The 288,358-nt window shown below is 42.8% G+C and overlaps 3 protein-coding genes and 1 long non-coding RNA gene across 6 annotated transcripts in view; 3 read left to right on the plus strand and 1 right to left on the minus strand.

Moving 5' to 3' along the window:
• The first annotated feature begins 12,687 nt into the window (after nt 1-12,687).
• On the plus strand, nt 12,688-168,127 carry LOC106586291 (parathyroid hormone 2 receptor). The gene is made up of 15 exons (XM_045707894.2): nt 12,688-12,806; nt 13,070-13,375; nt 13,492-13,579; nt 21,228-21,327; nt 32,748-32,858; nt 33,077-33,204; nt 33,480-33,577; nt 86,893-87,076; nt 113,672-113,825; nt 136,546-136,606; nt 147,184-147,250; nt 152,215-152,309; nt 155,772-155,910; nt 167,237-167,278; nt 167,508-168,127. Exons 1-15 carry the CDS (start codon nt 12,688-12,690, stop codon nt 167,904-167,906), a joined length of 2,091 nt encoding a protein of 696 aa, XP_045563850.1. The 3' UTR covers nt 167,907-168,127.
• Nucleotides 168,128-191,564: 23,437 nt separating this feature from the next.
• Nucleotides 191,565-195,859, plus strand: LOC106586305 (uncharacterized). Its single transcript, XR_014382621.1, has 3 exons — nt 191,565-192,078; nt 192,204-192,308; nt 192,421-195,859. It is a non-coding gene; the product is annotated as an uncharacterized LOC106586305 (long non-coding RNA).
• Nucleotides 195,860-231,318: 35,459 nt separating this feature from the next.
• Nucleotides 231,319-240,498, minus strand: LOC106586304 (ras-related protein M-Ras). The gene is made up of 6 exons (XM_014173450.3): nt 240,183-240,498; nt 235,202-235,419; nt 234,781-234,934; nt 234,366-234,465; nt 233,640-233,719; nt 231,319-233,152 (listed from the first exon to the last, which is right to left on the minus strand). Exons 2-6 carry the CDS (start codon nt 235,395-235,397, stop codon nt 233,053-233,055), a joined length of 630 nt encoding a protein of 209 aa, XP_014028925.1. The 5' UTR covers nt 235,398-235,419; nt 240,183-240,498; the 3' UTR covers nt 231,319-233,052.
• A 19,743-nt stretch (nt 240,499-260,241) lies between these two features.
• LOC106586301 (tyrosine-protein phosphatase non-receptor type 4) overlaps nt 260,242-288,358 on the plus strand; it is a 95,695-nt gene continuing 67,578 nt past the window's right edge. For 2 of the 3 annotated variants that reach the window (XM_014173445.3, XM_045707341.2), the window contains exon 1: nt 260,242-260,685. The gene's annotated coding sequence lies outside the window, so the exon portion shown is untranslated. The remainder of the gene's footprint in view (nt 260,686-288,358) is intronic. The other variant, XM_014173447.3, reaches the window with a different exon arrangement.

Here is a 288,358-nt window from a genome sequence, read left to right on the forward strand (position 1 = left end):
GCACTTATCAAGCATGTCAAAGTATTGATACTGTAAATTATTTTGTTGTTGTTGAGCAAATCCTGATTTGATTGTATGCATATCAAAGACACTGTGGCACTCAAGTCACACACTCAGGGTTGATGCCACACGTAGTCAATCACAAGCCAACAGTCAACAGGGAGAGTATCTCTACAAGGAATGCAAATACATTTGACACCCATTACAGCTTTTTGGTTATGAAAGACATACCCGGCAGCACCATAATAACTGTGCTCTATCAAATCAGTTCTTCCTACATTCAGTGTGGATAACCAAGGGGTTACATCAATTGAAATACAATGGAAATAGTTCTGTGCTAGTTCTGTTGTTACACACATGAAAAAATATTATACAATTCTATGGTATAAATACTATAGCATTCACGGTAGTGTTTTTGCGTATTTTACTGTAGTTATTTTGTTTTATTAAATGTTGACATAGAAGTGGAGGCTTTCTCCTTCAGGAAGCCCACTGGAGAAATACAAAAATAGCAAATGTTCCATAACTTGTAGGTAGGTAGGACTGGGGTCTGAACATATAGTTCAGCTTGTGCTCCTTTCTATAACCTGTAGGGAACACAATATATGATCTATACTTGGCATGTAGGTCTCTCACTTATACGTGGCACAAATTGCAATAAGGGGGAGAGAAATGGGCAGGGTAAATGCAAATGAAATACTGTAGTATTTAACATAGTTAAACAAGTGTAGTGTTTTTTAGGAACATTAGTGTAGTATTTACTACAGTTTTTATTTTTCTTGGATAATACTGTATTATTATTACATATACTACAACATTCTACAGTAAGTACTACACATGATCGAGGGATACAGTGTGTAGAATATAATTCTACAGTATACTTCAGTTTACTATAGAATTATATAGTAAGTACTGTAGTATTCTATAGTAAACTGTATTTTTTCATGTGGTTACATCACCCAGAGATAAGGCTGGAAGTTTAGTAACCCATACATGCATTTTGCCAAATGTACTGTGCTTCAATTGTCCATTGGACCAAGTACACTACAATCACCTGCCGCTTATCTAATTGCCCATGTGATTATCATGATGTTTCCCCATGGCATGTGCATTTTAATAGGAGCCTGTCAAAACCACTGATCACACCTCAGTTATGTGTTAAAGATAGTACCAACCAATATATCATTGGAAAGCAGCGCTCTCCACACAGTGAACAAATTGGTGAGGAATGTGGTGAAGTTGTTTGAGCTGTTTGAACTGTGATAAAATGACTTATCTAGGAGTTTTTGGTTTGTTATTACTCAGTTGGTCTACTCAGTGTCGACTTTCTGTAGTGTAGAGCGTCCCAACCTATTGAATAAAGACATGCATTAAAAACAGCATCAATTTGAATGCATTTACTTTCCAATTTTACCTTCTCAGGCCTTTCTGAACACAGATCCGTATTTATTATTTCAAATAAAATAAAATTAAAAATGTTGTCAAATGCCCCGATACAACAAGTGTAGACCTTACCGTGAAATGCTTACTTACAAGCTCTTAACCAACAGTGCAGTACAAGAAGAGTTGTACTGAGTTTTTTACCAAATACACTAAAGTAAAAAATAATAATAAAAAGTACCACAATAAGAATAACAATAACGAGGTTATATATAGGGGTATCGGTACTGAGTCAGTGTGCGGGGGTACAGGTTAGTTGAGGTAATTTGTACATGTAGGTAGTGGTGAAGTGACTATGCATAGAAAATAAACAGTGAGTAGCAGCAGTGCACAAAAGGAAGGGGGGGTCAATGTAAATAGTCCGGTGGCAATTTTATTAATTGTTCAGCAGTCTTATGGCTTCGGGGTAGAAGCTGTTAAGGAGCCTTTTGGTCCAAGAATTCGCGCTCCGGTACCGCTTGCAGTGCCGTAGCAGAGGAAAAAGCCTATGACTTGGATAACTGGAGTCTCTGACAATTTTATGGGCTTTCCTCTGACATCCAGGACCTATTATATAGGTCCTGGATGGCAGAAAGCTTGGCCCCAGTGATGTACTGGGCCGTACGCACTACCCTCTGTAGCGCCTTATGGTCAGATGCCAAGCAGTTGCCATACCAGGCGGTGATGCAACCGGTCATGATGCTCTCGATAGTGGAGCTATAGAACCTTTTGAGGATCTGGGGACTCATGCTAAATCGTTTCAGTCTCCTGAGGGGGAAGAGGTTTTGTCATGCCCTCTTCACGACTGTCTTGGTATGTTTGGACCATGATAGTTTGTTGGTGATGTGGACACCAAGGAACTTAAAACTCTTGACCCACTCCACCACAGCCCAGTCGATGAGAATGGGGGCCTGTTCGGCCCATCTTTTCCTGTAGTCTACGATCAGCTCCTTTGTCTTGCTCACTTTGAGGGAGATGTTTTTGTCCTGGCACCACACTGCCAGTTCTCTGTCCTCCTCCCTATCTGCCATCTCATCGTTGTCGGTGATCAGGCCTACCACTGTTGTGTCGTCAGCAAACTTAATGATGGTGTTTTAGTGATGTTTTGCCACGCAGTCGTGGGTGAACAGGGAGTACAGGCAGGGACTAAGTACACACCCCTGCGGGGCCCCAGTGTTAAGGATTAGCGTGGCAGACATGTTGTTGCCTACTCTTACCAGCTGGGGGTGGCCCGTCAGGAAGTCCAGCATCCAATTGCAGAGGGAGGTGTTTAGTCCCAGAGTCCTTAGTTTAGTGATGAGCTTCGTGGGCACTATGGTGTTGAACGCTGAGCTGTAGTCAATGAACAGCATTCTCACATAGGTGTTCCCTTTGTCCAGGTGGGAAAGGGCAGTGTGGAGTACAACTGAGATGGCGTCAACTGTGGATCTGTTGGGGCGGTATATGAAACATGTAGGTATTACAGACTCGGTCAGGGAAAGGTTGAAAATGTCAGTGAAGTTACTTGACAATTGGTCCGTGCATGCTTTGAGTACATGTCTTGGTAATCCGTCTGGCCCAGCGACTTTGTGAATGTTGACCTGTTTAAAGGTTTCGTTCACATCGGCTAGCAAGAGCGTTATCACAAAGTCATCCAGAACAGCTGTTGCTCTCATGCATGCTTCAGTGTTGATTGCCTCGAGGCATTTAGCTCGTCTCGTAGGCTCACGTCACTGGGCAGTTTGCGTCTGGGTTTCCCTTTGTAGTCCGTAATAGTTTTCAAGCCCTGCCACATCCGACGAGCGTCAGAGCTGGTGTAGTAGGATTCAATCTTAATCCTGCATTGACACTTTGCTTGTTTGATGGTTCGTCTGAGCAGGATTTCTTATAAGCGTCCGGATTAGTCTCCCGCTCCTTGAAAGCGGCAGCTCTAGCCTTTAGCTCGATGAGGATGTTGCCTGTAATCCATGGCTTCTGGTTGGGATATGTACGTCGTCAATGCACTTATTGATGAAGCCAATGATCAAGGTGGTGTACTCCTCAATGCTATTGGATGAATCCCAGAACATATCCCAGTCTGTGATAGCAAAACAGTCCTGTAGTGTAGCATCCGCGTCATCTGACCACTTCTGTATTAAGCGAGTCACTGGTACTTCCTGCTTTAGTTTTTGCTTGTAAGCAGGAATCAGGAGGATAGAATTATGGTCAGATTTTCCAAATGAAGGGCGGGGGAGAACTTTGTCTGCATCTCTGTGTGTGGAGTAAAGGTGGTCTAGGATTTCTTTTCCTCTGGTTGCACATGTGACATGCTGGTAAAAATGTTGTAAAACTGATTTAAGTGTTTCTGCATTAAAGTCCCCAGCCACTAGGAGTGCCGCTTCTGGGTGAGCATTTTCTTCTTTGCTTATGGCTTATAGAGTTGGTTTAGAGTGGTCTTAGTGCCAGATTCGTTCTGTGGTGGTAAATAGATGGCTATCAATAATATAGATGAGAACTCTCTTGGTAGATAGTGTGGTTTAGACATCGCGCACCAGCTATTATTGACAAATAGACACACACCCCCACCCCTCGTCTTACCAGACGTAGCTTCTCTGTTCTGCCGGTGCATGGAAAATCCCGCCAGCTCTATATTATCCGTATTGTCATTCAGCCACGTCTCAGTGAAACATAAAATATTACAGTTTCTAATGTCCCGTTGGTAGGATAATCTTAATCGTAGGTCAACAATTTTATTTTCCAATGTTTGCACATTAGCAAGAAGAATGGATGGCAGTGGGAGTTTACTCGCTCTCCTATGGATTCTCAGAAGGCAGCCCGATCTGCGGCCCCTTTTCCTGTGTATTTTCTTCAAGCAAATGATAGGGATCTGGGCTTGTTCCAGTGAAAGCAGTATATCCTTCTCGTCGGACTCGTTAAAGGAAAAGGTTTCTTCCAGAGTATTCGCTGTTCTGTTGTCCATAAGTTATTGTCGGCCATAACAGACGGTAGTAGCAACATTATGAACAACATATGTACAAAAATAAGTTACACAAAACGCAAAAAAACGAACAAAATAGCGCAATTGGTTGGGAGAATGTAACATGTCAGCCATGTTCTTCGGCGCCATCTTTTGTACTTGAATAACTTTCGTGGTTGCATACTGTAAATGTAATTTCCCTTTTTTCCTACTTAGATTCCCCATTCCAAGAGTACCTATGGATGTTCAGATTCCCTGAAACATTCCATGTATACTTTTTTCCCTTCACATACCCTTCAATTGATTGGGTGAAACTTGGAATTCTTAAAGCGTGTCACTTTGTAGAATCAGAGGCTACATGTCTTGGGTTGCTGAAATCTCTGTGTTGAAGTAAGACAACTGTAGTTTTCCTCTTTAAGTGATTAGAGATTACACTTGCTGGACTGTGGGGGCCAATGGATGGTGTTTATTCAAATTATAATTGTTTGAATCAATGCCACTCAGTGATGAATCAACTCCAATCACAGTAATTGATCTCTTATTAGAACAAAAAAACTGTCAGATGGAACAGAGTAAATAAGCATTTTAACATCATAGATTTAGCTAGTGGTAACTTGTGGAATAGACACCGGCTGGAATGCGGTTTTAACCAATCAGCATTCAGGATTCGACCCATCCATTGTATAAACAAATCATAATTGTTTGAATCGATGCCACTCAGTGGTGATTCAACTCTAATCACAGTTATTGAGCTCTTATTAGAACACAAAAACAACATTTACTGGACTTCAGTGACAAAGTTAGAGTAACCAGACTTTTCATATTGCAATTAGGATATAGTACCACCCTTGCATTAAACGGTTGTCCTCTCCCTCCATGTAATTGGGAAAATCAGGAGTGAAGAGGAAATGAATCAACTCTTGGAGGACAGTGCTTCTTTATTGTTAAAAGTAAAACCAACACGTTTTGGCCCTTAACCTTCATCAGATTTTTGTTCCTCTTCACTTCAGATTACTCCTTAATTCATGCTTCTTTGCTGGAAAGCGTGGTAGTGACAGTGTTCCCTTCCCATTGGGAAAATTAGGATCAGAAAGTCAGTGTTCAATGATTCGTATGTTTGAACCAGCTCATATACATAATGTAGGGAAGGCAAAGTCTGTAGCAGGGTGCAGGGAATGGAAATTGCTAGTCTAGGGGTTTTAAAATGGCATGATTGGGAAATTAGCTCATACCAAACAACCTTTGACATTATAACTGTCAATCACAAATAATAGAATTCAAAGCCATTCAATGAAGGCCCTATGGTTCTTTTCCTTTAATAGCATATGTTTCTCTTTCTTAATCTTCATTGATCTCTGGTGCACAAAGCCACATGATAAAACAGCACACACGTGACCCTCAAGGTTTCAAAGTGTTGCTTATGTTTAAGACACTTGTTGAAAAAAACATTTCTTTCTTCCCCGAGAGGTTGGTGAAATCCTATTGCATTATAAGAACATTATTGGACAAAGATGAAAACATTTCACTAAAACAAAGATATTATAATTCTCTTTGGATGAAGATATGATCATCCTGCAATGGCTTTCTGGACATACAGATGTAGGATCTTAATTGTAAAACTTGCAGTGTATTTGAGGTTTAAAAAGGCTTCTGAAGTTTGTAATTTCCACTTTGTTTGTAATTTCCATTTTCCCTTTTCGAAAAATGTATCAAACCTTACAAAAATGTCCATGAGTTATAATCCATATAATAATTATAATTTCCTGTTGCTGCAGGATTATTTTCTGACTGTAGCAAACGGTCTCAAATTAAGATCCGACATCAGCAGTTGTATTTGTTTTGTAGTGGCCATATCTATGATCGTCACTGTCTTTAATGTCATGGTATCATGGTGGGATCATGGCTCCTGACCCACTAGCTACAGGTGAAAGGAATCAACCATGTTTTCATGACCCCTTCAAAGATAGGCCACATGGAGTTTACATTTGAGCACCATAACATACCCTTTCTTTGCTCTCCCTCAAACTCTCTCTCTCTCTCTCTCTCTCACTTGCGTTCATTCTCTATCCCTCTCTCTCTCTCTTTCTTTCTCTCTTTCTCTCTTTCTCTCTCTGTCTCTCTTTATCTCTTACCACGATTACAGTATGTCACAGAAATGGTTTGAAAAGTAATAATCAGGTCAATTTTGGCAGGTTTACTGAACAAATGAATGATAGCGAGGATAGATGAGTCTTTGAAAGTGGAACATCAATCAGATGATTAAAGAAGCATGCCTTGCCAGTTACCACTCTGACTGACTGTTACAATACCAGTATTGCCAAACTAAGATGTAGAGGTCCTGTTTTTTCACTGTTGTGTTGTGAATCTTCACAGTACATTTGCTTTTCTCAAGTGACTGAGGAAAATGTATTTGTGTATACTGGGAATAAGGCCGTGACAGCATCACAAGGCTGTACTGGCAGCTGACTAGACTACTGGATATAGAAATAAACATAAGTGTCACGTCCTGACCAGTAATAGGGGTTATTTGTTATTGTAGTTTGGTCAGGACGTGGCAGAGGGTATTTGTTTTATGTGGTTCGGGCTGGTTGTGTCAGTATGGGGTTGTTGATTTATTATTTCCGGGTTTTGGTTTATGTTCTATGTTTTGTATTTCTAGGTTCATTCTAGTTCTTTGTATTTCTATGTCTAGGTAATTGGGTGTTGGACTCTCAATTGGAGGCAGGTGTTTTTAGTTGCCTCTGATTGAGAGTCCTATATATAGGTATGTTTTTTTGTTTGTAGTTTGTGGGTAGTTGTATTTTGCACTGCTGTGAGTATTAGCCTGTGAAACTGTTGGTCTGTCGTTCTTTGTTTTCCTGTGATCACATTTATTTAATAAAATATAATGATAAACATGCAACCCGCTGCGCCTTGGTCCTCTCTACCCAACGACAACCGTTACAATAACAAATAAACGTTTCTACATGCTGGGAAATGAAAATCCATTTAGAAAGCTAATAAGCTTGAGCATAGATTTGGTGGATAGATTAAGTTTTAAGCAAAATTATACTAGTGAAAGCAAAGCAGCCCCAGCTTGATGAAAAACAACATATTCTATGTGGGAGCCCTTATTACAGAACTCTGGCAGAGCAGTTTGCCCAGGCGGGTGTAGGCGGGACTGGGCTGATCTTTTCTTAAGGGCTGGATTCAAGCCGAATCGCCGAAGTATCGAGGAAGATCCGCGTTAAAATGTAAAGGTAATTTTTGATTGGTCCGACATATGTAGCGTTTACTGTGAAGTCAGTCTCTGTGACACGGGAACATTGCCTTTACTGGTCAAACGCGCTTATAAAGCAGATCTACAGATTGAATAGAGCCCTTAGACGGCAATTATCCTGTGGGTTTGGGCTGCGGAGGATATGGAGGCAGGGACAGCACGGTGCACTACGTCACCTACTGGGTGGAAAGACGAAAGTAGTAACACTGACTAGACTAGAGAGTCATACCCAGGTTCACACCATCTCATCATGCAGCATACCAAAGGGAAACCAGAAAGCTAATACCAAGGCTTATCTTGGTCCAATAAGAATTGAGTTTGCCTTTTCTCAACGTGCGTGCATCCGTGTGTGTGCATGCGTGCATGCATTCTGTGTGGCGAGAGAGTGCTTCAGGGAGTGTGTGTGTACTTCAGTTTGTTTAAAATCTGTTTTACGTCCCCTTTTGACAAAAAGGAAACAGCCCGAATGGTATCTGCTTGGGGTCCTGTACTCCACCTCCACAGGATATTTGCATTTAGCTCAGGAGGTGGGATAAGGGCATTGGTAGGATATGTTTACAAAGAGCCTAAATACAGAGTAGAGACCACTAGAGACTATTCCACAAATGAACATGCTGTGTGATGATTTGCAAGCCACAGAAACACTGCTGTGTAAAAAAATTACAAATAATTACATTTCATTGAAGTATAAAGAATTAAAAGTGGGTAATTTAATCATAGACTTGTCAATTGTTATGTCTAGACTATTTTACATCATTGGATGTAAGGAGCTTACCTTTCAATTTGGCAAATTGTCACATATTTCAGTTTCTCAGCTAGAGCTATAAGGCGAGATCCATAGGCAGACACAGGAGGCAGATGGTTGATCTCCAATATCTATTATAACACAAGGGGTAGGCAAAAGGCAGGTCGGGTACAGGCGAGAGTTCATAAACCAGGTCAGTCCAAACAGTACAGGGCATTAGACAGTCTAGAGGTCAGGACAGGCAGGGGTTCAGTAACCAGGTCCAAGTACAAACAGTACAAGGTGTTAGGCAAGTTTGAGGTCAGGGAAGGAAGAATGGTCAGGCAGGCGGGTTTGGTGTCAGGACAGGCAAGGGTCAAAACCAGGAGGACTAGGAAAAACAGAGACTGGGAAAAATAGGAGCTAGGAGATAAACGCTGGTTGACTTGGCAAACAAGATGATCTGGCAGAGAAAGACAGAAAACACAGGGATAAATACACCGGGGATGATGAGCGACACCTGGAGGGGCTGGAGACAAGCACAAGGACAGGTGAAACAGATCAGGGCGTGACAAGATCTGTCTTGAGGTATGCAATTGTTCAGTGGTGCTACTTTTTTGTATGTCATTGATAGCCATTTTGAGACTTTGGTTTTAGCTGTTTATTTTATTTTGTCTTTGAGGACTAAAATACCATGAGCAGTTTTAGGTAAGAAAGAGTCAAAGCTGTTACTAACTGGTGAGCAGCAAGCTCTTAAAAAAGATTAGAGTCTGTTTTCTTATGTTATTTGAGCACTGGTGTTGTTGTAACACAATGAGTAGTAAACCAATCAGAAGAGATTCTTAGGATTATAGGGCTCCCTGTTATGAAGCAATGAATTATAATTACCATACTAGTAATAACCAATGTTGAAGGCTGTTGTCAGTCATTCACCTACATTTCAAGGATACTACTATGCTTACTCATACAAAGCCACAGTATGTGGATTGTGGACTTGAGTGCACAACTGTTTACCCAAGAATGCAAACAGAAGTGAGGAAATTGTGCCCAGCTGGCAAAACAGGTTGCCATTACGTCATCACCCATTTGTGTACTGGTTGTTTGAGGAAGATGATAATGCTTCATGTTGTTACATGGTACCAACTAATGAACTGTGTGGTAACAATGGATATTTTCCAGTACTTAGTGGTATTTGGTGGTGCCAAGGGACACTTTTGCTTCATAATCCAGTTAATAATGTAGTCTAACAAGGCGATATGGGAAAATGTGACGTAACCTTTTTGAGAACATCATTCATATGATCAGAACACCAATTATCAGTCTGTCTGGTGTTATAAATCCTCTCTGGGATAGGCATCCCGCTAGCGGGACACCTATCGACAAAATTGGAGAGTGCGCAATTCAAATAAATAATCATAAAAATTATGGATATTAAACATTTTGGTACATACAAGTATCTTATATTGGTTAAAAGCTTACATTCTTCTTAATCTAACTGCATTGTCCGATTTACAATAGGCTTTACAGCGAAATCATACCATGCGATTGTTTGAGGACGGCGCCCCACATCAACATATTTTTCAACCAGCACAGGCTTCATAAAATCACAAATAGCGATTAAATAATCACTTACTTTTTGAAAATCTTCCTCTGTTTGCAATCCAAAGGGTCCCAGCTACAACATGCATGGCCGTTTTGTTAGATAAAATCCTTCTTTATACGAAAAAGTCTATTTAGTTGGCGCCATCGATTTGAGTAATCCACTCGTTCAACGTGCAGACAAAGGAATCCAAAAAGCTACCGCTAAACTTTGTGAAAACAAGTCAAACTACGTGTCTATTTAATCCTCAGGTACTAAATGTAATTAAACTATAATATTTAATACGGAAAGAAGTATGTTCAAAAGAAAAGTAAAATTAGCAAGTGCACGTCCTTTTCGTCTTGCGCCCACAGACTGATTTCCAACTGTGACTTCCGGTGCCAAAACTCAAAATTCTTCCTCGTTTGGGAAGAAACAAGCCTGAAACCTTGAACAAAGACTGTTGACATCTATTGGAAGCCATAGGAATTGCAATCTGGGAGCCGGATTTAACATTGTCCCTATATGTTGTAATGTAAGAGCGTGGGATCTCAAAAAAAAAAAAAAAAATCTGGTTGGTTTTTCTTTGGATTTTCTCTTACCATATCAATTGTGTTATAGTCTCATGCATTATTTTAACATTTCTACAAGCATCAACGTGTTTTCTATCCAATGCTACCAATTATATGCATATCCTGGCTTCAGGTTTTGAGTAACAGGCAGTTTAATTGGGACACATCAGTCATTTACATTTACATTTATGTCATTTTGTACATTTACGTCAGACAGGAAGTGGAGAAAAATAGACCCTAGCCTGAAGAAGATGTTCCGGGGACTCTACTGGGTACTGTGAAGTTATGTACGTAACTCAGCTGATGTGTCTTACACAGTGTACCATATGGATGTGACAATGACAGATAATATTCTTCTACTACCCATTAGCTTCCCTTTTTAGACTTTGATCTAACCCAGGAACACTGGACAGGAATGTTGGACATAATGTAATGCATATACTGTAGCCTTACAGTAAAAATCTGGTATTAGAGCTAAAGTATTCAGACCCCTTCCTTTTTCCACATTTTGTTATGTTACAGCCTTATTCTTAAATGGATGCAATTATTTTTTTCTTCATCAATCTACACACAATACCATATAATGACAAAGCGAAAACAGGATTTTTGAAATTTTGCCTCATTTATTGAAAATAAAAACGGAAATACCTTATTTACTTAAGTATTCAGACCCTTTGCTATGAAACTCAAAATTGAGCTCAGGTTCATCCTGTTTCCACTGATCTTCCTTGACATGTTTCTACAACTTGGGGCTTGTTACCCCTTTATGGTTATGAATGTATTTCTACCTGTCATTTAGACATTTAGTGTGTGCTAGTTTTTTTCTTCATTTAACCTTTATTTAACTAGGTAAGTCAGTTAAGAACAAATTCTTATTTACAATGACAACCTACCCCAACCCAGACTACACTGGGCCAATTGTGCGCTGGATGGGATGCAGCCTGGATTTGAACCAGGTACTGCAGTGATCCCTCATGCATTGAGATGCAGTGTCTTAGACCACTGCACCACTCAGCAACCTCGCTAGCAGTAAATGCTAGTTAACATAAGCTGCTAGCAGTGCTAGCTAACAACCTTACGAGAAGATCGTCTGTGGCAAAATATATTAAAAAAGATAACATAACTTAATTGCAGTTGTAAATGTTTCCACTAGTGACTGATAGCTTTACAGTTAATCTTACTTTATAGCCTTTTAGCTATTTTACACAGCATTTTATGACATATAGCTAGCTATGTGTTTATTTTAATTGTATTTTTTATTTTGGTTGGTTATTTTCATTTTTATAAATGTACCCCCTTTTTCTCCCCAATTGGTAGTTACAGTCTTGTCCCATCGCTGCAACTCCCGTACAGACTCAGGAGAGGCGAAGGTCCTGGGCCATGCATCCTTCAAAAGGACCCTGACAAGCCGCAATTCTTCTCGACACACTGCTCGCTTATCCTGGAAGCCAGCCGCACCAATGTGTCAGAAGAAACACCGTCCAACTTGTGACCATGTCAGCGTGCATGTGCCCAGCCCGCCACAGGAGTCGCTAGAGCGCAATGGGACAAGGGCATGCCGGCCAAACCCTCCCCTAACCAATTGTGCATCACCACATGGGTCTCCCGGTCATGGCCAGCTGCAACACAGCCCGGGATCAAACCCGGATCTGTAGTGACATCTTTTGTACTGCAATGCAGTGCCTTAGACAGGTTGCACCACTCGGGAGGACAGCTAGCTACGTTTTTAAAAGAGAGCTTTTAAATTGGCACCTCTCCCCTTGCAGGTTAATAGGGTTAGGGGCTATCTAAAAAAAAAAGATTAGTGGTTAGGGAAGGTTTTGGGTAAGGGTTAGGGGCCATCTGTTAGATTAGGGGTCAGGGTTTAGGTTAATGGTCAGTTCCTTACAGTTCCTAATATAATTTCATGTTTTATTTTCAGATGAGAATATACAAGAAGAAAACAGACTGTGGAAGCTATGTCTCTGAGATGATACAGCATGCCGTGAAGGCAGTAGAAAATGCGCAGAACTTAAAGGGGGCTACCAGGGTGTTCAACATTCCACCAAGAACCCTACGGTCTTCAGAGGGAAGGAGGTGAAAGACCCAGGATTCAGCCAAATGCGCGGAGTGCCAGTCTTCTCTTCCATGTATGAAAGTTACCTTGTCAACCACATTCAACAAATGGAAATAGCCCTATTTGGTCAAACATCATGGGACATGAGAAGACTCGCCTTCGATCTGGCAGAGAGGATGGGAATCAAGCACAGGTTCAGCAAAGGAAAGGGGTATGCAGGAGTGGATTGGTTCAGTGGCTTCATGAAGCTCAACCCTCAACTGTCAGTTTGAGTACTGCAAGCAACCAGTCTTGCGAGGGCCTTGGGCTTTAATAAGCTTAAGGTTGACCAGTTTTTTACGGCCTACGAGGACATTTTAAACAGCGTCATGGACATCGGGCCAACGAAGATTTGGAACATGGACGAGACGGGAATACGAAACATCCAGAAACCGTTGCCAGTGGTGGCCACCAAGGGAGCGTAATAGGTTTCACGGATGACTAGCACAGGAGGTGCTTCACAGTCACAGTAATTTGGACTATCAGTGCAGCGGGGCAGTACGTCCCGTCCCTCTTCATCTTCCCCCAGAAGACGATGAATGAACACCTGCTGGTTGGAGCACCTCCAGGGTCCATTGGAAGGGTGAGTGACTCAGGCTTTGTGGACAGTACCATATTTGTCGGCTGGCTCCACCACTTTGCCCGCAGTGTTGGTTGTACCCCTGAGGAACCCCACATCCTCATCCTCGATGGGCACCACTCCCATAAGACCCTGGAGGCTGTTCTGACAGCAAGAGGCCATGGAGTGATTCACATCACTCTGCCACCCCACTGCAGCCACAAGCTGCAGCCGTTAGACTGTACAGTCTTCAATATATATTTGCATATAGTGATTAGAAGTGTTTATTGTACCAATACTCATGTGTTCTTGTTGTTTGTTTGTTTTTGTTTAAACCAACAACCAACAGCTGCAACTGCAGCAGTTCTATTGGAGTTGTCCCTAAGGCCGAGGATCCAGGAGGCGAGACGAGGAAGAGGAATGCAGAGTCTGCGGCTGTACTGAAAGCCTCACCTTACAAAACCTTTTGCTCTTGAATGTCATTTTAAAGACCGCTGGGATTTGAAAAACTTGCATTATTCCAATAAAATGTAGTGCAATTGTACATAATGGATTGTAAGGAAAAGGAACAACATTTAAATAACAAAGAAAATGAATGTGCAGGTGAGTTAAAAAGAGGGACTTTACATCAAATCTCCTCATAGTGCAGATATTAATTGTGACATATCGAACACCATTTCCCCCCATATTTTATTTAAATATTTAAAATAAGACAACTAAACTTAGCTTTTAAGTATCACTTACTAAAGAATTTCTAAATACAACTGATTAAATGGGGGGTACTTTAACCCCGGTACTTTAAAAAAGCGCCCCTTCTCTAAAACCAACATTTCATGAAATGTAAACTGAAAAATGTAAACTATAACCATTTATTTCCCTTTATAGTTTATTTGCCTAAGCATGACCTTCGTCCACATACCATTTTTTCCCCCAAACATTGCTTTTTTGTGTCAGCAATTAAACATTGTTATTAGGGGGGGCTAGTTACCCCCTAGTACCCTACGAATGTGTTGAGGTGAGCTCAACTCAATCCAACGGGCGTTTCTGATCCGACAAGCCTTAGAGTGGGCAATTCAATTCAATCGGCCCAGGACAGATATGATGAAATATTACAATATTGGGATTACAATTGTATTTACGTATATTGTCCAGAATATAACATGAAGTGATGCACCACTCAAAAGTTATTTCACACTGTAGTTGCATTGGGAGTTAATTGAGTTGAGATGATTGATGATTGGAGCTGTAGGGGAACTGATGCTGTGGAGGAATGGATGTTTGTGGATTCATTCACACGCTGGGCTGATAAACATATTGGAGACAACATATGTGGAGTTTAGGCCAAGTTTATTCTGTTACTTTACCATCAGATGGAAGGGAACAAAACCAAATAGAACACCCTCTCTCACACACTTTGGTGGCAGCAGCGACAGAGTCTGTGCGTTTTATTGTGCAATTATTGATGTTTCACTTTTTTTATCCTGCCTCATACCCAGTTCATAGATAAGTTGCCGACTTCCTGCTCAGTACATTGTCTGTGTCTAAAATGACACACTATTCCCTTTATAGTGCACTTTACCAGGGCCCATAAGGCTCTAGCCAAAAGTAGTGCACTATATAGGGAATAGGGTTACATTCGGGATGTGACCTGTGTATCTGGAGGAACTAGTAAAGAGGACGATATCAATTGTTAGATTTTAATTAGCATTGATATTTGGATGCTCGGAGGGCACCATGCCATTACTAGTTGAGCACATGCTGCTTCTATCTTCTATAAGGAAAATGATGGTTTAGTGTGATGCACACACACTTGTGTAGCTTCTGATTACAGTCTGCTTGTATTATTTCCACCTGTTGTTCGTGCCTTCAGTCGCAGTGGTATGGTGAGTAATATCAATGGAAGCGGTCATGTTATTGTTGAACTCCACATCTTGCAAAGTACAACCTGTCTTGGTCACATATGAATGTGATTTCAAATATATTAGCAGAGTAGGCCTATTTAGTGTTGAAATTATTTTGTCCTGGTATGACATCGGACATTTTTTTTCTCCACTCGGCTAAAGACAGATTATTTCCTGCATTTATAGCGCCCATGCCAACTTTCGGGTCAGTCCTTCGAACGAAGTTTCAGCACCAAGGATAGCTCATCAGCCACTTTAGCAAATTACGTTAAACGGTCCTTGAATAGAAGAGTTTCTGAAATAATAATCGCCTGTGGGCAGATTCTGCGTTTTTGACCAAATTACGCGATATATGACTGCGATTACTGAAATATTTCACTAGTCAAGAGTTGCTTCAAAGTATGTTTCTGCTTACGATGCATTGCGCGATCAAACCTGGAATGTGATATATATGTATTAGGTGGAATTTCGTGTCAGGATATGCAACGCTGTTCATTTACTGTTCAGTCATTTGGATGCTGATAAAACTGCACTGAATGTACAAGGACTCTTTGGAAATTAAAGAAGAGAAAGGGTGATTTTGCCGAACCACCAAAAGATCCCCGCGCTTTAGTTTAGCGGTAACAACAGCACGTGCCTTTTCACGTCTTCACTCAGCTTGTTGAGGACGGAAAGAGAATTCGCGCCCTTCTCTCTAAAAAGACAACTGGAATGTACAAACTTGTTCTGAGAAGTCCTGGCAGAATGTATATGCTATAGCCTACTATATGGAAAAATAAACGTGTATTATGGATAAGGAATTATTGTTAATGTGTTTGCGAGCTTTCTCTGACCTTTTCCTATTTTTTTGCGCTTGTTATTGACATTGTATGAACACGTCACCTTATATTTATTATCGTAAAAACGTGTTTTGAAGATTTTACAGTCATAGTCGACAAAAAGTCAGATATTTGTCATGTGTCTTATATGGAAAGGTGAACCAGACAACGACTATTGGAGTCAGAATGGCAAATAATTATTATTTGAAATTACGTTTAACCTAACTACATTTAGAGTTTCAAAGAGATAGGTGACTGTCCTGTTTGGAAGTATGGTGAAGTGGATCTTATGGAACTTGGTCTCATTCCTCCTGTGCTGGACGTTTGTTAACGCACAGGTAAGAAACAAAACCTAGTCCTAATTGTTCAGCTGTGTTCAGAATATGACAGGGAATGTCCGATTTTTATTTTTTATTAGTGCATTATGTTTAGAATAGTATAAATTGCCAAAGTTGAACATTGAGTCGGCAAACAATTTTTATCAGCTGTAGAAAATCATATTTATGTTTTCATAATGAGTCAAATATTTAACAGACTCAGTTCCCACTGGGCACAGGCGTTAATTCAACGTATATTCCACGTAATTTCATTGAAATAATCGTGGAAACAACGTTGATTCAACCAGTCTGTGCCCAGTGGGTTGTTATTCAGTTGTGAAAATGTACTCCATTTGTCATCTCATCCATACAATGAGAAATCGGAAATTCGTCATCAGCGGGCAGCAGGCTCACTGATCTTGTTCAATTTAGAGACCCCTGTTATAATGTAGGCATTATGGAGACCCCTTAACAGTGTTGATATTCCCCACCTCACTGCAGTGTGTGGGGAATAGTGTGTGCAGTGTGTGACTCACTATTGTACAGTGCTGTGAAGGATGTTGTTTCCTTTTGTGTTTTTCTACATGCAATTACACCATGTGTGATGTTTACCCAAATAAAAGACAGGATAGATACCCCTTATTTTTGCTTCGAGTGTGTATGACGCATCTAATTAAGGGATTGTGGTGTATATAATTATCTGTGCTCACTGTCAGTCAGTAGTGTGGTTTAGTTGTGCTTCAAACTTATCAGCCATCACTGTAGAGAATGGAGTACAACTCCTCCTCATGACCTCAAATACGTTTCTTAAGACACATGAGAGATCAATTTTGCAGGCACACATCTGGAAATAGAGAAGATACAGAATAGGCCATAGATGAGTGTAGGATATGTACTCATCTTTGCACATATTAAACCGTAATAATTGTAATGTCTGATCAACTAATACCACCTCTCACGTCTGATCAACCAGTACCACCTCTCCCCCACCTTGGTGACTGCAGAGTCTCTCATTCTGCCTCTATGCATCTCACATAACAGAATGATAACCCTTGTTAACCATCCTCCTACACAATATTTATTGTGTATGAACTCCCCCTGTGTCTTGACTCTCCTCTAAAACTTCCTCCAGAGATTTCTATTTACAGAGACCTTCTTAGTATTCTATAAGTGGTACTGGTGCTGAAGCAGTATATATATTAAAAATTCAAATAAAAAATGGATTAAAATTGATTTGTTATTTTTCTCATCAATCTACAGACAATACCACATTATGACAAAGCAAAAACAGATTTTTAGACATTTTTGCAAATACTTATGAAAAAAACAACAACTTAAATATCACATTTAAATAACTATTCAGACCCTTTACTCAGTACTTTGTTGAAGCATCTTTGGGGGCGATTATAGCCTCAGATCTTCTTGGATATGACGCTACAAGTTTGGCACACCTGTATTTGGGGTGTTTCTCCCAATCTTCTCTGCATATCCTCTCAAGCTCCGTCAGGTTGGATAGGGAGCGACTCTGCACAGCTATTTTCAGGTCTCTCCAGATGTTCGATCAGGTTCAAGTCTGGGCTCTGGTTGGGCTACTCAAGGACATTCAGAGACTTGTCCCGAAGCCACTCCTGTGTTGTCTTAGCTGTGTGCTTAGGGTTGTTGTCCTGTTGGAAGGTGAACCTTCGCTCCAGTCTGAATTCCTGAGTGCTCTGGAGCAGGTTTTCATCAAGGATCTCTCTGTACTTTGCTCTGTTCATCTTTCCCTTGACCCTGACCAGTCTCCCAGTCCCTGCCACTAAAAACATCCCCACAGCATGATGCTGCCACCACCATGCTTCACCGTAGGGATGGTGCCAGGTTTCCTCTAGACGTGACACTTGGCATTCAGGCCAAAGAATTCAGTCTTGGTTTCATCACACCAGAGAATCTTGTTTCTCGTGGTCTGAGAGTCCTTTAGGTGCCTTTTGGCAAATTCCATGTGGGCTGTCGTGCCCTTTACTGAGGAGTGGCTTCCATCTGGCCACTCTATCATAAAGGTCTGATTGGTGGAGTGCTGCGGAGATGGTTGTTCTTCTGGAATGTTCTCCCATCTCCACAGAAGAACTCTGGAACTCTGTCAAAGTGACCATCGAGTTCTTGGTCACCTCCCTGACCAAGGCCCTTCTCACCCGATTGCTCAGGTTGGCCGGACAGCCAGCTCTAGGAACAGTCTTGGTGGTTCCAAACTTCTTCCATTTAAGAATGATGGAGGCCACTGTGTTCTTGGGGACCTGCAATGCTGCAGAAATGTTTTGGTACCCTTCCCCAGATCTGTGCCTCGACACAATCCTGTCTCGGAGAAATACAGACAATTCCTTTGACCTCATGGATTGGTTTTTGCTCTAATATGCACTGACAACTGTGGGACCTTATATAGACAGGTGTGTGCCTTTTCAAATCTTGTCCAATCAATTTAATTTACCACAGATGGACTCCAATAAAGTTGTATAAACATCTCAAGGATGATCAATGGAAATAGGATGCACCTGAGCTCAATTTCGAGTCTCATAGCAAGGGCCTGAATACTTGTGTAAATAAGATATTTCTGTTTTTTATTTTTAATACATTTGCAAACATTTCTAAAAACCTGTTTTCTCTTTGTCATTATGGGGTATTGTGTATAGATTGATAAGGACAAAAATAATTCAATACATTTTAAAATAAGTCAGTAACGTAACAAAATGTAGAAAAATCAAGGGGTCTGAATACTTTCCGAATGCACTGTATCTCTGCTCTCTCCTATCCCTCTCACAGTATAACGGAATCACACACAGTAGCCTTAGGATCACTGGATGTATGACCTGTTTGGAATGAGCACTCCCTCACCTGCTTGGCTACTACAGGGTGAAGAGATATCAGTTTGCCCTGGAGAGAAACAACTGCCCACAGGTGTCAGAGAAGGGGACTGTCAGTTATGACATATTAGTAATTTATATCTGCTGCAGAGTACCTTAGTGGAATGGCGAGGGTTCAATGAACCACGCTTGCATGATGAGTAACCTTAGGTCCAGGCTATGATGAGTAACTTTGCCTGAAACCTGAAGACTTGCATTCTCTCCCCAAGTTAATGCGTAAGGCTAAAACAGTAGTGTAACATGCAGGAGACTATAACAGTGGCAATTATGATAGACAGTGGGATATGACACATATCGTCACAGCCTGTAATTCTAATATCTATCCATTCCATCTGCTCATCAATGAAGGTTTATGGTCCCAATGCTCCCCAGTGCTCCACATGCCCCTTGGGCAAGAGATGTTCATCACAGATTGCACAAATTCGCCTTCCTATCATTTCCATTACCATTAGATGCTCCTAATGTGTCTGTGTCTGTAACTGTTGAAGTTTTTAGCATCTATGAGGTTGACCCCTGGTCAACCCCATTCAATCATTTACTGTAGGTGTACATGTAATTCAGACTGCCAGTGAGATGTGAAGGGCCATTCAGCTCCAGGCCTTGATGGACAATGTCAGTTAGTTTTTCAGGAATATGCTTGCAATTCAAATCAAATTTGAAGATATGCATGTGGACTGTGTGCCATTGAAAAATGTGTTCTGTACGAGGACATACAACATCTAAATAGTGATTTACATGGTAATATAAAACACATTCATAATGTTATTTTAAAAGGATATACAACCACGAACAAAAATGCAAACTCTTTCAACTCCTTCCTTGTCTGTATATGTCATGGCAAAAACCAAACTTTACTTTCTGAGAAAAATCTATTATCAAAATGAAAATAAATGGATAATTGTCTTGACTCTGGTTTGCGCCATTCAATGAGTCATCCACATCCACAAATAGTTTTCTTAACTCAAGAGTGATATGGCATTTGAAGACACCGTACAGTAACTGAACTCGAAAGGGCATAGAGTCATTCAAAGTACTTTAGGCTACTTTGGGCTCCCAGGTGGCGCAGCGGTCTAAGGCACTGCATCTCAGTGCTAGAAGCATCACTACAGACACCCTGGTTTGAATCCAGGCTGTATCACAACAAGCTGTGATTGGGAGTCCCATAGGGCGGCGCACACTAGGCCCAGCGTTGTCCGGGTTTGGCCGGTGTAGGCCGTCATTGTAAATAAGAATTTGTTCTTAACTGACTTGCCTAGTTAAATAAAGGTTAAATTCTAATAAAAAATAATTGAGGAAAGCATACACAGACTTAGAATATGTTTGTTATTCCGTAAGGCACAAATATAACAACAGAACAAGTTCCAAAACATTTGAAGTAAATATCCTTCACAATATGGTAATGATTGTGCATTCTGTATTGTTTGAACACTGTTCAATATTTTGTGTGGGATTTGAAAGGGAAGCATTGCTTTAATTGTTATTGGGTTCAAATACATGTGTATTTGAGTATCTGACATTTAAAATACTTTTTTTCTGTGTATTTGAGTATTTTCAAATACACAGCCCAAAACAAGTACTTTTATTTGAGTATTTGACTGGTTATTTGTAAAACATATATATATATCTTACAAAATTGTATTGAAGAGTATTTTCAAACGCTTGTTTCAAATACTATTTTCAAATACCTGGGTTAAATTCATGGGAGTGTATTTGAGTCAATGTATTTGAGTATTTTCAAATACATTAAAATATTCAGCCACTTGGCTTTTCAAATAAAATATATCTGAGTACTTACTTTGAATGTACATGAAAGTAATTGATATATTTGAAATAGTATTTGAACCCAGGTCTGGTTTTTATGTGGGTGCATTGTTATAAATGTTTTCTTCATGTTAACCATTTCCGATCTCTATGCATTTCCAATCTCTTTCATTACTTGTGAATCATTTGAAAAGTCTGTGACCAATCTTTATGTCGCTGTGTGAAATACTGTAAGGCCGTAATCAGATCATAGGGTCACAAGGTCTTTGAGAACATTAGACAACCACTCAGAAGAGATGTTAACTTAGTATTTTTTTTGTCAGAAACTTGTAAACCTCAAATTATCTCAGAAAAATTTATGAGACTAACACTAGCCACTGCTTGTCGTCTGCAGGGTGGATCTGATGAGAGTCTGACAGCAGAGGAGCAGATGTACATTCTGTATGACATTAAACTCCAATGCCACCAGAACCTCTCCACCCGCGACCCTGCAGGTAATAACAACATATACTGTGGACTGTAACCTTAAACATGCCCTAACTTGACATATCTCTGTGGTGCTGTATTGCTTCTGTGAGTCATAGTTAAGCAGACATACTCTAAGTAAATACGTTTTCCCTGAAACCAACGTACATGTGGTAAAATAAGACGTCCGCCCCCTGACTGACTTCCAGAATTACAATGCAAGTCAAGGAAATAATAAACAGTATGCAGTATGGACACTGTCTCGTTGGCCAAACGTTATATCCTAATTTGACTTTGGGGCAGGTCATGTTGTTCTTGACAATACCGTCTCTGGTAAACACACACTATATCAAATCAAATCAAAGTTTATTTGTCACATGCACAGGATACAGAAGGTGTAAATGGTATAGTGAAATGGTTACTTGCATAGTGGAGTCTTTTGTTTAGACATGTAGCTAGCTAGCTAAACAATGAACCATAATCCCAACTCATAAAGTTACTACCCTGCATGAATCTGCAGGTAGCGAACCAACTAGGTTCAATGTTAGCTAGCTAGCTAACATTAGGCTATAACTAGCAATGCCAATGGCTCTGAGATATGAATAATATTACTACACAGATCATACACGTAACGTTAGCTAGCGAGCCAGCCAGCTAACGTTAGCTAGCTAGCTAACAGTATGCTTTAACCTCTTCGCTATAGGGGGCAGTATTTTCACGGCCAAATCAAACCCAAATCAAACGGCCTACTTATTGGGCCCAGAGTCACATATTTGCATATTATTGGATAGAAAACACTCTGAAGTTTCTAAAACTGTTTGAATGGTGTCTGTGAGTATAACAGAACTCATATGGCAGGCAAAAACCTGAGAAAATTCCAAGCAGGAAGTGGCCTGTCTGAGAATTTGTAGTTCTTCTTTTGATTCTCTATCGAAACTACAGTATCTGTGGGGTTACGTTGCACTTTCTAAGGCTTCCATTGGCTCTCTAAAGCCTTCAGAAAGCGGATTAAGGCGTCTCCTGTCTCTGGGCAGAGTATAGTAGCTCAGTTTCTCAGTGGTCTACCTGGTGACAAAGAGATTGGATATGCGCATTCACGCGTCCACGCTGTTTTTTCTTTTCCTCTTTGAATGAATACACTATTGTCCGGTTGGAATATTATCGCTATTTTATGAGAAAAATACCATAAAAATTGATTTTAAACAGCGTTTGACATGCTTCTAAGTACGGTAATGGAACATTTTGAATTTTTTGGTCTCGAATTGCGCTCGCGCGTTACCCTTTGGATAGTGACCTGAACGCACGAACAAAACGGAGGTATTTGGACATAACTATGGATTATTTGGAACAAAAACAACATTTGTTGTTGAAGTAGCAGTCCTGGGAGTGCATTCTGACGAAGATCAGCAAAGGTAATACCATTTTTCTAATACTAATTCTGAGTTTAGTGTGTCCCGAAGTTGCCGGGTGTCAAAATAGCTAGCCGTGATGGCTGAGCTATGTACTCAGAATATTGCAAAAAGCTATTTTAAAATCTGACATAGCGATTGCATAAAGGAGTTCTGTATCTATAATTCTTAAAATAATTGTTATGTATTTTGTCAACGTTTATGATGAGTAATTTAGTAAATTCACCGGAAGTTTTCGGTGGGAATACATTTTCTGAACATCACACGCCAATGTAAAAAGCAGTTTTTTGATATAAATATGAACTTGATTGAACAAAACATGCATGTATTGTATAACATAATGTCCTAGGAGTGTCATCTGATGAAGATCATCAAAGGTTAGTGCTTCATTTAGCTGTGTTTTGGGTTTTTGTGACATATATGCTTGCTTGGAAAATGGCTGTGTGATTATTTTTGGCTATGTACTCTTCTAACATAATCTAATGTTTTGCTTTCGCTGTAAAGCCTTTTTGAAATCGGACAATGTGCTTAGATTAACGAGAGTCTTATCTTTAAAATGGTGTAAAATAGTCGTATGCTTGAAAAATTGAAATTATTGCATTTTTGAGGTATTTGTATTTCACCCCAAGCTCTTCCATTGGATTTTTGCGAGGCGTTCCGCTAACGGAACCCCTAGATGTAAGAAGTTCACTTGCAATAAAACAACTTTCTGACTAAATTACAAATGTATAATATCTGAAAATGTACCTAGCTAGACTCTCTTACCTGTATACATGGATGAACGCTTCTCCCTATCTGTCACAGATGCCATGGTTCCCCTTAGTTTGAAGATGTAATCCGGAGACAGGTGTTTGACTCTCTCCGCATAGTTGCAGTCAAATGCCAGAATTGTCTCCATCTACTAAGCTATCATACTCTGCTTCCACGGGCATCCAACTAATTTCAAAACTCGGTCCTCCAGAAAGTGGAGAGCAACACTTTTGCAGTTCTTCATGAGATCTTTAAAAAAAGCTATGTGAAAAAGGATAACCTACACATACGGTGCAGCTCATGTTATAGACAGAAGTGCGTTACATGGCAGACCAATCCGAACTCATCTCTAGGCATGTCCAGCCCATCCATTATCTCAGACATTAATGGCTAGCGAGAAGGTTCCTGCCTTTTTCCGTGGCTAAACCAACAAGGCTTGTAATTTAGCAATTCTATTCGTATTGTAATGGTCCTGTGTGTTGCTGGTGTAGAGAGTCAGGCGCAGGACAGCAGATATGAGTAATCAACGTACTTTACTCAAAAATACAAAACACAAAGCAACATAGCGAGCCCACAAAAACGGACTGATGTACAATTAACAATCACTCACAAACAAAACATGGGGAACAGAGGGTTAAATAATAAACAAGTAATTGGTTGAGTGAAGCCAGGTGTGAAAGACAAAGACACAACAAATGGAAAATGAAAAGTGGCTCGACGGTGGCTAGAAAGCTGGTGATGTCGACCGCCGAACGCCGCCCGAACAAGGAGAGAGACCGACTTTGGCGGAAGTCGTGACAGTACCACCCCTTGACGTGTGGCTCCAGCAGCGCGCCGACACTGACCTCGGGGACGACCCGGAGGACGAGGCGCAGGGCGATCCGGATGGAGACGGTGGAAATCCCGCAGCAACGAAGGGTCCAGGACGTCCTCCACCGGCACCCAGCATCTCTCCTCCGGACCGTACCCCTCCCACTCCACGAGGTACTGAAGGCCCCTCACCCGACGCCTCGAGTCCAGGATGGCTCGAACAGCATACGCCAGCGCCCCCTCGATGTCCAGGGGGCGGAGGAACCTCCCGCACCTCAGATGCCTGGAGTGGACCAGCCACCACCAGCCTGAGGAGAGACACATGGAATGAGGAATTAATACAATAATCTGGGGGAAGCTGTAACCTGTAGCAAACCTCATTCAGTGGAGACTGAACGAGGCATGCTTCAGGTTACAGCTTCCCCCAGATTATCGTATTAATTCCTCAGACTTTAGATGGCCCCACAAACCACGGGCCCAGCTTCCGGCAGGGCAGGTGGAGGGGCAGGTGGAGGGTCGAGAGCCAGACCCGGTCCCCCGGTGCGAACAACGGTGCCTCGCTGCGGTGGCAGTCGGCACCCACTTTTTGCCGCCTCACGGCCCGTTGTAGGTGCACATGGGCGGCGTTCCAGGTCTCCTCTGAGCGCTTAACCTCTATGGGCTAGGTGGGACGCTAGCGTGCCACCCGTGGTGCACTCCATCAACAGCAGGTGCATTTCAAGAGCGGCAAATTTGAATCCAAATAAATGTCAAAATTCAAATTTTTCAAAAATACAACTATTTTACACCATTTGAAAGATAAACATCTCCTTAATCTAACCACGTTTTACGATTTCAAAAAGGTTTTACGGCGAAAGCATAAATTTAGAGTATGTTAGGACAGTACATTTACAAGAGTTGTGTGTAATGTTTTGTCAAGTCAAAGACAGGGTCACCAAAACCATAAAATTAGCTAAAATGATGCACTAACCTTTTACAATCTCCATCAGATGACACTCCTAGGACATTATGTTAGACAATGCATGCATTTTTAGTTCTATCAAGTTCATATTTATATCCAAAAACAGCGTTTTACTATGGCATTGATGTTGAGGAAATCGTTTCCCTCCAATAACCGGCAGTCAAGTCAGCGTCACAAATTAAATAATTAAAATTAGAAAACATTGCTAAAATATTATATTGTCATTTAAAGAATTATAGATTTACATCTCTTGAACGCAATCAACTTGCCAGATTTAAAAATAACCTTACTGGGAAATCACACTTTGCAATAATCTGAGCACTGCGCCCAGAAAAATACGCGTTGCGATACAGACTAGACGTCATGTTGGGGAGATCTAAAATCGAAAATACTATGTAAATAATCCATTACCTTTGATTTTCTTCATCAGATGTCACTTCCAGGTATCACAGGTCCATAACGAATGTAGTTTTGTTCAAAAAAGCTCATCATTTATGTCCAAAAATCTCCGTCTTGTTAGCACATGATCTAAGCCAGCCGGACTTCTCGTCATGAACGAGGGGAAAAAATATATTTCCGTTCGTTCAAACATGTCAAACGTTGTATAGCATAAATCATTAGGGCCTTTTTTAACCAGAACATGAATAATATTCAAGGTGGACGAATGCATACTCTTTTATAACGTATTGGAACGAGGGTACCCAACATGAACTCGCGCGCCAGGTGTCTAATGGGACATCATCGTTCCATGGCTCTTGTTCGGTCAGATCTCCCTCCAGAAGACTCAAAACACTTTGTAAAGGCTGGTGACATCTAGTGGAAGCAATAGGAAGTGCCAAAATATTCCTCAGCCCCTGTGTTTTTCAATGGGATAGGTTTAAAGTCAATACAACACATCAGGTATCCACTTCCTGTCAGAAAATGTCTCAGGGTTTTGCCTGCCAAATGAGTTCTGTTATACTCACAGACACCATTCAAACAGTTTTAGAAACTTTAGAGTGTTTTCTATCCATATATAATAAGTATATGCATATTCTAGTTACTGGGTAGGATTAGTAACCAGATTAAATCGGGTACATTTTTTTTATCCAGACGTGCAAATGCTGCCCCCTAGCCCTAACAGGTTAAACCATTCGTCCTCCGCAGGAGCTTCGATCTGTCTCTGATACCAAGGTGCCAGAACTGGCTGATACCCCAGTACACACTGGAGAGAGGTTAGTGGAGGAGTGGCGGAGTGAGTTTTGGGCCATCTCTGCCCAGGGGATGAACGCCACCCACTCCCCCGGCTGGTCCTGGCAATATGACCACAGAAACCTACCCACATCATTTACATTTACATTTAAGTCATTTAGCAGACGCTCTTATCCAGAGCGACTTACAAATTGGTGGATTCACCTTATGATATCCAGTGGAACAACCACTTTACAATAGTGCATCTAAATCTTTTAAGGGGGGGGGGGGGGGGTTAGAAGGATTACTTTATCCTATCCTAGGTATTCCTTAAAGAGGTGGGGTTTCAGGTGTAAGGGAGGAGGGAGGAGATGGTAGGATTTAGAAAACCGATCCACAACGACCAGGATCGTGGTGTTTCCCTGTGAGGGAGGAAGATCTATCAGGAAGTCCACTGACAGGTGCGACCATGGCCGTTGTGGAACGGGTAGGGGTTGCAATTTCCCTCTGGGCAGGTGCCTGGGAGCCTTGCACTGGGAATACACCGAGCAGGAGGAAACATAAACCCTCACGTCCTTGGCCATGGTGGGCCACCAGTACTTCCCACTAAGGCAACGCACCGTCCGACCAATGCCAGGATGACCAGAGGAGGGTGACGTGTGGGCCCAATTGATCAAACGGTCGCGGACAGCAGACGGAACGTACAGGCGCCCAGCTGGACACTGGGGGGGAGTGGGCTCTGTGCGTAACGCCCACTCGATGTCCGCTTCCAGCTCCCACACCACCGGTGCCACCAGGCAAGAGGCCGGAAGTATGGGAGTGTGATCAAAGGACCGCTCCTCTGTGTCATACATCCGGGACAGTGCATCTGCCTTAGCGTTCTGGGAACCTGGTCTGTAGGACAGAGTGAAAACAAAACGGATTAAGAACATAGCCCACCTTGCCTGGCGAGGGTTCAGTCTCCTCGCCGCCCGGATGTACTCCAGATTGCGGTGGTCAGTCCAAATGAGAAAAGGGTGTTTAGCCCCCTCAAGCCAATGTCTCCACGTCTTCAGAGCCTTGACAACAGCCAACAGCTCCCTATCCCCCACATCATAGTTTCGCTCTGCCAGGCTGAGCTTCTTCAAAAAGAAAGCACAGGGGCAGAGCTTTGGTGTCGTGCCCGAGCACTGAGAGAGCACGGCTCCTATCCCAGTCTCGGACGTGTCCCCCGCCACTATGAACGCCAAAGAGGGATCTGGATGAGCCAGTACGGGAGCCGAGGTAAACAGAGCCTTCAGGTGACCAAAAGCCCTGTCCGCCTCAGCCGACCACTGCAGCCACACCGGTCCCCCCTTCAGCAGTGAGGTAATGGGAGCTGCTACCTGACCAAAACCCCGGATAAACCTCCGGTAGTAGTTGGCAAACCCTAGAAACCACTGCACTTCATTTACCGTGGTGGGAGTCGGCCAATTACGCACGGCTGAAATGCGGTCACTCTCCATCTCCACCCCTGACGTGGAAATGCGGTACCCTTGGAAGGAGACGGACTGTTGTAAGAACAGACATTTCTCAGCCTTGATGTACAGATCATGCTCCAACAGTCGACCAAGCACCCTGCGCACCAGGGACACATGCTCGGCGCGTGTAGTGGAGTATATCAGAATGTCGTCGATATACACCACTACACCCTGCCCGTGCAGGTCCCGGAAAATCTCGTCAACAAAGGCCTGGAAGACTGATGGAGCATTCATCAACACGTACGGCATGACGAGGTACTAAATGCAGTCTTCCACTTGTCCCCCTCCCGAATACGCACCAGGTTGTAAGCGCTCCTGAGATCCAATTTTGTGAAGAAGCGCGCCCCGTGCATTGACTTGATCGCACTGGCGATGAGAGTCAGTGGGTAGCTGTACCTCACAGTAATCTGATTGATTCCTCGATAGTCAATACACGAGCGCAGACCTCCATCCTTCTTCTTCACAAAAAAGAAACTCAAGGAGGCAGGTGAAGTGGAAGGCCGAATGTATCCCTGCCCCAGGGATTCGGAGACATATGTTTCCATAGCCGCCGTCTCCTCCTGTGACAGAGGATACACGTGACTCCTAGGAAGTGCTGCGTCTACCAGGAGATTTATCGCACAATCCCCCCATCGATGGGGTGGTAATTGAGTCGCCTTCTTCTTACAGAAGGTGAGAGCCAAATCGGCATATTCTGAGGGAATGCGCACGGTGGAGACCTGGTCTGGACTCTCCACCATAGTTGCACCGACGGAAACCCCTACACACCTCCCTGAGCACTCTCGTGACCACCCCTTGAGAGCCCTCTGTTGCCACGAAATAATGGGGTTATGTCAGGCCAACCAGGGTAGGCCCAGCACCACGGAAAAGCAAGAGAATCTATGAGGAAGAGACTGATTCTCTCCTTGTGACCCTCCAAACATGTCTAGTGGAGCGGTGGCCTCCCTAATCAACCCTGACCCTAATGGTCGACTATCTAGGGCGTGCACAGGGAAGGGCATATCCACAGGAACAAAGGGGATCCTTAAACTATGGGGAAATGAACGGTCAATAAAATTCCCAGCTGCGCCAGGATCTACTGGCGCCTTATGCTGGGAATGCGGGGAACACTCAGGAAATGAAATAAACACATACATGTGAGCAACAGGGGGCTCTGGGTGAGCCTGGTGCCGACTCACCTGGGGTGACACGATAGTGCCCTGCCTGCTGCCTCGACTCCCTGAGGAACCCCCCCAGCACCGACCAGCAGTGTGTCCTCTGCGGCCACACATGGTGCAGGCAATGGCCCCTCCTCCGGTCGCCCTAAGCGCAGCACCTCCCAGCTCCATGGGCGTCGGAGCGGAGGTGCTGGGGGATGGAACTGACAGGCCCCGATCCGGACGTCTGCGGGAAGGCAGTATGTTGTCCAGCCGGATGGACAGGTCCACCAGCTGATCCAACGTGAGGGTGTTGACTCGGCAGGCCAGCTCCCGACGGACGTCCTCGTGCAGACTGCACCGGTAGTGATCGATAAGGGCCCTGTCATTCCATCCCTCGCTGGTGGCCAGGGTCCGGAAGTCCAAGGCGAAATCCTGCATGCTCCTCGTCCCCTGCCTCAGGTGGAACAGACGTTCAGGCGGGTGGTCGAACATGCCCGAAAGCGGCAGGTGAACTCTGCGTAATGGTCCAACGCCGCGTCTCCTTCACTCCAGACGGCGTTGGCCCACTCCAGGGCTTTGCCTGAGAGGCAGGAGACGAGGGCGGACACGCTCTCACGCCCCGATGGAGCCGGGTGGACGGTCGCCAGGTAGAGCTCCAGCTGGAGTAGGAACCCCTGGCATCCGGCAGCCGTCCCATCAACGTACTTTACTCAGAAATACAAAAATACAAAGCAACATAGCAAGCCCACAAAAACCGACCGATGTACAATTAACAATCACTCACAACATGGGGAACAGAGGGTTAAATAATAAACAAGTAATTGGTTGAGTGAAGCCAGGTGTGAAAGACAAAGACAGAACAAATGGAAAATAAACGCCGCCCGAACAAGGAGAGGGGTCGACTTCGGCGGAAGTCGTGACACGTATTTACAGATGGCATTCACGTTTGTTATTAAGGCACATGAAAGTTCACCTGTTCCAGAATGCATTTCTGCCAAAAAACTTTAAAATGTCTTTCCTGTGAAGTAATGATGTGCGACATATACGCCTAGTTTCCAGAAACAAGTCACATTTTGTTGTGTTACAGCTTAAATTCAAAATGGGTTAAATCATTTTTTTCTCACCTATCTACACACAAAATACCCTATAATGTCAAAGTGAAAACATGTTTTTAGAAATGTTTACAAGTTTATGGAAAATTAAATACAACATGCCTAAATTACATACACTACCATTCAAAAGTTTGGGGTCACATAGAAATGTCCTTGTTTTTTAAAGAAAAACACTTTTTTTTGTCTATTAAAATACAGGTGGTTGGTGGTTGCTGATAATGGGCCTCTGTACGCCTATGTAGATATTCCATAAAACAATCTGCCGTTTCCAGCTACAATAGTCAATTACAACATTAACAATGTCTACACTGTATTTCTGATCAATTTGATGTTATTTTAATCGACAAAAAATGTGTTTTTCTTTCAAAAACAAGGACATTTCTAAGTGACCCCAAACTTTTGAACGGTAGTGTAAGTATTCACACCCCCTTAGTCAATACTTTGTAGAAGCACCTTTGGCAGTGATTACAACTGTGGGTCTTTCTGGGTAAGTCTCTAAAAGCTTTCCACACCTGGATTGTGCAACATTTGCTCATTATTCTTCAAAATTCTTCAAGCTATGTCAAATTGGTAATAATTGGCAACCGTTTTCAGGTCTTGCCATAGGTTTTCAAGTAAATTTAAATCAAAACTGTAACTCAGCCACACATGAACATTCACTGTCTTCTTGGTAAGCAACTCCAGGGTAGATTTGGCTTTGTGTTTTAGTTTATTGTCCTGCTTGCCACATTTCTTGCAAACAGGATACATGTTTTGGAATGCTTTTATTCTGAACAGGCTTCCTTTTTTCACTCTGTCATTTAGGTTGGTATTGTGGAGTAACTACAATGTTGTTGGTTCATCCTCAGTTTTCTCCTATCACAGCCATTAAACTCTGTACAACTGTTCTAAAGTCACCATTGGCCTCATGGTGAAATCCCTGAGCGGTTTCCTAACAAAGGGGTTGAATACTTGTTGACTCAATACATTTTTGCTTTTTATTCTGTATTAATTTGTAAAACTGTTAAAAAACATAATTCCAAATTGATATTATCTGGTATTGTGAATAGTCCTATGACAACAAAATGTTATGCATTTTAAATTCAGGCTGTAACACAACAAAATATGAAAAAAGTCAAGGGGTGTGAATACTTTCTGATGGCACTGTATATACTGTCTTTAGCCAGAGAAGGCCATCGAGATCTACGAACAGTCTCGGAAGAAAAAACCCAAAGATGGAGCGCTGGCCTGCAAGATTGGTGGGTCCCAAGTGGCGCAGTGGTCTAAGGCACTGCATCTCAGTCCTAGAGGCATCACTACAGACTCTGGTTTGATTCCAGGCTGTGTCACAACCAGCCGTGATTGGGAGTCCCATAGGGTGGTGCACAATTGGCCCAGCGTCATCTGGGATAGGTTTTGGCCGGGGTAGGCCGTCATTGGAAATAACAATTTGTTCATAACTGACTTGCCTAGTTAAATAAAGGTTTAATTTAAAATTAAAAAACATTTTTGCTATGATTTAGGTGCTATTTACAAACCTTTTATAAAACTTACACATCAAAGTAGTAAGTTTAAGGATAAATTCAATCATTATTTATTGCTAAACTCGGCAGGTTTTGTCTGACTAATAGTAATTCCTTCATAAACCTTTTTCATTTTCATATGTAGGGAAAGTACCTAGTCAGTTGTCTAACTGAATGTATTCAACTGAAATGTGTCTTCTGCATTTAACCCAAACCTTCTGAATCAGAGAGGTGCGGGGGGCTGTATTAATCAACATCCACTGTGCCCAACAAACAGTGGATTAACAGCCTTGCTCAGAGGCAGAACAACTGATTTTTACCTTGTCAGCTCGGGGATTTGATGTAGCAACCTTCTGGTTACTGGCACAACACTCTTCCCTCTAGCTACCTGCCTAGTGGTTAGATCCGCTTTGATATTCCCACAGTCATGTGCATTCAATTATAAATATATTTTAAATCTTTCATTGTTGCTAGCCGTGGTGCCACCAAAAAGAAAACAAAACATCAAATTCAAGCTCGCAGTGATCAAATTCGCAGAGCAAAATTTGGGCGAGACAACAGCCAATCTAAAACGAGTGAGAGATGTAAAAAAGGTGGGCTTCAGCATTTGTCTGTGGTGGATCAGAAGAAGGCGAGACTGCAAGGTGGGTGCATTAAGGGAATAGACACCTGCCTCAAATAGAAGCCTGTCTCCAAATAAGCGGCAGTTATGTATTTGTATTTATTAAGCATCCCCAAAGTGGCAGTTACTCTTCCTGGGGTCCAGCAACATTAAGGCAGTTATATACAATTTTAAATATTACATGACATTAAAACACTTATGTTCAGTGATTGAAGCAAATAAACATCCAGGCTATTACTTTCAGTTTTATTACAGGTAAACAATTTAACCGTTATGATCGAGGCATAAAATCAGCCAAAGTGTGCACTCCTTGTGTTGCATGGGGAAGTGTGTTGAAATATCAATACAGTAAAGCATCAGTATTCCGAACAACCTTCATTCCCAACGTGTTCATATTTCTGAGGTTGTACACCGGTCACATACTGTAGTTGAAATGAGTAAACTCTGAATTCAAAGCATTCTACCTCTCCTCCAGATGACCTTTGCCCCCCTGGTTGGGACGGCCTGGTTTGCTGGCCTCAGGGTTACCCAGGAGCTGTCACCAAGGTCCCCTGCCCCAGCTATGTCTACGACTTCAACCACAAAGGTAACACCCAACTCTACTCTGCATGCATGGAAGAATGGGTTCCACATATAAATAGGATTAGAACACAATATCTCTGTGTGGTTCCCCTTTACCAGTGAATGATTGATAATATTGTAAATTTTTTGTGAATTTTAATGCTTGAATTACCATATGTATTATCTCACATGTAACATGTGGAACCAAGTGAAGTGCTACAGTGTGTTGCTGATATGTTCCAGGTTACACCTACAGGAAGTGTGACATCAATGGGTCGTGGGTGTTTGTAGAGAGCCTGAACAGCACGTGGCCAAACTACTCAGAGTGTCTGGGCCCTGGGTTTATGAAGCCAAGCAACGAGAGAGGGAAAGTGGGTACTGTTATATAGCTACTGTAGACTAATCTTAAACCCAAACATAAACCCTCCATGTCACCATATATTGCATGTAAAATCATATGCTTTCATTCAAAGCCACTTATAGTTGACAGTGACACATAGAATATATCAGTATATGTGGCCCATGCGAGGAACAAACCCACAACCCTAGTGTTGCCAGAACCATGCTCAAACCCACTGGAACCACTACATGACTGTTTCAGCTGTATGGGCAGCTTTACGGTTATACATCCCTCTCTCTCTTCCAGCAGAATTTCTTTGAGCGGCTGTATGTCATGTACACTGTGGGCTATGCTGTGTCCTTCAGCTCTCTACTAGTGGCTATCTTCATCATTGGATACTTCAGGTGAGTGTGTGTGTGTGTGTGTGTGTGTGTGTGTGTGTGTGTGTGTGTGTGTGTGTGTGTGTGAATGTCTTTCTGAAAGAGTGTGAGAGGCTGCCAGTTATAATCATTTGATCAATAAAGACTCAGTTTTGCATACAAACACTGAGCCAAACCAATTTTGGTTTGACTTGTGCAAATGAGCACAATATAGCTGTTCCGTGGCTGTGCACTGCAAGGGTGAACATGTATTTGTCAACATGTAAATGCAGTCTGCAGAGTAATCCAAAATGAAAGCCACATTTTAGCAAATGTATTAAAAATAAAAAACAGAAATACCTAATTTACATAAGTATTTAAACACTTCATTCCACTAAGGTACCCTGCAGCAGATATAAATCACTGATATGTCGTAACTGACAGTCCCCTTCTCTGACACCTGTGGACAGTTGTTTCTCTCCAGGGCAAACTGATATCTCTTCACCCTGTAGTAGCCAAGCAGGTGAGGGAGTGCTCATTCCAAACAGGTCATACATCCAGTGATCCTAAGGCTACCGTGTGTGATTCCGTTATACTGTGAGAGAGATAGGAGAGAGCAGAGGTACAGTGCATTCGGAAAGTATTCAGACCCCTTGATTTTTCCCACAAAAAATGTACGTTACTGACTTATTTTAAAATGTATTGAATTCTTTTTTTCCTTATCAATCTATACACAATACCCCATAATGACAAAGAGAAAACAGGTTTTTAGAAATGTCTGCAAATGTATTAAAAATAAAAAACAGAAATATCTTATTTACACAAGTATTCAGGCCCTTGCTATGAGACTCGAAATTGAGCTCAGGTGCATCCTGTTTCCATTGATCATCCTTGAGATGTTTCTATAACTTTATTGGAGTCCACCTGTGGTAAATTAAATTGATTGGTCATGATTTGGAAAGGCACACACACCTGTCTATATAAGGTCCCACAGTTGACAGTGCATGTCAAAGCAAAAAACATGTCATGAGGTCGAAATATTGTCCGTAGAGCTCCGGGACTGGATTGTGTCGAGGCACAGATCTGGGGAAGGGTAGCAACAAATTTCTGCAGCATTGAAGGGCCCCTAAAACACAGTGGCCACCATCATTCTCAAATGGAAGAAGTTTGGAACCATCAAGACTCTTCCTAGAGCTGGCTACCCTGCCAAACTGAGCAATCGGGGGAGAAGGGCTTTGGTCAGGGATGTGAACAAGAACCCGATGGTCACTCTGACAGAGCTCTAGTGTTCCTCTGTGGAGATGGGAGAACCTTCCAGAAGGACAACCATCTCTGTAGCACTCCACCAATCAGGCCTTTATGGTAAAGTGGCCAGACGGAAGCTCTGGCCACTCCTCAGTAAAAGGCCCGCTTTGAGTTTGCCAAAAGGCACCTAAAGAATCTCAGACCATGAGAAACAAGATTCTCTAGACTGATGAAACCAAGACTGAACTCTTTGGCCTGAATTCCAAGCGTCATGTCTGGAGGAAACCTGGCACAATCCCTACGGTGAAGCATGGTGGTGGAAGCATGTTTTTCAGCGGCAGGGACTAGGAGACTAGTCAGGGTCGAGGGAAAGATGAACAGAGCAAAGTACAGAGAGATCCTTGATGGAAACCTGCTTCAGAGCGCTCAGGACATCACCATTGGGCACCATCACCTTCCAACAGGACAACAACCCTAAGCACACAGACAAGACAGCGCATGAGTGTCGTCGGGACAAGTCTCTGAATGTCCTTGAGTGGCCCAACTAGAGCTCGGACTTGAACCCAATGTAACATCTCTGGAGAGACCTGAAAATAGCTGTGCAGCTACGCTTTCCATCCACCCTGACAGAATCGGCGGAGAAGAATTGGAGAAACCAAATACAGGTTTGCCAAGCTTGCCGCGTCATACCCAAAAAGCTGCAAAGCTGTAAGCACTGCTTAAGGTGCTTCAACAAAGTACTGAGTAAAGGGTCAGAATACTTATGTAAATGTCATATTTCAGTTTCATGTTTTATAAATTAGCAAACATTTCTAAAAACCTGTTTTTGCTTTGTCATTATGGGGGGTGTGTAGATTGATGAAGGGGAAAAAAAACAAAAAGACTGTAACGTAACAAAATGTGGAAAAAGTCAAGGGGTCTGAATACTTTCCGAGTGCACTGTAAAACAAATTGTACCTTGGTGTAAGCTCTGTCTTTCTGATGTCAACTGTGTAGCGGTTTAACGAGTAGCCATCTGCATGAAAACCTTGTGTCACGCGGAGCGGAACAAGTTAACCCAAGAGCAGACTCAGACGAGGAGACTGGGATGCAGGAAGCCAGATGTTGAGGCTGAGGCTGGAGAGAGGGGAGTTGGGACTGGGTAAGCAGGTCCGGAGAGGAATCCAAGGATGCAGTGGAGTGGGGGGTCCCGGAGAGGGTATCAGGACTGATGAGACGTGGGACTAGAGACAGGGGCCAAAGTCAGAGCGGGTAGAACTGTAACGGGGAGGAAAACAGCATAAGGCAAGGGAAAACAGGCATAATAAGAATACAGGATCTAAGCAGGAACAAACTACTAAAACAAGTTTAGAGAGACACAGGATGAGAAGTAGAGGGCGTGGCAGGAGCAGATGTAACAGTACCCCCCCTCTATGGCTGCCACCTGGCGCCCGACCAGTCTCCATCTCCTGGTTGGCCCGATCGGTCTGGCCGTTGGTCTGGGGGTGAAACCCAGTGCTGAACAGAAGGATCTCCATACCTGGGATGTGAACTGGGGTCCCCTGTTGGAAACAATATCATTAGGAATGCCATGCAGACAAAACACATGGGATACCAGCAGGTCCGCAGTCTCCCTGGAGGACGGAATGAAGAGAGCCGCTGTGGAAAATCTGTCAATTATGGTGAGGATGTCTGACTTACCATTGGATGGGGGAAGGCCAGTGACGAAGTCCAGAGCTGTGTGTGACCAGGTGGCGACTGGGTATGGGAAGAGGGTGAAGCAGGCCGGATGTGGGTTTAGTGGAGGTCTTATTCCGGGCACAGACCGAGCAGGCTGAGACAAACTCCCGGTCATCTCTCTCCATGTTGGACCACCGAAAGCGCTGACGCAGGAAGGCAATGGTCCGGTTCATACCCGGGTGACAGGTGAGTAGAATGGGCCCACTGAAGAACATCGGAGCGAACTGAATCTGGAACAAACAGAGCATTTCTAGGACCGTTACCGGGGTAAGGCTGGTTCTGCTGAGCCTGGCGAATGCGGGACTCGATCTCGGAACCAGTGTTGAACTGGCGGGAAAGGGCGTCAGGCTTGGTATTCCTTGAACCTGGGCGATAAGTGAGTATGAAGTTGAATCTCCCGAAGAACAATGCCCACTTGGCTTGCCGGGATTTCAGACACTTGGCGGTCTGGATGTAGGACAGGTTTTTGCGGTCCGTCCACACGATGAAGGGGAGAATAGAACCCTCCAGCAATGCCATTCCTCAAGAGCTAGCTTAACTGCCTGAAGTTCCCGGTTACCGATGCCAAAATTTATCTCGGCAGGTGAGAGCTTATGGGAAAAGAATGGAGCTGCTGATCAGAGGGGGAACGTTGGGACAGAACAGCACCTACCCCGTTGACGGAGGCATCCACCTCCACGATGAACTGGAGTTCTGGGTCTGGCTGAGTGACGACTGGAGCGGAAGTGAAGCGACACTTGAGTTCCAGGAACATTGCCTCTGCTTCAGGGGTCCAGTGGAATGGAGTGGAGGTGGAGGTGAGAGTGGTGAGAAGTGCTGCCAGATGGATGTAGTTCTGGATGAATCATCTGTAAAGATGTGCAAACCCCAGGAAACGCTGTAGTTGCTTCAGGTGTATTATTTAACCTTTATTTAACTAGGCAAGACAGTTAAGAACTAATTCTTAACACGGCGCAGGCCACTGTAACCGTCCCTGTGCGATAATGTAACCCAGGAAAGACACAGAGGAAGCATGGAACTCACATTTTTCAGCTATATTTAACAAAAAGCTTATTCTCCAACAGCCGTTGGAGAACTTGGCGAACGTGTTGCTGGTGAGCCTTGGAGTCCTTCAAAAAAATCAGAATGTCATCCACATAGACAAAAACGAAGCATCCAATCACATCCCTCAGTACATTGTTGACTAGGCTCTGAAAAACAGCAGGGGCGTTAGTGAGACCAAAAGGTATGACCAAATACTCAAAAGTGTCCAAGTGGCGTGTTGAATGCCGTTTTCCATTCGTCCCCCTCTCGGATGTGGACCAGATGATAAGCATTCTGGAGGTCGAGTTTGGTAAACACCATAGCACCATGGAGGGGGGCAAAAGCAGAACTGATGAGTGGCAAGGGGTACTTGTTCTTTGCAGTGATGTTATTCAGCCCACGGAAGTCTATGCACGGCCTCTGCGACCCATCCTTTTTCTTTACAAAGAAAAAACCAGCACCCACCAAAAAGGAAGAAGGCCTGACATGTCCTGCTGCCAGGGAATCCTGTATGTACCCCTCCATGGCCTCCTGCTCGGGGCGAGAAAGGTTATACAACCAGCTACAGAGGAAAGGAGCTCCAGGCTGGAGGTCAATGGCCGATGAGGCGGCAGCGACAGGGCGTGGTGTTTGCTGAACTCAGTAGCTAGATCGTGATACTCGAGAGGAACTGATGACAGGTCCGGAGGTTCTGGAATGGACTGGGGCACAGACAAGGCAGGGGCAAGGGCAGAACTTAGACAATTTGAGTGACAGAATGTACTCCAAGTGGTTACCTTTCCGGTGGTCCAGTCGATCTGTGGATTGTGCAGATTTAACCAAGGATGACCCAGGACCAGGGGAGAGCGAGGGCAGTTGATTATGTGGAGACTGATTCTTTCCTGGTGATTCCCAGAGAGACGCAGGATGACAGGGACCGTTCTCTCACAGACATGGGCAAGGAGCTGTCCAATGAGAGCGTTGGCATCGAGGGGTGAATTGAGTGGAACAGTGTCCAGGCCCTACTGGATAACGGCACCTCAGTCCAGGAAACTCTTGTTGGCGCCCGAGGAGGACTGTAGCTCCAACACCAGAGACCACTGAGTGAGGAACCCCTTGCATCCTCCCGGATGGCCGTCATACCGCTCAGAGGCTGGGATCTTGGGTTTCCGGTGCAGGTTTTCTGGAGGAAATACGGCGACGCCTGTAGCACTGGGTGATGAGACTTGGGCATTGGCTCCTCCTGGGTTGGGGATGGGCCGTGGTTGGAGGGAACTGGTAAGTGCCCGGAGGGTCTCTGATATTTGGGAGAGTTGTTCTTGCTGCCGCCCCAGCAGTGCTCCTTGGTGGGTTATAGCATTCTGGATCTGGGTGATCTCTGCTGGGTCCATGTTGAGGAAGAAGCTTGCTGTGACCTGGTGAGGTTGGACTCAGGTGCAGAGAAGAGACCAGATGAGAATCAGTGGTTAACCTCTTACATCTAGATGTTCTGCTAGCGGAACACCTGCTCCAATATCCAATGATGGGCGTGGCGCGAAATACAAATTCCTCTAAAATCCGAAAACTTCAATTTTTCAAACATATGACTATTTTATAGCATTTTAAAGACAAGACTCTCGTTAATCTAACCACACTGTCCGATTTCAAAAAGGCTTTACAGCGAAAGCAAAACATTAGATTATGTCAGCAGAGTACCCAGCCAGAAATAATCAGACACCCATTTTTCAAGCTAGCATATAATGTCACAAAAACCCAGAAGACAGCTAAATGCAGCACTAACCTTTGATGATCTTCATCAGATGACACACCTAGGACATTATGTTATACAATACATGCATGTTTTGTTCAATCAAGTTCATATTTATATCAAAAACCAGCTTTTTACATTAGCATGTGGCGTTCAGAACTAGCATACCCCCCGCAAACTTCCGGGGAATTTACTAACAATTTACTAAATTACTCACGATAAACGTTCACAAAAAGCATAACAATTATTTTAAGAATTATAGATACAGAACTCCTCTATGCACTCGATATGTCCGATTTTAAAATAGCTTTTTGGTGAAAGCACATTTTGCAATATTCTAAGTACATAGCCCAGCCATCACGGGTTAGCTATTTAGACACCCGGCAAGTTTAGCCTTCACCAAAATCAGATTTACTATAAGAAAAATGTTATTACCTTTCCTGTTCTTCGTCAGAATGCACTCCCAGGACTTCTACTTCAATAACAAATGTTGGTTTGGTCCCAAATAATCCATCGTTATATCCAAATAGCGGCGTTTTGTTCGTGCGTTCTAGACACTATCCGAAATGGTAAATCAGGGTCGTGCGCATGGCGCAATTCGTGACAAAAAATATCTAAATATTCCATTACCGTACTTCGAAGCATGTCAACCGCTGTTTAAAATCAATTTTTATGCAATTTATCTCGTAAAAAAGCGATAATATTCCGACCGGGAATCTGCTTTTCGGTAAATAGAGGGAAAACAGAAAGACGGGGGCAGCCAGTGCACGCGCCAGAGCCCTTTGTCCTCTGATAGACCACTTAGCAAAAGCGCTCGTGTGTTTCAGCCAGGGCTTTGAATTACGTCATTCAGCTTTTTCCCGGGCTCTGAGCGCCCATGGAAGCCGTAGGAAGTGTCACGTAAGAGCAGAGATCCTTTGTAATGGATAGAGATGACAAAGAAGGCCAAGAAATGGTCAGACAGGGTACTTCCTGTACAGAATCTTCTCAGGTTTTGGCCTGCCAAATGAGTTCTGTTATACTCACAGACACCATTCAAACAGTTTTAGAAACTTTGGAGTGTTTTCTATCCAAAGCTAATAATTATATGCATATTCTAGTTTCTGGGCAGGAGTAATAATCAGATTAAATCGGGTACGTTTTTTATCCAGCCGTGAAAATACTGCCCCCTAGCCATAACAGGTTAAGGATAAACATAATACTTTACTGAGAAATGGTAGCCGCAGGATCACAGTACACTTGAAAATGTTTTGGAGGATGCATGACTCAACCTTTGCCTCTCCTAAGCCCATTGGGGAGTTGCAGCGATGAAACAAGATCGAAATTGGGGAGAAAATGTGTGTAAAAAAGTTATTAAGTTAATTGTCAGATCCAACAGCAGATCTCTTTGTTTCTTGGGACCTAGAACTAGCATCTCTGTTTTGTCTGAGTTTAAAAGTAAAACATTTGCCGCTTTCCACTTCCTTCTATCTGAAACACAGGCTTCCAGGGTAGGAAATTTTGGGGCTTCACCATGTTTCATCAAAATGTACAGCTGTGTGTCGTCGCATAGCAGTGAAAGTTTACATTGTGTTTCCGAATTACATCACCAAGAGGTAGAATAAGGCTGTAACATAACCATTTTAGAATAAGGCTCAACATAACAAAATTTGGAAAAAATCAAGGGGTCTGAATACTTTCCAAATGCACTTTATATAGTGAAAACAATAGTGATCCTAAAACGAAACCTTGAGTAACACTGAAACGTATAACTGATTGTCAAGGGACAAACCATCCACAGAGACGAACTGATATCTTTCCGACAGATAAGATCTAAACCAGGAAAGAACTTGTCCGTGTAGAACAATTAGGGTTTCCAATCTCTCCAAAAGAATGTGGTGATCGATGGTGTCAAAAGCAGAACTAAGGTCTAGGAGCATGAGGACAGATGCAGAGCCTTGGTCTGACGCCATTAAAATGTAATTTACTACCTTCACAAGTGCAGTCAGTGCTATGATGGGGTCTAAAACCCAACTGAAGTGCTTCATATACATTATTTGTCTTCAGGAAGGCAGCTTTTTCTAAAATGTTTAGAGGAATTGGAGATTCGATGTAGGCCGATATGTTTTTACATTTTCCGGGTCAAGGCTTGGCTTTTTCAAGAGAGGCTTTATTACTTCCACTTTTAGTGAGTTTGGTACACATCTGGAGGATAAGGAGCCATTTATTATGTTCAACATAGGAGGGTCAAGCACAGGAAGTAGCTCTTTAAGTAGTTTAGTTGGAATAGGGTCCAGTATGCAGCTTGAAGGTTTAGAGGCCATGGCAATTCTCATGAATGTGTCAAGAGATACAGGTTTTAAAAATGTGAGCGTCTCTATAGATCCTAGGTCCTGGCAGTTCTGTGCAGACTCAGGACAACTGAGCTTTGGAGTAACAAGCAGATTCAAAGAGGAGTCCGTAATTTGCTTTCTAATGATTACGATCATCATATCTCTTGGGTATGTGGGACGTGACCGTCCCACCTGCGGGACACACTATTCAACAGCCAGTGAAATAGCAGGGCAGCAAATTCAAACCCACCAAAATCTCAAAATTCAAATTTCTCACACATACAAGTGTTATACATCATTTTATAGATAAGACTCTCGTTAATCCAACCACATTGTCCGATTTCAAAAAGGCTTTACGGCGAAAGCAAAACATTAGATTATCTTAGGACACCACCTAAACAAGAAAAGCCACACAGCCATTTTCCAAGCAAGAAGAGGCGTCACAAAAACCAGAAATACAGCTAAAATTAAGCACCAACCTTTGATGATCTTCATCAGATGGCACTCATATGACTTCATGTTACACAATACATGTATGTTTTGCTCGATAAAGTTCATATTTATATCCAAAAACCCCATTTTACATTGGCCCGTAATGTTCAGAAATGTTTTTCCTTCAAAAACATCCAGTGAATGAGCACATCAATTTATAGAAATACTCATCATAAACGTATTAAACTGTTATTCAAAGAATTATAGATAAACATCTCCTTAATGCAATCGCTGTGACAGATTTCAAAAAAGCTTCACGGGGAAAGCACACTTTGCAATAATCTGAGTACAGCGCTCAGAAAACAACAGCAGGCAATAGAGATACCCGCCATTTTGGAGTCATCTAAAATCACAAATAGCATTATAAATATTCACTTACCTTTGATGATCTTCATCAGAATGCACTCCCAGGAATGCTAGGTCCACAATAAATGTTGTTTTGTTCGATAAAGTCCATAATTTATGTCCAAATACCTCCTTGTTGTTTGCGCATTCAGTAAGCTACACAAAATGTAGGAAGCGCGCCGAAAATTTCACGACGAAAAGTAAAAAAAAAGTTTTATTTACGTTCGTAGAAACATGTCTAACGATGTATAGCATCAATCTTTAGGTCCTTTTTAACATAAAACGTCAATAATATTCCAACCGGACGATTCCAATGTCTTGAAAAATGTCATGGAACACAGCTCCCTCTCACGTGAATGTGCGCCAATGAAGTCATGTCCTTTCCTGAGTCAACAACTTCCAACTTCCTTTGTTCGCTCTCTGTTCACCATAGAAGCCTCAAACAACGTTCTAAAGACTGTTGACATCTAGTGGAAGCCTTAGGAAGTGCAAAATGAACCCTAAGTCACTGTATACTGTAAAGGCAATCACTTGAAAAAACTACAACCTCAGATTTCCCACTTCCTGGTTGGATTTTTCTCAGGGTTTTGCCTGCCATATGAGTTCTGTTATACTCACAGACATAATTCAAACAGTTTTAGAAACTTCAGAGTGTTTTCTATCCAAATATACTAATAATATGCATATCCTACCTTCTGAGTCTGAGTAGCAGTCAGTTTAATTTGGGCAGGCCTTTCATCCGGACGTCAAAATACTGCCCCGTACCCTAGAGAAGTTAATGAATTCATCACTGCTGAAATTAAAGCCATCCTCTCTTGAGGAATTCTGCTTTTTAGCTAGCTTTGTGACAGTAGAAAAAATACATTTTGGATTGTTCTTTTTCTCCTCAATTAGGTTGAAAAAAACAGGATGATGGAGCAGCGGTGAGGGCTCTTCGATATTGCACGGTACTGTCTTTCCAAGCTAGTAAGACGACTTCCAGTTTGGTGGAGCGCCATTTCCTTTCCAATTTTCTGGAAGCTTTCTTCAGAGCTCGGGTATTTTCTGTCTACCAGTGACCTAATTTCTTTGTTTTTAGGGGTGCGACTGCATCTAGGGTATTACACAAGGTTACATTAACTTCCCTGGGCAAGATGGGACGCTTGCGCATTGTCCAATTTCAAAAAGGCTTTACAGTGAAAGCAAAACATTAGATTATGTCAGGAGAGTACCCTGCCAAAAATAATCACACAGCTATTTCAAAGCAAGCATATATGTCACAAAAACCAAAACCACAGCTAAATGCAGCACTAACCTTTGATGATCTTCATCAGATGACCCTCCTAGGACATTATGTTATACAATACATGCATGTTTTGTTCAATCAAGTTCATATTTATATCAAAAACCAGCTTTTTACATTAGCATGTGATGTTCAGAACTAGCATACCCACCGCAAACTTCCCGGTGAATTTAGTAAATTATTCATGATTAACGTTCACAAAATACATAATAATTATTCTAAGAATTATAGATACAGAACTCCTTTATGCAATCGCGGTGTCAGATTTTAAAATAGCTTTTCGGCGAAGCACATTTTGCAATATTCTGAGTCGATAGCTCGGCCATCACAGGCTAGCTAATTTGACACCCACCAAGTTTGGCGCTCACTAAACTCAGAATTACTATAAGAAAAATTGGATTACCTTTGCTGTTCTTCGTCAGAATGCACTCCCAGGACTTCTACTCCAACAACAAATGTTGTTTTGGTTCCAAATAATCCATAGTTATATTCAAATAGCTCAGTTTTGTTAGTGCGTTCAGATCTCTATCCGAAGGGTGACGCACGAGCGCATTTTGTAACAAAAAATTTCAAAATATTCCATTACCGTACTTAGAAGCATGTCAAACACTGTTTAAAATCAATTTTTCTGCTATTTTTCTCGTAAAATAGCGATAATATTCCAACCGGGCGATGTTGTATTCATTCAAAGGCTGAAAGAAAGAAAAAGAGAATTCTCATGAACGCGCATCTCCAGTGTCACTGTTAACAGCCTGACCACTCACAAAATCTCCTGCTGTTCTTCGTCCAGAGACAGGAGACACGTCATTTCACTTTCTGGCGCCTTCTGAGAGCCAATGGAAGCCTTAGAAAATGTCACGTTAAAGCAGATATGCTGTATTTTCGATAGAGATGCAACAGAAGGACAAGAAATTGTCAGACAGGGCTCTTCCTGTATGGAATCTTCTCAGGGTTTGGCCTGCCATATGAGTTCTGTTATACTCACAGACACCATTCAAACAGTTTCTGAAACTTTAGAGTGTTTTCTCTCCAAATCTACTAATTATATGCATATTCTCATTTCTGGGCAAGAGTAGTACCAGTTTAAATCGGGTACGTTTTTTTATCCAGCCGTGCAAATACTGCCCCCTAGCCCCAAGAGGTTTTAAGATCCTCAGTTAGGTGGTTAAAACTTCTTAGGGCTAGGCCCCTTTTTTCTCAATTTCCGCCTGAATGATGTGTCCAAAGTAAACTGCCTGTAGCTCAGGCCCTGAAGCCAGGATATGCATATAGTTGGTACCATTGGAAAGAAAACACTTTGAAGTTTGTAGAAATGTTAAAATAATGTAGGAGAATATAACACACTAGATATGGTAGGAGAAAATCCAAAGAAAACTAACCAGAATTTTTTGTTGTTGAGAGATCATCTCTTAGAAATGCAAGAGAAAGGTCATATTGTAAATTAGCTCCCTGGATGCAATTCCTCTGGCTTCCATAGGGTGTCAGCAGTGTATGTCCAAGGTTTCAGGCTTGTAACTTCAAAAACGAATAATAAATAGCAATTTTAGTAGGACACAGTCTTGGAAATCAATGTTTGCGCGCGCCATTAAGAAATTACGTACCTGCTAAAATCCTATTGATTCCTATTGAACATACTTCTTTCCGAAATAAATATTATAGTTTGAATACATTTTAGGGTATCTGAGGAGCAAATAGAAACGTATTTTCACTTGTTGAAACAAAGTTTAGGGGTAGATTTTCAGATTCCTTTCTCTGCAAGTTGAACGAGTGGATTACTCAAATCGATTGCCCCAATTAAACAGACTTTTTGGAATATAAAGAAGGATTTCATCTAACAAAACAACACTACATGTTATAGCTGGGACCCTTTGGATGACAAATCAGAGGAAGATTTTCAAAAAGTAAGGGAATATTTAATCGTTATATGTGAATGTATGAAACCTGTGCCGGTGGAAAAACATTTTGATGTGTTTTCACTGTAACAGCAACTGTAAATCGGACAGTGCATTTAGATAAACAAGAATTTAAGCTTTCAGCTGATATAAGACACTTATATGTACCTAAATGTTTAAAATCCATAATATTTATGATTATTTATTTGAATTACGCGCCCTCCAGTTTCACCGGAAGTTGTTCCACTAGTGAGATGCCTATCCCTATGTTTGTCCGAGAATGTAAAGCACGGCTTTTGATGATCCTTGGTTGGGGTCTGCGATTGCAAACGTAATACGATGGTGGTCCGATAGTCCAGGATTATGAAGAGAAACATTTAGATTCCGAATATGCACTCCTCAAAAAAATAAAGGGAACACTTAAACAACACATCCTAGATCTGAATGAAATAAATAATATTATTAAGTACTTTTTTCTTTACATAGTTGAATGTGCTGACAACAAAATCACACAAAAATAATCAATGGAAATCCAATTTATCAACCCATGGAGGTCTGGATTTGGAGTCACACTCAAAATTAAAGTGGAAAACCACACTACAGGCTGATCCAACTTTGATGTAATGTCCTTAAAACAAGTCAAAATGAGGCTCAGTAGTGTGTGTGGCCTCCACGTGCCTGTATGACCTCCCTACAACGCCTGGGCATGCTCCTAATGAGGTGGCGGATGGTCTCCTGAGTGATCTCCTCCCAGACCTGGACTAAAGCATCCGCCAACTCCTGGACAGTCTGTGGTGCAACGTGGCGTTGGTGGATGGAGCGAGACATGATGTCCCAGATGTGCTCAATTGGATTCAGGTCTGGGGAACGGGCGGGCCAGTCCATAGCATCAATGCCTTCCTCTTGCAGGAACTGCTGACACACTCCAGCCACATGAGGTCTAGCATTGTCTTGCATTAGGAGGAACCCAGGGCCAACCGCACCAGCATATGGTCTCACAAGGGGTCTGAGGATCTCAACTCGGTACCTAATGGCAGGCAGGCTACCTCTGGCGAGCACATGGAGTACCATGACTGACCCACCGCCAAACCGGTCATGCTGGAGGATGTGGCAGGCAGCAGAACGTTCTCCACGGCGTCTCCAGACTCTGTCACATGTGCTCAGTGTGAACCTGCTTTCATCTGTGAAGAGCACAGGGCGCCAGTGGCGAATTTGCCAATCTTGGTGTTCTCTGGCAAATGCCAAACGTCCTGCACGGTGTTGGGCTGTAAGCACAACCCCCACCTGTGGACGTCGGGCCCTCATACCACCCTCATGGAGTCTGTTTCTGACCGTTTGAGCAGACATGCACATTTGTGGCCTGTTGGAGGTCATTTTGCAGGGCTCTGGCAGTGCTCCTCCTTGCACAAAGGCGGAGGTAGTGGTCCTGCTGCTGGGTTGTTGCCCTCCTACGGCCTCCTCCACGTCTCCTGATGTACTGGCCTGTCTCCTGGTAGCGACTCCATGCTTTGGACACTACGCTGACAGACACAGCAAACCTTCTTGCCACAGCTCGCATTGATGTGCCATCCTAGATGAGCTGCACTACCTGAGCCACTTGTGTGGGTTGTAGACTCTGTCTCATGCTACCACTAGAGTGAAAGCACCGCCAGCATTCAAAAGTGACCAAAACATCAGCCAGGAAGCATAGGAACTGAGAAGTGGTCAGTGGTCACCACCTGCAGCTGCACTCCTTTATTGGGTGTGTCTTGCTTATTGCCTATAATTTCCACCTGTTGGCTATTCCATTTGCACAACAGCATGTGAAATTTATTGTCAATCAGTGTTGCTTCCTAAGTGGACAGTTTGATTTCACAGAAGTGTGATTGACTTGGAGTTACATTGTGTTGTTTAAGGGTTCCCTTTATTTTTTGGAGCAGTATATATATATATATATATATATATATATATTAATGTTTTTGTTATGTTTATATTTCTATATAATTTCCCCTTATTTAAAACATTTTTAGGGGGTAGATCAGCTTTCGACTTGCAGATAGATTGTAGCTTCCATCAATGTAATTGTCTGCGTAACTTCCAATCCCCCATATATATTTTTGCAAATACACACACACACACACACACACACACACACACATACATACATACATACATACATACATACATACATACATACATACATACATACATACATACAATCAAGGCACAAGGCGAGACCCAGATGCAGACACAGGAGGCAGATATTTGGAGTCTTACAATGTTTACTAATCCAAAAAGGGGTAGGCAAAATAATGGTCGTGTACAGGCAAAAGGGCAGAACCGGTTCGGTGTCCAATAGGTCCCGAAGGGCAGGCAGATTCAAGGTCAGGGCAGGCAGGATGATCAGGCAGGCGGAAAAGTAGTCCAGCCAGGCAGTGGTCAAGACCGGGAAGACTAGAAAAAGGGAATAGAAAAGGAGTATGGGGAAAAACACGCTGGTTGACTTGATTAAACATACAAGACGAACTGGCACAGAGAGACAGGAAACACAGGGATAAATACACTGGGGAAAATAAGCGACAGCTGGAGGGGGTGGAGGACTGGTGCACATGGACAGGTGAAACAGATCAGGGCGTGACACAAACACACACACACACACACACCCACACACACATATATACACACACACACATTTGAAGTCGGTAGTTTACATACACCTTAGCCAAGTACATTTAAACTCAGTTTTCACAATTCTTGACATTTAATCATAGTAAAAATTCCCTGTCTTAGGTCAGTTAGGATCACAACTTTATTTTAAGAATGTGAAATGTCAGAATAATAGTAGCGAGAACGATTTATTTCAGGTTTTATACCTTTTATCACTTTCATCACATTCCCAGTGGGTCAAAAGTTTACATACACAATTAATATTTGGTAGCATTGCCTTTAAATTGTTTGACTTGGGTCAAACGTTTTGGGTAGCCTTCCACAAGCTTCCCACAAAAAGTTGGGTGAATTCTGGTCTATTCCTCCTGACAGAGCTGGTGTAACTGAGTCAGGTTTGTAGGCCTCCTTGCTCGCACATGCTTTTTCAGTTCTGCCCACAAATGTTCAATGGGATTGAGGTCAGGGCTTTGTGATGGCCACTCCAATACCTTGACTTTGTTGTCCTTAAGCCATTTTGCCACAACTTTGGAAGTATGCTTGGGGTCATTGTCCATTTAGAAGACCCATTTGCAACCAAGCTTTAAGTTCCTGACTGATGTCTTGAGATGTTGCTTCAATATATCCCCATAATTGTCCTTCCTCATGAAGCCATCTATTTTGTGAAGTGCACCAGTCCCTCCTGCAGCAAAGCACCCCCACAACATGATGCTGCCACCCCCGTGCTTCACGGTTGGGTTTGTGTTCTTCGGCTTGCAAGCATCCCCCTTTTTCCTCCAAACAAAACGATGATCCTTATGGCCAAACAGTTCTATTTTTGTTTCATCAGACCAGAGGACATTTCTCCAAAAAGTACGATATTTGTCCCCATGTGCAGTTGCAAACCGTAGTCTGGCTTTTTTATGGCGGTTTTGGAGCCGTGGCTTCTTCCTTGCTGAGCGGCCTTTCAGGTTATGTCGATATAGGACTCGTTTTACTGTGGATATAGATACTTTTGTACCTGTTTCCTCCATCATCTTGACAAGGACCTTTGCTGTTGTTCTGGGATTGATTTGCACTTTTCACACCAAAGTACATTCATCTCTAGGAGACAGAACGTGTCTTCTTCCTGAGCGGTATGAGGGCTGCGTGGTCCCATGGTGTTTTGTTAGAATAATTTGATATCTTGATGATAATAATCAATAATCAATTCGCCTTGACTAATGCCCAAGGTTTGTAAGACAATGGGTTAAATAATTAGGCAAGGACTCAGCTTTCTGCAAAAGGTTTCTGTAGCTTTATTCAGAGAACGTTCTGAGGTCAGGATAACAAAACAGTCATTATATAGTTCTTGCTTACGTACACACAAACTGTTGGTGACCTGCATCCCCCTTTGACTTCCCACACTGTTTATCACTATCCAGCTCAGCCTGTTCCTTTCCCTCAAGGTTAGGAACCCCTTGAAGTTTCTACTCCCTTTACCATCTGGCTCCTCTGTTCCCATGGGCACACTAAATACTCACACACATTTTCTTTCCCTCTACAGCCTCTACTAGATTTTCTGGGACTAATCGGACTAATCGATCACTACATTGAACATTACATTGATTATTCATTAACCATGCTGTATGACTAATAATTCATCATGGTTTATTGATTCATTTACCTTTATTAGATAATTCTCTTATCATGTTTATACTTGCGTACTTTTGTTTGTACAGATGAACGTGGTAGCTTCAGGCATTTGGAAATTACTCCCAAGGATGAACTAGACTTGTGGAGGTCTACAGTTTTTTTTCTGAGGTCTTGGCTGATTTCGTTAGATCTTCCCATGATGTCAAGCAAAGAGGCACTGAGTTTGAAGGTAGCTCTTGAAATACATCCACAGGTACACCTCCAAATGAGTAAAATTATGTAAATTAGCCTATCAGAAGCTTCTAAAGCCATGACATCATTTTCTGGAATTTTCCAAGCTGTTTAAAGGCACAGTCAACTTAGTGTATGTAAAGTTCTGACCCACTGGAATTGTGATACAGTGAATTATAAGTGAAATAATCTGTCTGTAAACATTTGTTGAAAAAATGAATTGTGTCATGCACAAAGTAGATCTCCTAACCGACTTGCCAAAACTATAGTTGGTTAACAAGAAATTTCTGGAGTGGTTGAAAAACGAGTTTCAATGACTCCAACCTAAGTGTATATAAACTTCCAACTTCAACTGTACATTTTTAAAATATATTTTCTTTATTACACTCCAACCCTACCACCCCTCACCCAATTGGTGCAAACTAGTGAACAACAACACTTAGTCCTGTATTCCCAGTTTATACACACTATATATATTTTATGGACACAGTTTATTTTACAATAGTTTTATTTTGTTTGTTTTTAACTCTTGTCCTTCCTCTACCCTCACCCTCTCCCATATATGCATGATGTCCATCCGGTTTGATTTCTATTTGCCATATCTTTCAAACTGTGCTCTTTCAAAAACGTTGCTATCTTATATACGATTTATGGGCACGGTTTGTTTTACATTAGTTATCTTGTTGTTATTAGTTGTTTTAGTCACTTGAAATATTCTTGATATGTTTGTCAAAAGAGAGATCAGGGTCCAGAGTAACACCAAGGTCCATCACAGTTTTATTTGAGATGACTGTATTACCATCACGATTAATTGTCAGAGGGCCTCCCAAGTGACGCAGCAGTCAACTCCATTCAACCCCTACCATTTATCTCTTAACACCATCCATATTGAATTTTTATTTGCCATATATTTTTCAACTGTGCTATGATGTTTCACAAAAGTTCTGAACCTTTCTATTGTCATTGTTTCTCCAGATTGTAAATTTATATTTTGTATTTGCTAAAAGTATTTTTATATTATTGATCGATTGACTATGACTTTTCAGATCAGCCAGTAGTGCTATCTGCAGGCTTAGCTCCTGGTAATTTTTGCAATTCTTCAGCCATTCCTGGAACTGTGACCAAAAACAAGCTACATATGGACAGTACCAAAACAAATGATCTAATGATTCTGCCTCTGTGCAGCAAAATCTGCAGAGCTGGGAATGTTGTATCCCCCATATAAATAACATTCTATTGGTTGCAAGATTTTTGAATTGTAATTTAAATAGAGTTTTGAATCCAGCATCATTTTGTGTATAAGTTCATAAACCATATGCCATGGAATCGGTACATAAGAAATCTCTTCCCAACTATTTTGCAATCTATATTTCATGGTTTAACTGAAACTGGTATACTTTTTTATTTATCACAATTTTCTTTAACCCATTGTGGTCTTTAGTGCAGGGCCGACATACAAGTTCCTTACTTTTTCCCCCTTCCACTTTCCTCTTCCATTTTTTTTGCGGTAAAGCAGTAATTACTTGGTTGTAATTTTGGGTAGAGCAGACATTTCCCCGTGTTTTTGTTAGCTGCATATGTGACATAACTCCACCAGTCCTACTTATGATATCATTTACGAAGATTTTACCTTTTTTTTAAAATATATATATATTTTTTTAATCAATTATTATATTTGAGTTTAACCACAATATTTGTTATATTATTTGTTCTATCTTTTCTGGTGGATTTGCAACCAATTTTCTATGGCTTGTTTTAAAAATAGTGATATTTGGGAGATGATTTCCTTTTCAAATAACTGAAAGTGAGAGGTTACTAATTTGATAGAGAACCAGTTCGGATTTAAGTATACCTTTTATATGACTGAAACCTTCAGTGAGAAGTCTAATGCTTTTAATATTTAGTCATTTCTGCCCTCCGAATTCATATTCATTATATAAATAGGCCCGTTTTAATTTTGTCTGGCTTGCCGTTCCAAATAAAATGAAATATTTCTTTCTCATATAATTTAAAAAACTGGTCGCGAGGTGTAGGCAAGACCATAAGCAAATAGGTAAATAGGGATATGACTAAAGAGTTAATCAGGCTGACTTTTCTACAAATAGAAAGTTATTTACCTTTCCATGGTAGTAAGATCTTATCTACTTTTGCTGACTTTCTATTCAAATTTATTGGTGTGAGATCATTTATTTATTTCGGGATATGAATACAGAGTATATCCACATCACCAACAGACCATTTTATTGGTAAACTACACAGTAATGTAAAAGTTGTATTTTTTAGTTATCCAATATGTAATATAGTACACTTGTAACACTTTGGGCTTCGTGGGTGTGGAGTGAGGCGCAGGAAGCAGGAAAATGTTTGGTACAATATGTAATTTAATAAGTACTGAAAACCGAGGAAATATGTCCAAACACAACAGGGCGAAACAATAACCCCGAAGTGCAAAATACATGTACCACAAAACATACAAAGTGACGACACGTAACAAGTCCGCACACAGAACAGGTGGAAAGGCGGGCTTAAATAATAAAACTAATTACTAATGGAAAACAGGTGTAACTCATAAAGACATAACTAACAGAAAAACGAAAAAGGGATCGATGGCAGCTAGTAGGCCGGTGACGACGACCGCCGAGCACCACCCGAACAGGGAGAGGAACCGCCCTCGGCAGTAGTCGTGACAACACTTATCATAATTTGGTTGTAATCCAGCGAGGTTAGAAAACATGAACATGAAAACATGACACCTTTGTTTTTAAGCCATGTATTTCTAATCCCTTGATATTATTGTTGGATCTGATTTTAATAGCTAACATTTCGATGGCCATAATAAATAGATATGCCGATTGTGGACAACCTTGTTTTACTCCTCTTGATAGTTTAAAACCTTCTGAGAAGTAGCCAGTATTTACTATTTTACACCTAGGGTTACTATAAATTATTTTAAACAATTTTATAAGAGATTCTCTAAAATGAAAATGTCCCAGGCATTGATATATAAACTCCAGTCGTACTTTATCAAAAGTCAGCAATGAATAGCAGTCCAGGTTTCCCAGATTTTTCATAGTGTTCTATTGTTTCCAGTACTTGCCTTATATTATCTCCAATGTGTCATCCATGTAAAACAAACTGTCTGATTAGAATGAATACTGTCCGACAATACCTTTTTAATTCAATGCTCTATGCATTTTGCTAGAATTTTTGCATCACAACACTGAAGTGTAAGGGGCCTCCAATATTTTAAATGGACTGGATCTTTATATTTCTATCATGTTTCAGTAATAATGTAATCAGACCTTCTTGTTGAGTGTCTGATAATCTACCATTTACATTGGAGTGGTTAAAACATGCTAATAACGGTCCTCTGAGTATATCAAACAAGGTTTGGTATACCTCAACTGGTATGCCATCCAGCCCTGGAGTTTTCCCCAGACTTACAGGCTTTTAATTGCATCAAGAAGTTCCTCCTCTGTAATTTCACCTTCACATGAGTCTTTCTGTATGGCTGTTAATTTTACATTATTAATAGAAAAAGAATCCATACAATTAGGTTCGGTTAGAGGACATGGAGGAGTCTGAAATGAAAACATATGCTTAAAGTACTTTGCTTCATCTTTCAAAATCTAATTTGGTGAATCATAAGAGACTCCGTCATTTGTAAGAAGTTTTGGTAGCATTTCTATGTTGAAGATTAAAACAGAATTATGTGCATTTTCCCCTATATTTCATCCAGTTTCATTTATTATTATAATATATCACACTTGATCTTTGTTGAATAAGTTCCTCCATTTCTTTTTGTTTTTCCTCTAACTTATTCTGAGACTTGAAGCTACAGTTTATATTTATCTATCTGTTCAGTTAGACCTTCTATTACCTTTGTTAGTATAGACTCCTTTGACTTAAATTGCTTTTGTTTTAGAGATTAGTACTGAGTTGCATGGCCTCTAAAGGCACGTTTAAAAGTGTCCCATACAATAAGCGGATTTGCTGTACCTATGTTATGTTGGAAAAATTCAGTTAGAAATTACTCTGTCCTAGTTAACAACAACTTATCATCCAACAGGCTTTGATAAAATTTCCAATATCCTCGCCCATGTGGAAATTCAGTAATTGTAATTTATATGCCAATTATCTGATGGTCCGACCACATTTTATCCCCTATCAACACTTTATACCTTTTGGTGCCAACGAGAATGACATAAGAAAGAAGTTAAGATGACTAGCTTGATTGAGCCTCCGCCATGTATATCTCACTAGGTCAGGATATTTAAGCCTCCATATATCCACTAGTTCCAATATATCCATGACATTCAGGATTTCCATTAGAGCATGAGGGTGATAGTTTGTAATGTGATTTCCTTTACGGTCCATTGAGGTATTTTAAACAGTATTATAATCTCCCACCATAATAATATAATCTTGTATTGTTTGCAGGGTTGATCATTCATTATATATATTTTCAAAGAAGCGTGGATCATCATTATTTGGTCCATAAAGGTTAATGAGCCATATCTGTTTATGGTACATTAACATATAAAAATTATCCATCTACCCTGTACCCTCAAAACACCAGTCTCAACATAAACAGGGAAGAGGCGACTCCGGGATCCTGGCCTTCTAGGCAGAGCTCCTCTGTCCAGTGTCTGTGTTCTTTTGCCCATCTTAATCTTTTCTTTTTATTGGCCAGTCTGAGATATAGCTTTTTCATTGCAACTCTGCCTAGAAGGACAGCATCCCGGAGTCGCTTCTTCATTGTTGACTTTGAGACTGGTGCTTTGCAGGTACTCTTTAATGAAGCTGCCAGTTGAGGACTTGTGAGGCTCTCACTCCTCTTTCTATTCTGGTTAGAGCCAGTTTGCGCTGTTCTGTGAAGGGAGTAGTACACAGTGTTGTATGAGATCTTCTGTTTCTTGGCAATTTCTCGCATGGAATAGTCTTCATTTCTCAGAACAAGAATAGACTGATGAGTTTCAGAAGAAATGTCTTTGTTTCTGGCCATTTTGAGCCTGTAGTCGAACCCACAAATGCTGATGCTCCAGATACTCAACTAGTCTAAAGAAGGCCAGTTGTATTGCTTCTTTAATTAGCACAACAGTTTTCAGCTGTGCTAACATAATTGCAAAAGGGTTTTCTAATGATCAATTAGCCTTTTAATAAAATGATAAACGTTGGTTAGCTAACACAATGGGCATTGGAACACAGGAGTGATGGTTGCTGATAATGGGCCTCTGTACACCTATGTAGATATTCCATAAAAAATCAGCTGTTTCCAGCTACAATAGTCATTTACAATATTAACAATGTCTACACTATATTTCTGACCAATTTGATGTTATTTTAATGGACAAAAAAATTGGCCTTTCTTGCTAAAACAAGGACATTTCTAAGTGACCACAGACTTTTGAACGATAGTGTATAAATATTAATATGTCTTGCATATCTTAATTTCCATCATTACCAATTAATATGCGTAATAATGTCGGCAGTTCGTGCAAAAGATTTGTACCAATAAACAGGATTGCCATTGCATTCCATTCCATTTTAGCAAACAATTATTGTGATTCCTTCTGTATTGTCCCTAACATCCTTACCCCTTGCAACAGATGTGGGATACACACACACACACACACACACACACACACACACACACACACACACACACACACACACACACACACACACACACACACACACACACACACACACACACACACACACACACACACACACTGTTACACACTCAACCCGTTTCCCCCACAATCAACTCTAAGCTCAGATGCTCAACGGTTGTTACATCCCAGAGTCCAACTCAAGAAAGGACCTGATTTATGAATGCATCCACAGTTACAGCTGTTTGAGAAAGCATGCAAGATTGAGCAAAAATGTACACAAATTTGAGATTTGATTAAGTCCTAGGTGATGGGGATCACCCCCTTCCCCTGATCCACCCCCTTCCCCTGAAACACACACACTCTGGTCCCCCGTTGTGACCATTTTCCCAAGCATCTCTGTGCAGTCAGACCTTTGATTACTTTGTGCCACCAGGGCCACAATAATATACCCCCTCTCTGATTGTCAGAGTGTGACCCCTCCCCTTCAGCTCTGTGTTTGCAACATGATATCATTGATAAGCGTCAATCTGGTATGGTTTTGCTAAAAGATTGGACTAAAAACATACATTGCATTCAATGGGGGGAGATTAGCCTCACACTATTGACACCTAGAGATAGACATCACCTGTGAAACCTAAGTGAATACATTGCATTCAATAGGGGGAAAATTAGTGTCACAATATTAAAGCCTACACACAGAAAGACAGACAGACAGCCCCTCTAATACTGCAACCCCATTGTGTCCAATGAAGGTCAAAAATCATTTTGGGACGATTGACTTCAAATTTCATTCATCGTGTCATGACAGTACCCATTTCAGAAATATGTAAAACCCTTCTAAACTGCCCCTATGATCCCCAATGAAATCATTTATTGTTATTGCAGGAAGCTGAAATTCAATGTATGGCCAAACACTCTTTAACAATGCCCTAAGTCTTTACGTTAAGAATTTACGTTCTACAGAGGATGGAACACAATGTTTTTGTGTAACTGCAGGGAAAGAATAAAGGACCATGTTGAGAATGAATTAAGCTACTTCCTGTTGCCACAGGAAGCTGAGCCTCAACATGGTCATGGTCAGCTAGCTCAATCGCAGTCCACAGGGGCTAGGGTCAGTGTTAAGGCATCAGCATGCTTCGGTTCGGCTGGTGCTTAGCCAAACAAGTGTGCTCGCATACTCCTTTAAAAGACGTTCACTTGAAAAACGTTAAAAAAGCGGAAAGCATCAATTTTACCCCGGGACAGTAGAGGGTGATGAGCTGGTAATAGCCATCTACAGCCAAACAAGGAAGCAACGACACCCCAAAACAAGGAAGAGACTCACTGGAAAATAAAATAGTGTACTGTATGTACACAGAGAAACACTTGACTGGTGTGAAAATGAAAGTTGTGGGAATTGCCCGGAATCTACCAGATTTGCTTTACCTAGCAAAACATATCATAGGCAAGAGACGGAGACGGATGTAGGGGCATACGGCCGAGAGAGCGATGGTGGAATATTTCAATAGAGTTCTTTTGGGTCCAAGCTGCTGCAGAAGACCCTCATTTTACCACCGTCAGCTCTCCTGCCAGTTACCACAATGCAGGTCCATGTTTTCCTGGGTCATGCAGCTTTCCCCCTACATGAGAACCTCATGCGCCCTTATCCAGGTATGTTGATAATAGAATGATGGAATCAATTTTACTTTTTCTGTTTATAATATCCCTTCTTACTGGATACATGTATGCACCTATATGAGAAATGCCATTTTATGAAGGATTTTGGAATATGGTTCCTGGAAAATGTTTTTAGATTTTTTTAACCAAATAGGCTATATTTTAAATCTGACATACAGTATGTTCTCTTGTTACCTCGCATTCACAGGAGTTCATCTCAATTAACCTAGGCATACCTACAGTCTCATTGTCAGAAAGTCATAGAGAAGGCATTCACCATCATGGCTGGCAGGATGAGGATTCTTGGTCGTCCAATCGAGTGTACCCCTGAAAAGGCTAAGGACATTGTGAAGGCATGTGTGGCCCTCCACAACTAGCTGTCCTCCATGGATGAAACTCATGAGCCAAACGCAAGATACATGCCTCACGCTTTTGCTGACACGCCCCTCCCTTCTGGCAACTACCAACCTGGAGAGTGGAGGAGGGTTGTGGCAGGGGACAACAATCTCCAAGAGCCAGGGAGACTCTCTCATTCCATGGCGACACGGCTTGCAAGGGAATTAAGAAACAAGGTTAGGGACTTCTTCCTCTCCCCCTCCAGATGTGTGCCATGGCAGGAAGACATGCTTAGGAGAGGACAACTCAACCAAAGTCCAGCCAATAATGCAGGATAAATAGGCCTTTGTTTAGACTGCTCACACACACACACTCTTTGATGTATGCACAGACTCACAAAGTTATTCTTTGTGTGCACTGTGAACCAAAGTACTTTGTACTAAAGTGTAGAGTTTTAATCTTGTTAATAAAATGAAACTTGATTCTATGACGCCTGTGTGCATTAATTTAGATTAGAATGAACTATACCATACAAGTAGAAGAAAGCTAGTACAATTTGTGGCACACAACTCTTCTTAACGTTGTCAGCGTTTGATGTTCAAATAGAATGCATTGCAACACCTTGTATTGGGATGAAAGAGCTTTTTCAGCACAAAAAGAATAAACCTTTATTCTTGCATCTGGTTTCTGAATGTAAACCACAATACAGTATGCAAGTGTCTGCTAAGAACAGACATGTAAACAACACCTATCAATTAAATACAATTAAATTCAGACAAATGCAAATATTTGTACAATAGTTCCAATGTGTCTGCGAAAAACAGACATATAAACAACAAAAGTGTCTATTGAATAAAATTAAAGTGTCTGACTCCTGAGATGTCAGAACAACATCAGAACAAGTTCATTTAACTGTGGTCCCAGTCGTTCGGTCCATGTCCTCTTGTTGAAGTCATGCTTGAACTCAAGCAGCTGGTGATCGAATTCCTCCCAGAATTTTGGCGATAGTTCATTAATAGGTGCCAGCTATAGGTGCCAGGGCCTTGTGGAGAGGATGAGAAGAGGGGAGATATTAGATGAGTGGAGAGCAGTGTGCAAGGTGAGGAGAGGAGGAAAGAGGACAACAGAAGAGAGGAAAGGGGATCAGAGTAAAGGAGGAGATTATAGTCTGAAATTATTTATCTTTGGGACAAACTGGTGACTCGGTGCATGGCGTTCTCCTGATCTTGAGATCTGTCTTCAATCAATGTGTCAAGGGCTAGTCTGCAGCTATTTTCTCCCTTCTTATTACACTCCTGATACTAATTCTGCTGCTTTGTGGCATTAATGTGGAGAAAGTCAGAGGAGTACAGTAGGTCTTGGAAGGGGGCCCAGAATAAATCTTCCCAGGTCCAGCATGAAGATGGTTTCCCATTCTGCACTGCAGCTCTGTGCGGGAGATGGGCTGGGGGCCGAAGTAGAGGGCTATTTAGTACACATATCCCAACCATCCAAAACTATCAATGAACAACATATCAAATATTATTTACCAAAACTACAGTAGACTATAATGTTGCAAACATTTGAGCAGAATTGAGTAGGCCTGGCCTAGTTACTCAACTCTGCAACATTTTAGCTAGCTGGACCTTGCTACCGAACTTTGACTTTGGTGTTATGAGTGTGGGAAGCTTATGATTTTATTTCTCTGACAAAAAGATGTTTGATCAAAAAGTTGTAAAGGTCTTTATTTTATTTTGTTGGCTTGCTTTCGCTGCACGATTATGCTGCTAAGCTAGCTAGCAAGCCAAGTAGTTAGCTCTAGCTGGCTAGCTATTTTTAGCAAACGTGGTTACTCCTTTCCTCGTCAACAATAGAAAATACAACAACATAACTCATCCTCTGGTGAAGACGATATGTTGCTTTCCATCTTACCATACTTCACATGTTGAACAAGCCAAAGAAGCTGCAGCAAAATTTCTGGAGTAGTCTTTCCACCGGCATCTTCTTTTCTTTGCCTAACGAACTTGGCGCAAACATTACCCCGCTTTTTCAAACAAGTGATTGGTTCGAAACTCAGCGTCTCAGCAATCTCCCTCCATGAATAGGCCTTTACATGCTGTGTTTTATATAATGAATGGCTATAATCGTAGAGGTGCAGGTACTTCTGTACCTTCTTGGCCAAGCGATGCTCGAAGTTGTTGTTGTTGTCGTTCGACATGTTGAATCCAAACTGAGTTTTGGGCTGAATCGAGAAGAAATGTCCCTACAGTTTACCAGTCACCTATGAATGGACATAGACTACGGCTACCAAACTTCTGCTTGCCTCAAGTAAAAATGTAGTGTGCACGAACGGCCGAAAACACCCTTGCCGTAGACCAAAACAACCAAAAACATCACAAAACGTTGCCATAATATATGCACTAACTGTTCCAAACTGTTTCGGATGGGAAGCAGACGGACGCGTTTAGGGTTACAGTTGAACAGGGAGTGGACATGAAACTACAGTTAGGGTTGGGGCTAGGGTTAGGTTTGAGTCTTTGGTGAAGGTTGGGCTGGAATGTGGAGTTAAAGCTAGGGTTAGGTTTAGGGTTACCATCATGACCTGGCATATGAAATTTGAAGTCAACTGGAACCAAAATGATTTTTGACCTCCATTGGAGACAATGGTCTTGCAGTACTAGATGGGCCCTCTGTCTGTCTGTCTGAGTCTGAAGTTGTAGTTGATAACGCTAGTCTGGGTGGGAAATGTAGTACCGGTTCTCCTTACAGTACATTACACCAAAGATAATCAATACACTTTACCAATTCCTCTCTGATTAATGCTCTTTGATTAAACTTATTTCTTAAAGTACAGTATATCCAAAGATTATATTTTATATTGTATATCTGACTGTACCAGAGAGGAAAAGGTGAGTGTTTCACATTCCCATTCCCCTTTTTTGTGGACAAAATGGCAAATTCTCTCCGACCTGTGAAAGGCAGCAATACGTAACAAAGCATCTAGTCTGCCGTAAATCCACATGAAGAAGAAGAGTGTGTGACATTACTATAACCCATGCAGTCTTTTGATCACCAGCCATTCGACACGGAATAGCAAACTAGAAAAGATGAAAAGTATTTCTGTAATTAGCACGGACACAATTAATCATGGACTAAGCGCACAACTTCTCAATTTACCCCTCCACATCTCCTCCTGTTTGCCCAAAGAAAGTAAAAATTGCCTTTTGAAGACAGTTTTGGATCAGAAAAGGGGAAAAACGAGGGTCAATATTGTGGTGGCATTACTAGGTGGAGGGAACTGAGGGCCGTTAAGGGTCTGAAGAGTGATGCTGATTTGGCAGGCCTACTTCTGGACAGGTAATTCCAATGTCATTCATTTGACTTTCCAATTGTGTAAAATAATTTGTATGGGAATGTTGTCATAAAGCTAACACAGTTATTTCAGCTTGATAGCTAAACGAGTGGATAATCCTAGCTAGGATCAAACTAGCTAGCTAATTTTAGCTAACCTAACTAACATTAGCTAGCTAGCTAACTAGTCAATTTAGCAGCGGCTTACCTTCTGAACCTAGCTAGCTAGTTAGCTACCTACCTATCAGAGCCCTATACTACGAATTAGGTTTGAGGAGTTACCAAGGTAACCAAGGTTACCAGTTCGCCAGATCTGAGGCAGTAGGGATGACCATGGATGTTGGCTTGATAAGTCTGTGAATCAGACCATTTTACTGTCCTGCTAACCATTCAAAATATAACGAGTACTTTTTGGTGTCAGGGAAAATATATGGAGTAAAAAGTACATAATTTTCTTTAGGAATGTAGTGAAGTAAAAGTAAAAGTAGTCAAAAATATGAATAGTAAAGTAAAGTGCAGATACCAAAAGTGTCACGCCCTGACCTTAGAGCTCTTATTTATTCTCTATGTTTGGTTAGGTCAGGGTGTGACTCGGGTGTGTCATGACGTTGGCCTCTGAGTACAGGGAGGACAGTTGACCTCCTCCCCCCTTGCACCATCTCCCAACCTACCTCCCCCCACCCAGGCCCTGTGTGAAAGGGTTGTAAAACTCTAAGAGGAGAATCTCTTGCCACATGGCCCATAGAGAGACACTGGAAATTCTTCCAACTCACAGAATTGGGGAGCCAAGCGACATTTGTGTTCTGGAGAAGGTATGGAAGACTGGTGAAGAATCCAGCTACGAACTGGTCCGCTTGGTACAATTTTGTGATACTCAGAAGAGACAATATAGCCATATTACCATAAAATGGTTTATATAATAGCATCAGCCTTGAGACTTGCATCCACATGGTTGTATAAAATGTATTAATAAGGATAAAGCTATTTGTAATACATTGAGATGCTATGTGCTGATGTTAACCTCTCTAGGGCAGGCGGGACGAATTCGTCCCACCTACGTAACAGCCAGTTGAATCCTGTGGCGCGATTTTCAAATACCTTAAAAATCCTATTACTTCAATTTCTCAAACATATGACTATTTTACAGCTATTTAAAGACAAGACTCTCGTTAATCTAACCACACTGTCCGATTTCAAAAAGGCTTTACAACGAAAGCAAAACATTAGATTATGTCAGCAGAGTACCCAGCCAGAAATAATCAGACACCCATTTTTCAAGCTAGCATATAATGTCACAAAAACCCAGAAGACAGCTAAATGCAGCACTAACCTTTGATGATCTTCATCAGATGACACACCTAGGACATTATGTTATACAATACCTGCATGTTTTGTTCAATCAAGTTCATATTTATATCAAAAAACAGCTTTTTACATTAGCATGTGACGTTCAGAACTAGCATACCCCCCGCAAACTTCCGGGGAATTTACTAACAATTTACTAAATTACTCACGATAAACGTTCACAAAAAGCATAACAATTATTTTAAGAATTATAGATACAGAACTCCTCTATGCACTCGATATGTCCGATTTTAAAATAGCTTTTTGGTGAAAGCACATTTTGCAATATTCTAAGTACATAGCCCAGCCATCACGGGCTAGCTATTTAGACACCCGGCAAGTTTAGCCTTCACCAAAATCAGATTTACTATTATAAAAGTTTGATTACCTTTTGTTGTCTTCGTCAGAATGCACTCCCAGGACTGCTACTTCAATAACAAATGTTGGTTTGGTCCAAAATAATCCATCGTTATATCTGAATAGCGGCGTTTTGTTCGTGCGTCCCAGAAACTATCCGAAATGGTAAATCAGGGTCGTGCGCATGGCGCAATTCGTGACAAAAAAAATTCTAAATATTCCATTACCGTACTTCCAAGCATGTCAACCGCTGTTTAAAATCAATTTTTATGCAATTTATCTCGTAAAAAAGCGATAATATTCCGACCGGGAATCTCCTTTTCGGCAAACAGAGGAAAAAACACAAAGACGGGGGCGGCCAGTGCACGCGCCTAAGCCCACAGTCCCTTGATCGGCCACTTGAGAAAGGCGATAATGTGTTTCAGCCTGGGGCTGGAATGACGACATTCAGGTTTTTCCCGGGCTCTGAGAGCCTATTGGAGCCGTGGGAAGTGTCACGTTACCGCAGAGATCCTTTGTAATTGAATGAGATGTCAAAGAAAGACAATAAATGGTCAGACAGGCCACTTCCTGTAAAGGAATCTCTCAGGTTTTGACCTGCCATTTGAGTTCTGTTATACTCACAGACACCATTCAAACAGTTTTAGAAACGTTGGAGCCAAAGCCAAATTATATGCATATTCTAGTTACTGGGCAGGAGTAGTAACCAGATTAAATCGGGTACGTTTTTTATCCAGCCGTGTCAATACTGCCCCCTAGCCCTAACAGGTTAATGTGATAGAATTGTATTTCTGTACCAAGCTTAACTCAGTCATCGGCACGCCCCCAGGGACACAGACAGGACCAGGCGTCATGTGACAAGCCTGTTCTATGTTCACTATAAAACCATACCCTGATTTACTTTCTAACAGACCAGGCCTCCACTCCATTGCGAGTTGGCCAATAGGTTTGACCATCCAATTCCGCTACTGAAAGTGAACTATACCACGTGGTTAACTTTTAGACTATTGATACCGACAGAATAAGAACAAGTCTTTGATATTAATTAATAGTCTGCAGCTAGAAATTATATCATTGAACGCGAAGACCAACGAAACATCCATTCTATAACGACATGAATGAATGTCGCTTTGAAAGATCCAGTCTAACCGAGAGAGAGAGAGAGAGAGAGAACGCGGACAAAACTCTCCAACAGAACGACGCTCCAACAAGGATCCCGACGACACACTGAGCGTAAATATATATTGATTGCAATTGTTCCCGAATGAGTGAGCGTTCATGTGCAAAGGATTAGCATGTCAATTGTTAATATTAATGAACTCTGAGTGTCTCCTCAGCTGAACTTTTTATGACCCATTGTCTAACAGACCAGCCATGCCTGTTTTAGCCCACTACGGCACATTACCCTACCAATTCTTTGTGATGATAATTACTGTTTGTATACTTTCTGTGAATTACTTAGTTTAGTAAATAAATGATTTTAAGACAATTGATGTATGGATGACTCTTAGTAAAGGCTGGGTTCGTGCAGATACAACAATTTACGACGTTTGGAATGAGACTGGACGCGAGGTAAAATACACCATTTAAACCAGAAGATAATCGGCCTATACTATAATAGAATATAATATATAATGTTATAATATAGGAAAGTTATATTAGGAAAATTATAATTTTGTAATCTGAATATTTTCCTTGGTGCCCCGATCTCCTAGTTAATTACAATTAAACGATTAATCAGTTTAATCGCGTGATAATAATTACAGGGAGTTAATTGATAAACATGTCTTCAGTTTAATGGTACCCCAAAGACACGACAGGTGGGAATATCTAGATTTTCTATTTCTTTGTTTTTGAGCCGAGTGTGGTTCCCAATCAGAGGCAGCTGTCTATCGTTGTCTATCGCAGCCTGTTTTCCACCTGAGTTTTGTGGGAGGTTATTTTCTGTTTAGCATATGTGCCTGACGGAACTCTGCGTTTTTGTTTTTCCCTTTTGTTATTTTGTTTGAGTGTTTCTTGAAAATAAATAATCCTGAGCACTTACCACGCTGCGCTTTGGTCCACTTCTTCACCTTCAGATGACCGTTATAAAAAGTAGTACTTTTAGGCATTTTAACTTAAGTATTTTACTCCCCTGCAGAAAGCACATACGTGAGTAAGAGATCCAGTACAGGCTAATTCACCCTGCCAGTGTCACGTCCTGACCAGTATAAGGGGTTATTTGTTATTGTAGTTTGGTCAGGACGTGGCAAGGGTGTGTTTGGTTAGAGTGTTTTGGGGTTTGTTGGGCTATGTTCTTATTTAAGAGGGGTGTTTGTTTAGAGTGTTTTGGGGTTTGTTGGGTTATGTTCTTGTTAGTCTATTTTTATGTTAGTTCTAGTATGTCTATTTCTATGTGGTGTTTGTTGGGTTGACCTTCAATTGGAAGCAGCTGCTCCTAGTTGTTTCTAATTGAAGGTCCTATTTAAGAGGGGTGTTTTTCTATGGGATTTTGTGGGTAGTTGTTCCTTGTATAGCTGTAAGACTTACAGTACTGTTTATCGTCGTTGTTTTTGTATACGTGTGTTTTGTTTTGTTTTTCCTTCTTTCTGCCTAATAAAAAGAAGATGAGTACACACAGTCCCGCTGCATTTTGGTCCAATCCATACGACACCCGTGACAGAACTATCCACCACAAACGGACCAAGCAGCGGAGGAAGGAGCAGCACCAGGAAAGGAGCTATCTGGAATCGTGGACATAGGAGGAAATTCTGTACGGGGCTGGACCATGGCACCAGGCTGGGGAATACGTTCGCCCTAAGGAGGAGCTGGAGGCAGCCAAGGCGGAGCGGCGCCGTTATGAGGCCTAATACGCACTGATTGGACAGTATGAGAGGCAGCCCCAAAACATTTTTTTTTTTGGGGGGGGGGGGGGGGCACACGGGGAGTGTGGCTAGGTCAGGCAAGAGCCCTAAGCCAACTCCCCGTGCTTATTATGGGGAGCGTGTGGAGAGGAGAGCGCCGGTGTATGCGGAAGTGCGCACGATCTTGCCCATGCGCATGCACAGTCTGTTGCGAGCGATCCCAGCCCCTCGCAAGTGCCGTGCTAGAGTGGGCATCCAGCCTGGAAGGAGGATGCCTGCGCAGCACATCTGGCCACCTGTGCGCCTCCTAGGCCCAGGCTACCCTAAGCCTGCTCTACACATGGCAGCCATCAGGCCTCTGCACAGCCCAGTTCGCCCTGTGCCAGCACTCCACTCATGCAGGGCTACTATTACCATCCAGCCAGGACGGGTTGTGCAGGCGGTGCGCTCCAGACCTCCAGTGCCTACTCATGGCCCGGTATATCCAGTTCCTGCTCCTCGCACTAGCCCTGAGGTGCATGTCTCTAGTCTGGCGCCTCCAAAGCCAGCACCACGCACCAGGCCTCCAGTGCGTCAGCCCAGTCCAGTACGTCCTGTTCCCGCTCCTCGCACTAGCCTTGGGGTGCGTGTCTCCAGTCTGGTACCTTCAGTACCAGCCCCACGCACCAGGCCTCCAGTGCATCAGCCCAGTCCAGCTCGTCCTGCTCCTGCTCCTCGCACTAGCCCTGTGGTGCGTGTCCCTAGTCTGGCGCCTCCTAAGCCAGCCCCAAGCATCAGGCCTTCAGCGCGCAGTCCCCGTCCAGAGCTTCCGGCAACAGTGCCCTGTCCAGAGTGTCCAGCAACAGTGCCCCGTCCAGAGTGTCCGGCAACAGTGCCCCATCCAGAGCCTCCGACGACAGTGCCCCGTCTCGAGATGGCCCACAGTTCGGAGCCTGCAGAGACTGCCCACAGTCCGGAACCAGTAGAGACGGCCCACAGTCCGGAGCCGACAGAGACGGCCCACACTCCGGAGCCTGCAGAGACGGCCCACAGTCCGGAACCAACAGAGACGGCCCACAGTACGGAACCGACAGAGACAGCCCACAGTCCGGAACCGACAGAGACGGCCCACAGTCCGGAACCGACAAAGTCGGAGCTCCCAGAGTCGCCCTGCAGTCCGGAGCTCCCAGAGTCGCCCTCCAGTCCGGAGCTCCCAGAGTCGCCCTCCAGTCCGAGGTCTCCAGCGACGCGCATCAGCCCGAGGTCTCCAGCGACGTGCATCAGCCCGAGGTCTCCAGCGACGCGCATCAGCCCGAGGTCTTCAGTGATGCGCCTTAGTCCAGAGACTTCTGGAAGGGTAAAATATAATAAACAGTTAGCGGGGGGGGGACAGGTTAGGTTGGGGAGTAAGGCCGGAGCCTGTGCCACCTCCATAGTAGGAGGTTGGGGAGGGGGGGTGTAGCACAAGAACCGTCGGTGACGGTGGCCACCCTCCCTTCCCTCCCTTTAGTTTGGGATTATTTTTGTTTTGGGTTTATTTTTGTGTTTTTGTTTAAGGTCCATCCAGGGTCTGCACCTTTGGGTGCAAAGCAAAAACAGGTTTTTAGACATTTTTGCAAATGTATTAAATGTTAAAAACAGACATACCTTATTTTTTATAAGTATTCAGACCCTTTGCTATGAGACTCAATTGAGCTCAGGTGCATGCTGTTCCATAGATCATCCTTGAAATGTTTCTACAACTTCATTGGAGTCCACCTGTGGTAAATTCAATGAATTGGACATGATTCGGAAAGGCACACACCTGTCTATGTAAGGTCCCACAATTGGCAGTGCACGTCAGTGCAAAAACCAAGTCATGAGGTCAAAGGAATTGTCTGTAGAGCTCCGAGACAGGATTGTGTCGAGGCACAGATCTGGGAAAGGGTATCAAAACATTTCTACAGCATTGAAGGTCCCCAAAAACACAGTGGCCTCCATCATTCTTATATGGAAGAAGTTTTGAACCACCAGGACTCTTCCTAGAGCTCCAGAGTTCCTCTGTGGAGATGGGAGTACCTTCCAGAAGAACAACCATCTCTGCAGCGCTCCACCAATCAGGCCTTTATGGTAGGGTGGCCAGACGGAAGCCACTCCTCAGTAAAAGGCACATGACAGCCCGCTTGGAGTTTGCAAAAGGCACCTAAAGGACTCTCAGACCATGAGAAACAAGATTCTCTGGTCTGATGAAAACCAGCTTTAACTCTTTGGCCTGAATGCCAAAAGTCACTTCTGGAGGAAACTTGGCACCATCCCAGAGACTGAGAGACTAGTCAGGATCGAGGGAAAGATTAACTGAGCAAAGTACAGAGAGATCCTTGACGCTCAGGACCTCAGACTGAGGCGAAGGTTCATCTGCACTCAATATAATTACCCTAAGCACACAGCCAAGACATCGCAGGAGTGGCTTCGGGGCAAGTCACTGAATATGCTTGAGTGGCCCATCCAAAACCCAGACTTGAACCCAATAGAATATCTCTGGACAGACCTGAAATAGCTGTGCAGCGACGCTCCCCATCCAACCTAAAAGAGCTTGAGAGGAACTGCAGAGAAAAATGGGAGAAACTCCCCAAATGCAGGTGTGCCAAGCTTGTAGCGTCATACCCAAGAAGACTTGAGGCTGTAATCGCTGCCAAAGGTTCTTCAAAAACATACTGAGTAAAGGGTCTGAATACTTATGTAAATGTCATATTTGTATATATATATATATATTGTCACGGCTGTCTGAAGAATGGGACCAAAGCGCAAACTATGCAAGCGAAACTATGCAAGACATACAAATAAACCAATGAACAAAACAACAAACCGTGACGAAGAGGTGCAACATACACTTACTCAAAATACAATCTCCCACAAACCCAGGTGGTAAAAACAACTACTTAAGTATGATCTCCAATTAGAGACAACGATGACCAGCTGCCTCTAATTGGAGATCATCCCCCCAAAAAACATAGAAATACAGAAACAAGAACATGACAACATAGAAAATCTAAACTAGACACAACCCCGTCACGCCCTGACCTACTCTACCATAGAAAATAAAAGCTTCTATGGTCAGGAGGTGACATATATATAGATATATATATATATATACATTTGTAAACATTTCTAAAAACCTGTTTTTGCTTTGTCATTAATGGGTATTGTGTGTTGGTTGATGAAGGGAAAAAATGATTTAATCAATTTTGAATGAGGCTGTAACGAAACAAAATGAGGAAAAGGTCAATGGGTCAGAATACTTTGTGAATGCACTGTATGAATGAATGAAAATTTTATTTTTGTGTCAAATTGCCAATTGGCAACCCATCCCTTATGGGATTAATTGACACATTAGCAAACATTGCAGTAATTCACAATGGTAATTAAATGATAATTCTTCTTCTTGTGTTCTCTGCATTGCAGAACATAAGTTTCTCAGAGTTCTAGCCAGGTTGGGTAATTGTTCTCGGTATTTTCTTAGACACACACATATCACACATTTATCAATTGCGCATCACATAAAGAGTGTGGGAAAAAATACATCAATACATAATAGTAAATAAGGTTGTCCAAAAAATAATTACATACCTAGAGCAAAACAATAATAACATACAAATATACATGCGTACACACTGCATATATATACATACATACATACATACATACATACATACATACATACATACATACATACATACATACATACATACATACATACATACATACATACATACATACATACATACATACATACATACCATAAACAGACAAATACAGAAAAACAAGAAACAGAAGTCACTTGAACCCAGTCTGACACAAAGAGAAGATTCATATGGTAGACAAGCCTATACACTGTATGTTAACTGATTTAAGTCGATTCTTGGGGCTATAGCGAAGCCTTGTAGGCTACGCCCTAACCAAATCCAAAAATGAAATATGTTTTGCCTACTTAACAGACATGAATCATAAGTCGTTTGCCCAACAAACAGTAATTGAATGTCCCCCCTTCCCTGTTTTGTTTGTATAAAATTATCCTTGCTTATTTGGTTAGAATGCAGATCTATGTTTCTTTCTGTTTTCTTTCTTTTTTTACATTATGAAAGCATTGTCCCTCTGCCTCTTTCTTTACACCATTTTTTTTTCTCGATAGGGCTTTTCCCATAATTTGCAGCATCCTACAAACAGAATGGATCATAATGCCCATGTGTGAAACAAAGGGTATTGGGCTATATGGTCTTATTATGAATATATTTATTCTCTCCTTATGTAAACTACTGCCGGTATGATAGTAGATTATTGTGTCATTCAACTGTCTTTATACATACAATATTATTTAATATCTTTTTTTATTTTGAAGGCTTGCACATTAGTGGTCAATGTTGGTTCATGTGTCTCGGGGTGCACTCGGCTCCTTTTCTGCCCCAGCGAAGTCAGGCTTAGTCCTTCCCGTCCTTGGAAAATCCCTTTGGGCGATCTTGTAGCTCGGGCAGGAGGGGTCGAGCACACCTTTTGACAACAGTAGCTGAAAGGAAAATTATAAAAGTATTCCATTCTGGCATTTTATTCATAACAACTGCCCCCCCAAGCCCTCTTTTACGCTGCTGCTACTCTCTGTTTATCATATATGCCTAGTCACTTTAACTATACATTAATGTACATACTACCTCAATTAGCCCGACCAACCAGTGCCTCCGCACATTGGCTAACCGGGCTATCTGCATTGTGTCCCGCCACCCATCACCCGCCAACCCCTCTTTTACGCTACTGCTACTTTCTGTTTATCATATATGCAGTGTCACTTTAACCATATCTACATGTACATACTACCTCAATCAGCCCGACTAACCGCTGCCTGTATATAGCCTCTCTACTGTTATAGCCTCGCTACTGTATATAGCCTCGCTAATGTTATTTTTCACTGTCTTTTTACTGTTGTTTTTATTTCTTTACTTACCTATTGTTCACCTAATACTTTTTTTAAAATTGCACTGTTGGTTAGAGCCTGTAAGTAAGCATTTCACTGTAAGGACTACACCTGTTGTATTCGGACCATGTGACAAAAAAACTTTGATTTGATTTATCTGCCTAATCCAAGTAGCATACGCTGACACCAATCAAATCCAATTTTATTTGTCACATGGGCCGAATACAACAGGTGTAGACATTACCGTAAAATGCTTACTTACAAGCCCTTAACCAACAATAGAATTAAGAAAATATTTACTAAAATAAAGTAAAAACATTTTTATAAAGGAACACGAGAAAATGATATAACAATAACTAGGCTATATACAGGGCGTACCGGTACCGAGTCAATGTGCGAGGGCAAAGGTTAGTTGAGGTAATTTGTAAAGTGACTATGCATAGAAAATAAACAGCGAGTAGCAGCAGTGTAAAAACAAAGTACCGTAATTTCCGGACTATTAAGCGCACCTGAATATAAGCCGCACCCACTGAATTAAATTATTTATTTTTTTTGAACATAAATAAGCCGCACATGTCTATAAGCCGCAGGTGCCTACCGGTACATTGAAACAAATGAACTTTACACAGGCTTTAACGAAACACTGCTTGTAACAAAAATAAATAGGCTTTAACGAAACACGGCTTGTAACAAAAATAAATAGGCTTTAACGAAACACGGCTTGTAACAAAAATAAATAGGCTTTAACGAAACACAGCTTGTAACAAAAAAAAAATTGCAGTAAGCTTTAGTTGTCTTTTTGCACTGAGTCAATTCCTCATGCTGCTGTTTCCAATGTCTTATCATCGACTCATTAAGACCAAGCTCCCGTGCAGCAGCTCTATTTCCTTTTCCAACAGCCAGATCAATCGCCTTCAACTTGAAAGCTGCATCATATGCATTTCTCCGTGTCTTTGCCATGATGAGGGTGACAAAATGACTACCGTAATCAGAATGATGGGAAGTTTGAGAGCGCTCGATTTAATCTAAACAGTAAAGAAAAAAGTTGTTTGACCTTAACCCGTTCGGCAATTTCATTGGTCTAATGAAAGCTTCATGCCGCCAAAAAACTGAGCACGTCACAGAATGTGTTTTTTTGGAGAAAAAAAAATTGAAAGCGGGAAAAATCTATATATTAGCCGCATCATTGTTTAAGCCGCGGGGTTGAAAGCGTGGGAAAAAAGTTGCGGCTTATAGTCCGGAATTTACGCTAATGTAAATAGTCCGGGTGGCCATTTCATGAATTGTTCAGCAATCTTATGGCTTCTGGGTAGAAGCTGTTAACCTCCCTGGGCAAGGAATTGCGTGGCGCGAAATACAAATACCTCATAAATGCTATAACTTCAATTTCTCAAACATATGACTATTTTACACAATTTTAAAGACAAGACTCTCGTTAATCTAACCACACTGTCCGATTTCAAAAAGGCTTTACAGCGAAAGCAAAACATTAGATTATGTCAGGAGAGTACCCTGCTAAAAATAATCACACAGCCATTTTCAAAGCAAGCATATATGTCACAAAAACCAAAACCACAGCTAAATGCAGCACTAACCTTTGATGATCTTCATCAGATGACACTCCTAGGACATTATGTTATACAATACATGCATGTTTTGTTCAATCAAGTTCATATTTATATCAAAAAACAGCTTTTTACATTAGCATGTGATGTTCAGAACTAGCATACCCACCGCAAACTTCCGGTGAATTTACTTAATTACTAATGATTAACGTTCACAAAATACATAACAATTATTTTAAGAATTATAGATACAGAACTCCTTTATGCAATCGCGGTGTCAGATTTTAAAATAGCTTTTCGGTGAAAGCACATTTTGCAATATTCTGAGTAGATATTCCGGCCATCACAGGCTAGCTATTTTGACACCCACCAAGTGTGGTACTCACCAAACTCAGATTTACTATAAGAAAAATTGGATTACCTTTGCTGTTCTTCGTCAGAATGCACTCCCAGGACTTCTACTTCAATAACAAATGTTGTTTTGGTTCCAAATAATCCATAGTTATATCCAAATTGCGGCATTTTGTTCGTGCGTTCAAGACACTATCCGAAGGGTAAAGAAGGGTGACGCGCCCGGTGCGTTTCGTGACAAAAAAATTCAAAATATTCCATTACCGTACTTCGAAGCATGTCAAACGCTGTTTAAAATCTATTTTTATGAGATTTTTCTCGTAAAAAAGCGATAATATTCAGACCGGGAGTCGTTGTTTTCGTTCAAAGAGAGAGAAAGTAAACATGGTGGAGTCTCGTGCACGAGCGCCCCAGTCTCATTGTTCTCAGATCGACCACTATCCAAATGCGCTACTGTTTTTCAGCCATGGCCTGCAAAGTCATCATTCAACGTTCTGGCGCCTTCTGAGAGCCTATGGGAGCGTTAGAAAATGTCACGTTATGCCAGAGATCCCCTGTTTTGGATAGAGATGATCAAGAAGGCCAAGAAATAGTCAGAGAGAGCGCTTCCTGTTTGGAATCTTCTCATGTTTTGGCCTGCCAAATGAGTTCTGTTATACTCACAGAAACCATTCAAACAGTTTTAGAAACTTTAGGGTGTTTTCTATCCAAATCAAACAATTATATGCATATTCTAGTTACTGGGCAGGAGTAGTAACCAGATTAAATTGGCTACGTTTTTTGTCCGGCCGTGCAAATACTGCCCTCTATCCCCAACAGGTTAACCTTTACGGACCTAATAATGATGATACTCGCTTCTTTGAAAAATATATTAAATTCTCAACCCTGCATGCAATACAAGACTCTATTATTATGGTGGGAGATTATAATACTGTTTAAAATACCTCAATGGACCGTAAAGGAAATCACATTGCAAACTATCACCCTCATGCTCTTAAAACCTCTTGGTGATAGAATCCCACTGACGGGATTGCTAGCATGGCGGGAAATTCAAAACAGCAAAAATCTAATAATTTCAATTTCTCAAACAATCAACTATTTTACACCATTTAAAAGATAAACCTCTCCTTAATCGAACCACATTGTCCGATTTCAAAGAGGCTTTATGGCAAAAGCATAAAGTTAGATTATGTTAGGAGAGTACATAGCCAAAAAAGTACACGCATCCATTTTCAATTCAAGGACAGGCGTCACCAAAAGCAGAAAACCAGCTAAAATTATGCACTAACCTTTGACAATCTTCATCAGATGACACTCCTAGGACATTATGTTAGACAATACATGCATTTTTTGTTCTATCAAGTTCATATTTATATCCAAAAACAGCATTTTACATCGGCGCGTGTCGTTGAGAAAATGTGTCTCCCCCAAAACTGCCAGTGAATTTACAAAAAATACTCATTATAAAACGTGGTTAAAGTATTAAACTGTTATTCAAAGAATTATAGATTAACATCTCCTGAATGCAACCGCATTGACAGATTTCAAAATAACTTTACTGGGAAAGCACACTTTGCAATAATCCGAGTACTCTGCTCAAAAAAATACACTACGCAATACAGATAGCCGCCATGTTGGAATCATCTAAAATCATAAATAACATTAGAAATATTCCCTTAACTTTAATAATCTTCATCAGAAGGCACTTCCAGGAATCCTAGGTCCACAACAAATGTTGTTTTTTTCGATGAAGTTCATAATTTATGTCCAAATAACTCCATGTTGTTCCGTGTTGTTAGCGCGTTCGGTAGGCTACTCAAAATGTAGGGCGTGGGAGGGAAAAGTCACAACGAAAAGTCAAAAAAAAAATCTATTTACGTTTGTTCAACATCAATCTTTAGGGCCATTTTTAACGTGAAACATCAGTAATATTTCAACCGGACCTTTCCTGTGTCTTGAAAAACGTTTGAAAAAAGTCTCATCCCACATGAACGCGCCTGAATGCGCAATAATGAAGTGACGACATCCCAGGGACATCAACTTCCCTTCCTTCTCATCCGGTCTCTGTTCATCATAGACGCTTCAAACAACTTTATAAAGACTGTTGACATCTAGTGGAAGCCATAGGAAGTGCAAAATGAATCCTTTGTCACTGTGTGTTTTATTGGCAATGACTTGAAAATAATACAGCCACAAGATTTTCATTTCCTGCTTGTATTTTTTCTCAGGTTTTTGCCTGCCATATGAGTTCTGTTATACTTAGATACACCATTCAAACAGTTTTAGAAACTTCAGCGTGTTTTCTATCCAAATCTACTAATAATATGCATATTCTATTTTCTGGGCCAGAGTAGTAACCTGTTTAAATTGGGTACGTTTTTCATCCGGCCGTGAAAATACTGCCCCCTAGCCCCTGGAAATCATGAATGTCATGGATATATTGGAGCTAGTGGATATATGGAGGCGTAAATATCCTGACCTAGTGAGATATACATTGCGGAGGCTCAGTCAAGCTAGTCGTATTGAATTCTTTCTTATGTCATTCTCGTTGGCACCAAAAGTTTAAAAAGTGTAGAGGATAGAATGTGGTCAGACCATCAGATAATTGGCATATACATTACAATTACTGAATTTCCACATGGGCGAGGATATTGGAAATTTAATCAAAGCCTGTTGGATGATAACTTGTTTTTAACTAGGACAGAGTCATTTATAACTGAATTTTTCCAACATAACACAGGTACAGCTAATCCACTTATTGTATGGGACACTTTTAAACGTGCCTTTAGAGGCCATGCAATTAAGTACTCATCTCTAAAACAAAAGCAATTTAGGTCATAGAAGTTCATAGGAAAGGAAATAGAAGTTCTAACAGAACAGATAGATAGCAATAAAAACTGTACCTTTGGGGCTCAGAATAAGTTAGAGGAAAAACAAAAAGAAATGGAGGAATTTATTCAACAAAGATCAAGTGTAATATATTAAAATAATAAATGAAACTGGATGGAATATAGGGAAAAATGCACCAAATTATTTTTTAATCTTCAACATAGAAACAATACTGGAAACAATAGAACACTATATAAAATCTGGGAAACCAGGCCTGCTATTCATAGCTGACTTTGAAAATGGTTTTGATAAAGTACGACTGGAGTTTATATATTTTTTATTTTATTTAACCAGGCAAGTCAGTTAAGAACTAATTCTTATTTACAATGACAGCCTAACCCAGCCAAACCTGGACAACACTGGGCCAATTGTGTGCTGCCATATGGGACTCCCAATCATGGCCAGATGTGATTCAGCCTAGATTTGAACCAGGTACTACAGTGACCCCTCTTGCACTGAGATGCAGTGTCTTAGACTACTGCGCCACTCAAGACTGCTATTCATTGCTGACTTTTGATAAAGTACGACTGGAGTTTATATATCAATGCCTGGAACATTTTATTTTTTGGAGAATCTCTTATGAAATGCGTTAAAATCATTTATAGTAACCCTAGGTGTAAAATAGTAAATAATGGCTACTTTTCAGAAAGTTTTAAACTATCAAGAGGAGTAAAACAAGGTTGTCTACTATCGGCATATCTATTTATTATGGCCATCAAAATGTTAGCTATTAAAATCAGATCCAACAATTGTATCAAGGGATTAGAAACACATGACTTAAAAACAAAGGTGTCATGGTACGCTAATGATTCATATTATTATTTTTAATCCAAAACTTGAATCCCTCCACAGCCTCAGAGGATCTAGATAATTTTTCCAACCTCTCTGGATTACAACCAAATTATGATAATATTATGTATTGCATCACTAAAAAATACCTTTCTATTTGTGGAAAAATACCCTGATTAACTCTTTAGTCATATCCCAATTTACCTATTTGCTTATGGTCTTGCCTACACTTAGAAAACTGTTTTTTTGAATTTTATGAGAAAAAAATATTCAATTTTGTTTGGAAGGGCAAGCCAGACACAATTAAACGGGCCTATTTATATAATTAATATGAATTCAGAGGGCAGAAATGATTAAATATTAAAAGCATTAGACTTCTCACTAAAGGCTTCAGTTATATAAAAGTTATACTTAAATCCGAACTGGTTCTCTATCAAATTAGTAATAATGTCTCATCCAATGTTCAAGAAAGGTCTTTTTCACTTTATTCAGATTACAACCTCACTTTCAGTTAATTTAAAAGAAAATAATCTCCCAAATATTGCTGTTTTTAAAACAAGTCATAGAAAGTTGGTTGCAATTTCATTTTAATCCACCAGAAAATATAGAACAAATAATACAACAAATATTGTGGTTAAACTCAAATGTACTAATACATAATTTTTTTTTTTTTTTTTTCTAAAAATAAAAAAAGGTATAATCTTCGTAAATGATATCATAAATAGGACTGGTGGAGTTATATCACACATGCAGCTAACAAAAACATATGGAAATGTCTGCTCTACCCAAAATTACAACCAACTAATTGCAGCATTAACGCAAAAATGGAAGAGGAAAGTGGAAGGGGGAAAAAGTAAGGAACTTGTCTGTCGGCCGTGCAATAAAGACTAAAATTGGTTAAGGAAAATTAATTTAAGGACCAAAAAATTGACAGCCAGGCCATATAGATTGCGAAATAGTTGGGAAGAGATTTTTGACGTACCGATTCCATCACATATGGTTTATGAACTGATAAGAATAACGACGTCGGATTCAAAACTTAGCATTTTTCAATTTTAATTATTATATATCATTCTAGCAACCAAAATAATGTTATTTATATGGGGAATGCAACCTTCCCAGCTATGCAGATTTTGCTGCGAAGAGGTAGAACCGTAGTCATAGTATGGCTTTTTCATGGCGGTTTTGGAGCAGTGGCTTCTTCCTTGCTGAGCGGCCTTTCAGGTTATGTCGATATAGGACTCATTTTACTGTGGATATAGATACTTTTGTACCTGTTTCCTCCAGCATCTTGTCAAGGACCTTTGCTGTTGTTTTGGGATTGATTTACACTTTTCGCACCAAAGTACGTTCATCTCTAGGAGGCAGAACACGTCTTCTTCCTGAGCGGTATGACGGCTGCGTGGTCCCATGGTGTTTATACTTGTGTACTATTGTTTGTACAGATGAATGTGGTACCTTCAGGCATTTGGAAATTACTCCCAATAAGGAACCAGACTTGTGGAGGTCTACAATTTTTTTCTGAGGTCTTGGCTGATTTCTTTTGATTTTCCCATGATGTCAAGCAAAGAGGCAGTGAGTTTGAAGGTAGGGCTTGAAATACATCCACAGGTACACCTCCAATTGAGTCAAATTATGTCAGTTAGCTTATCAGAAGCTTCTAAAGCCATGAAATAATTTTCTGGAATTTTCGAGGCTGTTTAAAGGCACAGTCAACTTAGTGTATGTATACTTCTGACCCACTGGAATTGTGATACAGTGAATTATAAGTGAAATAGTCTGTCTGTAAACAATTGTTGGAAAAATGACTTGTGTGATGCCCAAAGTAGATGTCCTAACCGACTTGCCAAAACTATCGTTTGTAAACAAGAAATTTGTGGAGTGGTTGAAAAACGAGTTTTAATGACTCCAACCTAAGTGTATGTAAACTTCCGACTTCAACTGTATGTGTATATGTATGTATTTACATGTGTATGTTAGTATGTATGTATGTATGTATGTATGTATGTATGTATGTATGTATGTATGTATGTATGTATGTATGTATGTATGTATGTATGTATGTATGTATGTATGTATGTATGTATGTATGTATGTATGTGTATGTATGTGTATGTGTGTATATGTATGTATTTACATGTGTATGTTAGTGTGTATTTATGTATGTATGTATGTATGTATGTATGTATGTATGTATGTATGTATGTATGTATGTATGTATGTATGTATGTATGTATGTATGTATGTATGTATGTGTATGTATGTGTATGTGTGTATGTGTATGTGTATGTATGCATGTGTGCATGTATGTATGTATGAATGGGGATTGGATGTGATGCTGACAATTTCATTGATGGAATGTACAATCTATCCGCAATATATATTCCCCCCCTCCCCCATAAAAAAAGGTCAAACGAAACAAAATGCAACAAGTTTGCTGTCTCTCCAGCTTCAGTTTGAAATGCAAATTAGTGTCACGACTTCCGCCGAAGTTGGTCCCTCTCCTTGTTCGGGCGGCGTTCGGCGGTCGAAGTCACCAACCTTCTAGCCATCACTGATCCTCTTTTCATTTTCCTTTGGTTTTGTCTTACCTTCCATCACACCTGGTTCCAATCCCATCAATTACATGTTGTGTATTTAACCCTCTGTTCCCCCTCATGTCCTTGTCGGTGATTGTTTATTGTAAGTGCTTGTGCACGTCTGTCCTGGTGTGCGTCGGGTTATGTACCCATTATTTGATTGTTCTGTTTTCCGGTGTTTTTTGTTGTTATTATTAACCTCCCTGGTATCACAACAGCCAGTGAAATTGCAGGGCGCCAAATTCAAAACAACAGAAATCCCATAATTAAAATTCCTCAAACATACAAGTATTATACACCATTTTAAAGATAAACTTCTTGTTAATCCAACCACAGTATCCGATTTCAAAAAGGCTTTACGGCAAAAGCACACCATGCGATTATGTTAGGTCAGCGCCTAGTCACAGAAAACCATACAGCCATTTTCCAGCCAAGGAGAGGGCTCACAAAAGTCAGAAATAGTGATTACATTAATCACTAACCTTTGATCTTCATCAGATGGCACTCACAGGACTTCACGTTACATAATAAATGTTTGTTTTGTTCGATAAAGTTAATCTTTATATCCAAAAACCTCAGTTGAAATTGACACATTATGTTCAGTAATCATTGTCTCAAACAAACATCCAGTGAAATTTCAGAGAGCCACATCAAATTACAGAAATACTCATCATAAACATTAATGAAAGATACAAGTATTATACATAGGATTAAAGATAAATGTCTTGTTAATCCAGCCGCTGTGTCAGATTTCAAAAAGGCTTTACGGCGAAAGCACACCATGCGATTATGTTAGGTCAGCGCCTAGCCACAGAAAACCATACAGCCATTTTCCAACCAAGGAGAGGTGTCACAAAAGTCAGAAATAGCGTTAAAGTTAATCACTTACCTTTGAACTTCATCTGGTGGCACTCCCAGGTCTCCATGTTACACAATAAATGTTCGTTTTGTTCGATAATGTCCCTTTTTATGTCCAAAAACCTTTGTTTTGTTGGTGCGTTTAGTTCAGTAATCCAAAGGCCCAAAGCGCGCTCTCAACATCCAGACGAAAAAGTAAAAAAAGTACAATAAAAGTTCGTAGAAATATGTCAAACACTGTTTATAATCAATCCTCAGGTTGTTTTTGTCATAAATAATCAATAATATTTCAACCGGACAAAAGCTTCGTCAATAGAAAAGGAGAAACAAGAAAGGCGCACTCTCGATCATGCGCTGAATTCATGTCTGGAAATTTCCACTGTCCACTCATTGAAAGGGCTGTATCTCCCTCATTTTTCAGAGTAAAAGCCTGAAACAATGCCTAAAGACTGGCCACATGTAGAAGAAGCCATAGCGATCGTGAACTGGGTCCTAAGTCTTTGTATGGTGGATAGGCTTTCAATGGAAAAACAGCCTTTCAAAATAATAGTACTTTCTGGATGGATTTTCCTCAGGTTTTCACCTGCCATATCAGTTCTGTTATACTCACAGTCATTATTTTAACAGTTTTGGAAACTTTAGAGTGTTTTCTAGCCAAAGCTATTATATGCATATCCTAGCCTCTGGGCCTGAGTAGCAGGCAGTTTAATTTGGGCATGCTTTTCATCCAAAATTCCAAATGCTGCCCCCTAACCTAGTGAAGTTAAACTTCGCCGTTTGGAAACACAGTTTTTGCTCTTCTGCGACTGAGTTCTCAGCGGGAAGTACGCACTGCTTGCAATTAGTTACATTTTGTTTTGTTTGACCTTTTTTTATGGGGGGGGAAGAATATATTGCTGATAGATTGTAGCTTCCATCAATGTAATTGTCAGCATCACTTTCAATCCCCCATATGTTTTTGCAAATGTAAATATAAATATGTATATATATGTATATGTGGATATATATATATATGTATGTACATGTGTGTATATATTACATGTGAATTTGCAATTCCACATTTGAAAGTGAGATTTTCACATGTGAAAATGCGTATCCAATTTTCACATGTGAAAGTTTTTAGCATGTGAAACTGTAATTCACATGTGAGTGGAAAACGTGTTATTCTCCTCACATGAAAAGGTTATTTATTAAATGTTTTTGTATGCATTTTTTTGGGGGGGAGGGGTAGATCAGCGTTAATACTGCAGATAGATTGTATATTCCATCAATGTAATTGTCTGCATCACTTCCAATCCCCCAAATATTTTTTTGCAAATGTATATATACTGTGTGTATATATACACTGCTCAAAAAAATAAAGGGAACACTTAAACAACACAATGTAACTCCAAGTCAAACACACTTCTGTGAAATCAAACTGTCCACTTAGGAAGCAACACTGATTGACAATAAATTTCACATGCTGTTGTGCAAATGGAATAGACAACAGGTGGAAATTATAGGCAATTAGCAAGACATCCCCAATAAAGGAGTGGTTCTCCAGGTGGGGACCACAGACCACTTCTCAGTTCCTATGCTTCCTGGCTGATGTTTTGGTCACTTTTCAATGCTGGCGGTGCTTTCATTCTAGTGGTAGCATGAGACCGAGTCTACAACCCACACAAGTGGCTCAGGCAGTGCAGCTCATCCAGGTTGGCACATCAATGCGAGCTGTGGCAAGGTTTGCTGTGTCTGTCAGCGTAGTGTCCAGAGCATGGAGGCGCTACCAGGAGACAGGCCAGTACATCAGGAGACGTGGAGGAGGCCGTAGGAGGGCAACAACCCAGCAGCACGACCGCTACCTCCGCCTTTGTGCAAGGAGGAGCAGGAGGAGCACTGCCAGAGCCCTGCAAAATGACCTCCAGCAGGCCACAAATGTGCATGTGTCTGCTCAAACGGTCAGAAACAGACTCCATGAGGGTGGTATAAGGCCCCTTCGTCCACACCTGGGGGTTGGGCTTACAGCCCAACACCGTGCAGGACGTTTGGCATTTGCCAGAGAACACCAAGATTGGCAAATTCGCCACTGGCGCCCTGTGCTCTTCACAGATGAAAGCAGGTTCACACTGAGCACATGTGACAGACGTGACAGAGTCTGGAGACGCCGTGGAGAACATTCTGCTGCCTGCAACATCCTCCAGCATGACCGGTTTGGCAGTGGGTCAGTCATGGTGTGGGGTGGCATTTCTTTGGGGGGCCGCACAGCCCTCCATGTGCTCGCCAGAGGTAGCCTGACTGCCATTAGGTACCGAGATGAGATCCTCAGACTCCTTGTGAGACCATATGCTGGTGCGGTTGGCCCTGGGTTCCTCCTAATGCAAGACAATGCTAGACCTCATGTGGCTGGAGTGTGTCAGCAGTTCCTGCAAGAGGAAGGGATTGATGCTATGGACTGGCCCGCCCGTTCCCCAGACCTGAATCCAATTGAGCACATCTGGGACATCATGTCTCGCTCCATCTACCAACGCCACGTTGCACCACAGACTGTCCAGGAGTTGGCGGATGCTTTAGTCCAGGTCTGGGAGGATATCCCTCAGGAGACCATCCGCCACCTCATCAGGAGCATCCCCAGGCGTTGTAGGGAGGTCATACAGGCACGTGGAGGCCACACACACTACTGAGCCTCATTTTGACTTGTTTTAAGGACATTACATCAAAGTTGGATCAGCCTGTAGTGTGGTTTTCCACTTTAATTTTGAGTGTGACTCCAAATCCAGACCTCCATGGGTTGATAAATTGGATTTCCATTGGTTATTTTTGTGTGATTTTGTTGTCAGCACATTCAACTATGTAAAGAAAAAAGTCTTTAATAAGATTATTTCTTTCATTCAGATCTAGGATGTGTTGTTTAAGTGTTCCCTTTATTTTTTTGAGCAGTATATATATATATATATATATATATATATATATATATATATATATATATAATGTATGTATGTATGTATGTGTGTATGTATGTGTGTGTATATATATATACATATATATATATGTATGTATGTATGTATGTATGTATATATGTATGTATGTATGTATATATATATGTATGTATGTATGTATGTATATATATACTACTGTTCAAAAGTTTGGGGTCACTTAGAAATCTCCTTTTTTTTTAAGAAAAGCACATTTCTTGTCCATCAAAATAATATCAAATTGATCAGAAATACAGTGTAGACAATGTTAATGTTGTAAATTACTATTATAACTGGAAGTGGCTTATGTTTAATGGAATATCTACGTAGGCGTACAGAGGCCCATTATCAGCAACCATCACTCCTGTGTTCCAATGGCTCTTTCTGATAACTAATCCAAGATCATTTTAAAAGGCTAATTGATCATTAGAAAACCCTTTTGCAATTATGTTAGCACAGCTGAAAGCTGTTGTCCTGATTAAAGAAGCAATAAAACTGTCCTTCTTTAGACTAGTTGAGTATCTGGAGTATCAGCATTTGTGGGTTCGATTACAGGCTCAAAATGTCCAGAAACAAAGCACTTTCTTCTGAAACTCATCAGTCTACTCTTGTTCTGAGAAGTCAAGGCTATTCCATGCGAGAAATTGCCAAGAAACTGAAGATCTCGTACAACACTGTGTACTACTCCCTTCACAGAACAGCGCAAACTCTCTCTAACCAGAATAGAAAGAGGAGTGGGAGGCCCCGGTGCACAACTGAGCAAGAGGACAAGTACATTAGAGTGTCTAGTTTGAGAAACAGACACCTCACAAGTCGTCAACTGGCAGTTTTATTAAATAGTACCCACAAAACACCAGTCTCAACGTCAACAGTGAAGAAGCGACTCCGGGATGCTGGCCTTCTAGGCAGAGTTGCAAAGAAAAAGCCATATCTCCGACTCGCCAATAAGAAGACAAGATTAAGATGAGTAAAAGAATACAAACACTGGACAGAGGAACTCCAATTATTGATCTGCATGTGAAAGCCCAGCCTTTATGCCCTAAATCCGATGCTTGGCACCAGAGGTCTGTAATTAGAATGCTAACAACAACCATTGGCCTCGTCTGACGAATTCTGAGATTCCAAACATTAGGAGCATCTTTCTTTTTTTCTTACTTTTACACCTTTTTCTCCACAATTGGTAGTTAACTCCCCTACATTTGGAAGAGGCGAAGTTCTAGAGCCATGCGTCCTCCGAAACACAACCCTGCCAAGCAGCACTGCTTCTTGATACACTACTCACTTAATCCAGAAGCCAGCCGCAACAATGTGTCGGAGAAAACACAGTGCAGCTGGCAATCGAGTCAAGTTGCAGGCACCCGGCCCACCACAAGGAGTCGCTAAAGCGCAATGGTATAAGGAAATCCGGCCGGCCGGCCAAACCCTCCCCTACCCCGGACAACGCTGGTCCAATTGTGAATCGCCTCATGGGTCTCCCGGTCACGGCCAGCTGTGACAAAGCCTGGGATCGATCCCTAGTCTGTAGTGACGCCTCAAGCACTTAGACCGCTGTGCCACCTGGGAGTCTCCAGGAACACCTTTCAAATATTGACTTGTACCTCCCGGTCCATGTTGACTCCAATGCATCCCACAGTTGTGTCAAGTTGTCTGGATGTCCCTTGGGTGGTGAACCATTCTTGATACAGTACACACGGGAAAAGGTTGAGTGTGAAAAATTCATCAGCCTACCCCGTTCAAAGGCACTTACATTTTTTGGTCTTACCTATTCACCTTCTGAATAGCAAACATACACAATCCATGTCTCCTGAGTGGTAAAGTGGTCTAAGGCACTGTATCTCAGTACTAGAGGTGTCACTACAACCCCTGGTTCGCTTCCAGGCTTTATCACAGCAGGCCGTGATTGGGAGTCCCATAGGGTAGCCCAGCATTGTTAGGGTTTGGCTGGGGTAGGCTGTTGATGTAAATAAGAATTTGTTCTTAACCTCTTGGGGCTAGGTGGGACGCTAGCGTGCCACCCGTGGTGCACTCCATCAACAGCAGGTGCATTTCAAGAGCGGCAAATTTGAATCCAAATAAATGTCAAAATTCAAATTTTTCAAAAATACAACTATGTTACACCATTTGAAAGATAAACATCTCCTTAATCTAACCACGTTTTACGATTTCAAAAAGGTTTTACGGCGAAAGCATAAATTTAGAGTATGTTAGGACAGTACATTTACAAGAGTTGTGTGTAATGTTTTGTCAAGTCAAAGACAGGGTCACCAAAACCATAAAACCAGCTAAAATGATGCACTAACCTTTTACAATCTCCATCAGATGACACTCCTAGGACATTATGTTAGACAATGCATGCATTTTTAGTTCTATCAAGTTGATATTTATATCCAAAAACAGCGTTTTACTATGGCATTGATGTTGAGGAAATCGTTTCCCTCCAATAACCGGCAGTCAAGTCAGCGTCACAAATTAAATAATTAAAATTAGAAAACATTGGTAAAATATTATATTGTCATTTAAAGAATTATAGATTTACATCTTTTGAACGCAATCAACTTGCCAGATTTAAAAATAACCTTACTGGGAAATCACACTTTGCAATAATCTGAGCACTGCGCCCGGAAAAATACGCGTTGCGATACAGACTAGACGTCATGTTGGGGAGATCTAAAATCGAAAATACTATGTAAATAATCCATTACCTTTGATTCTCTTCATCAGATGTCACTTCCAGGTATCACAGGTCCATAACGAATGTAGTTTTGTTCAAAAAAGCTCATCATTTATGTCCAAAAATCTCCGTCTCGTTAGCACATGATGTAAGCCAGCCGGACTTCTCGTCATGAACGAGGGGAAAAAATATATTTCCGTTCGTTCAAACATGTCAAACGTTGTATAGCATAAATCATTAGGGCCTTTTTTAACCAGAACATGAATAATATTCAAGGTGGACGAATGCATACTCTTTTATAACGTATTGGAACGAGGGTACCCAACATGAAGTAGCGCGCCAGGTGTCTAATGGGACATCACCGTTCCATGGCTCTTGTTCGGTCAGATCTCCCTCCAGAAGACTCAAAACACTTTGTAAAGGCTGGTGACATCTAGTGGAAGCAATAGGAAGTGCCAAAATATTCCTAAACCCCTGTGTTTTTCAATGGGATAGGTTTAAAGTCAATACAACACATCAGGTATCCACTTCCTGTCAGAAAATGTCTCAGGGTTTTGCCTGCCAAATGAGTTCTGTTATACTCACAGACACCATTCAAACAGTTTTGGAAACTTTAGAGTGTTTTCTATCCATATATAATAAGTATATGCATATTCTAGTTACTGGGTAGGATTAGTAACCAGATTAAATCGGGTACATTTTTTTTATCCAGACGTGCAAATGCTGCCCCCTAGACCCAACAGGTTAATTGACTTGCCTAGTTAAATAAAGGTTAAAAATATAATGTCTCAATTGTCTCAGCTTAAAAATCATTCTTTAACCTGTATCCTCCCATTGATCTACACAAATTGAAGTGGATATGACAAGTGACACCAATAAAGGATCATAGCATTCACCTGGTCAGTCTGTCATGTAAAGAGGTGTTCTTAATGTTTTGTATGATCAGTGTATAAGACCAGTGCTTATATGGACTGGTCTATTACGTCAGAGTACACTAGAGAGAGAAAACCACAGGCTATCAGACAGCTCATGTGGGAGACATCTCTTTATTAAGAGTCGTTCTGGATGAAAGAATACTCTTTCTCCAGTTAATGGAGCTTTTGAACAGTGTGAAATAGAGACTGCAGAGAGAACACTCAGGGACTGACTCAACGGTCCCCAGAATCAATGTGAGTGGGTGGCTTGGAAAGTGTATCTTTCCTCTGAGCAAAGAGTAACCGATTTTGTCTATAATCCAGCTAAATTGTGTGGGAGACTATTATGCCTTGTTCAGATTTAATAGCCGAGATGATATGGCTTTAAGTCTTCGCCTTAACCTTTTATTGTGGGCTAAATCAGTCTTAAACAAATCTACTTTGAAACAAAAGTATACACCTCACACACATGGTTATGGGTTTTAAAAAATGAAGACATCTGTACCATATCAGATATAGAGTTGAAATGTATTCAATTTTGAGTTTGCATCCAAATTTGACACATTATATACATCACAGAAGACTGAAATATAACAAAACTGTAGGAAAGAGCTACAAGACGAGACACACCATGACGGAAAACAGTTAAAACCAGCAGGCCTCTGACAAGAATATCGCTGCCAATTTCTGTTCATTTCCAGGCAATTTTATATGTTGGATCATGACCGTTCGTCGACACCCAGAAAGTGATCGCTAACACACCGCAGCCACCCACTGCTTTTCAACGTTCTTATTTGCATTTTGTTTCACCTAGAAGAGACTTTAAGGACTATTGCTAACTTTTCCTGTGTTCTCTTTCAGGCGTCTCCACTGTACCAGGAACTACATCCACATCCACCTGTTTGTCTCCTTCATGCTCCGAGCCGTCAGCATCTTCGTCAAGGACCGGGTGGTGTACGCCAGCGCCGGCCTGCAGGAGTTTGATGCGGTGCTCATGGACAACTTCAAGACTGTGGCCATGGCACCATTGGACAACTCTCAATATGTGAGTAGTGGTGCTGCACCTCCTGCCTGCGCTTCCTACTCCTCCTCTCCTCTATGCATCCACTCCTGCCCTCCTTCACTAATTCTCCCTAAAGATCCCAATAAACCCTGCTCTTCCAGGACTCATGAAGAAATGAAATAGTGAAATAGAGTAAAATATTTAAACGAAATTGGGATCCTTAACGTTAAGAAAAGTCCCTAAACAAACAAATATTTTTTTTTGCCCCCCCCCCCCCCCCCCACAAAGTTTCATTCATAGTGAAGTTATCACAAAACAGATAATTTTCCGTGTTATAGCCTGACTAGATAATAGGCTATGAATGCCTGGGGAAAGTTGTGTAATTAAAATAAAACCAGAGAGGTGAACTATAGGCTACTTTGGTCAATTTGTGAAGCATACAAGACAAGAGATACAGATTACCAAGATACTGTATATGCACACCACGGTTCTTTCTGCCTGCCCTCTCCTCTCTTTCCTTCGTGCTGGTTAGCCTACTCTTTCTCTTAGCTAATGAAGCACATTTGTGTTCAGTATTCAGTCTGTGTGTAAAATATCCTAGCCTATTCATTGAGGATAGGGCCTGATTTACTGAAGTTGCGAGACATTGCAAGCCAAGAAATTGTGAGATAAGCATACCATTGCGAAATACAGATTTTGATTGCCAATACATAGGCCTAGTGCATGATTTTGACTCTGTCTGCCTCGTGGCCGACCTGCCTATAGTGTGCCCTTACCCTCTCTCTCTATCCCTCGCTAGCTCGCCATGAAAGATGCGAGTGTTTGTGTTCTCGGAAGTACCGCAACTAATCAGTCTCCTCTGTTCCAAAAATACATCGTTAACAGTTGGAAAGCAACAGCAGCAGCAGCAAAGTCGTGTATGGTAGTACTTTGAGAAGTTAAATGAGAAGGAAATGCAAACTTTGTGAGGTGGAATTGAGGTACAGTAATGGTATTACAGGTGCAATGCTTAACCATCTGAAAGGGACGCACCATGAGACCCAAACCGTTGCTGGCAACAGCACAGGTGCATTGTGAATTCAAGTGGAATTTTATGATTTTTTCAGGTTTTAACAGAAAACCGGTAAAATAAACTGGCAGTTTAAACGAAAATGTGTTTTTGTCACTTCCCTAACCTGGACACACGATTGCTCCAACACATACCATTAACTAGGCTAGTAAATGCAACCGTGTGTGAAGGACCTACTTCATTTCTAGATGTTTTCTTCAGTCCACCATGCCTGTGATGTGCGTTTGAATATACAGACTAGTCTTCCATGACTCATGCCCATTCAACCCACTATACATTTAATGAAGAGCTCGAGCCAGGGGGCTATTTGATTTTTCCTGGTCTTTCCTCAACACCTCAAAATCATGCATGCTGTTGCACTCAAAAAGCTAATCAGACTGGCTATGCTCAGTACCCCAAGGCTATAGTCTCCACTTGTCTGTGATTTTAATTGTCCAGCTCTGAAAATGCTCTGTCAGTCTGTCTGTTCCCCTACTGTAGCCTCCTCTGCTCTGTAATTGCTGTATAGACAGGGATAAATACAGCAAACATGTGAGGGAGGATATACCACAGGGAGCACTAGCTTAGCGCTATAGATTGCTAGCCTGCTGCCATAGGCTTCACAGGTGTTACACAGAAAATGTGTATTTTCTATAAGGGATAGCTGGTTCAAAGAGTTCAAAGCTATAGAGACTGCCATGTTTTACTTTAATCTGTTCCCTTTGTATAGCAGTTCCTCAGGGCCATTTAAAATGGTTTGTGCTTCTTACTGTACTGTATTTTGTTTTCTCTTTTGTCTTAAGTCATTAAGCCTTAAGGCTGTCTGTTGCATGTCTAATGAGGGCTGGAACATAACAAGATATATTTACAGAGTCATTTTCCTTTCAAGTGCGAGACACCAGCTGAACTTTTATAAGCACAATGGCACAGCGTGACATGCTCATGTCGCAGTGCTTTTGCTCAGAGCTTGGCCAACAAAAGCAGTTTCAATGGTTCTTCCCATGGGATGTGCATCTTGATTAAATACTTGTATGCTTTTTGTTTTACCTGTGATTAAATGTGCAATGCTGCAGCTGTCACGGATTCCCCGGTACTGCTGCTCATTCCATGCACCAGTTCCGAGGGGTCACTGAACTGTCTCATTCCGCACACCTGATTCCAATTCCCCTGATTAGTAATGGTATATATGTGCCCTCTGTTCACCATTGTCTTGTCGGTTATTGTTACCATGTCCGTTGGCCTTGTGAATACCTGTGCTTTGTTGTTTCGGCTTTCGTGCTGCGTGTATTTTGTACTCGTTATTACAGGTCTCGTCCCGTGTATTGTTCCCTGTGTTTTTGTATACGTGTTTGTTTCGGGCTTCGTCCCTGTGCCTTTCATGGCATGTATTTTTGGGTGGAGTATTAAAACCCCCTATTACGTATTCCTGCGCTTGTCTCCAATAATTTATACAATGTGACAGCAGCCTATTGAGAGAAGACAATTGTTTTCAGTTAATTTGTGATACGATTTCATCTCTGGCTGAATTGTGAGTAGGCTTTTGTTTGAGACTTCAAAGAAGGAAGTTTGTCAAATGATTTTGACTGATCTGACTTTGGTGATTAACAGCAGAATCAGCTAAATCTAATCTCCTCCCTTTCTCTCTCCCCCCCCCCTCCTCCCATTCCTACCCCTCGTTCAACTCCTTCTATTCCTCCCTCCTCTTCCTCCTCTACCCTGTTTTCCACTTAAAGGCTCCTTGCAACGATGCAGAGTTTTTTCTTATCAGATGTCATGTGCAATGACACACTTTTATATCATATCATACCTGCCAGCTTCAAAAAGCTGAGCGTTCACATATCACTAACATGAAACACCCAAGAAGCGAGCCTCAGATGGTGACACCCCAAAGATTATTTTGAGGATAAATTCAACTGCCTGGGTCCTCTTCCTCCCTGACAGAGAAACTGACCTAGGTGTGTGGCGAAGCAGCTATCAGCCCAGGTTGATCAGAGAGACAGTACTGACCATGCCTCAGAGAGGTGTAACATACTGTATGAGTGACACGTTGATGACCTTGTCTACCTCAGATTGGTGAGGAAAGATAGTTACTGAAAGTTGCAAAGATACTGTATGCTATTCTGAATGCTGCAGATCAACTGTCAGAGGCAGCCGTTGGAACATGTTATACAGTATATTTATAACAGTGGAACAGAGTAAGTGGGAGGACAAAGAGAGAGAGTGAATGTCTTAGTGTGGTGTTTGAAGGCCACTGTATTGAGTAACCAGAGGATACGCTTCAGTCTGATCTTCTGTATGGTGGGGCAAACTCATCATTCACCTTAGTTTGTTGTGATGATGAAAGAAGTGTCAGAGAGCTTAAAAACTCAAGCTTTCTGGGTAATATAAAATGTGAGAAAAAGGTTCAAGGTCTCTAGTAGCACTGTGTCAGCAGAGACAGAGGGAACAAAGAAATTAAGTGAGATAAAAGGAGAGAGAGACAGAGAGAGAGAAAGGGAGGTAGTGAGAGAGGAAGAGAAATGGAGGTAGAGGCAGGGAGAGGGAGAAAGAAAGAAAAATAGAGAGAGAGGAAGAGAGGTAGAGAGAGAGAGCTCCATCAACAGTTTGTGGAGAAACAGGAGAGAATATTGCGAACTGAACACATTACAAAGTATAGGCTCCCCTGGGGTCGTTAAGACAACACAGAGGAATGCTTCTACTCTTACTGTATTTGTCAGGCAGCAGCTATTTGATATTCCATAAGGAGGCAACAGGCACCAAGTTCTTACAGGATCATCATCTGACCTCTCCTCAGCAATTATCCTAAAACAAACTTAAAAGCACTGGTGGCATAGTTAGATTAGAGATTCCAACAGAGACACAAACAAGTTCTAACAAACCTGTTAACGAACTGATCATGTTTTCCTCTAGAAGACTAATTAGTTTGTTTTTTTGGCAATGAATCCCCCATTTTTTTTATAATAGCTATTTAAAAAAATAATATATTCTCATTGTAAGATTTGAGATAAGTCCATCTTCTCAGAATTTCATTTCCTTATCCTTTGAGCTCTTACTGTGAATACCTGAATTCCATGTCCTCACTATTCAAACAGCATGTTGTTGTCTAATTGCACTGACTTGGTAAAATGACACATTTGTTAAGGTATACAGATTGAATAGTTATGTGTGGTTCTATTGTGTGAGTGGAAGTCTCATGACATAGTGTTCTTGTCTGAAGAGAGGAAGACCAATGATGATGTGATGAGGTGCAGGTCCTAATCCAGGCACTTGTCCTCACCTGTCTGGACTACTGCAACTCGCTGTTGGCTGGGCTCCCAGCCTGTGCCATCAAACCCCTGCAATTTATCCAGAATGCTGCAGCCCACCTGGTTTTTAACCAGCCCCCGCTCCTCTGCACACTCCACTGACCTCCAGTCGAAGCGCCAGCAAAATTAATCATATAATTGTTGAATAATCATAATCAATTATTATTATAATTTGCACTTTATGTCAAGGTACCTTAATAAATCCTTTATAAACAGTTTGTAAAGAGTTTACTTTTCTTATTTTATACATATTAATCATTGTTCCTACATTGGTAAACGTTGATAAGCAATCTCTTAATAGTTATGGACACATGTATAAGCCATTTTAAGTTATCTATTAATGATTTATAAGATAATTAATAAGGCGTTTGATCATAGTATGTTTACAATTTGTAAATGATTAATGTATTACTAATGTTATACTGCCAGTTATAAAGGAGGTATTGTCAACACAGAAGATTATTTACAAGTCATTTGTGAATGTTTGATTAATGGCTTGACTCACCATTTATATGCATATTTATACATCTATTTATATACATTTTACATTTTAGTCATTTAGCAGACGCTCTTATCCAGAGCGACTTACAGTAGTGAATGCATACATTTCATACATGTTTTTTTTTTTTTTTTTTTTTTTTTTTTTTTTCTGTGCTGGCCCCCCGTGGGAATCGAACCCACAACCCTGGCGTTGCAAACACCATGCTCTACCAACTGAGCTACAGGGAAGGCCAAATTTGCTATATTTGTCATGAATTGGATATTTATTTACTGTTAATAAGTGGATGTGTGAGTTCATGCACTTACTAATATCTCAGTTGGTGATTAATGTAGACCCTTATAAGCCATTTACTTAATGTAATCTAAAGTATGCAGTATATTTTATTTTAGTATTATTATTTCACCTTCATTTAACCAGGTAGGCCAGTTAAAAACAAGTTCTCATTTACAACTGCGACCTGGCCAAGATAAAGCAAAGCAGTGCGACCAAAAACAACAACACAGAGTTACACATGGGATAAACAAACGTGCAGTCAATAACACAATAGAAAAATCTATGTAGAGTGTGCGCAAATGTAGTAAGGTTAGGGAGGTAAGGCAGTACATAGGCCATAGCGGCACATTTTGACATTTTATTTTACCTTTATTTAACCAGGTAGACCAGTTGAGAACAAGTTCTCATTTACAACTGTGACCTGGTGTCACGACTTCCACCGAAGTTAGTTCCTCTCCTTGTTCAGGCGGCGTTCGGCGGTCGGCGTCACCTGTCTTCTAGCCATCGTCGATCCACTTTTCATTTTCCATTTGTTTTGTCTTGTTTTCTTACACACCTGGTTCTCATTTCCCTCATTAAGTGTTGTGTATTTAACCCTCTGTTCCCCCCATGTCTTTGTGCGGAATTGTTTGTTGTAAGTGCTTGTGCACATGTTTACTGGTGCGCGTCGGGTTTTGTACCGATATTGGTTATTTCTTTATATCGTTGGTTTTGATATTAAACTGCTCCAGCTATTACATAGGTCTGCTCTCCTGCGTCTGACTTCACTGCCACCAGTTATGCACCCCTTTACACCTGGCCAAGATAAAGCAAAGTAGTGTGACAAAAACAACAGAGTTACACATGGGATAAACAAACCTACAGTCAATAACACAATTGAAAAATCTGTAAGGAGGTAAGGCAATAAATAGGCATATAGTGGCGATGTAATTTCAATTTAGAAATGTACACTGGAGTGATATGTGCAGATGAGGATGTGCAAGTATAAATACTGGTGTGCAAAAGAGCAGAAAAAACTAAAACAAATATGGGGATGAGGTAGGTAGTTGGTTGGATGGGCTATTTACAGATGGGCTGTGTACAGCTGCAGCGATCAGTAAGCTGCTCTGACAGCTGACACTTAAAGTTAGTGAGAGAGATACAACTCTCCAACTTTAGAGATTTTTGCAATTCGTTCCAATCATTAGCAGCAGAGAACTGGAAGGAAAGGCAGCCAAAGGAGGTGTTGGCTTTGGGGATGACCAGTGAAATATACATGCAGGAGCGCGTGCTACGGGTGGGTGTTGCTATGGTGACCAGTGAGCTGAGATAAGGCGGAGCTTTACCTATCAAAGACGTATAGATGACCTGGAGCCAGTGGGTTTGGCGACGAATATGTAGCGAGGACCAGCCAATGAGAGCATACAGGTCACAGTGGTGGGTAGTATATGGGGCTTTGGTGACAAAACGGATGGCACTGTGATAGACTGCATTCAATTTGCTGAGTAGAGTGTTGGATGCTGTTTTGTAAATGACATTGCCGAAGTCAAGGATCGGCAGGATAGTCAGTTTTACGAGGGTATGTTTGGCAGCATGAGTAAAGGAGGCTTTGTTCCGAAATAGGAAGCCAATTCTAGATTTAACTTTGGATTGGAGATGCTTAATGTGAGTCTGGAAGGAGAGTTTACAGTCTAGCCAGTGCTGCAGGATGCAAATTTCTGTTTGAAAAAACTAGCCTTTGCTTTCCTAATTGACTCTGTGTATTGGTTCCAGACTTCACTGAAAAGTTGCATATTGCAGGGACTATTCGAAGCTAGTGCAGTACGCCACAGGTTTTTTTGTGCTGTTCAAGGGCAGTCAAGTCTGGAGTGAACCACGGGCTATTTTTGTTCTTAGTTCAACATTTTTTGAAAGGGGCATGCTTATTTAAGATGGTGAGGAAAGCACTTTTAAAGAACAACCAGGCATCCTCTACTGACAGGATGAGGTGACTATCCTTCCAGGATACCCGGGCCAGGTCGATTACATTTTTACATTTACATTTCAGTCATTTTGCAGACACTCTTATCCAGAGCGACTTACAGTAGTGAATGCATACATTTCATACAATTTCATACATTTTTTTTCCTGTGCTGCCCCCCCGTGGGAATCGAACCCACAACCCTTGGCGTTGCAAACACAATGCTCTACCAACTGAGCTACAAGGAAGGATTAGAAAGGCCTGCTCACAGAAGTGTTTTAGGGAGCACTTAGTGTTCTCAGAGTTTTAGGGAGAGCTTGACAGTGATGAGGGGTGGTCGTTTGACTGCGGACCCATAACGGTTGCAGGCAATGAGGCAGTCATCGCTGAGATCCTGGTTGAAAACAGCAGAGGTGTATTTAGAGGGCAAGTTGGTCAGGATGATATGTATGAGGGTGCCTATGTTTACGGATTTGGGGATGTACCTGGTAGGTTCCTTGATAATTTGTGTGAGATTGAGGGCATCTAGCTTAGATTTTAGGATGGCCGGGGTGTTAAGCATATCCCAATTTAGGTCACCTAGCAGTACAAACTCTGACGATAGATGGGGGGCAATCAATTCACATATGGTGTCCAGGGCACAGCTGGGAGCTGACAGGGGTCAATAACAAGAGGCAACAGTGAGGGACTTATTTCTGGTAGAAGCTCGAACTGTTTGGGCATAGACCAGGATAGTATGACAGATCTCTACAGTAGATTGCAATTCCGCCCCCTTTAGCAGTTCAGTCTTGACGGAAAATGTTGTAATTGGGGATGGACATTTCAGAATTTTTGGTGGCCTTCCTAATCCAGGATTCAGACACGGCTAGGACATCAGGGTTGGCGGATTGTGCTAAAGCAGTGAATAACGCAAACTTAGGGAGGAGGCTTCTGATATTAACATGCATGAAACCAAGGATTTTACGATTGCAGAAATCAACAAATGAGAGTGCCTGGGGACACACAGGGCCTGGGTTAACCTCTACATCACCAGAGGAACAGAGGAGGAGTAGGATGAGGGTACAGCTGAAGGCTATAAGAACTGGTTGTATGGTGCGTTGGAAACAGAGAATAAAAAGAGCAGATTTGTCAGAGTCTAGGTGATCTGGGTAAGGCGGAGTCAGGCGCAGGACATGGAAATGAGTACTAATAGTAACTTTACTCTAAATCAATCTTCCAACAAGGAGAACGAAAATCCAGAATTAGAAACGAGACGACTGACAACAATAAACACGCACAAAACCATGATGGCTCCAGAGGGTAAAATAGGGAAATAATTAAAACGTAATGGGAACCAGGTGTGAACAATACAGACAAAACAAATGGAAAAAGAAATGTAGATCGGTGGAGGCTAGAAAGCCGGTGACGTCGACCGCCGAACGCCGCCCGAACAAGGAGAGGCACCAACTTTGGCGAAAGTCATGACAGTACCCCCCCCCCTTGATGCGCGGCTCCAGCAGCGCGCCGACACCGGCCTCGGGGACGACCCGGAGGACGAGGCGCAGGACGATCCGGGTGGAAACGGTGAAATTCCTGCAGTGAGGAAGGGTCCAGGATGTCCTCCACCGGCACCCAGCATCTCTCCTCTGGACCGTATCCCTCCCACTCCACGAGGTACTGAAGGCCCCTCGCCCGATGCCTTGAGTCCATAATGGCTCACACAGTATATGCCGGGGCCCCCTCGATGTCCAGAGGGGGTGGAAGAACCTCCCGCACCTCAGACTGCTGGAGCTGACCAGCCACCACCGGCCTGAGGAGAGACACATGGAACGAGGGGTTAATACGGTAATCAGGAGGGAGCTGTAACCTATAACAAACCTCGTTCAGTCTCCTTAGGACTTTAAATGGCCCCACAAACCGCGGACCCAGCTTCCGGCAGGGCAGGCGAAGGGGTAGGTTTCGGGTCAAGAGCCAGACCCGATCCCCCGGTAAATACACCGGGGCCTCACTGTGGTGGCGGTCGGCGCTCGCCTTCTGCCGCCTGATGGCCTGTTGCAGGCGCACATGGGCAGCGTCCCATGTTTCTTCCGAGCGCCGAAACCATTCGTGCACTGCAGGTGCTTCAATCTGGCTCTGATGGAACGGTGCCAGGACCGGCTGATAACCTAATACACATTGAAAAGGAGATAGGTTAGTGGAGGAGTGGCGGAGGGAGTTTTGGGCCATCTCTGCCCAGGGGATGAAAGCCGCCCACTCCCCCGTCGGTCCTGGCAATAGGACCACAGAAACCTACCCACATCCTGGTTTACTCTCTCCACCTGCCCGTTACTCTCGGGGTGAAAACCTGAGGTGAGGCTGACCGAGACCCCCAGGCGTTCCATAAACGCACTCCAGACCCTAGACGTGAACTGGGGACCCCGATCAGAAACTATATCCTCAGGCACCCCGTAGTGCTGGAAGACGTGGGTGAACAGGGCCTCCGCAGTCTGTAGAGCCGAAGGGAGACCGGGCCAAGGAAGGAGATGGCAGGACTCCTGCCGATCCACAACGACCAGGATCATGATGTTTCCCTGTGACGGAGTAAGATCCGTCACGAAATCTACCGATAGGTGTGACCACGGCCGTTGTGGAACGGGTAGGGGTTGTAATTTCCATCTGGGCAGGTGTCTAGGTGCCTTGCACTGGGCGCACACCGAGCAGGAGGAAACATAAACCCTCACGTACTTAGCTAAAGTGGGCCACCAGTACTTCCCACTAAGACAGCACACTGTCCGACCGATGCCAGGATGACCAAAGGAGGGTGACGTGTGAGCCCAACAGATCAAACGATCGCGGACATCAGACGGAACGTACAGACGCCCAACTGGACACTGGTTGGGAGTGGGCTCTGTACCTAACGCCCGCTCGATGTCCGCGTCCACCTCCCATACCACCAGTGCCACCAGGCAAGAAGCCGAAAGTATGGGAGTGGGATCCGTGGACCGCTCCTCTGTGTCATACATCCGGAACACTGCGTCTGCCTTAGCGTTCTGGGAACCTGGTCTGTAGGAAAGGGTGAAAACAAAACGGGTGAAAAACATGGCCCACCTTGCCTGACGAGGGTTCAGTCTCCTCGCCGCCCGGATGTACTCCAGATTGCGGTAGTCAGTCCAAATGAGAAAAGGGTGTTTAGCTCCCTCAAGCCAATGCCTCCACGCCTTCAGAGCCTTGACAACAGCCAACAGCTCCCGATCACCCACATCATAGTTTCGCTCCGCCGGGCTGAGCTTCTTCTAAAAAAAAGCACAGGGGCGGAGCTTTGGTGGCATACCCGAGCGCTGAGACAACACAGCTCCTATCCCAGCCTTGGACGCGTCCACCTCTACTATAAATGCCAAAGAGGGATCAGGATGAGCCAGCACGGGAGCCAAAGTAAACAGAGCCTTCAGGTGACCACAAGCCCTGTCCGCCCCAGCTGACCACTGCAGTCGCACCGGTCCCTCCTTTAGCAAAGAGGTAATGGGAGCTGCTACCTGACCAAAGCCCCGGATAAACCTCCGGTAGTAGTTGGCAAACCCTAAAAACCGCTGCACCTCCTTTACCGGGGTTGGAGTCGGCCAATTAGGCACGGCTGAAATGCAGTCCTTCTCCATCTCCACCCCTGCCGCGGACAGGTGGTACCCTTTGAAGGAAACGGACTGTTGGAAGAACAGACATTTTTCAGCCTTGACGTACAGGTCATGCTCCAACAGTCGACCCAGCACCTTGCGCACCAGGGACACATGCTCGGCGCATGTAGTGGAGTATATTAGATTGTCATCTATATACACCACTACACCCTGTCCGTGCAGGTCCCTGAAAATCTCGTCTACAAATGATTGAATGACTGATGGAGCATTCATCAACCCGTACGGCATGACAAGGTACTCATAGTGCCCAGAGGTGGTACTAAATGCCGTCTTCCACTCATCCCCCTCCCATATACGCACCAAGTTGTAAGCACTCCTGAGATCCAATTTTGTGAAGAAGTGCGCCCCGTGCAATGACTCTGTCACACTGGCTATGAGAGGTAGCGGGTAACTGTACTTCACTGTGATCCGATTTATACCTCGATAGTCAGTACACGGGTGTAAACCTCCATCCTTCTTCTTCACAAAAAAGAAACTCAAGGAGGCAGGTGAAGTGGAAGGCCGAATGTAGCCTTGTCCCAGAGATTCGGAGACATATGTTTCCATAGCCTCCATCTCCTCCCGTGACAAAGGATAGACCTGACTCCTGGGAAGTGCTGCGTCTACCGGGAGATTTATCGAACAATCCCACCGTCGATGGGTGGGAAATCGACATATTCAGGGGGGATGTGCATGGTGGAGACCTGGTTTGGACTCTCCACCGTAGTTGCACCTATGGAAACACCTACACACCTCCCCGAGCACTGATGTGACCATCCCTTGAGAGCCCCCTGTTTCCACGAAATAGTGGGTTCATGATTGGCCAACCAGGGACACCAACATCACAGGAAACACAGGTGAATCAATCAGAAAGAGACTAATTCTCTCCTTATGACCCCCCTGCGTTATCATACATAGTGGAGCTGTGACCTCCCTGATCATTCCCGACCCTAAAGGACGACTATCTAAGGCATGTACAGGGAAGGGCACATCAACAGGAACAATAGGGATCCCTAATCTAATTGCAAATGAACGATCAATGAAGTTCCCAGCTGCACCTGAATCTACTAGCGCCTTATGCTGGGAATGCGGGGGAAAACTCAGGAAATGTTATATATACACACATGTGAGAAACAGGAAGCTCTGGGTGAGTCGGGTGCCTACTCACATGGGATGATCCACCAGTGCCCTGCCTGCTGCCTCGACTCCCTGGAGAACCCCTCCAGCACCGACCAGCAGTGTATCCTCTGCGGCCACAGGTGGTGCAGGGAATGGTCCCCCCTCCGGTCCCCCTCATAGCAGCACCTCCTAGCTCCATTGGTGTCGGATCTGAGGTGCTGGGGGATGGAACTCACGGACCCCGATCCGGACGTCCACGGGAGGCCAACAGGTTATCCAGCCTGATGGATAGGTCTACTAGCTGGTCAAAGGTAAGGGTGGTATCCCTGCAGGCTAGCTCACTACGAACGTCCTCGCGTAGACTAGTAGTGGTCGATCAGGGCCCGCTCATTCTATCCCGCGCCGGCGGCCAGAGTTCGAAAGTCCAGAGAGAAGTCTTGGGCTCTCCTCATCCCCTGTCTGAGATGATACAAGCGTTCCCCCGCCGCTCTCCCTTCAGGTGGATGATCGAAACCGCCCGGAAGCGGAGGGTAAAATCCTCATAATTGTCCAACGTCGGTCCTTCCCTTCCCCAGACTGCGCTGGCCCATTTGAGAACTCTACAAGTCAGACAGGAGATGAGGGCGTTCACACTCTCGCGTCCCAAAGGAGCTGGGTGAACGGTTGCCAGGTAGAGCCCCAGCTGGAGTATGAACCCCTGACACCCGGCAGCCATTCCATCGTATACCCTCGAGAGCGCAAGCCGAATCCCACTGGATCCAGGTGAAGGAGGGGTGGACAGCGGTGTGGGTTGTTGTGGGAGCTGGGGTGATGATGATGGGGTTGCTGGAAAACCCCATCTCTCCCATCGCTCCATGGTTTGCAGCACGCGATCCATGGCTGTGCCGAGACTTTGCAACGTAGTCGCGTGCTGCTGGACGCGCTCCTCCATAGGTTGAGGAGGGCTGTGTGCACCTGCTGACTCCATTTGATGGTGTGTGTTTCTGTCAGAGTCGAGGTGATGTGGGTCAGGCGCAGGACACAGAGATGAGTACTAATAGTAACTTTACTCAAAATCAATCTTCCAACAAGGAGAACGAAAATCCAGAATCACATAAACGAGACGACTGACAACAATAAACACGCACAAAACCATGATGGCTCCAGAGGATTAAATAGGGAAATAATTAAAACGTAATGGGAACCAGGTGTGAACAATACAGACAAAACAAATGGAAAAAGAAATGTAGATCGGTGGAGGCTAGAAAGCCGGTGACGTCGACCGCCGAACGCCGCCCGAACAAGGAGAGGCATCAACTTCGGTGGAAGTCGTGACAAGATTTCTGGGCATGGTAGAATAGATTCAGGGCATAATGTACAGACAATGGTATGGTAGGGTGCGAGTACAGTGGGGGTAAACCGAAGCATTGAGTGACGATGAGAGAGGTTTCGTCTCTGGAGGCGCCAGTTAAGCTATGTGCGGTCTCCGCATGTGTGGGGGGTTGGACAAGGGGGCTATCTGAGGCATGTTGAGCAGGACTAGGGGCTCCGCAGTAAAATAAAACAATGAGAGCTGCCCTAAACAACAGTATACAAGGCATAGTGACGTTAGAGAAACGCAATCACAGGTGTTGATTGGTAGAGCTAAGACATCAGTGGCTGAGACAACAATGGGTAAACAGCTAGGACAACAACAATGGGTAAATGGCGATGAATGGGCAGAGAGGGTCAGTTAGCTACACACAGGGCCTGAGTTTGAGGTTGGGGCCGACAGATAAACAAAATGAAGTACTGTGTTAATGAACAGTCCAGCAGGCATCAGCTGTGGAGACGATTGATCATAGGGTCCAATGAGCAGCAAAGATGAAACAGGGAGCTGTTCGGTAGTCGATTACTATGCAAGGCGAGCGGGGGACACAGCATTCAGGAAGCTAGCAGGCCGGGGCTAGCAGATGGTTCAACACCAACATCCACGACGCAGAGGCCGGTTGCGAGCACATCGGCCGAATTACGTCAGCAGACAAGTTGTGAAGGATCGGTGGGGCTCCGTGTCGACAACGGGTCCAGGCCAATTGGCAAGAGAGGTATTGTAGTTGGTGTACTTTGTTTGCTAGCCAGGAAATGGGCCTAGCTCGAGGCTAGCTTGAGGCTAGCTGGTGCATGCTTCTGGACAAGGACATTAGCCACAATAGCCACGTGGTAGCAACTAGCTAGCTGCGAAGATCTGGTGTAATGGTCCAGAACTTGTGGCAGGAATCCGGTGATGTAGTGGAAAAAAAGGCAGTCCGAAATGCTCAGGGCTGATATCGTGCTGTGCAGACTGGCAGGTATTATCCGGGCTATCTGGGCTAAAGCGGCTGGAGTCCGAGCTTAAGGTAAAGACCGCTAGCAGTGGCTAACAATGACTAAAAAAATAGTAGACTATACACTGGCTAGCTTCTGATGGAGGTTCCAGTTATAAGGTCAAAAATAGCAGATCTGTACCACATTGGATGAGGCAGGTTACAGGAAGGTATATTTCATTCAAAAATGGAAAAAAGAGATTGAAATATAATGAAATGTATACAAAAAAACTGAAAAAGACAATATTTACATGGGACGAAAACAAGCAGGTCTTACTGATGCGCCATCTTGGTAACATCTGAAATAATTACAATTTAGCATTAACACTGGAGTGATAGATGTGCAGATGATGATGTGCAAGTAGAGTTACTGGGGTACAAAAGAGCAAAAAAATAAATAACAATATGGGGATGAGGTAGTTGGGTGTGCTATTTACAGGTGGGCTGTGTACAGGTACAGTGATCGGTAAGCTGCTCTGATAGCTGATGCTTAAAGCTAGTGAGGGAGATATAAGTCTCCAGCTTCAGTGATTTTTTTCAATTTGATTCCAGTTATTGGCAGCAGAGAACTGGAAGGAAAGGCGGCCAAAAGAGCTGTTGGTTTTGGGGATGACCAGTGAAATATACCTGCTGGTGCGCGTGCTATGGGTGGTTGTTGCTATGGTGACCAGTGAGCTGAGAAGGTGGAGCTTTACCTAGCACAGACTTATAGATGACCTGGAGCCAGTGGGTTTGGCGACGAATATGTAGCGAGGACCAGCCAACGAGAGCATACAGGTCACAGTGTTGGGTAGTACATGGGGCTTTGGGGATGGCATGTGAATGACTACATCCAATTTGCTGAGTAGAGTGTTTGAGGCTATTTTGTAAGTTACATCGCCAAGTCAAGGATCAGTAGGATAGTCAGTTTTACGAGGGTATGTTTGGCATTATGAGTGAAGGAGGCTTTGTTGCAAAATAGGAAGCCGGATTTAATTTTGGATTTAATTTTGGATTGGAGAGTCTGGAAGGAGAGTTTACAGTCTAACCAAACACCTAGGTATTTGTAGTTGTCCACATATTCTAAGTCAGAAGCGTCCAGAGTAGTGATGCTAGGCGGACGGGCAGGTGCGGGCAGCAATCGGTTGAAAAGCATGCATTTAGTGACACATATACAGTGTATTGTGGCGTACAGCAGGTCAGCCACCAGGGGGAGACTCGTCGAGGCCTGGTAACAGATGGAGTATACATCATGAGGCGATGGCTCCTCTGCTGGACATGCCAGGTCTCGACGGATTGGGGCTGATTGGGAGCTGGTGAGTAATCAAGGGCGGATTGCTCACCACCTGTGCAAGTCCCATAATGCTGCCAGACAGGCAGCACACAGGGAGAGTGGGGGGAAGAAAGGACTCCCGTGTTATTGCTGACAATTGCAGAGGTAAGAAGAGGGAGTTTTGTGCCCGACAGGATACAGCCAGACCCGAAACCCAGAACACTGTGTCCCGGAGAGGGTCCTATGGAGGAGACTTATTATTTTCTACCTTGATCTATTATTTAAATAAACACCCTTGAAACTGAGCTAATCCTTCTCTGTCTGTCTGATATGGGTAAATGTCTTGACCAAACCCCCTGGTCTGCCACAGTATATTTTATAAATAATTATATGTGACTTGTTACTCTGCAAAAGTAGTACCTGACGATGCACCAATGGCAAAAAACAACAATAACATACAATGGTAAAAGAAGTACACAATACAAGGAAAGATAAGAACATAACACCCCCCCCCCCCCCCCCAAAGAAAAAAACTGAACATCTCCAGAATCGGTTTATTAGGTGACTTGACAAGACGAACTGGCAACAGACAAACAGGGAACACGGGAATAAATACCCATGGACTAATGAGGGAGGTAGGTGGAGACAATAACAAAAACAGGTGAAACAGATCAGGGTGTGACAGTACCCTAACCAACCCAGTCAACCAGGTACTGGAAACCCCTTTCCCGTGGTCAAACCCTCAGGAGGCGACTCACCGTGTACGCTGGCTGGCCATCAATGACATGGGGGGAGGGATGGGGCTAGACACAGAAGACATAGGACTGTGAGACAAGGGCTTAATCATGGACACATGAAAATTACGGTGAACACGGAGGGTATGGGGCAACAGCAGGCGAACAGCAATGGGACTAAGGACTCTAGAAATGGGGAAAGGACCAATGAAACGGGGGGAAAGTTTGTGGGATTCCACCCGTGGGGCAGGTCCCAAGTGGAAAACCAAACCCTCTGTCCGATACGATAGTGGGGAGCCGGAGTCCGGTGGTGTTGGCCAACAACCCGATAAGGGTGCAGAACGCCTTCCAGAATAGGGACGGAAACTGAGGAGCCTGATCCAAGACAATGTCGACCGGGAGTCCATGGATCCGGACAACGTGCTGCACCATGAGCTGGGCCGTCTCCTTGACTGAAGGTAACTTAAGAAGAGGGATGAAATGGGCGGCCTTTGAGAACCTATCTACCACCGTCAGAATGGTGGTGTTGCCATCTGACGGAGGAAGTCCAGTGACAAAATCCAGGTAAATATGGGACCAGGGGTGATGAGGAACAGGGAGTGGCTGAAGGAGGCCAGACGGAGCTTGCCGCTGAGTCTTGCTTTGAGCACACACCATGCATCCGGTGACAAAGGCCGAGACATCAGGAGCCATGGTGGGCCACCAGAAGTGTTGTCGGAGGTAAGCCAGGGTACGATGAGCACCAGGATGACAGGTAAGCCTGGAGGAGTGAGCCCATTCCAGGACTTGAGGCCAGGCCGAATCAGGAACTAACATCCGGTTAGCCGCCCGTATCCCAGAAAAGAGATAGTGGAGCAGTGGAACTCGCACTTCTCCGCTTTTACTAACAACTGATTCTCCAGGAGGCGCTGAAAGACTAGTCGAACATGGAGAACGTGTTCTCGGGCAGAACGGGAGAAAATCAGGATGTCATCAAGGTAGACAAAAACAAAACGATTCAACATGTCCTGGAGCACATCGTTGACCAGAGCCTGGAAGACAGCGGGAGCGTTGGTGAGTTCAAGCGCCATGACCAGGTACTCATAGTGTCCACTGGCTGTGTTGAAAGCCATCTGCCACTTGTCTCCTTCACGTATCTGAACAAGTTGGTAGGCATTCCGGAGTTCCAGTTTTGAAAAGATGGTAGCCCCCTGGAGAGGTTCGAAAGACGAGGAGAAGAGTGGTAGCGGATACCGATTCTTGATCGTGATGTCATTGAGGCCCCGGTCATCAATATATGGACGCAGGGTCTTGTCCTTCTTTTCCACAAAGAAGAACCTTGCGCCGGCAGGAAAGGCAGAATAGCGAATGCTCCCAGCAGCCAGAGAGTCCTCAATGTACTCCTCCATGGCCTTGGTCTCAGGGCCAGACAGGGAAAATAGCCGGCCTCGAAGCGGTGTGGTGCCCGGAAGGAGGTCAATAGCACAATCGTAAGGACGATGTGGAGGACGGGAGGTAGCACAAGCCTTGCTGAAAACCTCCAGCTGGTCATGATACTCTGCTGGAACGGCAGAGAGATCTGAGGCCGTACTTAATCCTGGAGGCAGATGTTTCCGGGGAAGGCTGCGCCAGTTTTAGGCAGTGTGAATGACAGAACGGACTCCAACCCAGGATTGAACCCGTGGTCCAGTCAATATTGGGGTTGTGCTTCTGGAGCCAAGAAAATCCCAAAACAACAGGGATGTGAGGGGACTCAATGAGGAGAAGCTGTATTGACTCACTGTTATTACCAGATAAATGCAGATTAATGGGAATTGTGATGTGCGTGACTCTACCAATGGAGAGGCCATCCAATGCTCTGGCATCCATGGGAACGGAGAGGAGTTGAGTGTGAATACCTTGTTCCGATACCAGGGTAGCGCCCATGAAACTCTCATCAGCCCCAGTCAATGAGCACCCGAAGAGACTTTGACTGGTCTCCCCACAGCAGGATAACAACAAAAGGAATTAGAGGATTCCCAGTCTGGCTCACCAGTGTACTTGTACCTACTAATGATTTAGGTCTCTTCACTGGGCAGGTAGCTATGAAATTCCCCGCAGCACCACAATACAGACAACTGTTGGAGCTTAGCCTATGTGAACGTTCCCTAGGCGATAATCTAGCTCTGCCCAGTTGCATTGGTTCCGGTGTATCTGACTCACCTGTCGCCTATAATTCTCGAGGGAACTCGGGTGGCTTCGGGTCTTCTCAGAAATACATCCTTCGGGGACTTCAGGATTCCCTTGGAGATGAACGAACAGCAGCGGATGAACAAGTGTGCCTTGACGTAATGCAAACAATTATCTGGCCGCCTCTCTCCCGGATACCGGAGAATCGAACACCTTCCTCACCTCTGCCATGAACTTATCCAGATGACGACAAATGGCAGATTGTTGTTCCCAAACTGCTGTAGCCCAGGAGAGCGCCCCTCCTGACATTAGCGTAATAATATATGCTATCTTCGATCGGTGTGAAGGGAATGAAGATAGCTGTAGCTCAAAAATAAGGGAGCACTGAGAAAGAAAACCCTGGCAGGTTGGGAGGTCTCAGAGGTGGCGGGCTGTCTATGAGCTAACTCACTGATTTGCTCTATAATAGCCTTGAACCCTTGGTCGTGGCGTCCTGTCAGGGAACGAAGCCCTTCCAAAAGGTTCTGCAATAGCTCCTCATGCTTCCCAATGCAGGGACTCCCTGCAGGGAGCTGGTCTAAGTCTGCTGGGTCTGTCATTGCCAGTTCGTACTATAAGGGCACAGGGCGAGAACCAGATGAGGGTAACTAAACCTGTAACAAGGCTAGCCATCACATGATACAGTAAGTTGCTAGCTTAGTGCATGCCAGCTAGCAGTAAAGTTACAACAGGGCAGCCAAGTTACCTTCAACCACAACTAAGGATTCTGACGGGAAATTGGTCTTGAGTCATGTCATATCAGAACTGTATATTGTATAAATATACCTGTGCCTATCATAACTATTCACCCCCTTATTTGTAGCCATTGGTGGAGCATCAAGTACTGTCTAGTAATGTGGCCAGCTTTTGGGGAGTAACAAGTAATTTACAAACATGTATAAAGTATATTTTATAGTGCACACTTTAGATTAGGGACTGAAAATAGTTTATTCATAATTAGTAAATGGTTTAAAAGGATCTACATTAATAATCTACTGAGGTATTATTAGTAAGTGCATGTAGTCACATTTATAAATACACTCATTAACAATGAATAACTATACCATTCATGACATATATGAATATGGCAACAAAAGCCATATAAATAATCTGATGAGTTGACAATAACTTTTATAATTGTTTTATAAATACATTAGTACTACATTATTAATAATTTATACATTGTTATCATTTAAAATAGTGTTTATAGGTGTATAAAATAATAATTACAGATTGCTTATTGACATTTACGAATGTAGGAATAATGATTAATAAATGGTAAGTAAACACTTTAAACTGTTTATAAATGGTTTATTCAGGGACCTTAAAACTTCTTACGGATCAAATCCCTTTAGCGGGATCGATTTGACAACAGCCAGTGAAAGTGGAGGGCGCCAAATTCAAAACAGCAAAAATCTCATAATTCAAATTCCTCAAACATACAAGTATTATACACCATTTTAATGATAAGATTCTCATTAATCCAACCACAGTGTCCGATTTCAAAAAGGCTTTACGGCGAAAGCATAGCATTAGATTATGTTAGGACAGCACCTAGACAAGAAAAACCACACAGCCATTTTCCAAGCAAGGAGAGGTGTCACAAAAAACAGAAATACAGCTAAAATGAATCACTAACCTTTGATCATCTTCATCAGATGGCACTCATAGGACTTCATGTTACACAATACATGTATGTTTTGTTCAATAAAGTTCATATTTATATCCAAAAATCTCTTTACAGAAATACTTATCATAAACTTTGACAAAATATGCAAGTGTTATGCACAGAATTAAAGATACACTTCTCCTTAATGCAACCGCTGTGTCAGATTTCAAAAAAGCTTCACGGCGAAAGCAAACTTTTCAATAATCTGAGTACAGCGCTCAGAAACCAAAAGAAGCTATCCAGATACCCGCCATATTGTGGAGTCAACAGAAGTCAGAAATAGCATTATAAATATACACTTACGTTTGATGATCTTCATCAGAATGTACTCCCAGGAATCCCAGTTCCACAGTAAATGTTCATTTTGTTCGATAAAGTTAATCTTTATGTCCAAATACCTCCATTTTGTTCGCATGTTAGGTTTACTATTCCAAATGTAAGGCGCGCGCTTACTAAGTCCAGACGAAAAGTCAAAAAAGTTATACTACAGTTTGTAGAAACATGTCAAACGATGTATAGAATCAATCTTTAGGATGTTTTTTATCATAAATCTTAAATAAAATTCCAACTGGACAATTCCTTTCTTTTTAGGAATGAAGATGAACTCAGCTCGCTCCCAAGGTAGCGCGCATTACTGAGCTTGTGCCTTTTTTTCAGATACCTAGTTCCATCAGCTCTTATTCTCTCCCCATTCACTGTAGAAGCCTGAAACAACGTTCTAAAGACTGTTGACATCTAGTGGAAGCCTTAGGAAGTGCAATATGACCCCACAGACACTGTAGTTTGGATAGGCAATCACTTGAAAAACTACAAGCCTCAGATTTCCCACTTCCTGGTTGGATTTTTCTCAGGTTTTTGCCTGCCTTATGAGTTCTGTTATACTCACAGACATCATTCAAACAGTTTTAGAAATGTCATAGTGTTTTCTATCCAAATCTACTAATAATATGCATATCCAACTTCTGGGCCTGAATAGCAGGCAGTTTACTCTGGGCACGCTTTTCATCTGGACGTGAAAAAACTGCCCCCTATCCATTTAATATAAAGTGTTACCAGCTGTCAAAGGTTAACTAATGCAGGGGTTCCCAAACGTTTTCACTCAGGCCCCCATTCCAGCATTGGGGAACATCCCGTGCCACATCTATTTCTATGGGCACAGTTCCTGACACAAACTTTTCACATCCCTGTTGTTGGTGGAGATAAAATTCTACACATTTTGTAATGGGGTGCAGAGAAAACTTAACAGTTTTAAAGCTAATTTTAGTGAATCAAACATTACAACAAAATCAATGGGCTAAAAAACCTAGGTAAAAAACATTAGCTGAAATGGGCTAGTTGATCTGGACATTTTTGGCATGTTATAAATAGCTCTCTAAGGTCTGCAATGACGAGAGGAAAACTGCCGATGCACTACCCAAATTCAAAATTGCATTCTACAATTACATCTTTCAGGAGTAAGTTGAAAGTCGCCCCATAGGGGTCTCTGACATGTGGTTAGACTCGCTCAGGTTGAACAAACTTAAACTTGCGCCTTTTTTCAATGCTGAATTGAATGTAATTTACAAAAAGAAAGGGTATTTTTATTCTCACAAACATGCTTTCTCAATTTTTTTATTATCCGAGAAGTAATCATCAAATTTTTCAAAAGTGTCTAATACTTAATTTTTGGTTGAGTTGAAGACATGAATCCAACATATAATTTGTTAACAAGTTAATAGGCTATTTATTGTATTTAAAAAGTGATATTAAATTGTGTTTGGTTGTCATTGCAACCACATCAACATTTGAAGGAGATTTAACTTCTGCTTCGATTTGTTTTATTTTTTTATTTCACCTTTTATTTAACCAGGTAGGCCAGTTGAGAACAAATTCTCATTTACAGCTGCAACCTGGCCAAGATAAAGCATAGCGGTGCGACAAAACCAACAACACGGAGTTACACGTAAATGTCCACTCAATAACACAAAAGAATAGAAAAATAGAAAGAATATATGTGCAGTGTGTACAAATGTAGAAGAGTAGGGAGGTAGGCAATAAATAGGCTATAGAGGCAAAAATAATTACAACTTAGCATTAATACTGGAGTGATATATGTGCAGATGATGATAGTTCTATCTATGCCACTGACTTAGTCTGGCTTTAATTACAGTAAGTCTACAAATTAATAATTGATGTGTTGTATTCACGTCTCCATCTCAACCAAAAATCTAAGTTAAGGAATAGGACTAAATCAGATCTAACTTTAAATGCACATTAAATAAAGTTTAATTTGAATTAGTCCTATTCTTTAGTTTAGATATTTGGTTGAGATGGAGACTTGAGTCCAATATTCTCACAATAGCACTGTCACGTCCTGGCCAGTATAAGGGTTAATTGGTATAGTAGTTTGGTCAGGACGTGGCAGAGGGTATTTGTTTTATGTGGTTAGGGGTGGTGTTTTTCTAAAAAGGGGATTTGATTTAAGTATTCCGGGGTTTTTGGGCACTGTTTGATTTTCATGTATTCTATGTTGAGTCTAGTGTGTCTGTTTCTATGTTTGGGGTTCATTGGGGTTGGGACTCTCAATTGAAGGCAGGTGTTGTCTATTTGCCTTTGATTGAGAGTCCCATATATGAGGGTGTGTTTGTCTTTTGTGGGAGATTGTTTTTGCACTGCGTTAGGATAGCCTGCAAAACTGTTGCACTGTCATTGTTTATTTATTTTTTTTATAGTGTTCACGTGAGCGATTAATTAAATTCAAAATGAACACGACATCCGCTGCGTATTGGTCTACATTTTCAGACGACGATTTCGCTATATCGTCAGAAGACGAAGACAGCCGTGACAAGCACATTGATACAGTACTAGTCAGAGACCAATATCATAGCTAAGCAAGGCTGGGCTTGGTTAAAACCTCTCTGGGGTATGCGGGACACACTGCCAACAGCTAGTGAAATAGCAGGGTGCCAAATTCAAAACAACAAAAATCTCATAATTCAAATTTCTCAAACATTTATTCAAACAAAATTTCTCAAACTATTATATCCCATTTTAAAGATACACTTCTCGTTAATCCAACCACATTGTCCGATTTCAAAAAGGCTTTACGGCGAAAGCATAGCATTAGATTGTTAGGACAGCACCTATACAAGAAAAAACACAGCCATTTTCCAAGCAAGGAAAGGCATCACAAAAAACAGAAATACAGCTAAAATGAATTACTAACCTTTGATGATCTTCATCAGATGGCACTCATAGGACTTCATGTTACACAATACATGTATGTTTTGCTCGATAAAGTTCATATTTATATCCAAAACCCGCATTTTACATTGGCGTGTAATGTTCAGAAATGTTTTGCCTCCCAAAACTTCCGGTGAATGTGCACATCAATTTACAGAAATACTCATCATAAACGTTGATAAAATATTAAACTGTTATTCAAAGAATTAGATACACTTCTCCTTAATGCAACCGCTGTATCAGATTTCAAAAAAACTTTACAGCAAAAGCACACTTTGCAATAATCTGAGTACAGCGCTCAGAGACGAAACCAAACCCGCCATTTTGTGGAGTCAACAAAACTCAGAAATAACATTATAAATATTCACTTACCTTTGATGATCTTCGTCGGATTGCACTCCCAGGGATCCCAGGTCCACAATAAATGTTTGTTTTGTTCGATAAAGTCCATCATTTATGTCCAAATACCTCCTTTTTGTTTGCGCGTCGTCCACTACTCCAAATGCAGGAAGCGTGCAAAATGTCACGACGAAAAGTCAAAAAAAGTTATATTTACGTTTGTAGAAATATGTCTAACGATGTATAGCATCAATCTTTAGGACGTTTTTAACATAAATCTTCAGTAATATTCCAACCGGAAAATTCCAATGTCTTCAGAAAAGAAAAGGAACACAGCTAACTCTCACGTGAGCGCACGCCTCTGAGCTCATGTCATTTTCTCACTCATCTACTTCCAGGCCCTCTTGTTCACTCCATATTCACAGTAGAAGCATGAAACAACGTTCTAAAGACTGTTGACATCTAGTGGAAGCCTTGGGAAATGCAAAATGAACCTAAGTTACTGTATACTGTATAGGCAATCACTTGAAAAACTACAACCTCAGATTTCCACACTTCCTGGTTGGATTTTTCTCCGGTTTTTGCCTGCCATATGAGTTCTGTTATACTCACAGACATCATTCAAACAGTTTTAGAAACTTCAGAGTGTTTTCTATCCAAATATGCTAATAATTTGCATATCCTACCTTCTGAGCCTGAGTAGCAGGCAGTTTAATTTGGGCACGCCTTTCATCCGGACGTCAAAATACTGCCCCCTACCCTAGAGAAGTTAAAACCCTGGATGGGATTTTAAAGGGTAGCTGTAGATATATACCACCCTGCATCCCACTGCTGGCTTGCTTCTGAAGCTAAGCAGGTTTAGTCCCTGGATGGAAGACCAGCTGCTGCTGGAAGTTGTTGGAGAGCCAGTAGGAAGCACTCTTTCCTCAGGTCTAAAAAAAAATGTAAAATGTCCCAATGCACAGTGATTGGGGACACTGCTGTCTTTTGGATGGGATGTTAAACAGGTGTCCTGATTCTCTGAGGTCATTAAAGATTGCACCATTGCACTTATAGTAAGCGTAGGAGTGTTAACCCTGGTGTCCTGGCTAAATTCCCAATCTGGCCCTCAAACCATCATGGACACCTAATGATCCTCAGCTTACAATTGGCTCTTTCATCCCCCTCCTCTCCCCTGTAACTATTCCCCAGGTCGTTGCTGTAAATGAGAACGTGTTCTCAGTCAACTTACCTGGTAAAATAAAAAATCAATTCTCCTGTAGGAGGTGCTGCCCAGCCTATAGTTTTTTTTCTGATAGAAGATCTGATGCTGTTTAAAAGATACAAATCCAACATATTTTATACAAGGTTTGTCTGTTGAAATTTGGTAACAATGATTATATAATCCTGTGGTTGAAATTTCACCTCGATTACTTTTTTCAAAACCGCTGTATTTTCCACGTAGATTCCACGTCACAATACGTTGAAACAATGTTGATTCAACCAGTTTGTGCGCAGTGGGTAGTAACTGTAACAAGGGGTTGTAACCAATTCAGGGAACAGAACAGAAAAATGGAAAGGAACAAAAAACGTCAAGGAGCAGAAACAGAACCTGGAATGAAAGTGATCAGTACTGTTCCAGAACAGAACTGTTGTACCATTTTCACGTTCTTTTACGTTCAGGGCATTTTTTCCAGTCCCACAAAAAAAAGCGCCTATGCAAAGCGTCCCTCTGTCAATCAGAAAGTTCTTTCAGTGTTTGCCTGACAGCTGAAAATCTTTGCCAGTGAGTGTGCGTGTAAACTACCTGCCTCTCCCCTCCGAAGCATAGCTGTAGCCTACTGACTTTACAATGGTGATTCCGAAGATAGGGAGAGATATTTTGAATTAGAGAAGAATGGATTAACTTTTTCAATGAAAGTTAGGGATACCATTTCATATTGGATTTATTATCTACAAAAAGGTAAGATGTGTTTTTAATTATGGTGCTGCTCTGCACACACAAGCTGTTAGCTAGCTCTGGTCCAATGTTAAGCCAACGCTGAAGTTAAAAGACATTCAAAGTTCCTCCATAGGTATAATTCATCACAAGATGCCCACCGCGTCAAGCCAAGCCTCCTCCTCCACCCTCACTCACTCTCTCCCCCCTCGCTCCCTTTCTCCCCACCCTAAAATTGTCTGTTGCATCTCGCGCCCTACACTTGTCTTAAACAACTTGCTGAAATATACTTGCCCGCCCAATAGCAAGCTGCTCTATCCGCAATGCATGATTGGTGAAGTAATTTAATGTTGAGCTAAATGTAAATACAAATACGATTTCAGAGGTTTTAAAAAGAAACAGGAAGGATCGGAATAAACCAGTACTTTTTGGAGGTTTCTAATCGGTTCAGAAATGTATTTTGCTGGTCGGAAACAGTGTAATGGAATTTTAAAAAGTATAGTTCTGTTCGTAAGGAAACAATTTCAAAATAATTTCAGTTCCAACGTTTGACTGTAACGGATGACATTTAGAAAGTCATTTACCCAACCCTGATCAATGACTAGTATAGTTTACTAGAGAAGTCATCACTAGTAGCAGCCAATGAGCAACAGTAATGAGTCCTTTTCTTTTTGAATGGCTTGGCATTACTGGAACGTGGGCTGGCAGGGAAGCCATTTAGAGAAATATCACATTGTAATGTTTCCGCTGTCTCCCACTGTGATAGACGTGTCTATAGGGTTTCTTGGGCTCTGTTATTTCCATTTAGACTCTAGCTTCCTTTGGCACCTAACAGACCTTTTGCAGAAGCTGAAAATGTGAGTGTTGCGTCCCTCCCACGTGTCTCAACATCTGAGACAGTATAGGCCTCCGTGATACAAGGAAATCACTACAGAAGAAGGGAACTGGAACAGGGACTTTTATAAAGTACCTGCAGTGAGAACAAGTCATTTTTTGGGGAAGGATGAGTTTGACAGTGAAACCTTGGGCAATTCCAAAGCTTTATTGCGGTACTATATTGTCATTTTCTTATTAATCATTCTTCTCTCATTTGTTTTGAGTTTGTCTCTCTCTCCATCTCTTCCCCCCTATCTCTCTCTCTCACTGTCTCTGTCTCCTTGTCTGTATCTCTCTCTTTCTACAGATTGGGTGTAAAGTGACAGTGCTGCTGTTCATCTATTTCTTGGCGACTAACTACTACTGGATCCTAGTGGAGGGCCTGTACCTCCATAGTCTCATTTTCATGGCCTTCCTCTCTGACACAAAATACCTGTGGGGCTTCACCCTCATCGGATGGGGTGAGTGTGTGTCATGATTTTATTTTAATTTACCTCTGTCGCTACAGGTTATTCTCATTGAGATTTAAACTATTTTGCATCAGAGACCTGTGTGTGAGGATGTCATTGTAGGGCTGCAGCCTTTATGGGATTTGATTGGGTTGGTGTGCATTCTAAAAACAAATGTTCATTTCATCAAGAGCTTTGGTAATCATGCTCTAATATTTGTTATCTAAATGCCAGTACACATTGATAATCCACTATGACACCAGAGACCTATTGTCAGGTGTGTGCATACTGGTAGCGAAGTCAGGTGCAGGAGAGCAGAGATTTGTGAACAGGCGCACACTTTATTGAGGCAAAAGTGCAAAACGTGCAAAACAGTCACAAGAATTATGTTTAACAATAAACATCTTCATGAAATACCAAGTGATCCATTCCATGCAATAAATAGAAAAAGTAAGAGAGAAAATACACTGAGTGTACAAAACATTAGGACAACCTGCTCTTTCCATGACATAGACTGACCAGGTGAATCCAGGTGAAAGCTATGATCCCTTACATGTCACCACCTGTTAAATCCACTTGAATCAGTGTAGATAACGGGGAGGAGACGGGTAAAAGAAGGATGTTAGCCTTGAAACAATTGAGACATGGATGCTGTACATTATGTGTGCCATTCAGAGAGTGAATGGGAAGGACAAAATATTTAAGTGCCTTTGAATGGGGTATTGTAGTAGTTGCCAGGCGCACCAGGACATCCAGCAAACTTGACTCAGATGTGGGAAGCATTGGAATCAACATTGGCCAGCATCCCTGTAGAACGCTTTCGACACCTTGTAGACTCCATGATATTACTACACTGTTGGAGCTAGAAACATAAGCATTTCGCGGCACCTGGGATGACATCGGCAAATATGTGTACGCAACCAACACATTTGATTTGATTACAATAGCCCAAACACAGACCTTCCATACTTACTGTTCTCAGTAACTGAGAATGTAGTGAGTTTGTCAGATATTCTCAGACCTAAAAAGATGTCTAATGTTGAGATGAGTTCATGTCACGCTGTACCTATTGTGTAAACTCACACAGTTATATGCAAGATTAATTAACTTAAACCAACCCATCTATTTTTCTCTCGCTCCACACACACACACACACAATAAAATGTGGATGATGCGTAGACAAAACATTACTTGTGAGAGACACTGATGTTGTGTGAAATCATAGAATAGCCCAATATCACATAATTCATTACATTCAATCACAAAAAATGTATGTTTGCTGGGTAAAACCTTACTTTAACTGAGGCCTGAAGCCTAAACTTTACATACGTATTCATAACGCCTTTATGAAGCTGTTCATGAAACCTTAATGAGAGCTGAAGTAGGCCTATCATTCATTACGTTAACCTTCATGATTGATGTATTCATTCATCATCATCATGTATGATTTCATACATCATGATCTAACCAAATATAATTAGCTAAAAGAAGAATACAATTTCACCAAGATTCTATCTGAGACTTACTGAGTCTGGCTTTTAAATGAACATTATCCTAACTTACACAGACAAAGTGCATAGCTAAAAATCCTAGGTCTCTCTAAATACTGTATGTCATGACCAAGCAAGCTAACATTAGCTAGCTAGTTCAATTGCTGACGTGCTAGCCACAATAACGGCTATTATCGTTGGGTGGTGGTTAGCCATGCAGCTAGTTAGCTAACTTAGCTGCAAGGATAGCTAGCTACTAACTGCATTTTTTTTAATTATTCATATCTAGCTATCTTACCTCTGTTTCCTCAAGTTCGAGACAGAGTTTTAGCAGGAAGTCAACTCCGCCATCCTGGGTATGCAGCTTGCATTGCATGATTACACTCTCACCTCTCCTGTACTTGAAGGAGCCCTGGTCACTGAAATGCCGCCATAGATGCTTCTCTTCGTCTTCTTCAGAAGACGCAGACACTGGATAAGCTCTACTCCGTCTCTATGTCTCTCTAACTAGCTAAAATCTTTTTGCCTTTTTGAAAATCTTCATTATCGTTCAGTTTGTGTGCAAAGTTTGATTTTATTGGCCTGTTTTGCGTGCCAAGTGAAAAAATAAACACACTAATACACCACAGAGTATATATCTGCATAAGTATAAGGTTGTCTCTAGTTGTTACACAGGATTTATCTATTTAAACTGAAGTGTAACTTTATAGTTACCTATGAGCAATTTCTATATTTACTTATTACTCAGTACCAAGTGAAAATACCTACAAACAATTTTATTGCAACGTAAAATACCTTACAGGATTGTTATTGTTAGATTAATAATTTGATTAATTAGATGGAACAACGATATTGGCCTACTCAATAACAAAAAAATAACTATTCTAGTGTTCTATCTGTAGCCTATAGTATGCTGAGCAGCTTAGATAGCTAATTTAGAAAAATAGAATTGTCTTTTTCTTCCCTTTTTAGCATTACAAGTAACAAGGGAAATTGACAACTCATTCTCGGACTCTGTCTTCATCTGCTTCTTTTATGTAAGCATTTTCCCATCCTGGAGTCTAAGAGTCTGGTAGAGAAGAACAATGTATGACGATTTAGTATAGGCACTCTACATTACCCCTAGGTATCATCATCATGATTTATATAGTTTAGGCATATAGCTAGTTATTGTGTTATCCAGCTGGCAATAATAGTGCTTGCTAACAATAAAAAGTTAGCTAGTGTTTAGCTACATTGAAAAGGAACTCATGTTACTCAGTGTGACACAAGTAGGTAGCTAGCTAACATTGTTACGCTGGGTGTGTCTAACGTAATATCCTAAGAACAAGGTTCAGGGAAGATAAGACCATCGAGTCCAGCTAATGTTAGCTAGCTAGCTAGTTAGCTAGTGAGTAACGATTATAGCATATTTGCCTGCTTTAGCTAGCTAGCTACTCAAGGATAGAAAACTAGCTAGCTAGCGTGCTAGATAATCCAAGAAAACTCAAAAGATTGCATGGAAAGTCAATTATGTAGATGGTAACTAGCTAGCTAGATAGCCTAGTTGGTAGGCCCAACAAAAATGCAAGCGAATGTTTGCTAGCTAACCAACACTAGGCTAGCTAGCAAAGCTTTTACTTCTTCTTTAAATATGTATTGGCGGATCGCAACCGAGAGGTGCATACACCACCACCTACTGTACTGCAGTGTGAGGCAGGTCACGGCCTCCCTATTCATCAATTTCTCTTATCAAGCACTCTGTTTCCGCCTACTGTTCTGGAATGTGAATTCATTACAATTAGTGACACAAAAAGGGAAGGGGAAAAGGATAGAGAAAGGGGAAGAAAAATGCCCTACCAACCAACCCTACTAAGGTCGATAACTAAGATTGATGCCCTCACTCGCCGCGGAAATCTAATTAGATTAATACAAAAATCCCCATAGAAATCTGTCAATTTAAGCTAGAGATGTTTTTTTGCGTTGGATGCGTCTCAATCCACCGCATCCACCTATGTCACATTTCCATATCTGCGGTAAAAGTTGACAGAGCTACAGTAGAGAGGTGTTTGTCAGACCATGAGACATCCCAAAAATCGGTCTTTTCACAAAATCGTCTGTAGCATCCAAACAGTTTGGGCTACACACTAATATGACCCCTCTGTGGAAACGTGAGACTCTCACCTTCTTTTGCTCTAGGATGTGCACAAGACTCACTAGACTCGTCTGAAGGTCCCCCGGGAACATTTTAAAAAATGTATGGAAGTATGTACTGTTTAGTGCCAAAAATGAGGGGTTAAATACAAAATAACAAATGTTTCCTGATCTTTCTTACATCTCTCAGATATAGGACAGACACTTCAGAACAAACTTCCATTAGATTGTTTGGGGGGACTTTCTGTTGTTCCAAGTAATTATTATGTTATTCCATGCATTTGTATGGGCTAATAGTGATAAAGCCAAAAATTATTTAAGATTTTTTTGGGGGGATACTTCAAGGGGTCTTAAAATTCTAAATCAAATAGCTAAAATGATCCCTGGTATGACGTCTTAAAAAATTCCATACAATTAGTACACACCCCCCTCCCCCCACCACCACTACTCCTCCGGCTTAGGCAGGGCTTATATTGTTATGGGTTAAAACCTCACCACTATTTCACTACTTGGCCCTATCTGATCTTACACCAGGCTGGCAGCCTGGGAGGATGGGACACTGTCGTTCAACACACATTGTAACTCTTCTGCAGTAAAATCTTGTACACCTAAGTACCTCTCTGCAGCTGCCACCACAACATCTATTTTCTGTGATTTATGTTCCATTTCATTTGTACAGTTGATAACCACGGCTGTGAACGCTAAGAAACCAACCTTACTAAAGAATGTTATTCCTATCACTCTCTATTGGCCTCGGCCTATTCACTGGGAGCCTCTTAGGATCAATCGCCCTGGACACATCTTCATCTTTCATCAACTTTTCCGCTTTCTTCATGTTTTCTTCCGAGCTACTGAAATATGGTTTTCAATTTTTGTGCCTGACGCCTATCAAACTCCCATCCTTGTCCTCCATATTCGGACTCCAGCTACCTATGCTAAATCGTCCCACAGAATTCATGTATCCAAGAAAGCAAAACAAATTGCATGCAAAACTTGATTTCTCTCTCCTGTGTTTACGTTTTTGACCTACAACACTGTCTCTTTCAAGGCAATCTTTCATGTCTGGATTTTGCACGCTGACCATCTCGACCTGACCTTCTCACTGTTGCATGATGTCAGTGTCAACACATGGGGGCACGTACGAGGTTGTCGTTATTTTGAGAGTGTTGCGCAGATCTTGCATTGATGTATATAAACCCTGGATTACTGATGCTATAGATACAGTAAAGAGGTCAGTCAAACTCGACCAAAGTAATCGATTTGTAATGGAAATGTGTGGGGGTTAGGGCCGTTGGGGAAAGATCCCGAATATCCTCATTGCCCCTCAGCAAAATTACCTTACATTTAGGCTATTATGTCTATGTGTATTTCACACTATGTTGAGGTAAAAATCTGAGTATAACGCTTGTATGGATGTTAACCCCGACACATGTTCATGTCACCTTAAACCTTAAAAAATTACTTTGAAACGACTATGATGACCATCTATTCTAACCAGCTTATATGAACGGGAGTAAGCATTTAGCAGTCATTTCTTCTAAACCTGAAAAGGGACAACTTCTAAATGTTATGCAGTGAAAACAGCCAAATATATAAAAATCAGACTTGAGTAACCACATTGTGGACCTGTTACAATAGATAATTCATGACGGATTTGACGAATATCCACTTTGGCACACATTCAACATGTCTAATCTAACAATCTGGTCAATGGAATGGTCTGCGTTCCACTGACCCCTTTACTGCATCTCTGTATTGGCCATTGAGGGGCTTTGAAGCCACTGGCCGGCCATATTGGCACTCCCCAGTAGCAGCAGTCCTCCATAGGAATGAATGGAATTCTACAGTATTTCAGTTAAATGTTTCAAGGGCAAAATTACATGCATTTAAGTATTTTTTTTCTTGTAGTGGGGACAGTAACATTAGTAATCTTAACAATATATTCTTTAATAAAGGTGCACTATGCAGAAATTGCTCTTGTCGCGCCCTGACCATAGAGAGCCTTTCTATTTCTCTATTTGGTCAGGTCAGGGTGTGATTTGGGTGGGTAATCTAGTTTTCTTATTTCTTTGTTTGACCGGGTATGGTCCCCAATCAGAGTCAGCCATCTATCGTTGTCTCTTATTGGGGATTATACTTAGGCAACCATTTCCCCACCTGTGACTGTGGGATCTTGTCTATGTGTAGTTGCCTGCGAGCACTACGTAGCTTCACGTTTCGTATTTTCTTTGGTGCTTTATTGTTTTCTGTGTGTTTCACTTCTCAAATAAAAGATGATGGAACCATACCACGCTGCGCTTTGATCCGACAATTCTTATATTGGACGTGACAGCTCTGCCATTTCCTGGTTGCTAAAATGTTGACCTTTTACTGCAGTGGGATAGATCAGGTTCACACAGAGTGTTTCTTGTTAGTCTTAAACAAATCTACTTTGAAACAAAATTATACACCTCACACACATGGTTATGGGCTTAGAAAAAATAAGACACCTATACGATGTTAGATATAGAGTTGAAATGTATTACATTTTGAGTTTGCGTGCCAATATTACACTTTATATACACTACCGGTCAAAAGTTTGGACACACCTACTCATTAAAGGGTTTTCTTTATTTTTACTATTTTCTACATTGTAGAGTAACAGTGAAGACATCAGAACTATGAAATAACACATATGGAATCATGTCGTAACCAAAAAAGTGTTAAACAAATCAAAATATATTTGAGATTCTTCAAATAGCCACACTTTGCCTTGACAGCTTTGCACACTCTTGGCATTCTCTCAACCATCTTCGTGAGGTAGTCACCTGGAATGCATTTAAATTAACAGGTGTGCCTTGTTAAAAGTTAATTTGTGGAATGTCTTTCCTTCTTAATGCATTTGAGCCAATCAGTTGTGTTGTGACAAGGTGGTGGGGTATATAGAAGATAGCCCTATTTGGTAAAAGACCAAGTCCATATTATAGCAAGAACAGCTCAAATAAGCAAAGAGAAATGACAGTCCATCATTACTTTACGACACGAAGGTCAGTCAATACAGAAAATGCCAAGTTTCTTCAAGTACAATCACAAAAACCATCAAGCGCTATGATGAAACTGGCTCTCATGAGGACCGCCACAGGAATGGAAGACCCAGAGTTACCTCTGCTGCAGAAGATACGTTCATTAGAGTTACCAGCCTCAGAAATTGCATCCCAAATAAATGTTTCACAGAGTTCAAGTAACAGATACATCTCAACATCAACAGTTCAGAGGAGACTGTGTGAATCAGGCCTTCATGGTCGAATTTCTGCAAAGAAACCACTACTAAAGGACACCAATAAGAAGAAGAGACTTGCTTGGGCCAAGAAACACGAGCAATGGACATTAGACCGGTGGAAATTATTTGTCCTTTAGTCTGCAGTCCAAATTGGAGATTTTTGGTTCCAACCGTCATGTCTTTCTGAGACGCGGTGTGGGTGAACGGATGATCTCCGTATGTGTTTTTCCCACCGTAAAGAATGGAGGAGAAGGTGTTATGGTGTGGGGGTGCTTTGCTGCTGACACTGCTGACACTGTTATTTAGAATTCAAGGCACACTTAAACAGCATTGCTACCACAGCATTCTGCAGCGATATGCCATCCCATCTGGTTTTCGCTTAGTGGGACTATCATTTGTTTTTCAACAGGACATTGACCCAACACCCCTCCAGGCTGTGTAATGGCTATTTTACCAAGAAGGAGAGTGATGGAGTGCTGCATCAGATGACCTGGCCTTCACAACCAAATTGAGATGGTTTGGGATGAGTCGGACCGCAGAGTGAAGGAAAACCATCCAACAAGTGCTCAGCATATGTGGGAACTCCTTCAAGACTGTTGGAAAAGCATTCCAGGTAAAGCTGGTTGAGAGAATGCCAAGAGTGTGCAAAGCTGTCCTCAAGGCAAAGGGTGGCTACTTTATTGGTTACTATATGTTATTTCATAGTTTTGATGTCTTCACAATTATTCTACAATGTAGAAAATAGTAAAAATAAAGAAACTCTTGAATGAGTAGGTGTTCTAAAACTTTTGGCCAGTAGTGTACATCACAGAAGATCGAAATATAACAAAACAGTTTGACATGCAGTGGGAAGAAAAATTATGTGAGCCCTTTAGAATTACCTGGATTTCTGCATGAATTGGTCATAACATTTTATCTGATCTTCATTTAATTCACAACAATAGACAAACACAGTCTACTTAAACTAATAACACACAAACAATTATCATTTGAACACATGTCTTTATTGAACACACCGCGTAAATATTCACAGTGCAGGTTGCAAAAAGTATCTGAACCCTTTGATTTAATAACAGGTTGGCCCTTCTTTGGCAGCAATAACCTCAACCAATCATTTTCTGTAGTTGTGGATCAGACCTGCACAATGGTCAGGAGGAATTTTGGACCCTTCCTCTTCACAAAACTGTTTCAGTTCCACAAGATTCTTGGGATGTCTGGTGTGAACCGCTCTCTTGAGGTCATGCCACAGCATCTCAATCGGGTTGAGGTCAGGACTGACTGGGCCACTCCAGAAGGCGTATTTTATTCTGTTCAAGCCATTCTGTTGTTGATTTACTTCTGTCTTTTGGGTTGTTGTCCTGTTGCATCACCTAACTTCTATTCAGCTTCAATTGGCGGACAGATAGCCTTACATTTTCCTGCAAAATGTCTTGATGAACTTGGGAATTAATTTTTCCATCGATGATAGCAAGCTGTCCAGGCACTGAGGCAGCAAAGCAGACCCAAACTAAGATGCTTCCTCCACCATAGTTTACAGTTGGCCTGAGGTTTTGATGTTGGTGTGGTGTGCCTTTTTTTATCCAAACATAGTATTGTGTGTTCCTTCCTAACACCACAACTTTAGTTTAATCTGTCCACAGAATATTTTGCCAGTAGTGCTGTGGAACATCCAGGTGCTCTTTTGCAAACTTCAGATGTACAGCAATGTTTTTTTTGGACAGCAGTGGCTTCTTCCATGGTGTCCTCCCATGAACATCATTCTTGTTTAGTGTTTTACGTATTGTAGACTTGTCAACAGAAATGTTAGCATCTTCCAGAGATTTCTGTAGGTCTTTAGCTGACACTCTAGGATTCTTCTTAACTGGCAAGTGTCTTCACTGACATTTTCAACCTCTCCCTGACCGAGTCTGTAATACCAACATGTTTCAAGCAGATCACCATAGTCCCTGTGCCCAAGAACATGAAGGTAACCTGCCTAAATGACTACCAACCCGTAGCACTCACGTCTGTAGCCATGAAGTGCTTTGAAAGACTGGTCATGGCTCACATTAACACCATTATCCCAGAAACCCTAGACCCACTCCAATTTGCATACCGCCCCAACAGATCCACAGATGATGCAATATCTATTGCGCTCCACACTGCCCTTTCCCACCTGGACAAAAGGAACACCTATGTGAGAATGCTATTCATTGACTACAGCTCAGCGTTTAACATCATAGCACCCTCAAAGCTCATCACTAAGCTAAGGACCCTGGGACTAAACACCTCCCTCTTCAACTGGATCCTGGACTTCCTGACGGGCTGCCCCCAGGTGGTAAGGGTAGGTAACAACACATCCGCCACGCTGATCCTCAACATGGGAGCCCCTCAGGGGTATGTGCCCAGTCCCCTACTGTGCTCCCTGTTCACTCATGACTGTACATTTTCTGATGACACAACAGTGGTAGGCCTGATCACTGACAACGACGAGACAGCCTACTGTATAGGGAGGAGGTCAGATACCTGACCGTGTGGTGCAAAGACAACAACCTCTCCCTCAATGTGATCAAGATAAAGGAGATGATTGTGGACTACAGGACGGGGCTGTAGTGGAGCAGGTTGAGAGCTTCAAGTTCCTTGGCGTCCCCAATAACTCTACCTACATGTACATATTACCTCAATTACCGACTAACCAGTGCCCCCGCACATTGACTCTGTACCGGTACCCCCTGTATATAGCCTCCACATTGACTCTGTACCGGTACCCCCTGTATATAGCCCCGCTATTGTTATTTACTGCTGCTCTTATATTATGTTACTTTTTAAGGTATTTTCTTAAAACTGCATTATTGGTTAAGGGCTTGTAAGTAAGCATTTCACTTTAAGGTCTACATCTGTTGTATTCGGCGCATGTGACAAATACAATTTAATTTGATTTGAGTTTGGCATTTGACTATTCACGTGCAACATGATTGCGCAATTACAAGCCTGATAGAGTTAGCGGAAGACAGACGAGCAGTATCCACCGTCGAAATACGGAGCTGGCTAACTTTAGAAGACCCTGAGTAGATCTAGCTTGCATCGTAGTATACCCCTCTGCTGTGTCCAGCCCAAACGATTTACCAGTGACAGCGTGGTTTAAGCAGAGTTGAATTTAACCACACTTCAGTCCACCATGACAACCCTTAAAATAACATGCTTGTTTGTGTGTGTGTGGGTGTGTTTATTAGGGCTGTGACGGTCATGCAATTTTGGATGATGGTTATTTGTCAGCCAAATGACTGCGGTCACCCTAATAACCGTTTTTTTAAAATACTGGCAACCAAAGACTTGTTTGCTGCAACACTGTGCTTGTTTCAGCCAAGAGCAACAAAGTTTAGTCACGTTGTAGAGTCCATGTTACAGCAGAAACAGACTCAACCGCACGAATGCCCGGCCGTCCCGTCTACAGTCAGCTGTTCGTTCCATGCAACAACAAAAATGGTCATGACAGTCTTAAACCGTCGGTTACTCGGTTATACAGTAATTGTGCCAGCCCTAGTGTGTGTGTGCAAGTACATATATTTTTGCATGCGCATTGTGTGTATTTGTGTGTGTGTGAGGGCGAGTGTGTGCGTGTGTGGTTGAGGTTAAAAAGATTTTTGATAAATGTCACGTGTGCTCCCTCTCCGGCCTCTGTACGTTGTTCGTGTTTCCTTGTTTTGTATTATGTTGTGTTTATTTATTAAAACACTCACTCCCTGAACTTTCCTCACCTAAGGGAAGTATCAGGGAGTGTTTATTTTTTTTTGTGTCAGTGGGAATGACGTCGGATCCGGGAGCCGCTACAGGTTCTCATGCCTCAGCCAGATCGCCAGGCTCCCCTTCCTCCGCCGGCTCGCCAGGCTCCCCTGCCTCAGCCGGTCTGTCAGGTTCCCACGCCCCAGCTGGCGACAGGTTCCTGCACATCAGCAGGGGTGACCGTTCCGCTCCTGATCCCCGGGATCGTCCCTTTGGTTGGCGTCCTACAACTGAAGTCGAACGTGCCGGGGAGGGGTACTGGGACGTATGCTCTCTCTCCGGCGCTCTAGGTCACCAGGCTGCTCGTTATGGAGCACACCTGTCACCATCGTTACGTGCACCTGCGTGTCATTAGACTCACCTGGACTCCATCACCTCCCTGATTACCTTCCCTGTATATGTCACTCCCTTTGGTTCCTTCCCCAGGCGTCATTGTTTCTGTTCCAGTGTCATGTCTGTGCGCCGTTCGTTTTTCCTTGTTTTGTATTACGTTGTGTTCATTTATTAAAACACTCACTCCCTGAACTTGCTTCCCAACTTTCAGCGCACATTGTTACAGTAAACTACATTCATCTGACTGAATAAATGCTATAGGTCAAACGTAATCCAAATAGACTCAGCCATTTTGCAAGTTTCGGCATCCCCACTCGGATATTTTAAGTACATGTATTCTAACATAAAGTTATGTGATTTATTAAGAGGCTTATCGGACTTATGAGCTGTTTATAGCGACCACAGTCCAAGCTTTAATGTATAAAATCTATCTTAGCCAGAGATGTAAAGTTAAAACCTATGAATAATGCTCTGTGTATAGTGTAAATCACATTTACCAATAGACATACTCAATTTGGAACATATAATCAAAGACTTTACTATTTAAACGAGGCATGCATTTACTCAAATCAACTAATACGTAGTATTAGTCACAAATGAATTGACACTTCCAGTGTACATGTAGTATAGCATTCATTACAGTATAAGACAGAGTAAATAACTCTACTAATAGGACGTACGTGGTGTGTCTGTCTCCACACACATGGAGCTTGCAAACAAGTTCTCAATTAGACTTAGACCTTTTATCCATGGAAAAACGGAAACTCACCCCCAACATAAATTAACTTTGCACATTTCTGGGGGAAGACAAAAGGCAGGACATCACACCCAGATTAAAATCGAATTAACTCAATTCAATTTGAATGTTATGACCGGACAACAGAAATGTGCCTGAAAACCGAAAAACCCAACATACAATTTCAGCCCTGTCTCTCTGAAAATACATCAACCGGAATACATACAATGTAATAAGACATATGAAAATGTACAGCTCTTTATGAACTCTTGAAACTCTTGAAACAATCCAAACACAAGTTTCATTCACACAGTAACATTCATTTCGTTGATTCAAGTTTTCATCGGTTTTCACACTTCAGACGGTGTCCGTACTCCCAAGGTCTGTGGGAACGTTCTTCTCTGGGAAATGCCACAGTGGAGGTGTGCTTCCCTCCTTTGATAGCGAACATATATGGCTTGCCATTGGGACAATGCCATAAATTGTGATTGAATCATCACTCCGTGCTCCCACGCCAGCCTGTCGCCGACGCATCTGAATCACAGACTCCAAGGTCATCATCTCTCCCACTACGTGTGTGTTTTCGACCTGCTGATGATAAGTACTCATAAATAGATTCACACTGAGTTGCTAGTACTATTGGATCAGGTCCTACTAGTTTCTCTATTGGAGTAAAGGTTGGACTCCATTTTAAAGGCAAAAGACATTCTGAGTAGAGTTACTGTAACTGGGACAGAATGGTTGTCATTCTAATACTCTCCTCTACCACTGGGTTTCAGGTGTGCTGCTCAGATAGGTGTATTGTAGCTTGAGGCAAACTTCTCTTTTCCGCCTGTCTCACGTTGCTGATTGGATACGAGACTATGAAGTTGTTTGGACGTGGTGTAGATCTTCTTAAGAACAACTATTCCTTTCTATTTCTTTCAACATAATATTAAATAATTATCTGGGTCTTCATTTTATCCTTGGAACCACAATACCAACAGGACAAGGGGAGATATTGAGAACTTTCCCCTGGCCCCTTAGGGCCCCCGGCCATTGAAATTGTGGCCAATATCAAATCCTTACTTTTATGATCCTAGAAACCACTATACTTTATGACCCCAAAGGACCCTCCATAGGACACTTCAATGTTGTTCTTAATCAGTGAACATCACAGAAACTCAAGGCATTCCTCTGTCTCTGCAGGGAGACAACTCTACCAACACATACAGCAAGTCTACTGGCATGCATACACCGGATTCACTCATAACTTAAACGTATTCCCTACTTTGTAACGGCACTCCTCTATTCACACTGAATATCATTTGTTGGAGCATTTTTCTTCACACTCTTTTTAGTTGGTATTTCATAAAATGCTCAGATAGTGAGTCCTGCCCCAGGGAGAATTGATTGTTGATCTCACAACTCTACTAGTTGAGTAGTTTCTTCTCACAGATGCTGTGTTAGAAGCACATTCAGAAAACAATCATCAGAAGCAGCATCAATCCAAATCCTCTTACAACCTCCTCTGACTGTTGCTCTGTTTGTTTTTATACATCAGATCGAGGATGGGGCATGGATAAAGCACAATTTACCATAAGAGGTCTCTTATGGTAAATTGTGCTTTATTCATGCCCATCCTCGTTTGATGTGTTCCTCCTGGTAGGGAGCATGGGGCATGAAAGACACCTTTGAAATGTAGATGCTGAAAAAATACTTTTTTCAGAAGGAAAGGCAGTGCTTGACTTGGGGCAGAGCTGTCCTGAGCCCCTACCAGCGCCTCCCATTTCTTCGGGAAATGCATACCGGCACCTCTGAAGCAAAGTAGCCTATCACCAGCCTGGAATCACACACAGTCCAAAAACAATTGGTCAAAGCTGTATGAAGGCGGGACCTGCAGTGAATAGTGTGTGTGTGTATGTATGTATGTATGTGTATGTATGTGTGTATGTATGTATGTATGTATGTATGTGTGTATATATATATATGTGTATATATATATGTATATATATATATATGTGTATATATATATATGTGTATATATATGTGTATATATATATGTGTATATATATATGTGTATATGTGTATATGTATATGTATGTATATGTATATATATGTATATATATATGTAATAATGTATATATGTATATATGGAAATGTATATATGTGTATGTATCTATATATGTATATATGTGTATATATATGTATATGTGTATATATGTGTATATATATATGTATATATATATGGGAAATATATGGGAAATGCCACCCAATTGTCATACTTGGTTAAAAGTAAAGATACTATCTGAATAGAAAATGACTCAAGTAAAAGTGAAAGTCACCCAGTAAAACACTTTGAGTAAAAAAGTATTTGGTTTTAAATATAATTAAGTATCACAAGTAAATGTAATTGCTCAAATATACTTAAGTGTTAAAAGTAAAAGTATAAATCATTTCAAGTTAAAAATAGCAAACCAGATGGCACCATTTTATTTTTTACATTTTATTTATGGATAGCCAGGGGCAACCTCCAACACTCAGGCATAATTTACAAACAAAGAATGTGTGTTTAGTGAGTCCGCCAGATCAGAGGCAGTAGGGACGACCAGGGATGTTCTCTTGATAAGTGTGGGAATTGGACAATTTTTCCTGTGCTGCAAAGCATTCAAAATGTAAAGAGTAGTTTTGGGTGTCAGGGAAAATGCATGGAATAAAAAGTACATTTATTTTCTTTCGGAATGTAGTGAGGAAAAAGTAAAAGTTGTCAAAAATATAAATAGCAAAGTACAGATACACCAAAAATGACTTAAGTAATACTTCAAAGGATTTTTACTTAAGTACTTTACACCACTGCAACTACATCACACCTGCCAGACACACATTCTCACACCCCCAATATCCAGCGTCCGCGTCACTCTACGCCACATGGCCTCAAACTGCACTATTTTGTTTCTGTCCGTCGTCCACGCACTTTCAACATTTAGATAATAAAGCATTTAACCTTTCAATTGTGTTAAGGGCGAAGGATTGGCTGATTTCCAGTTAAGTATACGTTTTTTCAAGATGATTGACCAGAAAAGTATCATCCGACTCATCGGGTATCTCACTGCACCCTCATATGCCATGTGTTGAAATATGCAGACTGTCAGGGGTGCGTACTGGCGGCAGAGAAGCCAGACACAGGAGAGCAAAACTGTGTTTCCAACGGCTCAGTTTAATCATCAAAACCCACCGGATACAGAACAATAAAATAAATGGGTACATAACCCGACGCACACCAGAACATAACGTGCACAAGCACTGACAACAAACAATTGCGGACAAGGACAAGGGGGGGAACAGAGGGTTAAATACATAACATGTAATTGATGGAATTGGAACCAGGTGTGATGGAAGACAAGACAAAACCAATGGAAAATGAAAAGTGGATCGGCGATGGCTAGAAGGTCGGTGACGTCGACCGCCGAACGCCGCCCGAACAAGGAGAGGGACCGACTTCGGCGGAAGTCGTGACACTGACAGATGGATTAAAAGTACATTTACATTGTAATACTTCTGACAGCCAACTTTCTAACTCCACCCATACCTTGTTGACTTTTCCAAGAAGGCATGGATTATTGAGTCATTGTTCATTTTACACTTAAGACATGACTGCCGCTGTGCTTTATAATTTCTTAATTCGTTCTTACTGGATTAAGTGTACATTTTCGTTAGTCACGTTCCAACCTTCCTTCCATCTTGTGCCAGTATCAGTTCCTTTTAAGTCTTGTTTACAATAGTTTCGATTTTTTTAAGAGATTTTGAGTTTGATAGGCTCTCTGCAAGGTTTGTATAGCTTACATATCAATATCCTTTTCTGACTCAAGTGGGATTCCCTCAAGATTGCTCTGATGTCCAAAAGATTTCAAATCGACATTTTGTGATATAACATTTTTAAGTTGCATGTATTTGAAAATAACTGCATTGGTGAATCCAAAATTGCTTTTTAATGCTGTCATGGAAATACATGTATTTCCTATGGCCAAGTCATTTATGGTTTCTATGCCTTTAGTTTTCCATGTAGACCAATTTATCCGGGAATTCTGAAAAGCTATCCAAGGATTGTTCCATAGGGTTTTCTTTTTAGCGAGTGATATTGGTTCTTGTAGAATACGTTTAAATCTCTTAAAATGTATTTAAAAAGATTCTCATCAATGCTAAAGCAAAAACAGGTTTTAGAAATTTTGGCACATTTATAAAACAAACAACAACTGAAATATCATATTTACGTAAGTATTCAGACCATTTACTCAGTACTTTGTTGAAGCAGCTTTGGAAACAATTACATCTTCAAGTCTTCTTAGGTATGACGCTACACGATTGGCACACCTGTATTTGGGGAGTTTCTCCCATTCTTCTCTGCAGATCCTCTCAAGCTCTGTCAGGTTGGATGGGGAGCATCGCTGCACAGCTATTTTCAAGTCAAGATGTTTGATCGGGTTCAAGTCCAGGCTTTGGCTGGACCACTCAAGGGCATTCAGAGACTTGTTCCGAAGCCACTTCTCCATTGTCTTGGCTGGGTGCTTAGGGTCGTTGTCCAGTTGGAAGGTGAACCTTCGCCCCAGTCTGAGGTACTGAGCGCTCTGGAACAGGTTATCATCAAGGATCTTTCTGTACTTTGCTCCATTCGTCTTTCCCTCAATGTAAATATTATTAAAGTGGCATTATCCTGACTAGTCTCCCAGTCCCTGCCGCTGAAAAATATCCCCACACCATGATGCTGCCACCACCATGCTTCACCGTAGGGATGGTGCTAGGTTTCCTCCAGACGTGACGCTTGGCATTCAGGCCAAAGAGTTCAATGTTGGTTTCATCAGACCAGGGAATTTTGTTTCTCATGGTCTGAGAGTCTTTAGGTGCCTTTTGGCAAACTCCAAGCAGGCTGTCATGTGCCTTTTACTGAGAAGCGGCTTCCGTCTGGCCACTCTACCATAAAGGTCTGATTGGTGGAGTGCTGCAGAGATGGTTGTCCTTCTGGAAGGTTCTCTCATCTCCTCAGAGGAACTCTGGAGTGCTGTTAGAGTGACCATCGTACCCTACCAAAGCCCTTCTCCCCCGATTGCTCAGTTTGGTGTGGTGGACAGCTCTAGGAGGTGGTTCAAAACTTCTTCCATTTAAGAATGATGGGGGCTGCTGTGTTCTATGGGACCTTCAATGCTGCAGAAATGTTTTGGTACCCTTCCCCAGATTGATGCCTCGACACAATTCTGTCTAGGAGCTCTACTGACAATTCCTTCGACCTCATGGCTTGGTTTTTGCTCTGACATGCGCTGTCAACTGTGGGACCTTATATAGACATATGTGTGCCTTTCCAAATCATGTCCATTCAATTTAATTTACCACAGGTGGACTCCAGTCAAGTTGTAGAAACATCTCAAGGGTGAACAATCGAAACAGGATGCACCTGAGCTCAATTTCGAGTCTCATAGCAAAGGGTCTGAATACTTATGTAAATAAGGTATTTCTGTTTTAATTTCTTAGAAATTAGCAAAAATGTCTAAAAGCCTGTTTTTGCTTTGTCATTATGGGGTATTGTGCGTAGATTGATGAGGGAAATTTTTGTTTTTCATCAATTGTAGAATAAGGCTGTAACATAACAAAATGTGGAAAAAGTCAAGGGGTCTGAATACTTTTCGAATGCACCGTACACTAGGTGTACAAAATATTAAGAAAACCTTCCTAATATTGAGTTGCACCCTCTTTTGCCCTGAGACAAGCTTCAATTAATCGGGGCATGAGCTACAAGGTGTCGAAAGCATTCCACAGTTATGTTGGCCCATGTTAACTCCAATGCTTCCCACAGTTGAGCAAGGCAGTTAACCCACTGTTCCCGGGTGCCGATCACATGGATGTCAAATAAGGCAGCCCCCCGCACCTCTCTGATTCAGAGGGGTTGGGTTAAATGCGGAAGACACATTTCAGTTGAATGCGTTCAGTTGTACAACTGACTAAGTATCCCCCTTTCTCTTTCCCAGTTGTGTCAAGTTGGCTGGATGTCCTTTGGGTGGTGGGCCATTTTTGATACACACAAGAAACTGTTGAGCGTGAAAAACCCAGCAACGTTGCAGTTCTTGACACACTCAAACCGGTGCGCCTGGCACCTACGACCATACCCCCTTTAAAGACGTTTAAATATTTTGTCTTGCCCATTCACGCTCTGAATAGCACTCATACACAATCCATGTCTCAATTGTATAAAGGCTTAAAAATCCTTCTTTAACCTGTCTCCTCCCCTTCATCTACACGGATTAAGGTGGATTTAACAGGTGGTGACATCAGTGAGGGATCATAGCTTTCACCTAGATTCACCTGGTCAGTCTGTCATGGAAAGAGCAGGTCGTGTTCCTAAGGTTTTGTACATTCAGTGTATATTTCAGTCATATTGAAATAAATATAATGTTCAGTCAATTGAGTTCTATTGTTGTATGCTACACTATCACATTTTTTCCTCAATATATTTCATGATGTGTTACAATGTGCACAATTGGAAATGATGTAGTCAATTATATTCATAGAAGCCACAATCTATCTGCAATATTAAAGCTGATATAGCCCCTAAAAAAGGTGATATCTCCCTAGGAGCTGAACCATCGCCAGGATTGTGGAATGATTAGAACGTTAAATTAAGATTTGAATTAAGAAAGCTTATCAGAGAGCAGCTCTGCCTTTCTTTCAATCCTATCAGTATCGATACAGTACATGGTCCAGCGACACACTTAACGAACGTTCTTTCTGCATTGTGTTTTGGGAAACACATTTTACGTACATTTTTGTAGTAAAGATGCATCGTTAAAACACTCGCAAGCCTAAATTCCATCGCAATCGAGAAACCGGGCCTAGGGGTGTGCTCCGGAGGTTTGTGTTTTTTGGGGGGAAATTATTATTTGTGATTTGAAAGAAACTCCAGGCCACTTGAATGTCTAAAACGAAACTCAGCAAAAAAAGAAACGTCCCTTTTTCAGGACCCTGTCTTTCAAAGATAATTCGTAAAAATCCAAATAACTTCACAGCTCTTCATTGTAAAGGGTTTAAACACTGTTTCCCATGCTTGTTCAATGAACCATAAACAATTAATGAACATGCACCTGTGGAATGGTCGTTAAGACACTAACAGCTTACAGACGGTAGGCAATTAAGGTCACAGTTAGGAAAACTTAGGACACTAAAGAGACCTTTCTGCTGACTCTTAAAAACACCAAAAGAAAGATGCCCAGGGTCCCTGCTCATCTGCGTGAACATGCCTTAGGCATGCGGCAAGGAGGCATAAGGACTGCAGATGTGGCCAGGGCTATAAATTGCTATGTCCGTACTGTGAGATGCCTAAGGCATCACACCTGGTACAGGATGGAAACAACAACTGCCCGAGTTACATCAGGAATGCACAATCCCTCCATCAGTGCTCAGACTTTCCGCAATAGGCTGAGAGAGTCTAGACTGAGGGCTTGTAGGTCTGTTGTAAGGCAGGTCCTCACCAGACCTCACCGGCAACAACGTCGTCTATGGGCACAAACCCACCGTCGCTGGACCAGACAGGACTGGCAAAAAGTGCTCTTCACTGACGAGTCGTGGTTTTGTCTCACCAGGGGTGATGGTCAGATTCGCATTTATCGTCGATGGAATGAGCCTTACACCGAGGCCTGTACTCTGGAGCGGGATCGATTTGGAGGTGGAGGGTCCATCATGGTCTGGGGCGGTGTGTCAGAGCATCATAAGTCTGAGCTTGTTGTCATTGCAGGCAATCTCAACGCTGTGCGTTACAGGGAAAACATCCTCCTCCCTCTTGTGGTACCCTTCCTGCAGGCTCATCCTGACATGACCCTCCAGCATGACAATGCCACCAGCCATACTGCTCGTTCTGTGTGTGATTTCCTGCAAGAAAAGAATGTCAGTGTTCTGCCATGGCCAGCGAAGAGCCCGGATCTCAATCCCATTGAGCACATATGGGACTTGTTGGATCGGAGGGTGAGGGCTAGGGCCTTTACCCCAGAAATGTCCAGGAACCACTCTTCCTTGGTGGAAGAGTTGGGTAACATCTCACAGCAAGAACTGGCAAATCTGGTGCAGTCCGTGAGGAGGAGATGCACTGCAGAACTTAATGCAGCTGGTGGCCACATCAGATACTGACTGTTACTTTTGATTTTGACCCCCCCTTTGTTCAGGGACACATTTTTCCATTTCTGTTAGTCACATGTCTGTGGAACTTGTTCAGATTATGTCTCAGTTGTTGAATCTTGTTATGTTCATACAAATATTTACACGTTAAGTTTGCTGAAAATAAACGCAGTTGACAGTGAGAGGACATTTCTTTTTTTACTGAGTTTAGATATACAGTATGTAGAAGTTATAATGGACATATATATATTTTTTTTAATATATTTTTTTTTTTGTATTTTTTTTTCTATTGTTTTTGGACAAACAAATTGGTCTGAAGAAAATCTGTGGCCCTCGAGATAAAATTATTGCCCAACCCTGTTGTTGACAAACACAACACGTGCAGATAGCTGGCAAGCAGGCAGGCACAAACAGTTACACTGACTTACACACACACACACACACACACACACACACACACCACACACACACACACACACACACACACACACACACACACACACACACACACACACACACACACACACACACACACACACACACACACACACACACACACACACACACACACACACACACACACAAACAAACAGACAAACAATCCTTTCTGTCACAGTCAATCAGTGTGATTTTGTCTCTTTGGTTAAACCACACAATTGCAATCCATGTCAATCCAACGAACCATGTAATTACATTTATGTGAAGGAAATATGAAGGTATTGGAGTAAATAAGTTATGATAGAACTGTCATGTTCAGCAGAGCGGCATGTTTTCTTGTTTAAAGTTTTTTTTTAAATGCAAATGTAATTGCTTATATAAGATATATAAGATTACATTTGTCCTCTGAAAATCTTCTCTCTTATATTCAATGGTTTTTACACTCGCATTATATACTGCTCAAAAAAATAAAGGGAACACTTAAACAACACATCTAGATCTGAATGAAAGAAATAATCTTATTAAATACTTTTTTCTTTACATAGTTGAATGTGCTGACAACAGAATCACACAAAAATTATCAATGGAAATCCAATTTATCAACCCATGGAGGTCTGGATTTGGAGTCACACTCAAAATTAAAGTGGAAAACCACACTACAGGCTGATCCAACTTTGATGTAATGTCCTTTAAACAAGTCAAAATGAGGCTCAGTAGTGTGTGTGGCCTCCACGTGCCTGTATGACCTCCCTACAACGCCTGGGCATGCTCCTGATGAGGTGGCGGATGGTCTCCTGAGGGATCTCCTCCCAGACCTGGACTAAAGCATCCGACAACTCCTGGACAGTCTGTTCTGCAACGTTGGGTTGGTGGATGGAGCGAGACATGATGTCCCAGATGAGCTCAATTGGATTCAGGTCTGGGGAACGGGCGGGCCAGTCCATAGCATCAATGCCTTCCTCTTGCAGGAACTGCTGACACACTCCAGCCACATGAGGTCTAGCATTGTCTTGCATTAGGAGGAACCCAGGGCCAACCGCACCAGCATATGGTCTCACAAGGGGTCTGAGGATCTCATCTCGCTACCTAATGGCAGTCAGGCTACCTCTGGCGAGCACATGGAGGGCTGTGCGGCCCCCCAAAGAAATGCAACCCCACACCATGACTGACCCACCGCCAAACCGGTCATGCTGGAGGATGTTGCAGGCAGCAGAACGTTCTCCACGGCGTCTCCAGACTCTGTCTCGTCTGTCACGTGCTCAGTGTGAACCTGCTTTCATCTGTGAAGAGCACAGGGCGCCAGTGGCGAATTTGCCAATCTTGGTGTTTTCTGGCAAATGCCAAACGTCCTGCACGGTGTTGAGCTGTAAGCACCACCCCCACCTGTGGACGTCGGGCCGTCATACCACCCTCACGGAGTCTGTTTCTGACCGTTTGAGCAGACACATGCACATTTGTGGCCTGCTGGAGGTCATTTTGCAGGGCTCTGGCAGTGCTCCTCCTGCTCCTCCTTGCACAAAGGTGGAGGTAGCGGTCCTGCTGCTGGGTTGTTGCCCTCCTACGGCCTCCTCCACGTCTCCTGATGTACTGGCCTGTCTCCTGGTAGCGCCTCCATGCTCTGGACACTACGCTGACAGATACAGCAAACCTTCTTGCCACAGCTCGCATTGATGTGCCATCCTGGATGAGCTGCACTACCTGAGCCACTTGTGTGGGTTGAAACTCCCTCTCATGATATCACTAGAGTGGAAGCACCGCCAGCATTCAAAAGTGACCAAAACATCAGCCAGGAAGCATAGGAACTGAGAAGTGGTCTGTGGTCCCCACCTGCAGAACCACTCCTTTATTGGGGGTGTCTTTGCTAATTGCCTATAATTTCCACCTGTTGTCTATTCCATTTGCACAACAGCATGTGAAATGTATTGTCCATCAGTGTTGCTTCCTAAGTGAACAGTTTGATTTCACAGAAGTGTGATTGACTTGGAGTTACATTGTGTTGTTTAAGTGTTCCCTTTATTTTTTTGAGCAGTGTATAAATACTTGCTGTTCTAATGCAAAGGAAATGACTTAGAACTTTATGCTCTAATCGTATAACTATTTAGGCCCAGCATTGTCCTTATTCACACGTTTCAGCTCCAACGGGAAGAGAGACATTTGTTGAGTATGAGTCACAACTTCCTGCTTTCTAGCTAGCTGGCTCTAAAAACACCTTCACTGGAAGAGAAATCCTACAATTATCCTGCTTTCAGATATCAACGCTCAGAGTGCTATTTCTGAGTTGAGTAACTCATTGTTTGTCTAATTAGCCTGTTTCTGAGGTATTAGAGCTGCTATTAGTGAGCTAAGAACAGAATAATGCAACAAGTAATTAAGTAATTGCATTATGTTTAGTAAGTGTTTAGAACATTTGTAGAAAGCTGATGTTCTTTTCCTCATGTACAATTGCAGGTGTTCCAGCTCTGTTCGTGGCAGCATGGGCAGTTGTCCGGGCAACACTAGCAGATGGAAGGTGAGTGAGACACTAGTCCAAATTCAGTATTTAGGTAATTAATGTAGATACCGTATCTAATAGCTATGTTCAACGATCTTCTCACCAGATGGAATCCTCCAGCTATGGCCCTTGCAAGCACCTTGGCAGGCTTCCATTATACATCCCCTGTTCTTCATATGCACTATATAAATATGAATTTATGTAGAGTGCCCTTACCAGTAGCAAGTGCACCATATCTCCTCCAAGGAATTGGGATGCAAAACATCATAATATTCAACATCACAATAGTGAATACATTTAAATTAACATCACCGTAGTGAGTAGATTTACCTCTGTTTCATAGCTTTCTAGATAATTATATTGGTTTGAGCCTCCATCCCTTTCATTATTTTGCTCTCCGCTCCAGGTGTTGCCATGTCACACCCTCAGCCTTCATTTGAGCATCTGTATCAGCATGATATGTTGGATGAATCTAGACAAATTATTTTATGCTGTGAGTCCTCAAAGGTCAAATAGGGGGTGCTTATATTTGTCCTGTTTCACACATGTACAAGTGCATATCCCATTCCCCCTGAGACACCCTCGGAGAGTGGGGTCACGGCCATGTACGAGACAAATTCTGCTGGCTGGGTAACAGGCTTTATTTAGCCCCGGTGCCAGGATAGAGTGACTAAGGGGGCAGTTGAAATCTGCGAGAGGGCACAATATTTTGGGGTTCTTGCATTGGAACGATATTTAATTATCTAAACCTGAGGAAAACTAAAACTAAAATCATTCAATGCTGAGCCTGCCCTCTGAAGCCCCGCCTTCTTGGCTATAATTCATTACCTTAATTCTTCGCTCTTCAGCGCGCCTGAAGGAAGAATGTGTCACGCAATTTAAACACTTTTTAAGTACTCAAAGACTACGAGATTCAGCTCCCACTTAGGTGTCTGTTAGTGGGGAGAGAGTACTCGTCCCCCTAGATGTTGCGAGTTTGGTCTTGGTATTGTTTTTTTGTGTTTGTTAAAAGCTCACTACTTTCTGCTCTGCTTGTGTAGCCAGTGCTTGAGTAAGATGGCCAGTGGTAAGAGTAAATTCAAAAATACTTCTTGGGATTCCCTTCATTCAGCCATCTGGTGCTACCTGGTTATGGCGAGTTCATGAATGTAGAGGTTATGGAGGAGAAGGGGTTCATTTTCATAGGGGTTCATTTGGATAGAAAGCTGGCAAATTACTTAGCACCAGAGGCTAACAAGGGGGCTTATTCTAGCATGGTGCTTCCGAATAAACAGTGTCAGTTCTCGGGGGATCAGCTGGACAAAGTGTACCAGGCTGAGGATGTGGCAGCCCGGTCATTGAATATGGTCATAATGCTGCAGATATTGATTAAGACCGTGGAGGCGAGGAAGCCGGTTTCAGAGCTTCTCGACACAATGCTATTGTACATTTTGTGCTGCGTCTGTCCCGCTGTACTATCCTGGCTGTGGGGGAAAGTATGGGGGCGACAGTGGTGGCTCAGTGCCACCTCTGGTTGACGTTGTCCCGGATTCCTGAGAGGGACAGGTTGCAATATTTGAATGAGCCAGTTTCGCCAGCAAGGTTGTTTGGCTCGGCTATGGAGTACTTACTGGCCATTTCGAGGAGAAAAAAAAAGAGGACGCAGCTTTTCCGGGACTTTTCCCATGAAAGTCCTTTGCGGGTCATCTCGGCAGTTCCCGAGGCATGAAGGAAAGGGTCCAGGCCAGAAGCGGGTTTCTCCGGGCCAGGGGGTGGCTTCGAGGTCAGTTTATGACCATCTTGGTGCTTCTGGGCTTTACCTGGCTCATCGTGCTCTAGCAACTCCTTGTGGCGGGCTGGGCGACTGCAGGCTGACCTCGGTTGTCAGTTGAATGGTGTTTCCTCCAACACATGTGGCTGGCTTCTGGGTTAAGCGGGCGGTGTTAAGAAGCTCGGTTTGGCTGGTCATGTTTCCAAGGACGCATGACTTGACCTTTGCCTCCCTAGCCCGTTATGGAGTTGCAGCGATAAGGCAAGATCGAAATTGGGGAGAAAAAGGGGGTAAAATACCAAAACTATATATACACTACCGTTGAAATGTTTTGGGTTACTAAGAAATGTCCTTGTTTTTGAAAGAAAAGCAATTTTTTTGTCCATTAAAATAACATAAAATTGATCAGAAATACAGTGTAGACATTGTTAATGTAGCAAATTTTTTATGGAATATCTACATAGGCCCATTATCAGCAACCATCACTTCTGTGTTCCAATGGCACATTGTGTTAGCTAATCCAAGTTTATCATTTTAAAAGGCTAATTGATCATTAGAAAACCCTTTTGCAATTATGTTAGCACAGCTGAAAACTGTTGTCCTGATTAAAGAAGCAATAAAACTGGCCTTCTTTAGACTAGTTGAGTATCTGGAGCATCAGCATTTATGGGTTCGATTACAGGCTCAAAATGGCTGGAAATAAACGACTTTCTTCTGAAACTTGTCAGTCTATTCTTGTTCAGCTGACAGAAACCATATGAATTAGCTAATAGCAATTACTATTTACAATTCATATCATCACGGGTGAGCTCACCATTGATAAAAATAATTGAGTAAAACACTTTCTAAAAAATGTAAAGTAATCTGACGATAGATTGTGTTCTCGCCGCCATATTTGTTTTTCATGTCAAATGAAGATAAGAGGAGATAAGATGAGTTTGGTCTGCAGTATTAATATTGATGGGGGTGTGTCTTCTACCATATTTAACGTCGACTCAGGGAGTCAGGAAGCAGGTGCCATTGGTGAATTTAATAATAACGAACATAGAACGATACAAAACAAGCGAAACGTCTGCCAAGTAAACATAACCAATACTACCTGATAACAAAAGAGTGCTATATAAAGGGTAAGTAATCATGGAGTAATGAAGTCCAGGTGTGACTGATGAGACGCAGGTGTGCGTAAAGATTGGTTGCCAGGACCGGTGGTTAGTAGACCGGCAACATTGAGTGCCGGAGAGGGGGAGCAGGAGTAGACTTGACAGGAGTAGACCCCAGGGGGTGTTGTGGGGAATGTGATCAGCCAGGGGACAAGGAACCACCAGCCTGAGGAGGGAAACATGAAAAGATGGTGAGATCTGGTAGTTAAGTGGGGAACGGCCCTACAAACTGGGGACTCGGCTTCTTACAGGGCAGGCGGAGTGGGAGGTTCCTGGTGGAGAGTCCTTTCTGATGGCGGACGGTGTGCTCGAGTCACGTGTGCATCGTTCCATACCTCTTCTGTGCGCCTGACCCACTCGTCCACTGCAGGAGCTTCGGTCTGGCTCGGAGTCTAATAACCCAGAACACACTGGAAGGGAGTCAGCCTGGTTCAGGAGTGTTGCAATGAATTTAGCCCAAGGAAGGAAATAGAGCCCAATCCCCATGTCGGTCCTGGCAGTGACTCCTCAGGAACCTCCCTAGCTCCTGGTTCATCCTCTTCACCTGCCTGTTAGATTGAGGCCGGTACCCAGAAGTGAGGCTGACCGTGACCCCCAGCTTCTCCATGAAAGCCTTCCAAACATGTAATGTGAATTGGGGTCCACGATCAGATACGATATCCTCCGGAATGCCATAGTGTCATAAGACCTGCTGGAACAGTGCCTCAGCGACCTGGAGAGTGGTAGGGAGACCAGAGAGAAGGATGAAACGGCATGATTTTGAGAATCTGTCCACCACCACCAAAATTGTGGTGAAACCATCAGAGGAGGGGAGATCAATGACAACATCAATAGACAGATGAGACCAGGGATGCTAAGGCACGGGAAGGGGTTTTCTTGCTGGAGCGCACCGGGGAGATTTAGATTGAGTACATACTGAACATGAATTGACATAGTGTGCAACGTCCTGTGCCAAAGTGTGCCACCAGTATTTCTCAAAGGGATTGAGTGGTGCGGGTGATACCTGGGTGTCCAGCAGTGAGGGATGCGTGTGCCCAGGTCAACAATCGATCTCTGACCCCTGTGAGGACGTAGTAGCGCTCTAGACGGTAGGCGGCAGGAGCGGGTTCCCTCTCCTGAGTCTGGCGGATGTCCACATCTATGTCCCAAAACATGGGACCAACGATACTGGAGGACCAATTGATGGGCTGGCAGACACTCACAGGGCCTCCACTGATGTGGAACCACAAGGTGCAGGAAAGCAGATCCTCTAACATCCTGGTCCCCAGGTGGTAATCCACCTCTCTGACAAGGAGATGGTGAGATTATGGAGTTGGAGCCACGGGAGTTCAAGGAAGACTTTGTGTATGGGTGCAGAGGCGATGAGGAAGGAAAGGCTTTCCTGATGCTTGGGTCCCATGGTTAGGGTGAGTGGAGCTGTGACGTGCCGGATCACAATGGTCGCATGGACCAGAAACGGAGAGGAGAGCGGCTATGAAGTGATGTGCAGGGAGGAGGCAAGGGCCTGGTCAATAAAATTCCCCGCAGATCCGGAATCCACTAGAGCTGTAGAAACAATAGATGAGGGAAAGCCAGCTAGTGAAATCGATACTAAAAAAAGTTTGGTGGAAAGTGATGATGGAGTACTCACGACCTAACCCAGGAGACTGATGATCACAGGGCCGTCCCTCTGCTCTCTTGGATTCTAAGTTGGGACGTACCGGGCACCGTTGAAGTTGGTGCTCCTCCTGGCCGCAATAGGGACAGAGCCCTAACTCTCTCCTGATGGCATCGCTCAGCCGCGGGGAGGCATGTGGCCCCTACCTCCATGAGTTCAGGCTCTGACTCAGAATGGTCAACGAGGGAGGGAGAGAGGTGATGGGGGTGCCGACGCTCCCGAAGAAGGTTATCCAGATGGATGGCCATCACGATGAGTGTGTTCAAGGTTAGATTGTCGTTTGGATCTCTTTGCAAATCCTCTTCTGAATAGGGTGCAGAGCACCGGCTCATACTCCGCTGTTGTCTGGCCATCCTGCCATAGTTGGAGTAGGCGCTCACCCCCATCTCTGCCCTCCGAGGGTGGATTGTCAAAGACCCCCTGAACCCTTCATAAGAACCCAGCTCCTTCTCTTCCAGACAGCCATAGCCCACTCCAACGCCTGTCCGGTCAGCAGGGAAATAACCGTGGCAACTTTGGACCTCTCGGTGGTGGGGGCTCCCATGTGATCATAGAAATCGAGGGAGCACTGGAGTAGGAAGCCACGGCATTTGGAGTGAGACCTGTCATATTTGTCCGGGAGGGACAAACAGGCATCGCTGACCTGGGCGGACTGTTGGATGGGCTGGGGTGCTGGCTCGCTGGGTTGACTTGTCGTAGAAAATTCTCTGCTTGTTGGAGGTGACACCCCTTGGGGAAGGTTGAGACATTTAAGAACGCAGAGGACCTCATCCATAGTCATCCCCAGTTGTGCCAGCTGGTCGTGGTGTTGGCAAAGTAGGTGTCCCTGTTCGCTGACCATCTGGGAGATGTCCTGATTAACTGCTGCTTCCATTTGTTGAGGTAGTATTCTGTAACGTTGACGCAGGGTGTCAGGAAACAGGTGCAGTTAGTGAGTTTAATAATAACTAAGATAGAATGATACATAACAAGTGAAACATCTGACAAGGAAACATAACCAATGCTACCCGATAACTGATAACAAAAGAGTGCTATATAAAGTGTAAGTAATCAGGAAGTAATGAAGTCCAGGTGTGACTGATGATGAGACGCAGGTGTGTGTAAAGATGGGTTGCCAGGACGAGTGTTTAGTAGACCGGCAATGTTGAGCGCCGGAGAGGGGGTGCGGGAGTAGATGTGACACCATCATTCACTTCCCTTCAGTCACTTCCGGATGTTTACTCGAAAGATCCCTTCACCTCATTTTGTTATAACATCTTTGTTCTGACAGACGTTCACGTGACACCACGAATGCATTGCATAATGTCAACAAACATGGCTCCACACATAGCTGGCAAATATCTTAGCATTAGCTCATCATAATCAGTAAACCTTCCAAAAAGTATGTTACACATATCATATGTGTCCATTGCAATCTATGCAATAATGCATCATTTGTGACCAGTACTTGAAAACATGAATAGAACAGTGAATACATTATGCATTATACGGTAGGTATGCTACAGTAGGAACGACAACACAGTACACAGAAAATAATGAACTTACTTTGATAGGCATGCATACATGTCCAAAGTTATTATTTGTAAAGAAAACAACAATGAAGGCAATCCGAGCACAAGCCGGAAAATTTGCCGGTGGGAAAAGGTTTGTGCAAGAATGTGCAAATGTCTGCATACTTCATCTGGGGAACCACTGGGGAAGTGCTTGGGCTCTCATTGAAGAGAGAAGTTTGTCCGGCTCAGTAACGCCTCAAACATAAATTGTCTGCAACAGTGAAATGGGCTACTTGTATGTGAATTAGTGAGGAGGCGGAAGACACTTCAATTCAAACTGTTAAAAAAAAGAATAATTTGAAATTGACAAGTTGAAATATTAGCAGGCAGTGTGTCTTGGTTTGAGGGCAGTGCGGGTTAACTGTCCTGTAAAGTGTAAAGTGCATGGATGAGTGAATATGTGTGTGTGAACATGACTGAGTGGAAACTACGTAAAACTACAAAGGAACAAACAAAACAGGATCATACCTGGAGGAGCAGGGAGAGAGATCACGCGACATCACGCGCATAAAAATACTCAAGCTGGTGCAACCATTAGAGATATTTGGAACTCACACGTGAAAAGGTTTTAAAGGAGTATCTCCTTTTCAGAGCTCTTTGGTGGACATTTTGATGTTCTCGCAAGAGCTCATTTCCACATTGAAGGGCCTTTCATTTTACACACTGAAGGTTTATATGGCAGCCATCTCGACATGTCATGTAAGGATTAATGGCTCTACCCCGGGTTCACATCCTCTGGTGGTGCGGTTCCTGAAAGACATGCGTCTGCTCAGACCAGTGTCTAAGCCTATGGCACCGACCTGGCTTTGGTCCTGGATGCTCTGTGTAAGCCTCCGTTTGAACCATTGGAGTCTGTAGACCTGAAGGTCCTTTCCTACAAGACTGTCCTCCTCATGGCCTTGGCGTCGGCCAAGCACGTTGGGGATCTCCACGTGCTATCAGTACACCCTTCCTGTTTGGAGTTCGCGCTTGGCGACTCAAAAGTGATGTTATGTCCTAATGCAGCTCTTTCTTCCAAGGTTACGCCTATGACTTACAGGTCCCTGGCTTTCGAGCTGTTCCCTTTCACACCTCCTCCAATTGCTTCTAGTGAACAACAGAGGTTGCATGACCTATGTCTGGTGTGCTCTTTACGCCTGTATATTTTACCAAGTCACGACAGATGTTCTGTTGTTTTGGACTTGTGATTGTTGTCTATGGACTTGGGCTGCAGTAGGAGCGTATCTGTGCGACAAGTTGCAGAAGGTTATGGTTCCCTATATGGGGCTCTGACAGTTCAGTCCTCATGAGGCTCTGACAGTTCAGGCTGCTCCGGTAAGTATTAGGGAAAAAGGTGGCTTCTGTAACCCCTTTTTGGAGCTGGTAGAACCTGTATGTGATTGGGCTGCCATGGGCCTCCTAGTTTGGTACCCACTGAGCCAGCCTGGGGTGTGATTGTACGTCCCCATAGTATGTTATACTGAGTGACCGACTGAAAGCGAAGATACAATTATGAATAGACCTACTGTTCCCTGAAGGACGGAACGAGGTTTAACATATTTTTGCCCTGCGCCATCACTGAAGAGCGGTACTGAATTGAGGAAAATAATGCGGGGCTTCCGATGTGGAGCTTGGCATCTATTGGCCCGTTGGGCGAGTTTAGGAGAATATGATATGAGAATTCTTCAGGAGAATATGATTGGTCGTTGACTCCCCATAGTATGGTATACCTTGTTCCCTCCTTCAGGGAATAGTAGTTATATTCATAACTGTACAATACATTTTCCCATCCAAAAGGATGCTTGGTCATGTCTATCTTCAGTGTGTGCTAAGATTCTCAGATTTATTTAACTATCTCACTCAGGAACCCTATGATTTCATTCTGAATATCGTGTGACGTGAATGTGGCATTGTACTGTAGGGTATGGTTCCTGGCAAGTGCCTTGTCTTTTCTGAGTGTATATCGTAGACATAGAAAGTCCCCTGTCCGCCTCCCCTCTGGACTCTATCACGTCTAATGTCCCCCTCATTGGTTGCTGGTTTAAAACAAGGAACTCAATAATGTCCACAATCACCGATAAATACATGCAATTTCTTGCCAGTTGCCCAAACCTTAACAAGTGTCGATACCTCAGTTCCCATAGCACTTTGAACTAGTTTTTCTATCAATAGTGCAGTGTATTTCAAATGCTCCTGGCTTTATGCATGCCTAGCGAATTCTTTGGTACTATGAATAGCATGCTTCCAGTTAGAATTCCCAGCTTGGGTGAAGGCCTTGTCTGTGTTAGCATTGGACCCAACACAGAACTTTCGACATGGGAAACAAAGTGCTGCATCTGCAAAAAGCGAGTATTCCAGCCACTCTCTTCCTATGAACCAGTTGCTAATAAATGTTTTTGGACAGAAAAGATGCAGCTAGGGTAGGATTCTCCTCTGTTCCAAGATCGTCAGGAACGGTTGGAGGTGGAGGGGGCTGTGGAGCCATTATCCTGGCAGCGCCAGGATAATGGGGGGTGGTACGCATAGCTAGCTGGAGCTCAACAGCTTCATCGCTGCTGGGCTTGGCAGCGGCTTTGGTGGTTTGATGCTGCTACTCAAATCAAATCAAATGTTATTGGTCACATACACATATTTAGCAGATGTTATTGTGGGTGTAGCGAAGTGCTTGTGTTCCTAGCTCCAGCTGTGCAGTAGTATCTAACAATACACACAAATCTAAAAGTAAATATTACGACGAGCAATGTCGGAGTGGCATTGACTAAAATACAGTAGAATAGAATACAGTATATACATATGAAATGAGTAAAGCAGCATGTAAACATTATTGAAGTAACTAGTGACCAGTGATTCCATGTCTATGTATATAGGGCAGCAGCCTCTAAGGTGCAGGGTTGAGTAACCGGGTGGTAGCCGGCTAGTGATGGCTATTTAACAGTCTGATGGCCTTGAGATAGGAGCTGTTTTTCAGTCTCTCAGTCCCAGGTTTGACCACCTGTACTGACCTCGCCTTCTGGATGGTAGCAGGGTGAACAGGCCGTGGCTCGGGTGGTTGATGTCCTTGATGATCTTTTTGGCCTTCATGTGACATCGGGTGCTGTAGGTGCTTAGAGCTAATGCTTTTTAAAGCAAGATAATTACAGGCGGATGCATTATATCACGTTATTCACACAGCCTACCAGCGTTTTTCTCACTTTTTATGAAAACCAAAAGGAGTCATACCTAACCACCCAGTGACTTTCCATAGCCCCCCTACACGCCCACACACACTCCACGCTCTGTCCATGGTGCTGATACAGCTCAGTGGAGATGCAGATTTCACGCCAGGGCAGCAAGTAGCCTAGTGGTTAGAGCATTGGGCCAGTAACTGAAACGTTGCTCGTTTAAATCCCCGAGCCGACAAGGTGTGTGTGCTCTGTCGATGTGCCCTTGAGCAAGGCACTTAACCCTAATTGATCCTATAAGTCGCTCTAGAGAAGAGCATCTGCTAAATGACATATAGGAACATAAAACTAGTCGGAAAAGTTTCAACTGGGAGGTTTAAGCCCCCTTTAAGGGTCACACAGTTTACCTGTAGCCAATTAGCTAAACAAAATAGTTGGTTTGTTACATAAATGTCCCAAATGGAATATGAATCCTGTTCTGCTTGTCTATTAGTCATGGAAATTAATTTCCCCCTGCTGTTACTTAGCACCTTTCTTAATTAAGGACCGGAGCGGGGAATTAGCCGCCTGCCGCAAATGTTAGCTGAGGAAATCTGATCTCTCTCTCTCTCTCTCTCTCTCTCTCTCTCTCTCTCTCTCTCTCTCTCTCTCTCTCTCTCTCTAACAAGGCTGTGTAAATGGATCAATTTAATTTCTGTGTTCTTGGTTTGTTTATAGATGATGTGCAAATTCCAATTATGGCTAGCTATCATACATAAATGTGGCACATTTTTGGAATGAAAATAAGACTTTTGCAGACTTTTTCAAACAGCTTCCTATCTAATGTGTGACCAAAAACCTTCCAAATCATGTTAGCAGAATGTCTACCCAGAATCTGGGATGGGTGTTTTATTTTCAGAGCTTGTCGTTCTGCGATTCATGAAGTAAACACCCCTAACCGGATTAAGTGTGCTCCAATAGCGGGTAAACAAACCATTCTGACAGAATAAGCTAACACATTCTCACATTGAATGGGTAGGCAGACATAGCCTTTGCCATTGGCCCTGATGGAAGTCAATGGAGCTCTCTTTAACTGCCCTGTCTGTCACTGTAATGAATATGGAGGAGTCTCTTAATGGAGTTCATTATCCTACCCCAGGAATGTTAAGTGCAGTTCTCCTCTTTCTCCAGCTCACTGCATCTCTCTCTCTCTTCACCTCTTTCGCTCTCTCCATCTCTCCACTTCTCTTTCTGTTTCTTTGTTTTGATCACCCCATATTTATTCCTTCACTCCCGCTAACTTTATCCTCATTGTTTGTCTTTTTTAACCATCTATTTTACTCTTCTATTTTCTAGGTGCTGGGAGTTAAGTGCTGGGAACATTAAGTGGATATACCAGGTTCCCATTCTGACAGCCATCGGAGTAAGTCAGAGAAATGCTTTTCTTTTTGCCTGCAATCTCAGTCTCAGGATTGGTGCAGTTTAAGGATGACACGCTTCCTCAGGAAAATAGATCAACTATTCCCCCTAACTTTTCTCTCTGTTTCATAACAAACACACAGCTGAACACCCCTGTGGCAGGGACACGGACTGATATGAGAGCAGGAAAGGCAAACTCAGTTCACATGATAATTGCTCTTTCTCTCTCGTGTGCGTGTGCAGGTGCGCATGCGTAGGTGAGAGCGTGTGCATGCGTGCGTCTGTTTATGTGAGGGTATGTGTGGGCGTACGTTTGTGCATGTATACGTGTGTGCATGTGCTTATCTGACGATCCCACCAATTATTCAGCCGTTAACACCCACAATGAAGTATAAAAATACATCTCCTTTCCCTGACAGTTGGAATCGAATGTGTAATAATATCATTACCAGAAAAATAACAACAACATTGTCAATAATATGTAAATCCATATAAGGAGCTGAGCAGCATCTAATGAAAGTCAGACAGGGACAACATGAGTTCAGAAGTCTCTAATGACCTTGGTGACCATGATGTTACAATTGCGAACACTACAGGACAGAGGCCAGAGAGGCAGGAAATGGAGATAGGAGGATAGCGAGAGATCATTAGAATTCCCAGAATATAATGGGGCTTTAGGTCTATCGTAGGCATGAGTATATAATATACACATAATGATTATGATGTTTAGTTCGTCTTGTTGTGTAATTTGATTCACTGATTGGTTCAAACCTTTGTTATAGAGTTGTTCTTACCTTATCATAACGACTACAGTGCACACAAATCCTTGGGAGAAAATATAGACAACCAATGAAGTATATACTGTATGTTTACAGCCTCAGTATTTATTTAGTTCAGACGACCTACTTTTTTGTCAGTGTGTGGGTTATCGGGAGCTTTAAAGATTAGACACACAGACCTGCCTGCTGAGACCCATCAAGCTAAGTTGTTTCAGAAGCTGAAGAAACAGACACAGTATGACTGTTACGCTCGTTGTTGGAAGGATTGGACCAAGGTGCAGCGTAGTAGGCGTACATATTCATTTATTAAATGAACACCGAAACAAAACAAAATACAAACGAAAACGTGACATTCAGTAGGGCATACAGCACAGTACCAAAAAGAAGATCCCACAAACTAAGGTGGGAAAAAGGCTATCGTTGTCTCTGATTGGGGATCATACTTAGGCAGCATTTTTCCCACCTTAGTTTGTGGGATCTTGTCAGCTGCCTCTGATTGGGAACCATGCCTGGCAAACAAAGAAATAGAAAAACTAGAATGCCCACCCAAATCACACCCTGACCTAACCAAATAGAGAAATAAAAAGGCTCTCTAAGGTCAGGGCGTGACAATGACGATGTCTGCTTCTTACACTGTCTATGGGGGTCTCTCGCATGAATGAAGCGAGCCAGAGAAATTTGAGAATCTTTAACTGGAAGAAAATTGCACTCCGGCAAAATATGATCGATTTTGATGGAGTTTAAACATTCAACTCTGCCCCCCATTGCCCCGCCATCTCTGTGTTAACTCTGGGAAATCATTTTTATGCAGACTGCGATGTGAGCAATAGTAACTCCTTTGGAGGCACACTTACAGTATCTTATCATAAGAGCCAATTTGCCAGTTGCAGCTTCCACTCCACTGACTGTCTGACTGACTTTGAAGTGTTATCCTTTGCGGTGGGAGTTCACAATACCTGATCGGATCATGTAGGATTAATAACATACTGTACATAATTTAAATCCTTATGTTGTTTCTGTTCACGTTTCACTTACTCGATCAGCCAGACTATGTATTCGAAAGCAGGTGCGTTGTTAAATCTTACATTAAAATGAATTTTGCCTCGTGGCCGGCTGTTTTAATCAGTTATTCTCCCATCCTCTCTGCCGGTAAGCAGCTTTGGTCTCAGTCTCTGTTCCCTTTGGGTCTGAGACTGGAGGGAATGTATACAATTACACTGATTTGAAATGAAGGAGTATGAAGTGATTGGGATCTGAGGAGGGTGATCTGAATCTATAAGTAAGGTGGAATGAATAAGAGATCAAGGTTAAGTCCCAAATGGCACCTTGTTCCCTTTTTACCTGGTCAAAAGTAGTGCATTATCAAATAAATAGGGTGCCATTTGGGACGTAATCAAAGAATCTGGCTGGAATGAATGAACTGAGGTTGAGATTGGTTGTCTGAAAAGATTATATATTTTCTGAGCATATACTGGATCTGGGTCTGAAGGCTTTCCATCCAGCCCTGCTACTCGTCATTTAATTATGGTCCAGGGAGAATACTTTTTAGTTAAATAGTTAAATATTTGAATGAAAGTGTGTTAGTTCAGGGCTGGCTAGCTCTCCAGTATGGGATTTGGAAAACATTCTCACTCATATGGTGAGAATAGGCTGTCAAAGGCCGATCATATAGCTTATCATAGAGTTTTTTAATCAGATGTCACATATACACGCTACATGAATGGTGAAACAAATTAAGCCCCAACAGTCTCACCAAGATGGTTGAGATGATCAAATTAAAATTCCATCCATTGCAGTCTGTTCCCACTGCAATGGATGGCACAATAACCAATCACTCTAAACTGAGACTACTGTTGAATGTATTTTGTATTCCTATTGCCATGATTTTTTTCATGCAAAGTGATAGAATGGTGTTTAATGGATGTTCAGTTTCATTAGGAACCCCAATCCAAAAGCCCTCTCAGAACAAAATGCCTAAATACATAAACGACAATTTGCATTTTTCCAATTATTTCATCGTATTGTGGCAAAGGCGTTCAACTGATTGCCACACATGTCCAAAGTAATAATTTTCTTAATGCTGTTCTCACCAGTCACTGAGAGGTTTTCCTCAGAGAGAAACGATCATTCATCATAAATTGAACAATGACCTGATTCCGTTTATGAGTCAGGTATATTTCTGAGTTTGGAATCGAATGCTGCCTCAACACTCGGAACACTCCTTGAAGCCCATTACAATGCCTATAGTCTCCCTTATATTAGATTTGGAGTTCTATAACTCACACTCGTACTTGTGCTGATTTACTTTATGTAATGATATACAGTGCCTTCGGAAGTTATACAGACCCCTTGACTTTTTCCATATTTTCTTACGTTTCAGCCTTGTTCTACAATTGATAAAATTACTTTTTTTCATCATCAATCTACACACAATACCCTATAATGACAAAACCAAAAACAGGTTTTTAGTTTTTTTGTATACATTTGCAAAAATGTCTAAACAGAAATACCTTATTTACATAAGTATCCAGACCTTTGGCTATGAGACTTGAAATTGAGCTCAGGTGCATCCTGTTTCCATTGATCATCCTTGAGATGTTTCTACAACTTTAATGGAGTCCACCTGTGGTAAATTCAATTGATTGGACATGATTTGGTAAGGCACACACCGGTCTATATAAGGTCCTACAGTTGACAGTGCATGTCAGAGCAAAAACCATGCCATGAGGTTGAAGGAATTATCCGTAGAGCTCCGAGACAGGATTGTGTCGAGGCACAGATCTGGGGAAGGATATCAAAGAATGTCTGCAGCATTGAAGGTCCCCAAGCACACAGTGGCCTTCATTATTCCCTAAATGGAAGAAGTTTGGAACCACCAAGACTCTTCCTAGAGCTGGCCGCCCGGCCAAACTGAACAATCGGGGGAGAAGGGCCTTGGTCATGGAGGTGACCAAGAACCCGATGGTCACTCTGCCAGAGCTCCAGAGTTCCTCTGTGGAGATGTGAGAACCTTCCAGAAGGACAACCATCTCTGCAACACTCCACCAATCAGGCCTTTATGGGAGAGTGGCCAGACGGAAGCCAGTCCTCAGTAAAAGGCACATGACAGCCCACTTGGAGTTTGCCAAAAGGCACCTACAGACTCTCAGACCATGAGAAACAAGATTCTCTAGTGTTATGAAACCAAAATTCAACTCCTTTGGCCTGGTCTGGAAGAAACCTGGCACCATCCCTACGGTGAAGCATGGTGGTGGCAGCATCATGCTGTGGGGATGTTTTTCAGCGGCAGGGACTGGGAGACTAGTCAAGATTGAGGAAAATATTAGCGGAGCAAAGTACAGAGAGATCCTTGGTGAAAACCTGCTTCAGAGCACTCAGGACCTCAGACTTGGGCGAAGGTTCACTTTCCAACAGGACAACAACTAAGCACACAGCCAAGACAAAGTAGGAGTGGCTTCGATACAAGTTTCTGAGTGTCCTTGAGTGGCCCAACCAGAGCCTGGACTTGAACCCAATTGAACATCTCTGGAGAGTCTTGAAAATAGCTGTGCAGCGATGCTGAATGGGTGACATTCCCCAAATACAGGTGTATTCATGGGTGACACTCCCCAAATACAGCTTGTAGCATCATACCCAAGAAGACTTGATGCTCTGATTGCGTCCAAAGGTGCTTCAACAAAGTACTGAGTAAAGAGTCTTAATTCTTATATAAATGTGATATTTCCATAATTTTTTTCATACATTTGCAAACATTTCTAAAAACCTGTTTTTACTTTGTCATTATGGGGTATTGTGTGTGCATTGATGAGGGAAAAAATGAACGATTTAATACATTTTATAATAAGGCTGTAACGTGAAAAAGTCAAGGGGACTGAATACTTTCCGAAAGTACTGCACTGTACATTAACATGGTAGATAGAACCTGTGTTTTCAGTGTAGCCACTGTATGGTCTATAATCTATCAACTGCCTCCTAACAGTTAAACCCATTTTCTCTATAATAGGATTATGAAGAGATATTAAGTGCTAAGAAAATAGGCTTTTCAGATAGAGCTCAAGAATGCAAGGAATTGAGACGAGATTAAAGAAGTGAGGCAATTAGTTTCAAGCAGAGGAGTTGTACTCTCTGCAATGAAGTGTCTAGTATCTCTGGCTCGGCTAATTAGAACTTTTTCCAATTGTCTTTTCAGCTCAACTTTATCCTTTTTGTGAACATTGTGCGAGTGCTGGCGACAAAGATCAGGGAGACCAATGCAGGGAGATACGACACAAGAAAACAGTACAGGTGGGTAGATCAATGTCACAGTGACATTGGCAAAGATTTACATTTACATTTTAGTCATTTAGCAGACACTCTTATCCATAGCGATTTACAGTTAGTGCAAATATTTCTGTAAGATGTCTGTAAGGACCTACTAGTTATTTGAAACTCTATGGATTCAAATGTGAAATTGAATTTCACAATGAAAGTCAACTGTAAAGAAGGCATTCTACCTTGAATTATTTCTAAATGCACAATGTGTTTTAGGCTGCAGAGTTGCACATTTGAGATGAAATATGCTATTTACACCGCTCTGAATTTTGTTTTCTTTTGATTTGAGCTTTTGTTCTTCCTTTCATGTTCCCTTTTGAAAATAACTTGATACAGTGAGGGGAAAAAAGTATTTGATCCCCTGCTGATTTTGTACATTTGCCCACTGACAAAGAAATTATCAGTCTATAATTTTAATGGTAGGTTTATTTGAACAGTGAGAGACAGAATAACAACAACAAAAAATCCAGAAAAACGCATGTCAAAAATGTTATAAAATGATTTGCATTTTAATGAGGGAAATAAGTATTTGACCCCTCTGCAAAACATGACTTAGTACTTGGTGGCAAAACCCTTGTTGGCAATCACAGAGGTCCGACGTTTCTTGTAGTTGGCCACCAGGTTTGCACACATCTCAGGAGGGATTTTGTCCCACTCCTCTTTGCAGATCTTCTCCAAGTCATTATGGTTTCGAGGCTGACGTTTAGCAACTCGAACCTTCAGCTCCCTCCACAGATTTTCTATGGGATTAAGGTCTGGAGACTGGCTAGGCCACTCCAGGACCTTAATGTGCTTCTTCTTGAGCCACTCTTTGTTGCCTTGGCCGTGTGTTTTGGGTCATTGTCATGCTGGAATGCCAATCCACGACCCATTTTTAATGCCCTGGCTGAGGGAAGGAGGTTCTCACCCAAGATTTGACGGTACATGGCCCCGTCCATCGTCCCTTTGATGCGGTGAAGTTGTCCTGTCCCCTTAGCAGAAAAACACCCCCAAAGCATAATGTTTCCACCTCCATGTTTGACGGTGGAGATGGTGTTCTTGGGGTCATAGGCAGCATTCCTCCTCCTCCAAACACGGCGAGTTGAGTTGATGCCAAAGAGCTCCATTTTGGTCTCATCTGACCACAACACTTTCACCAGTTGTCCTCTGAGTCATTCAGATGTTCATTGGCAAACTTCAGACGGGCATGTATATGTATTCTTGAGCAGGGGGACCTTGCGGGCGCTGCAGGATTTCAGTCCTTCACGGTGTAGTGTGTTACCAATTGTTTTCTTTGTGACTATGGTCCCAGCTGCCTTGAGATCATTGACAAGATCCTCCCGTGTAGTTCTGGGCTGATTCCTCACCATTCTCATGATCATTGCAACTCCACGAGGTGAGATCTTGCATGGAGCCCCAGGCCGAGGGATATTGACAGTTCTTTTGTGTTTCTTCCATCTGCAAATAATCGCACCAAATGTTGTTACCTTCTCACCAAGCTGCTTGGCGATGGTCTTGTAGCCCATTCCAGCCTTGTGTAGGTCTACAATCGTGTCCCTGACATCCTTGGAGAGCTCTTTGGTCTTGGCCATGGTGGAGAGTTTGGAATCTGATTGATTGATTGCTTCTGTGGACATGTGTCTTTTATACAGGTAACAAGCTGCGGTTAGGAGCACTCCCTTTAAGTGTGCTCCTAATCTCAGCTCGTTACCTGTATAAAATTCACCTGGGAGCCAGAAATCATTCTGATTGAGAGGGGGTCAAATACTTATTTCCCTCATTAAAATGCAAATCAATTTATAACATTTTTGACATGCGTTTTTCTGGATTTTTTTGTTGTTATTCTGTCTCTCACTGTTCAAATAAACCTACCATTAAAATTATAGACTGATCATTTCTTTGTCAGTGGGCAAACGTACAAAATCAGCAGGGGATCAAATACTTTTTTCCCCCACTGTAGGTGTACATTTTGTCTAGGGTGTAAAATGTCTTGCCTCTAGTTTACAATTCATGTTCTGTCTGAAATCTCCTATGTGCCTCCTTAACATTACAACATGGGATGATATGCCATAAAGCATACAGAAGAGCACACCTCAGGCAAGGTCCATGCCTTTAACTTCTTTATTCTAGGCCTCAGGAAACTTATGGTACCAGTGTGTATTTTACCAAATCCAATTAAGCTTAATTGAACATTATGCTTTGAGAAAGTCTGCCCCTGGCCCAAAGCCTTATGATTTTATCCATATTTATCCATATAATATTTGGACGTTGAATTCCTGTACTAACTATATCCTTATATTTAGAAAATGTACTCATCAGCCTTGTTGTTATTACCCATGATGGTAAAAAAACTACATCCACAGTGGATGTAGAAAGCCGCTGTAATGATAGAGCTGTGTGTTGGGAAGGTAATAGTTATTCAGGGGTTCATTCAGAGAGTGCATCTCAAATGGCACTCTAGTATTCCCTATATAGTCAACCACTTTTGGCCAAGGGCCCATAAGGCTCTGGTCAAAAGTAGTGAACTATAATGGGAAGAGGATGCCATTTGGGACTGATCCAGAGTGTTTCCACCAGGGTCGCAGTTGGGCCAAACCCCACGTCACTGCTAGGCTTAATAATAGTCAGTGATCAATTGGTTCTGCCTCTCCTCCCCTGCTGAGCAGCGTACCGCAGTGCTGGGCACCAGGTGGCTGGTTAACAGCTGACATGATGCCAGGGACGTCTCATGTTTGCACACACACACAGGCATTGACACCGATGTACACCCACACAGGAGCGCACAGGCACACACACGCACGTTTACACACATGCACAGGCACAACACACACACGCAGATAACATCACTCTGCTGGAGACTGTCAACCCTGCTGTGCGAGTCAGTCATGTGTTCACTGAACTGTAGCATGACTGATGATGGCAGATGATACGAGGCACTGAACTAAATGTGCCATTTACACCCCATTTACATCCTTCTCCGTTCAGAACGTCGGCCTACATGCCATTTAAAAATGCTTTATAATTACCGGTAGATTTTGTTGCTTATTGGCATTTTCACTGATGGATCAGGAGGTTGTTGGGATAGATAACTAATGCAGATCAGATCTGAGGGGAAGAACCACCAGAGACCCCTCTGGAGAGGAGATCAGAAGGCAGCAAATGTGAAATGACTAATGGCCATCTGTGAAACTTGAAACACTGTTCATTATTAAACTGGGAGTTGTTGGTGAGTGTCGATGTCATGGCTGAATCCACTGTGATGTAAAGACTGGTGATGTTCAGCCTTTGTTTTTGTGAGAAAAACAACTGCATTGGAGTCGGACTGCGCACAATTACTGATCACCTTCCATCCCAAATAATGACATATTATGAGATAAAGATTCAGCAATTCTACATCTCGTCTTGTCTTGCTCAAACTGATCCCCTCCAAACCTCCGTTTTTGTCTGTACCCACAGGAAGCTGGCTAAGTCCACCCTAGTGCTGGTGCTGGTGTTTGGGGTCCACTACATTGTGTTTGTGGGGATGCCTCACACCTTCCAAGGCCTCAGCTGGGAGGTCAGGATGTACTTCGAGCTCTTCTTCAACTCCTTCCAGGTAACTATCTTTTGAAAATTAGTCATTTGTTACATTTGTTACTTGCCATGTATGATATGAGGTAAAACATGTATTTGCTACACAACCCTCAGGGTTATCAAGCTTGCATACTTTTACTTTGTTTTTTGTGTTTTACACTTATATTGTTGAAGACATTTTTTTCAACTTCAGTGAGACTTCAATAACTTCAGGGAGAACTTTACTCTCCAACACTCCTTGAACTTTATCCTGTAAACATAATTTGTCACCTGAGGGAAGTGAGGCTGTTTGTGGCCAAGTCACACCAACATTCATCACAAATAATCAGGCAATGAAATTATGATTTAGCTTCTTCAACCCTACTTTTATCTATCACCACAGGTCGGTGACACTTAATCGATTCAAAACTCTGCCAGAAGCATTGGGAGAGGATCAATACAACTGATTGCTACTGTACTTTCTATATTATCAGCTTTGTCCTTGGCTCGCCCTGGCCCTCACTGTCTAGACCTGTATGAGAAAGTATACAGTACCTGGGGGAAAACGAGGAGAATGTGTTTCTACTAGAGATACTCCTACTGAGGTGATAGTGAAAGATTACTCTTACTCTATTCTAGTCCTACATTCCTCTCCCTGAAGAAAGCCCAATCTACTAGGACTGATAGGATAGAGGCTGCTTTAGTGCACTCTAGTAGCAACACTTACAGTAACCCTGGCCCACAGGTAATGCTAATAATGGCCTCTGAATCATATGATATGTCCTGTGTGGCTCGGTTGGGTAGAACATGGCGCTTGCAACGCTAGGGTTATGGGCTGTATTCCCAAAGGGGACAAATACAAAAGTATGAACAATTATACACTCACTGTTAGTCACTCTGGATGAGAATGGCTAAAATGTGGTGTCAATAACATATGGGTCCCACCCTCTTTTGGCACATATAATTACATTCTGTACTAAATAATTCCTTTTGAATAGCATCCACTGTGAATGGAAGATGGTGTTTACTGTGTTCTGTAGGTCTAGCTCATAATAGTTACTATTATTACTAATGTGGCAGAATAAGCCACTATATCCTGAAAGTTTAATAGCCAAATCGCTAAATTAAATGAGGGAAAAATATTACACATTTTCTTTGTTTCTTGAAGACAGTTTGAATTCTACAATAGAACCGGTCCTCAAGGTTGAATGTACATGTAGCTACGAAAGCTGATATAACAGTATCCAATTAAATGAAGTAGGATCCAATTTTTAACCTCTATGGGCTAGGCGGGACGAATTCATCCCACCTACGTAACAGCCACTTGAAGCCTGTGGCGCGATTTTCAAAACCTTAAAAATCCTATTACTTCAATTTCTCAAACATATGACTATTTTACAGCTATTTAAAGACAAGACTCTCGTTAATCTAACCACACTGTCCGATTTCAAAAAGGCTTTACAACGAAAGCAAAACATTAGATTATGTCAGCAGAGTACCAAGCCAGAAATAATCAGACCCATTTTTCAAGCTAGCATATAATGTCACAAAAACCCAGAAGACAGCTAAATGCAGCACTCACCTTTGATGATCTTCATCAGATGACAACCCTAGGACATTATGTTATACAATACATGCATGTTTTGTTCAATCAAGTTCATATTTATATCAAAAACCAGCTTTTTACATTAGCATGTGACGTTCAGAACTAGCATACTTCCGGGGAATTCGCTAACATTTTACTAAATTACTCACGATAAACGTTCACAAAAAGCATAACAATTATTTTAAGAATTATAGATACAGAACTCCTCTATGCACTCGATATGTCCGATTTTAAAATAGCTTTTTGGTGAAAGCACATTTTGCAATATTCTAAGTACATAGCCCAGGCATCACGGGCTAGCTATTTAGACACCCGGCAAGTTTAGCACTCACCAATATCAGCTTTACTATTATAAAAGTTTGATTACCTTTTGTTGTCTTTGTCAGAATGCACTCCCAGGACTGCTACTTCAATAACAAATGTTGGTTTGGTCCAAAATAATCCATCGTTATATCCGAATAGCGGCGCTTTGTTCGTGCGTCCCAGACACTATCTGAAATGGTAAATCAGGGTCGCACGCATGGCGCAATTCGTGACAAAAAAAATCTAAATATTCCATTACCGTACTTCGAAGCATGTCAACCGCTGTTTAAAATCCATTTTTATGCCATTTTTCTCGTAGAAAAGCGATAATATTCCGACCGGGAATGTCCATTTAGCTAAACTGAGGAAAGTAAACAAAGCTTTCGGTCGACGCGGGCACGAGCCTGAGTCTCACAGTACTGTAACCAGCCACTACCCAAACGCGCTACTTTTTTTCAGCCAGAGCCTGCAAAGCCACGATTCAGATTTTTGCCGCCTTCTGAGACCCTATGGCAGCCGTAGGAAGTGTCACGGGACAGCTAAGATCCTCACTCTTCAATAAACAGAGACAAGAAGAACGACACCTTGTCAGACAGGCCACTTCCTGCCTGAAACCTTGTCAGGTTTTTGCCTGCCAAATGAGTTCTGTTATACTCACAGACACCATTCAAACAGTTTTAGAAACTTTAGGGTGTTTTCTATCCATGTGTAATAAGTATATGCATATTCTAGTTACTGGGTAGGAGTGGTAACCAGATTAAATCGGGTACGTTTTTTATCCATCCGTGTCAATACTGCCCCCTATGCTAAACAGGTTAAAGAAAGCATCCCATGAAAATAAGTTGGAACAGGAGTTTGACCTGAACCAGTGAAAGCTACTTTACTGTGTAGCATTCGCTACGTATCATTCGCTCCGTTGGGGCGAATGATAGGGTCTACTACAGTTGAGAGCCTGAACCTCAGGCGGGGAGATTCCCTTCCCTCCTGCTACTTTATCTTCATCTGCCTGTCTAGCCGAGTCTAGCTGAGGCCAATAAAGACAAGGAAGGTCCTTCTCCGGACCAAGTGCTAGTGACAGATCAGCTTCACTCTGTCTGTCATATGGCATATGAATAGGCATATGAATCATATCAAAACATCTCATGCATTCTTATGGCATTTCAGAAGTCTGTGTTATGTTGAATAGAGAGAGAATAAAGGGGAGAAGGGCACTTTTTTCCCCCTGGAATACAGTGCCTTTCGAATGTATTCACACCCCATGACTTTTCCACATTTTGTTGTGTTACAAAGTGGGATTAAAATGGATTTAATTGTCATTTTTTGGCAACAATCTACACAAAATACTCCAATGTGAAAATCGATGAATGAAACACTAATATAGTTTGATTAGATAAGTATTCAACCGCCTGCGTTAAAACATGGTAAAATCACCTTTGGCAGTGATTACAACTCTTAATCTTTCTGGGTAAGTCTCTAAGAACTTTGTAAACCTGGATTGTACAATATTTGCCCATTTGTTCTTTTTAAATTCTTCAAGTTCTGTCAAGTTACTTGTTGATCATTGCTAGACAGCCATTTTCTGGTCTTGCCATAGATTTTCAAGACGATTTAAGTCAAAGCTGTAACTAGGTCACTCAGGAACATTCAATGCCGTCTTGGTAAGTAACTCAAGTGTATATTAAGACTGGCGGTTTAGGTTATTGTCCTGCTGAAAGGAGGATTTGTCTCCCAATGTCTGTTGGAAAGCAGACTGAACCAGGTTTTCCTCTAGGACTTTGCCTATGCTTAGCTCCTTTTCTTTTTATCCCAAAAAACTCTAGTCCCAATGACAAGCATACCTATAACATGATGCAGCCACCACCATGCTTGAAAGTATGAAGAGTGGTACTCAGTTACAGTGCCTTCAGAAAGTATTCAGACCCCTTGACCTTTTTGACATTTTGTTACGTTACAGTCATATCGTAAAATGTATTAAATCAGTTTTTCTCCTCATCAATCTATACACAATACCACATAATGACAAAGCAAAATCAGGTTTTTAGAAATTAAAACCAAAAATATCACATTTACATAAGTATTCAGACCCTTTTCTCAGTACTTTGTTGAAGCACCTTTGGCAGCAATCAGAGCATCACGTCTTCTTGGGTATGATGCTATAATCTTGGCACATTTTTATTTGGGTAGTTTCTCCCATTCTTCTCTGCAGATCCTCTCAAGCTCTGTCAGGTTGGATGGGGAGCATCGTTGCACAGCTATTTTCAAGTCAAGATGTTCGATCGGGTTCAAGTCCAGGCTTTGGCTGGACCACTCAAGGGCATTCAGAGACTTGTTTCCGAAGCCACTTCTCCGTTGTCTTGGCTGTGTGCTTAGGGTAATGTCCTGTTGGAAGGTGAACCTTCGCCCCAGTCTGAGGTCCTGAGTGCTCTTGAGCAGGTTTTCATCTAGGTTCTCTCTCTACTTTGCTCCGTTCAGCTTTCTCTCGATCCTGACTAGTCTCCCAGTTCCTTTCGCTGAAAAAGCGGGCCATACAATCTTGTTTCTCATTGTCAGAGAGTCTTTAGGTGTCTTTTGTCTAACTCCAAGCGGGCTTTCATGTGCCTTTTTCATGTGCTCTGTTACTTGTTGATCATTGCTAGACAGCCATTCTCAAGTCTTGCCATAGATTTAAGCCAATTTAAGTCAAAACTGTAACTAGGCCACTCAGGAACATTCAATGCCTTCTTGGTAAATTCACTCGAATCAGCTTTACTCTGTCAGACATGAGAGCCTTCTGTTTTCAGTCAGTTTATCACAGCTGTGCCAGACAGTGTAATAGTGTGTAGGACCCCTCAGTAGTGGCTCACCACCAAGCGTTTTCATCTCATTCTACTAATAAAATATTTCAGCTTCAAAACATACTTTTATGCTTTTGAATTGAATGATTTAAGTGGCTCATTATAGAGACACCAAACTGTTGTTTTAACGAGCAATGCTACGTCTGACAGCTTGGTAGCTGCATTATTAGAAATCTCTGGTTAATCCTCTTAAGCTGCTCATTGCATCTTAGCCTCTTTGTTATATCTTTAATAGTAGTTCTTCAGGCAAAAGGAACAACACTTTATTTTACTACAAAGCGTGGCTTTCCTCGCACAATGCAGAACGGTCTTATTTCTCTGGTTGTCTTTCTATGGAATTGCCCAGAGGATAAAAGCTTTCCTCCCATTGTTTTTTTGTTTCCACGTTTGTTTGTGATGTGTTTTGTAATATCTTTCCCTTCACTTGTCTCCAGTTAGCAAAGGGCATTAGTTTTCTTCCGGTTTCTACATGCATCATAGCTGCATTACCCTGAGGCATTATTCTTCATACAGCACAATATGAAGTGTGGAAACCTTCGTACGTTAAAAGATTAGTCATTTAGCAGACACCCTCATCCAGAGTGACTTACATGAGAAATTAGGGTTACGTGCCTTGCTCAAAGGCACAATGACAGATTTCTCACCTAGTCGGCTCGGGATTTGAACCAGGGACTGGCCCAACACTCTTAACCGCTAAGCTACCTGCCGCCCATTTAATATTGTACGTTTGAGAATGATCCTGTGGTTTATGTACCCAGCCAGGCGATACAATTTGTAGAGAATAATTTATTTTATTTTACTTCACCTTTATTTAACCAGGTAGGCTAGTTTTTATTTTTATGTCACCTTTATTTAACCAATTAAGCTAGTTGAGAACTAGTTCTCATTTACAACTGTGACCTGGCCAAGATAAAGCAAAGCAGTGCGACACAAACAACAACACAGAGTTACACATGGAATAAACAAGCGTACATTCAATAACACAATAGAAAAAAGAAAGTCTATATACAGTGTGTGCAAATGGAGTGAGGAGGTAGGCAATAAATAGGCCATGGTAGCGAAGTAATTACAATTTAGCAGATTTACACTGGAGTGATAAATAAGCAGATGATGATATGCAAGTAGAGATACTGGTGTGCAAAAGAGCAGAAAGTAAATAAAAACAGTATGGGATGAGGTAGGTAGATTGGGTGGGTTATTTACAGATGGACTATGTACAGCTGCAGTGATCGGTTAGCTGCTCAGATAGCTGATGTTTAAAGTTAGTGAGGGAAATATAAGAACAAGTTATCATTTGCAACTGCGACCTGCGACCTGCGACCTGGCCAAGATAAAGCAAAGCAGTTCGACACATACAGTGAGGGAAAAAAGTATTTGATCCCCTGCTGATTTTGTACGTTTGCCCACTGACAAAGAAATTATCACACTCTTAAAGGGAGTGCTCCTAATCTCAGCTTGTTACCTGTAAAAAAGACACATGTCCACAGAAGCAATCAATCAATCAGATTCCAAACTCTCCACCATGGCCAAGACAAAAGAGCTCTCCAAGGATGTCAGGGACAAGATTGTAGACCTACACAAGGCTGGAATGGGCTACAAGACCATCGCCAAGCAGCTTGGTGAGAAGGTGACAACAGTTGGTGTGATTATTCGCAAATGGAAGAAACACAAAAGAACTGTCAATCTCCCTCGGCCTGGGGCTCCATGCAAGATCTCACCTCGTGGAGTTGCAATGATCATGAGAATGGTGAGGAATCAGCCCAGAACTACACGGGAGGATCTTGTCAATGATCTCAAGGCAGCTGGGACCATAATCACCAAGAAAACAATTGGTAACACACTACGCCCTGAAGGACTGAAATCCTGCAGCGCCCGCAAGGTCCCCCTGCTCAAGAATGCACATATACATGCCCGTCTGAAGTTTGCCAATGAACATCTGAATGATTCAGAGGACAACTGGGTAAAAGTGTTGTGGTCATTGAAAATGGGTCGTGGATGGGTATTCCAGCATGACAATGACCCAAAACACACGGCCAAGGCAACAAAGGAGTGGCTCAAGAAGAAGCATATTAAGGTCCTGGAGTGGCCTAGCCAGTCTTCAGACCTTAATCCCATAGAAAATCTGTGGAGGGAGCTGAAGGTTCGAGATGCCAAACGTCAGCCTCGAAACCTTAATGACTTGGAGAAGATCTGCAAAGAGGAGTGGGACAAAATCCCTCCTTGGTGGCCAACTACAAGAAACGTCTGACCTCTGTGATTGCCAACAAGGGTTTTGCCACCAAGTACTAAGTCATGTTTTGCAGAGGGGTCAAATACTTATTTCCCTCATTAAAATGCAAATCAATTTATAACATTTTTGACATGCGTTTTTCTGGATTTGTTTGTTTTTGTTATTCTGTCTCACTGTTCAAATAAACCTACTATTAAAATTATAGACTGATCATTTCTTTGTCAGTGGGCAAACGTACAAAATCAGGAGGGGATAAAATACTTTTTTCCCTCACTGTACAACAACACAGAGTTACACATGGAATAAACAAACATACAATCAATAATACAGTAGAAAAATATATATACAGCATGTGCAAATGAGGTAGGATAAGAGAGGTAAGGCAATAAATAGGCCATGGTGGCGAAGTAATTACAATATAGCAATTAAACACTGGAATGGTAGGATGTGCAGAAGATATATGTGCAAGTAGAGATACTGGGGTGCAAAGGAGCAAGATAAATAAATAAATACAGTATGGGGATGAGGTAGATTGGATGGGCTAATTTACAGATGAGCTATGTACAGGGATCTGTGAGCTGCTCTGACAGCTGGTGCTTAAAGCTGGTGAGGGAGGTAAGAGTCTCCAGCTTTAGTGATTTTTGCAGTTCGTTCCAGTCATTGGCAGCAGAGAACTAACAGTGTGACAATATTTTAGTTTTACTCATCATTCCGTTTCTTTATTCATCAGCTCAATGTGTTGATGAGATAAAGGAGTGTAAATTACACCATGTGTTCTTTGCAAGTTTAGTGTTCTCTCCTTACTAGGCATGCCTGCCTCGGCTCTGTCTACAGCAAAGCCAACCACTGCAATAGATCTGCAACCTTAACAGAGAGCAAAAGGGTGCTGCTGCTTCCACAAAGAAAGCAAGAGTGGAGAAAAGGGGGAGATTTGAAAGAGATGGACAGATATAATAGGCTGTGAGATATAGCAGAAGGGATGCCGATCAATGCAAGACCTTTTCTTATGATTGATTCTTATAAAAATAATGATTTGAGAAAAGAAGGTTGAAATAAACATATGAATCATATCAAAACATCTCATGCATTCTTATGGCATTTCAGAAGTCTGTGTTATGTTGAATAGAGAGAGAATAAAGGGGAGAAGGGCACTTTTCCCCCCTGGAATACAGTGCCTTTCGAATGTATTCTCTCCCCATGACTTTACCACATTTTGTTGTGTTACAAAGTGGGATTAAAATGGATTAAATTGTCATTTTTTGGCAACAATCTACACAAAATACTCTAATGTGAAAATCGATTAATGAAAAATAAAACACTAATATAGTTTGATTAGATAAGTATTCATCCGCCTGAGTTAAAACATGTTAAAATCACCTTTGCAGTGATTACAGCACTTAAATATTGTACAATCCTTGATTTGTTCTTTTTAAAATTATTCAAGCTCTGTCAAGTTACTTGTTCATCATTGCTAGACAGCCATTTTCTGGTCTTGCCATAGATTTTCAAGCCGATTTTAAGTCAAAACTGTGACAAGCATACCCATAACATGATGCAGCCACCACCATGCTTGAAAGTATGAACCGTGGTACTCAGTTACAGTGCCTTCGGAAAGTATTCAGACCCCTTGACTTCTTCAACATTTTGTTACGTTACAGTCATATCGTAAAATGTATTAAATATTTTTTTACCTTCAATCTACACACAATACCCCATAATGGCAAAGCAAAAAGGTTTTTAGAAATGTGTGTTAATTTATCAAAAATAAAACCTGAAATGTCACATTTACATAAGTATTCAGACCCTTTGCTCAGTACTTTGTTGAAGCACCTTTGGCAGCAATTACAGCCTCGAGTCTTCTTGGGTATGACGCTACAAGCTTGGCATTCCTCTATTTGGGGAGTTTCTCCCATTCTTCTCTGCAGATCCTCTCACTCTCTGTCAGGTTGGATGGGGAGCATCGCTGCACATCTATTTTCAAGTCTCTCCAGACATGTTTGATCGGGTTCAAGTCCAGGCTCTGGCTGGACCACTCAAGGACATTCACAGACTTGTCCCGAAGCCACTCCTGCGCGTTCTTGGCTGTGTGCTTAGGGCCGTTGTCCTGTTGGATTGTGACCCTTCACCCCAGTCTGAGGTCCTGAGCAGGTTTTCATCTAGGATCTATCTGTACTTTGCTCCGTTCATCTTTCCCTCGATCCTGACTAGGCTCCCAGTTCCTGCCGCTGAAAAACATCCCTACAGAATGATGCTGCCACCACCATGCTTCACCGTAGGGATGGTGACAGGTTTCCTCCAGACATGACGAGTTCAATCTTGGTTTCATCAGACCAGAAAATCTTGTTTCTCATTGTCGGAGAGTCTTTAGGTGCCTTTTGGTGGACTGTCAAGTGCCTTTTACTGAGGCTTGGCTTCCGTCTGGCCACTCTCCCATAAAAGCCTGATTGGTGGAGTGCTGCAGAGATGGCTGTCTGTCTGGAAGGTTCTCCCATCGCCACAGAGGAACTCTAGAGCTCTGTCAGAGTGACCATTGGGTTCTTGGTCACCTCTCTGACCAAGGCCCTTCTCAGTTTGACCGGGTGGCTAACTCTAGGAAAAGTCTCGGTAGTCCCAAACTGATTCCATTTAAGAATGATGGGGGCCACTGTGTTCTTGGGGACCGTCAATGCTTCAGAAACGTTTTGGTACCCTTCCCCAGGTCTGTGCCTCGACAAAATCCTGTCTCAGAACTCTACGGACAATTCCTTCGACCTCAAGGCTTGTTTTTCTTCTCTGATATGAACTGTTAATTTTGAAACCTTGTATAGACCGGTGTGTGTGCCTTTCCAAATCATGTCCAATCATTTGAACTTACCATTTATCACAGGTGGACTCCAATCAATCAACATCTCAAGGATGATCAGTGGAAACAGGTTGCACCTGAGCTCAATTTCGAGTCTCAAAGCAAAGGGTCAGAACAGTTATTTAAATAAGGTGTTTCTGTTTTTGTAAATTTATAAATTTGCTAAACTTTCTGAAAAAACTGTTTTCGCTTTATCTTTATGGAGTATTGTGTGTAGATTGCTGAGAATGTATTATTTTTGAAATCCATTTTACATTAAGGCTGTAATGTAAAAAAATTGGGAAAAAGTAAATGGGTCTGAATACTTTCCAAATGCACTGTATGTGTTGCGTTGAATTTGCCCCACACTTAATGCTTTGTATTCAGGATAAAAAGTACATTTATTTGCCATTATTTTTGCAGTATTACTTTAGTGCCTGCAAACAGGATGCATGTTTTGGAATATTTGTATGTGTCTTTGTAGTGACTGGGTGTACACCAACCAAAGTGTAATTAATAACTTCACCATGCTCAAAGGGATATTCAATGTCTGCTTTTTATATTCTACCAGTAGGTGCCCTTTGCGAGGCATTAGAAAACCTCAAACTTTGTCATTGAATCTGTGCTTGAAAGTCAGTGCTCGACTGAGGGACCTTACAGATAATTGTATGCATTGGGCAGTCATTAAAAAATCATGTTAAATACCAATTTTGCACACAGAGTTACAGTAGTCCATGCAACTCCATGCAATCTGACTAATTAAGCAATTTTCTACTCCTGGAGTTATTTAGGTTTGTAATAACAAACGGGTTGAGTACTCATTGACTCAAGACATTCTAGCTTTTCATTTTTTATTAATAATTTGTAAAAATGTCTTATAGCATAATTCCACTTTGACATTCTGGGTTATTGTGACAAAATCTACATCTTCCTCTTTCCTGCAGTCGATGACCAAAAGCGCCGTCTTTGGCCTCATGGGTGGAATGTTATTCATATTTTTCATAATTTCATAATTAATAAAGATAATTTTTTTAAATCAGACAAACGGTTTGGTTATATTTCAGTCTTCTGTGATGTATATAAAGTGTCATATATTGGGATGCAAACTCAAAATGATATCTTACTTTATATCTTACTTTTGTTATTAAGCCCATAAATATGTGTGAGGTATATACTTTTGTTTCAAAGTAGATTTGTTTAAGACTACCAAGAATCACTCTGTGTGACCCTGATTTAGCCCACTGCAGTAAAAAGGTGAATCCATTTAAAATGCAGGCACTGTACATGTCACCAGATTGACAAAGGTTTTGCGATGTACAGCAAATGCTCTTATCCAGAGCAATTAGGGTTACTGTAAGTGCCTTGTTCAAGGGCACATCAACAGATTTTTTTCACCTATTCTGCTCGGATACTGGCCCAGCGATCTTAACTGCTAGGTTACCTGCAGCCCCAATGCTATACACTTTCCATTGATTTACAATATGAACATTGAATTGCAAAACCCCTGCAACCCAGAAATAAACTGATCTTCTTTATGACGTTGGTTCTCCCCTCACACTCTTCTGTCTCTTCCAGGGGTTCTTTGTATCCATCATCTACTGCTACTGCAATGGAGAGGTGAGTGCGGAGGATTTTACAGTCTGTATAAGTTGTGTAACTTCAACACAAGACATCTCTAGGTTGAGAACATCCCTAGAGCGGCTCCTTAGATCTCTGTTCTTTCGACATATGAGAAACAAGGGCTAAGATTCCCCCAAACCCTTTTTCTCTCTATTTCTTCCCATCTTCCTCCCCCAACCACTCCACCTACACCCTCTTTCTCACCCTCTCCTCATCTCCCCCAAAGGTCCAGACAGAGATCAAAAAGACGTGGACTCGTTGGAACCTGGCGTTTGACTGGAAGGGTCCGGTGGTGTGTGGTAGGTACCGCTACGGCTCGGTGCTCACAGTGCTCAACAACAGCACCATCAGCCAGTCCCAGCTGGCCGGGATTGGCCCTGCCACCCGATCCACCACCCTCTTCTCCAGCCGGGTCTACCGGAGCAACGGACCCCCTACACTCAGCACCCATGCCACCCTGCCTGGCTATGTCATTAGTAACTCAGACCCAGACAGCCTCCACCCCTCCATACCTGAGGAACCAGAGGAGGACAGTGCCAAGCAGGTGGATGACATCTCTCTGAAGGAGACGCTGCCTGTACTCAATAGTAGCATGACCGTAGATGATGATGAGGAGACACTGTAGACAAACGGAGAGACTGGAGGATTTCCTGAATATGAATAATATATATCTTGGCTGGGAAAAACACCAGGCCTTTGGGATAGGGACCAAAGACTCCTGGCCCTAGACTTGGAACCGCATGTTCATTCATAGAGATACAAATGTGATAGTGCTGTGCGGGTTGACGCATAACCCGCAGTCCCCACGGTTATATCCGCAAGGCGGGCGGGTTTAGTGTCCGTAATTATTGTGTGGATGAAGGGCGGGTAGGTTGCGGGCGGGTTGAATAAAGAGAAAACAATACCTTGAAAAATCCATAAATGTATCATTCTTGTGCAATTTATATCTATAGGCTACATTGAGGGTTTTCTTTCAATATTTTAGGCTATCTGGAATTAGTGCTTAAGCCTAAACTGTAGGTGCGCCAAATAACCTACACACCATCGCCAAAAGCTTTTGGAAACGGGCAGAGAAAGTTAATGTCGATCCACTGAGGCAAAAAGGACAATGTCAGAGTTTAATTCAATAAGAGAAAAGCTACAAAGGGGAGAGTTGAAAATAAAGAGAAGGGAGGGCCAGAAAAGTCATGTTTGGGAAAGATTTGGTGAAGTGGTAAAAGAGGATGGTAGCAGTGCCATGTGTGATGATTGTGAGGAGCTATACAAATTCAACAGTCACAAGACAGGAACTTCAAATAGGCCTATGGCATGTCAAGGGAATGGTAGCCTACTGTTCAGATGGGTTAAATGGAAACGGAAATCTGGACACTGACTGTAGGTCTATAACCTCTCACATAGCCTTAATATTAACTCCTGCGGAATTAAGCATTTTTTTGCAGTAGAATGATACAGGAGTAATATGATTTCTTTATTTCAGCATCTTGAGAGGCAGCCTGGTCTCATAGACTAGATGTAACATAGTAAATGTAAATCTGGGAAAGCACTTTTGGTATGGTTACATAAAACAGATGGTTACTTAAGGAAAAAACAAAGTAGGGTATTGGTCGGATTAGATGGGTTAGCGTATAACGCAAACGTCTACATACAGAGTAATATGAAATGCTCTGAGACCAGTTTGTGAGAGAATGCAAATATTCAGTTAGATACCATCTGTAGTAGAGGTGCTAAATGTATCGGCGTCATAAAAGCTGATAGTATTTTATCCACGTAAAAAAATGCATCCAGCCGAACTGAAATCTTATCAGAAACATGTTGGGTCGTTTTCACAGCTTTCTATTTCCTTATAATTGGTCAAACTGATGTCATTGGAAAATGTTGCACAGAAAATCTTTCCAGCTTTTTTTTTTGTAGATTGTATTTTCTCCCCGCTCTCTAAACATCTGCTCTGCAAAAGAAGCAGAGATGACGCCGAGAACTTTACCGATGTCAACTAGATTGAAGCATTCATTTTATCGATTTATGACATTATTTTGGTGAGCAAGGGTTTATTTAGTATTCAAGGGCAACATATTAATGACAAGAGAGAAGTTGCATGTATCGAACTATAGACAAGTTGGCTTACAAATAGCCTATCAAAATGTCAGAAAATATAAGCAGAAACATATCTAAATCAGGGGGGAAAACCCCTTAACCCCCTGTCCCCAAAAAATGCTACCATCTCTGACTGTAGCCTACAGCACATTTATATATTAGCAGGTTTGGGTCGGGTGTGGGCCTCAGATTTTCATTTTATCACATATAGTTGAGTGGTTGTGGATGGGTTATTAACAATTGTGTGCCGGTGAACAAACAGCTGACTATCACATACTGTACAGGTATAGATACATACAGTAGGCCTACAGTATATAGATACATACAGTAGACCTATATGGATACATACAGTAGGCCTACAGTATATAGATACATACAGTAGACCTATATGGATACATACAGTAGGCCTACAGTATATAGATACATACAGTAGACCTATATGGATACATACAGTAGGCCTACAGTATATAGATACATACAGTAGACCTATATGGATACATACAGTAGACCTATATGGATACATACAGTAGGCCTATATGGATGCATACAGTAGGCCTATATGGATACATACAGTAGTCCTATATGGATACATACAGTAGGCCTATATGGATACATACAGTAGGCCTATATGGATGCATAGAGTAGGCCTATATGGATGCATACAGTAGGCCTATATGGATACATACTGTACAGTAGGCCTATATGGATGCATAGAGTCGGCCTATATGAATGCATACACAGTAGGCCTATATGGATACATACAGTAGGCCTATATAGATACATAGAGTAGGCCTTTATGGATACATACAGTAGGCCTTTATGGATACATACTGTACAGCAGGCCTATATGGATACATACTGTACAGTAGACCTATATGGATGCATACAGTAGGCCTTTATGGATATATACAATAGGCCTATATGGATACATGCTGTACAGTAGGCCTATATGGATACATACAGTAGGCCTTTACGGATACATACAGTAGGCCTATATGGATACATACTGTACAGCAGGCCTATATGGATACATACAGTAGGCCTACATGAATACATACAGTAGGCCTATATAGATACATACAGTAGACCTATATAGATATATACAGTAGACCTATATGGATACATACAGTAGGCCTATATAGATATATACAGTAGGCCTATATGGATACATACAGTAGGCCTATATGGATACATACAGTAGGCCTATATAGATACATACAGTAGACCTATATAGATATATACAGTAGGCCTATATAGATACATACAGTAGACCTATATAGATATATACAGTAGGCCTATATGGATACATACAGTAGGCCTATATAGATATATACAGTAGGCCTATATGGATACATACAGTAGGCCTATATGGATACATACAGTAGGCCTATATAGATACATACAGTAGACCTATATAGATATATACAGTAGGCCTATATAGATACATACAGTAGACCTATATAGATATATACAGTAGGCCTATATGGATACATACAGTAGGCCTATATGCAGGCTACAGACTCAAACACACAGAAACACACCACAGTTGAGGGGTAAGACAACAAACAGGAAAAGACGTCTCATCTTTGTACAAAATCATGGACTGACTTTTTGTAGCCAAGGGATGACATTTTCAAGCAAAAAATACAAATGTTCATTGCTTTATCCATATGATTTTGGGCCAAGGATCCATGTTCTCTACCAAACACTCCCCAGTCGTTGAAAATCAGACATTCCATCCTTTAGGGGAGGTGAGGGCTAAAGTCAGTACTAAGGGCTAGAGGAACTGACTGCATCATGTGTCTGTCTGTGCAAAGCATGTTTTTTTTTATCCAAAATTACATTTGACTGACTAACAGATGTCTGGATGCCAACAAACAGTATTTTGTTTTTCCCCTTGTCAAGCTGAGTTCTATCCAGTCTAGAACAATACCTTTTAAAAAAGCTAATTTCTCTCAGAGTCTGGCTTGTTGTTGGCTTAAGTGATTACAGTCATGTCTCAGTGATATTTGTTGTTCTCTTCTCTGTTTACTTGTGATAAATGTTATTTCACTGCTCCCTGTTCTCGACTCTTTCTCTCTTTTAGAGTTACTTACATTACTGTCACTCATACAGAGATTGGTAAATTCACTGTGTATTGTAGACAGCTCTTTTTTCTCCCTCAGGTCTGTATTGTGTATTTACTGTATCATTCTTTCAGACGAGGGTCTCATCAAATCAAACCTCTATTACTGTGTTTGTACAGACAAGGCTATTCTGTTCTATTTCCTGGAAGTCATTTTAGTCAAGCCAAGGTTGATTCCTATATGCATCAATATAGATATGGTTCTCAATTGTACAGTTCCTAAACAAGCCAAAATGGTTTAATCGTGATAGTTAGTGTATATGTGCATGAGCACGTCCATTCAGGGGTGTCAAACTCATTTTCACGCAGTCAGTCTCCAACGAGGTCCAGAGGGCTGCACTGATATGTTTTGTATATTTCCTTGCAAACATTAGTCCTCTCTCCATCGTTTTTTGACTTTTTTATGCTCCCTGTCTAATTTTTATCATTTTAAAGTATTTTGAGTTTGGTTTATTTAAAAAAAAAAAATTTTACTCAAACCACCCAAGGGCCAAATTGAACCCCCTGCTAAAAGCAAACCTATATTAGTTACTGTAAAAATATGGCCCTCAATTTAACAGGGTGCCAAGAGAAGGCCAATGGATCAATAATGGTAGTTAGTTTATGTCCACTTACAGGTAAAGGCCTGTTGAGGCCATATCTCCTGACTGTAAAAATGTAGAAAATAACAGGAAGTTGGTAAATGGAAAACAAAAGTGCGTCCAACAAGGACAAATTGGAGTGAGCAGATTTCAAGGACGTTTTCACTAAGTTTTTAGGTTAACACTGACGATAGGTATGCCACGTCCACAAAAGTCACATTTTGAACATATGCAGAAAAATATTCCACAAATCCTGAAAAATAGGCTTTGATTAGAGTGATTCACCATGCGCAATCACAGTGGTTGGCGCCACTGGCACCACTGGCCCTCCAACTGTGAGTGTAATTGAACCAGCACCTCTAAAATCACGGGGAGTTGTGGTGAAATGAACAATAGTAATGTCCCAGCCAAAAAGGTGTGACTAGAGGAACAATGGATGGAATCAATGTTCTCTATGACAGTAGATAGACGTTTCGCTTGGAATCGATTGCATGGAATTGATCCAAAGGCTAAGCTAAACAGCCAAACAGCCTTGACTTTTGGAAAATTGCATCTTTCTATGGTCTAACCAATAGACTACATTCATGACTAAAATGGGAATGGTGAATGTGTCTGGTTAGGGGACACAAGCAGAACCAGGCCTTTTTTACCAAAGTTCTCTTTTGTTCAAAAAAGTAGCTGTTTCTTCAAGCATTATGGCAAAAGCCTTCATCAGTAGGGGCAGAGATAAGAAGCAAAATATATGTGTAAAAAATGAGAGAGAAAATATGTTTTCACAACATCAAAGGGAAATGCAAATGCCATCAAATTCTGCTTGTCATCATTGGCTCCTTGCAAGGTTCACCTCTCTCTGTGTCAAGTCTGTTTTGATGGGTTCTGTGCCAATTGCTCTCCCTGGAAAGTGGGGGCTGAGGTACCGACCTCCCATTATTGCATTGATAAGAGATGAAAGAGAGAGAAAGAAAAAGAGGGACAGTGAGGAAGGGATCTACTCTTTGGCAGCAAGGAGCACAGCTCTCTCTTAAAGTGTCAATTAAGAGCTTAATTGGTTACCTGTTGGCTCCTGTATACTGCTGTGTATGAAACACTCACGGCACAAAGAAGTCACTTGGAGACAAGTGGAGTGCCAATGACTAGGACACTGACATTCCTATAATTCCTGTACTCACTTCACCGCAGTGACCCATTAGTAGGGAAAGTGTATGAGGTATGAAGCTTGTTATAGCGACTCTATGACAAACAACTTTCAGCAGTCAACAATTGTTATGCTCTTTTAAACACCCTCATTAGCACAGGGAAGATAAGAATGATCTCTGGCCCCCTCCCGTGCTCTGGAAGGAGTTCGGAACGTTTCATCGCTGCCCTAAAACGAATACCTCAAGGAACTTTACAATAACAAGAATGGTTCATTTTGTGACAATTTTAATTTGCTATGGGAACAACCAGCGCTTTTTAAAGAGATGCGATTCACCCTAACCGCAGGCATTCCAGGAATATTTCCAGCAACATTGCAAACTGTTTTAGAGACTGATCGTCTGGGTCTGTTAGCGCTCCAGTCCTCCCTATTATAATTAGTAACAGAGGACATGGAAACAATGTTATGTCCCGTACAAGTATGGCTAATGTAAGTACCCTAATTTATGTTCTTCTAACTCCCCTGAATACCTCTGCCAATCCGGCAATACCTCCGTCAACTCGACAGCTAGTGATTAACTCGACAAGTGCTATTAGTTCTATTGTGAATTGAACAAAACGGTGACCCCCTCGGTTTTCAAATCATGTCTATGGCTGTTCCAGGTAAACATGCAAAGCTTAGTGTCAAAGATGGACCTTCTTGATGTCTGGGTGCATGATATGAGCCCTGATATTCTGGTTCTCATGGAGACCTGGCTCAAGAGCAGTGGAGGCTGCTGAGGGGAGGACGGCTCATAATAACGGTTGGAAAGGTGTGAATGGAATGGCATCAAACACATGGAAACCATGTGTTTTATGTATCTGATACCATTCCACCAATTCTACTCCAGACCTTACCACAAGCCCGTCCTCCCCAATTAAGGTGCCACCAACATCCTGTGCTCAAGAGTTGTATCATGGATAAGGACATTGAAATTGCTGATTACAACATCTTCCGATGTGATAGACTGAAGGGGGAGGGTAGCTATATACACTATATGACCAAATGTATGTGGACACCTGCTTGTCGAACATCTCATTCCAAAATCATGGGCATTAATATGGAGTTGGTCCCCCCCCATGCTGCTATAACAGCCTCCACACTTCTGGGAAGGCTTTCCACTAGATGTTGGAACATTGCTGTTGGACTTGCTTCCATTCAGCTCAGGGATTCGATCCAGCAACCTTTCGGTTACTGGCCCTACGCTCTAACCACTAGGCTATCTGCCGCCCTTAAATATGGGTCATGACAGTGTTATGACAAGTTATGTCACCTGTTAAGACATATTATGACATGATTATGATCGTGTCATAATGTGTTATGACGCTGGACGTCAAGTAAAGTGTTACCATATTTTAGCTACTGTAAGCCTAAGCAGCCTGTAGCTGTGTAGACAACCTAATTCCCCACAGAGGAACATTTTCTGAAAGTCAGAGCCAGGGAAAAAACAACAACAACAAAACATATGATTAAACTTTAAAAGCTTGGTCATGCTTCCTTTAATGGTAGTTATTATAGTCACAGGAGGAGACTCTGCGTGAAGATTCGACGTGTTGTATTAGAATTTCACCACACACTGTGTAAATTGGTGGCAGCTTTTAAAAGGCTTTTAGCAACGTTCACTGCCTGATATTCTCAGTCACTAAACTATGTCTGTGTCTCAAATAGCACCCGTTTCACTACATAGTGCACTACTTTCGACCAGATCCTAATGGGTCCTGGTCAAAAGTAGTGCACTATAGAGGGAATATGGTGCCATTTGGGACGCACAGCCTCTGCCTCCGTGCCGTTTAGTTTTTACCTCTTTAATGTGCAGAGGGGGGCATGCTGAGTGCCTTGGAGGCGGCCCAGAGTCACATGGGGTTACATTCATTGACAGGAAGGGGAACTCAGGGTGTCACCAACGCTATCTGGCTTCCAGTCGTTGAAAGGGTTGACTTTTACGTTGCTCACTAGGATTGCATAATCAGGCGGAGCCGAGCACATTGACTTGACCCGTTAGCTGAGGTTCAACAGCCCTGGAGTGAATTTGTATTCCATGTTCCTAAAGGTATCAAAGGACATTCAGGAGAGATGTGGATTGATATGATTTATCCTTTAAAGACTTTTTCTGCTAGATGTTTTCTTAGACCCCTTTTCCATGTTTGACCAGAAACAAAAGCCTTTGCTTATTCCACATTTTTAGGGTGGAAAATGGTTGAAAATGTCTATATTGTATGCCTTCATTTCTCAAGAAAATATAAACTCTTAGCTTTCATTTGACAAGAAATCTGATGTGCTCCTATGAACTTCACATGTTAGTGCTCATGGGTCCTTTTACATGGAAATGCTCCAATACAATTCACAAAAATTGTGATAAATGCATTTAAAATACCACTTTCTGTTCTATGAAACTCGTGTAGTGTAGAAATTCCATACAATTACTATATATTTTTTTTCTGACATAAGGACAAAATACACTCCCTTATGTATTTATTTGGACAGTGAAGGTAAAACTTTTAATTTGGCTGAATCCTCAAACATTTTGAATTTGAGATAAAAAAGTTTTGTATGAGGCGACTGTCACGTCCTGGCCAGTATAAGGGTTAATTGTTATTGTAGTTTGGTCAGGACGTGGCAGAGGGTATTTGTTTTATGTGGTTCGGGGTGGTGTTTTGGTAAGAGGGCGTTTGATTTAGTATTTCCGGGTTTTGGTTTATGATCTATGTTTATGTAATTCTATGTTGAGTCTAGTGTGTCTGTTTCTATGTTTGGGTTCATTGGGGTTGGGACTCTCAATTGAAGGCAGGTGTTGTCTATTTGCCTTTGATTGAGAGTCCCATATATGAGGGTGTGTTTGTGTTTGTCTGTTGTGGGAGATTGTTTTTGCACTGCGTTAGGATAGCATGCAAAACTGTTGCACTGTCATTGTTTATTATTTTTGGTATAGTGTTCACGTGAGCAATTAATTAAATTCAAAAATGAACACGACATCCGCTGCGTATTGGTCTACATTTTCAGACGACGATTTCGCAATATCGTCAGAAGACGAAGACAGTCGTGACAGCGACAGTACAGAATGTAACATTTGAGGGTATTTTCATACATATCTATTTTACCGTTTCGAAATGAAAGCACTTCACAAGTATTTAGTTCCCCCATTTGAAAGTGTCATAAGTATTTGGAGAAATTCACTTATAGTGTATTAAATGTAGTCACGTTTACTATTTGGTCCTATATTCCAAATAGGCAATGGCTACATCAAGCTCGTGACTCTACAAACTTGTTAGATTCATTTGCAGTTTGTTTTGGTTGTGTTTCAGATAATCGTGAATGAATCGTGAATAATGATGAGTGAAACAGTTAGAATCATAAATGTCAGACCCCCCTAAAAATGCTAACCTCCCAGTTATTGGTAATGGTGAGAGGTTAGCATGTTTTGTAGACATGATCTTTGTGCATCTGTAACTTTCTCACTCATCATTATCCACAATTCATTCAGGATTAATCATAATCATGGTAGCATCCACATTAATGTAGAAGTGTTCAAAAACATATTATATTCTTATTTACAATAAAAATGATTCCAAAATGACCCAATACATTTACATTAATTTCTATTGTGCACAAGATAATCCGAAACACAACAAAACAAACTACAAATGCATCCAACAAGCTTGATGTAGTCAGTGTGCTAGGAATATGGAACCAAATACTAAACTTTTAACGAAATGTAATAGAATAGTAGTTAATTTGTCCAAATACTTATGACACCTTCAAATGGGGGGAGTAGACACATAATGTGCATTAATTTCTAAATGGTAAAACAGATATATATGAAAATACCGTCAAACAAAAGGTGATGTTCTCTAATGTCGCCTCACATACCACATTTAATAACCTATCTAGGGTACGTGGGACGGTAGCGTCCCACCTGGCCAACATCCAGTGAAATTGCAGAGCGCGAAATTCAAACTACAGAATTGTAAATATTTTACATTCTTGAAAATACACATGCAATATGTCCAATTAAAGCTTGACTTCTTGTTAATTCAGCCGCGGTGTCAGATTTCAAAAAGGCTTTACGGCAAAAGCAAACCATGTGATTATCTGAGGACAGCACCCCATCAAACAAACACAGACAATCATATTTCATCCCGCCATAAAACTCAGAAATAACAATATAATTCATGCCTTACCTTTGAAGAGCTTCTTCTGTTGGCACTCCAATATGTCCCATAAACATCACAAATGATCCTTTTGTTAGATTAATTCCGTCGTTATATCTCCAAAATGTCCATTTATTTGGCGCGTTTGATCCAGAAAAACACCAGTTCCAACTCGCGCAACATGACTACAAAATATCTCATAAGTTACCTGTAATCTTTGTCCAAACATTTCAAACAACTTTCCTAATACAACTTTAGGTATTTTTTTATGTAAATAATCGATACAATTTAAGACGGGATAAACTGCGTTCAATAGCGGATAAAAAAAAAGTTGAGCGAGCTTTCAGGTCACGCTCCCCAACCACAACAGTACACTAGACTCGACCCTCGTTCTGAACAGGGCTACTTCTTCATTTCTCAAAGGAAAACCATCAACCAATTTCTGAAGACTGTTGAGATCCAGTGGAAGCGATAGGAACTGCAAGCAAGCGTCTTAGAAATCTAGATCCCCATAGAAAACCCATTGAAAAGAGAGTGACCTCAAAAAAGAAGATTCCTGGATGGTTTGTCCTCGGGGTTTTGCCTGCCAAATAAGTTCTGTTATACTCACAGACATCAATCAAACAGTTTTAGAAACTTCAGAGTGTTTTCTATCAAATACTACCAATTATATGCATATCCTTTTACTTTGGGAACCTCAGTCATCCAAACTTCCGAATACTGCCCCCTACCCCGAAGAAGTTTAAATCCAAATTGGTGGAGTATAGAACCAAATGAAAAGTCCAAATAAATATGTAGGGAAGTGTGTGTGTGTGATTAGAGAAGCACTCCACCACGCCCACAATAGCAATCATAATTTCCTCTCACATCACACAATCATTAAATCACCCTATTCATATTCAAGTGTGTTAAGTTTCGCATCCCCATCTAGGCTACATGTTAACATGGGACATATTACACACATCAAAACACAATGTAATTTCAATGCCATTCATGCATGTTTTCATCCCAATTAACATGTATTGAAAATAATTGAAAAAGCCATGCTAACTCAAATGGACAGGCCTGCCATCTAAAAACAGACTATGCCATTAATTAGCTGTTTCTTGGAAACAGAAAAACGACTGTGCTGACGTAAGGTAAGATGATCACGACGATAAATCCATAGTGGACATCATCTCCATTTCCCACACTGACAACAACAGCCACTTATAGAGGCCTCTGAAAGTCATACAGAGCAGGGAGCAAAGAGCAGAAGATATCAAAGTATACCAATTAAGTCTCAGACACACAGAGAGGTAAACAAGGCTGGAGATGGAACAGTGATAGAAAGGCAAAGTGTGGCAGCAGGAGTCAGGAGGAGTTAGAGCAACAAACTAAATGAGTGCGCCCCAAATGGCACCCTATTCCCAGTATAGTTCACTACTTTTGACCAGAGCCCCTATGGTCCCTGGACATAGTGTTAGACTATAAAGGGAATAGGATGCCATTTGGGATGTAGACCATTTCGTGATGTCTGTGATAGTATAGGATGAACTTTAATGTCCCAATGGGGAAATTGTCTTAGACACACAGTACTGCTGTATACAATATAGAAACTGTACATTACACATTCATAATACAACAGAACACATGCATTGCATGTTACCCTTATCATCATACCATTCTCATATAGCCACATACATAAAACTTTGCATATTCCCTTAATCTGTCAGAGGCATACTAACACAGCTCAGCTTTACATATTGCTGTTTAGGTATTTGATGGACATGGGAATGAAGGAGTGCTTATACCTGTTCAACTTACATGTGGGGACCCTATAGCGTCTGTCTGAGGGGAGGAGGGACCCTATAGTGTCTATCTGAGGGGAGGAGGGACCCTATAGTGTCTGTCTGAGGGGAGGAGGGACCCTATAGTGTCTGTCTGAGGGGAGGAGGGACACTATAGTGTCTGAGGGGAGGAGGGACCCTATAGTCTCTGTCTGAGTGGAGGAGGGACCCTATAGTGTCTGTCTGAGGGGAGGAGGGACCCTATAGTGTCTGTCTGAGAGGAGGAGGGACCCTATAGTGTCTGTCTGAGGGGAGGAGGGACCCTATAGTGTCTGTCTGAGGGGAGGAGGGACCCTATAGTGTCTATCTGAGGGGAGGAGGGACCCTATAGCGTCTGTCTGAGGTGAGGAGGGACCCTATAGTGTTCTGTCTGAGGAGAGGAGGGACCCTATAGTGTCTGTCTGAGAGGAGGAGGGACCCTATAGTGTCTGTCTGAGAGGAGGAGGGACCCTATAGTGTCTGTCTGAGGGGAGGAGGGACCCTATAGAGTCTGTCTGAGAGGAGGAGGGACCCTATAGTGTCTGTCTGAGAGGAGGAGGGACCGTATAGTGTCTGTCTGAGGGGAGGAGGGACCCTATAGTGTCTGTCTGAGGGGAGGAGGGACCCTATAGTGTCAGCCTGACGGGAGGAGGGACCCTATAGTGTCTGAGGGGAGGAGGGACCTTATAGCGTCTGTCTGAGGGGAGGAGGGACCCTATAGCGTCTGTCTGAGGGGAGGAGGGACCCTATAGTGTCTGAGGGGAGGAGGGACCCTATAATGTCTGAGGGGAGGAGGGACTCTATAGAGTCTGTCTGAGGAGAGGAGGGACCCTATAGAGTCTGTCTGAGGAGAGGAGGGACCCTATAGTGTCTGTCTGAGAGGAGGAGGGACCCTATAGTGTCTGTCTGGGGGAGGAGGGACCCTATAGAGTCTGTCTGAGGGGAGGAGGGACCCTATAGTGTCTGTCTGAGGGGAGGAGTTACCAGCCCTTTCAAGCTTAACATCCTTATCATTTATCGCCCTCCAGGTTCCCTTGGAGAGTTCATCAATGAGCTTGACGCCTTGATAAGTTCCTTTCCTGAGGATGGCTCACCTCTCACAGTTCTCGGTGACTTTAACCTCCCCACGTCTACCTTTGACTCATTCCTCTCTGCCTCCTTCTTTCCACTCCTCTCCTCTTTTGACCTCACCCTCTCACCTTCCCCCCCTACTCACAAGGCAGGCAATACGCTTGACCTCATCTTTACTAGATGCTGTTCTTCCACTAATCTCATTGCAACTCCCCTCCAAGTCTCCGACCACTACCTTGTATCCTTTTCCCTCTCGCTCTCATCCAACACTTCTCACTCTGCCCCTACTCGAATGGTATTGCGCCGTCCCAACCTTCGCTCTCTCTCTCCCGCTACTCTCTCCTCTTCCATCCTATCATCTCTTCCCTCTGCTCAAACCTTCTCCAACCTATCTCCTGATTCTGCCTCCTCAACCCTCCTCTCCTCCCTCTCTGCATCCTTTGATTTCCTCTGTCCCCTATCCTCCAGGCCGGCTCGGTCCCCCCCTCCTGCTCCGTGGCTCGACGACTCACTGCGAGCTCACAGAACAGGGCTCCGGGCAGCCGAGCGGAAATGGAGGAAAACTCGCCTCCCTGCGGACCTGGCATCCTTTCACTCCCTCCTCTCTACATTTTCCTCTTCTGTCTCTGCTGCTAAAGCCACTTTCTACCACTCTAAACTCCAAGCATCTGCCTCTAACCCTAGGAAGCTCTTCGCTACCTTCTCCTCCCTCCTGAATCCTCCTCCCCCTCCCCCCCCCCCCTCCCTCTCTGCGGATGACTTCGTCAACCATTTTGAAAAGAAGGTTGACGACATCCGATCCTCGTTTGCTAAGTCAAACGACACCGCTGGTCCTGCTCACACTGCCCTACCCTGTGCTTTGACCTCTTTCTCCCCTCTCTCTCCAGATGAAATCTCGCGTCTTGTGACGGCCGGCCGCCCAACAACCTGCCCACTTGACCCTATCCCCTCCTCTCTTCTCCAGACCACTTCCGGAGACCTTCTCCCCTACCTCACCTCGCTCATCAACTCATCCTTGACCGCTGGCTACGTCCCTTCCGTCTTCAAGAGAGCGAGAGTTGCACCCCTTCTGAAAAAAACTACACTCGATCCCTCCGATGTCAACAACTACAGACCAGTATCCCTTCTTTCCTTTCTCTCCAAAACTCTTGAACGTGCCGTCCTTGGCCAGCTCTCTTGCTATCTCTCTCAGAATGACCTTCTTGATCCTAATCAGTCAGGTTTCAAGACTGGGCATTCAACTGAGACTGCTCTTCTCTGTGTCACGGAGGCTCTCCGCACTGCTAAAGCTAACTCTCTCTCCTCTGCTCTCATCCTTCTAGACCTATCTGCTGCCTTTGATACTGTGAACCATCAGATCCTCCTCTCCACCCTCTCCGACCTGGGCATCTCCGGCGCGGCCCACGCTTGGATTGCGTCCTACCTGACAGGTCGCTCCTACCAGGTGGCGTGGCGAGAATCTGTCTCCGCACCACGTGCTCTCACCACTGGTGTCCCCCAGGGCTCTGTTCTAGGCCCTCTCCTATTCTCGCTATACACCAAGTCACTTGGCTCTGTCGTATCCTCACATGGTCTCTCATATCATTGCTATGCAGATGACACACAATTAATCTTCTCCTTTCCCCCTTCTGACAACCAGGTGGCGAATCGCATCTCTGCATGTCTGGCAGACATATCAGTGTGGATGACGGATCACCACCTCAAGCTGAACCTCGGCAAGACGGAGCTGCTCTTCCTCCCGGGGAAGGACTGCCCGTTCCATGATCTCGCCATCACGGTTGACAACTCCCTTGTGTCCTCCTCCCAGAGTGCTAAGAGCCTCGGCGTGACCCTGGACAACACCCTGTCGTTCTCCACTAACATCAAGGTGGTGACCCGATCCTGTAGGTTCATGCTCTACAACATTCGCAGAGTACGACCCTGCCTCACACAGGAAGCGGCGCAGGTCCTAATCCAGGCACTTGTCATCTCCCGTCTGGATTACTGCAACTCGTTGTTGGCTGGGCTCCCTGCTTGTGCCATTAAACCCCTACAACTCATCCAGAACGCCGCAGCCCGTCTGGTGTTCAACCTTCCCAAGTTCTCTCACGTCACCCCGCTCCTCCGCTCTCTCCACTGGCTTCCAGTCGAAGCTCGCATCCGCTACAAGACCATGGTGCTTGCCTATGGAGCTGTGAGGGGAACGGCACCTCCGTACCTTCAGGCTCTGATCAGGCCCTACACCCAAACAAGGGCACTGCGTTCATCCACCTCTGGCCTGCTCGCCTCCCTACCTCTGAGGAAGCACAGTTCCCGCTCAGCCCAGTCAAAACTGTTCGCTGCTCTGGCACCCCAATGGTGGAACAAGCTCCCTCACGACGCCAGGACAGCGGAGTCAATCACCACCTTCCGGAGACACCTGAAACCCCACCTCTTTAAGGAATACCTGGGATAGGATAAAGTAATCATTCTAAACCCCCCTTAAAATATTTAGATGCAGTATTGTAAAGTGGTTGTTCCACTGGATATTATAAGGTGAATGCACCAATTTGTAAGTCGCTCTGGATAAGAGCGTCTGCTAAATGACTTAAATGTAAATGTAAATGTACACCCAGGTACTTATATGAACTAACCTGTGCTATGTTGGCATTGTGGACAACCACAGGCATGTGGTCGCTGACAGATTTGGGGTCAAACACCATATCCTCCGTTTTCTTTACATTAAGGATGAGATGGTGCTCATCACACCACTTGACAAACCTTTGAATCTCTGACCTGTACACAGTATCAGCATTTTACAGCTTACCCATCTTACATACAGCAGACCAAGAATGGTGGTGTCATCAGAAAACCTGACAATATAGTTATCAGGATTACTGCTAGTGCATTCATATGTGAATAAGATGGGTGAACTCAAACAACCCTGCGGGGCACCTGTGCAAACAGTGCCTCAGAGAGGATACTGTTAACTCTAACCTGCTGAGTGGGCTAGTCAGGAATGAGTGGTATCACTTTACGTTATAGGGGTTAACGCCCATCTGCTTTAACTGGCTGAGTAGGACATGTGCCTGTATTGTGCTAAACACTGAACTGAAATCAATATATAACAGTCTAGCATAGGCCTTGTGGTTTTCCAATGACAATAAGATGCAACATTGTAAACAGTGTTGATTGCATCATGAGTTCCACGACTTTGCTTATAGCCAAAGACTCTAACACAGGGGTCACATCTGAACGGAGCTCACACACCTTGATATTTTCAAAGCACTTCATTACGATGGGGGTCAGGGCAACAGGTTTATAGTGATTACTTTATTTTGGACAAGGCTTTTTGAGGACTGGAGTGATAATGGCCATTTTCCACAGAGATGGGACAGTATGGGAGTCTACAGACCTCTGAAAGAAAGGGCACCTGTCAGGTGTCAGTGTGCAGCGGTAGGACGGAGTCAGGCGCAGGACACAGAACTGAGTAAAAGACATACTTTACTCGAAAATAACATTTCCACGTAGGGAAAAACACACCAGCGCACAGAAGTCTAGAACACTAAACAAAGAACAAACACGCAGAAAACCATGTGGGAACCAGAGGGTTAAATAGGGAATAAATGATAACGTAATGGGAACCAGGTGTGTCCAATCAAGACAAAACAAATGGAAAAAGAAACGTAGATCGGTGGTAGCTAGAAAGCCAGTGACGTCGACTGCCAAACGCCGCCCGAACAAGGAGAGGCACCAACTTCGGCGGAAGTCGCGACAGCACCAAGCCAGAGTCAGTTCCACTGCACATGTTTTTAGAAGAAAAGCAGACATACCATCAGGACCTGTTGCCTTATTCGTACAGGTGTGCTTGAAGACTCTAGTGACAACTATAGGGTTGATTTCCAACCTATGAACACAACCATCAATAACAATGGAGTCGGTCACATTATCACACTCAACAGATTGTCACTCAACTGTGACAATCTGTGTTGACTTGTACACATCTAACTCATGAAAAATGTCCCAATCTCTAAACCAAAAACATCCCTTAAGTGATTCTATGCTAGAGTTGTACGGTAGGTAGGAATGAGCTGGACAGTGTTGTGATCAGAGTTAGACAGGGATGGTTTCGCTCAAGCTGTGTATGCATTTTTAACATTTCCGTAACATTTATCAAGGATTCTGTTATTTCTAGTGTCACATTTAACATATTGTTCATACCCAGGTAGTGACATTTCCGGTTTGCAATTATTGAAGTCCCCCAAATGAAAATAGGGGCTTCTGTGGTGCGTTGTAGTTGTTGATAGACACAGTCAGCTACTTGGGCAGCCGTACACAGAGCAGATAAGAATGTTCCCAAATTCAGATTCTATTTACAATGCACAAGACTCTGGTATTGTATATTGTCTACACCCCTTGTTGTTGATGTACACACAGATACCGTCCCTCCTGCTCTTCCGTGACGCATCACTGCTATCCAAGCAGACATGGGTAAACCCCTCAACTTTAATAAGAGAGTCAGGGAGGTCTTGATGTAACCAAGTCTCAGTAAATGTCATGATGCAGGACTCACTGTACTCAGAGCATGCTCTGGCGTTGAGTCGGAGAACGCGTGCTGCATAGGATCATAGACGGTAGAGGTGATCTGCTGCTACTTCGCTGGAGCCGCTGTCTGATTTCCCCCTCGGGTTCCTGTATGAGTGCCGATCGAGGATCATATTTGCTGCTTTACACTCTACAGTGCCTTTGGAAAGTATTCAGACCCCTTGACTTTTTCCACATTTTGTTACGTTACAGCAATTTCTAAAATTTATTAAATCAATTTTCCCCTCATCAATCTACACACAATGTCCCATAACAATAAAGCAAAAACAGGTTTAGAAATGTTTGCAAATGTATTAAAAATAGAAATATCACACTTTCCTAAGTATTCAAACCCTTTATGTCACGTCCTGACTCTTGTAAGATGTCATTTTCTATAGTAAAGTAGGTCAGGGCGTGACAGGGGGTGTTTTGGGCAGTTTTCTATGTTTTCTATTTCTATGTTTAGGTTCTAGTTTTTATATTTCTATGTTGTTGTTTTTTGGGTTGATCTCCAATTGGAGGCAGCTGGTCCTCGTTGCCTCTAATTGGAGATCATATTTAAGTAGGGGTTTTTTCCACCTGTGTTTGTGTGCAGTTATTTTCTGTTTAGTCTCTGTACCTGACAGAACTGTATTCTGATCGTTTGCCGTTTGTTAATTTGTCTTTAGTATTTTTCAGTTAATAAATATCATAATGAGCACTCAACACGCTGCATTTTGGTCCCCTCTATATGATGCTCGTCACAGAACTGCCCACCACAACTGGATCAAGCAGCGTGCTTGGGAGGAGATGGATACCTGGTCACTGAAGGAGAGTCTAGAGAGGGTAAACTGGACTTGGGGCCAAGTAATAGACAGATATAGAAGCCTGCCAGGGAGGCACGAGAGGCTACAGAAACCCAAATAAAACAAAATTGGGGGGGGCACATGGAGCAGTCGGCGGAGCCGAGGAGCAAACCAGAGCCAATCCGGGAGAATTTAGAGAAGGGAGAAATGGGAGAGTTATTGAGTTGGTGGAGGACGCACAAGTTTTTCCCAAAGGAACGTGTCGTCAGTTTGGTGCCTCCTGAGTCAGCTCCCCGTACTCGTCCTGAGAAGTGTGTGGAAGTTCCAGAACAAGTAATACCGGCTATACACACCAGGTCTCCAGTACGTCTCAGTACGTCCTGTGCCTCCTCTCCGCACTCGCCCTGAGGTGCGTGTCATCAGCCCGGTGCCACCTGTACCGGTCCCACGCATCAGACCTCCGGTGCGCCTCCACAGCCCAGTACGTCCTGTGCCTGCTCCTCGCACTCTCCCTCCAGTGCGCTTCCAGAGCACAGTACGTCCTGTGCCTCCTCTCCGCACTCGCCCTGAGGTGCGTGTCATCAGCCCGGTGCCACCTGTACCGGTCCCACGCATCAGACCTCCGGTGCACCTCCACAGCCCAGTACGTCCTGTGCCTGCTCCTCGCACTCTCCCTCCAGTGCGCTCCCACAGCCCAGTACGTCCTGTGCCTCCTCCCCGCACTCGACCTGAGTTGCGTGTTACCAGTCTGGCGCCACCTATGCTAGTCCCATGTATCAGACCTCCAGTGCGCATACCCAGTCCGGAGGCTCCGGACTGGGGAGCGTCGCCGGAGGCTCCGGACTGAGTATGCGCACTGGAGGTCTGATGCATGGGACTAGCATAGGAGGCGCTCCCCAGTCCGGAGCCTCCGGCGACGCTCCCCAGTACGGAGCCTCCGGCGGCGGCCTGCAGCCCGGAGTCTTCGGCGGCGGCCTGCAGCCCGGAACCTCCGGCGGCGGCCTGCAGCCCGGAACCTCCGGCGGCGGCCTGCAGCCCGGAACCTCCGGCGGCGGCCTGCAGCCCGGAACCTCCGGCGGCGGCCTGCAGCCCGGAACCTCCGGCGGCGGCCTGCAGCCCGGAGCCTCCGGCGATGATCTACAGTCCAGTTCATCCGATGACGATCCACGGTCCGGTGGTACAGAAGCAGAGGGATCTGCGGGCAGAGCGGGGTTTACGCCCCGTACCGAAGCCACCTCCGCTGCTGGAGGATCTGCTGGATGGTAAGGTTCTGAGTACTGCACTAGAACCGCCATAGACAATTGTCACCCTCCCTACCCTCCCTTTTTGTTTTGTGGTTTCTTTTTTTTTTTTTTTTTTTGCATTCGGAGTCTGCACCTTTGGGGGGGTACTGTCACGTTCTGACTCTTGTAAGATTTAATTTTCTATAGTAAAGTAGGTCAGGGCATGACAGGGAGTGTTTTGGGTGGTTTTCTATGTTTAAGTTCTAGTTTTTCTATTTCTATGTTGTTTTTTGTGTTGATCTCCAATTGGAGACAGCTGGTCCTCGTTGCCTCTAATTGGAGATCACATTTAAGTAGGTTTTTTTCCACCTGTGTTTGTGGGCAGTTATTTTCTGTTTAGTCTCTGTACCTGACAGAACTGTATTCTGATCGTTTGCCGTTTGTTATTTTGTCTTTTAGTATTTTTGGTCCCCTCTATATGACGCCCGTTACACTTTACTCAGTAGTTTGTTGAAGTAACTTTGGCAGCGATTACAACATCAAGTCTGCTTGGGTATGACACTACAAGTTTGGCACACCTGTATTTGGGAGGTTTCCACCATTTTTCTCTGCAGATCCTCTCAAGCTCTGTCAGGTTGGATGGGGAGCGTTGCTGCACAGCTCTTTTCAGGTCTCTCCAGAGATGTTAGATTGGGTTAAAGTCCGGGCTCTGGCGGGGCCACTCAAGGACATGCAGAGACTTGTCCCAAAGCCACTCCTGCGTTGTCTTGGCTGTGTGCTAAGGGTCATTGTCCTGTTGGATTGTAAACCTTCACCCCAGTCTGAGGTCCTGAGCGCTCTGGAGCAGATTTTCATCAAGGATCTCTTTGTACTTTGGTCCATTCATCTTTGCCTTGATCCTGACTAGTCTCCCAGTCCCTGCCACTGAAAAACATCCCCACAGCATGATGCTGCCACCACCATGCTTCACCGTAGGGGTGGTGCCAGGTTTACTCCAGATGTAACGCTTGGCATTCAGGCCAAAGAATTCAGTCTTGGTTTCATCAGACCAGAGAATCTTGTTTCTCATGGTTTGAGTCTTTAGTTGCATTTTGGCAAACTCCTAGCGGGCTGTCATGTGCCTTTTACTGAGGAGTGGCTTCCGTCTGGCCACTCTCCCTTAAAGGCCTGATTGGTGGAGTGCTGCAGAGATGGTTGTCCTTCTGGAAGGTTTTCCCATCTCCACAGAGGAACGCTAGAGCGCTGTCAGAGTGACTATTGGGTTCTTGGTCACCTCACTGACCAATGCCCTTCTCCCCCGATTGCTCAGTTTGGCCAGGCGGCCAGCTCTAGGAAGAGTCTTGGTTGTTCCAAACTTCTTCCATTGAAGAATTATGTAGGCCACTGTGTTCTTGGGGACCTTCAATGCTGCAGACATTTTTTTGGTAACCTTTTTGGTAACCTAACCCAGATCTGTGCCTCGACACAATCCTGTCTTGGAGCTCTACGTACAATTCCTTCGACCTCATGGCTTGGTTTTTGCTCTGACATGCACTGTCAACTGTGGGATCTTATATGGATCTTACCAAATCATGTCCAATCAATTGAATTTACCACAGGTGGACTCCAAGCAAGTTGTTGAAACATCTCAAGGATGATCAATTGAAACAGGATGCAATTGAGGTCAATTTAGAGTCTCATAGCAAAGGGTGTGAATAGGTGTGAATGTAAATTAGGTGTGAATGTAAATTAGGTATTTGTTTTTAAATTTTAATACATTTGCAAAAATGTATAACCTGTTTCGCTTTGTCGTTATGGGGAATTGGGTGTAGATTGCTGAATTATTATGTTATTTAATATATTTTAGAATATGGCTGTAACCTAACAAAATGTGGGGAAAGTAAAGGAGTCTGAATACTTTCCGAAGCCACTGTATGCATTTAGAAATTAATCCTGAATAACTTCTGTAAACTCGTACAGGAACCCAAGCATGCTATCCTCCAGTAAACTGGATACCTGAGGTTCATGGAAATCTGTGGTTCCGGAATACAATCAGAGACCATTTTCTCAGTTTGGAAAACACTAAGGCTGTGTTGACGAATCACATCAGATCTTTTCACATCAGATCTTTTTTAGAGTCAATCTGATTGTTCAAAAAACAAATTAGGAAGAAAAATATCCGAATTGGGCTGCCAGTGTAAATGCACACACTCAGTCCCTGGGGTGGGCAGTCCGAGTGGAGCCCGAGTGGAAGAACGTGCCTCTCCTATCTCCTCCTTGAGTGTGGAGATCATGTTGATACCCCCAAGACTCTCCTCTCCATGAACCTTGTGTCTGAGTATGGTTATCATCATCTCCCCTGCTGAGACTAAATATGTGTATAGAGCTAGACTGACAGGTATGAGGAGATAGAGGAACAGGTGGCACCTACAGGAAACAGTGGAGCGTTAGGCAAGGAGAAAGGATAGAGGAGCTGCTTCTGCATCCTCATTTACCCATCTAGTGTCTGTGATCTATTCTTTTCAATGTCAAAACAGACAGCTACTCCTCCTGTTCATTCCCATTTACTGTGATTGAACTGGAGTGAGCTGTCATGAAAAAAAGAGCTGTCACTCCATGACAGATAAGAGGTTGTGCATCACTCTTGATCTCTCTGTCTCACAGCAAGCTATTTTTAATGTACTCCTTCACCCCAAGGTTGATTAAATGATAATGTGTATAGAGGGGCATGCTGAGTGTCTTGCAGACGGCCCAGAGTCACAGGGGGTTACATCCACTGACAGGAAGGGGAGCTCAGTGTGTCACCAGCGCTACGTGGCTTCCGGTCATTGGAAGGGTTTACTTTTACATTGCTTGCTAGGATTGGATAATCAGGCGGAGCCAAGCACGGTTGTTTCATTGTTGCCACCTATAGCATTGAATTCAACAGCAAGGGAAGCCAATCACATCACAAAATCAAATCAACGTTTATTGGTTGCGTACACAGATTTGCAGATGTTATCGCAGGTGCAGCGTAATACTTATGTTTCTAGCTCCAACAGTGCAGTAATATCTAGAAATATAATAACAATACACACATAATCCAAAAGTATTAATAATACTTTTTTAAAGAAATTAAGACATCAGAATGAGCAATGTCAGAGACCGGAATATATATATATATATATATATATATATGTATAGACAGTATGGACAGTATATGAATAAAAATCTGTATTTACAGTATATAAGATGGGCCTTGACTAGAATACAGTATATACAAGAGAGAATACAGTAGATGGCACGCGTCAAACGTTTGATTTATGACCCTATATATGGATGACGTGTGCATGCCCATATTTGGGCATCCGGTCAGGACATCCTGGCGGGAAGTTATCGCGTGGTTATGCCCATATAAGGGCATCCTGTTCCTGTTGTTACGTGTTAGAGTGTGTGTTAATTTATGCATATATTGCATCTATTCCTTTGAAGTTGTCATGATGATTGATGTGTAGGGACCTCGTTGAACTGGGGGGGATGTGTTTGATCATTTCGAAGAGGATGGCCCCACACCCCCTATTGTATTGCCCTTAGGGCTGTTGTCTATGAAGCAGGAATGTCCGGGGGCATTGTGTTGGGGGCAGACGCATTATAAATAAGACCTAGAACTAAACAAGATTTTAAAAATAAACCCAGAACATTAAACAGAAAAATATGTCTCCTAGGCCAATTCTGGGGGTACTATGCGCCTCTTGTCACGAACCCATTGATAAAAGCATCGAGGACATTTTGTGTGAGGCCCCTGAATGTTTAAAGGAGTTGTGGATACGAGGGATGGACATATGACTTACATATTCCAACCTGAGGATTCAACTGTGAAGATTTTCACAGACAGCGGTCCCAACCCCCATTATCATGCAAAACCCAGGAGTTTTTCTCCTGCGCTGCGTATGAGAGAATGGCTTAAGATACGGCTAACGTTATGTCAATGTGAACAGGCCCTGAGTGGTACATCCCTACCTGGCTATGCTAAGGAAAAGCTGGTGTGCAGGCGTGATGATTTGAAAGCCAAAGTGACTCCAAAGTGACAATTTTAGCATGTGAACAATATGATAGTACAAATGCGACAAAATCTGTCAGTTCATATGTATTTTCCAAAGCCTGCAAGGATTTACATCGGACACCCCCCAAGCTGCTTCCCCTGAGGTGCTATGAAGCATAATGGCAATACAGACAGACAGAACATGTCGAGACACCCTCCTGTTGTTTTAAATCAATGTTTTGTTCTCTAAACATTCTGGGGTACTACATGTCCATTTTTGCATACAGGATATCGCCCGAAAAACGTCACCCCCGCTCTGTAAACTCATTACATACTATCTCTCGTTAGACTAGTGAAACAGACCGTATTCTATCCATTCTGTACGAACGGCATTAGCGCAACTCCAAACACCAGGCCAACAGCCCAGAACAGCGGAATACCGAGCAGCTAATAGATAATCTGTGAATCCATCCTAATGGAGCTTTCTGAAGGTGAGTTAGTGAAAATAATATATTAGATTTGGAGGCGTTAGGTATTTTTTCGGGGAATTGTTTGGATATTACAATTAGATATTTTTCTAATATTAAACAGGAGTTATATGTTTTTTTAACAGATATTCTAAAACGGGGGGACAATGATTTTTTAGGTAATATGTCAAATGCACGTTTCTTATAAGTTAAAATGTATATATTTCGTATAGATATATGTTAATATTATCTAACGTTTGTAGGATATCCTTCCTTTACCCAGTCGCTACCGGGAATAATTGATTGGGAACCGACAGCGTTAGACGGGGATTCTCAGAAGCAAACTGCGCCCGATCATTTACGAAGCCCTTCCCCATCACACTATTTTCGACGTAAATCCAATAATAAAATCTGTAAGAATATTTATACATTAAAAACAAAAAGTGTGCACCCTATATTAAAAGCTATTTTTGTGTTTACAGCTGACAGTCCGTCAAGAAGGATCCCTGCTGCGTTATGGACTCTGAACGACTACGGAGGAGCAGGTGAAACAGACAATATTCACCAGTTCTGTACGAACGTTTTTTCAAACCCACCAAGAACCGATGCTATAATCGTCCCATCAACTCCCCCAGGAACCTCCAACCACTCGCGCCATATTCGAGACCCAAAGACGCAATGCACAACTCAGGCACAAGTGCACTGCGCAGAATCACTCCGGCCCGAGAAGTGTTACTGGGCTGGAAACCTACTGCTTCAAGAAACGGCGCACTATGGACTCGGTATGAAGCCATTATATATATATATATATATATATATATATGTTATTAGTTATACATATTTTATTATTATTTATACATTTTTATGATTGAATATGTTAAAACAATGACAAATAATGTTTTTTCAGACTCCGACGATACACGCCGGGTAGAATCTGGAATGCATGGTGAAAAAAGTCTTGAGCCCACGGTATCCACGATTCGTCAGAACAGCCAGCGTCAAAAAAGCCGAGGTAATTTAATTATATATTGTTAATACATAGTATTATATCTGAAATGTATTTGACATTTTTATCTCATATTTTATGTTTAATAACCTATTTTGTATGTATATTTTTCTTTCAGACTCCTCCCCGGCGTATAACGGCAGAGAAGACCATACACAACGAGAGCACGCAGAGGATTTCGGCGCACCGGACATTCACAATAAAACACTGAAACCGGATGATTTCAAAGTTTTAAATGACATTTCAGAGGTAGAAGACTTGATGTTGTGCGAGGCGGCCAGCCTTCTTGATTCAGCCAGCCTTCTTGATTCAGCCAGCCTTCTTGATTCAGCCAGCCTTCTTGATTCAGCCAATTCTTTGGTAGAAACACCCGAGCTAGGTTTCTCACAGGCTTTTACGGGGCTCTAAAATCCAGAAAGGTCTTGCTACACAAATGAATGGTGGCTTTACTTAAGCGGCAATACAGTCAAGATCTATCCTCCTGGCATAGAACAATGCCACGATTGTTAAACAACAATCCGATTAAAAAACGCAAATGCATGCGCTAAAAACCTATATGCAACATGGATCCTTCCAGAATACCACAAGAACACACATCCTTAATTAACCAAATGGATGAGCCAACAGACATAATTCAGACAGTTGAAACCCTGTTATCTCAGATTCCTGCCGAACTCCAAGCCTTCATTAACCAAATGATTGAGGCTGGGGTAAGATCAGACATAATTCATATAGGTGAAATCCTGTTATCCCAAATTCCTGCCGAACTCATAGCCTTAATTAATCATATGAATGAGTCCAGGACGACCGATGAAAACCCGCTATCCCAGATCCCTGATGCACTCAAATCCTTAATTAACCAAATGAATGAGAGCATAAGATCTTCTACACCGGACCGCACACAGACCCCGCCATTAACTCCCAGGTCCGAAGAGTCTGAAACGCAATACATGGTTTTTGAGGAATTGGAAAATGGTCTAATAAATCAGGAGGGAGATGGTCTTGATAGAAGTGTCCGGCTTGTGTACCGAAATAAATTCAGCAATACAGAGATTCGACAGTTTTTCAATTTCATATGGCTGAATCAGAATCTTGACTATGCGGTGTTTTATGTGATGATATTGGATACTCTGGACGAACTGTTAGACAGGGCAACAGCTTATGGTGAACCTCGTGATGTCTTACAGTTTGAAATTTGTGGAGATAGCATGCAAAACACTGTATCTCTTGTTTTACCTAATGATGCTGCAGATCTTGAACAATTTATAGCCCTGCTGGAACGACTTGTTCAATCAAATTTATCCATCATAGCCGATAGGACCCTCGAGCTTGTAATGCAAATAATACGTCAACCCCAGGGTGGCGGGGGTCAGAGAAGGAAACTAGATAGTCTCATGCAATCAGAAATCATAAGTAATAAAAGGGCATACCTCATAAACGTTCACAATCCTGGTAGTAAGCTATGCTTTGCAATAGGCCTAGCACATTTACTCAACCCTGGATGTACTGATCTAGCGGCGTTACAAAAGGCTAGAGAGCTCCAAAAGGCCGTGGGTCTAGGTATACAGGATGCGGTGGCTTTCTCTGACATAGTCAAATTTGAAAACTTTCTGAACATCAAGATTGTGGTTTTGTACCACATTAGAGCTAATGCAGCTCTCTTGAAATTCCAAAACAACCCACAACCTCATCCTCAGATTCTGTACTTTTATGTGCAAAACGACCATTATTATGCTATTACCAACATCACAGCGTTTTTAGGCGCACCATATGTGTGTCCAGCCTGTCATACAGGCTACACCCGAAAGGGGGGACACTCTAGTCGTTATAACTGTTCAGTATGTCTGGATGAAACATGTCCGATGCAGCCCATAAACCTAACACCCTGTGCGGATTGTCAACGTTCGGCCTACTGCTACGAAAAACACAAAATTGAAACATGGCACCCCAAGGCATGTAAATCTGTAAGCAGTTGTGACATTAACAAGAAATGTCCAAAATGCCATTGCAATTACAGCCTTAAAATAGACAACCCTAAACCTCATGTGTGTGGAATCATACATTGCCCCATCTGTAAAGGGCCTTTTGAAAAGCAGAGATGCAGAAGTGGTTCAAGAAGTGCCACACGAGTGTTATATTCAGCCCTTGGCTGAAGATGAACATTCAGAGAAATACGTTTTTTATGATTTTGAGACTAATCAGCAATCAGGGGTCAATTTGGCTATTTTAGTATCTACCCTGACTTTCAAGGGTGAAAAGTGGTCGGCAGAGGAACCCAATTGTGCACTGCTCTTTCTAAAACACTTTAGAAAACCCCAGTACAGAAACTTCACGTTTATAGCGCACAATTCTAGAGCCTATGATTCCTACCTTCTTTTGAACCCCTTGATACAACAAGGCGTTGCACCCAGTGTCATAGCTCAAGGTAGTAAAATCTTGTGTTTTGTAGACCCCGCTTTCAACCAGAGATACATTGACAGTTTAAGTTTCTTACCCATGAGATTGGCTCAAATGCCTGAGGCCTTGGGTTTGAAAACTCTGTGAAAGGTTGGTTTCCTCATTTCTTCACATCTGAGGAGAATCTACATTATATCGGATCTTATCCCAGCCCCAAAATGTACGGGTGTGATCAAATGTCTCCCAAAGAGCGAGAGAGATTCATGACGTGGTATGAGACAGTAAGACATAGCACCTTTGATTTCCATAAAGAGATGGAATCATACTGTGACAATGACGTGGTTATACTTCATGACGGATACCTCAGATTCAGAGAAGAGGTCATCAAAGATGTAGGCATTGACCCCTGGAGTTGTACAACTATTGCATTGACATGCATGAAAACCTATCATACACACTTTTTACCTCCAGCATCCATAGCTATCCCCTCGCCTGACAACTACCGATGCCAATTCAAGTCATATTTTAGTGGGTCCATTCAATGGTTGGAGTACTTGGCCCAGGATAAATACATTTTTATTCAACATGCTTTGAATAGGGGTGAGAAGGCATTTGGGCCTTATCATGTAGATGGATACACACAGATTGACGGTGTTGAGACCGTGTTTGAGTACAACGGTTGTTTCTTCCACAGTTGTAAATCTTACTTTGTGCCCCAGGCCATGTGTGTCCTAACCCAAAATACTTTTGGGGAAATGTACCAAGAGTTCCAAGATAAATTAGAATCTTTACAGGCTACTTACGGTTGAAAGTGAATGTGATGTGGGAGCATGAGTGGACCACACTCAAAAAGTTTGATCCACATTGTCACGTCCTGACCAGCAGATGGAGCTAGTGTTTTAGTTTTGGGGTCAGGACGTGGCATGTTTGTATTGGTTAAATGTTGGGTGGATGATTGGGACTTCCAATTGAAGGCAGGTGTGTATAGTTGCCTTTGATTGGAAGTCCTATAAAGGTGTGTGTGTTTTTCTTTGGGGTTGTGGGTGGTTGTTTTTTGCACTGCGTTTCTAGCCTGCAGAACTGTAGCTGTTGTTACTTTGTTTGAATTGTTAAGTGGATGCTTTACTCCTTTATTTTAATTAAAAATGAGTATTCACATACCTGCTGCGCCTTGGTCCATTTCTACAGAAGACAGCCGTTACAGAACCACCCACCAAAGGACCAAGCAGCAGAAGAGGAGGAAGCCACAGGAGAGAAAAAGGGAACAATGGACATGGGAGGACGTCCTGGACGGCAAGGGAGCCTACACCTGGGAAGAGATCCTGGCCGGAAGGGATCGCCTCCCATGGGAACAGGTGGAGGCACTCAGGAGAGTGGAGGCAGCTGGACAGAGGAACCATCGGGAACGTTACGCTGGAACACGGTTGGCTAGGAAACCCGAGAGGCAGCCCCAAGATTTTTTTGGGGGGGGGCACACGGGTAGTTTGGCCAGGCCAGGGAAGAGCCGTAAGCCAGCTACCCGTGACTACAGGGAGGTGCGTACGAGGTGGAGGGCGCCATGTTACGCTGAGGTGCGCACCATCTCGCCTATACGGACGCACAGCCCAGTTCGCCCAGTACCAGCGCCCCGCAGGTGCCAGGGCAAGGTGAGCATCGAGCCGGAAGGGGGGATGCCAACCCTACAATCAAGACCGCCAGCGCGCCCTTTCGGTCCGGTGTTTCCCGCCAGACGCACTAGCATGGAGGTGCGTGTCTCCAGGCTGGCACGTCCTATACCAGCCCCACGCATCAGGAGTCTAGTGTGTCAACCCAGCCTCGCCAGTCAACAGTCACCAGAGCTGCCCGCCAGTCAACAGTTGTCAGTGCTGCCCGCCAGTCAACCATCACCAGAGCTGCCCGCCAGTCAACAGTCGTCAGAGCTGCCCGCCAGTCAACAGTCGTCAGAGCTGCCCGCCAGTCAACAGTCGTCAGAGCTGCCCGCCAGTCAACAGTCGTCAGAGCTGCCCGCCAGTCAACAGTCGTCAGAGCTGCCCGCCAGTCAACAGTCGTCAGAACTGCCCGCCAGTCAACATTCGTCAGAGCTGCCCGCCAGTCAACAGTCGTCAGAGCTGCCCGCCAGTCAACAGTCGCCAGAGAGGCCAGACTGCCCTGAACTGCCGGAGTGGCCAGACTGCCCTGAACTGCCGGAGTGGCCAGACTGCCCTGAACTTGCCCTGAACTGCCAGAGTGGCCAGACTGCCCTGAACTGCCAGAGTGGCCAGACTGCCCTGAACTGCCAGAGTGGCCAGACTTCCCTGAACTGCCAGGGTGGCCAGACTGCCCTGAACTGCCAGGGTGGCCAGACTGCCCTGAACTGCCAGGGTGGCCAGACTGCCCTGAACTGCCAGGGTGGCCAGACTGCCCGGTTCTGCCAGAGGTGCCCGCCTGCCCGGATCTGCCAGGGTGCCCTGCCTGTCAGGAGCGGCCAGAGTGGCCCTCCTGTCCTCCGGCCCAGCCCGAGTGGCCCTCCTGTCCTCCGGCCCAGCCCGAGGGGCCCTCCTGCCCTCCGGCCCAGCCCGAGGGGCCCTCCTGCCCTCCGGCCCAGCCCGAGGGGCCCTCCTGCTCTCCGGCCCAGCCCGAGGGGCCCTCCTGCTCTCCGGCCAAGCCCGAGGGGCCCTCCTGCTCTCCGGCCCAGCCCGAGGGGCCCTCCTGCCCTCCGGCCCAGCCCGAGGGGCCCTCCTGCCCTCCGGCCCAGCCCGAGTGGCCCTCCTGCCCTCCGGCCCAGCCCGAGGGGCCCTCCTGCTCTCCGGCCCAGCCCGAGGGGCCCTCCTGCTCTCCGGCCAAGCCCGAGGGGCCCTCCTGCTCTCCGGCCCAGCCCGAGGGGCCCTCCTGCCCTCCGGCCCAGCCCGAGGGGCCCTCCTGCCCTCCGGCCCAGCCCGAGTGGCCCTCCTGCCCTCCGGCCCAGCCCGAGTGGCCCTCCTGCCCTCCGGCCCAGCCCGAGTGGCCCTCCTGCCCTCCGGCCCAGCCCGAGTGGCCCTCCTGTCCCCCGGCCCAGCCCGAGTGGCCCTCCTGTCCCCCGGCCCAGCCCGTGGGGCCCTCCTGCTCTCCGGCCAAGCCCGAGGGGCCCTCCTGCTCTCCGGCCCAGCTTGAGGGGCCCTCCTGCCCTCCGGCCCAGCCCGTGGGGCCCTCCTGCCCTCCGGCCCAGCCCGAGTGGCCCTCCTGCCCTCCGGCCCAGCCCGAGTGGCCCTCCTGCCCTCCGGTCCAGCCCGAGTGGCCCTCCTGTCCCCCGGCCCAGCCCGAGTGGCCCTCCTGTCCCCCGGCCCAGCCCGTGGGGCCCTCCTGTCCCCCGGTCCAGCCCGAGGGGTCCTCCTGTCCTCCGGCCCAGCACGAGTGGTCCGTCTGCCAGGGTCAGCCCAAGTGGCCCATCTGCCCGGCGCAGTTAGCAGCGCCACCGAAGTGGGCTACGCCGACGGTGGAGCAAGGTCCACGCCCTGCACCTGAGCCACCTCCAGGATAGGTGGGTTGGGGAGGGAGGGAGGGTGTAGCACAGTGCCGTCGGTGACGGCAGCCACCCTCCCTTCCCTCCCTTATTGTTTTAGGGTTATTGTTTATGGGTTTTGTGTTGTTTTTTTTTTGTTGGTAGGTGCATTCCGGGGTCTGCACCTTGAGGGGGGGGGTACTGTCACGTCCTGACCAGCAGATGGAGCTAGTGTTTTAGTTTTGGGGTCAGGACGTGGCATGTTTGTATTGGTTAAATGTTGGGTGGATGATTGGGACTTCCAATTGAAGGCAGGTGTGTATAGTTGCCTTTGATTGGAAGTCCTATAAAGGTGTGTGTGTTTTTCTTTGGGGTTGTGGGTGGTTGTTTTTTGCACTGCGTTTCTAGCCTGCAGAACTGTAGCTGTTGTTACTTTGTTTGAATTGTTAAGTGGATGCTTTACTCCTTTATTTTAATTAAAAATGAGTATTCACATACCTGCTGCGCCTTGGTCCATTTCTACAGAAGACAGCCGTTACACACATGTTCGAGCCTTCATTTCCAGATTTGACACACCGGAACCCTTGGAACCACGACAGGCCTTGTATGGAGGCCGTACCAATGCTTTGACATTGCGGTATGTAGTGCAACCTGACGAGACAATAGGATATGTAGATTTTACATCCATTAATCCTCATGTAATGAGTTCCTCATGCTATCCTATGGGGCATCCTGAAATTATTCACCGCGATTTTGACTTACCCCAAAACTATTTTGGTTTGATCAAAGAAACTGTCTACCCTCCTAGGTGTTTGTTTATACCAGTGTTGCCTTACAAGGGACCTCAAGGAAAACTTTTCTTTCCCCTTTGTTGCACCTGCAGTGAAAACAACAACCAGGAAAAGCCTTGTGATCACTCAGATCAAGAAAGAGCCCTGACAGGTGAATGGGTCACAGTTGAATTCTCTAAGGTTCTAGAGATGGGATATCGCGTGGCCAAAATCTTTGAAGTGTGGAACTTTTCCAGGAAATCAGACACTCTTTTTAAAGAGTACATCAAGACCTTCTTGAGATGCAAGCAAATGGCTTCAGGCTATCCTGCATCCGTCACAGATCAATTGAGCAAAGACAAGTACATTCAAGACTATCATGACAGAGAAGGCATACTTCTTGACCCAGACAGAATAGAGGTCAACAAAACCAAAAGAAATGTCTCGAAATTGTACTTAAACTCTCTTTGGGGGAATCTTTCCCAGAGAAGCAACATGCTAACAACGTCGATCATTAAAGACCCGGAAGAATATTTGGATTTTTTTTTTTTTTGGACCAATACGAAATGTCACATTTTTCCTTCTTGAGTCAAGACATTGCCCTGGTGCAATGGAGACGTAACAAGAGGTGGGTTCTATCCCCGGGTAATGTAAATGTGTTTCTTGCAGCATTTACCACGGCCTATGGCCGACTTGAACTGTACGCCCTCATTGAGCAGCTTCAGAGGCGGGTTCTTTACCACGACACAGACTCTGTGATCTATGTAAGCAAACAGGGTGATTGGAACCCCCCACTCAGCAACTATCTGGGTGGTTTAATGAGTGAACTCGAAGATGGTGACCATATCACAGAATGGTCCTCCTGTGGTCCCAAAAGCTATGCTTTTAGGACTAAAGACATACACGTGGTGTTGAAAGTCAAAAGCGTTACTCAAAACTATGAAAATGCCCTGCGTGTAAACTTGGAATCAATCACACGCTTGGTCGAGGGGTTCATAAACGACCGGAATAGTGACTTGGAGATTTTGAGCTCCTACAAAAAAATTGTTAGGGATAAAAAGGGCTTCCATCTAAGGAATGCCCCACTTACTAAAAGATTCCGGGTAGTCTATGTGTCTTAAAGCTTAAGATATAATGGTTGCTGTAGAAGGTTTTGATCCCCGGTTTCAACTACCATTTACGGCCTTAATCGCAGGCCCATCCAATAGCGGTAAAACTTGTTTTGTAAAAAGTATTTTAGAGAATTCTGAACATGTATTATCTCAGAAGCCTGACAATATTGTGTGGTGTTATTCGTGTTATCAACCTTTGTATGATGAACTGTTGAAGAAAATAAAAATCACCTTTGTTGAAGGAATACCCGAATCCCTGTCTGATGATGAACTTCTCCCTCCTCATAAAAACAATCTGCTGGTTTTGGACGATATGCTATTTGCAGGTAGCGAACATCCTGAAATTGTATGAGCTTTTACCCAATATAGTCATCATAGAAATCTGTCCGTGCTTTACTTGGTGCAGAATGTGTTTCACCAAAGTAAAAATAGCCGTACCATTAGTTTGAACGCCAATTACATGCTTTTGTTCAAAAACCCTAGAGAAATACTACAAATTAACACTCTAGCTCAGCAGATGTATCGGGGAAGGAAATCCTACTTCATGGAGAACTATGAGGACGCTACCAAAGTGCCATTTTCTTATTTAATCGTGGATTTAAAATCAAATACTCCAGAACACCTGAGGCTCCGAACCGGCGTGTTCCCGTGGGAGTGGCCGGCTGCGTAAATTCCTAAAAAGTAACCGCTATGTCTCTGCGTTTAAAAAGAAACCCCTCTTGAGAAGCCTAGTTGGGGCTACTGCTAAAGAACGGAAGGCCATCTTGGGTCACTGTTCATATTATCCCTATGTGAGATTGCTTTGAATCTTCTGAAAGGACGCATTCCACTCACCCTGAACCAATAAAAAAAATTAAAGAGACAAAAGACCGCGATCAAACTCTTTGCCAATAACAGGGCCAGTCTTCAAAAGAAAAGACATAGCATACAACAGTCTGGGGGTTTTCTTCTGCCTTTGCTAAATATAGCCGTGCCCTTCATCACCAGCCTATTGCTGCCAGGCGTGGGGGTTGAACACAGAGTGTGATGGCAAATAAAATGTACTTGGTGCCTCAACAAGAGTTGGATAGACTTAAAAAACAAATGCAGGGTCCTGAAAATATCAGACAAACAGCGGAAAATGATTTGGATACGGCCATGAAGGATATTTTGAACCGAAAAGGATGGAACCCCTATGATAAGGTCCAAAAATACACAAATCTTTTGCAAAGGTATTTGGCCTTGGTGAGAGAGAGACCAACCATTTATCGCTTTCCCTACCGGACCCTTTAAAAGATGACGCGCCTAGAGAGAACCAAGCCCCTGTAATGCCTGTACCTGCGATCTTACCGGCTGAAGATCAAATGCCTGTTGAAGATAACGTTATGCATGACATGTTGACACATGTTCCGGCACGTAACAGGAAAAATGTTATATACATTATGAACAAGATAAAAGACTCAAAGGGGACCACTACTTGGAATGACAGAGGAGAGTTTATCCTTCAGGGCGCTGTTGTTAAGGGTTCACATATGCTTGACTTGCTTAAAAGTACCACGGCCGCCCACAAGGTTGCTGATGACAGAAGATCTCCCGGGTGGTCGTCAGTTTCTTAAGGCCCTGGCAATCCTCAACATTCCCCTCTCGGGTGTACCCAACTATAAGCTTCGTCAACAGATTCAAACTTTAAAACAAAAACCTTCAACGAGCTACAGCACCCCTAAAGATGTTCCAACAACCCCTCCCCCTTTTGAAAGGGATGATGATAACTCAATCATGGATGAGTCCTCAGGGGGGTTAGACTTTTGAATGACTTTTGAATGACTATGATTAAATTCAATACATTTTATTTGAAAAATTAAGCAATTAAAAAATTTGGGCATTCTTGAAACATTTGACGTGAGCATACGCCTTGATTACACGGTCTTAAAGGACACATATTTGAACACTTTTGATATTTTCTAACAAAACAAGTTACAACGGTATCATTACTTCTTAAATCATCATTATAAAGAGACATAACATCTTCAAAAGAAACTCCCCGGGCTCTTTGGCATAGGTAGAATACACAGTGTTGACCACATGTAGTGGAAGGGTTATCTTGTACTTGTTTGATGCTGTAGTAGATCTTTGATCCATTTTTGATCAAAAACTCTTTAATAGATTTGGGGAAATGTAAAAATCCAGGGGGAAAGCTGTAGGAATAAAAAATAAAAAGATTTTTCTTCCTCCTTCGTCTTCTAATGTCACAGCTAGCCAATGTTCACCCGGCATGTGTTTAGGATGGGTTTTGACAATAAACATGGCCGGCTGCTCTGGCCATTTCTCAATAGGTAATTCATCACAAGCCCACACTCCACAAAATTGTTTTCCAATCAAGCGGCTCATGAGCCCTTCCAGCTCTTGGGTATTCATATCTTTGCTCAACGATCCTTAATAATAATCCACTAAGACTTGTCTTCGGGCATTCACTTCCAAGATTGTATCAGAGCATGCATAAACAATCATGCTAACTGTACAGGCTAAAGGTGTACGGAAACGCATTTCCAGCCTGAGGTTACCTTGGGACACCACAGACAGATTTCCTGAGGTGTCATCATCAGGTGATAAATTGAAAGCATACAATGTGTAACCCTCTGCAAAATAATTTCTGTCAATAGGTAAAGAGAGATCTTTTAGATGCCTCCCGGTAGCCAGGAATAGATTGTAAAATTCTCGCACAGATATGTTGTTATTAAATTGCGGTTGGAAAGCCTTAGCAGGGACCTGACGTCCATCCTGACAGAGAGCTACATACTCTGCATTGAAGTGTTGAAAATTAAATGGGTTTTTATGTAAGCTGCCCGTATTAGAGGCGTGATCAACCAAACCTATAACCATGTAGCGGGGTAAAGGGCCTAGAAAAAGGTTTTCTTGACTGCAGATTCTACTGCCCATAGGTATGCTAAAGGTTTTCATGGTAGTTCTTTGGAGAGGGTAAAGGGCATTTCCTTTCATCAAAGCCTGTGAGTGACCCAGACGAACTGTCGGAGATACAGACACTTTTTTAATAAAAAGCGTTGCCCCCAACACTTTTAAACTAAAGTCAACGTCTTGGGCAGACATCAGAAAAAACTCATCCTTGGCCCTGGTTAATTTTAGTCTTAAATCAACCGAATTTAAGAGTAAACGTTCTTGAAAGAAAATGTCAGAGTGTATAGGCCCTAGCAGATAAACTCTCGAGATTCGGCACAGTAGCGAGCGCGTGCCTCCAGTCCTTTGTTTGCACCGGTGGAAGGGTCTATCGATTCCATAGAGACTCCTGCAGTATCCTTGCTAAACAGCCCGGCACTGAATTATGTCTTCAGTGTCTTCGGAGTAGTTGAGTAAACATTCCATGATGGCCGTATAAGGGTATGTGGCACTGCTTTGACTGATTAGGCGTTCACCCAAAGTCACATCCACTTGGGAGAAGATTGTGGCCAAGGGGTAATTAATGAGACTCACTTTGGCATCGTTTGCAATGTTAGTACCATCTCTTTTGGTCACTTTTAGACGTAAATGCACCAAGGTGTTGTTGAGGTCCAGATAGTTGTCACCGTGGCCTGGTATGAAAAATTCTATAGGACCGTTGTCTGTAATGGCAGAGAGTGGGGCTATCTCCACATAACTGGACCTATCTATTGAAAATTGGGTTAAGGGGGCCGTGAAAAGATCGAGCTCTGTCTTTATAGCTTCAGAGGACATGCGGTGTAAAAGAGCCATGTTTCTTGTTCTTTTAGAAAATACTTCCGAGTATTCGTTTTGCCGTTTTTGGTCCAGACCTCCTCACTTTACCTTGTTAAAAGTTTCTTTTAACGGTTAATCTCCGCTTTTTAGGGGCAGGCCTGCGCCTTATACCCGGAGGTCTCTTTTTTGGTCTTCGAGACAACATCATAAGCCCCGAGCCTTCTTGATGCTCGGCATTGGATGACGCCCTTCTGGTCATAGCATTGGCTACAACCTCACTGACTATATTTTTAGCCTCTGATTTTAAATGTGGTTTGGCTATGCTGAGGCCTCTCTTCATAAATGGTAAAACCATCCTAAAGAGGTTACGAAATATACCGCCTATCCCCGAACAGTACATGGTCGGGAATCCATGATAGCCTGGTAACCCATTACCCACTTGATCAACATAGTATGAGACATAGCGGTTAGAGTGGTTGTGGTTGTGTTCCATAACCATTTTAATTTATTTGTATAATGTTTATAAAAAAAAGTAAAAATATATAATACTAATAATATATTATATATGTTGAGAGGTTTTAGTGGGTCTAAAATGGAGTTTTACAACTGTTTACCATAAGTAAATTCGATGTTTTCGTTCTGATCCGTTTTAAGCTCAACCAGAATGTTTTCAATATATTTCTTGCTTACAGGTACATAGTGTGGCTTGTCATAGTTAACAGTGACTACATCACCATCCTTTCCCTCTATATGAACTGTTCTCAGGAGGGGCACACAACTGTCTCCTTGCTACCCTTTGATAGGATATGATGTCGGCATACACAAATATGTTGTAAAACCCTGCATGTATATCCGCAGGGAATAGGAATAATTTATCTTTCACATACGTCCCTTTATTGGGACCTATCTTCAACATGTAGGCTAAATTACCGCTGGTGTTTATACCCCCATCCGCAGCCCCTGAGATTTATACACGTTTATGAATAGGGTTGTAGACCAAGAGTATTTCCATATTGTTCAGAGTTAGGAGTTCATTCAACTCTGAGACGATCCTGTCAACGGTTCTATAGAACCCTTTTTTAATCTTTATGCGTTTCGGAGGTTCCAATATCCTTTTGCAATAACAATCCCGGTCCTTATCCTTGATATTATACCAACTATGGGGGTATGTAATCTCGCTGAGACCTACTTCCCAGGCCTCTGATAACTCTATAGGCTTTGGAAAATTGGTTGTATAATTCGAACTTTGGTTATTACGATATACAGTATATGTGCAGACGCATTACTGGGGAGGGTCAGGTAGAAGCCGCTGTGTTCCATGATGCACTCCTGTGTACGCACGAATGATGTTGTATTTATCATGCATGAGGGTTTAAGTTAACCCCCGATGCCTCCACCACATCGTGCTCTAATACCCAACTGTTGAACTTTTGGGGACAGTTTTTCCAACAGACCAACACCCATTTTTTACCCTTTTCTGTCTTATGATCTAGAATCTCCTCCACGTGAGACTTTATCTCTACCCATCTGTACCTTCTGTAGTTCCTTCTCATAAAAAAATCCCTCTATAAGCTCCCCGTCATAATCTTTTAACTTGTAGACAGGGGGTATGCGCGGTAGACATTCGGTAACGGTGAACACTTCATCGCTGTAACCTTGCTCATATTTTTTGTCAAAAGCACCCCTCAACTTGGATATACATACCAAGTCCCCACTATTGTTCCCCACTTACCGCGAAGGGGGAACAAACCATATAGATTTTTAAAGACTTGAAAAGAGTTTTCAGAAGAGACCTCGGAGGGCTTCATCCGTATACTCTTATGGTAGCTGTAGTTGTAACCCTTTACTAAATCTTGAACTATATCGATATATCTATGCGTGTTGTGAGCTGTAAAATATCTCCACATCCGCTCCTTCAGAGTTCTGTTAAAGCGTTCAACAACTAAAGCTTTCAAATCCGAGCCTGTAGCAAAATGTACTATATTGTGCTTCTTCATGAGTTTCTGAAAAGTATTATTAAAAAATGATTTTCCACCGTCAGTCTGCACTTTCTTGGGGGCTCCTCCTTCCTTCAAGATAGAGTCAAAGGCCTGGGTCACCTCTGCCCCACTCTTATTTTTTAAGACCCTTACAAATGCTATTTTAGAGAAAATATCTATAACCGTTAGCATGTAGCGATTTCCATCATTTATATATGCAACGGCCTGCATGTCACATAGATCCGCCTAAAACTGGGACAAGGGATGAGTAGAAAAAACTATATTTCTTGGACATTGTTTTCATACAGGTTTATGCAGAGTGTAAGCATCCTGCACTGCTAACCATTCATTCACTTGAGCAACGCCTAACCTGCTACCTGTTTCTTTGGCTATAGCTCTCTGTAAACGCTCCTTATCCCCATAAGACCCAGGGTTAGAGGGGGTATAATAAATGTGTTTCAACATTTGCTCCGCCATCCTTCTTGCCTCTCTGAGGTACAATAACGTTAATGAGCCCCTTTCAAATAACAACAACATTTAATTTTCATTTTTATGTTTTATTTTATGCGAACATCAAGTATTACGTATACAGACAATTCAGGATTCGTAGCAGGATAGTAGTCCCCGATTTCTCAACGATCCAAGCATGCAACACCCTGTATATTTGGTTTAGATTTACAGGCTTGTGTTGCTGAATTTTTTAAATGCACACATCTGCTATTTAAGTATATAAACAACAAATATGGTACATGTAAAGTAAAGTAAAATCTTAGACAAGGTTGTTTCTAGTTCTTCAGAATCATCCACAAGACGTGATACCAGTTGTGTCCATTGTAGACTCTCACCCGTATGTTGTACATGATTCATGATTTGCTCCATTTTTAGCACACGCTCTACATTAGCCCATGTATTGTGGGTTGTGTAGAACGATACATTGTTCACTTTATTTTCAATAATTTGCTGCATCACATTTGTAAGTTCTCTCAAAATAATGTATTTATTTATTCTCTCTAACATCGTATGCATATAGTTAGTCATTGATTTAGATCTAAATAACAAATATGTACTTTCACTCGGTCTCTTGCGGTTTATTGAGCCAGAAAGTCATCACAACAGCCACCACAGCTTCCCTGTATTTGTTGTCATCCACCAGGGTGTGTTGGATTTCTTTGAGTTTCTTGTGGATGTAGATCGCATCCTTCAGTTTATGTAGGAAAGCCTCGGTTACCCCGTAAACTCTGGGAATAGATGGCACAAGACCCATAGACTCCAGGGCTCTGACCAGCGAGGGTATAAATCTGCAGGACCACAGTCTTTTCACCAGCTCCTCAAAATGGTTGAAGAATTAGTATCTTGGGGGCTCGTATAAACACGGATGACGGCGCTGGCTGGGGTGACTGATCTCACAAGCGATGCATTTTTCTCTTATATACTCTCCAATCACCACATCTAAAAGTGCGGCTACAGAGGCCTTGATGGTGTCCACAAAAATAGTACTGACCACCCCATCAAACACATCCTCAGGCTGTGTACATGTTGGTGGTGTCGGGGGTCTTAGGGGGAGGAGTAGAATGTCTGGGGGGAGTAGAATGGTGGGCTGCGAGGCATAAAGTCCTTAGGGTCTGGTACCCATGACATATTGGAGTCCTGGTATGGTATATGAAGATCCATGGTATATGCTGAAATGAAGAACCGGAGGCTTTATGGGCACTCCTTTTATTGTTGAACCAGTCCTTTGGTATCAGGGCGTGGTTAACGCAGCCGCGTACTTAGTTTTCTTCGGGGGCTGACCCTTCTGAGGATGACCCTTCTTGGGGTTCCTTTGAAGCATAATCCTCAGGATTCGTATATATTATGCACTTCCTTAGTCGAACAATGCTCTGCCGTTGTTGGCTCTGTACAAAAAGAGCGTCCAACAACTCTAATATTTTCAATTCCATTAGATCCGAACTTTTAAAAGGAATAAGCATGTGCAACCTGAAATCCCCAGTCAGGCCACCATCACGAATGTTCTGGTTGCGGGTTTCCTCGTTGCTGATATAGAACTCCACACACCCACATGGAAGTCCATTCTTTCTTTGTATTTTCACCCTGTGAAATATTCTTCCTGAGGAGTCAGGGGCACCCTCCCAACGGGTCTCGTAGTCCGTGAACAAGCTATACCCCTTTGTGATAACTCTCAGTTCGGGACACACCACCTTGCGAAAAACCTGCCAGTCTTCAAGCCCGTAGTCCAATCCTAAAGCAGGGTCTGTATTTTCTCGGTATAGAGTTCCACTCTACAGGTCAGGTAATCAAACAGATAACCCCATTGCTGTCCATTAGACATCATCACTTGATCTTTCAGCGCAGTTGCGGGCGGTATTTGGGTTCTATACATATTTAAAAAACGCTTTTTTGGCCCATCGTTTATACTCTGACCTTTATCTATGTTTCAACCGTGGTCCTGCTTCCGTTGTTACGGTCATCACAGCTGTGTCACTGATCACAAAATCCATGTTTAATTTCTTTGGTGGTTTATCATGGTCACTTGTGTTGTTCTGGGTCTTATTTATAATGTGTCTGCCCCCAACACAATACCCCCGGACATTCCTGCTTCATAGACAACAGCCCTAAAGGCAATAAAATAGGGGGTGTGGGGCCATCCTCTTCGAAATGTTCAAACACATCCCCCCAGTTCAACGAGGTCCCTACACATCAATCATCATGACAACTTCAAAGGAATAGATGCAATATATGCATAAATTAACACACACTCTAACATGTGACAACAGGACCAGGATGCCCTTATATGGGCATAACCACGTGATAACTTCCCGCCAGGATGTCCTGACCGGATGCCCAAATATGGGCATGCACACGTCATCCGGACATAGGGTCATAAATCAAACGTTTCATGCGTGCCGTCTACTGTATTCTCTCTTATACATATAAAGTGGGTAAAGCAGTATGTAAACATTATTAAAGTGACCAGCGTTCAATTACTCTTTGTTAATAGGGCAGCAGTCTCTAAGGTGCAGAGTAGAGTACCGGGTGGTAGCCGGCTAGTGACAGTGTCTTAGGTTCAGGGCAGGGTACTGGGCAGTGATGACTGTTTAACAGTATGGTGGCCTGGAGATAGAAGTTGTTTATCAGTCTCTCAGTCCCAGCTTTGCTGTATCTGTACTGTCTTCGCCTTCTAGATGGTAGCGGGGTGAACAGACCGTAGCTCAGGTGGCTGAGGTCCTTGATGATCTTCTTGGCCGATGATGCGTTGGGCTGACCTCACCACCCTCTGGAGAGCCCGGCGGTTGTGGGCGGTGCAGTTTCCGTACCAGGTGGTGATACAGCCCAACCAGAGAGAGTGATAGAGGCCTCTAGTGCCAAAAGGCCATATTAGCATGGGCAGAGCCCAGTAGTCAACTGGGTGGGACTTCCAACTTCATTGGCTGATCTCTCCTGGTGACCTTGTTAGAGTCATGTCCAACTGGGGTCGTGAGGAGGGATCAGCCAATTGTGAAGAAAGTGGAGATCGTCACAATGGTGTTCCCATGCTTTCATAGATGGTATAATGGCAAGAGATACAAAGATGAGTCCTCTATCTATCTCTATGAGCCCAACAGAACGCTCTCAATGATGCATCTGTAGAAGTTTGTGAGGTTTTTAGGGGCCAAGACAAATTTCTTCGGCCTCCTGAGGTTGGAGAGGCACTATTGCGCCTTCTTCACCATGCTGTCGGTGTGGAGGGACCATTTCAGGTCCTCAGTGATTTGCATGCAGAGGAACTTGAAGCTTTTGACCCTCTCCACTGCGGCCCTGTTGATGTGGATGGGAGCTTGCTCTCTCTGCTGCAGTCCACGATCAGCTCTTTCATTTTGTTGATGTTAAGGAAGATATCATTTTCCTGGCACCACTCTGCCAGAGCTCTCACCTCCTCCCTGTAGGCTGTCTCGTCGTTGTTGGTAATCAGGCCTACCACTGTTATGTTGTCAGCAAACTTGATGATTCAGCATCTTGTTCTAACTTTATCCTCCGGTGGTTAGCTAGCTAGCTAAAATCGTCCCTTTCTTAAATTAGCCATGGATGAAGAGACTTGTGGTTTTACTTAATTATTCGTACCAGCCAATGATTATAAAAATGATTCTGATCCAACCATAAATTCATACATTTTGCTCCTGGGCTGAGAGCAATGTTCCGTCTAAGCTGCACGCAGGCGCACAGCTCCCCGGGAGTGCCACACAGATTCAATATCAGCCTGTGAAAAGAAGCATGAGATTGAAATTCACTCAACTTTCCAGTTTTCCCCATTAGATAACACTATCAACGTTTCCCTCTACTGTGCAAATTATAATCAAATCAACGCAATATTAGCCACTTTCAATGTAACACACCAAAACAAAACAAACTATGAAATAGATTTTCTTGTAGGCAGAGAACATTGGAGTAGGATTCTATTGCATTGACAGGCACGACTCAGGCCCATACTCTACACAGACAGTTGCGCCATAACCAATCAGAGCTGGAGTATCCCTTTATGCAAATAGACCATTGCCATATATGGATCTGTGCATTTCACTTTGAATTGGACTGTGTTTACAGCATGAGTGGTCTCGCTTGTTTTTAGATCAAAGCAAGAGCTGCATGTCGCCAAGTGTGTACATTTGTTCATATTCTTTGCTAGTAAGTGAGTTATTAGCTCAGTTATAGTTAATTTCTAGTCAGCATTGGGGTTGCTTCCTAAAATAGCACAAAACGTGTGCATTTCTAGCCATCTTTGAAAAGCAAGTTAAAAAAATAGCACAAAACGTGTGCATTTCTAGCCATCTTTGAAAAGCAAGTCAGGTCAAGAGCTTTTTTTCTGTCTGAAAGGGGCAGTGTTGTATTTTGAGACAGGCTTGAATCAGCTATGTAGTCAATAGACCCCTTTCTGTGTTTGGAAACATTGCCACACGTTGGTGGCAGAACACGGGGGAGTTCTTATAGAACGCCAGCAACAAGTGCCTCTATTTACATGTTGCTTACGAGTGCATTTCACACTACTTTAGGAACACAATTGGATTTTAAGGCTCGTATGAATGTCCTGCCTAATATAATGTTTGGGTCAACATCGCAAATCAACTGCATTATACTTAAAAAAACACTTCAACTTCAACCAGTAAAATGGCTCTATGGCTAGCTTTTGGTACAGCCTATGTCAATGAGCATTAGCATTCTAGCTAACAAGTGGTGCATCCAAAATAGTTATTTAGTGAAGATCACAACCAAATATCATCTTAGCGACTGTTCAAGCAAGAATCAAAACATCATTGTTTATAAGTAATACAAACGTACATTTTGTTGAATGGGCACAGACGGCGATGGCTTTCTTACAGCAGCCAAGAGTCATGCACATCTGTGCGTGACCTCAGTGTGTCGTGTACTGGAACGTTGTCTATAGGTAGAGGGTTCCATAATTTGTCTGATTCTCTGTATTATGGTATGGGAATAATAATTTATTTTATTTTATAAAGGGTTTCTTGCATCAAACAACACAATATTTTCAGTCACTGCCTTGGCTGAAGTACAAGTGAATAAAAAGGTTAATGCTTTTTTCTAAAATCTCATGGAATGTAGGCCTACATTGAACACCACACATTGGCTGCTACTGTAGATAGAACAGCTATTTCCATGTTAAAATGTTATGATATGTATTTTCTCCGTTGTTTTTATGGCAGGCCACTCGGATAGGCCTACATTATGATAAAAAAGCCACAGTAGCCTAACTGTAACTTAAACAGTGCTTGACTTGGGATGAAAGAAGTGCTGTCTTTTTTCAAGTTGGTCCATTAGACCAGGTATTCCCAAACTGGGGTATGCGTACCCCCAGTAGTACATGCAATGCCGTCTGGGGTACGCCAAATATAAATGTGATTCTTCACATTCTCAAACAGTCCATTTATATTTTCCAACGGGTCTATACATTTGGGTGAGGTTTTTTGCTTGCTTGAGTAGCCTCGTTTCACTGCCAAAAATAAAATTAAACCATCTAGTGTTCAGCGAAATAACAACACAATTTCAAATACAGGTAGCCTAGTCAAATAATTAACATCCAATCACATTAACCGTTACTCTCTTGCAGGAAATCCACTAACGGTCCGTATGTAGCCAAACGTAGCTGCTGCTCATGTTGGTATCTGTACTGATGGCGCAAAGTCCATGACAGGGAGACATAGTGGAACGGTAACGAGCGTGCAAGCAGTTGCTCCCGACGCCACTTGGGTACACTGCAGCATCCACCGAGAGGCTCTTGCTGCCAAGGGAATGCCTGACAGTTTGAAAGACGTTTTGGACACTACAATGAAAATGGTTAACTTTGTTAAAGCAAGGCCCCTGAACTCTAGTGTATTTTCTGCACTATGCAATGATATGGGCAGCAACCATGTAATGCTTTTACAAAATACAGAAGTGCGCTGGTTATCAAGGGGCAAAGTATTGACACGTTTTTTTAATTGAGAGATGAGCTTATAGTTTTCTTTACTGACCGTAATTTTCACTTGTCTGACTGCTTGCATGAGTTTCTACCCGCACTACGAGCTGTTGGCTCGAGCGCACGTGCCAATACCAGAGTTGGCACATTCTGTCACGTCCTGACCAGTATAAGGGTTAATTGTTATTGTAGTTTGGTCAGGACGTGGCAGAGGATATTTGTTTTATTTGGTTCGGGGTGGTGGTTTTTGTAGAAGGGCATTTGATTTTTTTTGAGCACTGTGTCATATTCATGTATTTCTATGTTTTGTCTAGTAAATCTGTTTCTATGTTTAGTTAATTGGGGTTGGGACTCTCAATTGAAGGCAGGTGTTGTCTCTTTGCCTTTGATTGAGAGTCCTATATATTAGGGTGTGTTTTGGTTTGTATTTTGTGGGAGATTGTTTCTTGTTTTGCCTGTTTCTTGTTTAGCATGAGTAAGCCTTACAAGACTGTTGTGTTGATCGTGAATTCGTTGTTTGTTATTTTGGTGTTCATATTTGGAGTAAATAAAACGTCAAGATGAGCATCCACAATCCTGCTGCATTTTGGTCCACTTTTCCCGACGACAACCATGACACATTCGCTATACCTACAGAACATCAGTAGGCCTGGAGTTTAAAATGCGATGGAAACCAATTTAACATGTATTTTGTATTTGGTGTATGGGAATTTAACAGCAAAATGTAACTTTATTTGCAGTACGTATTTATGCACAGACGCTTTTCCGCAAGTCAATTTGATGGAAACACAACTCTGATGGGAAAATGCGGCAGGGTTTTCGTTAGCCAGTAATTGGCGATTAAAAAAAGTAAATAAAATAGTAGTCGGCCTAATTGTCCAGGAGTTACTGTCTATCATAGCTGTCTATCATAGCCTACACACCAAATTCTACCACCAAATTCTACACACCATTCTCGACGTTGGAGGCGGCTTATGGTAGAAAAATTAACATTACATTTTCTGGCAACAACTCTGGTGGACATTCCTGCAGTCAATTGCACACTCACTCAAAACTTACGACATCTGTGGCATTGTGTTGTGTGACAACACTGCACTTTTAGAGTGGTCTGTTATTGTCCTCAGCTTCTTGATATGCCACACCAGGTGGATGGATTATCTTGGCAAAGGAGAAATGCTCACTAACAGGGATGTAAACAAATGTGTGCCCAAATTGTGTGAGAAATAGGCTCATATTTCAGCTCATGAAACATGAGACCAACACTTTACATGTTGTGCTTAATATTTTTGCTCAGTGTATGTACTGTACAATCCTTTAATTCAAGTGTTGTAAATTGCCATTATATTAACTGTCACGCCCTGACCATAGAGAGCCCTTGGTTCTCTAGGGTATAGCAAGTCAGGGCGTGACTGGGGGTATTCCATGTTGTTTATTTCTATGTTGGTGTGCTTGGTATGGTTCCCAATCAGAGGCAGCTGTTTAGCATTGTCTCTGATTGGGGATCATATTTAGGCAGCCATTTCCCCACTGTGTTTTGTGAGATCTTGTTTTTGTGTAGGTGCCTATTTGCACTTCACGGTTCGTTTGATCATTTATTGTTTTTGTATTTTGCTGAAGTTTCACGTTATAGTAAAGATGTGGAACTACTCACACTGCACCTTGGTCCAATCATTACGATGACCGTGACATTAACCGAGTATATTATGAATGTTTCTTGTGTTATTTAGAAGGTATTAGCTATGGAGATAACAAACAAAATTACTTGTTATTGTGGTGTTAATCTATCTGAGAAAATCTAAAGAAACTAACAGTAAGGTACACGGAAACTATGGTGAAATCAGAAAGAAATTAATGGTAATTAACACGGTAACTGAGGAGAAGAGCATTGCTTCAGTATACAATGCCTTTGCCCTGTAGGTACATACTGTGGAAACTACGGTGAAACTATATTAGAAGTAAAAGTAAGGTAGACAGAAACTATGCTGAAATAAGGAAGAAATTAATGGTAACAGGGGGACAGTAACAGGGGGACAGAGCATTGATTTAAATTACTGTGCCAAGGCACCGTACGTACACAGAAACAATGGTGAAGCTACACATCAAATCAAATGTATTTATAAAGCCCTTCTTACATCAGCTGATATCTCAAATGCTGTACAGAAACCCAGCCTAAAACCCCAAACAGCAAGCAATGCAGGTGTAGAAGCATGGTGGCTAGGAAAAACTCCCTAGGAAGGCCAGAACCTAGGAAGAAACCTGGAGAGGAACCAGGCTATGAGGGGTGGCCAGTCCTCTTCAGGCTGTGCCGGGTGGAGATTATAACAGAACATGGCCAAGATGTTCAAATGTTCATAAATGATCAACAGGGTTAAATAATAATAATCACAGTGGTTGTCGAGGGTGCAACAGGTCAGCATCTCAGGAGTAAATGTCAGTTGACTTTTCATAGCTGATCATTCAGAGAATCTCTACCACTCCTGCTGTCTCTAGAGAGTTGAAGGGATAGAGGGATATCTTCAAACACCAACTTACCATCCTGAGACAAGGCCGAGTATAGCCCACAAAGATCTCCACCACGGCGCAACCCAAGGGGGGGGCGCCAACCCAGACAGGAAGATCACGTCAGTGACTCAACCTTCTCAAGTGACGCACTCCTCCTAGGGATGGCATGGAAGAGCACCAGTAAGCCAGTGACTCAGCCCCTGTAATATGGTTAGAGGCAGAGAATCCCAGTGGAGAGAGGGGAACCGGCTAGGCAGAGACAGCAAGGGCGGTTCGTTGCTCCAGTGCCTTTCCGTTCACCTTCACACTCCTGGGCCAGACTACACTCAGTCATAGAACCTACTGAAGAGATGAGTCTTCAATAAAGACTTAAAGGTTGAGACCGAGTCTGCATCTCTCACATGGGCAGACCATTCCATAAAAATGGAGCTCTATAGGAGAAAGCCCTACCTCCAGCTGATTGCTTAGAAATTCTAGGGACAGTTAGGAGGCCTTCGTCTTGTGACCGTAGCGTACGTGTAGGTATGTACGGCAGGACCAAATCGGAAATATAGGTAGGAGCAAGCCCATGTAATGCTTTGTAGGTTAGCAGCTAAACCTTGAAATCAGCCCTTGCCTTAACAGGAAGCCAGTGTAGAGAGGCTAGCACTGGAGGAATATGATAAAAAAATATGGTTCTTGTCAAGATTCTAGCAGCCGTGTTTAGCACTAACTGAAGTTTATTTTGTGCCTTATCCGCGTCGCCGGAAAGTCGAGCATTGCAGTAGTCTAACCTAGAAGTGACAAAGCATGGATACATTTTTCTGCATCATTATTGGATAGAAAGCTTCTGATTTTTGCAAACTTAAGTAGATGGAAAAAGCTGTCCTTGAAAGAGTCTTGATATGTTTGTCAAAAGAGAGATCAGGGTCCAAAGTAACGCAGAGGTCCTTCACAGTTTTATTTGAGACGACTGTACAACCATCAAGATTAATTGTCAGATTCAACAGAAGATCTCTTTGTTTCTTGGGACCTAGAACAAGTACCTCTGTTTTGTTCAAGTTTAAAAGTAGAAAGTTTGCAGCCATCCACTTCCTTATGTCTGAAACACAGGCCTCCAGCGAGGGCAATTTTGGAGCTTCACCATGTTTCATCGAAATGTACAGCTGTGTGTCATCCGCATAGCAGTGAAAGTTAACATTATGTTTCCGAATGACATCACCAAGAGGTAAAATATATAGTGAAAACAATAGTGGTCCTAAAACGGAACCTTGAGGAACACCGAAATTTACAGTTGATTTGTTAGAGGACAAACCATCCACAGAGACAAACTGATATCTTTCCGACAGATAAGATCTAAACCAGGCCAGAACTTGTCCGTGTAGACCAATTTGGGTTTCCAATCTCTCCAAAAGAATGTGGTGATCGATGGTATCAAAAGCAGCACTAAGGTCTAGGAGCACAAGGACAGATGGAGAGCTTCGGTCTGATGCAATTAAAAGGTCATTTACAACCTTCACAAGTGTAGTCTATGATGGTGTCTAAAACCAGACTGAAGCGTTTCGTATACATTGTTTGTCTTCAGGAAGGCAGTGAGTTGCTGGGTAAAGGTTTGGCTTTTTCAAGAAAGGCTTTATTACTGCCACTTTTAGTGAGTTTGGTACACATCCGGTGGATAGAGAGCCGTTTATTATGTTCAACATAGGAGGGCTAAGCACAGGAAGCAGCTCTTTCAGTAGTTTAGTTGGAATAGGGTCCAGTATGCAGCTTGAAGGTTTAGAGGCCATGATTATTTTCATCATTGTGTCATGAGATATAGTACTAAAACACTTGAGTGTCTCCCTTGACTCTAGGTCCTGGCAGAGTTGTGCAGACTCAGGACAACTGAGCTTTGGAGGAATACGCAGATTTAAAGAGGAGTCCGTAATTTGCTTTCTAATGATCATGATCTTTTCCTCAAAGAAGTTCATGAATTTATCACTGCTGAAGTGAAAGCCATCCTCTCTTGGGGAATACTGCTTTTTAGTTAGCTTTGCGACAGTATCAAAAATACATTTTGGATTGTTCCTATTTTCCTCAATTAAGTTGGAGAAATAGGATGATCGAGCAGCAGTGAGGGCTCTTCGATACTGCACGGTACTGTCTTTCCAAGCTAGTCGGAAGACTTCCAGTTTGGTGTGGCGCCATTTCCGTTCCAATTTTCTGGAAGCTTGCTTCAGAGCTCGGGTATTTTCTGTATACCAGGGAGCTAGTTTCTTATGACAAATGATTTTGTTTTCAGGGGTGCGACTGCATCTAGGGTATTGCGCAAGGTTAAATTGAGTTCCTCAGTTAGGTGGTTAACTGATTTTGTACTCTGACGTCCTTGGGTAGGCGGAGGGAGTCTGAAAGGGCATCTAAGAATCTTTGGGTTGTCCGAGAATTTATAGCACCATTTTTGATGATCCTTGGTTGGGGTCTGAGCAGATTGTTTGTTGCGATTGCAAACGTAATAAAATGGTGGTCCGATAGTCCAGGATTATGAGGAAAAACATTAAGATCCACAACATTTATTCCACAGGACAAAACTAGGTCCAGAGTATGACTGTGGCAGTGAGTAGGTCCGGAGACATGTTGGACAAAACCCACTGAGTAGATGATGGCTCCGAAAGCCTTTTGGAGTGGGTCTGTGGACTTTTCTATGTGAATATTAAAGTCACCAAAAATGTGAATATTATCTGCCATGACTACAAGGTCCAATAGGAATTCAGGGAACTCAGTGAGGAACGCTGTATATGGCCCAGTAGGCCTGTAAACAGAAAACTATAAAAAGTGATTGAGTAGGCTGCATAGATTTCATGACTAGCAGCTCAAAAGACGAAAACGTATTTTTTTTGTATTTTTTTTAAGTAACTGGTAAGGTACTGTACATAAGATTTACTTAAGTAAAGTGCTGTAATAACTGGGTAATGACCCAAAAGGTAGGTTTTTAGGTTGGCCCACATACAGCATAAAATGATGTATTTTGTCTTAAATGAATACTATTTCTACAAAAGTTAATTTTAAAAATGTTATATTTAACCTTTATTTAACTAAGCAAGTCAGTTAAGATCAAATTCTTATTTACAATGACGGCCTACCAAAAGGCCTCCTGCAGGGGACAGGGGCTGTTATTAAAAAGACAAATTTATTAAATAAAAATATAGGACTAAACACACATCACGACAAGAGACAAACCAACACTACATAAATAGAGTCCTCAGACAACAACACAGCATGGCAGCAACACATGACAACACAACATGGTAGCAGCACAGTGTACAAACATTATTGGGCACAGACAACAGCACAAAGGGCAGGAAGGTAGAGACAACAATACATCATGCAAAGCAGCCACAACTGTCAGTAAGAGTGTCCATGATTGAGTCTTTGAATGAAGAGATTGAGATAAAACTGTCCAGTTTCAGTGTTTGTTGCAGCTCGTTCCAGTCGCTAACTGCAGCAAACTGAAAATATGAGTGACCCAGGGATGTGTGTGCTTTGGGGACCTTTAACAGAATGTTACTGGCAGAACAGGTGTTGTTTGTGGAGGATGAGGGCTGCAGTAGATATCTCAGATAGGGGGGAGTGAGGCCTAAGAAGGTTTTATAAATAAGCATCAACCAGTGGGTCTTACGACGGGTATACAGAGATGACCAGTGTACAGAAGAGTATAGAGTGCAGTGATGTGTCCTATAAGGAGAATTTGTGGCAGATCTGATGGCCGAATGGTAAAGAACATCTAGCCGCTCGAGAGCACCCTTACCTGCCGATCTATAAATTACATCTCCGTAATCTAGCATGGGTAGGATGGTCATCTGAATCAGGGTTAGTTTGGCAGCTGGGGTGAAAGAGGAGTGATTACAATAGAGGAAACCAAGTCTAGATGTGTGAGAGAAGGACAGTGTACCGTCTAGCCATACGCCCAAGTACTTGTATGAGGTGACTACCTCAAGCTCTAAACCCTCAGAGGTAGTAATCACACCTGTGGGGAGAGGGGCATTCTTCTTACCAAACCACATGACCTTTGTTTTGGAGGTGTTCAGAACAAGGTTAAGGGCAGAGAAAGCTTGTTGGACACTAAGAAAGCTTTGTTGTAGAGCGTTTAACAAGAAATCCGGGGAGGGGCCAGCTGAGTACGTATAAGACTGTATCATCTGCATATAAATGGTTCAGAGAGCTTCCTACTGCCTGAGTTATGTTGTTGATGTAAATTGAGAAGAGTGTGGGGCCAAGGATCGAGCCTTGGGGTACACCCTTGGTGACAGGCAGCAGCTGAGACAGCAGATGTTCTGACTTTATACACTGCACTCTTTGAGACAGGTAGTTAGCAGACCAGGCCAAAGACCCCTCAGAAACACCATTACTCCTTAGCCGGCCCACAAGAATGGAATGGTATACCGTATCAAAAGCTTTGGTGAAGTCAATAAAAATAGCAGCACCACATTGCTTAGAATCAAGGGAAATGGTCACATCATTGAGGACCTTTGTGGTTGCAGTGACACATCCATAACCTGAGCGGAAACCAGATTGCATACCAGAGAGAATACTGTAGACATCAAGAAATCCAGTCAGTTGATTATTCGTTTTCCCAACACTTTTGATAAACAGAGCAAAATAGAAATAGGCCTATAACAGTTAGGATCAGCTTGATCACCATTTAAATAAAGGATGAACCGTGGCTGCCTTCCAAGCAATGCGAACCTCCCCAGAGAGGAGAGACAGGTTAAAAAGGTCAGAGATAGGCTTGGCGATTAAAGGGGCCTTAAAGAAGATGTTTTTTGGGGGTCAAGTTTAAGGAGCTCCTTTTGCACCTCGGACTCAGTGACTGCCCGCATGGAGAAACTTTGTAGCGGGGCAGGGGGAAAAGAGGGAGTAGCATCGGGGCTAGTCGCATTAGAAGGGGTGGTAGATGAGGAAATGTTGGACTGGCCAGGAGGCATGGCTGAGTCAAATAGGAATCCTGACTCAATGAAGCGGTGATTAGAAAGCTCAGCCATGTGCTTCTTTTCAGTAACAACCACATCATCAACTTTAAGAGACATGGGCAGCTGTGAGGAGGAGGGTTTATTCTCCAGGTCTTTAACTATTTTCCAGAACTTCTTGGGGCTAGACCCACAGAGAGAGAACTGCTCCTTAAAGTAACTAACTTTGGCCTTCCGGATAGCCTGAGTGCACTTATTTCTCATTTGCCTGAACGAGACCCAGTCAGCCTGAGTATGCGTGTGCCGAGCTTTTCGTCAAAGTTCAAAGTACATTATTAATAAGTATAGCCTTTATTATTTACAGTTCCTCAGTAAACCCTTAGATAAGAAGCTGATAAGCAGCTTCACATCTTTTTAATTCCTTAGGGTTTCCTCTCTCTCCTCAAGAACAACGCACTTCAAACTGTTTTTCCACTCGTTGACAGCTAGACTTTTGAAAGATATGTAATTTATTTGTTCCACAGAAAGCGAGTATTTCCTTATCATCCAGGAACAGGGTTAGTGTAGGACCGCTGGCAGATGGGAGTCCTCCAGATCAAGTCTCTGACTACTCCCACCCCATTGTAATCCCCCAGCCTCCTCTCCCTGAAATCTCCACCAATACACTCATCATTCCTTCCTCTCTTCCAAAAATCACTTCCCAGTTCTCCCCCATCGAATTAGCATCACCACCGTAGCGAGATGCTCCTATCACAGCCACACAGCTCCTTACAGCTAGTGGAGAACCAAAAATAAAACAAAATTAACCAAAACAGAAACAGCCCTAACACTCATTTCGATTGATGAAAGATAATGAAAGATAAGGTGGGTACAGAGGAAGGTATGCTATGGCACTTGAGATAGAGAGAGAGGAGGAGACAGAGTCACAGAGGGCTAAGGAGAGAGATAGGGATAGAGGGAACTCTTTAACATCCAATAGTTAAATCAAAGTGTAAAAGCAAGTCAGCTGGTTCTATTATTTTTGTCCATTTTCTGGTGTCTTGTGGTGGAAAACTGAGCGGGTCAAGCATAACACGTTAACCTTGTTACACATAGAAAGTCTAGAAATGTTTTAGCAATAAAACTTTTTTGTGAAGGTTGCATTCAATTGCCACTCCATGTTGCACACAACAAGCCTCCATTCCCTTTGTCATGAGGGGATGTACGGCTGATGTAAGATGAAATCGTCAACCCTGTTACTTTGTGGCACTTACACTGTAATAAGCACTTACTATAGATTTTTTTTAATTTAACCTCTTGAGATGGAAAAACGTGTTTTTTATAAAGATGTGCTCTTCATGACAATGTTAAAATTAGGTGAAATCAAATATTTTTTGGACCGGGTTACACTTCTCAAAATGCACCGAGTCGGTGGAATGACACCCCAGCTGTGTGCCCTGAAGAGCACCTAAAGTAAAATCCCCTCACACACCCAGGTCACTGTGAGCCTCTCCTGTCCTTTCATCAGCCATTCACTCACCTCATTCACACTCCTCCTATCCTTGTCCCTCTTCTCTCTTATACTTCCTCCCTCTCTGTTCCCTCCCTCTCTCTTTCTCTCCCTGTCCTCTCCTGTCCTGGCTGTTTGAGTTACCTGCTCTGACCTGCTCCCCTTTCATCTTTCAGACTCCAGTCATTCACCACATGGCTGAAGAAAGTTAATAGAGAGGGCTGGGGTCCAAAGATCAACACACAGAGTATCCAATTATTTGTTATTATTATTTAACCTTTTATTTAACTAGGCAAGTTAGTTAAGGACAAATTCTTATTTACAATAATGGCCTACCAAAAGGCAAAAGGCCTCCTGCACGGATGAGGGCTGGGATGAAAAATAAATTAAATAAGAATATAGGACAAAACACATCAAAACAAGAGAGACAACACAGTCGTGGCCAAAAGTTTTGAGAATGACAAATATTAATTTCCACAAAGTTTGCTGCTTCAGTGTCTTTAGATATTTTTGTCAGATGTTACTATGGAATACTGAAGTATAATTACAAGCATTTCATAAGTGTCAAAGGCTTTTATTGACAATTACATGAAGTTGATGCAAAGAGTCAATATTTGCAGTGCTGACCCTTCTTTTTCAAGACCTCTGCAATCCGCCCTGGCATGCTGTCAATAAACTTCTGGGCCACATCCTGACTGATGGCAGCCCATTATTGCATAATTGTAATGGGTGCGTGCTGGTGGCAGGGACGTCAGGCGCAGGAGAATGAAGTTGGTATAAGCGGAGCAGTTTAATAAATGCTAAAAAACTCAGAAAACCAATATATACAAAAATAATATAAAAGGGTACAAAACCCATCGCACACCAGAACATGACTAGCACAAAACATACAACAAACAATCACCAACAAAGACATGAGGGGAAACAGAGGGTTAAATACACAACATGTAATTGATGGGATTGAAACCAGGTGTGAAGTAAGACAAGACAAAACCAATGGAAAATGAAAAATGGATCAGCGATGGCTAGAAGGCCGGTGACGTCGACAGCCGAACACCGCCCGAACAAGGAGAGGGACCAACTTCGGCGGAAGTCGTGACAATAATCAATGCTTGGAGTTTGTCAGAATTTGTGGGTATTTGTTTGTCCAACCGCCTCTTGAGGATTGACCACAAGTACTCAATGGGATTAAGGTCTGGGGAGTTTCCTGGCCATGGACCCAAAATATTGATATTTTGTTCCCCGAGCCACTTAGCTATCACTTTTGCCTTATGGCAAGGTGCTCCATCATGCTGGAAAAGGCATTGTTTGTCACCAAACTGTTCCTGGATGGTTGGGAGAAGTTGCTCTCGGAGGATGTGTTGGTACCATTCTTTATTCATGCCTGTTCTTAGGAAAAATTGTGAGTGAGCCCACTCCCTTGGCTGAGAAGCAACCCCACACATGAATGATCTCAGGATGCTTTACTGTTGGCATGACACAGGACTGATGGTAGCACTCATTTTGTCTTCTCCGGACAAGCTTTTTTTCCTAGATGCCCCAAACAATCGGAAAGGGGATTCATCAGAGAAAATGACTTTACCCCAGCCCTCAGCAGTCCAATCCTTGTACCTTTTGCAGAATATCAGTCTGTCCCTGATGTTTTTCCTGGAGAGAAGTGGCATTCTTTGCTGCCCTTCTTGACACCAGGCCATCCTCCAAAAATCTTTGCCTCACTGTGCATGCAGATGCACTCACACCTGCCTGCTGCCATTCCTGAGCAAGCTCTGTACTGGTGGTGCCCCGATCCTGCAGCTGAATCAACTTTAGGAGACGGTCCTGGCGCTTGCTGGACTTTCGTTGGCACCCTGAAGCTTTCTTCACAACAATTGAACCGCTCTCCTTGAAGTTCTTGATGATCCAATAAATGGTTGATTTAGGTGCAATCTTACTGGCAGCAATATCCTTGCCTGTGAAGCCCTTTTTGTGCAAAGCAATGATGACGGCACGTGTTTCCTTGCAGGTAACCATGGTTGACAGAGGTAGAACAATGATTCCAAGCACCATCCTCCTTTTGAAGCTTCCAATCTGTTATATTGGGCATTGTGTTATTGGCTTGTGTCACGTTCTGACCAGTATGAGGGTTATTTTGTTAGTGTAGGCTGGTCAGGATGTGGGAGAGGGTATTTGGTTTATGTGGTTCGGGGTGTGTGTATTATGTAGAGGGTAGTTGATTTATGTATTCCGGGGTTTTTGGTCACTGCTCTGTTAGTCTATGTTCTTTCTAGTTGGTCTGTTTCTATGTTTAGTTAATTGGGGTGTGGACTCTCAATTGAAGGCAGGTGTTGTCTAGTTGCCTTTGATTGAGAGTCCTATATATTAAGGTGTGTTTGTGTTTGTAATTTGTGGGAGGTTGTCACTTGAATTGCTGTCTTTTGCCGTCAAGTCTGTATTCGTCGTCCATCGTTTTGTTTTGTTTGTGTAAGTGTTTTCATTAAAGTTAATTATGAGCACGCTGCGCCTTGGTCCATTCCTGACGACCGTCGTTACAGCTTGTTTATTGTTTATTCCATGTGCAACTCTGTGTTGTTGTCTGTGTCACACTGCTTTGCTTTATCTTGGCCAGTTCGCAGTTGTAAATGAGAACTTGTTCTCACCTAGCCTACTTGGTTAAATAAAGGTGAAATAAAAAATAAAATAAAAGAAATTCAAACTCAATCAGCATGACAGAGTTTATCTCCAGCCTTGTCCTCGTCAACACTGACACCTGTGTTAATGAGAGAATCATTGACATGATGTCAGCTGGTCCTTTTGTGGCAGGGCTGACATGCAGTGGAAATGTTTTTGCGTGGCAAATGTTCATTTGCGTGGCAAAGAGGGACTTTGCAATTAATTGCAATTCATCTGATCACTCTTCATAACATTCTGGAGTATATGCAAATTGCCATCATACAAACTTAGGCAGCAGACTTTGTGTAAATTAATATTTGTGTCATTCTCAAAACTTTTGGCCACAACTGTACATAAAGAGAGACCTAAGACAACAACATAAAATGGCAGCAACACATGACAACATAGCATGTTAGCAACACAACATGACAACAACATGGTAGCAACACAACATAGTTGCAGCACAACATGGTAGCAGCACAAAACAGGGTACACACATAATTGGGCACAGACAACAGCAAAGGGCAAGAAGGTAGAGACAACAATACATCATGCAAAGCAGCCACAACTGTCAGTAAGAGTGTCCATGATTGAGTCTTTGAATGAAGAGATTGAGAAAACAACTGTCCAGTTAGAGTGTTTGTTGCAGATCGTTCCAATCGCTAGATGCAGCAAACTGAAAACATGAGCGACCCAGGGATGTGTGTGCTTTGGGGACCTTTAACAGATTGTGAATTTAACGGGTGTTGTTTGTGGAGGATGAGGGCTGCAGTAGATATCTCAGATAGGGGGGAGTGAGACCTAATAGGGTTTTATAAATAAGCATCAACCAATGGGTCTTGCGACAGGTATACAGAGATGACCAGTTTACAGAGGAGTATAGAGTGCAGTGATGTGTTCTATAAGGAGCATTGGTGGCAGATCTGATGGCCGAATGGTAAAGAACATCTAGCCGCTCGAGAGCACCCTTACCTGCCGATCTATAAATTACATCTCCGTATTCTAGGATGGGTAGGATGGTCATCTGAATCAGGGTTAGTTTGGCAGCTGGGGTGAAAGAGGAGTGATTACGATAGTGGAAACCAAGTCTAGATTTAACTTTAGCCTAGGACAGTGTGCCATCTAGCCATACTCCCAAGTAGTTGTATGAGGTGACTACCACAAGCTCTAAACCCTCAGAGGTAGTAATCACACCTGTGGGGAGAGGGGCATTTTTCTCACCAAACCACATGACCTTTGTTTTGGAGGTGATCAGAACAAGGTTAAGGGTAGAGATTGGCCCTCATGGGCTAGCGTAAAATACCATAGACGGGGCTATAGGTACTGTTTCTATGGAGATAGAATACTTTGTATTGTCTGAAGACATGTTTTCAACAAAATGTTTCTTGTACTTTTCATGAACTTCAAAGAGTTAGAGTAGAAGGAATTGAGATGCTGCATTTGATAAAATACAGAAATGTTTAAGTTGTGTTAACATGACCTTGAGAAATGCTTTCAATGATTTTTGACAAAATGACAGACAGACACAGACAGTTTTGCCTGTCTTTGGATGAGTGCGCAAAAATAACCTGAAGTTAATCAATTTGTGCACGCTTTGAAAAACGCTTGAGTATGAAGAGGAGAAACATGAGCACAGACAGACAGAATAGCACATGTACTTATCATGATGAATTTGTATAAACTGAAAAACATAATTGAATTAATAGATTTGTCTATAGAAATCATGAGACTCTAGTTGTATACTTACGTAAGCAACTGAATTATTCGGTCCTCTGTAGCTCAGTTGTTAGGGCATGGCACTTGCAACATCAGGATAGTGGATTCATTTCCCTGGACAAACCATATGTAAAATGTATGCACACATGACTGTAAATTGATTACGATAAAAGCTAAATGGCATTTATACAGTTAGATCCAAAACTATTGGCACCCTTGATAAAGATAATCAAAAAAGTCAATCAAATAAGTAACACAAATGCTGAGCTTGATTATTATTATTATTTTGTGTATATAAACTGATAAAATTGCTCAGAGAGATTTTGTTTAACACGTAATAAAAAAATTATCTAAAAACAGGTACCCTTGTTTTCAATACTCCGCAACACTCCCCTTGCGAGGATAATGGCGCTGTGCCTTTTTCTAAAATGTTTTATGAGATTGGAGAACACGTTGGGGTGATCTTAGACCATCCCTCCATACAGAATCTTTCCAGATCCTTGATATCCTTTGTCTGCACTTATGGACTACCTTCTCAAACCACAGGTTTTCGATTGGGTTCAAGGCATTGGCACTTGGATTGTAAACTTTGCTATTGTCAGATGACATGTAAATAGAGCTCTTTGGCCATGCAAACATGTGGCGTCGAAAGAAAGATGCATATGACGAAATGAACCCCAAACCTACTGTAAAATATAGTGGTGTATATTTCATGTTATGGTGCTATAGGTCAACGGTTAAGGTCAACAGCATCATTTTTGCCAAAACCTGGGTGCCTCTGCCTGGAGGCTGAAACTTGGCCGCAAGTAGATCTTCCAGCAAGACAATAACCCCAAGCACACATCAAAATCCCAAAATAAGTGGTTAATTGACCACAAAATATCAATTTTGTCGCCGGACTTCGGACTTGAACCCCATTGAAAACTTGTGGTTTGAATTGAAGAAGGTAGTCCATAAGCACAGGATCTGGAAAGATTCTGTATGGAGGAAGGGTCAAGATCCCTCCCAATGTGTTCTCCAATCTCATGAAATTATTTTCAATAATAGACTGGGTGGTTCATGCCCTGAATGCTGATTGGCTAAAAGCCCTGGTATATCAGACCATATCCAAGCACTCCGCATTGCGTCGTGTTAACGAACAGCCCTTAGCCGTGGTATATTGGCCATTTACCACACCCCCTCGTGCCTTATTGCTTAAACGAACCATCATCGGTACCCCTAACCACAATGACTCATTAATTTGAGTTTTCCAGTGAGCCCACAATGTACTCTCTCTTCTGTATGAGTTGAGAGCAGGCTGCTCTGCATAGATTGAAATAAAATATAATGATAACAAACAGCAGCACAGCTGTTGACATGTGTTGACAGTTGTTGGTTGTTGGTTTGCGGCACACTCTCTTGACCGGGAACATTTTGTGTTGTGCAATAATTTAGCAAATTAATAATTAAATGAATAGGTGAATTATTCTGGAGCACAACTGATTACAATGTAACGGATGAAGTGCTGGCATCTGGAGAGTGTAGCATAGTTAAAATGCTACGCTTGCTTGGTCACAACGTTCTTTGCTAGTTCAACAAAGCAGAAACCGTTCTTGTCTATTAAGTTTGACTTCTTGCGTTTTGCACCAGAGACACACTTGGATACAAGTACACCATGGTCAGAGATGGACACAGGCATGATGACACCAAAGACACTTACCTTTCTAAACCTGTGGTGATACCATGGGATGTGAATGCTTTACACAAGGTTGATGGCAACACCCCTTGAGACAACACAATGGCGCCATCACTTGGCCTAATGAGGTAAATACACAACTTAAACCCGTGTACTACAGCAAGTCCAGCAAGTCCTTCAGTCATTGAAATTCATGCAAGTTTGCAACAATATAGTCATAGTTCAAGTTAACCAATAATATTTCTGGGTCAGGTCATGGTCCCTGGCTGGGACAACATGAGCAATTACATTTTAGCCCTACATTTGATTTCTCCATGCATGTTTTTACAGAAATGCCCAAAATGGCTTTACTGCTTCTTTCCTTATCATAATCCAAAAAACATCAGTTGACTTGGAGAAGTTTTGTATGTTTTTTATGTCTGGTGTTTGACATCTTTCCTCAGAGCCCCTCTGAAATCTAATCTTCAAAGTCCTCAATATCAGAGGAACTCCTCACCCAGCAGTAGCTGCTTTCATCAGCACATGATTTATTCATTGTCTGTGAAAAGGAAAGATGACACATAGAGAGGCGTGAAGTGTGACATGCTGAATGTAATTTAGACCCTGTCTGCATCTCAAATGGCACTGTATTCCCTACATAGTGCACTACGTTTTACCAGGGCCCATAGGGGGTTCAAGGCATTGGTCAATTAACCATTTTTTTCTGGATTTTGATGGGTTATTGTCTTGCTGGAAGATCTACTTTTTTGTCAAGTTTCAGCCTCCTGGCAGAGACAAGCAGGTTTTTGGTTGACCTATAGCCCCATAACATGAAATATCCACCACCATATTTTATAGTAGGTTTTGTGTTCTTTTCATCATATACACCTTTCTTTTGACACCAAACCCACCACTTGTTTGCATGGCCAAAGAGCTCTATTTACATGTCATCTGACCATAGCAAAGGTTCCAATCCAAGTGCCAATGACTTGAACCCCATTGAAAACCTGTGGTAGTCCATAAGTGCACACAAAGGATATCAAGGATCTTAAGATTCTGTATGGAGGAATGGTCTAAGATCACCCCAATGTGTTCTCCAATCTCATAAAACATTTCAGAAAAAGGCACAGTGCCATTATCCTCGCAAAGGGAGTCTTGCGGAGTATTGAAAACGGGTACCTGTTAGAATTCTTTAGTATTAATTGTTAAACAAAATCTATTTCTCTGAGCAATTGAATTAGTGTGGAGATATATATATATATATATATACACTGCTAAAAAAATAAAGGGAACACTTAAACAACACAATGTAACTCCAAGTCAATCACACTTCTGTGAAATCAAACTATCCACTTAGGAAGCAACACTGATTGACAATAAATTTCACATGCTGTTGTGCAAATGGAATAGACAACAGGTGGAAATTATAGGCAATTAGCAAGACACCCCCAATAAAGGAGTGGTTCTGCAGGTGGTGACCACAGACCACTTCTCAGTTCCTATGCTTCCTGGCTGATGTTTTGGTCACTTTTGAATGCTGGCGGTGCTTTCACTCTAGTGGTAGCATGAGACGGAGTCTACAACCCACACAAGTGGCTCAGGTAGTGCAGCTCATCCAGGATGGCACATCAATGCGAGCTGTGGCAAGAAGGTTTGCTGTGTCTGTCAGCGTAGTGTCCAGAGCATGGAGGCGCTACCAGGAGACAGGCCAGTACATCAGGAGACGTGGAGGAGGCCGTAGGAGGGCAACAATCCAGCAGCAGGACCGCTACCTCCGCCTTTGTGCAAAGAGGAGCAGGAGGAGCACTGCCAGAGCCCTGCAAAATGACCTCCAGCAGGCCACAAATGTGCATGTGTCTGCTCAAACGGTCAGAAACAGACTCCATGAGGGTGGTATGAGGGCCCGACGTCCACAGGTGGGGGTTGTGCTTACAGCCCAACACCGTGCAGGACGTTTGGCATTTGCCAGAGAACACCAAGATTGGCAAATTCACCACTGGCGCCCTGTGCTCTTCACAGATGAAAGCAGGTTCACACTGAGCACATGTGACAGACGTGACAGAGTCTGGAGTCGCCGTGGAGAACGTTCTGCTGCCTGAAACATCCTCCAGCGTGACCGGTTTGGCGGTGGGTCAGTCATGGTGTGGGGTGGCATTTCTTTGGGGGGCCGCACAGCCCTCCATGTGCTCGCCAGAGGTAGTCTGACTGCCATTAGGTAGCGAGATGAGATCCTCAGACCCCTTGTGAGACCATATGCTGGTGCGGTTGGCCCTGGGTTCCTCCTAATGCAAGACAATGCTAGACCTCATGTGGCTGGAGTGTGTCAGCAGTTCCTGCAAGAGGAAGGCATTGATGCTATGGACTGGCCCGCCCGTTCCCCAGACCTGAATCCAATTGAGCACATCTGGGACATCATGTCTCGCTCCATCCACCAACGCCACATTGCACCACAGAATGTCCAGGAGTTGTCGGATGCTTTAGTCCAGGTCTGGGAGGAGATCCCTCAGGAGACCATCCACCACCTCATCAGAAGCATGCCCAGGCGTTGTAGGGAGGTCATACAGACACGTGGAGGCCACACACACTACTGAGCCTCATTTTGACTTGTTTTAAGGACATTACATCAAAGTTGGATCAGCCTGTAGTGTGGTTTTCCACTTTAATTTTGAGTGTGACTCCAAATCCAGACCTCCTTGGGTTGATAAATTGGATTTCCATTTATTATTTTTGTGTGATTTTGTTGTCACCACATTCAACTATGTAAAGAAAAAAGTATTTAATAAGATAATTTCATTCATATCTACGATGTGTTATTTTAGTGTTCCCTTTATTTTTTTGAGCAGTGTATAAAAAAAATAAAGCTCAGCATTTGCATTATTTATTTTATGGTCTTTTTTGCTAATCTTTGTCAAGGGTAACAATAGTTTTGGATCTGAATTAGTGGAATGGTATCAAACACATGGTTTCCATGTGTTTGTTGCCATTTCATTTACTCTGTTCCAGCCATTATTATGCGCCGTCCTCCCCTCAGCAGCCTCCATTGGTACAGTATAGGATGCCATTTGGGACGGAACCTCAGGCTACAGGCCGATGAGAAGTATGTTTGCTGCGAACAATAAAAGCACTGACTAGCAGAAGTAAAAGAAAGCTGAGGCTCATTCAGGATGGAGCAACATTCTAGACTTTACAGATATGTCATATGCATTATAGTTACATTATCCCCTAATGTATATCACAGAGTAGCATGTCTGTTCTACACAATATAATTCTATGAAGATTCTGCACGTTCCAAAATAAAAATAACCGTACAAGATGCAGGCATATCTTATCCGAGTGAGAAGTTCTTAACACAACTCTCCAGGGTGCATCCAAAAACTGAGCAGCACAGCATATGCACAATGAAATTTGAATTCCTTTGCATATCAAGTTCTATCACCCAGAAAGTCAGGGATCTCTTTGCAGTGTGAGAGTTTTTAAAAGAAAAGTGACTCAAAATCTATTCATTGGAGTCTGACGACAAGGACATTCATTTTCAACCAATCGTATCCGTTTTAGCTCTAGAGGCTGTATCTATTCCATGGTGGGTAGAGATCAATATTTTGAAATGCAGCATTCTACTGACCCAGCAATATGATTAATACCAGGGGCTCCTGCTGAACAGGCACCTCTGAAGGCTGATATTATGGAAAGGGGGGATATCAAGTCAGTTGTACAACTGAATGCCTTCAACTGAAGTTGTGTCTTCCGCATTTAACCCAACCCCTCTGAATCAGAGGTGCTGCCATAAATCGACATCCACGTCGTCAGTGCCTAGGGAAAGGTGTGTTAACTGCCTTGCTCAGGGGCAGAATGACAGATTTTTACCTTGTCAGCTCGGGGATTCGATCCAGCAACCTTTCGGTTACTGGCCCAACACTCTAACCACTAGGCTACCTGCCTTACGCACATCATAATACATATTTTACAAATCATTATAAAAGTCTACTTCAACAAACAGCAGGACACTTAGCGCCTAACAGTCAACGGTTTCTGACGGATGATATTAGTTGTGGTCATCACTACACAGAACATACATGTAAAGACAGCGTGCATAAAGTCCCAAACGGCACCCAATTCCCCATACAGTACACTACGTTTGGCCAGGGCAAATTTGGTGCAACCACAGTCTCTTGTAACAGATTTGTTTGTTTCCAGGTTCCCGAGGTTAAGTAAGCCAAGAACACATACAGACACACAGTCAGAGACAGTATCATTTAATTCACAATACTGTATTTCTTTATTGAAACCCTGAAGGAAGCTAGATAGAAAGGCGGTGGCCATTGTTTTGTGCCTCATCTTCCTCTAGCTCAGTCAGACAGAGCCAGTTATAATACATCATGTTGAGGTAACAGGTACAGTAATAAATTATTAATTATTTTAAAAAACACTTACAAGAAACTCAGATCAATAATAAAAAAAAGTATCAAACATACTTGATACGATATCATTGATTTCGTCAGACATATCTTTTTTTTTTGTAAAATACTGCCAACGACCATGTCTGTTGCTTCATACCCTGGGAGGTAGAACTTTTACTGTACCTCAGGGTGAAGTACAGCAGGGTCACTCCAGGATTATGTTCAGTAGGCACGAAACAGATGAAAATGGACTGAAACGTGGATTGATTAATTGGACTCCAATAAGAAATGTCAATTTTTGTTGTCCATTGCAAACTGTTTTTCTACAGTGTGCCCTACTGAACACAACCCAGGGCTGAGAGCATAGAACACAGGAGGTTGGTGGCACCTTAATTGGGGAGAACAGGCATGTGGTAATGGCTGGAATGGCATAGTATTAAATACATGGTTTCCATGCGTTTGATGCCATTCCATTTGCACCGTTCCAGCCATTATAATGAGCCGTCCTCCCCTCAGCAGCCTCCACTGGTATAAACTGTTCTGTCCAACCGACATGAGACAAGCAAATGGGCTACATGGTATTGACATAATTATGATAAGCTCAGTTTTTCCACATTCAGTCAATTTCTATTATGTCTTCCCTTTCATCATTTGCAATTTTTCAACACATGCAGATATGAAAGTCAAAATCTATTCAAAGTGCAAAGGTACTTCCTTCATTCAAGGGCAAATTTCTAACCAGTGGTGTATTCATTAAATGTTTCAATGGAAATCATTTAAGAACCAAAACAGAAGCAAACTGAACAAACGGAACAAAACAGGGAGGGACCTACCTGAATTTGTCCAATAGAAAGTCTAGTGTTCGTGCAAAAGTTTTCCATTTGGAGTTTGCAACACAATTGGCGTAATGAATACACCCCAGATGAACAAGCCCCCAAGTTTTTTTTGTTTAGTGCTTTAACAGTACAAGCCATTTCATAGGTATTAAATACTCCCTATTAGACAAGAGAAATCTAACATCTTGTTGCTTGGAGTAACTGATCCCCTCAACCTACAAGCCAGATTCCCCACCAGAAAAATGTAAATAAAAAGTACTAACAGCCACATCCACTTCTCTTCAGGACCCCAAAGCCAAATCCTCCTATGCCTGTGGCTAGTGCAGATAGAATATACTTCTTTATCGTTTCAGAATTTAACATTCAACACCATGGAGAACTTACAAACACTCAGATCATAGGTCCCTAACAACATCTAACATCACATCTCCCCACCCAGGAGAATACCATGAAGACCACCTCCATGGAGAGCATCATCACTGCGCTGTCTGTAAATCAGTCAGTTCACAAGGAGCTCTTCCTGGAGTGCTTTTTTCTGACCAATCAGGGGAAGCGGGCAGGCAGTGATGCCCCTATAAGACCCCACTTGGGCATGCCTTGGAGTGAAGGGTTTTCTTTGACACCATAACAGTCAACAGTCAGTTCCTTATCTCCCCCAATTCCCCCTCCAGTTGTTGGTTACTGCCAGTCTGTAGTTCTCTCTTACATCATTGCTAGCAGCGGCGAGGGGCGACAGCATCACAAAATGACACAGTGGACTTTGTGAGAACCCGTAGATCTTTCTCCTCGCCACTTCATCTTCTTCTTCTTCTTCAGGCTCCTCTCTGGGATCTGCTGCCTGCACAGGAGGAAGAGAGAGAAAGACAGAGCAAAATAGAGAGAAGGGATGGGGGAGAAAGAGGGTGTAGAAAAAAAAAGAAAATTAATAGGAAAGGAGGGTATGTAAAGGAGGGAGTAGACAAGAGAAGGGAGCGCGAGGGTTAAAAATCAGATAGTCTTGCTGCTTGGGTAGCTTGGCTAGAGGGCCTCAAAGTCTTTATGTGAAACTCTAAATGCCTGACAAACAGATGAGTGGGCCCTCCAGCAGGATATGACCACACCGAACATCAACACATACTGGATTCCTCTGAAATTACACGTCTGTTCATTCAGGACATAGCTACAGTTTTCCCCCAACCCTTTAAGACTTTTGCATATACAGTATGTTTGCAAAGGGAAACCAAAATGGTGGTTCTCTATTATTCAAGCATGAATTGAATCAAATATTATGATCAAGCCTATACAATTCTTAAAACATAGCCTTCAAGTCTAGTAGTTTGGCCGACCTTATAACCCTGACTAGTTCATGGAACGCCTTGTCCACATTCATAGGGGGATCCTTGGCACTTGTCTCAATGTATGTGATCTGTGAAAAAAACAAACAAAAACACATTGGTCAAACATTGTCAGGAAAATGACATAGTACACAAGCAAAAAAAATAGACTAGTGTCCGACTTTGCTAGTGCTACAAGGTATACACAAATACTAATGATGCTTTTCCGGCTCATAACAAGAGATGCGAATTTTGCAAGTAAACAAAATGTAAGCTTAGATCTGCAAACACAATTTCATACACTCGGTGGTGTCCTCTGAAATAGCGTGTTCTAAAACAGTAAATGCCAACTTGGCTATATTTGTGATTTCCTCCCCACCACAGAGCCTCTGTGCACAGTCAATCCCAGAGGCCTATATCGCACCCTGTAGCTAACGCCGAGTCAGCGTCCCTGCCTGCACCCAAAAACCTCTCTCCCAGGGACAGCAGCCCAGAACACACAGCCCATAGAACAGCCCCAGTCACTGACAACAGCAGTGGGGAAAGGACTTCTACAGGTTCAACTACGGCCGTGACTTTTTCCTGACCATGAAAGACTGACCAAAAATTATCCATTCAAACTTTATCAAAAGTACATTAATCAATTTGGACACTGTACGGCATCAAACAAGATATTAAAAACAAAGGATTCAGAGATCAAGCTGCCCCACTCCTTGTCTGAGCTAACACTGTACTCACATTGTGTTTGGCAGCCATTTCCTGCCCCTGGTCGCTGGTGATTTTGCGGAGGTGAACCAAGTCCACCTTATTGGCCACCAGCACCATGGGAAAGGCCTCCCTGAAGGAGAGCAGAAGGAGAAGGACTGAAGAACAGATGCATCTCATTCAACATTACATGTGTACAGTTACACCACTACACAACCTGACTGGAATGGAAACATTGAATGGGGAAGGACTTGTTTCCCTTTGTCGTGAACAAGAGATACAAAAAAGAAAAGCATGTGTAGATGAACCCTTGAACAGTGAGTGTTAGAGGGAACACACAAAAGATTGCGGCAGAGAACCCAGTCGGAGGCATTCGTTACAGTAGCAGCAGTCTCGTGTAGGTGTCTGGCCCATAAGGCACGCATCATTATCAAGAGCTGGGCCTCACCTGTCTTTGACCCTAAGGATGAGCTGGTGGAAGCGGTCCACATGTTCAAAGCTGGCCTTGTCTGTCACAGAGAACACGATGAGGAAGCCGTCCCCCGTCCTCATGTACTGCTCCCTCATAGCACTGAACTCCTCTTGGCCTGCCGTATCCAGCACTGTGCAATTACACACATACAGGTACCAGTGTTAAAGGTTTTACAGATGCTACTGGGAATCATCTTCTTGCTTGTTTTCATATGAATGATTGGAAACGCTACAAGCTATTAATTGCAAAAAAAATGCACATATTGTTTAGGTCTAAATCTGTGAAACTACATGGGAATACTGTACCACAACAGTATGTTTCATTAAAACTCTAAACATAATTGATAAAGGACACCAGCCCTTCCTAACCCAGAGACAGTGAGAAAAGGTCTCCCTACCGTCCAGGATGGCCCACTGTCCATCTATCTCCGTGTGTTTCAGGTAAGAGTCCTCGATGGTGGGGTCATAGTCAGACACAAAGATCTTCTGGAAGAACTGGATGGTGAGAGCGCTCTTCCCCACTCCACCATCCCCCACCACCACCAGCTTGTACGTGAGGAGGTTGTCGCTAGGCACCGCGCTGCTGGTTGCCATGGCGACGGGCGGCTGGCTATACCTGGAACACAGCAGGAGAGGAGGGAGGGAGATATGAGGAGTATGAGACTGCTGCTGCTAATTCATAGCCAGGGAGACCAGAGTACACAGAACAATGCATCACACACACCAGCCCCTCAGAGAGAGAACATCAGCTAGCTATCGACACCTCAGTCAGTCAATCTCAGCTAGAAGGGCTTGCCGAAAGTGCTGTAGTAAAGAATAGGAAATAGATGTATACAACGTGTGTAATAAACCAAACACCTTGAGCAGCAGAGCCTTTTAGATATAAATGAGTTTACTGTATATGACTGAGCTGGAGAAAACCCCCTGGTCACTGATTGGCTGTCTGTATGAGGAAGTGCCTTGCATAGCCAGCCAGTCAGTGGTGTAACGGCGAGGCTCTCCCTCCCATTATGTAGGCTATTCTGTTTTCTCCTTATGAGACTGCCAGAATAGCATGGAGCCACCAACCACTCTCCCAGCACCATTATGAGCAGGGGAAATACAGTCTAGACATATTGATTACTGTGCTTTGTAATTATGGCTTTCGGGGGGGGGGGGGGAATAAAAAGTCTGACTTCTCTGAAAGAGTAGCCTCTAAAGCAACTGTGGTGGTGCAATTTCACCAGCTTCCACAAAAACTACTCCAGATTCACTGAATAGATTGGTTTAATACTCTGTTGCCTGACGTTTTCCATCTCACACTGTATTTAAAATGTTTTTCTACTGCGATTTAGTAAGAACCTGGTCCTTCAAAAACATGGACACATTACAGCAAATTATTTCGTGAACCAAATGCTGTACTGGTAAAAGGCAACAGCTTTCACAAGACATGTCAAGCCACTAAGAGAGTGGTTGATAAACAAGGAAAAGCCAACTGAGGACAACTAGCTTGAGAAAACAGCAGAGTGTGGTGGTCATCCCCAACCATTAAAAGTGTTAGAACTTTCTCCAACAGCAGGATAGCGTGAGGGAATATGCTTGAATGTCTTTGAACATGCCTGACCTCAAGCTGCATAGGAGGACAGGATAAGGGTAGAGGACAGACTGTGCATGCATTCAGAGAACACAGCCTTGGCTCAGCCCAGGCAGTGGGTAGAGAACATGGCAGTGGGCCGCAGGAAACAGCTGTCAGCTGGTGACGGCAGCCCTGCCACCTTCCTGCTCGAAACAATAGAGGGAAGGAAAGACATTTCCTTCCTCAAGAGGCCCAGTCAGACCCCTGGAGAAGGATATACTGTAGGAGCTCCCTGCCTCCCTCACAAGGGAACAGCTAGCTTGAGGGAACAACCTGCACATCCTAAAACATACTGTACCACTTCATCAGTCAGATGAAGGCCCAAAAAACTGTCACGTCATAGGCCCAGTCACCCAAGTCATAGACCATTCTGGCTGCTTCTGCACGGCAAGCGGAGTGCCAAGTCTAGGTCCAAAAGGCTTCTTAACAGCTTCTACACCCAAGCCATAAGACCGCTGAACAATTAATCAAAACGGCCACCCACACTATTGCATTGACACCCCCTCCCCCTTTGTTTTTACACTGCTGCTCCTCACGGTTTATTATCTCAAAATGCATGTGAGCCAATCAGTTGTGTTGTGACAAGGTAGGGTAAGTATACAGAAGATAGCCTTATTTGGTAAAAGTTCATTAGAGTTACCAGCCTCAGAAATTGCAGCCCAAATAAATGATTCACAGAGTTGAAGTAAGACACATCAACAGTTCAGAGGAGACTGTGAATCAGGCCTTCATGGTCAAATTGCTGCAAATAAACCACTACTAAAAGGACACCAATATTAAGAAGAAACTTGCTTGGGCCAAGAAACACGAGTGAGACATTAGACCTGGCGGAAATCTGTCCTTCGGCCATCCAAATTTTAGATTTTTGGTTCCAACCGTGGTGTCTTTGTGAGACGCAGAATAGGTGAACGGATGATCTCCGCATGTGTGGTTCCTACTGTGAAGCATGGAGGAGGTGGTGTGATGGTTGGGGGGGTGCTTTATTTAGAAGTCAAGGCACCCTTAACCAGCATGGCTACCACAGCATTCTGCAGCGGTACACCATGCCATCTGGTTTGCGCTTAATGGGACTATCATTTGTTTTTCAAAAGGACAATGACCCAACACACCTCCAGGTTGTGTAAGGGCTATTTGACCAAGGAGAGTGATAGAGTGCTGCATCAGATGACCTGGCCTCCACAATCACCCAACCCAATTGAGATGGTTTGGGATGAGTTGGACCGCAGAGTGAAGGAAAAGCAGCCAAGAAGTGCTCAGCATTTGGGCACTCCTTCAAGACTTGAAAAAGCATTCCTGGTGAAGCTGGTTGAGAGAATGCCAAGCTTGTGCAAAGCTGTCATTGTAAAGGGTGGCTACATTTGTTTAACACTTTGTTTCCTACATGATTCCATAGTTTTGATGTCTTCACTATTATTCTACAATGTAGAAAATAGTAAAAAATAAAACTTGAATAGGTGTGTCCAAACTTTTGACTGGTACTGTATATTTTTTTTACTTTCATTTATTTAGTCAATATTTTCTTTTTCTTGAACTGCATTGTTGGTTAAGGGCTTGAAAGTAGGCATTTCACAGTAAGGTCTACAACTGTTGTACTCCGCACATGTCACATAACATTTTATTTTAAGTACCGCTGATCACCCAATTCATACCATTTCTTACCACTCAAGTCCAGCTCAGATCTGTCTCACTCATCTAGGATTCTTATCTAGGTGCTGACGGCTGAACAATGACTAAGGGAGTGCTGACTGATGCCCTACAGACAGGAAAACTTACCTAGATGTCCAGTAAAGGGCGTGTCATCACCCCCACTACTAAATGGCCAGGGTGCCAACTAAAGTCCTGTTGACTGTACATGAGGTCACAAGATTCTGCATACAAATGAGATCAGTAGATTATGGGGCTTCATCTGTGATGACTCAATGGCAGTAGGGAGCATCACACTCTAATCCTACCACCTCTGAGCAACTACTCTGCTTCTTTCATATCAACTGCAAGTATACACAATCACATAATGGACATCTCTGTACTCTGAACTGGACAGCTTTGTGCTCGATACTCTAGACCACGTTTGTCAACTCATCATTTAATCTGATCAGAACTCATGCATTACATATGTTGCTACTAAAAGACTGACTGTACATAACTTGGTAAAGAGTAGGTTGTGACTTGAGATTAAGATGCCTATTCAGTGAATCAACGTTGGCCTACCTCACCAGGCTGCTGTCAGTGGACTTTATGTTGCATTTCATACAGTAACACCTTGTGAGAGTTCTTTGGTTGACACGGTTCAATAAACCTGCTTCTCTAAAACAAAAGAGTTCAAGCTGCTTTGAACAAGTTTAAATTAAAAATGCAGTACCTTCATTGGCATGTCAACTTCTTTGATTGAATAACAAGTGAAGAAGCTTCACCATCATGACACTTGTTGCAGAATTATCTGGTGATTTCACTAGGCTAGTAATAGTCAGATGAATATGTGTAGCTATATTGAAGGTTGCCTTATACATCAGACTGTTACCATGGTTACGCCATGGCTATTCAGTCTGAAAGAAGTCGCCCTAAAAAAAGGTGCAAGTCTCTACATGCCAGATTTTATTTAACAATGATATTATAAAACTTTACCAACCGCACGGTTGTCCGTGCGGTTGGTCCTTTTGACGGTAAGAACGGGAGCTAAAATGTCCACAGGAAAGTAATATTAACCTGACTTCTTGGGGCACCAGTCTGTATATGGCTCTGTCAGCTTGTATTTCCGGTTTGCATTTTCAATCTCCTGATGCATTGCACGTGATGCACAATATGTAAACAATAGTAGAAGATAACAGTTAGAGCATTAGGCCAGTAACCAAAAGGTCACTGGTTCAAATACACCAGCTGTCAAGGTGACAAATACACTGACCAGCTAATTTAAAGTCAGGCTAATAACACTTCCCTGTGGATATTTTGTTTCAGATCACCTCTGACATAAGGGGAAAAAAATAAAATCAGAACACAGGTAAAGTAAGTCCAAATTAGGTTTATTCAACATTCTGACTTGTAATGGGACTGCTTGGAAATGTTGAGCCTACATGTTAGAGACGAGAGTATAAGTCCTTCCACTCAATTGGATTCTAAAAGAGACTAATATATTGAAGGCTGCATAATGATGGGTGACCTCATCCTATGATGTGGTGCCTGAAGAATCCTTCAATAGAAATTCTGTAATGATTATAATGGATCTATTCATACATGACTAGTTGAAAAGGCTAGTGTGAAGTATAAACATTGTAACAAAGTAGCTAACTGTATCAATTGAGTTTGTTCTTGTGATGTTTCATTTCATCCCCTGCAAATTATGACAATTCTAATGGAAAGTAGATTAAACACTACTAGGCTACGGTTTACTTCCTCCCTGACAAAATTTGACAAGATTATTCTCATGTTGAACTAAATCAGTGATGTATAGGAACAGCTGTAGAGAGTTATCGCCCTTGGATAGAGGATTTTTGTTGCTTCTTGAATGTCAAATCTTTTAGAGAAGTTTGCTGCATCAAGCAATTTCCGCAAATGGAATATTGGCGTCCATTTCTTGAATCAGAGGCCACACAATGTTACAATGTTGTAAGAAATTAAATCCACAGTTAAATTGCAAAAACCCAAGTCAAATTAGATAAATATTTTCCAAAGCACAGTACAAGACTTGATAAGATTTACCAAGAATGTTTAAGTAGCTGCGATGAAGTGGCAGCCTAAAACGAACGACGACAATTTCAGCAATAACTTACCAATATTATGATATCCGTTGCCGTGAAAGAACGCTCCAGCAACCACTTCAAACACAAATATTCCTCATCCCTCTCTCTGTCCGTTACCTCAAATCATTGCCATCATTTTACCTTTGTGACCGGAATGTGCCTCACATTACCGCGATGCAATCCGCTATGTAGCAAATCTTTATATTGCAACAGCTGATACTAAAAATAGAACGGCCTCATAAGGGTGGACACTTGTTGGTTAAAAATGTTTTCCTTCTTCATCATGTCATGACTGATATAAAAATGTAGTCTACATGTAAAATCATTTAAGCCTTCACAAGAATATACTTCTTTTTTTTTAATGCCAAAATCAGTTGATTTGTTTTTTGGAATGCCCCTTTTTAAGAAAGTGGACTGTTCCGTTTTGTCGACGCCCCCCCCCCCCAGACTGGTTTAAAGACATACTTTTATCTAAATCAGGAATGGGCCCTTTTTGTAGCCCCAAAATGTTTGTCTCTGCCCCATGAAAAATGTGTAATTATTTGAAATTGGTTATAAACTACAAAATCTTCTCTCAGTAATAAAATTACTAAATCTTCTCTCCAACACAAGTCAAAATGTGTAGAATTGCATGAAATTAACTTTAAAACTAAAAAAAGTTCTCTCCACTGTCAAGAGGTGGGCCGCTAACATGTTTTACTCACAGGTTTCTCTTAGGGCTAGGGTATGTACGGATGCGAGCCACTGCTACCCCTCATGATGAGTTAAGATTTTTTTGTGGCCCCCACCCCCATCAAAGTTACTCATCCCTGGTCTAAATTCTAAGGTGGCGTCTCTGAGTAGGACATTTCGAATGAACATCAATATAGCTTTTGTAATTATTTTATTGACCATGAGACTTGATTAGTGGCAATTACAATCAGTTGTCTAATTCATTCTATTTATATGGTGCACCCATCGCTAAATTCATGAATTATAGCCTATTGCTCAACTAAAGATATCTCATAATGCATCACATGAAATACATTTACATTTTAGTCATTTAGCAGACGTTCATATCCAGAGCAACTTACAGTAGTGAATGCATACATTTCCTACATTTTTTCTCCATACTCATCCTCCGTGGGAATCGAACCCACAACCCTGGCGTTGCAAACACCATGCTCTACCAACTGAGCCACACAGGACCGAAATGCTTAAAGTGAATCATATGTGAGACTCAGATTACACTGATCATGAAACAAATAATAAAGGTATATGTATAACTCCTATTTAAAAGGCAAAATAGCCTTTTAGCCTAAATAGCCTGCTTGACAAAAACTGGGTTTCAGCTAAAATAGAGGTCAGGTGATAGGATCAGATTAATCAAAAGTGTGCATGTGTGTGTGTGTGTGTGTGTGTGTGTGTGTGTGTGTGTGTGTGTGTGTGTGTGTGTGTGTGTGTGTGTGTGTGTGTGTGTGTGTGTGTGTGTGTGTGGGCCTGGGAGAGCATAGGCCCACCCACTTAGGAGCCAGGGTCACCAACTTGGGAAACAGGCCCAGCCAATCAGAATGAGTTTTTCCCCACAAAAGGGCTTTATTACAGACATAAATACATCAGCTATCCAGGGTGTCTGGTCTCAGACAATCCCACAGGTGAAGAACCCGGATGTGGAGGTCCTGGGCTGTCATGGTTACACGTGGTCTGTGGTAGTGAAGCTGATTGGACGCACTGCCAAATTCTCTAAAACGATATTGGATGCGGCTTATGGTAGAGAAATTAACATTAAATTCTCTGGCAACAACTCTGGTGGACATTCCGGCAGTCAACATGCCAAATGTATGCACACTCAAAACTTGAGACATCTGTGGCATTGTGTTGTGTGAAAAAACTGCACATAACATTTTTAGGGTGGCCTTTTATTGTCCCCAGCACAAGGTCCACCTGTGTAATTATCATTCTGTTTAATCAACTTCTTGATATGCCACACCTGTCAGGTGGATGGATTATCTTGGCAAAGGAGAAATGCTTGCTTACAGGGAAATAAGCTTTTTATGAGTATGGAACAGTTTGGGGATCTTTTATTTCAGCTCATGAAACATGGAACCAACACTACATGTTGCGTTTCTATTTTTGTTCAGTGTATATTGATTCTAAAGATACATACAGAGTGGTCCCTTTCTCCTTGAGAGAGAAAGAGAGCGAGGCTAGCTAGATATGGGTCTGTTCTACCATGAGGACAGCCACTCTTGTGTTCCTCTGTGTACCATATTCATCTGCCTAGGCTGAGCAATTACAATCTCACCCCCTGCATTGTTTTATATTGTGTCCACTACATGAAAAACAAACAAAGCCCGAGGCGAACAAGATGTGGGAACATAAGCACCCTAAACCTTGGGAATGCTGATTGGAGATCAGATGATGTTCCTGCCACTGTTCACACTGTAACACATACTATATTTTATTCACAATTCTGTTGAGTGGTGTGAATTTTTAATGTTAGTTGATCTTCGATTTTAGAGCTGGTGAAATTGCAGTAATTGTTTCTTACATCAAAAAACATACACCAATATCACAATAGATATGGTCAGATATTGTCATGTTTACAAACATGCTTTTCTCAGAGTAGGCCAACATGAGCTGGTCATCAAAGAGAAATCACTGAAAATATATTTTATGAATTTTTATCCTAAAAGTCCATGGAGCTTCATCTTCTTAGGGCTCAACTGTAAAACACACACACACACACACACACAGCCACACACCACACACACACACACCACCACACACACACACACACACCACACACACACCACACACACACACACACACACCACACACACACACACACACACAGAAAGATTTGTACCATTAAGTGGTTATTCATGGTGGGGTGCAGACCTGTGGCAGGGAAGGTGGCAGCGATAGGATCGATGTGATTGTGAATAATCTGATGGGGAAGGGGTGCTGTGCTGCTTGATATCAGGATTGGCTTCATAAATAAGTCATACATTAGATGCTGTTACTGCCTTTTACATGACTCATTACAGTGGCTAATAGGCATGGAATGAAATAGACAGCTCTCTCTTTCCCTCTCTTGCTGTGTGCAGCAGTTCCTGGAACATCTCATATTGATGTTCTTTAGTTAAGTGTGAGGGGGGGGGGGGGACTCACTCAAGCCTCTCCTCCCTTCCCTCAGCATGGTGAATTGCGTCAGGCGTACCGGAAACAAATGATCTATTTAACACTTACTGTTTTCCAGTAAACTGCCATTCCCCTTTATTCTTATGTAATTATGAGTAGATACACTGAGTGTACAAAACATTAAGAACACCTTCATAATGTCTTCCTTTTGCCCTCAGAACAGCCTCAATTCGTCAGGGCATGGACTCTATAAGGTGTTGAAAGCGTTCCACAGGGATGCTGGTCCATGTTGACTCTAATACTTCCCACAGTTGTGTCAAGTTGGCTGGATGTCCTTCGGGTGACAGACCATTCTTGAAAAACGGGAAACCGAAAAACCCAGCAGTGTTGCAGTTCTTGACACAAACCGGTGCGCCTGGCACCTACCACCATACCCTGTTCAAAGGCACTTAAATCTTTTGTCTTCCCCATTCACCCTCTGAATGGCACACATACACACACAATCCATGTCTCAATTGTCTCAAGGCTTAAAAATCATTCTTTAACATGTCTCCTCCCCTTCATCTACACTGTTTGAAGTGGATTTAACAAGTAACATCATTAAGGGATCATAGCTTTCAGCTGGATTCACCTGGTCCGTCTATGTCATGGAAAGAGCAGGTGTCCTTAATGTTTTGTACACTCAGTGTATAATAGCAGGATACTACACCCTTCTCTATCCTCGAAAGAGATTTTGGTCATAAAAACATTTTGGAAAATGAATACAAAACATAAACAATGGTCCCTCGGACAGCTCTGATACTGGGAACCCATGTTCGGAACAAAATCATGAAAAGACAGAGACTAAAGAGGTCTTGGAAATCTTAAAGAATGGTTCCCCTGTTTAACGAATAGAGAAGTACACTATAGACTTCGCTTTTGTAAATTATTTGGAGGCAATCATGTTCAAAGGGCGCTAGATTGACCGATTGATCTTCACTCAAACTGATTGATTGCTCAACCGATGAAGCAAGAGGTGATCTTAATTTGATTATTGATTTAAATTTTACATACGTGTGTGTGAGAGACATATTTCTGTGACTGTGCTAACTTACAAAACTGTGTTGATTTTAACAACATGACCCTTTGGACAAATCATGCTTTATTTAGGTGATATTTTCAAGTACCCCTGACTGCAGTGTGCAGTTCGGGGAGGGGCTAAATGTGGGCGGAGTCAAACATTTGACTCCACTCACATTTGACCCCGCCCACCAGTGTTTTTTTTGTCCATCTAGAGGTTTGACAGTCAGACACTGAATACAAACACACACATTTGTGCAAGGCACACGTTGAATACAAATGTATTTCATTTTTTAAGATCGTAAGAAATATTATATAAAGTGGTACCAGCACATGTGTTGTAACACTTTTTGCTTCATGCTATATTTGAGACAAGCTACTGATATTGTTCCAGTGAACAACAGACTTGTTACGTATGTCATGTACTGTTAAAATTGTGTTGACAAATGTTATAACTTGGCAATTATATTATTTCATTGAGCATATATATACAGTTACTACCTATCCTGATTTATAATGCTATTTACTTTCCTCATGAGAATGGAGACAGACTATACCATATAGACATACTGACATACTGTAAAGAGATCAGAGACTCGGGTGACTTCTACGTCATCTTTACTAAATAACATAACACAATTAACAACTGAAACAATTAACACAGCAGACAAAAACAAGGTTTGACCACTCCTCAAAAATGTCTTCACTCCTGTGCCTCAAAAGAGGCAGACAGTCATTTTCTTGATGTCAACTGCCTCCACATAGAACATCTCATAATCTCTCTAACTGGAACTAGAACATGAATGGTTCCTTGAGGATAATATTTTCCTCTTCATCCACTCTTCACCGTAGTTCTTTAAGGGTTGTAATGCGGACTTCCTCGTCCATCCCAATTACACTAGGGAGGGAAACGGTGCCTTTAAATGTTTGGCAGAAAAACATCTCTTCCTTGAAGAAAAAGGAAGAATAAATATTAAGAGTAGTGCCTCATTGGGTGATCAAATCAAATTACACCCCACTTTCACAATACCACCATGCAAACAAAAGCCACTATTACTAAAGGGGTTTTCAGTGATATCTATAATTACTCAATAAGTAATTCAAATTATCTGTTTGATAGTATTTGGCATGAGAGGGTGAGTAGGCTATTAAGAAGGAAAACATGAACTGAGAGCTCTAATTTTCAACTTTATAGTAGCCTAAGTATTTCAGTAAGCACAACATATTTTCAGAATTATATGTTCTCACCTGTAATGCATTCCTTATCATCAGGCATAAGTGCAGAGACAGGATTATGTGGTCATCAAAGTTGTGGACACCATCCTCTCACTCCTGGTACCTGTAGATCATGCCACAGTTCAGGCATGACCTTCTGTAGGTTGATATGCCTAAAAAGAAAATTCAACCAAAAGGTGTTAAATATTCAATGCATGCCTTTTGAGACTAATATAATTTTTTCTTCTATTTTTCATTGTATGTGGGAATCATGTACTGTTTGATCATAAGGATGTTAGAAGCTAGAATCAATGAAAGAACTATGATATTACTGACCTTCAATTACACCTGTGGTCGTCAGAATTCTCCCTTTTGCAGTGATCAGTAGATGGTCACTGAATAGTAATCACACTCCTTGCATCTGGCCTCTTTTGGGATCAGGTGCTTCGGAAAGCCACTCGATATCTTTCCATCTCTTGACTGCTGTATGACAGCCTGGGGGAGTTCAGCAGGTCGTTTTTATTTGCCATGAGGTAGTTCATCATCCGTGCTACACCTTTATCACTTGGTGGATGATTCTCCTCTTTCGCTTCACTTGTATCCTGTTCTGTGGTGTGCTGTGGTGAAAGGTTTCTCTCTTCTGTGGTTTTCACCCTACTAAACAGTTGCCTTTTTGTTACAAAGAGGTGCCATTTACCAATTGCTTTATGTATGCGAGAATGCCTTGCTTTTGAACAAGGACAAAGCCAGCTGTTCTGCTTACTATCATAAGCTGTCACAACCCTTCCAAGCCTACTATAATAAGACAGTTTCGGCTCGTACACCAAAGTGTGAATTTTTGTCGATGGTCCACCAACAGTCAGCTGGACAGACAGGGGCACACCCTCGGTATCTGCCTCGTGTTGACGCCTTGCGCACCTCACTAAACCATTTATTCTCGACCAGTCACCAAGGCCTCCTCTGTCAAAGTCACTGTTGTGTTGCCTGCACGTGGGCAGTACAATAAGGAACGTATATGCTGACATTCAAAAGGAAGCACCCTACACGTTAAAGCAAAGTCAGTATTAGGACAACATTGGTCAACCTCACATCAATTTCTGTGTGGGTCCCCAAGTATTTTTCACATGTATGGGTGTTGCTGGACCAGGAAATGTATTTGACTGCAAACAAACCATTTCTCACATTAATGCGCTCACATGCCAAAAATCTTAACTTGGACACCATTTCAAAGCAATGTGTATGCTTTCTTCATAAATGTGTTTTGAAGTTTTTCTTATTTAACTTCAGTTTGCAGTGTGGACAAGTTACAATGACTTTTCTTGAGTTGCCATGTATGTTGGGACCAGGTGATTTAGGGAGCCGTATCTGAGGTATATGGAATGCAGTTGATGCTACAGGTTGGTTCTTTAAGGGCCTCTGGGTGCTCTTGAGGGACATCTGGGTGCTCGAGGGGCCTCTAGGGACTGTTTAAGGGCCTCTGGGTGCTCTTGAGGGGCCACTGGATGCTGATGGTATGTCAGGTGCTTCAGAAACTGTGCTCTGTTGATTATTGTTGCCGTGCAATAACAATGAAAGTGTGTCACATTTCTACAACTGAAGCCACACTTTATGATTGTTAACTCTGAAAGAGAGGAATAACAGTAAAGTAACAAGTTATAAAATTACATTACACTGACGTACCTGAAAAAAATAGGGCAAATCAAAAAATGTGAACGTCAAATATATTCAATAAACAAAGAAAGAAATATTACTTCTGTGCCTCACTGAAGCATGACCTTTAATGTGGTTGTTGACCATATTGTTCAGCCTTATATGTGCAGAAGGGGCAGTGATGAAGTTGACTGCTGCTGCATTTTTACATTTTGGGACTCTCACTCTCCAATAACACACTGTGTCTCTATACATCAAAGAAAATAAGCATAGACATAAAAGGCATGATAATTAGAAAGGCTTATTTTATGCAATAGGCATTTAATTTCATTATTGTATATACTATGTGTAGGCTGTGTAGACTCGCTATGTGTAACTTAGGGAATGGCCGTCGGCATCAACGATACACATTTAGAGCCTGCCAAATACAACAAGGCATACATTGAACAAACACAGAAAATCAACAATCAAATCGATTACATAACTGTACATGTAAACCTAGGCTTACTGCTCATGAAGGCAAATTTGTCCAAATGTTACATCCGTCAATTGAAGAATGAGACCAAGGTGCAGCGTGGTAAGCGCTGCACCTGTTGGTAGAGCATGGTGTTTGCAATGCCAGGGTTGTGGGTTCGATTCCCAAGGGGGACCAGTACGGAGAAAAAATTAATGAAATGTATGCATTCACTACTGTAAGTCGCTTTGGATAAGAGCATCTGCTAAATGACTAAAATGTAAATCTTACTTTATTAGATGAACACCAACAAACCACAAAACCGACCGTAAAGTTCTGCAGGGCTAGACAGCACAATGCAAAAACAAGATCCCACAATCTCAAGTGGGAAAAAGGGCTGCCTAAGTATGATCCCCAATCAGAGACAACGATAAACAGCTGCCTCTGATTGGGAACCATACTAGGCCAACAAAGAAATATAAACATAGATTTGCCCACCCAAGTCACACCCTGACCTAACCAAATGGAGAATAAAACAGACTCTCTAAGGTCAGGGCATGACACCAAATAAGATTAATTGTAAGCAATTTGCTAGCTCATGTGCAAAAGGGTGCTATTGCTAATTAGCTAGCTCACGTGCAAATGGGTGCTAATTAACATTACGCTAACATCGGTCCGGTAGTTGGTTATATAAAAAAAATACCACTGCACTAGTATAACATGAATATTACAAAGCACATTATGCATAATGACCGCCTCACTTCCATAGGTAATATTTTTATCCATGTAGGTTAGGTTCGATTAAGATTCGCTTTCGTTGCCGTTGATACCTTCGACGTGAACCTCAACTTGGGTGACCTTGAAGGAGACGGGAAGGGTTTGGGTTAAACGCATTTGACTCCGCCGACATTGAGTCCGGCACCGAACCGCATACTGCAGTCAGGGGCTTCTCGATATTTTATTGATTGGTTTGTGTTTCAAGTTAGACCCATAATAACCCATGATGTTCAGTAACTTTCCCAACACCTGTAAGCATTCTACATACATTGGTGTGCATAATATTTCTCGACTGCATTAAATGATTAGTCAGATCATTAGCAGCAGGATTTAGATTAGTCAAAAGCTTTCCATCCACTGGTGTTTTGACCTTTTGATGTAGGCTACAAACATCCAACTGAAAAGTAAAGACTTAATAGATACAGAAAATCCATAGTCAAATTAGGGAGAGCTCCAAAGGTTACCACTAGCCTCCCCTGGAAAATTCTAATCTCCATTTGACACCCTGAATTTGATACCCTTCACAATAACACCATTTAACATCCTTGACATTTGTCACCGTGGCAGCCAGAGCTTCTTTCGCCAATCATTAAAATCAGTGGAGGCTGCTGAGGGGAGGACAGCTCATAATAATGTCTGGAATGGAGTCAATGAAATGGTATCATACACATCAAAGACGTGGTTTAAATATGGTTGATACCACTCCATTGACTCCATTCCAGCCATTATTATGAGCCGTCCACCCCTCAGCAGCCCCCACTGATTAAAATACATCTTACTCCATCTGCCCTGCTCGCATGTGTTCCCTGTTGCCTAGTGACCTCGCTCAGTTTAATGAAAAGGGGATTATGAGAAAGATGTGGTCTTATGGTGATCTGGTGTCCATATTCATGTTGGCCTGGTAGACTAGAAAGAGGCTGTAATGTAGAGCTCTGGTCTTAAGACCACTGGGGCAAAGACCAAGGCAAAGATCTAGAGACCTTTGTGTGAGGAACACAAAAAACATTCTAATACCAGCATGCTTAATGGGAATGGGTAACCTGCCTCTTTTGACAGTTCCCTTTTCAAGGGACGGGAGAGTCCCACATTGCTGCAGGTGCCAGTTGCCATGGAGACAGAGGCGCTTTCTCTCTTGGAGTGGATCATAGCCTCTTGCTCTTTTTGTGTAGATACACTACCCTTCAAAAGTTTGGGGTCACTTAGAAATGTCCTTGTTTTTTAAAGAAAAGCACATTTGTTTGTCCATTAAAATAACATCAAATTGATCAGAAATACAGTGTAGACATTGTTAATGTTGTAAATGACTATTGTAGCTGGAAACGGCAGATTTTTATGGAATATCTACGTAGGCGTACAGAGCCCCATTATCAGCAACCATCACTCCTGTGTTCCAATGGCACGTTGTGTTAGCTAATCCAAGTTAATCATTTTAAAAGGCTAATTGATCATTTGAAAACCCTTTTGCAATTATGTTAGCACAGCTGAAAACTGTTGTCCTGATTAAAGAAGCAATAAAACTGGCCTTCTTTAGACTAGTTGAGTATCTGGAGCATCAGCATTTGTGGGTTTGATTCCAGGCTCAAAATGGCTAGAAACAAATAACTTTCTTCTGAAACTTGTCAGTCTATTCTTGTTATGAGAAGTTAAGGCTATTCCATGCAAGAAATTGCCAAGAAACTGAAGATATTGTACAACACTGTGTACTACTCCCTTCACAGAACAGCACAAATTGGCACTAACCCGACTAGAAAGAGGAGTGGGACGCCCCGGGCGGTGCACAACTGAGCAAGAAGAGAAGTACATTAGAGTGTCTAGTTTGAGAAACAGACGCCTCACAAGTCCTCAACTGGCAGCTTCATTAAATAGTGCCCGCAAAACACCAGTCTCAACATCAACAGTGAAGAGGCGACTCCGGGATGCTGGCCTTCTAGGCAGAGTTGCAAATAAATAGCAATATCTCAGACTGGCCGATAAAAATAAAAGATTAAGATGGGCAAAAGAACACAGACACTGGACAGAGGAACTCTGCCTAGAAGGCCAACATCCTGGAGTCGCCTCTTCACTGTTGACGTTGAGACTGGTGTTCTGCAGATACTATTTAATGAAGCTGCCAGTTGAGGACTTGTGAGGCCAATTTGTTTCTGTAACATTTTGGTACGTGATCTCTTTTTTAGAAAACGTCAGACATAGAAGGATATCATGCAACTAATCTGTCACACAACAAACCCATTTTCCCAGATTTTCAACTTGTACTAAGTAATGTATTTTCATTATATCACATCCACCTAATGACAGAGTAGTGTCTATCCTACTCATTAGGGTGAAACCTATTGTTATTTTTAGATTTGGTCAAATAACTCAAGCATAGATTGGTCAAGTATAGAGGCCATGAGTAACTTGGTCAAAAATAATGGCACTGATTGGCCTATAGGTGGCTTGTTATAAGCCGTCTCACTTAAACCCTCATATCCACCTCTCCATTTGACTTAACGATTTGAAACGTTTTATGTGGTTGTCTTTCTGCATGCTGAACAAATTTGCCTCAAGGACCCATAAGATATATGTTCCTCCATCGTGGAATTTTTTTTTAAATGTTGAAAAACTTCTGAACAAATGTTGTATGTTGTCACACGCTGATCTGTTTCACCCGTCTTTATGATTGTCTCCACCCCCCTCTAGGTGTCGCTCATCTTCCCCATTATCCCCTGTGTATTTATACCTGTGTTCTCTGTTTGTCTGTTGCCAGTTCGTCTTGTTTGTCAAGTCAACCAGCATTTTTGCCTTAACTCCTGCTTTTCCCAGTGTCTCTTTTTCTCGCCCTCCTGGTTTTGACCCTTGCCTGTCCTGACTACTCTGCTTGACCCTGAGCCTGCCTGCCAACTGTACCTTTGCCCCACCTCTGGATTATTGACCTCTGCCTACCCTGAGCCTGCCTGCCATCCGGTACCGTTGCCCCACCTCTGTTTTACTGACCCCTGCATGCCTTGACCTGTCTATTGCCTGTCCCTGTTGGATTATTAAACCATTGTTTATTCGACATTGTCTGCATCTGGGTCTTACCTTCATACCTGATATATGTAGGCCCATGGTACATATTTTAACTTCGTTTGAGAAAAGCTAAGAGATTGGTTAAGATGACTGAATTATTAATAAATAAGGAAATCAGATTGTACATGTTCATTTAGGAAGGTTTTTGATGCCACGTTCTCTGGGAGAGATGCTGCCCAGAAGCCAATCCAGCTCCGGCAGGGTGGCCGACTATGTGGTGGATTTCCGCCCGTTGGCAGCGGAGAGTGCGTGGAACCAGGAAGCACTGTTCGACATGTTCCTGCACGGCGTTTTGGGAGTTACCCACGGATCTTGACTCCCTCATCGCTTTGACACGCCGCATCGATGGGTGATTGCGGGAATGACGGATGGAAAGGAAATTCGATTTCGCTCACACGTCCAGGGATTCCACTTCACCTCCGAGTCATCCCGGGAAGTCCCCGACAGTCCCTTTGACGAGAGCACCCAAGGTTTTCCGACCTTCCTCGAGAGTCACCGAAGACGGCTGAGGCACTGTTTCCCGAGCCTATGCAACTAGGCAGAGCTGGGCTGTCACCAGTGGAACGGCAACACAGGATCAACACAAGGAGCTGTCTGTATTGAGCGACTTCTGTTCATTTTGACCAGGCTCACCGGTAGGAGCGAGTACTCTGGTGGGCAATAGGGAGAACTTTTCTGCTTCCCTTACTCGCACCCCTTTTTATGTCATTCTGCTGTGGGGAACACAGTCCAAATCTCTTCGGGTCCTCATTGACACTGGGGCCAATGAGAGCTTTTTGGACGCCACACTGGCTTCCGAGCTGAACATCCCCACTCAGCACCTCTCCATTCCCATGGATGTTAGAGCGCTGGACGGGCACTCTATAGGTCTGGTCACCCATAACACCACTCCCATCAACCTACGTGTGTCAGGGAATCACAGCGAGACCATTCAATTCCTGCTCATCAAGTCCCCCCACATTCCCATGGTTTTGGGATTCTCCTGGCTCCAGCGACACAATCACATCATCAACTGGGCTACGGGTGCTATCATGGGCTGGAGTCCACACCCATTCTGCCACACCCATTGTCTGAAGTCGGCACAACCTGCCCCGGGACATCTTTCTGGGGGCTCGGAAGTTGCTCCGGACCTCTCCGTCATTCCCAATGAGTACCAGGACCTCCGGGAGGTGTTCGGGCAAGCCCCGGGCCACTTCCCTTCCGCCGCACCGCCCCTATGACTGCGGGATTGACCTTCTCCCTAGCACCACGCCGCCCCAGGGACATCTGTACTCGCTGTCGGAACCAGAGACCCAGGCTATGGAGACCTACATTGGGGACGCCCTAGCTATAGGATTTATCCGTCTCTCTTCCTCTCCCACTGTGTTCTTCTTCATGGACAAAAAGGACAAGACCCTGCGCCCGTGCATTGATTACCGGGGACACAATGACATTACTGTGAAAAACCGTTATCCGCTACCACTCATTTCCACGGCCTTCGAGCCGCTCTAGGGGGCCACTGTTTTCTCCAAGCTGGATCTACAAAATGCCTACCACCTGGTGCGGATATGAGAGGGGGACGAGTGGAAGACCGCCTTCAACACGGCCAGCGGCCACTACGAATATCTGGTCATGCCCTTTGGCCTCACTAACGCCCCTGCCGTGTTCCAGGCTCTGATGAATAATGTTCTTCGCGACATGTTGAACCGGTTCATCTTTGTCTACATTGATGACATCCTCATCTTCTCCTGCTCCCCCCAAGAATACGTGCTCCACGCCCGACAGGTTCTCCAGTGCCTTCTGGAGAACCAGTTGTTTGAAAAGTGCGAGTTCCATCGCTCCACCATTCCCTTTCTGGGCTACATCATCTCTGCTGGGAGTGTCCAGATGGATCCCGAGAAGGTGAGAGCGGTGGTGGATTGGCCTCAGCCTACGTCCAGGGTGCAGCTACAACGCTTCCTGGGGTACGGCAACTTTTATTGCCGCTTTATCCGGGGTTACAGCACCCTGGCCTACCGCCTGTCTGCACTCACCTCTACCAAGGTTCCATTCACGTGGTCTTTGGACGCTGACCGGGCGTTCCGGTACCTTAAACACCACTTCACCACTGCTCCTATCCTGGTTCATCCTGACCCTTCCCGTCAGTTCATGGTGGAGGCCGATGCTTCGGATGTTGGAGTGGGGGCTGTCCTGTCCCAACATTCTGCCCTGGACCTTAAACTGCATCCCTGCACCTTCTTGTCCCACCACCTCAACGCCATGGAGAGGAACTACGATGTGGGGAATCGGGAGCTTCTCACGATGAAGATGGCATTGGAGGAATGGAGGCACGGGCTAGAAGGGGCGGAACATCCATTCATTGTGTGGACCGACCACAAAAACCTGAAGTATCTCTGCACCATCAAGCACCTCAGCTCCAGGCAAGCGAGATGGGCCCTGCTGTGTACCCGGTTCAACTTTTCCCTCTCCTACCGGTCGGGGTCCAAGAACGTCAAGCCGGATGCCCTGTGTTGCCGCTATAAGCCCACGGTTACTACCCCGGAGCCCGAGACTATCCTTCCCACCTCATGCCTGGCGATGGCACTCAGCTGAGGTATAGGGAAACAGTTTCGGGAGGCGCAGCGGTCCCAGCCGAAACCTGGGGGGGGGGGGGGGGGGGTTTCCACACCGCAGGCCTGGAGTCGGCCCATTACTCCAGGCTTGCCTGTCACCCGGGCTCTCGTCAGACCCTGGACTTCGTGTGACAACACTTTTGGTGGCCTACTATGGTTTCGGATGTTGCCGTGTTTGTCGCCGCCTGCATAGTCTGCGCACAGAACAAAACTCCTCGGCAAGCTCCGGCAGGTCTTCTCCAACCACTGCCTGTCCCTCAGCATCCCTGGTCCCATAACGGGACTCCCCCAGTCTGAGGGCAACACTGCCATCCTGACTGTGGTCGACCGGTTTTCCAAAGCCGCCCACTTCATTCCTCTCCCCAAACTACCCTCTGCCAAGGAGTTGGCCCAGTTTATTGTGCAGCACGTCTTCCGGATCCACGGACTCCCGGTGGATAAGGTCTCCGACTGGGGTCTGCTGTTCTTGTCCTGGTTCTGGAAGGCGTTCTGCACGCTCATTGGGTCGTCGACCAGCCTGTCCTGCAGATTCCACCCCGAGTCCAATGGCCAGTCGGAGCGAGCCAACCAGGATTTAGAGACGACTCTTCACTGCCTAATCTCCGCCAACCCTACCACCTGGAGTCAGCAACTGGTATTGGTTGAGTACGCCGCAACAACCTTCCTTGCTCTGCCATGGGTCTCCCGCCCTTCGAGTGTTCCTTGGGATATCAGCCTCCACTCTTCCCCGAGCAAGAGGAGGAAGTCAGCAATCCCTCTGCCCAGATGTTCATCCGCCGCTGTCACCATACCTGGAAAAGATCCCGGGCCAGTCTGTTGAAGACCAATTCCAGGTATAGGTGACAAGCGGATCGCCACCGGAACCCTGCTCCACGCTATCGACTCAGGCAGAGGGTATGGCTCTCCACCCGGGATCTGCCCCTCCAGGTGGAGTCTCGCAAACTGTCCCCCCAGTTTATCAGCCCGTTCCCCCACCTCTAGAGTCATTAGCCCCACTGCTGTTCGTCTTTTGTTACCCCGTACCCTCCATATTCACCCTACTTTCCATGTGTCTAGAATTAAGCCCATGTCTCACAGCTGTCTCAGTGCTGTCTGACCCTGATCTGTTTGACCTGTCTTTGTGAATGTCTCCACCCCCCTCTAGGTGTCGCTCATCTTCCCCATTATCCCCATTGTATTTATACCTGTGTTCTCTGTTTGTCTGTTGTCAGTTCGTCTTGTTTGTCAAGTCAACCAGCATTTTTGCCTCAGCACCTGCTTTTCCCAGTGCCTCTTTTTCTCACTCTCCTGGTTTTGACCCTTGCATATCCTGACTCTGAGCCCGCCTACCTGACCACTCTGCTTGACCCTGAGCCTGCCGACCTGTACCTTTGCCCCACCTCTGGATTATTGACCTCTACCTACCCTGACCCTGCCTGCCATTCGGTACCGTTGCCCCACCTCTGGTTTACTGACCCCTGCATGCCTTCACCTGTCTATTGCCTGCCCCTGTCGGATTATTAAACCATTTGTTTATTCGACATTGTCTACATCTGGGTCTTACCTTCATACCTGATATATGTAGGCCCATGGTACATATTTTAACTTTGTTTGAGAAAAGCTAAGAGATTGGTTTTAAAATGACTGAATTATTAATAAATACGGAAATCAGATTGTACATGTTAATTTAAATCCTTTGTAAATCCACTTCATAATGGCCTATCAACTTGAAACTTTTTAGGGTCATCAAACACAAAAGGATGTGGACACCTGCCTGTTAAACATCTCATTCCAAAATCATGGGCATTAATATGGAGTTGGTCCCCCCCTTTGCTGCTATAACAGCCTCCACTCCTCTGGGAAGGCTTTCCACTAGATGTTTGAACATTGCTGGGGGGACTTGATTCCATTCAGCCACAAGAGCATTAGTGAGGTCGGGCACTGACTTTGAGCGATTATGCCTGGCTCGCAGTCGGCGTTCCAATTCATCCCAAAGGTGTTCAAGGGGGTTGAGGTCAGCGCTCTGTGCAGGCCAGTCAGGCCATTGTATTTAAAAAAAATAAGGAAACTATTAACAATTCACTTTTTTGACTATGTAACACTAATGCTTAAAATAATCAAAAAAATCTTCTCATGGACAAAGTCAGATTCACTCCAAATTTGGTCTTTGGATTCATCACAATAGTTCTAAAAGAAAATAACGGTGATGCATTCAAAAATGGGCACACTATCCTTCGATAATATGCTAAAATACTTATTCTCATGAATTATAGGGTCAAATGTAGGCCCATGGTAGATGTTTTAACTTGGTTTGAGAAAAGCTATGGGATGGTCAAAATATGCCTGAGTTATTTACAAATATCAGATTTTACATTCAAACCACTTTAAATCCATTCCACAGTTGCCTATCAACTTAAAACGTATCAGCGCTATCATGGATGTCCCTAAGATGAACCACACTGAATATGGTATTGATACCTAAAAAAAACAAGGAAACTATAAACCACACATTCTTTGCATATTTAACGCTAATGGTCAAAATCATCGTCTCCTCATGAACCATACATCATATTCACTCCAGATGTTGTATTTAGACTCATGATTGCATATAAAGAAGATAGTTCCTACATGATAGAGAGCTTGCTTTGGTATCCAACTGATCTTGTGTCCTTTTTGTCATCCTGTGAACCCCGTTCATTGCTGCTCACAGCTATATTTTTAAATGGCATTTTCTGCATTCTCCAACAACACCATTGAAATGTAATAACAGTTCGTAGGCATTTTGACACGTTTTGAGCTCTTCCAAGGAGCACATCATTACAGCTCAGGGCCTGAATCCCCATTCCTACACTAATCAATGTTTGTCTGTCAGTAATAATAACTGGTACAGTATATTACCACCCATGCACTCAGTGTTGTTGTATCAAGATGATAGACAATTTCATAATACCAAGTCCAGAGGTGATCCGGATGGGGACTCGGACCTCATACTGTACATAGCATCCTTATGAAACCATCATGGTGTGTAATGCCATGAATCAAAAAGAGGATGTATTCATAAGACGAGTTGGTCTACACTTTTTTGGTCTTATTTTAACTTTAATACACCAGTCAGCCGAGTCAAACCTCTTGCGTTTGATATTGATTTTTGTTTCTCGTCAGATCAATCCCTCTGAGGTCCGTAGCTAACGACCAAACCAACTGATGCCATGGTGTCTCCATTTCTGAAGTATGCTGTGATGGTACAGAAGTATCCCCGCCGCACCCGAGTACTTACAGGAAGCTGTACCAGGCCTGGAACAAATGAGAACCAGCCAGCATCTCTGACAAACTGGAGAGCGTCTTCCAGCAGGTCCTGTAGAAATCTGATGTGGGCTCCAGTGCCTTTGCCTCATTTGGCTTCCACCCGGTCGGGGGCTGGCATGCCCTGGCTTCCCTCTGGTGCCAAGATTGGCATCCCTGCCAACTTTAACAGCATGCTAGACGACCCGGCTGGCATTACCAACAGCACCATTCTCATCAATGGCAAGGAGGTGGAGTGGAACAGTGACATTGGCACTGCCCTCAAGGACGCGCTGGTGTTCTCTCCAGAGGCTCAGAAGTTTGCCATGGCACGGGAGGTAGCTCATCTGGAGGTGGGCGGACTCGTGCTGAATGCGGCTGTAGCACCGTTCTGCTTGGCAGGGGTGATGGTCTAGAGGGTGACTATAAAGCAGATCTTCAGGCTACACACTGGGCTTGTGGTCTTCAGGGGCGTAGTTAACATAGTGGCATTAGAAGCATGCTCCCTACACCTCCAGGAGGGACGGCATTGTGGGTCTACTCAAGGAAGAGAAGACCTAAAATGGACATTGGAAGCCCACTAATTTCTGCACAAAGAATCAAATATCACGTGAGCTTTGGCCTCTAGCGAGTTACTTGTAAAGTCTGACACGAGACTAGAAGCCCACTGCTGTTTGTACTAGTTTTTAAACAGGCAGTATTTATGCAATCACATATACAGTAAGAAAAAGTGAATTTCAACCACATGTAACATTGCCTGAATAATGGCAGTCATCCCTAAACTTGAATGCTTCCTTTCCTCTTAACAGTGACCTCAATTTTACCTTTGCCTAAAATGGATGTTATAGGTGGTCTATATGTGCACCTGGACTTTTGTGCTGTTGTAAAACACATCAGGGCAAGGTACAATAAAAAGTTTTCATAAAAAGCCACATTTAACAAAGTCTGTTATAATGTTAAACATGTACAGCTGCCTTGTGTAAGATGAAACTGTGTTGTGAATGTTTAACCAAAAAGAGAGCGAGGTGTGCATTAAGGGAATCAAGAATCTGTTTGATTTAAAGAAAGTAATCTTTTTAAAGTTGGTTACTTGGCGAGAATGATATTAATATACAGCATTGAATCTCCACATTTAGTTGGTGGCCATTTAGGTTGTCTGCATATTAAATGGACAACTTAATAAAGTACTTTAATCACATCACACACGTATCAAAAAAATAAACAAGTAATTAACGCTTTGACAGCTTTTGTTGAGAAAAACTGAACCTAGAGACTGTCATTGTCAAATAAAGGCGTATCTCAATGGCACATTATTTCTGGCTAAATCTTTGAGCCAGAACAAAATACACACTAGTCACAGCATTGACAGCTTCTTTTTAGTCTTGATAGTGAGGCTCTCCTGGGTTATACGAATGCTCTGTGTATGTGATTACAAACAACTCCCCTGATCTTTTTATGCAACGGAAAATTATTAATTGTAACTAATTACAGCACTGTACTGGGTAAACACCAATGGTACCCTCAGCCTGGGTGAAGACGACATGGGGTAATTTGTGACAATAGGCGTAACACACACTCTACCGCAGCATGAAAGCTCATGAGCGTTGGGGACCCCAACACCCCCCCCCCAAAAAAAATTCTTAGCCTCATGGCAAAATGTTTGGAATAGCAGGAAATTAGCTGAGGTTCTTGAAAGTTGGGACAATCCTTGTCTGACAGGGACACTTTTTTACATGTTTTATAGTTGATCAAATTGATTTTGTTGCATTATTTGAGCTTAAAATGTATATTTAGGGGAATCTTATAACTCCAAAAACCAATATTTTCCCTTTTCTAAATACTTTCAATATTAATTTCCATGTCAGCTCTATGCCTGGAAATGCCCTTGTCCTGAGCAAAGATCACAATTTCAAACTCCCAAAAAATTCTAAACACAAATAATGGATATTAACTGAAAATGATTGTATGTAGTTTCTTGCAATAGCCCTCGGACACTATAAATAATATTTCTGTGTCCAGAGATTTGGTCAACTCTAAAATCTTCAATTAATCAAGGATGAGCAGGGTCAGCAATACCATAAGGATCCATTATTCATGTCCTTATACTTCCAATTTTTATCGAACCTTTATTTAACTAGGCAAGTCAGGTAAGGACAAATTCTTATTTACAATGACAGCCTACCCCGGCAAAACCTAACCCGGATGACACTGGGCCAATTGTGCACCGCCCTATGGGACTCCCAATCACGGCCGGTTGTGATACAGCCTGGAATTGAACCAGGGTCTGTAGTGACACCTCTAGCACTGAGATGCAGTGCCTTAGACCGCTGCGCCACTCGGGAGTTCAATTTTCATTGATTATTGTTTTAAATGTATTCTCAGTCTTTAATATACCACTTTGCCAGTGTCAGTAAAATATACATTTTCATCATCCCTTCACATTATTGGACACAGTTGGGAGACGGAGTGTTTTTTTAACCACATGATGTCGCCACAGCCCCTATTTAAATTGTAATCTACAGTCCCATTGTCAGGCCTAATCTACACTGGTGTAGTATTGTTATAGTCACATTGACGGACCTAAGTATTTCCTGAATTTATGGCAATGATAAACTAGTGTGGGCTATTTCTGACCAACAATGGAAATGTAATATCCTGTGGCAATAATTACTTGAGGAAATTACTAATGACTCCTCGCCTAATGACTATTCTGCTCCACACGTACAAACGTGATGCCAAATGCAGTCTCCACACTAACCTACATTTTGTAGCTCTATAAAACCGGCAAAATACCAGTTACTATGGCATGACAAATATAGATTGCAGGATTGCTCACCCGCGACTTCACAAATGAAAACCACGCCTCCCTATCCTGTGACTCCACCCCCGTGCACTGATGGCGCTGCGAAGATTGCGCCATAACGTTGCTATGCTGTTGCCTCTGCTGCAGCGAGCGAGCTTTGACGACGGACTCTGCAGTCCGCTGAGAAGTCAGAGACCGAATAATCCAATCCCCCCCAACATTTATGTCGCTCATACCATCGCATTTACAAATCAAAGGAATTGTAAATATCATTCACTCGGTCTGAAATGACTGCTGGTTCGCTGTAGCCAATGGTTGCTGTGTCTTGCGTGTGGATTATTCGTTGCCGAGCTAGTCCGAGATTCGAGCCAGGAGGGCCCGCAGTTGAATGTGTATGAAGCTGAAGGCTCTCAGTGATAAAGATGAGGTTTTGTCGGAGTTGGCAGCGGGTGAACTGAACTTGGATTTTCAGTCCCTCACCCTAAACTCATTTCCCGCTGTAAGAAAACCATATTACTTAAAAACTGGACGCCCCTGGAACTGTTTATGACGGTAAGATAATTTACCAACTATTTAACAACCATTTTACTGAAAAGTAATGCAGCTTGCTAGCGTAGCTACTGTAGCTAACTAGTTTGCTAGCTGGTTGTGCTAACTTTAGGTAACCTAGCTAGCTAAATTGCTAACGAGCTATCTAGCTGTTTGCTCTGACGTTTGCTCTCCATAAACCTAACCAATACACCATTGTTTTGGTAACTACTTAGTTAAAAAACATTTACTGTCCCATACTCGGATCCATTAAACAATGTAGGCTATGCCTTTAAGTTATTATGGGAAATAAGATGTTCCCTGAATCCACTACTGCTATTTCAGTGTAACGGTAGTCACAAGATTTCAGCTACACTTTTCTGTGTGGAAGCCTACTCTGAAGCTTGACAGATGATGGAAGGAGAAATATGATAACCGTATTTAGTAATCCAATTGTGGACGTTGCAGGTAGGCAATTAGCTAAATATTTATATTTTAATTACTCAGTTAAGTTAACCCTTGCAGAAATAGCCTAAAACAGAGCCTATAAATTATCATAGGTGGTATCCAGTTACAGTGTACATGGCCCACAATATGAATGTACTGACAGCTGCATCAGTCTTATAACTTGCTGGTCATTTTTAAACACGAGGAGGAATTACTTTAAGTCAAGGGTTTCCTTCTCTGTGATATTACTCAAGGTTGCTTTCAAGTGAGTAAACCGGTAACTAATCTGTGTTTTCTGAATTTGGACATAATCATTTAGCTAATGTGGTCAACTTTAACAATGACGTAATCCTCAGACATCGTATTCGTGGTGGTGGAAGCCTATCGTTCGAGAGTAGCTACCTGGACTGATTTCAACCTGCGTACTCACTACTGGAAAGCAAATTCAATTACACGTTTTTGGTGTCATGGCATTAAACACATTTTTTGGGGGGCGTATACTTCCACTTTGAATTCCACATCAACTCAATTCAGTTTTTTATTGAATGAGTTTAGTTGGACTGAGCCTACATCACCGCTTGTCTCCAAATTGTGCTGGTAGGCTTTTTCAGGTCCCCAAATCTCATTCAATCAAACCAACTAGGACGTTGAATGACCGGCTTCAGGTTTGACAGAAGAGGACCTCTGCACTTTCACATGTCCTCATTTCATTCACCTAATATGGCCCCCATAGATAGCTACTTTGCTTCACATAGCCTAATCCTACTGGAGAGGGCCATGTCAGGATTCAGCGAGAAATCAGATTCATGCCTATGAGACTGTGCCTGTCTTTGCCAGGAGAGAGGCCTCTGTATAAACTAGAATAAAACCTGTTTTAGGGGACTCAGCTGGTAAAGATGAAATGGCCTGTGGAGAGAGTCCTGGCTTAATGGGTTGTGCACCTGAACCAGGCATCCCTGATTTTGAAGTGGAGTGTGGGTGGGGTTTTGGGAGAGAGGGGCTCAGGTGCTGGAATAATTGGGATAGACTGCACCTGCTGACATGAGCATTGGTGAAGCCACATAGATTGATTGGACCCAGCTAGCTAATCTACTATGAGGTAGACTACTGCTGAGATGACAGTAACAAAGCTAAAGAGGCCGTATTCATAGTCCTATTATGCTCTCACAATTATTATTTTTTTATGTTTATTTGTCGACTGCAATGGGAACATATTCTTTGTGCATGTGCATCCAATTGCCATCCTTGTTTGTTTTATGATAAGTGACTATACACCTACACTACATGACCAAAAGTATGTGGACACCAGCTTGTCAAACATCTCATTCCAAAATCATGGGCATTAATATGGAGTTGGTTCCCCCCCTTGCTGCTATAACAGCCTCCACTCTTCTGGGAAGTCTTTCCACTAGTTGTTGGAACATTGCTGTGCGGACTTTCTTCCATTCAGCCACAGTAGCATTAGTGAGGTCGGGCACTGATGTTGGGCGATTAGGCCTGTCTCATAGTCGGCGTTCCAAACCAATTCTGTATGGACCTCGCTTTGTGCACTGGGTCATTATCATGCTGATATAGGGAGTGGCCGTAATTCCCTAAATGGTTTCCACAAAGTTGAAAGCACAGAATTGTCTATTGTCATTGTATGCTGTAGTGTTAAGATTTCCCTTCACTGGAACTAAGGGGCCTAGCCCAAACCATGAAAATCAGACCATTATTCCTCCACCAAATTTTCCAGTAGGCATTATGCATTGGGGCAGGTAGCGTTTTCCTGGCATCTGCCAAACCCAGATTCGGACATCTGACTGCCAGATGGTGAAGCTAGATTCATCACTCCAGAGAACGCGTTTCCACTGCTCCAGAGTCCAATGGCGGCGAGGTTTACATCACTCCAGTCGACGCTTGGCATTGCGCATGGTGATCTTAGGCTTGTGTGGGGCTGCTCAGCCATGGAAACCCATTTCATGAAGCTCCCTATGAATAGTTCTTGTGCTGATGTTGCTTCCAGGGTCAGTTAGGAACTCGGTCGTGAGACAATATTTATGCACTTCAGCACTCGGCAGTCCCGTGAGCTTGTGTGGTCTACCATTTCGCGGTTGAGCCGTTGTTGCTCCTAGACGTTTCCACTTCACAATAACGGCACTTACAGTTGACCGGGGCAGCTCTAGCAGGGCAGAAATTTGACGACCTGACTTGTTGGAAAGATGGCATCCTATGACTGTGCCACTTTGAAAGTCACTGAGCTCTTCAGTAAGTCCATTCTACTGCCAATGTTTGTCTATGGAGATTGAGTCAATCAGTCAAAAAATGTGGCTACTCTGAGAGGGCAGCAGTTCCAAGATTGATGGCTGTGTTGACTTGGCTCAGGAGTACCTCAGACAGCTCTTAGCTTAGGAGTAACCGGAGACAGCTCTTAGCTTTTACAGTTTCTCTCTGGTTAGTAAACCCCTGCATTGAAAGCCACACACACACTGGGTGTTCCAACAGTGTTATGTGTGCAGGTCTAGGGCACCATGTCAGCACCCCTTGCAGAGACAGCATGTGTGGCAATCCATAAGAGTGCCGGTAGGCCAGCCATGCGGATATCACATCCATTTCAGCAAATCTCCAAAAGTCAAAACACAGCTGTGTTTACTCTCCCAGCCTCACGACTCTGAACCAAAGGTGTTTTGGCTAATCTTTTAATTTCGTAATTCGGTTATTGCTGGCTTGCCAGTTAAATGAATGGTATTCATCAGCGAAGGCAACATGGTGCACAGAGGAATGAGTAGGGCTCTAAAGTGCAACCATTTTGATCACATATGCTCTAATTTGCTGTGCCACCTGACTTTTTTTATTTTGGGAGCACAAGTGCGATCAGGAAAAAATAATGCTTGTTGTAATGATAGGCTTCTCTGTGCAGTTGGTGCTCGGTTTGGGCGATATTCCGGGGTATTTGGAAATAGAAAAATCAACCAATGACTGTCTTTTGAAACTACTTTTACGTTTTTTAATTACATTCTAAAAATGTGTTGCTATATTTAACTAAATACCTGCAGTCAACTTGTGCAATGCGTTAGGAGATAAATCAGATTGCACTCTTATTTCACCCATCACATTATTTTACATTATGAAGCTTACATAATTCACCAGAACAGTTGAGTCAGTCATGTGTTTGTAAATAGCACAACGGGAGAAAACGGGAGCAGGTGAGTCCAGGTGTGTTGTGATGGGTCGCGTTTTATATTGAAAGTGTTTTTTTATTATTTTTTTCAATAAAGTGATCAGGGACGTGCAACTAATAGTTTTCCTTCACAGAAAATGTGTCAAACACATTCGGCAGAAAATACATTCATTTTCATCAGATGACGACAAAGTGCAACGCTTTTTGGCGGGCAGCCACTCAAGTAAATTATGTTGCAATGAAAAAGCAAGGTGTTTTTGGCTAAAATGATGCATTGCCATCATATTTCTATTGTTTAGGCCTATAATTGAAAGAATTTAGCCAGCTACATTTCCTAATGTTTTGCGTAAAGTTAATCTTTCATTTTACCGGAGGCTGGATACACAGAGAAAAGTAGCTATATATCATCTGTTTGTGAATTCTCATCTGAGTTTAGAAGTGCAGCTGAAGCACAAAATTAGTCTGATGCCGAGGAGAAATTACAACAAAAAGCATTTTAGATCAGGCTTTACGAAACACAGCAAATCAAATTGTATTAATCACATGTGCCGAATGCAACAGGTGTGGACCTTACAGTGAAATGCTTACTTACGAGCCCCTAACCAACAGTGCAATTTCCAAAAAATATGGATAAGAATAAGAGATAAAGGGCAGCAGTAAAAAAATAATATTTTCAGGGGGATGGTTGGTACAGAGTCAAATGTGCGGGTGCACTGTTTAGTTGAGGTAGTAAGTACATGTAGGTGGAGTTAGTGACTATGCATAGATGACAACAGAGGGGTCGGGGGTTGGGCAATGCAAATAGTCTGGGTAGCAATTTGACTAGATGCTCAGGAGTCTTATGGCTTGGGGGAAGAACCTGCTTAGAAGCCTCTTGGACCTAGACTTGGCGCTCCGGTACCGCTTGCCGTGCGGTAGCAGAGAGAACAGTCTGACTAGGGTGGCTGGAGTCTTTGACAATTTTTAGGGCCTTCCTCTGACACCACCTGGTATAGAGGTCCTGGATGGAAGGAAGCTTGGCCCCGGTGATGTACTGGGACGTTCGCACGACCCTCTTTAATGCCTTGCAGTCGGAGGCCGAGCAGTTGCCATACCAGGAAATGATGCGACCAGTCAGGATGCTCTCGATGGTGCAGCTGTAGAACCTTTTGAGGATCTGAGGACCCATGCCAAATCTTTTCAGTCTCCTGAAGGGGAATAGGTTTTGTCGTGCCCTCTTCACGACCTATCTTGGTGAGCTTGGACCATGTTAGTGATGTGGACACCAAGGAACTTGAAGCTCTCAACCTGCTCCACTGCAGCCCCGTGAATGGGTGTGTGCTCGGTCCTCTTTTTCCTGTAGTCCTCAATCATCTCCTTTGTATTGATCATGTTGAGGGAGAGGTTGTCCTGACACCACATGGCCAGGTCTCTGACCTCCTTCCTATAGGCTGTCTCGTTGTCGGTGATCAGGCCAACAACTGTTTAATTTAATGTTGTTGGAGTCGTGCCTGGCTGTGTAATCATTGAACAGGGAGTACAGGAAGAGGCTGAGCACGTACCCCTGAGGGGCCCCTGTGTTGAGGATCATGCTGGGCGGATGTGTTGTTACCTACCCTTACCTTACAGCTGATTCTCTCATGCATGTTTCAGTGTTTCGAGCATAGAAGTCGTTTAGCTCGTCCGGTAGGCTCGTGTCACTGGGCAGCTCTCGTCTGTGCTTTCTTTTTGTTGTCTGTAATTGTTTGCAAGCCCTACCACATCGGATGAGCGTCAGAGCCGGTGTAGTACGACTCGACCTTGGTGCTGTTTTGACGCTTTGACTGTTTGATGGTTCGTCGGAGGGCATAGCGGGATTTCTTATAAGCTTCTGGGTTAGAGTCCCACTCCTTGAAAGCGGCAGCTCTATCCTTTAGCTTAGTGCGGATGCTGCCTGTCATCCATGGCTTCTGTTTGGGGTATGCATGTACGGTCACTGTGGGGACGACGTCATCGATGCACTTATTGATGAAGCCAATGACAGATGTGGTGTACTCCTCAATGCCATTGGAGGAATCCTGGAACATATTCCAGACTGTGCTAGCAAAACAGTCCTGTAGCTTAGCATCTGCTTCATCTGACCACTTTTTGATTGTTCTAGTCACTGGTGCTTCCTGCTTTAATTTTTGCTTGTAAGCAGGAATCAGGAGGATGGAATTATGATCAGATTTGCCAAATGGAGATTGAGGGAGAGCTTTATTTGCATCTGTGTGGAGTATAGATGGTCCAGAGTTCCCTCTGGTTGCACATTTAACATGCTGATAGAAATTTGATGAAACAGATTTAAGTTTCCCTGCATTAAAGTCCCCGGCTACTAGAGCACCGTCTCTGGGTGAGCGTTTTCTTGTTTGCTTATGGCGGAATACATCTCATTCAATGCTATCTTAGTGCCAACCTCTGAGGTGGTATTTTAAACAGCTACGAAGAGTATAGGTTAGAACTCTCTCAGTAGGTAGTATGGTCTACAGCTTATCATGATATACTCAACCTCAGGCATGCAATAGCTCGAGACTTTCTTAGATATAGTGCACCAGCTGTTATTTACAAAAAATACATAGTCTGCAGCCCCTTGTCTTACCAGACACCGCTGTTCTATCCTGCCGGTATATTGTATAACCAGCCAGCTGTATGTTGATTTTTGCCGTCGTTCAGCCACCACTCTATGAAGCATAAGATGTTAGTTCTTAATGTCCCATTGGTAGTTTAATCTTCCCAGTAACTCGTCGATTTTATTGTCCAAAGATTGTGCGTTTGCTAGCAGAATTGAGGGAAGTGGGGATTTATTAGATCGCCTTCGATTCTCAGAAGGCAACCCACTTTCCGGCCTCTTTCAACGTCTCCTCTTCACGCATATCCCGGGGGTCGGGGCCTGTTCCCGAGGTAGCCGTATATCCTCGGGGTCATCAGTCGTGAAAGAAGAAAAAGCATTCTGCTAGTCCGTGGTCAGTAATCGCAGTCCTGATGTCCAGAAGTTATTTTCGGTCATAAAAGACGGTAGCGGAAACATTATATACAAAATGTGTATTACATATTTTTTTTACAAACTCAGATAAACAAACAAAAAACACATTCGGTTGGGGGCATGTAAAACGTCTGCTTTCTGCTCCGGCGCCATCAAGTTATGTCTTATACGTTTTATTTTTTTCCTTTGTGGTTGAATTTTAATAAGTTGACAGGCACCATATTGTTAGCTTTCTGCTGTGTTTGAGAAGTCTACGCGCTTTGGATGAGTTATTTGCACAGTTGCCACTGCTACCTTGATTTCCTTGCATTTTTGTTCCTCTTTTCTCGGCTGTCTGCTCCTCCCCCCATCTTCTCAGAGTAGGCAGGCCCATTGTCCTAGCAACTCCAGACTCCACACAGCGTCTTGACATGCTGCTGGATAATGTCCAAACTCTCCAAAAATGACATTCAGGAGCTCCTACCTATATATGTATAACTTTATGAGCTGGTTTTCCTGTCTTTGCAATTTGTTTATTTTTGTTTGCTCTCATTAGCAGGTTTTGCTAGCAGCCTCCATAGAATTTTGCTTTTTTTTTTTTGGCGCCCCCTTGTGTACTAAACCGGTAATATCGTAAATCCCGGGGTGAGAGGATGGTATGACGATATGAAAATCTGCATACCGACCAACTCTAGTTGGTTCCGAGTTCCCTAGAGAAAAAAGCAAGCACAGACTTGTTCAATCGAAAGCCTTAATGTAAAGAATGCATCAGTGATTTGTATTTCTTGCAACTTTCTGAAGACGTATAGCTTCAGTAGCTACTGCTTTGTGTTGCCAACTTTAGAAATGAAATGTTAAAACTTCTTAAGGATACGCCTAAAATGACATCCAAGTCTAACTACCTGTAGCTCAGGACCTGAAGCAAGGATATGCATATTCTTGATACCATTTGAAAGGACACTGAAGTTTATGTAAATGTGAAATTAATGTAGGAGAATATAACATATTAGATCTGATAATAGAAAGGAAAAATCATGCATTTCTTTTAGACTGATCCAATGAACCATTGCATATGTTTATTAATAGCTTTTCATGTACAAAATGATGCACACTCCTCAAACAATAGCTTGGTATTATTTCACTGTAATAGCTACTGTAAATTGGACAGTGCAGTTAGATTATCAATAATTTAACCTCCCTGGGCAACGTCCCACCTAGTCAACAGCCAGTGGAATCGTGTGGCGCGAAATACAAATACCTCATAAATGCTATAACTTCAATTTCTCAAACATTTTGCAATATTCTGAGTAGATAGCTCGCCATCACGGGCTAGCTATTTTGACACCCACCAAGTTTGTCCCTCACCAAACTCAGATTTACTATTAGAAAAATTGGATTACCTTTGATGTTCTTCGTCAGAATGCACTCCAAGGACTTCTACTTCAATAACAAATGTTGGTTTGGTTCAAAATAATCCATAGTTATATTCAAATATCCTCTGTTTTGTTCGTGCGTTCAAGACACTATCCGAAGGGTGACGCGCCCGACGTGTTTCGTGACAAAAGAAATCTAAATATTCCATTACCGTACTTCGATGGATGTCAACCGCTGTTTAAAATCAATTTTTATGCGATTTTTCTCGTAAAAAAGCGATAATATTCCGACCAGGAAACCCTGTTTTCGTTCAAAGACGGAAAAATAAAAACATGGTGTCGGCTCGTGCACGCGCCCCCAGTCTCATTGTTCTCTGATCAACCACTATCCAAATGCGCTACTGTTTTTCAGCCATGGCCTGCAAAGTCACCATTCAACGTTTTGCCGCCTTCTGAGAGCCTATGGGAGCCGTAGGAAGGCACTTTTGAATGCTGGCGGTGCTTTCACTCTAGTGGTAGCATGAGACGGAGTCTACAACCCACACAAGTGGCTCAGGTAGTGCAGCTCATCCAGGATGGCACATCAATGCGAGCTGTGGCAAGAAGGTTTGCTGTGTCTGTCAGCGTAGTGTCCAGAGCATGGAGGCGCTACCAGGAGACAGGCCAGTACATCAGGAGACGTGGAGGAGGCCGTAGGAGGGCAACAACCCAGCAGCAGGACCGCTACCTCCGCCTTTGTGCAAGGAGGAGCAGGAGAAGCACTGCCAGAGCCCTGCAAAATGACCTCCAGCAGGCCACAAATATGCATGTGTCTGCTCAAACGGTCAGAAACAGACTCCATGAGGGTGGTATGAGGGCCCGACGTCCACAGGTGGAGGTTGTGCTTACAGCCCAACACCGTGCAGGACGTTTGGCATTTGCCAGAGAACACCAAGATTGGCAAATTCGCCACTGGCGCCCTGTGCTCTTCACAGATGAAAGCAGGTTCACACTGAGCACATGTGACAGACGTGACAGAGTCTGGAGACGCCGTGGAGAACGTTCTGCTGCCTGCAACATCCTCCAGCATGACCGGTTTGTCGGTGGGTCAGTCATGGTGTGGGGTGGCATTTCTTTGGGGGGCCGCACAGCCCTCCATGTGCTCGCCAGAGGTAGCCTGACTGCCATTAGGTACCGAGATGAGATCCTCAGACCCCTTGTCAGACCATATGCTGGTGCGGTTGGCCCTGGGTTCCTCCTAATGCAAGACAATGCTAGACCTCATGTGGCTGGAGTGTGTCAGCAGTTCCTGCAAGAGGAAGGCATTGATGCTATGGACTGGCCCGCCCGTTCCCCAGACCTGAATCCAATTGAGCACATCTGTGACGTCATGTCTCGCTCCATCCACCAACGCCACATTGCACCACAGACTGTCCAGGAGTTGGCGGATGCTTTAGTCCAGGTCTGGGAGGAGATCCCTCAGGAGACCATCCGCCACCTCATCAGGAGCATGCCCAGGCGTTGTAGGGAGCTCATACAGGCACGTGGAGGCCACACACACTACTGAGCCTCATTTTGACTTGTTGTAAGGACATTACATCAAAGTTGGATCAGCCTGTAGTGTGGTTTTCCACTTTAATTTTGAGTGTGACTCCAAATCCAGACCTCCATGGGTTGATAAATTGGATTTCCATTGATTATTTTTGTGATTGTGTTGTCAGCACATTAAACTATGTAAAGAAAAGTGTTTAATAATATTATTTCTTTCATTCAGATCTAGGATGTGTTTAAGTGTTCCCTTTTTATATTTTTGAGCAGTGTATATTGTTACACACACACACTTATCACATAGTATTCCAAACATAAGTTAAGGCAATGAGTTGAAACCTGAGTGAGGTGCACATGTACAGTACATAAACAGATGCATGCGCCAAATATTTTTGTTGGTCATATGATATTGTTGTGGTATGTCACGAAATCGTGTTACGAACGTATCAATATTGGTATTGTATATCAATATTTTGCTATGTCTTGCTAAGTGGATGGGTCTCTACAGAAGGTGTAAACGGTACAGCCAAATTGTTGCTTGCATGGTAGCAATATCAGAAAGTGTCATTATAAATAAAATATACCGCATGTACACGAACAATATCAATAGTGATATGCATACGATCAAGGGTAAAGTGGCTCAGCACCAGAATTAAAAATGGTATGGCGTGTGTTAGTCATTTGAATAGAGGCACTGCAGATAGTGCTGATGACTGGTCCATCTGAACTAGAGGTCGACCGATTATGATTTTATTGAACGCCGATGCCGATTATTGGAGGACCCCAAAAAAATGCCGGTACCGATTAATCGGCCGTTTAAAAGAAAAATATATATATATATATTTTTTTTTTTACATTTTTCTTTTGTTTTATTTTAGATCTTTTTTTATATGTACTTTTTTTTTGTATATATAATATATATATATTTTTTTGTAATAATGACAATTACAACAATATTGAATGAACACTTATTTCAACTTAATATAATACACCAATAAAATAAATTTTGCCTCAAATAACTAATGACACCTGTTTGGTTTAAATAATGCAAAAACAAAGTGTTGGAGAAGAAAGTAAAAGTGCAATATGTGCCATGTAAAAAAAGCTAACGTTTAAGTTCCTTGCTCAGAACATGAGAACATATGAAAGCTGGTGGTTCCTTTTAACATGTGTCTTCAATATTCCCAGGTAAGATGTTTTAGGTTGTAGATATTATAGGACTATTTCTCTCTATACGATTTGTATTTCATATACCTTTGATTATTGGATGTTCTTATAGGCACTTTAGCCTTGCCAGTGTAACAGCATAGCTTCCGTCCCTCTCCTTGTTCCTACCTGGGCTCGAACCAGGAACACATCGTCAACAGCCACCCTCGAAGCAGCGTTACCAATGTAGAGCAAGGGAAACAACTACTCCAAGTCTCAGAGCGAGTGACGTTTGAAACGCTATTAGCGTGCACCCGGCTAACTAGCTAGCCATTTCACATCGGTTACACCAGCCTAATCTTGGGAGTTGACAGGCTTGAAGTCATAAACAGCGCAATGCATTGCGAAGGGCTGTTTTAATGAATGCTTACGAGCCTGCTGGTGCCTACCACCGCTCAGTCAGACTGCTCTATCAAATCATAGACTTAATTATAACATAAATACTAGCCTTAGTTTCCGGATTCGACCATATTAATTACCTATCATCTCGAAAACAAAACGTTATTCCTGTTACATTGCACAACCTTCAGTGTTATGTCATAATTACGTAAAATTCTGGCAAGTTAGTTCGCAACGAGCCAGGCGGCCCAAACTGTTGCATATACCCTGACTGCGTGCAATGAACGCAAAATGACACAATTTCACCTGGTTAATATTGCCTGCTAACCTGGATTTCTTTTAGCTAAATATGCAGGTTTAAAAATATATACTTCTGTGTATTGATTTTAAGAAAGGCATTGATGGTTATGGTTAGGTACAGTCGTGCAACGATTGTGCTTTTTTCGCAAATGCGCTTTTGTTAAATCATGCCCAGTTTGGCGAAGTTGGCTGCATATACCCTGACTCTGTTTGCAAGAGAAGTGACACATTTTCCCTAGTTAAAAGAAATTCATGTTAGCAGGCAATATTAACTAAATATGCAGGTTTAAAAATATATACTTGTGTATTGATTTTAAGAAAGGCATTGATGTTTATGGTTGGAGCAACGTGTACCTAAGCGATTATATGCAATGCAGGACAGGCTAGATAAACTAGTAATATCATCAACCATGTGTAGTTAACTAGTGATTATGATTGATTGTTTTTTATAAGATAAGTTTAATGCTAGCTACCAACTTACCTTGGCTTCTTACTGCATTCGCGTAACAGGCAGGCTCCTCGTGGAGTGCAATGTAAAGCAGGTGGTTAGAGCGTTGGACTAGTTAACCGTAAGGTTGCAAGATTGAATCCCTGAGCTGACAAGGTAAAAATCTGTCCTTCTGCCCCTGAACAAGGCAGGTAACCTACTGTTCCTAGGTCGTCATTGAAAATAAAAATGTGTTCTTAGCTGACTTGCAGAGTTAAATAAAGGATTATTATTTTTTTTTAAATCTGCCAAATCGGCGTCCAAAAATACCGATGTCCGATTATGAAATCGGCCCTAATTAATCGGTCGACCTCTAGTCTGAACCACTCATGAACAAGGGAATCTAGATTCAGAGAGCCTGTTTCTGTACTGCCCTTGACTTTGGTGCAGGGCATGTGATGATCATAGCCTTTTTGTCGCAAAACTCCCTGATCTCATAAATATACTTTTGTCTAGCTGTGTCCAGTCCAGATGGTGCTTGTACAGGCTGACCATCTATGGGAGAAAGGATGTCAGTTTGCGCAGCAGCTGAAACCTGGTCCCGACTGAGTCCGAACGCTCCTTGGCAACAGCACCAGGCTCCATAGCATCGAAGCTGTAAAACAGTTAACAACAAAAAATACATTACAACATCAATTCACCTCCCAAGTTTAGATAATAACCTCATAAAATGCAATGAATGTTACTCACCTGAAGTGCTGGTACTGCTTGATCTGTGGCAGCGGCCTGAAGTACGGAGTCAGGTGTTGTTGCCAGCCATAGCTTTCCACCAGCACTGTACCATCCTCCAGTCCAACCATCTGTGGAATGTTGACATCTCTCAGTGCTGTCCTTCACAACACCAGCAATCTCAGTGTTCACTGGTCTTTCTGAAGCCCTGCTTGAGTTTATTTTATTTAACAAGGCAAGTCAGTTAAGAACATTCTTATTTACTAGTGACGGCCTATTCCAGCCAAACCCAGACGATGCTGGGCCAAATTTGTTCGCCGCCCTATGGGACTCCCAATCACGGCTGGATGTGATACAGCCTGGAATCGAACCAGGGACTGTAGTGATGCCTCTTGCACTGAGATGCTGTGCCTTAGACCACTCCCCCACTCTGGAGCCGCATTACCAGTCGTGGGCAAACTTGGTGTGGTCTGTGATCATGAAGGTACAGACTGGTGGAGCTTGTGCATGGTCCGCCAGGCCCAATACCAGTCCACATACCAAGTGTTGTCATCGATTCCTTGTTGAGATGCCACACTGCTGCTTTTGTCACATGGGATGACAGCAGCTTTCCACCAAAGTGTTTGTCCTGGTAATACAATTGCGTTATCCTCTGCATAGTTGTTGAAGTTTACCAGTCGCTGCAAGTCCTCATGCTTCATTTGTAACTTGTGCTTGCTTGGGCCAGCTCTTTTTTTATGGGAGGCATGATTAGACCATTCTCCTTATGACTGGTGGAGTTGAGTCATGCGTGATCTACTGATGCTGAAAGACAAATTCCAGATACAAATATTTGAACATTTTTATCCAATAGACGCAAAATGGCATTCTGAGAACGTAACTACACAGTTCAAACACATAATGTTAGCTAGCTAGCCAGCCATCTCATGTCTGCTGGCTAGCTAACAGTAAGCTTTAACCTCTCTCAGGTATGTGGGACGAAATCGTCCCACCTAGTCAACAGCCAGTGGAATCGAGTGGCGCGAAATACAAAAACCTTAATACTATAACTTCAATTTCTCAAACATATGACTATTTTACACCATTTGAAAGATAAGACTCTTGTTAATCCAACCACATTGTCCGATTTCAAAAAGGCTTTACAGCGAAAGCAAAACATTAGATTATGTTAGGAGAGTACCCAGCCAGAAATAATCACACAGCCATTTTCAAAGCAAGCATATATGTCACAAAAACCAAAACCACAGCTAAATGCAGCACCAACCTTTGATCTTCATCAGATGACACTCCTAGGACATTATGTTATACAATACATGCATGTTTTGTTCAATCAAGTTCATATTTATCTCAAAAACCAGCTTTTTACATTAGCATGTGACGTTCAGAACTAGCATACACACCGCAAACTTCCGGTGAATTTACTAAATTACTCACGATTTTCGGCAAAAGCACATTTTGCAATATTCTGAGTAGATGGCTCGGCCATCAAGGCTAGCTAAACAGACACTCGCCAACATCGAGGCTCAGTAAACTCAGAATTACTAGTAGAAAAATTGGATTACCTTTGCTGTTCTTCGTCAGAATGCACTCCCAGGACTTCTTCTTCAACCACAAATGTTGTTTAGGTTCAAAATAATCCATAGTTATGTTCAAATATCCTCCGTTTTGTTCGTGCGTTCAGGTCCATATCCGAAGGGCGACGCGCGGACGCATGTCGTGACAAATTTCAAAATATTCCATTACCGTACTTAGAAGCATGTCAAACACTGTTTAAAATCAATTTTTATGCTATTCTTCTCGTAAAATAGCGATAATACTCCAACCGGGCGACGTTGTTTTCGTTCAAAGGCTGAAAGAAAAACATGGCCACTTCTCGGGGCCGCGCATCTCCTGTCTCTGAGCCACCAGCCTGACCACTCACAAACAGCGCTCCTGTACCTAGCCCAGAGACAGCAGAGATCTCATTCCACTTTCTGGCGCCTTCAGAGAGCCTATGGGAGCCTTAGAAATTGTCACGTTACAGCAGAGATGCTGTATTTTCGACAGAGATGCCACAGAAGCACAAGAAATGGTCAGAGGGCACTTCCTGTATGGAATCTTCTCAGGTTTTGGCCTGCCATATGAGTTCTGTTATACTAACAGACACCATTCAAACAGTTTTGTAAACTTTAGTGTTTTCTATCCAAATCTACCAATTATATGCATATTCTCATTTCTGGAAAAGAGTAGTAACCAGTTTAAATCGGGTACGTTTTTTTTATCCGGCCGTGAAAATACTGCCCCCTACCCTAGAGAAGTTAACTAGCAATACAAACTGATTGTCATAGCTAGCTAGTTAACCAAATAGGTTCCATGTTAGCTAGTTAAGCTATAACTAGCAATGCCAAATGGCATTCTGAGAGAACATCACGAATGTTACACACACTTCATACATGAAAGTTAAATGTTAGCTAGCAAGCCAGCCATCTAACCTCCGCTGACGTTAGCTAGCTAGCTTTTGTTTAGACATGTAACGTTAGCTAGCTAAAACATGAACTAAAATCCCAATCCATAGAGTAACGTAACTAGCAATACAAACCGATTTGTCATAGCTAGGTGAAGTTAAGCAAATAGGTTCAATGTTAGCTAGCAAGCCAGCCATCAATCTCCAACTGGCTAGCTAACAGCAAGCTTTAACTTGCAATGGAAACAACATTCTGACAAAATTAGAAACTTATATCTGAATCTGTAGTTAGATTCTTACCCGTATACATGGATGAAAGCTTCACGGTAGACTGCAACCCCTTTTTTATTACATTTTCAGAGTCAGTATGGCACAATTGTCCTACAGAAAGTAGTCCAACTTTTTCACCACTGAACTTTGTCGATAGCGCCTGAAAAATTCAGGGCAGCAATGTTATTGAGAACAGTAGCAGCATATTTGCACTTCTCCATGGCTAACGTTATATATTTTGAAAAAACTGCAGTAGAAAGGATTATCTAAGCATAACGACCAGCTCATTGTATAGACAAGATTCTACACCGCTGACCAATCCAAACTCATCTCTCGGCATGTCCAGCCCATCTCATTATCTCAGCCAATCATGGCTAGCGCGAAGGTTGATGTCTTTCTGTGGCTAAACCAACTAGGCTCGTAATTTAACTATTTTATTCGTATTTACAGATGACATACAAATTTGTTATTAAGGCACATGAAAATTGACATGTTAGAAGGCATTATATATATATTTTACCTTAACTGCTCTCCTGTGAAGTCGTGACTTGCAACATAGGCCTAGTTTCTTGAATCGGGTCACGTATATGATTTCGGAACAATCTAAGATGGTGGGTGTCAAACCTCGCAACTATTTTTCTTCACACAAAATTAATGAATGCAACACATTCGGTCAGAAAATAGCTTTATTTTCATCAGATGATTTATCATGTTTATCATCGAAACAGTTGTCAGCTACATTTCCTAATGTTTTGCTTGAAGTTAATCTGGCATTTTAAGTTGCTGCCAGAGAAATGACACCAGAGAGAAGTACCGGAGAGAAGTACACATCAGTCAGAGCACTGTCTGCTGATCATGCGTGTTGGTGAATGCTATATTTTGATTGGTCAAGATGAGAGCAAAGATATATTTTGAGTGAAGTGCAACTGAAGCACAGCATTTTTATTTTTACATTTGTGATTTGGAACGAACTGTGACTGAAGCTCAGCAGAAATTATAAGAAGTATTTTTTTGCCCCCTATACCATAAAAAAAAAAAAAAAATGTGGTTGGTTGAAGTGAGCAAATGTTGACAATCAGATTAATCTGTGATTTTGTAATGTCATTTTGAGGGGAAATGATATAGTAGCTCAGTGGCAGGACAGCGTAGCAGGAGCTTGGGGACCTGCCATTCCTACATTATATCATATCAGAGGGTCACAGCAGTCATCAGCCAAATGTGCTGCTGGGTCTATTAGGTCATATTCTCAGCCCACTCACTCACTCACGTTTGTGTGTGTGTGTGTGTGTACAGTGTTTTTTAGTATGACATCCTGAAAGTGTTGTTGCTGCCTACAGTACAATTACAATAAGAACATGCTAAAGGCACTCCATCTCCAAGGTGAACATGTGCGTGCAAGACAATTCATTTTTATGCCTTCTGTGAGCAGCTGGTGTGTGTGTTTGTTTGCGTGTGCACTCAGTTGACGGTTTTAGATGTTGCGAGGCAGAAAAAGGCCTGTTTTTATCATGGAAAAAGATTAAAGTAGGCCTGTGTGGTTTCTCAGAATGTTTGTCTGTTCTGTGTGACTCCCCATTTCCTCTGAGGCAGAGAGGGGATTCCACACTGAAACCATTAACCTGACTGTGTCCTGCCACTTATGCACCCCTTTTAATTTCCCCTCTTCTCTCTCCATGGGTCAGAGCATGATTCGCAAAAGGACTGGGCAGAGCGTTGTTAATCTTCAATTAAAAGCTAATGGCACAAATCTGAATGTGATAGAAGGATTAGGCAGGATCAAATTGTGGGCAGTTTCCTTTTAATAATATTGGTGTTTCCCTTCTCGAGAATCATCTCCACCTCTGATCCACCACCTACTGTGATTTTAGGAAATAAACACGTCACAACTGACCAACATGCACCCAATGACTGACAGCAGTTGCTGGTCAACTCCTGTCCAAATGCCAAGAGCCTTTTTTAAAAGTATTCTAACACTTTCAGGGGTTTTATTAGATTTCAGAAATCTACATTTTCAAAATACAAACTGCCAGAAAATCTGTTGTAAACCATTTCACCTGTGTTTTACATTGAAAGTTTGTAGGCAGCTACATTTCCTAATGTTTTAATTGAAGTTAATCTTGCATTTTAACTTGCTACCGGAGGAAAAACTACACTGGAGGAAAGTACTGGAGAAAAGTAGCCTACACTAGTCAGAGCGCTGTCTGGTGATCTAATGATGAGCAAAGATGGGTTATTGCATCTGATTGGAGAAGTGCAACTGAAGCACGAAATGAGTCCTTTTACATTCATGATTTGGAGTGAACCCTGACTGACACCAAGCAGAATTTACAATAACAAGCATTTTACATCTGTGTTTACAAAACACAGCAAGATATTTTTCTGCGGTTTATCTTTTCTGCATGAAAAATGCAGAATCCTGCGTTAATGTGACCCCTGGCTGACTGAAGTCAATACCATTACCAAGACAATTCAATGTCTGGTTGTGAGTTAGGACTTACTGACACATGCCCTGACAGTGTTCTTAGGAACACAGCCTGAAGAACAGAGGGTCAGTTGTGTGTGTCAGTAATTCACTCTACCCACACCTCCCAGGATTCTCTCAATTCTAAAACCTGGCAGTCATGGAGCCCACAGAGGACGTTTTTGTCCAAATCTAAGCAATGCATCGGCCAGACTTAGCTAGTAGCTACCTCCAGCAGCCTGAGCTTGTGCACCTCCTGGGGCCTTTTACAGCTCCTCTAATGAAGAGGCTGATTCACTTACAGCCTATCGATTTCCCTGGAACTCCATGGCTTGTTCCCCTTGCCTGCTGCCACACCTCTCCTCTGGAGCTAGTGGACTGTGAGCTACCCGGCTGTTAGCTGCCCATCAGGCCAGGCGTGAGGCATGCTGCCTTGGCTCTAGTTGGCTGCAGCGTTAACCGTCAACGCGTTGCAGGAGCAGCAGGGGGTCTACTCCATGGCGCACCTGGCCTCCCCACCGCGACAGCTGCCAGGCAGGAATGTGCAAGGTCGAGGTGGATGTGGGTGGAAATTCGCAGCGTGATCAGAACACGACCCCCTAACATTTAAACCTGCTAATGTAAGCACCAAAAAAATCAGAGGGAATGTGCTGCTTTAATAAAATGTATGTTTCTGTTTCTCTTTCTGGAAGTCCTCAGTCGAGTGCGACGGGAAAGAGACTGAGTGTCTCCTGTTTTGAACTGCTCCTCCTGAATGATGTTGTGTAACCAGTTTCCGCTTTGACTCACATCACTGGATGACTGATCTGTTAATCATGATACACTTGGAAATTTAGTGGTTTTAATAAATCATACTATATTTTTAATTGCCCAAGAACCTGTAATAGACTGTAGCCTTGGCCTATCTGTACCACAATACCTAAGCAGATTTAGTTTTAATGCACAATTACAATGACCGTTGAATAGCAGGTAAATAGTTAGAGCAGCATGCTGTTAAAATGATGAACTCGGCCCAGGACTAGCATCTTGCTGTCCCATTTGATAATTAGTGGAGTCGGTGTAAAGTAGTGAATGTTTTGAGTGTATATGTTGACCAACTATGACTAGCGAATGTGTTCTTAGTCTTGTTTTGCTAGTACGCTGGTTAAAAATATACAAGCCGTGTGTGTTTCTCTGCCTGTGGTGTGTGTGTGAAGTAGAGTCATGATCCCAGGCAGAGGTCATGACAGTCTGTCATGTCATGAGACCTCATGAGGACACTGACCTTCCTAATGCTTTAAGTTGAGGAAATAAGTCTGGTGTCACTCAGTCTCAGCTGAGATTCATAGACTTCCTGATGCTAACATTTCAACACACTTTTATGATCATGGGATATTGATGGCTCCAACTGCAATACATATCAATGTAAAGGGGAAAAGGCTTCACATCTACATCCTCAACCTTATTTTAATCAATTTACAAGTTAATGTAGACCTTTTGAAATGCCCAGCATGCTCATGCTTTGACAGCTGCCCAGTTCATACAGTAGCTTAACAGAAGCACAGTGTGCTTTCAATTAACTCTGGACTGAGCTGACGGCAAAGCAAATTTTGCCCCTACTGGCAAACACACCAGTCTTAAAAACCTTCACAGCCGGAGCCCTGAAAGCGTCTGGAAATTAAACGGGAGGGGGTCAAAGTTGTTTTGGCCAGAAGAGAAAAGTGTACAATCCTGTGAGCATTAATTTGACAGCTCAAACCCAGGAAGCGGGCCTGTAAAGGTCATGGGGGTTGAGGCCGGCCGGGCAGTGCGACAACGCCATGGCCGCCGCTGGGCTCAGCTAACTGACCTTTTGAGTAATGTTTGTGTGCTCAGAATACATTAAAGCTGATGTTCTTGGAAAGGAATGGAGCTCTCTCTTGTGTAAAACCCTAAGTTGTAAACGGCACCTTCCCCTCCCCTGTTCTCTCCCCTCTACACTATCCCCTAGCCTCCTCCACCTGTGGGCTGCTGGCCACTCAGCTGTAAGCTAGCCACTGACTCTCACACAGGTTCCAGTGAACACCAGAAACATGTGTTACTACCGAAAGTTAGGAAATCAAGTTTTTCCAATACAAGCAGTAGACCTCCATCAGGCAACAAACCTCAGACACCACTCCTTAGAGAGCGACCTGAAATACAGTTGAGATACAATTTATTTTCTAAATGTTTATTTAGCTGGGTTATTTGTGTGTATGAATGGCCTTTAGAGATTGAATGGTTTCTCTGATGTAGGGGTGTGAATGTTTTAAATGTTTCAACGAAATTGGTATCTTCAACGTTTTGGAAAAAAATCCATGTTAACCTCTATGGGCTAGGTGGGACGCTAGCGTCCCCCCCGTGGTGCACTCCATCAACAGCAGGTGCATTTCAAGAGCGGCAAATTTGAATCCAAATAAATGTCAAAATTCAAATTTTTCAAACATACAACTATTTTACACCCTTTGAAAGATAAACATCTCCTTAATCTAACCACGTTTTACGATTTCAAAAAGGTTTTACGGCGAAAGCATAAATTTAGAGTATGTTAGGACAGTACATTTACAAGAGTTGTGTGTAATGTTTTGTCAATTCAAAGACAGGGTCACCAAAACCATAAAACCAGCTAAAATGATGCACTAACCTTTTACAATCTCCATCAGATGACACTCCTAGGACATTATGTTAGACAATGCATGCATTTTTAGTTCTATCAAGTTCATATTTATATCCAAAAACAGCGTTTTACTATGGCATTGATGTTGACGAAATCGTTTCCCTCCAATAACCGGCAGTCAAGTCAGCGTCACAAATTAAATAATTAAAATTAGAAAACATTGGTAAAATATTATATTGTCATTTAAAGAATTATAGATTTACATCTCTTGAACGCAATCAACTTGCCAGATTTAAAAATAACCTTACTGGGAAATCACACTTTGCAATAATCTGAGCACTGCGCCCAGAAAAATACGCGTTGCGATACAGACTAGACGTCATGTTGGGGAGATCTAAAATCGAAAATACTATGTAAATAATCCATTACCTTTGATTCTCTTCATCAGATGTCACTTCCAGGTATCACAGGTCCATAACGAATGTAGTTTTGTTCAAAAAAGCTCATCATTTATGTCCAAAAATCTCCGTCTTGTTAGCACATGATCTAAGCCAGCCGGACTTCTCGTCATGAACGAGGGGAAAAAATATATTTCCCTTCGTTCAAACATGTCAAACGTTGTATAGCATAAATCATTAGGGCCTTTTTTAACCAGAACATGAATAATATTCAAGGTGGACGAATGCATACTCTTTTATAACGTATTGGAACGAGGGTACCCAACATGAACTCGCGCGCCAGGTGTCTAATGGGACATCATCGTTCCATGGCTCTTGTTCGGTCAGATCTCCCTCCAGAAGACTCAAAACACTTTGTAAAGGCTGGTGACATCTAGTGGAAGCAATAGGAAGTGCCAAAATATTCCTAAACCCCTGTGTTTTTCAATGGGATAGGTTTAAAGTCAATACAACACATCAGGTATCCACTTCCTGTCAGAAAATGTCTCAGGGTTTTGCCTGCCAAATGAGTTCTGTTATACTCACAGACACCATTCAAACAGTTTTAGAAACTTTAGAGTGTTTTCTATCCATATATAATAAGTATATGCATATTCTAGTTACTGGGTAGGATTAGTAACCAGATTAAATCGGGTACATTTTTTTTATCCAGACGTGCAAATGCTGCCCCCTAGCCCTAACAGGTTAACTGCACTGTGAAAAACAGTTTTTATCACAGAACTACCACTACAGGTCCCCATCGTCATAAATGGACCGATACAAATTGTACAAATACCTAACGCAACAATGCTGTAACTTTCGCAGGAGGAGATATGCATCTTTCAAATGATTTGCCACAGATCTGAAGCGCTCCACACATCATTAACTGTTGGAAAAATGGCAGGGTGAGACAAACGACAGCAGTGAAAGTCCTGTATGGCAATACTTTTAAATGAAAACTTTGCTTGGTGGAATTGAGCTACAGTGGTAGTACAGGTGATGCTTAACCATGTGAAAGGGAGGCACCGTGAGACCCAAACCGTTGCTGGCAGCGGGCGCAGGCCCGCAACAGACGCTAGACAGGCTCTTCACGCGAAAGTGCGTTCAGGGACGAAGTGATGAATTCCCACCTGATTACAGAAATTATTGCGGTTGATATGCAGCCATTGTCAATGGTAGAGCATGTCGGCTTCAATGCGCGCTGATGGCATATCTAGAACCAGACTACAAGATGCCGCGTCCCATGTCAAACAACAGTGACGGCCCGGATGGAGAAATTGTACAATGATTGCTCTGCAAGTACAACGCGTGAGCTCTCAAAAGCCCGACACGTGGTGTTAAGATTGTTGGACATGAACAAGCTGTTATACACGGGTCACGTTAGAGTTCCGAAATGTTCAAACAGACCATGAGAAAATCTGCGTTTTAAACCATTTCACTTGCGTTTTATATTTAAAGTCAAGTGTTTCCTTTGCTTCAGTAGAGTAATCAGGGGTCTGCAACTATAGTTGTCCTTCACAGAAAATAGCCAACTTTTTTTAGTGCAACATACTCGGCAGAAAATAACTCCAAATGTCATTTGATAAAAATGAGAAATGCTACAGATCAGTCGGAGCACTGTCTGCTGATAGAATGCCCTTCTGTGAATTCTTATCCGAGTGGAGAAGTGCAACTGAAGCCAAAAATGAGTCTGATGCCAAGCAGAAATGTTTACAAAACGCAGCAAGATATTTCTTATGCGTTTTATAATTTTCCCCCCAATGAAAACACAATTCTGCATTAACTCGACCCCTGCATACAGTGGTTCCTTCTTTTAAAAGTTGCGATCTTACGCCGCGGGACTTGGAGGTAATTTGTGGTTTAGTACGGTACCCTGCGTCACCACTTCATTGCTCCAGACCAGCGCGAGGGGGAGTTAGAGAACCGATTGTGCTTTTCGGGCCTACTGTGTCTCTAACTGATAATGAATGGGTGACAAACCTAAATAGAAACTGATAATTATTTACAAATTAGTAACAATGTCTCACCCCATGGAGGAGGAAGGGGGTGGACCCCCACCCCGACACACTGGCAACACTTTAATGGGCATTGCGCTAATAATGGCGCTGACTTGGGAAACGTTCTCTGTTCTGTTCTTGGTCAAACTAAAACAATGTAACTAATAATTGGGATCTTTATGCTTTTATTAATAAAATAATGATAAAAATAGTCTTTGAAAATGCTAATGTTTATTTAGTTATGGATCCATAACGAATTACAATGGGAATAAATATCACTGAATTACTGTTGAGCTGAATATCAGGAGTGAGTCAAAGAACTACACTTCCCAGAGTGCACCAGCAGCAGTAAACCGGCTGCTTGTCACCTGATCAATCATTTTCACTGATTTGGAGCACCTGTGAAGGCATGGAGGGCGTCAGTCATTCAGAAGAACAAACTTCAGAGGGAAAACTCCAAGTTCACTCACAGGTTCAGTCCAAAGACGCCAATGGTAAAAGGCTTAAATGGTTAATTCATCTTAGTTATTTAGAATGTTATTTAAATGTTTAAACTAATTTAAGTTCATTAAAATGTTTAATTAAGATGGTAACTTTTTGTTCTGTCTTTAAAGGTTTACAACCTAATTTACTGGCTAAATTACTGGACAGACCAATCAACTGAAGGCAAACTAAAAATAAAAAAGATTGAGTTGTCCCTGTGTCCTTTGGATGGTGAACAAGAGGAGGACTTGACAATTACAGAAATGTCCTTCAATCCTCAAAGTAATTATTGGCGGAGAGTCACGTCATATTTTTCAATATACTGTAGGCCTACCATAGGCGACATGAGTCTCACTAGTGTTGAGTAATGTGCTGTTAATAGTGGTGTAGGTCTTATTTAAAGAGCATATTGAAGTTGGAAGCAATAGGATTTGAAGCAATAGCCTACAACTATTTTAGCATCGTTTCGCGCTGCTCAGAGACGAGCATGGGGACTGGTCTTGATAAATCAATGAGGTTTTTATTTTCACTTATTCTCCATTTGGGTATTAGACTAGAATTAGAAAATGATGGTGTAGAAATGTTATGCTCACATACCCTGATGAAGACAGCTAGTCTGTCAACGTTGGTTATTAAATGATTGCCTCTGAGCTCCTAGAGCGTGCGGCTCTCCTTTTAATTTTTCAAGTGTTCCACTCCGCTAGCCAAAATTCATGTGCGTTTCTTTCGCCTCTAGATGCTTAGTGTAATCTTTATTTAACTAGGCAAGTCAGTTAAGAACAAATTCTTATTCACAAGGACAGCCTACTCCTTCCCCGTCGGGGAATTGAACCCCGTTCTCCTGCATGCCTGCATTCACTAGTACAGCCATTATTGAAGGCTATCAAAATGCTTCTCAAAGATGCCTTCTGGTCAAACTAGCACTAACTAGCATTAATGTTACCAGTGGTTCACACTTAAATAACGTGCCATAGAATTCTGCGGCACCATGCAAGCTGCCCTGCAGTACGCTGCAACTTTTAAAGGATGAACCACTGTACATTACTGCAACGAGCCATCACATTGAGAAGTGGGACAGCAGAGAACCTAAAAACAGCATTAATTACCATCGTTGCTGAGTGGGTGGGGGACAGCAGTAAGGTGAGGGCCGTTTGGTAGCCAGCTGCTGTAGATGGAATTGCATTGCCACCTAGGGGTTATACGCAGGAAAATATCTGCAATGTGAATTCACATGTAATTGTATTTTTTTATTATTTCAATGCAACAAAACATCTGTTTTAAACATTAAGGAACATTTTACATTTGTCACAGCCCAACTTCGAGGAGTTGATGATTTACATAATGGTCTTGCTTGGGAGTGATGGGGTGAATTTATTCTAAAAGAGTAACATAAACACACCAAACATTTACCCACAATGGGACGAGGAAAGACTGGAGACTGGGAGAGCACAACACAACTCAGTGCTGTTCGTGTGATTGTATAAATGTATATTTTTATGAAGGTCTGAGATGATAGTGAGCAGGTACTTTTTGTCCTGGATGGCTAAGTCAAATTGATTCATTGTAGCTTATATGCTGTCACAATGTCTTCACTGATCTTATTCTGAAAGCATAATAAAACATTTTAGAAGTGTTTTTTTTCAGTTGCTGGTGTCCTGTTACAAATGCCAGCTGGGATATTTCTGTTTCCATTGCAAGGTGTTTGACACCAGCTCAATATGTTCAAGGTCAATAGTGCAACAGTATTGAATGTCCTCCAAAAACAAGGACCAGAAAACAAACTGCTTACCTTCATCATAAATATGGCTACTCTGGGACTAGGATTTATAGTGTTGTCCTTTTTGCTGAAATGAAGCGTAACAGTGCTCTCCAGTTTGGTGTTGCTGTTGTGTTGTACCAGCCTAAAAAATAGGCCTAACCTATGGATTGGACATGGGAACAGACCTTAAGTGATATTCATCAGTCAAGGATAATTTATTCGCTATGCAGCCAGTGGAAGTGTGTGTCACCAGGAGTACAGGGAAGCTTGCGGTAGAGTGAGGGTATGGATATTGTCCTCATAGCTACAAACAGGGGCATTTCCCTACTAACATTGTATGGTTTTACCCCAGGCGTCCAACAAAATAGGTGGTGTCCGGCTATCCAGAAAGTCACGGGTCAAATGCTACCTACAACCCCTGAACGCCCTCTCTATGAAACAAGCATTCTTCCCCTCTGTTGTCTGTGAGCCCATTCTCTGTGCTGTCCTAGATACTAGTACAGCAGACCTGTAGTGTTGCTTTTTCTTGTACTCAACCAAGGGAGGGTAGTCCCTTGCTGTTAGTTTTCTCAAACAAGCCTCTATTCTTAATTGTATTGACATCCTTGCGTTGTCACATAGCTGGCGATCTTGGCAGGAATTGTCCAAGTCTCACAACAGCACTCTCCAGCTGTCGTTCGATATCACCCCACATGAAGATGAAACAAGTCTCTACATCTGTAATTGACCACCTGTTTCTCTCGGTGGCCCAGTTTTGGTGAACAGTGTACAGTACACTACTGCACGTTACTGTAGCAGGGGGGAAAGGATATCTTCAGATTCCTCTTCGCTTTTCTATTATCCTCTGGTCTGCACTGTGACTGACCTAAGCCTTGGGATGCATCCCAAATGGTAACCAATTTCCTATAAAGTGCACTACTTTTGACCAAAGCCCATAGGACTCTGTTCAAAAGTAGTGCACTATAAAGGGAAAGGGTTGCCATTTGGGACACAACTTGAGTATTTGTTGTGAGGACACATACTGTACCTTTCCGATGGGTGTAACTGTGGAGGGGTTTGGCGGATGGAGGATTGGGAAGGAGGTGGGAAGATGGGGGACAGAGACGGGGGCTGCTGGGACGTCTGTTATAAGCCGAGAGCATCAGAGGAGCCCACTGGGATCATTAGGCCTGATACACACACACGGCAGCCCAGGCCCAGTGTTTGGAAGCTCTGCTGACTGGAGGAAGCAATAATGGAAGCATTCTTGCGGAGCGTTCCCGGCTGAGCGGCCGGCCGTCCTGCTGCCTGCTGGATTGCTAACTCACTGGGCTTTGTTCTCCTCTCATTGGGACGGGATGTGGAGACTAATTACACATTTATTATTATATATACACACACACTGCTTTTCATTTAGAACGGAACTCGTTTGTGGGAATTGTGATGTATACAGTTTTTATCATGGGCGTGAGTAGTTTTGCTCTCTTATTACAGCTGGGAACCTTTGCGTCCGTTGAATGATAAAAAACCAACAAACAGCTTTTTGGCTCATGGTTGTCTTAGTCTCCACAGCCTAGCTGAGAGGCTGAACGGAACAGCTCGCAGCTGTGTGTCACTGAGCTGCGGTGAAGGCGCCTCCTCATGACTTCACCTCATCGCTGCCCGGCGTACCCGCTCCATCCACTCGATGTAGAGCCCCACATGTATGACACCAGGGTTGTGAGGGCAAACGCAGCCGCTGCATCCCTGGGAGTCTGCCGGTTACAGAGATGACATGTTTTCACATTGCTGACACTGCTCGTTTGACGTCAACTACGGTGAACATGATTCAACTTGACTCTGGGAGATATAGAAGATGTGATGTTTGGAAGGGATTCTTTAATATTATTGTACATGTGCATCTCATCAGATTCATCTTTCCATACCGTATGCGTGACTAGTGAGCTGTAAGTAATCCCCCCAGGGCCTTTCTTAAACACTAGGCTAATCTTTTCCAAGTACTGTATCTCCTGTCCTAAGAGCACTTTTGCTATCACTGCATTAGCATACGCCTGAAGATATTAATTTTGCATTTGTCATTTTAGCAGGCTCTCTTATCCAGAGCGACTTAGTTACCCATCAGACAATATTCAGAACCTCTATATGACAGGCTAAAGACATATCTGGGAGTTGTAGAAAGAGATGGACAATATGGTATTAATCTGGGAGGGCTGGTACCCCCTTGTAGGAGATTTTACATTCCCAGAAATACTAAGTACGTTAGGGCAGCAGGCAACGTATGTTCGTGGAACAAGTGCTCTCGTGACTCTCCACGGCACACTTGAATTGGTCCCTGGGGTCCCCTGCTATGTCTGTGTGTGCAGAAGTGCTGAGTTGAACACAGGCAATCTCCTGCCATTCAAATTCATCATCGGTGATGCCTCCTGATATTTTGTGACAACCACTCAAAGGCAAGGAAAAGCCTTCCATATGGATCCATCAGGTTTAAATGAAGGTGCCTTGACCTCCTTGGCTGCAGTGTAGCCGATCCCTAGAGGTGCAATTCTGTCAGGGAGTTCACATGGAGTTATACTCAGCATGTAGGCTGCTGTACTCCCTATTCATTTTCATTCTTGTCAGATGGAGCACTTGTTGCTCCGTCTGCGTGTGAAGGCTTGTTGGTGTAGTGCTGATGTCAGTAGTACTGTATGATAGACTTTGCGGCCCTCTTAACTCATTCCCAAAATAATGAATTTCACAACTGTCATTCTGTATGAGTGTTGCCAGACTGACTTGACAAGAAAAGAG

This window comes from Salmo salar, chromosome 25 (assembly GCF_965601325.2).
Source record: "Salmo salar chromosome 25, fSalSal1, whole genome shotgun sequence".
NCBI lineage: Eukaryota > Metazoa > Chordata > Actinopteri > Salmoniformes > Salmonidae > Salmo > Salmo salar.

Excerpts from the sequence above, each read along its gene's own strand:
- LOC106586291 (XM_045707894.2), top strand. The coding sequence starts at position 12,688 with ATGAGAAGACTCGCCTTCGATCTGGCAGAGAGGATGGGAATCAAGCAC. Across the intron at positions 33,205-33,479 it reads CAAGCAACGAGAGAGGGAAA|CAGAATTTCTTTGAGCGGCT; the intron begins GTGGGTACTGTT and ends TCTCTCTTCCAG. Across the intron at positions 87,077-113,671 it reads CATTGGACAACTCTCAATAT|ATTGGGTGTAAAGTGACAGT; the intron begins GTGAGTAGTGGT and ends CTCTTTCTACAG.
- LOC106586304 (XM_014173450.3), bottom strand. The coding sequence starts at position 235,397 with ATGGCAACCAGCAGCGCGGTGCCTAGCGACAACCTCCTCACGTACAAG. Across the intron at positions 234,935-235,201 it reads ACAGTGGGCCATCCTGGACG|TGCTGGATACGGCAGGCCAA; the intron begins GTAGGGAGACCT and ends GTAATTGCACAG. Across the intron at positions 234,466-234,780 it reads ATCCTTAGGGTCAAAGACAG|GGAGGCCTTTCCCATGGTGC; the intron begins GTGAGGCCCAGC and ends GCTCTCCTTCAG.